The following is a 288,358-nucleotide window of genomic DNA, read 5'->3' as shown; positions in this document are numbered from 1 at the left end:
CTGAATTGCTTTTCTCATTCCTTTGGCACTTCAAGTATCTGTTTTTAGACTGTTTTAGATGTTTGTAGCTGCTGGATTTTACTTTGCATTTCGGATTTAAATAAAAGATTAAAGCAAATTCCATGGAAAATACCTTTATGCCAAAGTAATATCTCCCGTGGGCCCTGTAAAGAGTCAATTAGAAATTTTAAAGAGCTTACTGGAAAGAAAATCAATAAATTCAGTTTTGAATTAAATCCGAAGCTTTCCAGAATTCCTTGTCTTCTCACTTTTAATTCTGCTCATTTGCAGCTGAGTAGGGAGAACACCCTCCCCCGCCCTCGTGCAGTCGTTGCGCGGGAGATGTCCCTGCTCCAGGGCAGGAGTTACCGAGTTATTTTTGTGATACCTTTGCTGGAACTGCCTGATTTACTCTCGCTGCTCACAAGAAACTTGCGAGTCCCCTTTAAATCTCGCTAAGCAACTTGTCTCAGTGATTTCCCACAAGGCTGTAAGCTCTACAGATTTATAATACTATGCTCATTTATACACTCTATTTCCTTTCAGGAGTTTTAAATTTCCTATAAGTCGTTAGCATTATGTGTCCCTTTGCTCTTGTATTATGGAGCCAGATGAAGAGATGTGATCAGTGGTGTTTTAATAACCTATTCATTATTTATTGTGCTACTGAGATGGAGCATTGCTCTCTTGCTCCAAGTTCTGGTTTATTTAGTCACTCCTAAATTAAAGAAAACTCTTTGAGTCACTCTTGCCACTACACATTAGGATAACTTATTCTTATTTTCATAGGAAGAAACTCTGATGATATCTGATAAAACAAAATACTAAAGGTTAATACTGATCTGTTTGTCACATTTCTTAGTCCTGAAATAATAACATTAGAATTAGAGCTACTGATCAATTTTTGTTCACACAGGGACAACATCTGGTATTCCTGGTATCCATGTCAAGGAAAATAGAAATCTGGTCATACAATCTTCTTATTACATTTCTTCCCTGGGATGTAATGGTTTTTATTTATTTTTTTACTTTTGCTAATTGCATAAGTTGTTTTGATCTGTCTTCCACCTGGCAGATAACTTTTGATGAACCAAATAAACTCTTCATATGATTGTGTACTGCAGAGGAAGCTGCTGATATTAAACCTCGCTGGCTACAGTTTGCTTACACTATCACAGATGGCATGGAAATTAAAACAGGTCAATTATCGAATGCTTCATTATTGCTTTCGTGGGGGAGGAAAAATAAGGGTTTCTAGAGATTTAGTCATTCTTCTCTTCCTCGTACAGAGAGGGAGACACTTATAAATGGGGATTTCCTTTATAACTGTAAATTTCCTTCACAAAAGGGCAACTTTTATTCTGTTTTCAGAGATTCTCCTGTGTCTACGACATCTCAGAAATAATCAGCCCAAAATAATCCTTATGCCAAAGAGGCGTATTTGGGGTAGCATGTTCTACTCCCCTTTATTTTACTCGAGAAACATGAAAACTAGAGTTTTTTATAGTCAGGTATGTAAAGATTTTAGTTATAAATATTTAAGTCTGGAGAAAAAATTATTATCTCCATTGACTGCATTTGTATCATCCACAATCATGCGGTCAACGTATCTGATTATGTTCTGATAATCTCATCATATTACTGATTTTTCTGTTGACTACAGAACCGGGAACATGACTGACTCTCCTTTTCTGACACTAGTAATGGCCAGGCCATCACTTCAACAGACATTTACTTAATTAATGCTCTCCATGGCATAATGTACTTAAAAGCACATCAGAATCATTCTGAATCAGACAGAAAGTAATCAATAGATGTCTAAAGGGACAAACTTTATAATATTGTCTAAAATGAGAAAATTGAGTATTGTATTAGAGCAAATGAAGAATTTCAAAGTCACATCACATTTATTTTTGAATCAGGCTATGGAGAAATAATGAAATTACTAGTAGGTTTAGTTCTTATTCTTCTAAAATATGAAATCGTCTAATAAATCCCCTTTATGCCTGGTCTATAAAATGGAAGACAGGAGAACTCCTTCAAAAATCAACCACAAGCAACAAGAATATTGGGTCCTTCGTGTGTTGAGAATAAGAATCATGCAAGACTCACGCTGTGAAAAATTACTCTTAGAAAGCATTAATCATGTCTTGATATCTTGTGTTCAAAATTGCAGTTGATTACTTATTTAAGTATATTTTACATGGCTGTAAGAAGATTTGAAACATAATAATTATAGCATAATAGCTGATAATTATGTTGTAGAAAAATGAATCAATCCTCTCATGTAACAGATATTTTTAAATATTTGAGCAAAATTAATAGAAAAGCTGAGAATCCTCATAATTGAAATTAAGATATGATGCTGCCATAAATTAGAGATTACTATTTTTTTTTTTTTTGAGGAAGATTAGCCCTGAGCTAATATCTGTGCCCATCTTCCTCTACTTTATATGTGGGACTCCTGCCACAACATGGCTTGACAAGTGTTGCATAGGTCCGCACCTGGGATCCAAACTGGCAAACCCTGGGCCACCAAAGCAGAACGTGCAAACTTAACCGCTGTGCTACTGGGCCAGCCCCAAGATTATTACTATTTTAATTGGAATATTTAAGAATAAAGATTGTTAAATTAATTAAAAAAGGAGGCCGTTAGACTGAGTGTCTCTAAAGCCATGGCAGCCTACTTTGAAAGTAAACCAAAACCTAAGCCTGTAAATGCCTCAAGTTAGAAATCAAAATGCTAGGAATGGGGCTGGCCTGATAGCATAGAGGCTGAGTTCATACCCTCCACTTTGGTGGTCTGGGGTTTGTGGGTTCGGATCCCAGGTACGGACCTAGCACCTTTCATCAAGCCACGCTGTGATGGCATCCCACATAAAATAGAGGAAGATTGGCACAGATGTTAGCTTAGTGACAATCTCCCTCAAGCAAAAAGAGGGAGATTGGCCACAGATGTTAGCTCAGGGCCAATCTTCCTCCCACACATACACACACACAAAAACAAAACAAAACAAAACAAAAAAACAAACCCACTAAGGACAACCAGTCGCAAACAGCCAACTAAGTTTTAAGCTACAGCCACTCAAATAACTTCCTTCCTTTGCTTCTGCGCTTTTTCTCTGTAAGTCTTTCTCCAGGCTCCTGTCAGCCATTGCTCCTAACCACTTCTGGTTTGGCGCTGCCCTATTTGAATCTATAAATGCTAAAATAAACTTAAAATTTTTAATATGCCTCAGTTCATCTTTTAACAACAGCTAGCTATCCATAGAGATGCATGAAAATGGGAATGAGTAAGGGAGGTGGAGTGGAAGTAAAATATCATGCTTTGTTTAGATCTCAAAAGTTCTAAGCTTTTTCACAAGAAATAAATTTGTAACTATGTGAGGTGATGGATGTTAACTAAACTTGTAATAATATCATAATATATACATAAACCAAGTCATTATGTTGTACATCTTGAACTAATACAATGCTATGTGACAATTATCTTAATAAAACTGGAAAAAATAAAAAATTTAAAAAACAAAGCCTATTTTCACTCACTCGGTAGGATGTTCAAGTAATTAACAGGAGATATTTATCTACATTTTCTCTATGCACAGTTCTAGAAAGTAAGTTTTTAATAATCTGAAGTAGTTAAATTTTATTGTCCATTTAATGAAGAGAAACTCTAATTCCATAGGATTTCTCTTTGAGGCCTACATTTGTTCCATGCAAAGCCAGTTGTCATTTCTATTTCCCTGCGTATAATAAATTTGTGAAAGAAATTATATTTATGTGTTTAATTAAATGTAAACACTGTCACTGATGTTTGCTTAGATCAAAGGATAAACACTTAGTCTTATTTCTGTTTTCTTCAAGGAAACAATAGTAATATACTTTTCTGTTTTGAGAGAAGTATATCACGGTAAAAAGTGCTCTTTAGTTCTTATTTAGACTCATTCTCCTTCTTTGTTGCTTTGCTTGGGAGTCATAGAATAGATAAAGATCCTTTATATAAGTAATCTTCAAACTAACATATTCACAATAAATTTGTGTTCTTTTCAAAATATTCTGAATCAGGAATCCAAACAATGAAAGGGAATCAGTGATTTACATTAAAAAATTGAGTAACTGAATTGATTCTTTTCTTCTTTCTGTGAGAGTGGTATGAAACATTGGGTTCAATGATCCATTCACGTATTTAGGAAAAGACTTAAGAGATGCCCCGTATACAAGACAGACAAATGGGAAGTTGAGAGCCCTGGGACCTCATCAGGCAATGTTACTTTTGAGGCATCCACGCAAAACCTTAGAAGGTGTTTCTCAGTTTTGTGTGTGGATAATCTGCTGCTGACTGCCCAGGGTTTCCTATTTCAAATTCATAGATGGTGTATCTTCTCGGAACTACTCAGTCAAAATGTGGGCAGTGGGAAGAAGAGTTCCAGAAATCCACATTTTTAACTACTCTCCAGATGACACTTGTGTACACTCCAGCCAGTGCCTTGGTGGCTTCATGGAGATGAATTTGGAAACTCCAATTTAAATGTAACCCCTAATTTAAAAATATTGGGAAACTGTGGCCAAGAAATTTTATGTGATTTCTTCAAAGCTAAATAGCCGGTCAGTGATAGGAGATAGGACTTGAAAAATGGAGTCTTCTTCCTCCCGCCTGTAGTCTAGCATTCTTACTACACCAGCCTCATTCCAAAAGTTTTCCATTAGGTTTCACTGGAATTCCCACTAGAAATCACATACAAGCTTGCCAAATTCAACTTGTAATATAAGATATATCAATGTTAAAAACCAAAAATTGCATATATAATAAGCTTCATGTAGAAAACAATAACCTAATTTAAAATTAATTTTCTATGGTATATTCCTTGCTTGATCTGACAATTCTGGAAACCACATGAGGACTATGACTTTTGAAGAGTGTGCATCCAGGCCACACATTTGTCTATACTGAACGATACCTGTGAACTCCACAGAGGCCACAAAAGTACAAACTGAAAATGACTAACCTGTTTTACAAAAATGAGAACAACTACATTTTAACACGTAGTTACTATGGGATTTCCATTTTTTTGCCTTTTTGCTCTCAGATCTTTTTTTTTTTTTAATTATTTATCTGCTCCACTATTTTTGAGAAAAGTATTAGTAGTGTAATTCAACTGAGCATAGAATGGATTTGATGTTGTAGTGCAAAAGGCTGAAAAGGAGATTCTAATGGGAATTCTGAAAATCATGAACATTATTCTAAGGTCTTTTGACTTTCCTCTGAAAAGAGTGGGTCATTTTTAAGCTGATATTATCCATCCTGGACCAAGCCTTCTCTCTCTCAGAGCTCATCCTGTTATTCTGGTGGCAATGTATAGATGAATTTGAAAACATAGATTTTGAAAATTCAAATGGATTAGCTGAAATTATAAAATATATAATAAAGCTTATTCTCACATTTCGTGAGAATCATGGTCAAGATTCCGTATAAGAAAATGAAAAATTTAAAGCACATAGATGGTGAAGAATCTGAAGAAAGTTAAAATAGCAAACTCATTTTTATAAGTCACAGAAAGTCATAGCAAAATACCTAATCTTTCTCACATCTTCAAGAATGCTTAAACACGTGGTCATAATAAATACTTAATCTGACTATATGTGCACATTTAAAAAAACACATGAAATAGAAATGAACTCACTATGATGATCTTTATATTTTTAGTTAGCGTTTAATTTATAAATCAAATTTCCATTAAAATGTGTTTAAAATTTATTTTTAAAAACATAGAATTTGTTTTCCTGTAAAGATATTTTCTCCTACCCAAAGCTCACCTTATTCTCATCTCTCTTGGCTGTCTTTGGTTTACACTGGAACACTGGTACTCTATATTATATATAAGTTAAATCATGAAGAATATAACTGTGTCTGAAAACAATACTGATCCTGAAAATAATATCCAAAATCAACTATGATGGAATGCTTCAAATATTATGCAATGTGCTAACCAATTTAACTACATTGTTTCATCCATTGTAGTAGCAGAGTAGAATAGATATTTTAATTTCAAAAATTAAGCACGGAAACTGGTGCCATTACTTGAAATCAACTTTATAATACTTGTGACAATTGATTAAATTGTTTAACATTTACCATAATAATACTTCCAAAAGTCTTCAGTTTTCCTAATAATTAAGAGACTATTTTTTATCACAAGTGAAAATTTTCAAGAGCAGCACCATTTACACTCTGGGTCATCCACAGGTGACCATAATTACCTACATATTTCTCTCATATTGTATTACATAATGCCTTAAATACCATTTTATTTAGATACCTTAGAGAGAAGCACTCATGAACAAAAGGTAAGTTTGAACATATATTTACTTAAAAACCAGTCATAGCTAATGGATATTTTCCCACATGCTGTGCCTCTCCAGAATGCAGAGTTAACTGTACCCCACTAACATTTTCTTGAAACAAGCGGATAGTCTAGAGCCCCGTGCCTGGATAACTTCCCTCTTGGGCTGTATCTGGTTCACTGTTCTTTTACCCCAGGGGAATGAGAAGTGACTACTAAAAAATTTAACTAACAAACACAAAGACAAAATAACGAGAAAAAGGGCCAGAACTTGAACATTAGACTCCACAAGGAGAGAAAGTAAAGATAAGAAAAGGCTGTTAACGAACATTTTGTATTTGCAGCCAGCTCTTAATTACTTCTGCTAATGAATGGGAGCAGGATGGTAATAAGCACATTAGAAGGCATTCATTTTTCTCTTTGAAACGCCATTTCTTGTAGCAAGTTAGCACTCCTAATTATGTTTCACTAAGTATGATATAAGAATTAATTTGTAATCTCTGAATACTCAGTTTATAATGTCAGGAGAAAGAGGCTGAGAAATCTCTGGAAGGACAAGAAGCCAATAATCTAAACTCCAGGTTTTGAGTGAGTAATCCACGTAAGAAAAAACTGTCTGAATGCTATCTCTGGGCAACACAAATTCTCACGATGATCAATAATACAGAGTGTAAGCATATGGAATCTTATTTTATTCACAAAAACATTCTGCACAAGTACTGTTAATTATTATAGATTTTATGCTGCTATTTTAAATGGGGTCTCTTCTTTCAACTATACTCTTTTTACTTTGCAACTTTTGTGCAGAAAAGTTCCTAATTATCATATACTATTTTATCCTTGGCCTACTTACTGCATGACTTTTATTACTCCCAAAAGTTTTTCCAATGAATTTTCTGTTTTCTAAGCATAAAATCACATCACTTACAAATAATAATGCTTGTTGTCTCCTCCCTTATAATATTTTACGTTATTGATTCTTTTCTGCATGCCACTACTTCCATAAAATTATTATATCATATGGATGAGAGAAGCCATTTTTTACTGCTTCAACATCAATGGGAATATTTCATTATAAAACATTAATTCAAGTAAACCTTATTATTAAATCACAACCTATGTATAGAGAAGTGCACAAAGCAGAAGTGCACACTCTGATGAATTTTCAAGAAGTGAGGCTCTTTATGCTCAGTACACAGAACAAGAAAGAGAACATCACAAGCATTCTAGAAGCTGCCTCTGTGACTCTTCCCAGATACTGCCCATGGCAAGGGTAATCACTATCCTAACTTTATTGTCAAAGAGTATATGTATTGTTTTTCACTTTTATGTAAGTAAGACAATGTGCTGCTTATTGTGTCTGACCTCCTTTGCCAAATATTATCTTGGTAAAATTTTTTCATGTTTTTGTGAATGTTTATAGTTTTAAAAAGTTCTCACTGTTGGATCGTATTCCATTATGTGGATATAGACACTTGGTTTGTTGTGCTATTATGAAAAAAGCAGTTACGGACATGCTTATATGTATCTTTTTGGTGCATATATATGCAGGTACATGATCATACCATGTGTGAATAGTGAATGTTACTCCATTCTTTTCTGTTTTTAATCTTTAAAAAAATTTTTTAACCTTTCTTTCCTTGCCTTGCTGTGCTGATCAGCACTTCCATTACAACACTGTAGCAAATGATCATGTCATAGTGGGTACCCTTGAGTCACTTGTGTTCTCAGTGTGGAAACTTTCAGCAATTCTCCCTTATGCATGATTTTTGATGAAGGACTTTTGTAAATGCTCTTCATCAGAGTAAAGAAGTTGGCTTCCATCCTAGATTTGCTAATAGTTTTGTCATGAAATGATATGGAAGTTTTGAAATTTTTTCTGCAACTATCAAGATGATGATATAGTTTTCCAACTCTTTTGTTAATATAGTGAATTAAACCACTCTTGCATTTTTCAGAATAAATCATATTTGTTTCTTTTTATATATTTCTGAATTCACTTTGCTGTTATTTTGTTTAGGACTTTTACAGCTTTGTTTACAGGAGAGATTGGGGTCATATTTCTTTCTTATAATATCATCAGCAGGTTTTGGTACTAAGGTTATGCTGGCCTCATAAAAATGAGTAGAATAGAATTTTCTATTATTCTATTCTATAGAAGAATTTGTTATATTGGTTTTATATCTTTCTTAAACATATGAAAAAATCCATGAATCCATCTGGACTTCCAATTATCATTGGTAGAATTTTTAAATAACAGATTTACTTATTTTAATGGATAAAGTGTTATTTATATATTCTAGATCTGTTTGTGACAAAATGGTAAGTTTTATGATTAAAGAAATTGGTCTGTTCATTTTAATTGTCAAGTTTATTACTGCATGATATTTCATAATTTTTGTAATCTTTGAATTGCATTGAGGATCTGTAGTTATGTCTCCTTTTTAATTTCTGATATTAGTAGCTCGGTTTTTATTTCCTTATTGTCTTGAACAATCTTGTTGGGGGTTAATTATTTTTTATTCCTTCTTAAAACAATTTTTGGCTTTGTTGTTTTACTCTATTGTATATTTGTTTTCTATTTCATTAATTATTATTATTATTTACTTTCTTCCATATCTTGAGTTAGATTTATTGTTCTTTATCTAGATTTTTGATATCAAATATTAGATTACTGATTCTTTGACTTTCTTATCTAAAATAGTTATTTAGGGCTATACATTTCTCTCTAAGCACTGCTTTAGCTGCTTCCCATAGAATGTGGTATCCTGTATCTTCTTTACAATTCAGAAAAAATATTTTGTAAATTCTGTTATGGTGTCTTTTTGACCTATAGATGTTTTAGAATTATATTGCCTAATTTTAATCCTATGAAATTAATTGGCTCTTATTTGAAAGTCAATTGTGACCAATGTTCCATGGCACATAAAGTACATTTTGTCATTGTTATTGTTAGGTGCAATGTTCGTTCTATATATACATGTATCAGTTGAATTAAGTGTTTATTTATATTTTTCAGTTATTTTATATATTTTTTTCTCTTGGTGGCTTATTTGATCAACTCTTAAGAAAGTAGTGTTAAAAGCTCTTCTGTGATTGTGAATTTAATTTTTCATTTCAGTCTTGCCCATTTTTGCTTTATATATATTTGAAGCTATACGGTATATCCATAATAAGCTGGCATTGTGATATCCTCCTGTTGGACTGACTTTATTATAAGGAAATGTATCTCCAGTAAGTTGCCTTTTTTTACTTTGTCTGATATTAGCATAACTACTTTGGGTTTTTTTGGGTAATGTTTGCATTGTATATCATTTTCATCATTTTACTTTCAAACTTTTGATGTCTTTTTATATCTTAGATTAATATCTTAGGTTTATGTCTTAGAAGCAGAAAAGATTTTTAAAAATCCACATGTAAATCCTTGTCCTCTAATTTTGTGTTTTATTCATTTGCAATTAATATAATGACTGACATATTTGGGATTATATCTGTCATACAATTTTTCCCTATTTTATCTATATTTTTAATCCTTTATGCTTCCTTTCTTTTTCTTTTGAATTAACAAGATATATATATATGTTATTCTAGTTTTCCTTTTATTAACAAATTAATCATTTTTATTATTTTTTGTGGTTAGTCAAGATTATAATATTCATTTTTGAACTTGATATTTTCAAATATGAGTATTTCCTTTTACTATTTCAGTAATTTTTCTAGAAATTTTACATTATGATTTCCTATATTTTAATTCGACATCTATTTTAAAACTCATAAGATGTCAACTTAACTGTATTGTATAGTCATTATTCATTTATGTTACTACATCTTTGCCCTTTCATTGTTGTTCTTTCCTTCCTTCATTTCCATGGTTCCTCCTTGGGTCATCTTCCTCCCATTAGGGTACTTCTTTTACTATTTCTTTTAGTACAGGATTGTTGGTGAAATATTTCTCAGTTCTTATTTATCATCTCTATTTCTTTTCATTTTTGAAATATGTATACATATATATTTTTTCTACATATTGAGTTTTATTTTGGTGATTAATTTATTTCACAGATAAAAGATGCCATTTTACTTTCTTCTGGTTTCCATTTTTCTACTGGGAACTTAACTGATTCTCATTGTTGTCTATCAAAAAAGCTCTTATGGGGCTGGCCCCGTGGCCGAGAGGTTGGGTTCTTGCGCTCCGCTGCAGGCGGCCCGGTGTTTCCTCCGTTCCGGTCCTGGGTGCAGACATGGCACTGCTAGTCTGGCCACGCTGGGGTGGCGTCTCACATGCCACAGCTGGAAGGACTCACAGCTGGGAATATACAACTATGTACTGGAGGGCTTTGGGGAGAAAAAGGAAGAAAAAAAATCTTTAAAAAAAAACTCATATCTATCAATCAGTTCTATAGTTTTGTTTTGTTTGTTTTGTCTATTTCTATATCTTAAATCCTACATTCTACTTTCCCCACTTTTATCTTGATAGTTTAATTATTTTTAGGTTAATGATTGACTTATTTATTATAACAATTTATTCTTTAAAAATGTTAATATTTGGGGGTGGCCTGGTGGCACAGTGGTTAAGTTCGCACGTTCCGCATCTCAGCGGCCTGGGGTTTGCCGGTTCAGATCCCGGGTGCGGACATGGCACCACTTGGCAAGCCATGCTGTGGTAGGCGTCCCACATATAAAGCAGAGGAAGATGGGCACGGATGTTAGCTCAGGGCCAGGCTTCCTCAGCAAAAAGAGGAGAACTGGCAGTAGTTAGCTCAGGGCTAATCTTCCTCGAAAAAAAAATGTTAACATTTATTAAAATTTTCTTCTGCCATCAATTTAAATCTGTATAGCACAGTAGAAGGTAGGAATTAAGATAATATAGAAATAACTCATACGGTATTCTTAAAAGATACGCATTGATTTCTTTACCTTGAGAAAATATATCTTAGAGTTGCTCTTTAGGCAATAAAGAAATCCCCAAGAAATTGAAAAGCTACTGCTACAATTAGTTCATGCCTCGCTATATTTATGACTAAATTTTTCAACTTTTGCTGACTTATTTAGATTGGGAATTTATTATTATAAAATGCTCATCTTTGTCAGGGTTTTCACAGTTGACTCATTGCTTTAGAGGTGCCTTTTGGATAAGACAAAGACACAGAATCCTATTTATTTTTATTGATGTAGCTGACATATGGAGTTTTTTTCTATAATTTCACTTTACTTTTATTATAATTTATTCTTAATGCTTCCATTTTTTTCTCTCATTCTCATACTGATAATCTCTTTGTTTTATTTTGCTCTGTGCATGTGTGACTTTTACTCCTAGTGATTAGAAAATTCATAGTCAGATAGCTACTTGGTTGTTTTTTATGTTCTAAATGGCGTATTAAATTGATTCATCAACTTTAGACAGTGTAAGAATAGCAAACATTCATCACCTGATGGAGCTTTGTCTATGTGCTTTGCATAGATTAATTCTTTTCATTATTTTGCTACAACCATGCGAGGCAGGCATTGTTATTACTCTTATTTTATAGTTGAAGGAAGGGAGGCATGTAGACGTTTAGTAACTTTGCCAAGTTTACATTCCCAGTAAGTATTCGAGCTGGGATTTGAACCCAGGCAACTGATTCTGGAGAACTGTGTGTTACAGTACTAAGTTAGTTTGCCTCTGGTGTTTTACTGATAAAGAAGGTGAAATAATTAGAGACTTTGTACTTCCTTCTACCTGTCTTGAACTTTCTGAAGTCTCCTTCACTCTCAGTTTTTCCTACAAAATCGTTATATTTAGATGCTTTGGAAATTAATGTCATGATTTTCAATAATTAAACTTACAGATCTAGATTGATCACTTGTCAACTTTTCTATTAATGGCCTTTAAACCATGAAGAAATTAAGGCATTTACATTTCCTACCATGGTCCTCTTCCCACAATATCATAATTTTTGTTGTATGTCTGTTCCTGTGGTTATCCTACTATAGTGTTTCCCAGTCAAAGTTTCCAAAGGGCACTCTTTTGCCCTTAGCCGAAGCTCCTCAGCATTTAGACGCCTGACTATGGTTTATTGCTTGCGGCGCTCTGATCTCTTGGCTTTCGAACTGATGCTTCCTCAAGGTTTTCCTGCTATCCACTTGGCTGCTTTTGATTCTCCACTCTTGTTTCCTCCTTTTAAATCAAGGCCCCTTCCTTTTCTCTCTGGACATTCTTTTGCTTGTGATTTTTAAACTAAACCTTGCATTTTAGTGTCATTTTCATCCCAATGATTCACAAAATTATATCTTTATCCCAGAACTCTCATCCAGAGACTGGTATATTCAGCTGCCTCTGTGGTATCTCTTGATTATCTATAGTGAACCGCCTATTTTAAATCTCCCCTTAAAGTTTCCAAAACAGACTCTTGAGTTTCCTCACCTCAAAAATGCCCTCTGCTCCATTTCCCTCATCTGAATTAAATGTGATTTCCTCAGTACCAGATGCTCAGGCCAGAAACCTAAATGTCGTGTTCAGGTCCTCCTTTGCCTCATTACTCACTTCAAATCCTTCAGCATACTTGGCTATTTTGTGTCTAAAATGTAACACAAGTCTTAACTTCTCGTAATGAATTCTAATATCGTCAAAGTGAAGTGGCATTGTCATATGAACTATGCCAATGTTACCTAACTATTCTCCCCAGTTCTACTCTAGCCACTTCTAATTCAATGAACACGCAATACAAAAATGTGATCTCCTTAAAAACAAAAATAGGAATCATGTCACTTGCTGCTTAAAACATTTGATGATTTTCAATTGCAAGTAGAAAAAAAGTCCTATTTACATAGACCTAACAGCTTAGCTAGTCAATCATTGCAATCTTTTTCCCCAAGCCCCCTCCTACCAACTCTGCTCTTGCAGCGTGTGAGGACACAGCAAAAAGATGGCTGTCTATGGACCAGGAAGCAGGCCCTCTCCAGATGTTGAATCTGCTGGTGCCTTGCTCTTGGACTCCCCAGCCTCCAGAATAATTTGATGTGTCCTTACTGTTTCCTTCAGTGCTTGGCAGACCACTGTGAAGGCACATCACTTTTTCCTTTTTTCTAAGATGGCTCAAGATTCAGTAGGCCTTTCTTCTGAATGTCGGTGTCGGATACAGAAGCTTTGTGTCTGAGATCAGGCCTCCACTTTGGAAACCAGCAAGACACTTGCCTTCACTTGCCTCAGTCCCAGCCGTTCTGGAGGCAGCTGTAGGCAGCCTTAAAAGAGATGGATTCTAATAAAATCATTGAAAGATTCCCTACAACTGGTCAACTATTGGCAAAAACTTGGTAAAATCCTTTTATCTTAGTATATGATGAAAGCCAAAACATTCTAATATAGGCTTGTGTTGTCAGATTAACAAAGCACCACAGAATTCTGGAGAAATGAAACTTAATTCCTTGACATGGGAGTTGTTGTCTCATATACTTTTGACATTTAGAGTTGATATAAAAGAAGTTTGTCTTTTTACTTAAGGTCTTGGTTATGCACCTGCAGATTACTACCCTGGTTTTGTTAAAAATTTGGTTTTATCATCAATATCTGAACTCAGAGAGGATCACATTAATGGATTTAACATTCAAAGACAGAAAACACAAACTACATCAGTGAGACGCTCCTCTGCCTGTGAGGAAAGGAGAACTCCAGGATGCTGCTGATGGGAACATGACTAAATAGGCCCAACCACTTAGGAGAACAATTTGGTAGCACCCAGCTACCACTTCTTCTTGCAGGTTAAGGAGACTTAAACAGAACCTTTTGTAAAGGGTAGACTCAATCTTGCTGTATATTTATACCAAAATAAATAAGTAAGGCAACGGTGGTTTGTTATAGGTTGGAATGCTAAAAAAAAAAAAAAAAAAAAGCAAAAGAAGCCAACTCTTTTCCTACTTAATGGCCTTTGTCCCTTTTTTTGTTTCCTAGAAACGTTTCTCCTCCCATGGTTGGATCATTCTTATATTTTTAATTATCATATTTTCAACTCTTTCTAAAACCCTCTGGAATCACTCAGCTTATTATCCCAACAGCTTATATTTTCTTACTTACATTCACCAAAATTTATAGTTATTTTCATTCTTTCTTTTTTTTCTCTTCCCCTTTTTTAAGGTATGCTTCTTTTTGGTGAGGAAGATTGGCCCTGAGCTAACACCTCTTGCCAATCTTCCTCTTTTTTTTTCTCCCCAAACCTGCAGTACATAGTTGTATATCCTGGTTTTAAGTCCTTCTAGTTCTTCTATGAGAGATGCCACCACAGCATGGCTTGATGAATGGTGTGTAGGTCCGCACCCAGGATCCGAACTGGCAAACACTGGGCTGCAGAAGCAGAGCACGTGAACTTAGCCACTACACCATCGGGCTGGCCCCTATTTTTGTTATTTCTTTGACTGTTTGGTTTTCAGCAGTGTACCATACCAGAATGTAAGCTCTATTAGACCAGAATCCATACATCTCTTCTGCATTTTATTCCAGTGCCATAAAAAAGGAACTCCATAATTATTTATTGAATGAATACATTGATAAACAAATGACTAAATATCAGTTTTATCTGGAATATGATTTAAATGTTTATGAGGATTCATTCCTGGAATCTATTTCTTCAAGGGTTAATTGAACATGTTTTCTTTTCTTTTCTTTTTTTATTTTGCTGAGGATGATTTGCTCTGAACTAATATCTGTTGCCAACCTTCCTCTTTTTTTGCTTGAGGAAGATTAGCCCTGAGCTAACATCTGTGCCAATCCTTCTCTACTTTGTATGTGGGTCATGCCACAGCATGGCTGATGAGTGGTGTAGGTCTAAGTTTGTGGTAGTAAAGAAAATTAACACAATGCCCATCCCTGAACCAATCATCATAGCCAGGAGGAGTCACTAGTCTAACCCTATGTTGGGAGAGGCTGGGGCTGGGAGTCCCTAGGTGAGAAAGAAGATGCTCAAACACAAAGTAATTCTGGGCAAATGACTTAACATTTTATGCTTCAGTTTCCTTATCTGAACTAGGATCTGAACCCACAAACCCAGGCCACCAAAGCAGAGTGCACCAGACTTAACTACTGCATCATGGGGCTGGGCCCTGAACATATTTCCTTTAAGATTCGTTGTGTTTTCTGCTTTAAGTGCATCAGTCCTCCTGCAGTAAGGCCTATTTTCAGTAGGCATTATCCTCTCACTACTTCTTTAGTCCACTTGTTTTTTCCTTCTGTAGTCATTTTAATCATTTGTAGCTTTTCTTCATGTTAAAAAGTTTGGCAACAGTGCTATCCTGTTCTTATTATTCATGGCTATGATATATTTGTCTTCAATCTGTTTCACTCTATTTTAAATCTCCCATTTTATCTCATTCTTTTCTTTTGTTTCATCAATTTTGGCTCCATCACATTGAATTTATGTAAAATTCTAAGTTTTCCTATAGCTTGAAATATTTGTAGACTTTTTTCTACATCTCATTTCAAAATGGTTCTGAAATATTTTGGCTATGTCCTTCTCGTTGACTTGTTATATATTTTTGTGTAAGTGTCTTGTGATTAATTTAATTTACTTGTATCTAACATGAGTAATTCAATGACCCTTAATCAATTTTCCATATAATGTGGATGCAACTACCTATTATGTTTCTTTTGACAGCATGAGAAGCTTGTTTTCATTGCAGTCCTTTTATTTTTGGACTACATATTTTATGTTCCATTTGCTTTTCTGCGTCCTGAAGGAGCTGTGCTGGGTACGGGGATGTTTGAAGGGCTATCTTGGATTGCATTGTGGTTAGTTTCAGCCGTCAACCAGGATTCTTTTCTTATGCTCTTTTCTGAAGTCCTGTAGTGTTTGGGGGCACTCGAGGGCTTTGGAGTATTTGACCAACTCTGGTCGCTACCCTTGATATCAACAAGCCCCAAATACTCAGACGATCGCTCTAATTCACCCTACTTCTCAGAGTATTGCCCATTTTTGTCTAGGCTTGCAGAGGAAGAAGAATCGGAGAAGCGTGTAAGTAACGTCTCCACTGCTATTGGTCAGCATCTGGGAGCGGAATCCCCTGGGACTGTCTCTCTGTGTATTTCTCCATTTGGTAGCAACTCCAGGGGATTTATTACTTTTACTTCTGTCGTTTCTTCTTCTAAAACCTGGCTAAGTGTGTAGTTAGTGCTGAGAAAGTTTTATTATTCTACCCTTATTTTACAGATTTGCTTTCACTTAAAATATAAAATCTGTAAGGCTTGACTGAGACCAGGGATACGAAGGGTAGACTAGTGTAGACAAGTTAAGCCAAGATGTCACAACCAACCCGTCTGACTTCACATTCCAATTCTACCAATTACTAACTATTCAAATAAAATAACTACCCTCTGCTTGTTAATAAGGCATGGTCAGAAGACTTGCCTCACAAATATTGTTGAGCATTTCATGATTTATATGGGTAAAGTGAGTACACTTGAATTTGTAACAGGGTCATTCTCCTAAAAAGTATATCGAATAATCATTTGATTACAGCAAATGTTATCTATAGTAAAAATAGAAAAAGAAGCATTATTTACAATAGCCAAGACGTGGAACCAGCCTACATGCCCAGAAACTAATGATTGGATAAAGAAGATGTGGTATATATACACAATGGAATACTACTCAGCCATAAAAAAAGACGAAATTGGCCCATTCACAACAATGTGGATGGACCTCGAGGGTATTATGTTAAGCGAAATAAGTCAGTCAGAGAAAGACGAACTCTATATGACTCCACTCATAGGTGGAAATTAGTATATTGAGAAGCAGATCTGATTGGTGGTTACCAGGGAAAAGGGGGGGTGGGGGGAGGGTACGGAGGGGGAAGTGGTGTACCCACAACATGACTAACAAAAATGTACAACTGAAATCTCACAAGGTTGTAATCTATCATAACATTAATAAAAAAATAAAAAAATAAAAAAAAATAAAAAAAATAAAAAAAAAAAATAGAAAAAGAAGAAACCACAAGCGTTTCTAGGGAGCCAATTATGTAACTTAAAATGGAGGAGAAGGTGGTTCTGAAGAAGAAAACTTTCTATCATCTAGACTTTACTTCCCTGCACTTAGGAAATATTGCAATAATATGTGAAAAATAGACAGCTAGGTGAACCCAAGCTTTTGAATGCCAAAAACTTAAAGAAGAAGTGCTCACCAACCAAAATAAATAACCAAATTTGTGAAAGGTTACTGGAGGTGATAAACCTTCTGAAGATTGCACAACGCTTCAGCTTACTTTCCATCATCCTCCAAAGGACATAACTAGAAATTTTAGTTGGTTCCTTACCCCCTATAATGAGCAACAATCGGAAATAAACACAAATGGACACTAGGTAAAAAGAAGAAAATAAATAAATAAATAAATAATGAAAGTGGAAACAAGGAAGAGATGACTAGACAACCAAAGTTGTGACAGGACAATTGAGTAAGAGGAAAAATAAGAGTTGACATAATTCAGGGAGGAAATCAAAAGGAAGTTTTCAAGAAAAGTAAAGGCTAACTTAGTTGTAGTACAATGGAAAATAACAGTATGGAAAGCACAGTACAGTGCACAATACTGTAAAGCAGAGACGTATGACAATTATCACTCAAACTAAAGGGAAACAGAAATAAGGAAATAAACGGTATTAAGGACAAAGTGATAGGCACAGATTACAAAGAAAATCCATCAAATAATTACTTGGAGTGCCTAAAGAAGAAAACTAAGACAATGGACCTAAACGTATATTTTAAGTTACAATTCAAACAAAACTTTTCTGAAAAAAAAGAACATTTGGAACTACATGTTTAAGTGGCAGACACATGCCAGGGAAAAGTAAGCTAGAATAGTTAAGACAAGAATAATAATAGGGACCAGCCCAGTGGGAGAGTGGTTAAGTTCACATGCTCTGCTTCAGTGGCCTGGGGTGCGCAGGTTCAGATCCTGGGCACAGATGTACAGATCACCCATCAAGCCACACTGTGGTGGCGTCCCAAATACAAAATAGAGGAAGACTGAAATAGATATTAGCTCATGGCCAATCTTCCTCATCACGAAAATAAACAATAAGACAAGAGTAATAATAAATTTATTAAAACGTAAACACTAAAAAAAATCTTTGGGCGACTAAGTTTTTTAAAAATATGAAGTCCCCCTTAATAGAAGGATAACCAGAATGCTATGAGACTTCTCTGTAGTGGTATTCAATGCACGAAGACCAAAGCTAGTAGACACTCAAGGAAGGAGCATCTGATACAGATTTCACTCAGCAAGTACGACTGCAGGGGAGACATTTAACTTCATAATTTTAGAACGTTTGTTTTAGAATACAAATGTAGGGATAGAAATGACAGAAGCGAATGTAAACAGAAGGAGGAGGAGAGAAGGTTGAAGGCAGAATAAGCTTACCAATTGTCTTATAAATGAGCTTAAATTTAAAAGATTCTACCAAGGTACACTGTAAAAAAAAGTAATAGTGTTTATTTTAAGAATTGGATAATGAAGAGAAGAAGGGATAGAGAAGGAAGATTGCTCAAGTTCTTTATATTATTGTTCATAGTATGTCACTAATGAATACTACCTAAAAAAGAAAAAGGCAGGACTTACAGAGGAATGAATATAAAGGAATATTTTAGAATAAAAATACAAGCCTATCTAAATATCAGAAAAGGTACCACCAAATGCAGAGAAAATAGAGCACATAATAAAAGACCATGGAAGTGAGAAAATAAAATGGCCCTTAACTTAAACTCTAGGAAAACATCTTATAATCAACAAATATTTTTTTGACTAAAAATAGAAACTTTAATGATTTTTATGCTCAAGTTAGGTTCTGATTAATATATGAATACATATTTGATAATTAATCACACTATCTCAGAGTCAATTTATGAAGCACTTTGATTAACTGATCATCTATCTGTTTTTCAGCAGAAAACTGTATTTAACTGTTTTATTAACCTTTATTTAAATAACAGATGTCCAGCTAGTATGACTTGTTTTCTCAATGATTTAATGGTGTCATTCAAATCCTTAAAAAGCACTTGGGAAAAAAGAATACATAATTTGGGACCATAAAATGAGAATGTCCATAATTATAAATATGATTTTCTTGATATAAATTATAAACAAAAATTACTTATTTTAAAAAGTAAAAATAAACTGCATTATAGATCGAAACATATGTTATTTTGAACTCTCATGTATATGGTAGATAGGTTTATAGATAGACAAATGGAGAGATACAGAGGATTGCTTGATATTTAAATAAAACAAATTTAAATAATTTACATCTTCTCAATTTCACCACTTACTGAGAGACCAAGGGCCATCTAGTTGATCAATGTAAATCTCAGGTTTCCCATTTGTAAAATAGAAATAATAACCCCTCGTAATTGGTAAATTAGTACACACAAAATTTGGTCAGTGCCATTTTAATAATCATTATTAATCACTGTATGAACTCACTAACTTTTAGTCCTTGGGAGAGTTTATATGTGTGTATAAGCACATTGTGTGCATTCAGTTGTTCATGAAAGCTGTGAGAAACTAAAACTTCAACATTACAAATTAATTATTAGGTATCTGTTTAAAACTCGTTCCACACTGTACTGCAATTTCACTTGTTAGCATGCTTTTACAACCTTGTATGCATGGGAAAAGGAAGATTAATAGTAATACTATTAAAAATAATAGCTCACTGAGTGTTCACTATGTCCTGTACTTTAAAAAATTCTTTTTGCTGAGGAAGATTCACCCTGAGCTAACATCTGTTGCCAATCTTCCTCTTTTTTTGCTTGAAGAAGATTCACCCTGAGCTAACATCTGTGCCAATCTTCCTCTATTTTATATGTGGGTTGCTGCCACAGCACGGCTGCTGATGAGTGGTGTAGGTCTGCTCCCAGGAACTGAACCCTGGGCTGCTGAAGTGGAGCACACCAAACTTAACCACTAGGCCACGGGGCCAGCCCCTGTGTGCTCTACTTTTAAAGTGTTTTCTGTGAAATAATTCAGTTTATTCTAATAGTGAGATTCTGCTATTATCCTTCTCACTACTGAGGAGGAAACTGAAACGAATGGATGCTGCGGAATTCCCCCAAGATTACGCACCACGTAACTAGTTTATGACAACATAAATGGACTTCCTGGAAAGCCCTCATTGTTAAGGATTGTGTTGTCTTGGGAGAGGAGTAAAGATATTGAACTTGTGGATCCAATGGGTTCGAGCAGCAGATGCGTTTCTAGGAAGTGGAGGCTGATCACTTCAAGTACCTAAGGAAGGTTACATCAAGATTATGCAGAGTTTGGCAAAAAATTTGTCAGGGACTGAATACTCTTGAGAACTCTTTATTTATCCTTTCTCCCCCTAGACTTAGATTATTTTAGATTTTCGGAAAATAGCATAGGAGAAAGAGGACTGAACTAAAAATGGTTAGCTCAGTACTAGTTGTTCAGCCACATTCTCACAGCTCCTTTGTAATTTCTCCTCTAAAACTCATCCCTTAACTATTGGCGTTTCTCTGGGCTCTGGGGATCTAGCGCTTCCCCTTCAGCTCACTCTCCTTAGACGAGCTGCTTTCTTTCTCCGTAATTATTTATATCACGAAAACTCCAGAACGTAAGTCTCTCTTGTGAATTAAAGACTTGACCATGCAGGAAATTACTCATTGCCCAGCAAACATCTCCCAGGCACTTGAACTTCTCAGATCAGCTGCTGCATCTGACACTGAATGCAGAAGCCACGTCAGCTATTTTCACAAAAATAATTTAATAGTGGAAGATCGAAAAGGCAACAGAGCCCTGAGGTAACTTAGAGATGGTAAATGCAGGAAGAGCTATCCCCCTGCGGGAGTGAATAATAACAGTTCATGTGCAGGTGAGAGTAGTAACGGTGGTAATCAAGATAAGTGAAGAGGTGTTTAGGAGGTAGAATTAAAAGAGCTTGGTATTTGATTAGATGCGGGGAAGAGAGGAAGACAAAGTAAAAAAAAAAAAAAGATGTTTAGGTTTTGGCTTAAGAAGCTACTGCGTGGATCACTGAAAGAGAAGCAGATTTTTACATCTGTTTCCACATGCAGAGGTTTCAGATTGTCCACTTTGTCCGAGTCCAGCTGGCCGTCCCTATTCCAATCCCACCCCTGCGGCCCTCCATCTCACAGGGACTCAGATAAGGCTGTGAATTCAACATACGGGATTCTTAACCGGCACAATTAAAATTGGGGTCTGATTTTTCAACGAAGTTGCTCCTGTGTTGACAAGATAGAAAGGATTATCTTAGGGCCACAAGATAAGTTCCGAGGTTCTCTGATCTTGACTTAAGCTGAGAGTTTAAAGCTCTCAGCTATTTTTTTTTTTCTATTAGTTCTTCTATGAAGTTAGAAACAACCATCCCGCCTCCAGCCCTCTGGATTCTAAAAGGCAGAAAGGGACCCTAAACGGCAGAAAGGGACCTTCTTTTATTCTATAATTAAAAAAAAATAAAGTCAGAAGAGAGTGGAGACTTATGAGAAGGGGGCTACAATTAAGGGTTGTAATATTCAATAGAAAATTGTTTTTATCTGTACTATTTAATTTTTAATAAATATTTATCTATCGTTAATGCAGTTAGATTAGTATTTTGAAGAGATATATAAAAATACGTGAAAGTTTGAAGGAATTCATCATTATATTTTATAACATGTTATTTCTTGAACACAGTGCCACAAAAGTCGGCAGCCTAATCAAATAGGCACGAGACGACAGGATGGTTTAATTGAGGAATGGGCTGTATTTTTTCTGTTGTTGAAAAAGATGTTAGGGATATAACGTACTCATTCCTGTTATCAAAATGATAACCATTTCTCTTTTTTTCTGATTTTTACATTTTTCTTTAAGCACACTTGATGTTTTTTAGGTTTCTCAAATTACCTTCAGAAGCACTTGGAGTAGAAATTGTGTCTGTGTATCTACATATCCACCTGCACCTTTTCTCATTCTTTGTCGTCATGAACACTTTATCTAGCTGGAGTGTACACACATCAGTTCCTTTTTAAAAGAAGGATAGTAATAGACTAAGATTAGTTCTAGAGATTGGATTTTAAAAAATGGTATTAGAATTGGTTAAACAACTATTATGATGGTGAAAGCAGAATTTCAGTAGTAAATGTAATCTTCACCTATAAAGAATCACTGAGAGTGGATAGAAAGGATTGCTAAGCAAGAGAAATGAAACAGAGGGTTCTTTTGGAAGAGAGATAGTAAGTCTGAAATATTACCTTAATTATGTAGCACATTTTTCCGGTAAATCTCAGCTGTTAGACTCCCATTTTTGCTCTTTACCCACTTTACTTAATTAAGCATAATGACATGGCTTTCTGTGGGTTCAGGTACTGTGACCCAATTGTGTAGAAGTGGAACTTGAGGGATAGAGGGTTACGTAACCAAGCTCAAGCCATTTCAGTGGCGGGGTGTGAAACTTTACTTCCATTACTCCAGGCTCCTTTGCAAACCCAGAAGACAAACAGGCAATTCTTACATAATTTGGATGACATGAACTTGATGAAGCTTAAAACAACACAATAGACTGTAAATTTCTAATTATAAGAAGTGAAAAATATAGCAATATTTTTTGAAATGCAGAAAGATGGGAAAATTTTAAAATAAACCTCTAATTAAATGTCATTCACATCACCATTTTCTTTATATTCAAGGTGAATGAAGAATAAATCAGTAAAACATTTGAAATAAACCTCCTATCCTTCTTTAACCCGTATCAATGCTTTAAATTAACTGTATGCCCCATGTTAGCCAACAGCTGTCTTCCATAGCTTTCACCTAGGGGATTCTGTCTGTGTTCAGATTCAAGATGCCCAAACAAAATAAGCCCTGAGTACACTATGTGCTTCTCTGTGACGAGGAAGCAATTCTCAAACGTCAGCCCGCCTCAGGATGACTTGGAGGGCTTGTTAAATCACAGGTTGCTAGGCCCCACCTCCAGGGTTTCCGATCCTGTAGCTGCGGAGCCAGAAAATTTGCATTTCTAACAAGTTCCCAGGTGATGCTAATGCCAAGGGCCATAATCTGAATAATACTACACTAAGTGGTAACAAAGTTCACCCCAACCCCCAGCCAATGGCCCCGCCTGATTGAAAGCAGACTAAAGCAAGGCACAGCAGGGCACTTTTCATCATATAATGGAAAGTATCATCACCCTGGTGAGCAAGGGTGACTCTAGAGGTTTAATTGTGTATTTTGGAAATATTTCTCTTTTTAATATGGATCTAGAATCTACTATACTATTGTAGAATCCTCTTTTATTCTTTTGAGGTAATATGTGGATATATGTGCAAGGGAAAGAGAGAAAGATCCAAAACCAACAGCGAGATGACCAAGAATACAGGAAAAGGTATATTTAATCCTTACACTGGCCGAGAGACAGGGAGTGAGTATTCATGTGCCTGAAATCACCCAGGAATATTCAGCAGAATTCATCCATGGCTGTCTTTCAATGTTCTTCAGTTCGGGCACATCAAAAAAGCCCTAAATCATGAAAGTAAATGTGAGCCAATTCCCACCCAGCCCATGCTCTGCTCTCCAAGCCATGCAGTCTAGCTCAGCTGGGTCTAATCAAGGAAAGGTGGGTGTTTGACTAGTTTATGTGAACAGGAACCTTCTGTTACAGTCATAGCACTGAATTCATCTCCTCTTCTCACACCTGTAACCCTGTGCTCCTTTTGTAGATTGATTACCTAAATGGGGAGGGACATGGATCCTAAGGCAAGGCCAAACTCTGTCCAAGGGAAACATTTTTCTAATAAGGTGGAGGTGGGCTCCACAGAAATGTGAATAAGGAGGACTGTAGGTCTAGATATCCAGAGCTGCAGGTGGAGGAGAAGCCAAGAACTTGAGCATGCCTAAGGAGACGGACCATTACAAGTATGACTTTAGCTGACATTCTTTTCTGTTGCAATATGAGGACAAACATTGGTAGAGTGAATTTAAAGTATGCTGACTTAACAGAACGCATGGGAATAGTGGAGGAGGGTAAGAGTCTTACATAGAGATGAATTCATGATTCCCTAGTTTTCAGTGTAAATGTGACCCTCATACTGTGAGCATAGTTATGCTTGTGAGTGTTTCTAATATTTAGAGATTATTTTTTGAGACCTCAGCCCCCAAATTGTAAACCAACTATTTACCCCATGCTTTCACAAAGTAATGGATACCTGCTCTAACACTGAAGGACAACTGACTAGGTTGGCTTTTTGGGGAGAAGCTACACAACTTGTTTGCCTCTTGAAGGTGTTGTTCAAGGGAAATGTTGACCTTATTCAATTTTGCATTATAAGCTGGCTTCAGACTAAATTCTTTTTTACAATGAAATTCTACTCTATGTAAGGTACTATATACATTAATTGCAATTTGCCTCAGTTACTTGGAACTCTTCAATCAACTTTGATATAGGAAGATTCAGTGTGGATTTTTTTCTAGGCAGTGAACAGCTGCCAAATGGAGAAGAAAAAAGAAGATACGCTTTCTGATTTCCAAATATGATTTTTTTAAAAAGTCAAGCTTAAAGTGGGGAGGCTGGCATGCCAACAACCTATTTAAAGCCCTGAGATTCACTTTGGGAGGAATAACCTGTGTGGAGATAGAAAACATGGGCTTTGAAATCAGATTGAATCAGATGTGAACTATGGTCTTTAGTCCTGGGAAATTATCTAAGTTTTCAATGCATGACTTTATCATCTATTGATAATTCTTGCCCCAATATATTTTTTTGTTGAAAGATGTGAAGTGATCATTTTTCTAATTAGATAATTAAGTTATTATCAGGCATTCTCTTATAGTCTTACAAAGAAGTCTTAGATTTTATCTTACAAAATGTCCAAAATAGTTTGAAATTATAATACTGCTCTTTTTACTAATATTAAAAATATTGAATAAAGTTTAAACTTATTTTGTATGTCTTTTAAAAATGTTTATTTATAGACAGCATAAAGTGTATATTTGGATTGTTTCCAATTTTTCATAATGAATATGAAGAATTGCGCATATATTATTTCTTACTTTTGAATGAGAATCTTCTTAGTTGAGCCTCAGAAGTTTAACTACTAGGTAAAAATAATATAATATAATATAAATTATAATATAATGTATAAAGTCTCCCTTTATTTTGACTCTCGAGTGTTTATTTTAGGAAACTAAACCATTTCCTTCTGTAAGTAAAATCTTGTTGACATTATCTGCATTTCTCCAATATCAGGACCCCACTGTACTCCTCTCTTTCGCAGTCTTTGCATTACTTTTTGCTGTGATGTGTTCTCGGTGGGGTCAATTGTTTATCTCCTGACTTCCAGGTAAATTAAAATGTATAGTATATGTGCTCTCTTAAATATTTGTGTGAGCTCTGGGTGATTTTTGCTTGCTCTCTATATTGATCTATATGTTTCTTTGGAGAGATTTAAATTGTTAGATGCCATTAAACTGGAAGCTGCCCTCATTTTAGACATTAGTGTTATTAAACACAATTGTGAACCCAAGGTCTGCACTTGGTACATAGTCCACAACTTGTATGTCAATGTCCGTGCACACTGATTCAACTCTGCTTTCCCTTTGTCACTAATGCTTCCTATAGTTCTAGTTCCTTGACCCAATGTTGGGGGTATTTATTTGAAAAATTTAAAATAATAAAATTAATTAAATTTCCCTTCAAATGTACTTACAACTGACCCAATTTGCTAGCCTTGATCCAAATGAGAGTCATAAAATGGTTGACACAAGTAGTTAGGCTCTGCTGGCCTGTAAGTTCATAAATATTGGTTTATTACATCAGTGAATCTATTTTTTCTGCAGTATCCTCTTAGGTAATACTCTGAGGTCAGTCACAAATAATATTGCCTGTGGACAGTGAATAATAAATAAGTTACTTAGGATTTAGGGATGTTAAGCCCACTTGCTCTGTCAGAAGTTAATTAGAAAAGGTAAGAAAGATTGTGGGATTGATCAGATTACTTTCTATCCATTAATACTCCCTAGAATAACATTTTGAATGTCAGAAGAGAGGAGACAAAAAAGGCAAAGATTATTAAAAAATATAGAAAATAATGACAGACTTACTTGAAACAATGCAAAGCTTTTATAGAATTCAGTGTTATGAAGAAATGCAATGTCAAGACTACTGAGAAAACTCTTAAAAGCAAATGAAGATTAAGGAAATGGGTGAAAGATGCAAAGTACGAACGCCACAAGAATACTTTTTAAGGTGAATCTCTCTGTTAGTCACATGTTTAGACAGTTAAGCTTTAGCTCACCTGACGTAACATAGTATAAATGGAAATGAAATAAATATCGATAACTATTTGGTAGTTGCTGAATTTCAAATTATATGAACTTCACTAACTTTTGGTTTTAACACAGAGTGGTAAATAGATAATCAACATTCAAACAGTGTATCTTACAAATTTATTTAATATTGTTACAATTTAAATCAAAAGACAAGGCAGAGGGCTTGAATCACTTTTCCAGCAAGTGACTAACAATTATGGCATTGTATGAATCACATAACAGCTTTGCCAAATGCTTTATTTTTGTTAAGGTTTTCCGCAAAGATATTTTTATATTTACTGATAAAATATTCTGGCTGCTAACCTGTGTGATATGAATCAGAAGCAGAAATTTGTGTCGTGCATGAAACACAGTGTTATTAGTCATATGTTATTAAATAGAAGGCTGTCATTTAACATATTTCCAGCGTGTACATATTATAAATTACTGCCGAAAGGATGTGTAGTATATAGAGATGATTATATATACTATTAAGTGATGACTTGTAAACATCTAAAGAGAAAGATCTCAGGCTCCTATTTCAAGTGGTGAGTTAATGGGTAGATGATTCACTCTGAGGATAAAATTATCTATAGGTAAATTATTACTCATAAGCTAAGCACCATGTCATGATATTTATCCTGAAAGCACAAATTGAACTTTCAAAATATTTAAAAATCTTAACAGTTTCTGCTCAGAGCAGCTTAGATAGTCTGTTATCTGAACACTGGTGCCTAAACCTGCTTGTCCTCTCAGTAGCATTTTATGTTGATGTCCACTTGATTCTCTTGAAAACTTTCTGAGTCTTGATTTCTGTTGTATCAAACCTATCTTGATATTTTTTTCACGACTTCTCTGTTTACTTGTTTTCTTTATTACTCTTTCTAGAATTATCTACCTCTAGTTAGCCAATACATGTTCAAGTAGCTTATGAAGCAGTCCTGATCTTGCTTGTCTTAAAAGAGAGTTAGTGGCTCTTGGAGGGTAAATGAAGCCCAGGAATGGATAAGAACCCTCCAAGAGTCAATAACTCACAAATGTTTCTTTAACTGTTATGGACTGAATGTTTGGGTCCCCTCAAAATTCATATGTTGAAGCCCTAATGCCAGTGCGACTATATTTGGAAATATATTTTACTTTAAGGAAACCATTAAGGTTAAAGGAAGTCATAAGAGTGGAGCCCTGATCCAACAGAACTGGTGGCCTTATAAGAAAAGACACAAGAGAGCTCGCTCGCTTTCTCTCTCCAAGCACGCACTAAGGAAAGGCCATGTGAAGATATATTGAGAAGGTCGCCATCTGCAAGCCAGGAGGAGAGCTCTCACCAGAAAATGAATCAGTTGGAACCTTGATCTTGGACTTCTAGCCTCCAGAACTGTCAGAAAATAGATTTCTGTTGTTTAAGATAGCCAATCCATGGCATTTCGTTCTGTCAGCCATAGCAGACTAACACACCAGCCATGACCTCTCTTCTGAACATTCATACATTGTACCCTTGCTGTCCAAACTTCGTTTACACCAGGCTTCTTCTATCATCCTCTTTCCCACTGTAGGCTCTGGCATGCATATGCACACGAGTGCACACATGCACACAAAGACACACAGAAAGAAAATGTATCCATTCACGCAGAGACTATGTCTATCTTCTTCCCTTTAGTATCCCAATTAGATAATAGAGTATGTGACACAGAGCAGTGGTTCACTGTATGTGTTTTTTTTGTTGTAAAGTTGGTGAAATTGGAATACGTCCTTACATATTTGCAATCTTTGTCAGCTATGATGTTCGAGGTCACTCCATAGGTTGGATGTCTGTGGTGTATCCCCCTAGAAGTTAGGTAGGTCAACCTGCATAAGCTGGCTACAATCTTCTAGCTACATCAAACAGATAATGCTGTTACACTATAAAATATATACTTGCTAAATTCACTCATCTCTAAAAGAGGAGATATTAATGTGCATGATATGGTCATTTAATTTGCTTGTTTTCCCTTCTGCAAATAATCTCATATTAAAGTGGGAAAAATCTGTAAACTGCATTCCACATATCATAAGCAAATTAATATAATCTTGTTATTTCATTTATTTAAATAGAATCACTAAACACATTCAGACATTTATTTACTAAATCCAGTATTACTATCAGCCTTTTTGTATCTAAAATTCGGAACAATTGTCTGGAACCTAGCATATCTGACTGTTCAAATACCCGTACAGTCTTAAGGACTCGTGTACTCTTGCAAGTCTCCTTTCATCTCACAAAATGAAAGAATGTACTCTATTAGTTGTAAGAGCATTTCAAACATTGATGCTATCTAATCTGAGAGATTTAAAAGCATGTTTTCCACTGCTCATAACTTTTCCTAAGACTTCTAAGCCATGTTAGCCTCGATTTCGGTTCCTTGGAGTATTACATATCATCTCACATTGTTTTTGGTCCCCACTTCTCTTTTTTTTTATCTTTTTACCTATCTCGCTTTCTCCCCTTCTGATTCTTTCTCTGAGCCTCATAAAAATATTTGCTCTACTACGTGAGTACATTTTTATTGTTCATATCCTATTTTAAAAATAGCAAGGAGAAGAATTAATACTTTTTTCTTTTATGGATTCCTCACTTTATACATCTGGTGATTTTAAAATCTGTCAGCATATGATTTGACATTCTTTCCACTGAAAGATGGAGTCTGTTCCCTTTCTTGAATCTGGGTGGGCTTGTGACTGCTTTGACCAATAGAATCACCCTGTGTGACTTGGGAATGTAAGTCGTAAAAGACCATGCAGCTTCTGACTTGTTCATTGGAACATTCATTCTCACAGTGCTGAGCTGCCATATAAGTCTGACCATTCCTAACGCTGGCATGTTGGAGAGGCCAAGGTTAGCGCTTCAGTGGACTTCCAGCTGAACCCATCCTTCACATATTGCAAACCAAGTGGCCAGGCACCCAGTTAAATGAAGAAACTATTTTGGAAATGGTTTCTCCAGTTATCGCTGTTCTGGTCCCCACTTGTTTGAGGCACCCAATTGAGTCACCTGAGCTGAGGCCCCAGATATGAAGCAAAGAGGAGCCAAACCCACTGTACCCAGAAATCCTGACTCACAGAATCTGTGAGCATAGTAAAATGGTTGTTTCACACCCTGTGTTATGGATGGTTTGTTCTACAGTAATAGATACCTAGACAATATCTTTGAAGGATCAGTGACTATTATTAACAAAAGAGAAACTCTTCTCTTGAAAAGTGATTTGAATATCCTCAGATACACAGTCCAATCAAATAAAAAGATTTAAAATGTATCAAGTAGGTGGTAATAGAACCATGCCACAATGCAGATACTTAAATGTTTCCAATATTTAAAGTCATCAACTTTATAATAATTAAGTAAAATCAATTTTATTGAAAAAAGCAAGTTGAAGACACATGCTTTCAACCGTTAAATGTACTTACAATTTATTTTTGTTTATTTTAACCAATAAGAGTGAAGTATTATTTTTAATTGTAATGACTATTATCCTTATGATCTAGGAGGATTTCAATGTCCTCTATTTCAGGGAAGAATTCACTCAACTTAATATAAAAATTTGGAAACCACTTTACTATCATTATTATAAAAAACATTATCTCTGAAAATCATGCTAAGAAATGTCTGACAAAAAAATCGGTTGAAGAAATAGAGCCCTGAATACGTTTCACATTTTATGTTCTCCTGAAAAGAGAAGGCCAAATGATATAAATTTAAATCTTGAGATGTTTTTCTGATTAAAATTATGCAGAAAAAAGTTACTGATATTACCATATTTCATAGATAAACATTTTAACATTGTTCTCTATCGTTCAAATATTCTCCCTTAATTTGACTACCAAAAGATGAGTAAATGACTTACAATGTTATAGATACTTTTAAAACTTCTAACTGTGGTTAATTTTATAAATTCCTACCGGCAATATAGTTGTATTAATTTCTCACAAGACTCTTACCAGTCGTGAGAATTAGAAAGTTTTTATTTTTTATCATGTTAAAATGTGAAAAAATATATTAATTATTAATTCATTTTCATCCATTAATTAATTGAATGGATGCCAACCATAAGCCAGGCACTGGTTAAGAGCTGAAGCCATGGAAAAAAACAAACAGACAGATATGCTGCCCTTATAGAATTTACATTCCACTGGAGAAAGACTATGATACATATATTAAGTAAATTATATGAGATGATAATAGTGTTAAATGTTTGATGGGAAAAATAAAAAAGTTTAAGTGTTGATGGTAGAGTTACACAGGATTTCATATTAAATACAATCACAAGGGTAGGCAGGCATTGAAAGGGTAACAACTGAGCAAAGACTTGAAGGCATTAATCAAGGGAATATTTTAAGAACATTGCAGGTTGAACCAAGAGACAAGGAGATGTTTCCAGCAATAGTGAAGAGGCCAGTGTGCAAAAGTAGAGTGAGTAACAGAATAAGTAGTAAGCGAAAAGGTCAGAAAAGGAGTAGGGAGGCTGGTTGGTGTGGGGACCATAAGCCATTGTAAGAATTTGGCTTGTATTCTGAGGGAAATAAATGGAGTGCCCTTTGAAGAGAAGACATGATCTGTCACACTGATGGAGCTCCCTCTGGCTGCTGTGTTGATTTTAATGGAATTAATTATTAATTCTTCTGATTTTAATGAGGTTCAAATTTTTCAGATATGTCACGTGGGAAATTGCACTAATATAATGATAGTCTTAATACAATGGTAGTCTCCAGGTACATTACCAGGCCAGGTGTTTCAGAGGTAATATAACAGTAAAGCTCACAGACCAAATTGTAACGTTCAAATCATACAGTATATTAAATTGTTTTAAAACACACAATGATAAGCAAAGGAAAATAGATGAAATAGGTTACCATACTTAGGATAAGGTGAAAGGATGGAAGCAGGACCACAATACCCACAGTGGGGAGTACCCAATGTGCTTAGGCCCTGTCTCTCTCTCCTGCATCAGTCTGCTTTGCTAAACATGTGGTTTTGAGGACCAGAGGTGAGGTTTGATCAAAGGTGCTCAACAAACAGATGGTGCCTGGAGCCAACACATACTTGTCATATTTGGGTGACATAGCAGCAAGAGCACCTGGCCAATAGCTGCAGCGCACCAGTAGCCTTATGAGCAGCTGCAGATTTTATGTACATTCCTTAGTAGAGTACACTTGGGACCAAAATGGCTGTCACCACGGGATAGCCAATTTATCATTTCATGAATATTGAGTGCCTCATCTATACTAAGAGTTTCATGAATATTTGGGGCATCTGGTCCTTCCCTCCCTTTTTTATCTTTGTTCAGGAAAGATATTATCTACCTAATTTATCTTTGCTTAACATGTCTCACAGATTACAAATTTACTTTACTTCATGCCTAACATATCTTATAGATTACTAATTTACATGATCTTTACCTAGCATGTCTGGCTGGTTACTAACTTACATATATGCACTGACACGTTCAGTGCTTCTCCCCACATCGTTAAGTCACCAGCTTACTCTTTATAGGATTTTCTTATTTAGTGTGATATTTAACCACTATTTTGAATAATCTTATAAACAAGACCAATTGAGATATGTATATATAATCATTATATATATTTAATCATTATATATATAACATATATATAATATATATATAATGATTAACCTTAAGTTTTATGAAAAAGTTTAGGGCTAATGATATATTAAGAAGTGATGATTAAGTCAGTTTACTTCATCTTAGGGAATTATTCCTATTTTTTAGGTCTTGAGTTATTCAGTCTTTTTTTACAGTGTTGGCTTCTGGACTGAGAGCATGCTGGAAATCCTAAGCCAGCCCCTTGATAGAGCTGCATGCTGGCTGTTTGCAGAAATGAGGTATAGCTTTTTATTACAGCTCTTTTGATATTTCTTCCAAAAACTGAATTCTGATCCAAACTCTGTAGCTAAAGGTATTTACAGGTAGGATAAAAACAAAAACCAATTTGTTGGTGACAAATCTGAATAGGTCTGGTTTGTTAATTATATCAATCCACATTATCATAATGAAGGAGAGTAAAATCTTCTATTTGTGGGTACTCAGTCAATGACTGTTCTGAGGACAGGAATAGTGTGATAAGGGGGCTGTTGACTAACCTCCAGGGCGTTGTGATTTGTACCATAATGAAATGTTATAATTGCCACGAATGACGAGAGCGTTTGTATCTAGGAAACAATCAATTTGTTCACAGCTCACGCCATGCTTTGAACACGAACCTAAGTGGGTCTATCCAACCTGAGAAGGACTCAGTTGCTAAAACATTTCTGGTGATAACATTTACCTTTAAATAATTAACTTAGGGAGAATTAATGTGTTTTTGGTTTTCCAGGGATTTTTTTTTTAATTGATAAGAGGGCAGAAAAACAGTTATGTAGCACTAATTAAAACACATTAAAGGAGAATATTCTTGCTTTAGTAAAGTAAGGAAACATCTTTTGTATGGCCCAGTGACCACATGGGAAACTCTAAAACTATTTTACATATAAATAATGCTTAAAAATTCTATTATTTAAGATTTAAGATCTGGATTTGGAAAAGACAATACCTAAAAAGAGTTGCTAAACCTTTTCTTACATCAGGATATAAACAGAAGTCATGGGTGTTTGAAGATAAACCATTACTGAGCTACTAGGATAAAATAATTTTAATTTTTTTAATAAATGAGAGACATCTGTAAAAAATTCAAGGTCAGTGCACAGTTACAAATATGTAACAGCCTTTCAGAAATTAACTTTTGATGTGATAAGAAAATTCTCTTTTCTAAAGACTTTATTTATTTTGGTAAAAGCAAGTTGTATTCAAGGATGGATATTTTTTCTGAATATTTTTTCTTCTTTATTTTTCAAAACCTCTCTCTGCAACATCAAATTTGCCATCTCAGCTGGAGCTTTCAAAGAGTAAATACATATTCACAGAATTATCTGCTAGTTTAAAAATCTGTTTTTAGAAATTGATCAAATGAAGAAAGATAAATGGTAACCAAAGAATACCCATTACTTGATTTAATATTAGTTAAAATGTTAAAGATCATTAAGAATTTATATTGCAACATGATCATCGATGACATTAAGCATCAAGGAGATGATTTTTCAGACAGCATAAGAGAAATAACTAAGTTTAAATGATTTGCAGCATTTTTCAGGATTTACAAGGACAGATCCTCTTAGAAGACAACAGTTATTAACATTTAATAGAGTTAAACATTTATGTTTGCAGTCTCATAAACTTAGAATATTTTGTGGAATGAGTGTTAAATTATTTGCTACAGAAAGCCAGCATATTCAATTTAGAAAGTTTAAGTAATTTAGAAGACATATAGACTTTTGAATGCAAAAATTATCAACCAATCTAATTTGTCCAAATATTTGTGTAGAATGGGAATATTAGTAAACTTTTCCTTAATCCAATTTAAAATTCTACGTAGTTTAAGTCTCTAAATTGTATTATAAAGTCTAGACTCAGAGTATTACTTTCCGTTTGATGTAATCCATTGTTTTCTGGCTTCTTATTTAACTAGTTGGCAATTGTCAAGGCTTTTGATTTTCTTCATTGTTTCCTTCCTTTCTTATTTTTGTTTTAGTTGGCTGCTTCTGTGAAAGAAAGGCTTTGCATAGGTTTTTTATTTTTTTTGGTTTTATTGAGATACAATTGACAAATAAAAATTATATATATTTAAGGCATACAATTTAATGTTTTGGTACATGTATACATTGTGAAATAATCACCAGAATCAAGCTACTTTACATATCCATCACCTCATGTAGTTAACCTTTTTGTGTGTGTGGTGAGAACACTTAATATCTACCCTCTTAGCAAATTTCAAGTATATATCACAGTACCATTAGCTATAGTCCCCATGCCGTACATCAGACCTCCAGAACTTATTCATCTTGCATGAGTGAAACTTTGTCCTCTTTGGCCAACATTTCCTCATTTCCCCTCACCTCTTCAACCCTGGCAACCACCCTTCTCCTTTCTGCTTCTACGAATTTGACTATTTGAGATTCCACACGTAAGTGAAGTCATATGTATTTGTCTTTCTGTGTCTGGCTATTTCACTTAGCATTGTGTCCTCCGGTTCATCCATATTGTTGCAAATGGCAGGATTTCAAGAAAGGCTCCTCTTAAAATGCATTTAAAGCATTAGAATTTCAGTTTACCCCGTCTTCTTCTTTTTTTATTTAAGCTATTTTAAATGAATGCTTTTTAGTTTCTATTGACTAAATCTGTAAAAATGAATTTAATCTACTATTTTTTTATGGAGGCCATTAAATCTTTTATTTTCTTTAACGAATAGGGAGAATGAATTTTTTCCAAATTCACAGCAGAAGTGATTTTTAGTCTAGGTGCAAGTTTATCACATGAGATTAACCCAGGAAGCAAGAAAAAGAGTGATTGGGTTTCCATAGTCTTTGAGACACATGTCTTAGGCACCGCAGTTTAATTGGCTCCAGTAGGTGAGCTCATCCAAGCACGTCTACAGAGATTCATTTGCCCTTCAGTTGAGATCAAAGGCCCTTTCACTGAAGACCAAAGAGGTGGGTTTTCTTTTTTCCTCCAATTAAGCTAATATTTTTCTTTCTTGCTAGAAAATTGTGTTTTCTGTCTTTATGAACATCCACAAACATCGTTAGAGCTTTAAGAACTCAAGGTATATCTGGGCTCCAAGCAAAATACCAATTAAGTTTTAAATGCTAGAAGAATGACTCTGAGCAAAATTTTTCACTTGTTCTGTTAATTTGTCGGTTTCTCCTAGCTTTTGAAAAATTCTTTTCAGAAGCCTCGCTGTGCTGAAGAGAAAAGGACTTGAGTTCAGATCCTACTTGGGGAAGGAGCCCTGTTGAACTCAGCAAGTTATCGTGCGAAAATATTTGGAGGGCTATGTTCTAGAAAAAGGTGCAAGCCAGGGGTGGAATGAGCTGTGACAAACTAGAACTCAGACGCAATTCAGCTCAGTAGCTAATTGGATTAAGACAATCTTCCTCCAATCTAGCTGCCTAGCAAAGACTAATAATCTACTTCATTAGAAGGTAGCCACATCTGGAACCTATACAATTTTCACTTGGCAATTGACATTCAGGTTCTGTACATGATGGAGTGGTTAGTATCAGATTTCATTTCCAAGGTAAATATATATAAAACAACTATTTTGGGGCTTCAGCAGTGAAAAACAGGCTGTGATCATTGAGAAAAGAGACGCACATGAGGAAAGCCCCACTTTTACCAGTTTTACCCTGGAGACACTTTGCTAACGGCATCACAGAGAAGTGCAGTCAAAGTAGAAAGCAGCAGTGTTGACAACTACAAGAAAGAAAGAGTGGATCTAGGGCTGCTGAGGTGCCTAGGAGTAGGGCATGACAGAGAAAAAGCCCTAAAATCTCTGTAGGGTTTCTTCTCAGGTCCCTGACCAATTTTTAAGGTGCTCGCACAGAAGGTGAGTCTCCTGGAGGCTTGGCAGAGAGCAGCTTCTGAGCTCAAGCACGGCTAGGAAATACTGGAGGTCTGACATTGCCAAAGTGGGAAGACCATGATAAACACCAGGCATTCGTTTGAGACCACATAAAGCCCAGGCCCTAAGATTTAGAGTCAACCCTCAGAAAAGTGCTAAACCTTAAGAGTAAGCAGAAAGCTGACATACCTCTACCCTAATGAAGCCTAAAACCAAACCTTGACAAAATAAGCTTACTTACTTCAAATTAAATGCCTGCCAGAATGGAACTCAAAATCCACTAGACCATGGATGGCAAATTATGGCCTGCAGTCCAGCTGCCTGCTTTGGTAATTAACTTTTATAAGAACACAGTCATGGCAGTGTGTTTAGATATTTATGTGGCTACTTGCACCCTATAACAGCAGAGTTAAGTAGTTGTGACACAATATGGCCCGAAAGGCTAAAGTATTTACCGTCTATCTCTTTAAGAAAAAGTTACCAACCTCTGCTTTAGAGAAAGATAATTCAGAGTCTCTAGAACAATATAGAATAAAATAAAAAATTACCAGGTACAGTCAAGAAACTTGACTGATAATCAAGAGATAAAATAGCAAATATTAGCAAACATAGAGATGCTCCAGATATAGGAGTTAACAGGTAAGAATTTAAAAATAACTATAGTTAATATAGCAATAAAAATAGAGAAAAGATAAGACAAATGGAAGAAAAAGAAAGCAATTCAATAGATAGTTCGAGTCAATGAAAAAGAATCAAGTGGACATTACAGAATGAGGAATAGAATCTCTCAGAAATCATTAAGAAATCAGTAACTGGACTAATTGCTGAGTAGATGTAACAAGAACCAGAATTAGTGAACTCAGTGATAAGTATGAATATTTGAATGTTCTACTTAAATAAAATTTTACTAAATTAAAAAAATAAATAAAGATAGTGAGTACCTTGTTCAATGTTAGGAATCATATCTGGTAAAATTGTGGTGGATTGAGAGAGGATTTCCTTTTACTCCCTTGCTCTGTTCTCGTTTGTATTGAACTGTTGTGCAATATAATGTCAAATGTCTGGTCTAAAAGTAGGTTTATTTTTATTTTCAAGGTGAAAATTTCTTTTTTTTTTGAAGTTTTCAGAGGCATTTTAGGAGTATATTTGGAGAGAAAGCATATGAATATATACTTTATTTAAAATAAATCAATTTTGTCTTAATAGGGTGGTATGTGGATTTAATTTTATTATAATAACTGATACATTGATCTTACTCATGGAATATTCAAAGCTTTCTTTTTATATTTTATAGCTATTTCTTTGAGTTCTTGAAATATAGGAACAAATCATTGTGTGATTTTATCTTCTGTACCAATATGGAAGGTATGCCATGTCAATTTTGGTTAACACTCAAAATAGAAAGTGTTTAGCACCTTCTCCATGTGATTCTTTAAGAGATTTTTAAAGTATTTACATATTTTGCCACCCCCATACACGTGCTTATCAGCCTCTATCGATGTTCAGACAGTATCATACAGTCAGTGCACTTGGAGGGTGTGTTCCCTCACTGGATCCATGGTTCATCCTTAAATAAACCATTTCCTCACAGCTCATGTGTGGCTAGTCAGTTTCTAGGAATCCCCAACTATTTAATCAGCACTAACCAGCTGATACTGCAGCACTGTTATCTCTGAAGTACCTGAAGGATCATCAAGGACTAAGCCGTAGACTTAGATATTTTGGAAGAGGAAGAACCAAACCCAGCTAAAAGAAGTAATGCCTACTGATCACGTCTCACTGCTTTACTCCAAGATTTATAGGATTCGCTCACACTAACCTGTTAAAAAAAAAGACTTTTAGAGAAACATAAAGCCAATTTGCAGGGAGAAAGAAGTGCGAATGGGACTTGGAACTTTGGAGACCTTCAGTATTCATATTAAAATCTGTAATAACCAATGAGAAGGTCAATAGCAAACTGTTTAACATTTATGCCTTTTTAGAATTTGAATCACATAATTGTTCAACTGAGAACAGTTTTGGAGTGTAGAGCAGAGCCTGTGACCTGTCAGGGTGACAAGGGAGGTGGACTTTACAGAGCTGAGAGTTGAGGATAGGTGAGCAGAGAGCTGAAGCGGTATCAATCACTATCTACAAACAAGGCATCTCAGAAGAACTCTGGGGAGCGCAGGAAGAGCCAGTAGCTCTTGGAGGAGATGTAGCTGTTGACAGAGTGATGCTGTGATGACCCAATAGAAATGGCTATTGGTGATTGTGTGCCTAGATGCATGTAAGACTCGCATTTCTCTTCTATTCTTTAGTCACCTCTCTTATACCTGGAGTTTAAAAAATGATAATGGAAATATATATCTTGTGTATAGAAAATGATTGAAGTCATAGACACCAGAGACAAACAGTCTGAGGTTGATTAAACCCTGACTCCACCATTTCTTAGTTGATTAAACTTGGGCCAACAGCATAATTGTAAAAATAGTAGCATATGCTTCATTTCTTTACTTTGAGGGTTAGGTGAGTAAACGTATAAACCATGTAGAATATGACGATAGCATATAGGTTTTAAAGAAAAGTGCGAATGGAGGCAGGAAGTCCTGCTACAAAGCAGCTATGATATAGGATTTCTTTGTTGTTGTTGTTTTTGTGGACCTTAAAACCCAAAATGAGGCAATCAAAGTGATAATGTAAAAAAAGGAGTAGGGGCTGGCCCCGTGGCTGAGTGGTTGTTTGCATGCTCTGCTTCAGCGGTCCAGGGTTTTGCTGGTTGGGATCCTGGGTGTGGACCTAGCACAGCTTATCAAGCCATGCTGAGGTGGTGTCCCACATAATAGAACTAGAAGGACCTACAACTAGAATGTACAACTATGTGCTGGGGGGCTTTGGTGAGAAGAAGGAAAAAAAAGCAACAGATGTTAGCTCAGGGCCAATCTGAAAAAAGAAGAAAAGGGGTGACTTTTAAAAACATTTTCAAGAAGGAATCATCGAGAGTTGGTGGTTGAGAGAGAATGAAATATCTGCTCTGAAAGCCTGGTTAGAGGGAGGAGTTTGCCCCTGTGATGGAAATTCTTATTCTACTACAGGGAGAAGTGTGGCATCCATAATTGAAACCGTATCATGTTTTGTGAGGAAAAGTGTGAGGCTATCTTTCTCTCCGCACGGCGAAGCACCACATCTACCATAATGATTAGATTAAATAAATTAATGGTTTCATCAGGAGGAAGACATTCAGTGATGGGTGCTTTTGGAGATGGGGTGTCAGCACTATTTGTAGACATTTTTCACGTTGGAGGTGCAGTGGACATGTGCATCAATCCAGCAGAACTGGATTTGGGAGAGATGTAGATTGAAGTGTGAAATGGGAAGATGGGAATAATGGTCTATCCTGGAATAAGAAACAAAATATATCAAGACCCTGAGGTTTAAAACACTGTGGAATTTCAGGTATCTTGTCAGTAAGTTCACTGGCTACCCCGTCTTAAACAGCACCTTCCCTACCTATACACACATCTGTTATGCTGTATCTCTTCATCCCGCCTCTTTCTTATCCTTAGTGCATATCATTAGGTAAAAGCAGGACATACGCTTCATGAAACCACAAACTTTTACTGTTTTGTCCCTGTCCTTCAAATAGTACATGGCATATAGTCAGTGCCTCATTAAATATTTTGAGTGAATGTTTTAATCAACAGGGCAATTTAGACTATAAAATCTGAGAGAAAGGACTCCAGGAGTCATCTGCATAAAAGAATGATTAGAACAAAAGTAATACATCTCAGGGGAAGAGAGGTGGCCAGACAAGAACAGAGCATGAGGGTCCCTCATACTTAGGAAGAGACGGCATTAAGCAAGGGTGAGTCATCCTTTAATCACAATCAGATAAGTCGTTGGAGAACTAGCACCAAGGCAAGGGAGGGAAAGAATATCGAAAGGCAAGGGTGATTAAATCATTCAAAGCTGGAATGAAGGTTTGAAAGAAGAAGACATATTTATACAATTTTTATGTCTTGAGTTTTGGAGGCCAATTAAGAGTGCAGTTAAAATGCATATCAGGATACAACATTTGAATATATAAAATAAGGCATGAATGGATGATAAGGAATTGGAGAGAGTATATAGATGACTCATTTGAACACAAGTTTCTGTGAAAATTTAATAATTTTATAACAGATATTTTTATAGTGAATTATTTATTTTAACGCTCTCAATCAGTATTCTTTTTTAAACATTTAAGGTACAATGAAAGGCATTTTGATAATTAATATTTTTGTAAATGTATAGGTTCTATTATCATTTTGACACAGTTTGAATTTTGTTATAATGTATCTCTAGCTTTATAAGCAGGCAACTAAAATAGCTGCCTCAAACTGCATTTCGTGTGATGTTAAGGTTAAGAATGCATGTCATTCCATTCTGTTCAAGACAGAAAACATTGCAGGAAGCTAGAAATAATTGTTCTGTCAATGTAAGAAAATTATACAACTGCCAGCCAGCCCTGCTTAAAAAGATCATTGAAGGCCTTGCTCATGTCCAGAGGCTACAGAAAATTCGTCAGCCTGTCAATGTCTTCTCATCCAGGTCTGTTCTCAATTCTTTATTATTATTGAAATGTGTTATGAAATGAGCACCATTATCTACTGTGGGATAATCACAGGTAAACAGAGTTGTAAATAACTTTAATTGTGAATTAAATATAATTTGAAATATTCATTAACAACTAAAGTCCGCACATTGTCAACATAGCTGGAGCCACACGACATTAAAATGTTCAGTAGTTTAACTGGCAGTTCCCACAAAGTTACGCTTAAGGAGCCCGAGGACATATATGTGTTATCTAATTTAATTCTGGTTCTATTCCACAGTTGTGTGCTGTGTTCATGACTCTCGTTTTATAAATGAGATTGTGGCTTGCCCACGGTTGTGTAGATATCAAGTGGCAGAGGTGGGATTCAATCATAGGTCAATATCACTACAAAATCATTACTTCTTTTCTAATACCAAATCAGTTATTGACACACATGAAAACTACCATCAATCTCGTGTTTAGCCTCAAGTTTACATATTTATTATGTAATGAAATATAAAGGCTTTATGCTCTGTTTTATATTATTGTTATAAAAACAAGTTGATTTATGTTACTTTGCTTTATATCAATTGTATAACAAAACTATAAAAATGATTTATCATTAATTTGTCCCTAAATGCCCATTTTATTTATTTAGTCTTAGCCATTTTACCAGAAATTCTCTATTCTCCACTGTTTTTCTTTGTTTCATCACTTACTTGGTGGATTCCACTAACTTGTAGTTTATTCAAGAGGGGCTCTTGATTGCTATATTTCCTTAATACTTGTAAGTTTGATAAAATGTCCTATTGCATTTGTATTTTTAAATTCTTTGCATTATGAAAATACTACATTCAAATGAGAAATATTCAAATAGTACAAATATATAAAAACTGAATAATGTGTATTATTCCTACCTAGATCTCCAGGTATTTCACAATGTGCATGCAAAGGAGAGATTTTTACATCCATTTTTGAAATGTGTTTTGTTTTTACTGTTAAGCTAATGCTCTCCTTCTAATTTTCTATTTCATCTTTAATCCTAATATTTTTGGTGGTCATTCTATCAGTAAAAATTATTTGGTTTCAACTATGGAAAATAAATCTGGCTATCTTAAGTAATATGTGAATTTAACGAAAAATTAATGGGTATATTACTGGGAAGCTCACAAAATGGGAGAAAGATTGAAGAACGGGCCCAGAAATGATAGGAAGCATGCTGCTTTCTGATCTTGTCTAGTTGCTGGCACTGAAATGATAAAAAATGAAAAAAAGAAACAAACTAATGAAAACTCCAAGCACTATTAGTTTTTGTCACTTTACATGAGATTCTAAATGGAGAGGACAACCATTTAAGTTCGCTTTGCGTGGAGCAGCTGACCAACTGTCCAGGCAAGAGCAAAGGAAGTTATTTAACAGTCTCCACAGACTGTGTCTAGTAACACACACAGGTAATGCCATGGAGGTAAATTGGAGGGCTGTCGCCAAAAGGAGGTGGACAGGAACTTCTAGCTAACAACAAAACCCCACAGACTATTACAGAACTTATGTACTGATCATCATTGCCTCCTATATTTTCACTCATTTTTTTCTATCCCTTTGTCATTTGCACAGCATTTTAGAAGATTTCTTTGTCATTTCCTTCTAGCATTCTATTACTTGATCTTGTTTTACTTCAACAATCCTATTTTAATTTATAACAGTTCTTTCTTGAATTGTTTAATATTTTTAAATTAAAAAGTGGTATACAAATATGGTCTTTAAAATTTTAAGGCATAAAAGATAAGGCTAAAGATTCATTTGGCTACTGCTCCCAACATTAGCCCACTACCTTAACCCCCACCATCAGTGCCAACCAGTGGTTTTAGTTTATAGTTTCTTCTACGCCTTTCTCTATGTAGCCCTAGCAACTGTGGAATAGTATTTGGTGGAAATGTCTGTTCTCACATAATTGTATTGTAATTCAAATATATGTTTGGCAAACTATTTCTTTCTGTCAAATTGTGTTTTAGGAAACCAAACCAGAATATATAGATATTTCAAATTATTAGTATTTTAAAAAGTGGGCTATATCTTATGCGCTATAGAGGACACAGATATAATGTATAAAGCTCAGAAAATTTATAATTACCCCAAATCAAGATACTCAACATTTTCTTCACCCTGGAGGTCCCCCATTTTACTCCTCCCAGTATGCACGCCTCTCATATAAAGGGAGCTATATTCTGACTTCTGTCATCATGGATCAGTTTTCTCTTTTATTGAACGTAGCGTAAATGGCATCATACGGTGTATAGTCTTTTGTGTTTGGATTCTTTTAGTAATCAATTTTGCTTTGAGATTTATCTCTTTTTTTTAGATAACTGTTTACATACTATATTAAATGAATGTACCACAATTTTTTTATCCATTCTACGATTGATGGATATTTGGATTATATTCAGTTTGGCCTACTTGTATTAAATCTGTTGAGAAAAATCTTCTCTGTCTTTTGGTGGAAATATATACTAATTCCTGTTGTTAGGTACCCAGGGTTTGATAGATCATATTGATAGATCATAAGGTAGATGTATGTTTAGCTTTTGTTGGTAATAGTAAACAATTTTCAAGAAGTTTGTACCAATTTATAAATCAAATTTCAATTTATGAAAATTCCATTTTTTTGCACATTCTCTCCAATTCTTGGTATTTATTTGTTGTTATTGTTGTCACAGATATGTACTGGTATGCCGTTATGGTTGTAATTTGTGTTTTCCTGATGAGTAATGATGGTAAGCATTTTTTTTCCTCCCAAAGTCTCATTGGCCGTTTGTCTATGCTCTTAGTACCTATTCAAGTATTTTGCCCCATTTTAAAAAGACTTTTTAATATTTTTCTCTCATTGATCTGTAAGATATTCTAGATAGGACCATATAACAAGATAAACGTATTGTGAATATCTTCTCCCAATCTGAGGCTTAACTTCGTTTTCTTGATACCATCTTTCAGTGAACAGATGTTCTTAATTTCAATTATGCCAATTTTAATTGTTTTCTTTTTGTTTAATACATTTTATAAAAAATTTTACTGACCTCAATTTCATAAATGTAGTGCTCTTTATATTTCTTCTAGAGGCATTGTTTTTTATTTTTCACTATAAGACCTGTGATACATTTTCATTTATTTATATGTTTGTAACATGTTAATGATCCTGGTTCATATTTTTCCTTATGGTTATCTATTTGATTTTGCAGTGGTCATTTTGTTGTAAATTAGATTATGAACATTTGTATGAGTTTCACAACTCCATTCTGTGTTTCTGGTATATATCTCTATATTTGCACCAATACCATCCACTGTTAATTACTGGAATTTTAAAATAAATTTGAGATATTTTGGTATAAGTTTACATTTCATTTGTTAAGATGGTTTGGCTATTCTAGATTATTGAATTTCTATACGAATTTTAAAATATGATTGACAATTTTCAGAAAACATGTCTGTTAGAGTTTTTATTAGTATTCTGTTTTGGGGAGAATGAACTTGTTGGCAATAGCAAGTCTTAAAGGCTGTCAACAGATGATATTTCTTTAATATAAATTAATTTTATATTAATTTTTACTTTCTCTTGTTGGTATTTTCTAGTTTTAACTGAGATTATCTTGAATATATTTTAGTAGGTTTATTATTGGGTATATGATATTGCTTGATGCTATTATAAAGGCTATTTAAAAAATTTATATCTCAAATATTTGTTTATGGTATATAGAGAGACATTTTGAAAAATTGTATATTGATCGAGTATCTAGCATCTTGGTAAATTCACTTATTTATAATAGTTTTTAAAAGACTATTTTTGATTTCCCAGCTACACAGTCATGCCCTCTGTAAATTATGAGGTTTACTTCTTCCTTTTAACTCTCATACCTTACTATGAGTCTTCATGTTGAATTAACTTTTTTCAAAATGAAATGCCATTTTTCCTCTCAACAATATTTGATCAAAGTTCTGTTTTTCCTGATACTAATACAGTGGCGCAGCCTTTGGGAGGTTAGTACTACGTGGCACACCTTTTCTATCCTTTTACTTTTGATCTACTCATGTCTTAGAATGTTTTTCTTGTATACAGCATATATTTGTTATACGAATCCAGTCTGTTGACACTCTCTTTAACTTGTGTATTTAGTGCTTTTATATACAAAGTAATTACTGATACTTTTGCAAGAGTTTCTCTGTTCATTTTCTTGGTCTTTCTCTCTTATTTACCTGTTAGTAAGTGATTGTCCATTCATATTTATGAAAGCGCTGGAAGAACCGTGCCTAGTTGTCTGGGGCATTTCCACCAGAGGAAACGGCAAAAGAGCCAACCATTAGCCCAAGGGCTGCAAAACACCAAAAGACAGACAACTTTACTCTGAGACACCAAGCCCCTATCATGTGCCCTAGTTAAACTCATACTGTGTGTTCAGTTGTGGGGGGAAACTTTACTTTCTCTTTTGTTCTGGTGATAATTTTCTGTATGTAGACTATTTTCCCTAAGGGAGTCGTGGAGAAGAGAGAGGATATCAACTATCCTATACATAGACTTTCAAATGATGCCACTGACCTCTGCACATTCCTTGCCCTCACCCTCTCTGATGGCGTAAGTATTCCAATTCAGGATTCTCCTAGGTAGGAGACTTGAGTGTAAGTTCATCAATATATGTGGTTTTTCCCAGGCTTGTTCATTCATCAAACCTCTTTTCCCAGGCTTATTCATTCATCAAACCTCTGATGAACATCTTTTTGATTTGTATGTTTTATTTAAATAATTAGATATTTAGTTCTTTGGCTGTCATATATATATTCATTCCTACAGTGAGTATTTATTGAGCACCTTCAATGACTGAGGCATTGAAGGCATTGGGGAACAAAATAATAAACACTCTGACTCTTTGAGCTTACATCATAATGGAAGATGTAGATGACAAATTAGTAAACAAATGAATATTTGAAGTTTAAATAATTGTATGTAAGAAAATATGGAGATGTGTGATGAGTACTAGGAAGAAAGTAAAGCTGATTGAGTGTGTAGCGAGTAATAGGAGGCCCATTTTTGCTGTAGTCATCAGAGAAGATATCTTAAGGAAATTAACTGTGAACAGAGACTAAAATGAAATAAAGAGAGACGTGAGAAACCTTAAATCCATAAGGATTTAGCTGTTGTGTTTCTCCATAAGTCACCCTTCATTTGAAGACCAACGGCAGTGGAGGTATGTCAGGAGATTCTTGAAAGATGATTGTCCCTGTAATTAATAGCTCTTCTTAATGATGTTGTGGAATAGGTCTTTCATACCTACTCTAATATTCAAAGTTATGTTTTTTTAATATTTGGGTTAAATGATGTAGGTAATTTTAGACATGCTTAAGAAGGATTATATGTGTAATTAATATAACTTAGTATATTCACCCTTAGTTTCCATATTGTCTGATTTAATATTTTTAAATTAGTAATCTTATTGGACCTAATTTCTTTAGGAACTTTTAATGATTGTTTACATAGACATTTTAGACATTACTACTTCACCTCAATATAATTTATTTTAATTTGAAGGTATTATAAGAAGTACTATTTGATTCACTAAAAAGAAAATGATACAAAGCAAATAATACATAAGATAAATAATTGCAGTAAATATTATGCAAAAGTGGACAATTTGTGTTTTGTTTTAAAAATTGGTGGTTGGTAGCACAATTGCTGAATAAAAGGGGATTTTCTTATAGCCCAAATCAGTCTGACTACAGTTTGGTGTATTGGTTTTTACATCATCATATTCTCGCAGAAAGCAAAAATTTAAAAATATTTCCCTACTTCAGTTATTTCAGAATCTTTGGAGACAATACTTTCAGTCCATAGCAAATATCCTATCATATCAACTGTTTAAACTCATCATGGTGTTACCAAGCAAGAGCTGGCCACCCTATGTGCACAGAATCCATCACCATGGCACCGGCTTTTGAGAAAAGAAAAGGCTTTATTGCAAGGTTGACCATCAAGGAGACAGGAGACAAGGTTCTCAAATGTGCCTCCTCAATCCAGGGGTTGGGGCAACATTTAAGAGGCTGGGGGAACAGGCTGGTTCATGGAAGCACTGAGGGGCCGGTTTTGATTGGAGGGCTTTGACCGTTTTTGGTGAGGTGCAGAAGGGGCTTTAACACTGGGTCTTCCTAGACAGCAGACCCCTTGCTTCTGATGAGTCTGACTTTCGGGTTCTGGTCATGTCCTGGTCCTTGGTTGCGTGGACGGGAGAATCTTTGGTTCCAGGTGTTAGCTCAGATCAAGATTTTCTCCTCTACACATGCTCTGGCTACATGACTTGCATTTTTTGGCTTTTTCTGAAAAACCTTCTGTTGATAAGATGGGGTCAGTTTGAACTGGTTATAGAGGGCCTGTGGTTTCAATGGTCTAGTAAAATGTTAATAGAGTGTGTTTTTGCAATTATGTAAAATTTATTTGAAATATTCCATCAGTAACTTCTGACATTTTAAGCAGATTGTTTTGAACAAAAAGCTATATATTTGCAGATGTATGCAATAGATCAACATTTGTTTTCTAAAAATAAAATAATCAATGTAACAATTTTGATTCTATCCCTTCCAGGTCTAGAAGTAATTAGTAGGAATAAACAATGGAAATAATTACAATAATATCTATTTCTCAAGAATGTAAATTATCATCATTAATTTGTCTTTTTCTGAGATCTCTCCTACTATAATAAACAGTACTCCAGAAACTAGGAGTTTAATAAGTAAAGGAGTTTATATGTTAAAAAATAATCCATATAGTATAACATAAAGATTCTTTCACAGAAATTAAAATAAGCAAACAAGAAAACATTAATTTACTAACTTTGAAGATTAGTAGAGAAGAGAGAGAACCCAAAATACTTTACGGGAGTAACAAGGCAAATGTTGTGGGTACTGTAAAGTCAAAAAATGGGAATCCATTTTCAAAGAGGTGATGAGGGTTTTTTTTTAAAGCCATTACAGATTTCTGTATGGATGATATGCATTGTAGAGCAAAACATAGTTTTGTGCTTGATTTATAATTGAAGCTAATCTGAGCCACTGGACCTGAGATCTCGGGAAAGCATGAGACACATGACAATGAGAAGAAATGTAGGAGAATAACTCTGTTGCTCGCAGCTGCAAAGGGTAAGGAATGACAGGTACTGCAAAGGCTACTTGGTTGTTTAAGCAATCAAAGTTTATTGATAAAGGGAAATAGAAGGAGCAGGGATAAAGGGGAACAACAAATCGGTACTTACAACATCCACACCACAATCAGCCGGGGAAGTCCCAATAGTTTGTACAGCGGGTGGGATGCCGATTGTCCGGGTCTGAGGCAAAGCGTCCTTTCCTCAGTGAGACTCCCAATTGTTCTGTGCTTTTTGACTCCCTTTTATCCTAAGATTTCTCTAGGTTCTGAGTCTGGGTTTCAGACATTTGGATACTTTGAGTTATTGCTTCTTGTTCCCACGGATGGGATGTTTCTAAAGTCCCGTCAGGTGCCCGTTGGGGTGGCCAGCCCAGACAAGGAACATCACGCAGGACATATTCTTTGTAACTTGTGCCTTAGAGTCAGGGCGGAAGTGGCCATCTTTGGCTCCAAGCCCAGACACATTCCTTTGTGTAGGGCCCAGGCCCAGTGTCCTTGGAAGGTGGGGATGTCAAGGAACTCTGTACAAACTCATAACTTTTAAAATCTAAATTCTCAAAAATTACTTGCAAAATTTAAAATTCTCGAAATGGGAAACTAGCATACACTGATATACATAATAAAACTCTTGAGACAAATTTTATAGAATATTAAATCATAAAGTCTCTTAAAAAAACTTCCACAGATATATTTAGTCACATGACCAGCTGCTCTAAAACTAATTGTGAAAGTTATTGAACAAAACTCAGGAGAGGCAAAAATTACATGGATGTTTTAATTTCTAGGTCCTCATTTTAGATCACTTTCATATGAGATGATATTAGCAAGTAATAACGGAATTGGAATGAATAAATGGCAATTAAAAAAATGTGTCCTGGGTATTTAATAACATGTTCAATAAGTTAGATGAATAGAGTCTAGTCAGAATTAAAATGAATTAACTAAAAAGATGATGCTACTGCAGGTTAAGTGCACAATAATGTTTAAGTTCCTAATGTAAGAAGGATGGGTATAAGAAAATAATGATTAATTTCAATATTAAGGGTAATCAATCGGGAAAATTTTAAATTATTGGTATATCTAGTTGGGAGATATCAACTGAGGAATTGGTAAAATTGTGGTAACACACTTATAGAAATTTTCACTGTGATATGAAGCCACCGCTGTGATAGATATTTATTGTTTTTTTCTGGCTAAAATTGCATCCCTTCTTTTAGGAAATTGCTCTTTCCCCTCCAATGATTGATTACTGGTATGGACCTATGACCAAGTAGGTGGAAGTGGGGCAGGTGCCAAAAACCGAGGAATTTCTGTTTGGAGAAGGCAGGAGATGGTCTCTTTCCTTTACTTGCCCATGTTCTAAATTTAACAGTGAAAAGCACTGCCCATTGTGTTCTCTTCAAAATGAAGAAAGCAAATCTGTGGTGCGGAAGGAAGTGAATGCAACAAGATTAGAGAAAACGAGATGGGTTGGGAGAGGAAAGAGAGCTACTGATGTGGTTTAATTCTTGGTTTTCTCATCCTGAAAACCACTCTTACTTGCTCTCTTCCTTAGAGCCAATAATTCTCCCTTGGCGTCAATTATTTTGAAGTGAGATTCTGACATTTGTTAAAGAATGAGTACAAATAATGACTAAAAGAGCCCATTGGCATGCCAAATAGGGTAACCTCTTGCTGTTAACCCTTTCCTTTGTAGTATTTTCTGGCACTATTAGCTTATTTTTTTGGCTTCATGCAAACTAGAATCATGTATGAAGGCTACACTTTCACTGGGAGGAGCCAAATATTCAGCAATTAAAAGAGTACTACTATAAGCAGTCTATACTGTAAAATACAGTGTAAGTTATCCTCCCAGCATTATTGTCAGTACCTTGACGTCTTGAGATAGACAATCCTCAGAACTCAGGTGAGATTTCTGAGAGAATATCTAGTGATTACTGTCGCTTTCTCTGACTTTGAGAAGATTAAAATACAGGTTGTAATGTTAATTTACAAATGTGTTAATCAACACTTGTTTTAGATCAGAACTAGGAACTATTTTTCATAGATTTGTCTTCATAAAAATTATCATCTGTCTAAGAGGATCTCTATTATTTATTCAAATACATTATAGCTAGTCGCTGAGAACTTGTTGTATTTCAAACACTGTCCAAAGCACTGGACAGAGCAGATCAATAAGATATAGTAACTTTCTTTGTTGAACTCTCAGTTGAAGGGAGGAGAAAGAAAGGTACAGAGACAATTACTATATAATACTATAATTTTCCCAATACAAATACAAATTGACTTCTCTAAGAAGAGAAAAAGAGAGAGATCACTTCTATGAATTTCTGCACAAACCTTCAGGCTATTTGGGACTAGTGGCTAAAGAGAATTGCAAATAGGGCACTGTCTCCTTTGATCTACTAAGGTTGATACGTATTCCCTCCTTTTTAGGTCAATTTTCTTATCATCCACGCTTTACATCATGGTCTATAGATTCAGAAGCACATGGGCTGAATGTCACCCTTCCCACTTATTACTATCAAAGTTACATAACTTTTCTAAGACTCAGTTTCCTCATCTCTACCATGGGTAGAGGGAGTTTTACCATGAGGCAATAGAAGCTTAAGCTTCAATGTCTCTCCTTTGCATGAGATCCTTCCTGTACACAAAATTCTAAAAACTGCAAAATTTATGGCCACGCAAATTGTATAAACTTCAGGTCCCACAAAACCTGCATCTCCAGGTCTATAATACAATCATTAAATAATTGTAAATGGAAAATATTTGAAATGACTCTAGTATGGGACTTGATGAACTAGGCAGTTAATATTAACATATTCTGCATTTTAAGGTAGGTTTATTCCTTGGTGGTTATAAATATGTATCAATGGGATACTAAAAAATGAGATAAATGTGTTTTCTGAAGCTGTCTAGACAAACAAGTTAAAAATAAGCAATCTTATTTTTTAAGACTCTTTCCCTCAAAGAGGGATAATCTGACTCAATCCTGTTCCAACCTTGTGTGAAGCATGCTCCATAACAAACATTTATCTTGTTCCTCAAAATCTCTGAAAATATTCTTAATGCCAACTCTCTCACTCACTATTACCCTCACGTGAGTCGTAAATTGTCTTACAAATACATTTTTCCTTGTGTTTATAAAATATTCTGCTGGTCTTAGTCTATGTCACACTTAAACTATGGCATGACATAACAAATAATGCTCATAAAATTTCAGGTGGTTTGCAATTTTATGCAACTGATACACATGTTTCAAAAACACAAAAGGACGCGCTCAGCAAATCTGAAGCTTGAAAACTAGAATTATGATGGCATTTCGTACATGCATTGCTGAACATAAAAAGTGAATTATGCCATCCTTGTAAAGTATCTTTAATATTGATTCAAATACTATGTGTTTCTATCATATTTTGTATTTACATATTTCAGATCTTTACCACATCCATGTGTAAAATTGGGACAATGTCTCTGCTTTCAGTCTGCACACTTGGCAGGAAATAGGGATGCAGGGTTGAATTTTGAATGCTAGAATTTGCATTCTCTACCTTGTATATTCTGTTACTTTTCCAAAAATTTCTTCTTTGCTGCTTGTTTTCCCCCAAGTTCCACCAACTAACTACAGTGTTGATTTGGAGAGAAATCAGAAACTACTAGGATTAAGTTTACTGGAAATTTATCTACAGTAAATGTGAAAAAAGATTACCACCACCACTCAGGAGGTGGGACGCCTGCCTACATCAAATTCGAGAACTTAACAGTTCTAGTTTGCTGATCTTCATTTTGGTTGTTGATACTTCAAAGATTTGAGGTTAAACCTGGAAAAGGATGTTTTTTAAGAGATGAAATGCAAACACTGAGTCAGATGCAGGCATTGGCTAGCCCTACAGGTCGCTCCTTTGGAGAGATGGTGAGAATGTTCTTAGTGGGCAAATAGATATTGGTGACCAGGAGATCAGCCTGTCATTGAACTGGCTAGGTGTTCTACAAAGCTGATTCTCTCTCATATTCTTGGCACACAGACTATATTTCACAACCTACTACACAGAGAGTTATGGATATTTTCTTGAGTTCTTGCCAATGGAAGGGAATGGAAATGAGGGACACCACTTTGGATTTTGTCCTTAAAAGCTTCCATGTGTAATTCTCCAACTTCTTCCTTTTCTGCTAGCTGGATGGCTGGTGACCAAGAAAAGCCAGGAAGTTGTGCCGTATTGTGAACAGCACAGACTCTATCTGCCTGAGACTCCAAAAGACCCTAAAGAGCATAACCCTCTGCCGGCCCATCACCAAAAATAACAGCTCAGAAGCTCTGTGAACTATTTATGTGGGTTAGACATAAAATCACTTATTGAAGCCACCGAGTTTGGTGATTATTTGTTATAGCAGCCAACATTATGCTCACATACACATTGTTTTGCTTGTTTGTTTCATCATTTGTCCAAGTATTTTTTATGTTAGGGACTCAGAACTGCATAACATAAACTAGAATTCCAACACTATTATTTACTTCCTATTACGTGTTTAAGAATTAATAATTCTTACGTTGTCATTTAAAAGTATGGCCACATGCTGTGTTGGGGAAAAAAAATCAGCCTTTGGAATAAGACACATCTGGATTTAAATCCCAACTTGAGTTATTGAATAATTGCTGCAATGGTCTTTAATGTGACTTAGCTTCTCTCAACTTCTAAGAGGCTGTTATGAGGATTAGAATGATACATTTAAAGCATGAGTCAGATAAAAGTACTGAAAAATGTTAACTACTCCAACCGTTATTATTTGCACAGCAGTTCATTTGCTAGGGAACAGGGATATCCTTAAGCAGGCAGACCCAGCATGCTCATTAAAACATAATAGAGTACATCATATAAGGAGGTATACCCAAACGACACAGGAACTCTGAAAATACAATCAGTAATTAACCCACGGAGAGTTGAAAGAACATTTCACAGAAAAGGTGATGGTAGAGGTGGCTCTGAGTGATGCTTATGACTATAATAGGCTAGAAGGGAGAAAAAATGTTTTCTCTAAAATTTTCATATTTTCATAATTATCTCATTTGTTTTTATAATATTCCTCCACTTTAAGACATAAGGAAAAACATGACAAATCAATATAATAATTCAGCACACCTGTGCACATTAAAAATTTCCATCTTAAGGTAAAAGTTCAGTTCTAAGTCAAAACAAAGCATTTCTATTATATACAGTTCTTGGGTTTGCAACCTGCCAAAGGAAGCATCCCAGGGGCAAATTGCCCTCCTAGTGATTAGAAAAATTAAATGCAACTTTTAATCTTTAATCTTCCTACACCACTGCTTATGTTAATGTTCTATTTAGGCATTCCTGCTGAGCCATATCAGTGCACAAACACCCTGAAAAATCCCAGGTTGACAATTAATCATTGGAAAAGAGTCAACTTAAGAAGAAAAAAAGGGACAGCTTTAACAGGAGATTAAACAGCACCGTAATCAACCAGATTTTTCTTAAATTGATTTCTTAATGTAGCATGACCTGGCTTAGTATTTTAAAAAATGATCAAACAACCACTTACGCAGACTCGTTCATAGAATTTTGATATTTAGATTTCTAGTTATAAAAGAAATACATTAGATGGTTTTTTCTTTTCTTTTAAAGATAATTACTCTCATCAATAATCTGATCAACCAAAGAAAAGCACTATGCACATTTTGGAGTATTTAATTTGTTTTAGAAGTTTCACAGTGCTGTTGTCATATTTAATCATGAAAACTTAAAGAGAAATTGTCCGAGTTGAGAATAAGTTCAGAGGAAACAAAATTTTGGAATCACACTTTGTTGGAGTCATTCAAAAGGAAAATGAAAACAAATTACTGCTATTAAAAGAGTAAAATTTATTTAAAGAATGAAAGAAATTGCTGAAAACTAGCACTTTACCAGCGATCAAATAATTTAAGAGCCAGTGGAGGAGTTAAAGATCATCTTTTTTTATCCTCCACCCACAATTTAGAAAAGAGGAAACAATTCAAATGTGCCGGAACTCATATCAAAATAAAGAAAGAACAATAAAGAATAATGAAGAAAAAATAGATTATTTTATGTTTTATATTCTTACTTAATCTAATAGTTAACTATTCATTCAAAGCAATGATAGAAACAATGTGTTGGGTGATTATAGCATATGGATAAGTAAAATGAGTGGCAGAAATGTTATTTGAGATGGGAGGAAGGAAAGAAGGAATTGGTAATACTTTGTTATAAGTTAAGTGCATTATTCATTAAGCAATACAGTGTTATTTGAAAGTGGACTTAGATTAGTTGCAAATGTATATTGCAAACTAGAGTAACCACTAAATTTTTTTTTAAAGAAAGACAATTGATATGCTATGACACGAGAGAAATTGGAATCAAATGAATGATCAATTAAAACCAGAGGAGGTAGAAAAAGAAGAGACGTTTAAAAAGAGAGAGAGAGGGAGACACAAATAACAAATGAACAAATAGAAAACAGTTGCAAACATAGTAAATATTGATCCAAGTATATCAATGATCACTTTCAATGAAAATGGTCTAAATATAACAAATACAGACAGAGACTGTTGGAGTAAATTAAAAAAAGAAAGACCCAGCTATATGTTGTCAAGAAGAAACTCGCTTATATAAAGATACAGATAGAGTAAAAGTAAATCAATGGAGAAAAACATACCATGCTAACTCTAGTCAAGAGAAAGCTGAAGTAACCATATTAATTTTCAACAAGGCACAGGAAGCAAGGAAAATTGTCAAGGACAGGGAAGAGCATTTCATAATGACAAAAGGGATCAACTCTCCAAAATTATATAATAATTAATATGTATACACCTAACAGCAGAGTGTCAACATACATGAGATGAAAACTGGTAGAACTACATGAAGAAATAGATTTATTGATGATTATATTTGGAGATTTCAATATTCTATCAAACATGAATACATTAAGTAGGCAGAAAATCAGTAAGGATATCATCAAACTGAACAGTCCTATCAGTCAACTGGATCTAACTAATGTTTATAGAATACTTCATCTAACAATAGTGGAATCACATCTTTCCCAAGTTCACACGGAAGATTCACCAAGATAGACCACATTCTGAGCCATAAAACACATCTTAACAAATTTAAGAGAGTAGAAATAATGCAGGGTATGCACCCAGACCACAACAGAATTAATTTAAATTCTTAAAATTTAAATTAAACTAGAAGTCAATAACAGAGATATAGCTGGAAAATCCAAAAATGCTTGGAGACTAAGCAGCACACTTCTAAATATTACGTAGGTCAAAGAAGTCTCCAGAGAAATTTAAAAAATGTTTTGAGCTAAATGAAACAAAAACACAACTTACCAAAATTTGTTGGATGCTTAGAGGGAAAATTATAGCATTGAATGCATATATTAAAGAAAAAGAAATATCTAAAATCAATAATCTAAGCTTCCATCTGAGGGAAGTAGAGAAAGAAGGGCAATATAAGTTTAAAACAGGTAAAACAAAAGAAATAATAAAAAATTAGAGCAGAAACCTATGAAATTGAAAACAAGAAATCTATACAGGAAATAATGATACCAAAAGCTGGTTCTTTGAAAGAATCAATAGAACTCTATGCTGACAAATTCAGTAACCTAGATAATGGATCAATTCCTTTAAATACACAAATAATCATACCCTCACACAGAAGAAATAAATAAATAGGCATATATCTGTTAATGAAATTTATATAAATTAATAAAATTTATAATTAAACCTTCCAAAAAAGAATGCATCATTGCCAAACGGTTTCACTGGTAAATTCCACCAAATGTTCGAGGAAGAAATTATTCCCATTCTCTACAATCTCTTCTAGTAAATATAAGCACAGAGAATACTTTCTAATTCATTCTACAAGGCCAAAATTACACTAATCCTAAAACCAAGTAAAAGCATTATAAGAAAGGAAAAATACAGACCAGTATCTCTCATGAAACATAATTCAAAAATCTTCAATAAATTAGCAAATTGAATCCAAAAATGTATAACAAGAATTAAACACCACAACCTATTAGAACTTGTTCCAGGTATGCAAAAGTGACTTGACATTTGAAATTCCATTAATGTAATTCACCATAAACAAGTTAAAGAAGAAACATCATCTGATCTCATCAATAAATTCATGGAAAAAAGAACTGACAAAATCCCAACATTCATTCACTACAAAACTCTCAGCAAACTAAGAATAGAGGGTAATAGAGGAAACGAAACAAGACGCCTCCTCTCAACACTGCTATCCAACACTGTCCAGGAAATCCTCGCTAAGGCAATAGGGCAAGAAAAGGAAATAAAAGGTATACAGATTAGGAAGGAAAAAATAATTTTTTTTTGTAAATGACATGATTGTCTATGTATAAAATCTCAAAGAATTGACAAATCAACAAACAACAACAACAACAACGAAAACCTCCTGGAGCCAATAAATGATTACAGGAAGGTTATGGGACATAAAGTTAATATATAAAAATCAATTTCTTTCTTACATACCAGTGATAAATAATTAGAACTTGAAATTAAAAACACCAAGAAGAAGACAGAAATAGGCGAAAGTCTAACAAAATATATACAACATATGTACGCAGAAAACTACAACATATCAATGAAAAAATCAAATAGATGTGCAAAATGGAATGATACTCCATGTTCACAGGTAAGAAGACTCAATATTGTTAAGATATTAATTCTTCCAAACTTAATCTGTAATTCAATGCAGCCCTGATCCAAATTGCAGAAAGTTATGTTGTGGATATTGACATACTGATTCTAAAGTTTAAATGGAATGAAAAAATACCCGGAATAGCTGACAGGTACTGAAGAAGAAGAATAAGCTCTAACACTGAAAGACTGACGCTACTCAACTTCCTGACTTCCTACAAAACTACAGAAATCAAGAGAGTGGAGTATTGGTGAAAGAATTGACAAATTGATCAATGGAACAGAATAGAAAGCCTAGATATAGACCTACACAAATACAGTCAATCTCTCTTTGATTAGGAGCAAAGGTAAGTCACTGCAGAAGGGAAAGGCTTTTCAACAAATGGCACTGGGATAACTGGATAGTCATAGGCGTTATATATGAATCTAGACCTAACACCTTTCAGAAAACTTAACTCAGAGGGATTTATACCTAATGTAGAGTGCAAAACTATAAAACTCCCAGAAGATAACAGAAGAAAATTGACATGCCCTTTGATTTAGTGATAAGTTCTAGCCACAACACCAAAAGCATGATCCCCGAAAGAAAAACCTGGTAAGTTAAACTTCACTAAAATTCAAAAAAAAAAAAAAAAAACTTCTGCACAGCAATAGACATCGTTAAATAAATCAAAATAAAAAACACAGTCTGGGAGGAAATATTTGCAAAACACTTATTTTCTAAAGGACTTATATTCATAAATATACAAAACTTAACAAAAAACAACCCAGTTAAAAAATTGGACCAAACCTCTGAACAGACACCTCACCAAAAACAATATAAAGACGGAAAATAAACACACAAAAAGACATTCAACATCATATGTCATTAGGGATTTGCAAATTAATATGGTGACAGACCAATATACACTTATTATAGTGGCTAAAGTCCAAAAAAGTAACAGCTCTAAATGCTGACAGGCACGTGGAGTAGCAGGGACAATACCTCCACTTTGGAAGACAGTTTGGCAGTTTCTAACGTAGTGCAACTCAGCTGAACCATACAATAAACAGTCCTTATTTACTCAATTGAGTTGAAAAATGATGTTCACACAAAAACCTCCACATGAGTGTTTACAGCATTCATAATTGCCACAAACTGGTAGCATCTAAGATGTCTTTCAATAGGTGAATGAATAATCAAGCTGTGGTACAATCTTACAATGGAATATTATTTGGTAATAAAAAGAAAGAAACTGTCAAGCCAGGAAAAGACAGGGAGGAACTTTAAATGCAGATTAGTAAGTGAAAGCAGCCAGTCTGAAAGGGCTACGTACTGCATGATTAAAACTGACATTTTAGAAAAGGCAAAACTGTGCAGACAAGAAAAAGATCAGTAGTTGTTATGGGCTCAGGGAGAGGGGAAAGCAACGAATTGATGAAGTAGAGGGGATCTTCAGAATGGTGTAACTATTCTATATAATAATGTAATATTGCATCTCTCAAAACCCATAGAACTGTACAGCTCAAAAAGTGAACCTTAAGTAAACTACGGACTTTAGTTAATACAAATGTATCGATATTGGTTCATTAATTATAACAAATGTACCACATTAATGAAAGACGATATAATAGAGGAAACTGCGCTGGAGGTGGGAGTGGGGGTGGGGAGCATATGTGGAACTCTGTGCTGTCTATCCAAGTTTTCTGTAAATCTAAAACTGTACTAAAAAATAAAGTCTATTAATTATTTTGAAAAATGAGGTTAGCATAAACAAAATTTTGGAATCATACTTGTCAGCTTAATTCAAAAAGACAAATAAAAGTGCAACACATTGCTACTAAAAGAGTAAAATTTATTTAAAGAATGAAAGAGATCACTGAATTGAGCACTTGGCAAGCAGTGCAAGGATTTAAGAGGAGGTAGAGATGTCAGAGACTGTCGAATTGATTCTGCACTCTCATTTTAAGGAAGAGGAAACACATTCCTATTTTTCTGCCATAAAAGAGGCCCTATTTCAGGAAGAAAATCAAAAGTGACTTCAATCACAAAAGAGACCCAGTGTGACAGTTTTATGATGGCTACAAACTGTTTCTGAATTGTATTAAAACTCGTGATGTATATTCACCTCTCGTGAGGTCTTGTCAACATGCATAAGGTCTCGCAAGTTTTCTCATGAGCAAAAAGAGAAGTACTGACCTTTTGTGGCGGGCCGCCATCTTGTGCTTCGCATTCATGTGCGGTCTCTCACCAGCTTTGGTTTGACCTGGACTACCACACCTACTGTTTACTCTTAGAGTAAAACACTTCTTTAAGTTATCCCAGAGGATATGTTGGGGTTAACATAGGGGGTTGCAAATAAATTTCCTCACCTCTAAATTAGAAATCATTATGCATATTTTATAGTCACTTTGAGTATCAATTAAGATAATACATTTAGACTGCTAAGCAAAGGGTGTGTTACATCAGCATCATTCGTTGAGAACATAGTTTGCACTTAAACCTGTACATTTAACCTCACGAGCACCCTACAGTATAGGTATTATTTTTATAACCTTTTGTCTCATCAGGAAATTGAAGCTAAATGAGATTAAACAACTTGTTCAAGATTATTTAGCAAGTGGAAAAGCTAAGATCCAAAACTAGTTATGACAGATTTCTAAGACTATGCTCTTTTTTCACTATGTGTGTCATCAATAAATATTTCTCCTCAAGTTCTATGCTATTTCGAGCCTCCATGTCTCAATAATAAACGAAAATGTAGTGTCTGATCTCTATCTTTGCCTCCTCCCATATGATGTTAGAAGTTTAATTGAGAAAATCTATGCAATCATAATTTCAGAGTAAAACTCTTGAGCTCAATTGTTACTCTTAATGATTAATCACATGTCACTATTTATTACACTCCTTTATTGTTATATAATATGTAATTAAATAATGTTAATATGTAGTATTTGTTATTCAAAAATTGCAAAACTTTCATTCTGATCTTAATTCATCATCATCCCAAAATTAGTTAAAAGCAATGATTTGGTTCGATAAAATTAAGACAGAGTTCCCAAACTAACCTGTATACTATCTAAAAGCAGTCATTGTGTGGTTTTCATCTTTGAAAATATATCCCAGTGCTTTGAATGATGCCTGAGGCTTAATATGACTTTTAATTGAATTGCTCTTGTGGACATTTTAAGACATATTTTATTAATTTTAACCCTTAAGAAAGAAAATAGTTTTTAATGTAAGTATAGAAGAAGCAAGGTAGAGTTATCTATTTATTTTATGGGTCTAGGAATCCTAATTCTTAAATCTTTGTCCTGTGATCCACTATATAGATGCCAAACATTAGTTGCTTTCTTCTTTCAGTTTTAGTCCTTTTTGTTTATTTGTAGAATAAGAGTTTTATGTCTTTGTCTTGGTCCATCTGACCTGCTATAACAGGAATACCATAGACTGCGTAGCTTATAAAGAACAGAAATTTATTTCTCACCGTTCTAGTTCAAGATCAAGGCACCAGTCGATCAGGTGTCTGGTGAGACCCTGCTTCCTACGGCTGTACTTTTACTGTAACCTCAACTGGTGTTAGGGACAAGGAAGTTCTCTCAGGCCTCTTTTTTAAGGGCACTAATCCCATTTGTGAGGACTCCACCCTCATGTCCTAATCATCCCCCCAAGGCCTCACTTCCAAACACTGTCGCATTTGGGGTTAGGTCTCAACATATGAATTTGGGGAGGACACAAGCATTCAGGCCATGGCAATCCTGTCCCTTACTTGCCGTAAATTCCCATGGGAATGAAGTGTGTGCAATAATTTTATAAACAGTAAAGTATTTACACAGTATCTTGGATATTCTTCTGTTGGACATCTATTACATCTTATTCACTCCTTTGGACAAATTATGTCAGTGATCCATATTATACAATTATTAGCCACACAAGATACAACTCTAGCCATATTATAAAAATAATTAGGATTGATTGTTTCTATGTTTGAAAGATTGAGAAAATACCAATGTTCTATTACCATATAGTCCTGTGAAAAAAATGAGCCTTTAATCTGGATGAAGTAAGAATAATTCTGTATATTCAAATGACAGATGTCTGTTTATGAGATGGACTTCAGGAGGAAAATCTCAACCAATGATGTACGTAATGCTTCCTTAGACTTGCATTTAGTTGCTTGTGGGAGAGAATCAACCACTAGCTTACTTGATTAAAAGTATCTCCAAAATATCCATTCTTAATAATAAGAATAATGATTTTTTTAATCAAAATGATAGAATTATTATTTCTTCCAATGAAGGCATATCTTTTTGGGAGAACATCACTAAGTCTCTTTTAATGTATTAATTTCCTATTACTGCTGTAACAGATTACCACAAATTTAGTAGATCAAACAATACAAGTTTATTATCTTACACTTCTGGAAGTCAGACATCTTAATGGGGAATCACTGGGCTACAATCAAGGAGTCAGGAGAGCTGAGTCCCTTCTGGAGGCTCATGGATCTTCCAAGTGAGCAGCATAACATCTTCCAATTTCTCTCTTTCTGACTGACTCTCTTGCTTCCTTTATATAAGGACCCTTGTGACTACCTCATTGGGCCTATCAAAATATTCCAGGATAATCTCTCTATCTCAAGGTCCTTAACTTAATTGTATCTTAAAAGTCTCTCTTGCCATATAAGATAACATAGTCACACATTCCAGGAACTAGGAAAGCTTTGAGGACCATTATTCAGCCTACTGCATTTAGGCATTTAAGAGATTAAGTTCAGAGTGGGGTTGAGCAATTTTTTTCTTAGAAGCCAATTTTAAAACATTTTAAAAGAAAAATGGTTAAATTAAAAAATTTTAAAACACTTGAAAAAAAGGAATTTGGACTTGATAAAACTTTTTACCCAACCTAAGACCCTTGAGTTTTAGGAGCTTCAAATTATACATATGAAGCAGAAACATCATAAACACAATGGTAACAAAATATTTATTATATATATATTTTTAGATATTTCTACTAACAAATCAAAAAGTTTTCACTTTAAGACACATGCATCTTGTTATTGGGAATAAACGCATGGAACACATAAAAAAGCACAAGGATAAAGTCTCATATGTGTTGGAACTTGAAAATAGCATAAAATTTAGTTATATTATAAAAAAGAGAAGGTCAAAAAGCAAAAGATACATTCACATATTCAAGAGCAGTAACAAATAATAACCTTTTTGAAGTATTAATCTTCAAAGTTTATTCGCTGTTTTTAATTTGTAAAGTGGAATGTAGCAGAGACTGAAATATTTTGGAGGCAATGAGGTTCGTGAAGTTCACAGACCACGTGTCTCTGATCTTACAAAATAAACATGGGCCAGGAATTGGTGATTCTCTGAATCGCTGTTGGTTTCTGATGAACCAAGGAAATCAGCAGCAGGTCTGGAATAAAACCTTAATTCATTCTTATGGTCTGTTCTGATGGTCAAGATGAGAAAAAAGTTAGATGGTGCAAACTACAAACTCAACAATTTTATGTCCATTCTGAGCAAGATTATAGAAACTAAAAATGAACTCATTATTTTTTGGCACATAGTAGAAGGAAAAATAAGCACTTAGACCCAGGATAGAAACTGAAATTAATGCCTTTGGGATAGAACGCTAGACTAGATCTACGTTAATCTGAAGGGAATTTTCTAATTGTACGGTAAGACACTGTTCCTAAAATGTCCCTCATCTAACAGGTGCTGGTCGCTATACAAATCACTTGTAAGCTACTTAAAAATTTTATTTTGTTTATCTGAGATACTCAGAATTGCAAATCCATAGAGACAGAAAGCGAATTGTGGTTGCCAGGGGCTGGGGGAAGGGAGAACGGGGAATGACTGCTTACTGGATCTGGGGTTTCCCTCTGGGGTGATGAAAAGTTCTGCAACCACATAATGGTGGTGGTTGTACAACACTGTGAATATTGTTACCTAGGACTGTGAGTGTCCTTAATACCACTGTACACTTTCGAATGGTTAAAATGGTAAATTTCATGTGTATTTTACTACAACAAAAATGTTAAATACAGTTCTCTGGCCATCCCAAAACTGACTTGACTATAGCAAACGTGTTTTCTTCATGGTTCCTGGAGCCTGGACCCGTTTGACAGTTTTGGCCTTGAGTCGTCATGTTTGTGCAATCAGAAGGTGAGTGCTCAGGGGTCTTCTTGGAGCCACACAGCATCGTTTGCCCATACTACTCTAGTCGTTGAGGCAGCTACAAAGGCACTCCACTGTTCAAGGGGAGAGCAATAGACTGCAGCTCTTGATGAAAGAGCTGGTGGGAGGGGAAGTGTTATTTCAACTGTAGCTGGAATATACAACTTGCCAGAGGGCGTGCCCTTTAAACTTAGAGTGAACACTTGCTCAAGATTGCAGAATACCCAAAAACTTGAGTTTAGCCTAACAGGATGAAATTTGACTTACTTCTATACACATTTTACTTGCACAACCCAATCTCCTACATAAAGAGATGAGAAAGCACAGCAGCAGCGTGGAACACAATGACTCAGAGTTGTAAGCCAAAGTAAGATCCTCGTGAGTATGAGAAGTTGATAAATTCATTTATTTTATGCTTTAGTAACACAAAGAAAATGGAAAAATAACAATAACTTCCTTTTCCTATGCCTTGGGTAAGTGATCATTTTTCAATCTGCTTATTCTACTGTAAATCTCTCATGAGTATATTGTTTTATTGAATGTTCCAAAAATTACTAAACTATTTCCTTATTCTTGAACATTTCATTTGTTTCCTCTTTCAAATAATGGTGTAATACATATTACATGCTTACAGCCTCCCATGCCCCTATCCTGACCAATATTTAGGGTTATTTCTTAAAGATTAAATCATAGGATTAAAGTTACTTTGTCAAAGGTAAATACCTTTTATGCCTTTTCCCTGGATTTTCTTTCTTTCTTTTTCTTTCTTTCTTTCTTTCTTTCCTTCTTTCCTTCTTTCTTTCTTTCTCTCTCTCTCTCTCTTTCTTTCTTTCTTCTTTCTTTCTCCCTCCCTCTCTCTCTCTCTGTCTTTCTTTCTTTCTCTTTTTTTCTAGCTTTTGTGGTGAGGAAAATTGGCCCTGAACTAACATCTGTTGTCAATCTTCCTCTTTTATTTTTTTTAAAGATTGGCAACTGAGCTAACATCTGCTGCCAATCTTCTTCTTTTTCTTTTTCTTCTTCTTATACCCAAAGTCCCCAAATATATAGTTGTATATTCTAGTTGTAGGTCTTTCTAGTTGTGGTATGTGGGACATTGCCTCAGCATGGCTTGATGAGTAGAGCCATGTCTGAACCCAGGATCTGAACCGGTAAAACTTTGGGCCTCCGACATGGAGCATGTGAACTTAACCACTTGGTCACAGGGCAAGGCTTTTTTTTTCTTTTTCCTCCCCAAGCCCCAGCATATAGCTGTATATCTTAGTTGTAAGTCCTTCTAGTTCTTCTATGTGGGATGCCACCACAGCATGGCTTGATGAGCGATGTATAGGTCTGCGCCCAGGATCCAAACTGGCAAACCCTGGGCCGCCGAAGTGGAGCATGTGAACTTAACCGCTTGACCATGGGGACGGCCCCAGTGATTTCCTTTTTCATTCTTTTCTTCACAAGCCATCATATCCAGAAAAAAATATGACCCCAGGCTCATCCAAGCTCAGAGAGGCTGGCTCAATGTCTTCAGTTAGTCTTATGTTATGGATATTGGGCCTCAAAATAAAACTTGCCACACTCTCCAACCAGGAGCCATTTCTTCTTTAAACATAGGCAGTGATAACTGAGTTACTGAAGTCACAATTTTCATGTTATTTACAGTCCCTAGTGTGAAAGTCTAAACTCTAATCTTACTCTATGATCAGGAGATCGGGGAGTCTATAACAATAAGAATGAAAATTTCCAGATTCAAGTCAAGTTGGTATCAACTTGATATTATATCTTCCCAACACACATCCAAAGAAACAACACAGTGTTATGGAGAAAAATAATGGAAGAAGCAATATTCAGAAAAGGAGATTTGAATCCAGTATGTGGTCTTGGGCTATTTATTTACTCTCTGAGGGCTCAGTTTCCCTCTTATGAAATGAGTAGAGTATATAACTTGTAAGGCTGTAATAAACTATCACATCTATAATATTTTCCCACTGTTCTCTTGTATATAAGTACTCAAGTATTATGTTTACTCTCTTATTGTGTTATGGACCAAGTACCTAAAGTTTAGTAGAAACCTGAAAACACAGTGCTTCTTCAAATAGACTTAAATTCAATTTATATTTTCTTCTCAAAACTGTGAAAGTCTAATCTCTATTAACAGTAAGGTTTTCATGCACGTCACATTTCTAGTATTCTTTTCCATCAAATGTGGAGCTCAGGAAGAACTGCCAGTTGTCTTATATAAAACAGAAGTCCAACTACATTCTTCTAAAATTTATTGCGAGTCTAAGTTTAGGTGTCTTAGATACAGGGAAAAGGCATTTTCTAAATGAATGAATATGTTTATAAAATACCAAAAAATATAACAAAGTATTTTTTATTATCCCAAAGTTTCCAAGATTAAGAAGAGGTAGGACTGTATCCTAGCAATTTCCACAAATGTTGCTCCTATTTGTCATAAATAGAGCCAGATATAGTTTAGCATAGATGATTATAATTCTATGAAACCTAGAATCAAATCCACTTTTTCCACTGTTTATGTTTTGATATAGGAGACAGTGAAGCCTTTCTTCTGTAAAGTAGCCATCTATGTACATCTTATAAATTTAAAATTTGAAATCTCATTAATATCAATATTTTAAAAACATATTTTTATAACAACCATATTTTAACTTAAAAGAATACCCCATGTCTTTGAAATGTATTGCCATTTACTATGTATTTCAAAACATAAACAAATTTTTACACTGAATTCTTGAATGAAGACCAAATCCTAGCTAATATCCATTGTAAAAAAGATTCATTAACAAAGTCATTAATTAGAACACTGTTTGATCTGCACATTTATTATGACTTATTTTTCATGAGATTTATTACCTTGATTAGAAGCATCAAAAACCAAATTAGTTGCTGAGTTTCTTCTGCTTTCCTATATTTTAGCCAAAAACAATTTTTAAGAAAATAGAATCTCTGTCTTAATTAGTTCTTAGCATGGTGAAAAAAAATCTATCAGAAGTGAATTAATGAGCATAGCAGATTTTGTGCTGTTTTTTAATCTTGGAGCCTTTAAGAATACTTAGAGCATAGTATGTGCTCAATATAAATATATTTCAAAATACAACTAAATAAATGAATCATGAAAATGAATAATATTTTATCAACATCTAATTGTCTTTTTCCAATAAGTACAATGGTCTCTTTAGAATTTATCTATCACAGCCTTAAAAACTAATCAACATGTATGTGGACTCATACACACACACACACACACACACACACACACACACACTACATGGTCTCTCAGCATCATTTTAGCACAGTTAGCCACTCCTTTCTTTAAGCATTGTCTGTATCTGATTTCTTTTTGTGACATCACTCTCTTCGTTTTCTCTATCTCACCCACCTCATCTTTTGTTTTGGTTTTCACGGCTGGCTTCTTTGTCTGTTTGAAAGCTACGTCTTCAAGTGCTCTGTCTCCTTATACTCCCCCAGGAAAAAAAAGTCACTTATACGCCTTGGCCTCCACCTCTAACAGCCTTGAATAGCCTCTGAATGAGGACAATTTTGATTAAGGTCATCATTCCACTCAACTATTGGCCAAACTGAAAAGTGGGCACTATGTTTCTGGCAAGAATCCATACCTCTCCTGCTCTGCCAACCCTCACAGCCTTACCCAAACTATCCCCATTATATTTTTTATCCTTGTTTAATTAGGTCGTGAAAAATCCCCAGGATTTCCCTGGTCATCCATACTGCTCCCCACTCTAAGCCTCATTGGTTCTCTATGTCTCCTCTTCTGAGCCTATTGAGCTTCTGCTGTGCCTTCAGTAACTCTTAGTAATTATTAAAGTCTCTATGCCCTGTATCTTATTTCTGAGTGATCCTTTCATTAATTTATTTAAATGAAAGCTGACTTTTAGTAAGTTCTACTTTTCCTACAGCCCTTTCAAGAATGGATGCTTCCTTCTCCCACTGATTCTCTACCATTGGCTTACAGGAGGAACAGATGTTCTCTTTGTACCTCATTGCTACTTTCTGATCATTCATTCTCCATCCCTATGTTTGAAATTCATGCTATCAGACAATATTACACATCATCTCTCTTTATTGAAGTTATCTTATGGAGCTTAAATCCTGTTCCTAATTCCTTGAGGACTTTAACTCAGAAAAGAGGAGACTTTGACACTTGAGTAGAAGTGGTAATAATATGTGTTTTAAAGGCCTTAAAGTGTCCATTAAATCAATGGGGATCTGTATTTTGTTGAGAATTTGATGTTCTTTTTCTAATTACTGGCTTGTGCACTGGATATCCATGAAAATTCTCTGGGGGGTTCTTTAAGTTTTACTTCTGTACAAGAGAAGGTCATAATTTTGATATGTTAACTGAAATGTTGGGTCATAGATATTTATTATTCATTGATTATCCTTGGGCACTTCTACATTTATTATTTGCAGTTAATCAGAAAGATGTGACTAGTTCTACCCTATAGATTGTGAGTAGAAGTCAATCTGTCATTTCCAGGCCAAAGCATTTAAGAGCTAGTGTGTCATCTTGCAGTCTGTCTCTTCCTCTGATGCAATGACATAAGGATACATGTATTCTATTGTTAAAGCATTCGTCCCCTTAATTCTATGAAAAAGTATGTGGAACAAAACCCTTTATCAAATGCTTTTGATTGAGTAATTAGATATAAACTATTGCTTTATTAAATAATTGAAATTTAGGAAATAATTTGTTACTAGAGCATAACTCATCCATTCCTGATTAAGATGGTATGGTGATCTTCAGCTCTGGATGGTGATAATCTCTCTCTTTCGTTCTCGTGATGGCAAAGTCTACCCTATATTCTGAATCTTTGGTCTTTTTTGGACAATGTTTTCAAGCAGCTCTATTGCATTTCCTTAGAATATTCACGCTCCCACTTTCTTAAAATACTAGTACATACCTTCTCCTCTCCCCTTTCTCTCAGGTATCACCTTCCCTCTCTTCAACCTCAGTTGGCGATTTTATTTTCTATGCTGCTGAGAAAATAGAAACTGTCGGAAGATAATGTAATCCTAATACCTCTTTGTCAAACTGCATTTGTAGCGTTCCATTTTGCCTTCTCCCCTGTTTCTGTAGTGAACTCCCCATTGTGCGCTCAAAGGATAATTCCTATTATGTGCTGGATCACGTCATATATTCTCTACCAGAGACATTGCTTCAGAATGTCTCCAGGAAAAAAAAATATATCACTTCAGATTTCCTATATCTTCCATTTTTCCGTCTCTAGCAAATCATTTTCATGAGCATGAAAATATGCAGCTATATCTCCCATCTTGAAAAGAATCTCTTTTAACTCCAAGTTCTCCCTTCACAGTAACCTATTGGTTCCATTTTACAAAAAAAAAAAAAACTAAAGTTGTTGTCTTCAATCTTTGGATACAATTTTTCTCCTGTCTTTCTTTTTAGAATCCTCTACAATTAGTTTTTTATACACACTGCTCTTCTAAACTTCTTTTGTCTCAAAGTGACAAATTTCCACTATGGTCCTAAATGCAATATTCAATACAAATCTAAATTTTACCTGAAAAATGAACAATTCAGGGTACTTTGTTGATTTCTTCTCCTTAAAATATTTTCTATCTGTAGCTTTCAGAATACCGTACTCTTGGTTTTTCTCTTATCTTAAGTACTATTCTTTCTCAGTAATTTTTATTTACTGGTACCTTCCCTTTATCTTGGATTTTTGAATGCCTCTGGGCTCAGTCTCTATAGCCTCTATTTTCTCTACTTACGTTTATTCACTTCTGATCTCATTCATTCTGGGTACTGTTAGAGAAAAAATATTCAGTGATGCTTGTTAAAGTTGGTAAGGCAGACTTTATTCTCGACCATTGTGATAGGTATAGGGACCACTAGAACAGGAATTTACAGTGGGGGAGAGAGATTGGGCTCAACTCCAAATAGGGCATGGGCAAATGTGAATTCACAGTCAAGGAGCAAGGTAGGGGTCAGTGGATGGAAATTTACTAAGAGGAAACATCAGAGGGAGTACTGGCTAAATCGACCAACTGCTGAAAGCAGGCCAGGGTGATCAGACATCACCCGGAGGATGGTGGGGACTGAGGAACTTCATCATATATTAAGGGTGATCAGATACCAAGAGTAGGGGGTTCTGGTTAAACTGACTTAGCAGAGTTCTTCCTAAAACTAGATTTACAAGGAAGTGTACAGATAGGCTAGGAGAAGGTTGAGGAGCTTGACTCAAGTTTGGCCAAGCAAAGAATCTTTGTCAGCACTTAAAAACATCTACAAGTTGGTGATTCCCGACTGTTTATCTTTAGACTGGACTTTCATTCTGAACTCTAGATTTATATATTTAGCTACTTACTTGATGTCTTCATTTTAATTCTAATAGACATATAAAACTTAATAGTTATTCAAGAAACCATGCTGATAAACACTCTACCATATTTTAGCGCACCATATGAAAACATGGCCATGTAGGCCACCAGGCAAAGGAGGAGAGAGCTAAAGGGTCACACATTGGCTCTTAAATGATTTGGTCTGAAAATGACACATATCATTTTCAATTACAGTCTTTCAGTATGCATAAATTCAAGAGGGCTGCTAAATTGGGGGAGCATGTAAATTTTTGGTGAGTAGTCAATGTCTCAGCTACCCCACCTACATGCAGCAAAGTCTCATATCTCCATCTGTGGAGCTCAGCTCTTTCTGAGATCCGCTCTGGTACTTCCAACTGCACTGTGATAGCTCCACATGGATGTGTTTGAGCCATCGCAGACCTGCCAAAGTTAAAATGAAAATCTTGATGTCACATCCCACTCAAACACGCTTTTCCAGTCTTCACCATCCCAGTCAACTGTACATTTACTTGAGCCACAAATCTGTAAGTTAGCTTTGTTTATTTTGTCTCCCTGACTTTTTCATATTCCTTCCAACATTTGGTATGCTTGACTCTACTTCTAAAATATTTACATACTTCACTCATTTTTATTAATTGTACTTAAACCTAGACTAAGCCACCATTAGCTTGTAACCAGACATCTGCAATAGTTTTCCCACGTCTTCTTGTTTCTTCTCTTATTTTTCTAAAAGTGATCCTTCTCACAGCAGGTAGTATCACTACAATAAAAATAAAAGCATAAACTCTCATTTAAACCAATATTGACCCTCTTCCATAGTACCAGTGGCCAAGAGTCTGATTTATTATTAATTGTAGGCCATAGATATTAGCATTACTTATATGTTTTGTCATAATATAAACCATTTATACAACATCGATTTATTTAAAAAACATTTAGGCAGTTTAAAAATGGAAACAGATGATACTATGTCTTTTTGAAAACTGGACCATCTTCTAGTGATAAAAATATCTGAAGATTTTCAAATGTCAAATTGTTCATTTATTCATTCAATGTGGAAGTATATTTTGAAAGTCAAGTGACCTGGATACTTGATTAAATTCTACCAGATACAAAGAAGGGTATGACATAAAGATAGAAACATGCACAATTTGTTATACATTTTATAAAATATCAACTTATGGCTTGTATCATATCCTTTGGCAGCAGTGAATAGGTACATGCTATATGTAGGTTGAGTGTAAGGAAGTGGGATGTTGAGAAAGGTTTACAAGAGCTGGTGACATCTGGACCATATAAAGTTGGTGAAGTGCTTTCTAGGCATAGTTGTAAACACACTCCAAAGCAAAGAGACGTGAGGGGAGACATATAGAACAATGTAGGAGATTTGAAAATCGTCACATAGTGTGTTAAGGCTGAATGATAGACAGAAGATGGGGCGAGAGGAGATGTATCTTTTGATATTACATAAAGAGTAAAAGTGGAGGGCTAAATACAATCTGAAAATGTTATTCATCTGCTCGAGCAGTGTGAAAAAGCTATGAAGATGAATAACTTCTGGATAGATAAAACATAAATGAGAAACAACTGCACCCACATTTTCTCATCCTCCTCAACAAGAAATAAGATTTTCCTCCTCTGATTCCCTCCCAGTATTTTGTGTCTCTCTCATGGAACTCATCACTGTTCACCATTATACATAAATATATAATAATGTGTGATCTTACTGAATGGTGAGCTCCGTAAGAACAAGGATTGATGCCTCTATGTCTGTTTCCAGTGGTCGCTTGACAATAAACACTCAATGATTACCTGTCAAACAAATAAATAAATGTCTATGCTGGCTACGTCTACTAAAGTTGTATAACAGAGTAACATTTTTCTTTTCCACACTCTCTTCCTCTTCTAAGAGCTTGGCCTACCTTCAGTCGTACTCTCTTACTTTTCCATTTCCCAATTCTATCCCCCACCTCAAAATACACACACACACACTACAAATAAAATTATTGATTAAATAGGACAGAACCTAATTATACAGAGCCATCAGTTTGGAAATGACTAGAGAGAAATCCACCAAGTGAATTCCTGAGAAAGTTTAATGTCAAAAGCTTCCCAAGAGTTTTCCTTTGTTAATAATGGATACAATTTTAACCCAAAATAATGGTGTTGACATTGCGGCAATTTGGAAACCAGCAGCTAGGTGGTGGAAGGGAGGGGTTTGAGGAACAGGCAAGCATCTCAACGTCCCTCAAGTATTACCATGAAAGTAACTCATCTAGTCTTACGACTATCAGATTCAAGTTATAAGCTACATGAAATCGCAACAAAACAAAACAAAAGAGTAAAATTGTCAAGACTTAACTCATTTGAATCAACATGACCTAAAAACAAAAGTTAAGAACAGTTTGTAAGAAACTGTATGTATCAATCAAGGACAAAGAAGGAGACAGAAATCACACAGTAAATTAAATGAGAAATATTTGATACAATTTTTAATACAATTTTTTAACAGGGGATTAGAGTAATAAGAACTTGGCTCGTAAGAGTTAACGAGAACTTTAAAGAACACAATAGCAGATATATGGAGCAGATGCTATCCCTAAGGCTGAGATACAGCACGCAAGGAGGAGCCACTACTCATGTCCTTTGTCCCCACCCTCATTTCAGAGGATGTGGCAATAGTTCACTAGATAGCAGAGAAGTCATTGAGGTGCTCCTCTGGTAGGACTTGTTGGAAATGTGTGATGCTGGGGGAAGCCATCCACAAGGAGGAGCCATGCCTCAGACTTGCTGTAAAGAGAGTGGAGAGGGGGCTGAGGGAGTTGTTCAGAGGGAGATGCCTTGCTGGTTGTATTCATTGTGAGACTCTGAGAAGATGCAGCTAGAAGCTGCTAGCTACTGGACTTTCTTGGCCTCCATGTGCTGCAAAAGGTGAAGAAACCAGACTTACAGGAGCTACGTTCTAAAGACAACTTTGCCCTATAGGAGCTTAGCTTGGGAGAAACCACACTGTGCAGGAATGGAACATGGGAGAAGGCTATAACCTGTGGGAGTCCATCAAGAGAGAATCTGCACGCACTCAAGAATGAAGCACTCAAAAAATCTAGTCCTTGAAGGGACCCAGTGCAAGAGAAGTCACATGTGCATGGGAGCTGGCAAATAGAGAAAGGGAACTCCCCAGCAGCCTGGTAAGCAAGAAAGAGCACTCTCCAGGAGCCTATGAACAAGACACATGGCAAAGAGGAAGAAAATGACTCATCCTCCTTCATGTTCATCCAGCACGCTCTGTTGGACAGGATTAACATTGTACCAACTGACAAAGTAGGAGTTTTTACAAACCCCATCTAATCATCACAGAGCAGACAAATAAGGGTGAATTTGGAGCAGAAATGTAATAATTGCTAATTTGACTGCTCACTTTCCATATACACCCTTCTATCTCCATTTGAAGTTTCATAGCACAACAAAACAATGCTATATTTACACCTATTGAGTTATAGCCATTCTTCTTATAACTGAAGAATTTCTCACCTCTCCCCTCACATGAAGACATACAATTCCAACAGGAATTGTAGAAATCACTCTGATTATATTAATTACTCCTCAAATTCTGTAACAGTCTCAGAGAATATTCTGGCAGTTTGTTACAAATTAAACATATACCGACAATGTGATCTAGCTATTCCATTTCTAGGTATTTACCTAAGAAAAGAAATAATAGTAAATGTCAATACAAAGATTTAGAGTAGCTTTAGTTCATATAGCCAAAAATTGGAATCAACCCAGATGTCCATTAACAGGTGAATGAATAAACAAATTGTAGTATATCCACACAGTGGAATACTACTCAACAATAAAAAGAAAGAAATTACTGATGCATGACAAAATATGGCCAGATCTCAAAATAATAATGCTGAGTGAAAGAAGTCAGACAAAAAATGTATGTATGATATGACTCCATTTTATAAAATTATAGGAGAAGAAAACTAATGTATAGCCACAGAAAACAGATTAGCATTTTCCTGGAGATGAGGTTAGAAAGGGTGGGAAGAAGAAGAGGGACCAAAGGAAAGGATTACAAGAGGACATAAGGGAAATTTTGGAGGTGATAGGTTCATTACCTTGATTATTGTGATTGTTCCACAAGAATAAAATTGAACACCTTAAATACTACAGTTCATTGTATAGCAATTGAACCTCAATAAAACTGCTAAAAACACTATTGATAGTAATACCTGAAGTCAAAATCTAATTCAATGGTTTGCCAGAAGTTTTTTACATAAGAAGAAAACAGTATCATGGGAGAGTGACTACAAGAGAAACACCACCATATTTGTGAGACTCAGATCGACTGAAATTCTGCATGAAGATTATTTTTCTCCTAAGAGCAATAGAGCATAAATAAATTTAATGGAAATCCAGCATAACAAATAGCATGAAATGCAGGGCGCCGCCCGCCAGTCAGCTAAGCCTCTACCGAAGGACAACGGTCCGGTCCGGGAGAGAGAGGAGGGAAGGCACGGCGGACCCTCAGAAGATGGCGGTCGACCGCTCCTGATCCTACTCGCGCTACTAATCTTAGCAATATTGCTCCTGCTGTTCTTTTTCCGTACATGGGGTTATTTTGGGGGAAATCTCGCCAAGCAGGGGAAAGAAGCTGATGTAACCTGGCCTTCTAGGGAAGGTGCAGGGAACAACAGCCTGAAGGGAAAAAATCGTTCTTACCCCCTCCTGGAAAGGCGGAAAAGGGAGCTTGGACAGCCCTGAAGTAATCAGCCTCAAAAGAGAACATTCCCTCCTCAGGTCCTTCTAGGAGATAGATATTATCCTAGGCCTGTTAGGACAGGAGGTAAATGGTGGCACCCACCCAGGAGCAAAGGCATACAAAAACTACTCCTTCCTAAGACAACTCATGATCCTGATAAAGTTGCAGAAAAATATCATAATATATTGACATAGAGGAACTGGGATTATGATGAGGATTGGGAACCCTATAAAATAGTTAATGGTAAAAGAGAAACCCCAAGCACTGTGCCTGTGTGGCTTTCGATCAGACGGAGCTAGGGGCCCATGTGTACTGGGTCCCCTTATACTTTGCAATACTTCTGCTTTCGTTATTACAGGAATAAAGATAGAGGCTTAGGGCCATTCGACCCATGGGAAACTGAATCTAGACGTTGCACCCCATTTTGCAATCAGTCTTAGACATCTAGATGCCTAGTAGACATATAGAAAAGGTCAATATCTATAACAAAGGTTGCTTGCTTCTCATAGACATACTGTGCTAATATTATAACAAGATATGCTTATGTACCCATTTTGTTTGCCAAAATTATGTACTGGGATAATTCCATGAAATCATAAACGCGTGACCTGGACCCTATATAAGCGCTTGAATGCTTTGAATAAATCAGACTTGCTTTCACCAATCTGGTGTGCAGTCTCATTCCCTTCCCTTTGCCGACGCCGTCCATCCCTCAGGAACCTGGACTCTGCTGGAGCTGGACTCCGGCCATGAAATATATGTGTGCTAACAGGAAAATGTTGAACCTCAAATAGTTCTCTCCTCTCTTTGGCAAACTTGAAACTAAAACATTCTTTACCCAAACTGTGTTATAATAATATTCCTTGATGCACTACTGTCTGCTTCTGTACACCAATACGTTTTTCCAATCATATCACTATGATGGTGTTTTGTGTAATACTGTGATTGACAAAACATTTCTGACATAGAACTTTACTACAAGAGAAAATCTACATCGACTATAAATCATGGCAATAGACTTGCCATTATAAGTATTTCAGATTTTATTTATTCTGGATTTTTATTTATTGCCTGAAGAAGTTGCAAGGGAAAACAAACAGCTCACCTCCTGAGTTAATTCGTGTTGACAAGGAGCACTGGGATACTAACAGAAAGCAGAGTAGGTCTGTGTTGTGGGTTAGGAGGGTAGATAATGAGGGACGATGCTAATAAAACCTTTATTAACAGAGGGCCTCTAAAAATAATTATGTTGTACTTTGTGGTGGTTAATATTTAAAGTTCTTCTCCCGTAGTAAAAATAAAGATTAGATGAAATCAAGTCTATGAAAACACTTGGTAAAATATCTCATGTTATAAGTATTGTATTTATATGGTACTAAATAAATTAAGAATCTGGGCAAGTATCTTCATTTTTCCTTAAATGAAACTCAAGATTAATGTATCACATTAATATCTATTTCGTTATTAGCAGAAAAACAGTTATCGTGAGATAGTCAAGAAGAGTCCGAATAAGGCACTGTATGATAAAGTGTACTTACGCATTATATATATGTACATAGTTAAACTTAACAACTTCTAAAGTTTTTTCTAATGATTATGTGATTTTTTCTTCATTAAACAAGCACATAGTTTATAAAATAATCTAGATTTTCTATATTAAATGAAAAATAAAGTGCCACTCTCTTTGCCTGTCTTTCTCTCTTTCTTTCTTTTTAGGTGCTACGAGGCATTTTGTGGGAGGAAGGGCACTTTTTCTGGCCTCAGGAGTGTTCAGCATGGTCCCTGCATTGCCCAGGAGGGCCAAGCAATTGATAGCCATAGCACTAACCTAGTACCTTTAATGCGTATATACTTTACACACTTTCAATTTTTTGTGAAAAAATTCACATCTTCGCCTAACTCTTTTGCAATGTTTCTGTGATAAGTTAAAATTCGATTATTAAAACTAGTCATTCTCAGTGTATATATTGTGAGTGGGGGCAGGCTCCAAAATTAGACTGATGTATTGGGTCCTCTGAGAAACAGATGTCAAGATGGGATAAAATGTGAAGAATTTTATTAATGGAAATGCCTAGGAAATAGGAAGGAAGGCCGACAGGGCTGGAAGAGCTGTCACACTGTTGTGAGTCTGACCTTCAGTGAAGGAGAAAGGAAGAGAAAGTTGGATGAAAGAGTTTAAAGAAGGTTCGACAAAGCAGTCAGGTCGTTTCTGAGCCACACTTGCCTCAGAGTAGCCAGGAGTATCCCAGGAGAGTTTCTGCCTTAGCAGTCCTGCTGCATGTAGGTATTGGGTGGGAGAAGCCTCTGGAAAGCACAGCCTCAGCAAAACAGAGCAATGAAATTCAGGGTGCAGCAGCTGGGGACCTTGATAAATGGGGTTCCCTTCCCTTTTCAGGTCTTCATGCATACACACTGATCTGGAAAACATGTACAAATGTGTTCACAAGACTTTTGGTTTTCACTCCAACATATGAGCTTGAAAGTTGTCTCTCCTTCCTGATAATAAGAAAAAGCTGGACAAACTGAAAATCACTTACTTTTCTTGGACACCTCAGATGAACAGAACTGAACAATTAAGTAAATGGTTGGCAGACGGTGGGAGCTAAGTTTCTCACTGTTGGAAAGAGAGGGAAAAGATGAGCATGGCAGAGGGTAGAATGATTCATGTGGTAATGGATTAGCGTTGGGACATCAGTAGGCACTCATATTTAATATAGAATATGGATAGATATATATATATGTACATATACAGGGATTAGTAGGAACTCATATTTAATATAGAATATGGATAGATATATATATATGTACATATACATGGATTAGTATACAATATATATAGTATTTCTAAATGAGAGAAATATTCTTGATATAAGAACTGAGTACCAGGTAAGCCTAGAAAATATTCTATTAATCTAAGGATATCTTCTATGTATATTTTTAAGGAGCTTGTAAACATTCTAGCCCCCAGAGTATGTCTTCAAATAACATTTTTCAAGAAGTAGATTATCCAATGTAATTTATATTTATGATTGTTTTGAACAGTTTTTCCTAATTTAAATGTTAAAATATTGTAGGCCTTCTCGATTTCCTTCTATTTCAGAATATACATCAGAATATAAATCCACCCAAATAAAAATAGAAGGCCCATGAAAAGATCTTCCCACAATTCAAGATATTTCAAAGCTCAATCGTTGAATTAAAAAATAAAAAAAAATCACCTGAGCGTTCATAGTTTAATGTTTCCAAATTCCTCCATTGCTGTTAAATAAAAAATATTCAATGGCTTCCTCTTTGTGTGATGGTTTTCAATAATTGCAACTTCCTGAAATCTTCAGAACCCGAAATGTTTTATAGTCAATTTGTAGGATATAGTCATTAACGAATTCTAACTGATTTTTAAGAAAATTATAACATAAATTGAGAAAACTCCTTTATAAAATGTTGTATGTTCATTACAGAACTTCTGAATTGTTTTAAACAATAGTTTTATATGGTTCAAATATTTAAAAATACTAATTGATAAAATGCAAAAAAAGAAAGCACGTGCTGCTAAGTTGAAATCTTTTTATATTAAATATGTTTTGTAAAAATTTTTTTAGTTTAGTTTCACTTTACATCCAAAAATGTTTTTATATTTGATATTATACAAGCTATCCTACTTGGCAGACTGTTGCAGCTTATTTGGACTCAATTATAAATTATGTGTGCACCACAGCCGATGAAACTTTTCTCCTTGGATTCAGTCAGTGTTTGTCTTTCTGTGACTGGGCTATTTCACCTAGCACAATTTCTCGAGGTTCATCCATATTGTGGCATATTGCAGAACTTCCTTCTTTTTTAAGATTGAACAGTATTTTCTTGTATGTGTAGACTGCATTTTCTGTATCCATTTATCCGTTGATGGACAGTAGGTTGTTTCCTCATCTCGGCTATTGTGAAGATTCCTGCAATAAACAAACTCCTATACACCCTCCATCTAGTTTCTCTTCATTTAACATCATATGTAATTATGGTACAGTTATAAAAATGAACAAATTAATATTTGAACAACAATATAAACTACAGACTTTATTCAGATTCTCCATTTTTCCACTAATGTACTTTAGTGGAGAGCTGGTGAGCTGTTTTACATAATGTCCCAGACAATTTGGGATTGTCTTCTGTTTTCTTATGATTAATTGAGGTTTTGTAATTTGAGGAAAAACACCACAGAAGTGAAATTCCCTTTCTATTGCAGCATATCAGGGGGAAAATTATATCATGACTTTTTACTGCTGAAATTTACTTTGACCACTGGTTATGGTGCTGTCTGCTGAGTTTTTCGACTTCTCTTTCCAGATGATTTGTTAGAAGTGCATCATTAAGTCTGGCTAATACTCCAGTGGAGGGAAATTAAGCTCCATTGCTGGAGGGAGGAGAGTAAAACAGTTTCTGACATATGCTAAAGTCCCCACTGTGATTGATTAATATTTTGAAAGCGATAACTTGAGGCAAATATCCTAGTTCTCCTTAAATTTCCACCCATGTACTTTAGGATTTATCTCTGCATCTTGCCTACAAGTATCGCTGTGGGGTTCTGATGGTGATTTTCTATTTTCCACATTGCTCTTACATTTATATTCTGTAAAAAAAAAAAAAAAAAAAAAAAAAAAAAAAAAAGCCTGTCCTTTCCCATTTATTTACTTATTCAATCATTTGTTTATATCAGCATTACTGATATTTAATACTGTGTGTTTCACCACGTGCCCAGCTGGGTGAGCAGTGTGAGACAGGTTTCCAAGAGACCAAAGAAAACACCCAGAGACAGCAAACGAGACATATGGGTTTACTGGGAATTACTGACAGGGAAGGTCCAGTGGCAGCCCGCTGGACAGCAAGGTGCACCCACTACTGCCCTCTGAGAGAAGCTTGCTTAATTAGACAGAGGAACAAAGGCTGCGTGCTTGCCAAGAGGGCTCATCCCTGTATGACCTGCATTCCAAGGACCAGAGCCCCCCACCCTTGAGAACTTGAGGTTCTTTGTGCCAATTATCCCATGAGAAAGCAGCTTGGTCGCCCAAGCCCAGGCCTGCTATCATGGCAAATGTTGGTGTGCAGCCCAGATAAGAAGCCTCGAGGACACATGGCTGTTAAAGGGGCACCCCGGCTAATGCCCCTACACTGTGTGTTATAGAATAATATTATCAACATCATCATCATTATTTTCTTGATGCTCAAGTGGTTCTAGCTTTGGCCATTGGGAACCCTTCCAAGTTAGGCTCTGTGTCATTGTGAAATGTCCCCAATTTTACTTTTAAGCACTTCCTTAATTTCTAGCACTACAAGAACCTCTCAGCTCATCTGGTATTCTCCTTGCCCCAGTCTTAGATGCAGACATGTCTATAGAGCTTTCATTCCTTCTATTGGATGACGGCATTTGGAAACTAAGATGTGGAGACCAGGTGTGCTTATTGCTACTAGGGTGTCACTGCTCCCAGTCTGTCTCAAGAGACAGAGCTAGGAAATATAAAATGTATCCTATGGGGGCTGGCCCAGTGGTGCATCTGTTAAGTTTGCACATTCTGCTTCTCGGTGGCCAGGGTTCGCAGGTTCGGATCCTGGGTGAGGACATGGCACTGCTTGGCAAAAGCCATGCTGTGGTAGGCGTCCCACATATAAAATAGAGGAAGATGGGCATGGACCTTAGCTCAGGGCCAGTCTTCCTCAGCAAAAGGAGGAAGATTGGCAGTAGTTAGCTCAGGGCTGATCTTCCTCGAAAAAGAAAAAAAGTGTATCCTGAGTCTTGCATACAAAACACTCTATATTTAATTCTGTGTCTGTTCATTTGCAGATATATTAAAATAAACATGAGTTGACACCCATGTTTCCTACTCTAATCCAGTACCACAGGGTTCATTCTAGCCTCCTCTCCCTCCTGTAAGCTTATTTTTAAGTTCTTTCTCAGTAAGAAACTGGTTCGTAATATTTACACTTTTTTCACTCACATCTTCACCCTAGTATACATGTAAGATTGGTTTTTAATTACCAATCACTCTTTTGAGGAAAAAAAACTAGACTGCAGTATTTGCGTACATTTATTTTTTGTCTTCTACCTAATAGTATCCAGTCAAAACATTATTTTTCAGCTACTTAGGTCAGCTACTTTGTTCCCGCCATTTGATGACGTTGATCACAGGTTTTTAATATAATTAGATTCATTTGTCACAGTTTGCATTCCTTCCTGTCACACCCCCAAATGATTTAGTTTTAATTTTTATGCAGCAAATCTCATTCTTTGTGGCGTACATTTTCATGATTTTTGACAAATATACAGTCAAATCTAGAGCTAGGATTGTATATCTACCACCACCATCCAGAACAGTGACCTCACCCTGAAAATGTCCTGTGTGACACGTTTGTAGTTAACTCCCACCCCTGAGTCTTGTTCTAGCCTAATAAATTTAACTTTTCTAGAATCTTGGTAAACAGATTCACACAATATTTGTGTCCAATTTTAGGCAATTATAAATAAAGCTCATGCAAATACTACCATACAAACTTTTGTGTCAACATAAAATTTCATTTTGCTTGGGTACATAACAGTGTCACATAGTAAGTGTTTGTATGAAACTGCAAACCTTTTTTTTTTACCAAAGTGGCTGTACCATTTGTGTTCCCACCAGTAGCATATGAGATTTATAGTTTCTCTACATCATTGTCAGCACTTGGAATTGTCAGGATGTTGGTTTTATATGTTGTTGTTTGTTTTTTATGTTTTAACTGATCTATGTTACGTGCAGTGGTAAATTATTGTGAATTTATTTTGCCTTTCACTGATGACTAAAACTTTTGAGCTCACTGACCATTCATACACCTTTGTGTCCTGTGCTGTTTTCTTTGTATTATTGTTTTAAGTATTCTTTATATATTATAAATACAAGATCTTTACCAGAAATGAATTTTGAAAATATTTTCTCCCAGGCTGCTGCCTCTCTTTTTAAAATCTTAGTAATGTCTTCTGAAGAATAGAAGTTTCAAATTTTCATGTTGCTAATTTTACTCTTTTTTCTATTGTGGCTTATAGGTTTGTGTCTTAAGAAATTTCTGCTTAACCAATGGTCACAAATATTTACTGATATCTGTTCCTCCAGAAGTATACAGTTTTAACTCTTACATTTAGGTCTAGGATACATTTTGAGTTAATTTTTTATTATAGTGTGAATAAAGGATTAAGGTTTATATAAGCTATCTCATTTTCCCGGTTATATTTGTTGAAAAAAATCTCTCCTCTGTCTATTAGGTTACTTTGGCACAACATCAAATATGAATTGACCAGATCTGTTTGGGATTAATTCCAGACTCTATTCTGTTCTACTGATCTACCTGTCTAACAATTCGCCAATAGCACACTCTCTTGATTGTAGATTTACAGTAATTCTTAAAATCAGATAATGTGAAAATTCCAGCTTCATGAATCGTCTTAAAATTGTTTTGACTATTTTAAGTTCTAGCAATTTGTACGTAAATTTTATAATATACTTGAAAGTTTCTATTTAAACAAAGCATGTCGGAATTTTGCTTTTGATTGCAATGCATCTGCAGATCTATTTGGGTAGAACTGACCTCTTAACGATATTGCAGTTTGCAAACCATGCATGTGATATATCTCCATTTACTTAGGTTTGTTTAATTTCTCTTGGTAATATATCATAGTCATCAAAGCACAGCTCCTGCATATGTTTTTAAAAAGGTATCCTTGAGAATTTCATGCTCTGGATGATATTTTAAATCGTATTTTGTTAAATTTCAAGTTCCAACTTTGTTGTCAGCATATAGAAATATGATTAACTTTTACTTGGTGACCTTATGTGAAGCTGCTAGACTCAGTTATTTTAGTAGTTAGTAGACACTCTTGTTCTTTTCTCAGAAGAAGAGTTTTACTTTTTCCTTTCCCATCTGTACCCATTTTTTCCCTTTTCTTACTGACATAAAAGATTGGGAAGTCTTGAAGCTTCTTTTAATTTTTATTTGCTTAGTATCAGAAATATTCCAGAATTTGTCTCGTATTAATATTTTACTTTTAATTTCCATTTGAATTGAACGCAGTCGGAAGGAAGTTCTTAGAAGTGAGGTCTCTATCAAAGGCTTGGGATGAGGGCTAAGACCTAATGAATCATTTTATGCTCACGCCGTAGGCTTAGATGGAATAAGTGGAAACTGACCACGAGACACTTTCCACTCTGTTTATATTTGTTATAGAAATATTCAACATAACAAGTATACACAATAAAGATTTTTAAAATTTGTGTTGATTGATCCTTCCTATTAATAAGCCCATCCCTCGGTGGATTCCTTTGACAGTTCATTGGTTGCCTTATATGGACTTTCTCTCTTTGAAAGCTGCTACACCACCGCTGTAAGCAGGATCCCATGATAGCATCTCGCTCTGCCTCAGGCGAGAGACTAAACCTTCAAACTGAGAGAAAAGGAGGCCCATCATGCACCCCCACAGCGAGAGCAAGTAACATTGAACCGTAAAAGCTCAGGAGTCTTCAATTCTACAGTGGAAGGCTCCCTTTGGGTGGTTGGTCCTCCACGGAGTATTACTTTTCATACCTTTTCTGGGACTGGTTATACGTATGATCCTAGTATGATAAAGGCACAGAAAATGATTCTTCTACAGCCATGAATCAGGCTGAAGGTTTTATGAATATGCAAGTCAGACAACTCTTGTGTTGATGCTGTTAAGATTCTGTGACCGTCACTGGGACTTAGACTCATGATTCACGTTCTCACACGTTTTATAGTATCAGACAACAATTTCGTTGTATTAGACTGCCCAAGTAATATTTATGAAATTTTCTAGAGATTAACTAAATTAGGCAACTGTATAGTTCTTGTTTATATCTAGATACATTTACATATTATTTTCCAAATATATCCAAACATATTGTTTATGTCCAATACAATCATTATTATAAACTTGATGAAATTAATTGTTGTCCATCTCATTTAGTATTACACCTTTAATTTTTCCTTGTTACCGTTTTAAACCAATCAAAACAATAAGCTCTTCTAAGTATTATTCTACTGTGTCAAAGTTGGTTTATCTTGAGTTGTGTGTTTGCAGGATACAGTGAAGAAAGTGAGAAAGAAACTTGGATGTTTTGGGGATGTTGCTGACACATTAATGGGCTCTTTTCCCTCCTTTACCACATTCATCCAAGATTCCCAATAATTTATCTCATGAATTCATTTCTGAACATGTTTTCAAACTCCCTCCTTCAACTCCTCCTTTTAATTAAAAAGCAGTTTAGTGCTCCAGGCTATTTCTAAATATTAATTTTCCAGAAAGTACTCAAAGCCAGCACATTTGCTTTTTATAAAAATAATTTCTGATTAAATGAGTGATTTTTTAAATTTACATGTAACTTTTAAGAAATAGAATTTATTGTCACAGCTAATTTTTGTATGATTTACACATGTACTAAAGGGAATCTTTGTATCTATCTATCTATCATCTCTCTCTCTCTCTCAATTAATTATAATAGGTGCTTATGTTTTTACAAGCACAACTGCAATCTCATTTATTGTTTTCAGTCATTCTATCTTGCTTAGTAAGACAAACAAAAGCAAACCTCACAACCTTAAAATGTGTGTATGTGTGTGTGTCTGCATGCATGCAAAAACAAAAGTTCTACTTAAGTTTCCTGACAGCTGACAGATAGTCATGACAGATAACAATTAGGAATTCCATGAATTATTACCCAGGTCACTTAAAAAGGGTATTTAAAGACAATCAATTGTCTTGATGGAAGGATTAGCATATATGAGCATTGATTAAACTTAATTCTCTGGTGTGAATGCCCTAGCATAGTGTCCACTAAAAATCTGTTCTTTTTAAAGACTGATCGTAAGACACGTTCCACAAACTTCAACAGAAATCTATGTGCTTTCCTAGGACCTCCTGCAGTCTTGGTTTATGTCTCATCCAGTTTCTTACAGTTAATTCTTGTCTTTACTGTTTCACTGCTACATTTGAAGTTGTAAATCAGGGTTATATTTTGCCATTTCCATGTTCTCAGATCTTGGTCTGTATCTGACAAATGCTAGACGTTTCAATAAATGTTTGTTGAATTAATCATAAAACTGCGTTTAACATGTAAGATTACCTCGGAAAATAAAATTATAAAGATAAAATTAGTAAGTGCTTTTACTTTTTAATTTCAACTGTGGAATTCTGGACAAGTAATAAGAATTTAGTAAACAAATCATTTTATTGCCTGCTGGATTTAGTGTCACTTTTAAGGCTTAAGTAGTGATTCATATTTATAATGAAATAATGCAGAATTATCAAAATGTCAGAATGCACTGAACTTTGAGGAAAATAATAGAAGTTTATCGCTTTTTTCTAATGGAGATTTAGAGAGTTAAAATTTGTCAGTTAAAGAGATAAACCCCCTCAACAAATTCTCGTAAAAGTGCTAACTTACTGTTAAATTACTTTAGCCTAAATGGGTCAAATCTGTGTACACAAAGGAACCAAGTGATAGTAGAGATAGTTTTGTTTTCCAGGTAATAAGTTAGAGAGCTGTTGAAAGACAATCATTCCAGGTTTGTCTAGCTATCATACGCTCTTCCCAGAAATCTCCATTTTTTGTGTTTGAAATTTATCTGATTGATAGTTTATCTCATGGCAGATTCTGTTCATTGAGAGTAAGAAAATTGCGCAGATTTTACAGTTTGTAATCAATATAACTTTTAAAAGATTTAATTATTTTAGAGTGATAGGGATAAAACTACTGATATGTAATGGTGTTATTCTCGGTGTATTAGAGTGAAAAAGCATTTTCAAATTCGTTAGTGAAGGAAATGATTGAAGGCAAATATCTTTTTGCTGATAGATGCTTAGATTACATGGTATTCACTGCCATAGACTCAACTTATTATTGATAAAGTAAAGTGGACAATTAGAAATTGAAAGACATTGAAGCTCTGTGATATTCTTGGGCCATATCTAAAGTTGTGAAGTAAAGTGTTCAACAAAAATAATCAGAGCAGACCCTGTGCTAAATTTTGTAATGTTGAATAGGGTAGAATCTTTGTCTTCATGGAACTCACAGTCTAAGTGGAAAGAAAAATAAATGTTTGGGAAAAATAAAGCATCATTTTCAACACATTGATAATTGTGCTGATAGAAATGTGTGAGGATCTAGAGAAACATATGGAAACTATTTCAATCAAAATAATGCTTTTCTGCTTATAGGGTCTTGTCTATGTTAAGCTCTTTCTCTTTCTGTTTCTTGTTTCTTTTTTAAAAATGTTCAAGCCATAATGTCCTTCAGAAGTACAATGCACTGAATAAGTGAACATTTCTTCTTCTTTTTTAATTAATAGACTTTATTTCGTAGAACAGCTTAGGGTTACAGGAATAATATTTCTCTTTAGTAAGAATTATTGAATGAAGTTAAGCCATAGCTATTGTTCAGGATAAGAGAAAGTATTACAGCAGGATGACCCTTTACAAAGCTCGTTTTATCATAGAATCTTTCATTCTTTGAAATACTTTAGAGTCTGTTTTTTATATACAGAACTTTTGGTACTCTGTACTATTCATAATAGTAACAGCCAAGAAAAAGGTTATTTGTTGGGTAAATCTATGAATTTATAGCATATTGAGGATTGAGTTTCTCAAAAGATACTGTTTATTTGTTAATTTAACTATACCTTTTTTCAAGGAGGATTTAAATTTGTGTAAAATACAAAAGATTGGTGTATAAATTAGAAGTGAGTGAATAAAAAAGCAAACGTGAGTCATAAAATATGTTAAAAAGAGAAGAAAATTCATATTATAAAATACTTTTTAATAAATTGTCTCAAGATGGTGTCAAGATGGCAGTGTAGGTGGACTCTGAACTCACCTCCTCCCATGGACACAAAGAATTTACAACTACTCTTGGAAAAATTATTCCAAAGAAAGAACTGAAAACTGGGTAAAAAGAACCCTGACAGCAAGGACTGTGCTGACTGAGATGAAAGAGGCAGAAAGTTCTTTCTGGAGAGAAAAAGCCACCTTCTAGCCACAACACTTGATGACTGGCCAGGAGCAACCACAAGTTATGAAGCCTTCCCTGGGGGAGTGGGGGATCTGAGTGGGGGAGTGTTACTGCTATAAGCATCCTTTGGACTCAGCATAACTGAGACAAGTGTCATAATATCTGGCTTTGCTGGCTACTAACAATAAAGGGGAATATCCCTAGAAAAGTTGTTGGACATAGGAGAAAAAAAAGCTGCTAGTAAAAAGCCCACAGACAAATTTACCTGTTTTGGAAAGCAACCTAAAATCACCAGAAAGAAAGCTGCACAGTCCTTTGGTGAAAAGAGACTCACCTGATAGGCTCTGGGTGTATCTTGGTGAAAGGTGAGACCACTCCAGGGACTGAGACATTGGCAGCAGCCATTATTGTGATCTAGTGCAGGCATGCTGACACAGATACTGTCTGATGCCATTGGAGTTCTTCCCCTGGTCTGTTAGCCCAGGCATCTGCCACATCCAATAGAGCATGGATTTAATCCAGCTCAGCCTGGGCAGGCAGCCTGCCCTAGGGACTGACCCCATCCAACAGCAAGCCCTTGAGCAACTTGAGGGCCCACTTAGGCAGGATGCCTGGAACCTCTGCAACTGTGAAAGTGTATCTGCCTCAGCAAGGCAGGGTGTGTAGGGGGGCAGGCCTGTGTTGGTGGAGTGTGTGGGACTTCTGCAGTGGGGTGACTGGGTCCACTTCAGTGGGTCAGGGTGCAAGCACAGGGCAGGACTGTGTTGATAAAAGCGTGGCCCTGAGGGGAGTGGGGCCTGACAGCTGCAGCAGAAATGTGCATCTCGAACAGCCACATAGGGGATCAGCACCACCTTCCAAAGCCTGAAACAATTGAGTACTCCCATGTCCGGGTCTGGACCCACTCAACTGCAATCTTGAGAGAGCTGACAAGAACCTTGCAGGCCAGAGGCCTACAGCAGTTGTAAGCCCCTGAGCCTAACAACCAGCCACACTGGGGGCATACTGACTACACAGAAAAACTGCAACAGGAATGTGCTATTAGACCTTGTAGCCAACTGTGCTGGGGCTCCCTACACCCAATAAAGTAACTGAAAGAACCATAGCAGCCACACACAGCTGAACATTACAACCAGTCTAGCCTCCTCAGGCATCTGCAGCAAGAACACTTCTGCCACAACAGAAGGACACATGTAGCCCACAGACAGGACACTCCTGGAACAATAGAATTGGTGCCAATAGGAAAGCACACTGCTGGGCCTCATAAAGCAGCTCTTACATAAGGCCACTTCTCAAAGATGGGGAGATATATCTGATCTTCCTAATATGTAGATATAAGCACAGAAAAAGATGCAACTTCAAAATATACTACAAAGCTACAGTAACCAAAACAGTATGGTACTGGCATAAAAACAGACACACAGATCAATGGAACAGAATTGAGAGCCCAGAAATAAACCTATGCAACTGTGGACAGCTAATTTTTGACAAGGGAGCCAAGAACCTACAATGGAGAAAGGAAAGCCACTTCAATAAATGGTGTCGGGAAAACTGGCCAGCCACATGCTAAAGAATGAAAGTAGACCATTTTCTTGTTCCATACAAAAAAAAAAAAAAAATAACTCAAAATGGATTAAAGACTTGAATGTAAGACCTAAAACCATGAAACTTCTGGAAGAAAACCTAGGCAGTACACTTTTCAACATTGGTCTTGGCAGCATATTTTCAAGTACCATGTCTGACCAGGAAAGGGAAACAATAGATAAAATAAACAAATGGGACTACATCAAACTAAAAAGCTTCTGCACAGCAAAGGAAACCATCAACAAAACAAAAAGACAACCTAACAATTGGGAGAAGATATTTGCAAATCACATATCTCTTAAAGGCCAACATGCCAATGAAAAGTTGTTCAACATCACTAACTATCAGGGAAATGCAAATCAAAACTACAGTGAGATGTCACCTCACTCCCTTTAGAATGGCTATAACTAACAAGACAGGAAATAACAAGTGTTGGAGAAGATGTGGAGAAAAGCGAACTCTCATAAACTGCTGGGAGGGAGTGCAAACTGGTGCAGCCATATGGAAAACAGTATCGAGATTTCTCAAAAAATTAGGAATAGAACTACCATATGATCCAGCTATTCCACTCCTGGGTGTTTATCCAAAGAACATGAAAACATGAACACATAAAGATATATGCGCCCCTATGTTCGTTGAAGCATTATTCACAATACCCAAGCCTTGGAAGCAACCTAGGTGCCCCTCATGGGACGAATGGATAAAGAAGATGTGATATATATATACACAATGGAATACTACTCAGCCATAAACAGGATAAAATCTGGCTATTTGTGACAACATGGATGGACCTTGAGGGTATTATGCTAAGCTAAATAAGTCAGAGGGAGAAAGCCAAATACTATATGATCTTACTCATAAATAGAAGATAAAAACAACAACAAACACGTAGAGACAGAGATTGGATTGGTGGTTACCAGAGGGGAAGGTGGGAGGGAGGAAGGAGAAAAGGGTAATTAGGCACATGTTTGTGCTGATGGATTGTAATAGTCTTTGGGCGGTGAACATGATGTAATCTACACAGAAATCGAAATACAATGATATACACTCTAAATTTATATAAAGTTATAAACCAATGTTACCACAATAAAAAAAAAAGTAACAACCCCCAAAAATAAAAAAAATAAATGGTCTGCAAATTATTCTCTAAGTTTTCAGGTGGCCAATAAAAATGAGAGTTTGTTTTTGTCAATAAGTACAAGCAATTTCAAGGCAAATAATTTCTTTCTTAATACCTTCCACAATTTTTCTAATCTATTCTTATTCTTTTTTGAAATTCACTGTACCTATAAAGTTTACAATATAATTTAGTAGAGATTTTTTTCACTAATAAAATATAATTCCCAAAGCTTTGCATTAACCCATTAAAGCAAAATTATCCTAACTTGCTATTGGAACTGAAACAAAAATTCCACAAAGGCAAATCAAACCATTGACGAACAGTGGTTTAAATTATTAGGAGGTCATGGGCAATTCTACCATACATTGGCAACCTATATTAACCTAATTAAAATGATACCATTTTTAAATGAAGTTAATTTATCTATTCTATGTTTTGCAGCATTCGTAGTATTCTTGTTTCTAAAATCATCTACAGAAAGGTTGTATCAGTCAAGGTCAAAGCAAAAAATAGAAAACACTGATCAGTTTAAATAGGAGGTGATTTATTACAGGGAATCATATGCTTAAAGTACCACTGGGAGGATTTTTAAACTGAACCTTCAGGAATGACACCGAGAACAGAAGGAACTGATCCGCTAGAGACTTATTTGATTTATTAGGAGCTGCTATATAACCACTGAGTTACTACTAGAGAAAGCTGAGCTGAAATCAAGAAAGCACCACTGTTGTTACTGCAACTGCTGCAGAAAATGCAGGAAAAACTGGAGAATAGATGTTTATAGCAATGATCTAGGGATTTGATGTAAGATCAAGAAGCTGCCACTGTTTCGTGCTTTGTTTTTGACACTCTCCAGAAGCTGAAGAACGGACAGTGGAAGCCACCAGAGGAGTATTTCCTATTTCCCCAATTGTGCTTACCAACAAAAAAATAGCTGATAGAAAAACAGACTTTCCATCTCTTTTGCTTTCCAAATCTCAAAACATGGTATCTAATTGTTGATAGCAATTTGCACCCAGAGCCACAGCGCCAATGGAGCTTGGGGAATGTTGGTTTTAGCCACTTAGAATGTCTACTTCTTCAGTTAGAAGCTGGGTGGAGTGAAGACTGAGTGGGGAGATCCAGAGTGTCTGCCCCAAAGATGTTAGCCAGTCTCCCTGAGGGTGTTGAATGAGTTAGAATGAATCACTGGATAGGCCAGATGCTTTGATAAACAATGGCTCAGACTTTCTGCTCAAAAACCCAGCTCAAATACTAAGCATGTTTATTCCAAGAAGTTTTTATTTAATGCCTATGCAGGCTTGGCTAGGAACTGAAAAATGAATGCACCTTAGTTATCAATTTGCTAAAAGTCTAGCGTAGAACGGTATCACTGAAATAAATTTTAGTTTGGAGTGTTGCCAGGAGGTCTCCATGGGCCCTGGGCTTTGTTGTTGTTGACGTCCTGTGGGGGGTGTGTGTGTGAATGTGAGAGTGAGTGTGTGCATGTTTTACTCTTGTAGCTTTTTCCTCTCCTCATTAACCTCACATTTATGATTCTAATATTATCTCTTCCGAGATCTTCACCTTTTTCCTCTTTGTCAAATACAAAGTGTATTATGGTAGGAAGGTAATTGAACTTTTAGTTAGAAATCTAAGTTTAAAATCCAAGCTCCACCAATTATTAGCAGTGTGAGAGTGCGCAAGAAAATTTATGTTCACTGTGGCTCAATTTCCTCATTTGTAAATCATAACATAGAGCCTGCTCAAAATCTGTATTCTCAAGACATAGCAGCTCTCATTTCCTGAACTTTGCAGAGCTTCAATCTTCATACACATCTTTTACTCTAAGGCCAAATGCTTGTGGTTGGAATACAGCGCTCACGATATAAACAAGAGTTTCAGATGAAGAGACAATGTGGTGGGATGAGTGTTACGGAGAATTCCTCAAACTACACCACAGCAAATAATCTACACAGACAGAACTGCCCTTATTAAACAGCATCAGAATGAAAAGCAATACCATGCCAACATCTAAACCAACACAAAAAGAAAAAAGAAAGAAGCATGGAGAGTAGAAGAAAGAAGGAAAAAAAAGGAAAGAAAGACAAAGAACTGTGTCTGGGGAGAACAACAAAGAAAGGAGGAAAAATTCCCATAACTATCCTGTGCTAGAGAGTATTCAAATAAAAACATACAGGTAGTAAACAAGAGCTCAAATTCAGGCGATAAAAGACTAAGAGAAAAACTGTATTTTGTTCAATGGAGATATACGTGCATTGTATATACATGTATGTAATTTAAACAGTATAACTAGGAAATCAGTTGGTTAACTGGAAGCACAAGGGCCATAAGGCTGTACTGTTTGATTTTAAATAAAGGCTTGAATCATTTTTTAAAAATCATAAATTATTAATTTAATAATTAATTGTCAAATAAAATAATTTAAATAATTAATTCAATAATACCTGAATTATAAATTCAATCAATTTTAATGAATGGTTGTTCTTTTTAAGAGGCTGAACATTTTGATATACGTGACTGTCGGCAGAACTGATGGCACAGAACAGGCTATGGATCTGGGGTGTGCTGGCATCCAGAATCCATCGTTCACCCACTTCAACTTTGGCTAGTTTATAAGCTTCTCAGGTTTTCTCATCTGTAATAGGGGATAAGATAGTACTTGCGTTATATTATATTAAATATAGTAATATATGTAATGCACAAAGAATAGTATTTAGTGCTTAATAAATCATTGATAAATATTAGGCTTATTATTTTTTATTATATCCATTTGGTTCTGAAGTCCAATATATATCACTACTGTGATTGTAGGTGGATATGATATTGGCATTGTTGATACAATTAAATAGCAATATATGTTAACGGGCAATATTCATGTTTTATTCAAAATTATGAGTAATCAATTCTAATATTAACCAAAAAATTCTCATAAGGTTTTTAGGGACTGATTTAGTGTCATAGTGGTTAAGTTTGTGCCCTCTCCGTCGGCACCCTGGGGTTCATGGGTTCAGATCCCCAGCAAGGACCTACACATCACTGATCAAGCCAAGCTGTGGCAGTGTCTTGTATACAAAATGGAGGAAGATTACCACAGATGTTAGCTCAAGGACAATCTTCTTCAAGCAAAAAGAGGAAGATTGGCAACAGATATTAGCTAAGGGCCAATCTTTCCCACCAAAAAAAAATTCTTCTTAAGTTTTTAATTGCTTATGTAAAGTCCACATTCTAGCTATCTATGATCTATCCTAAAAGCGTTAGTCATGTTTCACATATATTAATAAACCATGAAACCTATTACTTAGGAAACAAATATATCACAGGAAAGTAATGTGTCATATGAAATACAGATTTTTATACTGTATAATTTTCAAATTTTGATCCTATGGTGTATGTGATTGACTATGTTTGACAACTGAGACTGTTAATAATCATAAAGGATTCATCAGGGGACAAATCTGCAAAGGACTAATTTTTTAACTAATCATCAGTCACATACAAGAACAATTGACCCAGTATAATGTTTGAAACGCTCTGCATTCAAAATGAGCGATGAAACACTGAAATGAGAAGAAAGAAAAGTAACAGAGATTCTAGAGAAAAAGAAATAAAGAGAGGGTGATGAAAAGACAATAATTTTAAAAATCATTAAAAAATATCAAATTTTATATTTAACATTTATACTTACTCCCATTTATAAAACCAATAACAATAACAGATTTACTTTTCTGGTTAATATTAAAGACTTGTAAAATAGCCCTGTGTAGACAGTATACACTTTCTTCTTTTTTTTTTTTTTTGAAGAAGTAAGCCCTGAGCTAACTACTGCCAATCTTCCTCTTTTTGCTGAGGAAGACTGGCCCTGAGCTAACATCCATGACCACCTTCCTCTATTTTATATATGGGATGCCTACCACAACATGGCTTGCCAAGCGGTGCCATGTCTGCACCCGGAACCGAAGTGGGAAACACCAGGCCGCCGAAGCAGAACGTGTGCACTTAACCACTGCGCCACCAGGCCAGCCCCTACATGTTCTGATATTTACATTTTATGTCTATTTTCTGCTAATTTGAAGTGGGTGTCTTTATTCCTATTCTTTTGCAATAGGGAGCCAAGCAATTCATTGGAATGTCAATGGTAGGACATTCTCCGTTCTTGATATGAGGGAAAGGGGAGGACTTAAGGAAGAGACTTGAAGAGGCAAGGACTCATTGCAACAGAGCTTTCTATTTTAAAATCCATTTAATATTAAGATATATTCACTTTCAGTGAGTCTGAAAGGACATGCCCTAAGGTTATCTGTTGATAGAGACTTTATTCTATACAATAGGGTTTTTTTAACCACTGTGTTACATACATCTTTCTTAATTGTGCTACTAAATTTTGATCAATATATGTATGATCTAATATGTGATCTATTTTTACTAGCACTGAGCATGCCTGATATCTGCCAGATACTAAATTGAATGGGTTCTGAAAATCTGTGGAGTAATTTACCACTAAAAAGAGGAGTTGCATAATTTCAAAGAAAAAGTTCATTTATGTCATAGAACATGAGAGAATTCTGCTTCATACATTTTGGCGTAAACAATAAATGACGATTGAAGAGTCAAGTTTTAGCAACAAACGAATAAACAGACAAGCAATGTGGGGTTTTTGGGGGCAAATTCACTCATTTATTTGTCATGTTACTTTTTGAGAACCTATTGGGGAAGATGATGTGTTAAATGTGGAGGTGGTGTAAAATATGTACAATTCTAGTGCCATTTCATAGCGATACGCTTTCCTAGGAGATGGACCAAGTGTAAGTTACGGATATAAATTGAGTCATTTTAACAAATACATACTTTACTCAATTATTTCTTATCACAGCCCCTTAATGATTAGTGCTAATACATGAGTCATATGTTGAAAAAAAAAATGGGCCAACACTGGGTATCAGAGTGGAGAGGCAAAGATCCCAAATGGAACAAGAATGGCAGTCCATGCAGCATGCCCTTCTTCTTCTCTTCTTTTTTGAACTCTTTCCACTCTAAGATCTGGACTAATGATAGCGTCTCATTGCCACAGGGCCAATCTTGCATCAAAAAGCATAAGCATTGTTTCCATGTCAGACCAGAGACCTTCCCTGAAATGAAAACCTAACGAAGTGGGAAGAGGGGAGTTTTCTCTCTTTTCTGTGTCACTGACCCCTCTTGCCATTTGAAGTAGAACCATCTGTGTCAGGACAGAGTGATCATAACACAGGTCAAATAAAAGCAGAGAGGAGAGAAAGAGGAATCCTATGAGTCCTGGAAGAAATTTTGCCTTCCTTCTATTAAGGAGCCATTCGGGTTCTCTTTTCACTTAAGCTGATTCAAATAGTATTTCTGTCAGTAGTAACTTAAAATTGTCAAGTTTAATAGTTTAGGAAGCAAACCTGGTTAGGATCTCAAGGTTAATTTGAGATCAAATATTGGCAGGGACTATAAAACAGCAAACTGCTGGGTTAGGGGAGTCTCTGATTCATCCTAACAAACGCGCACGGCCAGCTAGCTGCGGCGGACGCCTGCTTGGATGCGGAGTTCCCTTCCAATGATGGTCCCTGGGTAGTCTGCAAGCACAGGCCTTCCATTTTCTCAGATGATTCTTCTAGCCCAAATCTTTCTGTGTAGTCTTCATATGCTACACTGTAAGGTACAGGTAAATGTAAAAATACTCAACTTCTGTATGTGTGTATGTATATATACATATGTATGTGTCCACATTTATTTATATCAATTGATCTGCTGATGTATCTGCCATTTTATCATTCCAAAATATGATCCAGGCATCTGCCTGCCTATCTCTCATCTATCTCTCACTTATCTCTCATCTGTCTATCTATTTATCCATCATCTATCTTTCTGAATATTTAAGCTCATTTTTAGTGTAACTGGTCATATTTGGTTTTGATATAAGCCTGATATTTCCTAAAAAAAATCCATAAAGATATTAAGAGAGGTTAATCCAAAGTAGTGAGAATAGGATTAATGTTAGTTTTTGTGCTTCTCTATAGTTATTTATTTTTATTTTTTAATTTAAATTCTTTATTTTTGAAATAATCATACATTCACATGCAACTGTAAGAAATAATACAGAGAGGTTTCATATACCGTTCACCCAGTTTCCTCCAATAGTAACATCTTTCAAAACTATAGTAAATATCACAACCAAGATATCACACTGATACAGTCAAGATGTAGAATATTTCCATTATCAGGAAGAGCCCCCTGGCACCCTTGGATAGCCACACCCACTCCTTCCTGCCCCCACTCCCTCCTTCCCCTGTGTGCCCACTAATCTATTCTCCCGTTCAATTCTTTTATCATGTAGAGAACGTTATATAAATGGAAAGATACAGTACGCAACTTTTTGGGATTGTAGGCTTTTTCCACTCAGCCTAATCCTTTGGAGATTCACCCAGGTTGTGGTATGTTTCAACAGTTCGTTTCTTTTTATTGCTGAGTAGTATCCCATAGTATGGATGTCCTGGTTTCCATTATCCATTCCCACTAGTAATGAGTGATCTGGTTTCACTGTATTTACATCAGCATTTGGTGTCATTACTATTTTATTTATTTTTAAAAATTTTAACCATCCTAAAATATGTACAGTGATATCCCATAGTAGTTTTAATTTGCATTTCCCTGGTAGCTAATGATGTTGGGGATCTTTTCACATGCTTCTTATTTGCTATACTCTTTGGTGAAATGCTTCTTCATGAGTTTTGAATGTTCTTTATAAATTTTAGATGCTCGTCTTTTCTCAGATTTGTGGTTTGAAAATATTTTCTTCTCGTCTTAAGCTTGTCTTTCCATCCTCTTAACAGGTGTTTTATAGATCAACAGTTTTTAATTTCAATGGAATCCAGTGTATCAAATTTTCCTTTTGTGATTCATGCTTTTGGTGTCAAGCCTAAGAACTCTTTGTCTAGATCTTGAAGATTTATTCCTATGTTTTTTCCTAAAAGGTTTACAGCTTGTGCTTTATATTTTAGTCCATGATCCATTTTGAGTTAATTTTTTAATAAGCTGTCTGGATTTCTTTCTTTTTCTCTTTCTTTCTCTCCTTCCTGCCTTCCTTCCTTCCTGCCTTCATCCCTCCCTCCCTTCCTCCCTCCCTTCCTTCCTTCCTTTTTTCCTGCCTATGGTTATCCAATTCACCCAGCACCATTTGTTGAAAAAGCTATAATTCCTCCATTGGATTGCTTTTTCACCCAGGTCAACGATTAGTTTGGCATGTTTGTGTTGGTCTCTAGCTGTGTTCTCTATTTTGTTTCATTGATCTGTGTGTTTATCCATTCACCAATCCCATAGTCTTGATTACTAGTTTTATAATAGATCTTGAAATTAGGTAAAGGGATTTCTCTCATTTTATTCTTATTTTTCAAAATTGTTTTAGCTATTATGGTCTCTCTGCCTTTACATATAAATTTTAGTAAAAGCTTCTCTATATCTTAAAAAAAAAAAATCTTGCTGGGCATTTGACAAGAATTGTATTAAATCTATGTATCAATTTGGGAAAAACTGGTATCTTTACTATGTTGAGTCTTTCAGTCCATGAAAGATGATTTCTGTCCATTTATTTGTATTTTCTTTGACTACTGTCATCAGTGTTTTGTAGTTTTCCACATAAATGCCCTGTACATATTTTGTTAGATTTACATCTAAATATTTCTCTTCTTTTGAGCCATTGTAAATGGTATCATATTTTTAATTTTGGTGCCCATGTTGTCATTGCTAGAATATAGAAATACAGTTTATTTTTGAGTGTTTATTTTATATTCTATGACCTTGTTTAGCTCACTTATTATTAGTTCTGGAAGTTTATTTCTTTATAGGTTTTTTTTTTGTAGATTCCTTGGGAATCTATAGTGTGGCTTATGATGGGAAATCCACTAGGCTTGCAACGTGGGTCTAAATTGAAGTACATTTTGCACAAATATTGAGACTTCTAATGCAGGAATCCTCAAGCTAAGCACTCCTGAAGAAGTGAAGATAACTTTTGCATCAATGAGTTTGAAGATTCTTTTTCAATAATGTTCTTCATGTTTTATTCAAGTCTTAATCTAGAGAAATAACATATCAAAAATTATGACCATAATCTGACTAAACATTGCATTTAACCATCTAAGTTAATAACTGTATATACAGAGAGAGAGATTTTGGTCTTTTGTGTGGATAATATTTCTAATTTATTAAAAAAAAATCCATGGAATATTTTACGAACTTCTGGCCGTTGTGAATATATTTACGACATAAAATCTGAACACATATGGACGCATACTTTTACATTTATTTAATTATCTCACTTCAAATATTGATAACTCACAGAGAATTGTCTCTCCTGAACATTCAAGTCCCTGAACACAATTTTATTAACAAACTACCATTTTCTCTTGTCGATAGCTTTACTGTGATAATATAGTGTTTTTCTCTGGAGGACAAATGGGGCATTTTAAAGAGTAGACACAAACCATGTAGTGTAGCTAGGGAGAAGAGTCCCCTCTGACTTCACCTACTTTATGTAGCTGCTTTAAATTTCTTATTTCCTGCAAAGACCTGCCTATTTCACCTAGGTTAGAAGCCCATGTTCTCAGGGTTCATTCACCTCTATGAGGTGAGGGTAGCAGGTAATTTGGGGTGCATTATTTCTTTGATCCTCCTCTTGGATGAATGATGCTTAAGCCCAAAACCTAAAAATGTCAAAGGGAATAGAACCATGAATATCATCACAAAGGAAATGCCTTGCAGAGCACTTTTTCCTGCACTTTTTCCATGAGTGTTCTTCCTGATTCAGTTATAGACATCTTTGACTATTTAGTTTTCTGTAAGTTAGGTATTTCTTAAGAGTGACACTGTTAGAGGATGCAGATAGTAATACCTTACTCCCAATACCATATACATTTGGTCAGCTATTTACATTTAGCAAACTGTGGTATGGCTCTCCAAAATGCCAAAGTGGGATATAAGATTAGAATCCATATGCTTGAAAATGATCTCTTATTTAGTTAGAAAACATCAAAAGAATGAAGGGATATTATGCAAGAAAATGTGCTATCCATAGCAACTAATAATAGTATTTTAAATACAAAGAGATTATGCACAACATTTAATTACAACATACTATCTAAGAGGAAACGCATATCCCAAACATTTCAACAATGTAAACGTTACGTCTCTTTGTCACTCATACAGAATGATGAAAGGCTCAGCTCCTCATTTCCTATGAGGCCCAGAGCATTCAGGAGGAGAGAGATGGTGCTTCACTTCGGCAGTATCTGGGCTGTGGTGAGTGAACGAGTGCACCATCTGGAAGGGATCGCGTGGGCTATATTTATGTTCTCCAGAGCAGAGAGACAGATGTCTACATTAAAAAAATACGTGCCATACTGTCATACTTCTTTGCTAAGTGCAGAAAACATGATTTCTGTTCAAAGAGGCTCACAAATGAGTTTGCCCCTGGGAGAATTTCCTTTACCTTCAAGTTAGAAATAATTAAATTAATGTCAGGAAATTTTGCGCCAGGTTAAAATTAATTGAAAAACTTTTGTGGTACCACTGTTATCATTTTTCACTTCTTAACAAATAGTTTAAAAATTGAATTGATTATCCATGTCTATATTCAATAGGTAAAACTGGCTTTTCAGCAGCAGTAAAAAATCAAATCATTGGCCAATTCCTGATAATTTTTTTATCCCATCTTCTTATTCATTAGATAAACTTAATTTCAATTTTGTTATATGGTCTCTAGGCTTCTATCGTATGTTTTGTATATAACAGAATGGTGTTCTGTGTATTTTATGAATTCTTTACTTCGGATGCAAAACACGCACTGTTTGTTTTATTCATTTAGGTCAAGAGAAAGAAGAGAGAAAGAGAGAGAGAAAGGGAAATAAGAAACTCTCTGAATAAGGCTATACAGTTTCTAGTTTTAACCTATATCTGAATAACATTAGACAAGGCTCATAAGTTCATGGATTCTTCTTTATTTTATTCATAAAATGATCATATCCCACTAGATACATTTTCAGCTGCAAATATCTGATTTCTGTATACTTATATTTATAATTTGTTTATGCTCAGGGCTATATTATTATTATTCAACCATTATTTCTTAAGAGAAGGGGTTCCTCTTGATTGCCTCATATCACATTTCTCAAAAATATATTTAGGATTATGGCCAATGAGAAAGTTTTAAAAATAGCTATCTCCTTTTATGCATTTGTGTTTATGTATACTTTGAAGTGCTGAGAAGGATTTAAATGTATTTACTGCAGAACATCATTACTAAGGTCCCTATACATAATATTTTCAAAATAGTTTTAAAATTATATGTTATAATAACTGAAAGAAATATAAATAAAAATAACAGTATTAAGAATATAATGTATCAACTAGTTAGTTCGACCTCTGCCATCCTTTTGTAACTCTGAACCATGGTTTTTCCTTTTTGCTGTGTGCTCTCGCGGAGACTGCCATGGGTACAAAATGAGTGCCAGAACTCTTCCCTGTGGGCTAGTAAGAATATTCAAATGCTGTGTGGAATTTCTTAAATAGAGTATTTGGGGACTGTATTTCAAAGATAATCATGTTCATTCAGCCATGAAGTATGTGAAGAGTACTAGAATATGCCAGTTTGCCATATTGATTATTTGAACTCTAGGCACTTGGAAAACAGCAAATGCAGGGAGAGGCTTTCTCTGAACTCCCCTTATCTGCCTAAAGACAGCTCCTCCAGAAGGAACTGACTTGTCATAAATCCAATCCCTGAGAGTTTCATCAACTAGGGAAGATCGACTCATCACGGGAGAGAAGACTAGAAAACAACAGCCAGCCAAACACACTTTGTCACAAACTATCATAGTCCCATCTATTCTTCCAAGGGCCCCTTCATCTTTCCTAGAAATCATTTATTGTCACTTAAGAGGCCTCCATCTCTCTTTCCTTTTCCTATTAGGATGGTATTTAAGTCTGAATTCTAAGCCACCTCTTTGAGTTACTCGTTTTTCCCTGAGTATCTCCCACTGTATACATGAAATAGACAAGTTAAAAAATTTCTGTTTGTTTTTCTCTGTTAATCCGTCTTTTATTACAGAATCTCAGCTAAATACTCAGAAGGATAGAGGGGAAATTATTTTTCCTTGCCTACACTGTGTTTTGCTAATGTTGACAAGAGCTTATGAGATACAGAGAGAGACCACAAGTAGTATACATCATGGTGTTTAAAGAATTGAAATCTATTTGTAAAGATAAAAAGGCACAAATGATTTTATTTTTTTAATGCTGCAAACAACGTGTGCTAAATGTTTTAAATACTGGTTTAGAGTTCTGAGACGGGAAAGCAATGTGAACAAAGGATTATTGTTTCAGGACAGGTGTGTCATTATGGGACTTCAGAGAAGAACTCAGATGGATAAGAAAGGAATGGAGTCAGAAAAGCATATTCCTACATTAAATAAATCTAAGAAAAATGCTAAACAGCAGTAAGCAAAGAAATAGGCACTTGGCAACCCATGAAAATAAATTAGAATTCTCAGCAATTTTAAGACAAGTCTTATGTGATAAGCTGATTAAAAATCAAATTCTACTATATGTCAAAGTACAAAATGACATGTCACTGGTAAAGACTTTCAGTAGTAGAGCTCATAAGCAGTCATGTGGAAGACACCCTAGATGGGTTAACTGCACTGTAAGTGCTATTCATTTCAGGTTCAACTTAACGGGATGGAAGCAGGAAACGCTATTTGACCATCAATCACTGCCCATCCTTCCTACTCCTCCCTTTGCCTCCTCCATTTTTCCCATAATCTTAGGTGAGTTTGGATAAAACTTATCTAACTTCTATTGGAAAATCCTACGGGGGGGGGGGGACGGACCCCACAAATTAAAAAACTATCTGTGCATAAAAAACTGCACATAAAAAGAAAATAAATTAACAAGATCCCTTATCATAAAACTTCTTCATGCAGTTTTCATATAGCTTGAAGAAATTTTTTCTATATGAACTTTTAGAAAAAAGATTAAAGATTGTTAACTTTATTTTCCATATTGCTGTAACATAATCTTTATCTTTAGTGATTCAAAATTTTAAAGGTATTAACTAGAGTCTGTAGTTGCATCATTTTATAGAGAGGAATACATTACTTGGCCATCATTCCCAAGGGTAAATTGTGTGGGTTTCAAGCTATAAAAGAAGTAAAATTGTTTTAGATTGAGAAACTCAGCAACAGAACATCTATCATAAAAGAGTTGAAATAATAAAACACAAATTATATACAGATGGCGATATGTGTTTATAAATTGAAATCCGTGTTTTAAATTCCTAGAAACACAGGAATTTTGATGAAATCCAACTTGATGACAGTAATTTAGTTCACAACAGGTTGAGTCATAGAGAGAGGATTTAGAAGGACATTCTGATATGTCCATAGAGTAAAAATTACAGCCAGAGTTGGGGCCGAGATCTAGAAGCAGGAGCTTGGGGCTCATGTGAGTGGGTTTGCCTGTTTTGCTCAGTACCACATCCCAATGTCAGCACCGTGCCTCTCTATTTCGAAGGAGTAAATGAATGAGGACATGAGGAAACAGATGGGAGCCAAAGCGGTTTCTCAACATGAGCCTCTCCTGCCTGCCCATCTTTGCATGCCTGCTTCATTCTTCTATCACTCTCTCTACAAACAGATTCCTTCCTACAGCACATGGCTAAATATTTAAAAAATTGAGCACCTCGTTTGTTGTCGACTTTGGTTTTGACAGGAGAAATACTTCAGAATTATATGGCACTGGGGCTTGAAATAACACAAGGCAGGACAGATGCAATAGTTGGTGGACATCAACAAATGTGAGGCAAAATTATGATCCATTATTTCGTACCTGGACTCATTGATATTTGAGAGAAATACCAAAATTATAGCTGAGGCAGAAATTTAAGAATAAGGAACTGGAATAGAAGTTACAAACTTTTTCTCAAGTGGCCAGATAGAAGATAGTTAAAATTTTGTATGCCACACATGGTCCCTGTCACACATTCTTCTTTGTTTTATTTTACAACCTGCTCAAAATGTAAAAAATATTCTCAATTCCAGGGTAATGCAAAGAGAGAGTGCAGATCAGACAGGGCCTTAGTTCCCCTACCTCTGATTGAGGTGAGGTCTCAGGTCCTGATGACCACCTTGAGTCAAAGGCAGAAAAGGGGAAGACGAAGTGTCTGCTTCACACTGGGCCTCAGAGACCGGCCACTGGGCTGCGCTGGGAGAAGTTTAACAATTGGCTTAACCATAAAATAAAATAAAATAAAATAATACAAAATAAAATAAATTAAAATAAAATAATATAATAAAAACAAAAGCAAACAAAACAATACAAATCTAATTGTTAACGTTTGCCAGTTTTATTATGTCCGGTATCAAAAATTCAGTGGTATGTTGGAGCCAACTCCGAGTTCACCAAAGGAAATGTCAAATCTTCAGTTCTATGAGTCGGTTAGCTATTGTGGAGATATTTATATCACAGCAATTGACAAACTCTACAGACCAAATCTTTTTTCTTCTGAAGAACTGGCTCTTAAATATTTACCAGCACACCACTAAAACACTCACCTTGGATGAATTTGGGTTACTAACTTGACATGGTTGAATGTGGAGTTGGGAAGCCATGCACCACAGTGTGTCATTCTATAGTATTTACACCACAGAGATACAAATAACAGAGGCACAAATAACCTCACCAGCATAAATAACAGTAAACTGTGATAAAATCATTAGGAAGTGGTCAATTTTGAGGATTTTTTTGTCCATGTTTTCAATGTAGTTTATTTTATTGTAGTTCATACAATTTAACTTCTATTAATGTCCATGTTTTACAACAGGCTCCCAAAAGTCCTGAAAATTCAATACTTGGTTCTAGAGAATTGATATGAGCTGCTCCAGGGCACCACAGAATGTTCCCCATCTAGCCCAGGGTTTCACTGGTTTGGATCCTAGACACAGACATGGCACCACTCGTTAGGCCACGTTGAGGCAGTGTCCCACCTGACACAGCTGGAGGGACCCACAACTAGGATATACAACTATGTACTTTGGGTATTTGGGGAGAAAACGCAGGAAAAATATTCAAATGAAAAACTTTAAAAAAAAAGTTCACAATCTGGAGAGAGGATAAAGGGACTCTTTTTACAAAAGGTTTTCTGGAGACTGGAGTACGGGCGGAATTATTTGAGACCTAGGGTTCAAATTTCTGCCAAAATAAAGCGTGACTTTAGCAGCACAAAAATGACTAGAGGCAGTACTTGATGGCAATCACAGAAAAGAGGAAAGAGAAAAAAGAGAAAAGACTTTTCCTGAGAAATAATGGAAGGGAAGGGGTTTGGAAAGGAGAAAAGGTTGGACGGGGGCTTCTAAAGATTTTTCCTTGTGCAGATGGGGGAAGCAGCCAGCAATATTAGGATTTAAAAGCTAACATGAAATCGTTGCCATTACAAACTGTATCGGCCAATAGATATTTGGGTTCTATCTGAAGGACACTACGGTTTACACAGATCTTTCCCTTACATATTTCTTATTCTTATTTGTTAGCTGAAAATACAGTTCAGAAAGGCCAAGGGATGTGCACGCCAAGAAAGTTGCCTCTTAGGGGAAAAACCACTTCCTGCCAACTCTTCTTTTAACCTTCTTCTTTGAATGTATTTTGAGGTATGACAAATTTAAACTGATGTTATTGAAGTCTCTCAAGACAATTACAGCGTTTTACTTTTGATTTTTTTCCTCCGTACCCGGAATAAAACCTTGCAGCAAAGTTCCTTAATGAAACTGGATGCAATCTGAAAAAGATGAATACAATGGAGCGGTTCAGAAGGCAAACATGTTTCTGCAGGCACCATGCCGGAAGCAATCAGATTATTGCCACTGTCTGATTCAATTTGATAAAGAAAAAAGCTATGGCAATGACCTGTAGCAAGTAGCTGAAAAGGTGACATCTAAGGGCTCCTACTGTCTGATAATTTTTCCTATTAAAGACAGGCACAGATATCTACTAAATTTGAAGTGACCACAGATAGTATTTTCTGGAAAATTTGTTATTGGACAGTGGCTAGGACACGGAAACAGATATTAGAGATACAATGAATTAGGTATATCTGGAATGTATGGTACTGTGGTATATATTAAGTCAAACAAAGCAAAAAACCCCAGGGAGAGAGATTCACTGTCCTTTAATCGTCAATTTTAGTATTTTAGCGCTTCTTTTAGCAGAAAGTCCTCTCTCAGATTAATCCAGTTGTCTGCCCAAATGTGCTTTATTCGGCCCCATTAAGATGGTGAGAACACTTACTGGTTAAATATGCATTCTTCCCTTGGAAGACTATTATTAGCTGCCAAGCATGGCATTATTTATAAGCAATTCCATTTTATGTAATAGTAGCAGGTCTAACCAAAATTTCTTTGAAACTCAAAGAATTGAACATACACAATTTCCTATTTTGGAAGACCATCAATTATGTATATCTTCTTTTGACTACACTTAGGCAAATTTCTTCCTCAAACTTCTTACTAAATATACATTGCTGTTCATTTGTATTTTCTGTTTTATAAACATATTATATAGCAATATTTTATCAGAAAATTTCTCATTTCTTGTCCCAGTTCCTTAAAGAATTGAATAATTTGTGTCACTTTTTTTTTTAACTTCAAATATATTCCGAAAAGATAAGAATTGTGGGAGAAAAAGAAAATAGTTGAGGGACTGGCCTGGTGGTGTAGTGGTTGAGTTTGCACACTCTCCTTCTGTGGCCCAGGGATCATGGGTTGAGATCCCAGGCGTGGACCTACCCACTGCCCACCGAGCCATGCTTTTCCTCAAGCAAGAAGAGGACAACTGGCAACAGATGTTAGCTCAGGGGCAATCTTCCTCACCAAAAAAAGGAAAATAGTTGATACTCAAAAAAATATTAATTTGCAGCATTTTTAGGTGCTTATAAGAGTGTAAAGAAATACAGAATGCTTAGTGCTTATAAAGCAATTTTCCACAGAATCCCTGAAAAATTGGATCAGCACTTGTGTTTTAATCTCTATCTAATGACAACATTTAAAAAACATTGGCTGCTTCAAGCAAAATTTTTTAAATCTGTATGAAACATGTGTTTAGCCAATGTGCCAAGTGTACAGCAAGTCCAGTGTATTAAAATCCTATCCATTTTAATGTCTTGTATGCAACTGGAAAATTATGGTAGAAAATAGTGTATTTGTAAACAAACAAGCCATATTTTAAGTGAACTGAGGGTGATGACTCTGTAAATCTTATAAGGAATCTTTTCACTCAATGAACACATCTTATGTAATTATATAGATCAACCCTGGGAAACTGGGTATTGGGCAGTGGGTGGGTCTTGGAAACTGATGTCGAAGGGAACTTGAGGCATTTTGATGTATATTCATTGGAGAGGCACATATTTATTTATTTATTTTTTCCCTGCTTTTTTCCCCCCAAATCCCCCCAGTGCATAGTTGTATATTCTAGTTGTGGGTCCTTCTAGTTGTGGCATGTGGGACGCCCCCTCAACATGGCCTAGAGAGCGATGCCACGTCCGTGCCCAGGATCAGAACCCCGGGCCGCCAAAGCGGAGCACGCAAACTTAAGCACTCAACCACCGGGCCAGCCCTGGAAAGGCACATATTTAAACCTAAGTATCTTCAAAGTAAACCTCCTGAGTTTAAAAACTCTCTGGCCTTAAGAAATGCTGTTATTTAAAGGCCTTCATTTTTTCCGTCGGCTTTCAATAACCTACAGAGCTCAAAAATCTATGGTTTTATCAGTTTTCAAAAATAAAGATAACAAACTAAATGCTTTGTTTCCAGGGCTCTTTATAATGTTTGTCCTACTGAAAGTTAGATGCCAAGTAGACATTCTTAGTTCCCTGTAAGATGATATATTTATTTTTCTATTTTTAGAACCAAAGGCCCAGCTACGCTAAAGAACAGAGCACAGAGAGCATCAAATATGCTAATAAAACTGTACATTTTGGTTGTATTTAATTTCATTTATATAAATAGGTTTCCTAATACCTAAATGATTTAGAGTATTATTTTTTTTCCAGTAAGGGCGTATCTCCCCAAAATTACATCTGTGTAAAAATATTCTATTTTTATATTCATCTTAGATTCATGATAAATTTGTAGCTCTTATGAATATTGAGTAGTTTGATTAAGTTTTAATAAGACCCATAGGACTCTGTCACAGATAAATAGGTCAATCAACTGAATTATTTTTCCCATTTTGGTAAACATGGATAAACTAGCTGTGTAAGGATTCTTTCATAGGAAGTTTCCTATTTCAGAAACAGGAAGAGTAATATTTTTCCTCCCTTATGCTTCTCAAAATTTAGCTATTCTTAGGAAATTTTTTTCCTAAAATAGTCATCTTATTTCTTCCAATAGCCTTTGTCTTTTTGAATTATGTAATGAATGTTTCCTCTATTACACTTGTGTGTTGTAGACATGTCCTATGCAAGAAACTCTTATTCAACTCCTCATCCTGTGCATAGAGACAGTGGCTAGATGAAGGAATGACAGGGCTCATAGGCCATGCTCAGCCCTAGACCTGGTGACACAGTTGATGTAAGTAAAGGTCTCAAAGCAGGGCCATGATCCAAGAAATACAGTGCAATAGAAGAGAATAGGACTAAATTTTATTAAACACCAATGGATTCAGCCTGTCAGGGTTATTTTGGTTAGAGTGATATTGGTTGATAGAGAGTAGGGCCATAAAGAAATGCTTATGGGAGGATGTGTGATTAAAGGTGACCCCAAAAGCCAGGAGGAATTTGGACAGGGGTAGCAGAGTGGGAGGACTTCCTGTCTTAGAGATCAGTAATTGATTAATAAGTAATTATTCAGTGGACTGTGTAGGAGATAAGAAAGTGACTAATGTGAGCACTGAGGAATTTTATTAAGGCAATGAAGCGTGTGAAATGCTCCCTTGTTTGGAAACCAGGACTCAAACAAACATTCAAGAATGAAAGGCTTGATTCATTGAAAAAGCACATTGGCTGCTTGAAACACAGGATCATGGAAGTTTATGATAGTCAGGGGCTTCAGAGTGCATTTAAGCGAACTCTTATTTTACGGGCATGGAATCTGAGCCTAGAAAAATAATAGACTTGCATTTCCTGTAGTAATCATGAATGGCTCGTACAGAAAATCTGGAACATGAGAAGAATCCCGGCGGGTGCCTTAGAAGATGGGCCCAGGAGCTACACTGCCTGGGTTGGAGTCTGTAGTAGAAGGAATAGTGGCCTCTAAAGATGCCCACATCCTAATCCCCAGGACCTGTGACTATTTTACCGTCCCCGATGAGTTAAAGATGTTGAGATGAAGCTATTATGTTGAATTATCTGGGTAGGGCCAAAGTAGTCACAAGGGGCCTTACAAGAGGGAGGCAAGAGGTTTGTATGTGGAGTAGGGAATGTGACAACAAGACCAACAGATTGGAGTGATGCCAGGAAGGGCCCACAAGCCAAGGGTTACAGACAGCTTCTAGAAGCAGAAGAAGGCAAGGAAATGAATGCTCTTCTGAAGCTTCCAGAAGGAACGCAACCTTACCAACACCTTGATTTCAGACTTCTGAACTTCAGAACTGCAAGAGAACAAATTTGTGTTGTTTTGAGCCACTAAGTTTGTGATAATTGGTTACAGCAGCCATAGGAAACATACAGAATCTGAGGTGCTGGTGGGGGCGGCCACAGAGAGTAACAAGGAGCCCATCCCGCGTTTGCAGCAGCAGTAATGTGGACCCAGCCCAGCGCTGCGTCTGTGCGCTCCAGCCCCCAGAACTGCACCCGGGGCCTCTTCCCTGCTGGGTCATCTCAACAAGTTACTTAATGATTTTGTGCTTCAGTTTCCTCTCCTATAAGGTAAAGATAAAACATTTTCTTTACTTGATGAGTTTCTCTTTGTAAAGTAGTAGACAAGTGCTTGGCATAGAGTGGGACTCGTTTGGATCTTCATAAAATACATGAACGTTTTCTGTTAATTTGAGGGTGCATTTCGTTGTTTAAAGATATATGTTAAATATAATACCACAAAGTTACTGCTTTCTTAGCCTTGACTCAGGCTGTTAGTGAAATCCCATTTTATTCTATCTGCCATTTCTGTAGAATATCAGATTAGATCAGTATCATAAATTTTTCAGTATAGAAATGATAGAGTGTAATTATATAAATTTTAGTACTCTGTAAATAGATGCAATTCTGAAATTTTGCCTTGGAAAGGAAAACAAAAAAAAAAGAATAAATTATCCAGCTGTGCATTAGTGAGACCCAGATATTATTTTCCTCCCTTCCTTCTTTCCTGTTTGTCTGCTTGCCTGCCTGTCTTTCGTCCTCCTCTCCTAGGGCTGTCTTACACTCTAGCCTGCATCCCTCCTGCCCTTCTCTCCTCCGTTCCTTCCTTCTTACTTTCTATCCTTCCTTCCTTCCTTCTTTCTAACTTAGCATTTTTACCTGGCATGGAGAGCCATGTAAATCATAGTTTGGCAGTATGATAACATGCATGGTGTGGTTTTGAAGACAGTAGAAGGGTATTAGTTGAGCCAGATGGAAAGGCTAGATTAGAAGAGTAAAGGAAATGTTATTTAGAAACAGTCATGCAAATTCTGTTGAAGTTACAGGATTATTGCAACAGTCCAGGTGAGAGATCAAACTAGGAACAGATGGGGGAGAAAGAGAGAAAAAACATTGATAAAGTGGGGCTGGCCCAGAGGCACAGTGGTTAAGTTTACACGTTCCGCTTCGGTGGCCCAGAGTTCGCCGGTTCAGATCCCGCACCACTTGGCAAGCCATGTTGTGGCAGGCGTCCCACATATAAAGTAGAGGAAGACAGGCATGGATGTTAGCTCTGGGAGGGCCAGTCTTCCTCAGCAAAAAGAGGAGGATAGGCAGCAGATGTTAGCTCAGGGCTAATCATCCTCAGAAAAAGCCCCCCAAAAACGAAAAGCATTGATAAAGTAACTTTTTGCAATAAAATATATCTCAAACATACTTATCACCCAGGCTGTGTAATGGATGCATCTACTCCCATATTATATCTCATGTATATAAAAGAAAACAGAGATTTTCATCACACCTCCCCTCACTTCTTTAAGTAAGGTTTCCTGTTCTTTGAGCACATTTGATGCTTTGCGGACTTGTCTGCTAAGTCTACCTTCTGAGTCCCTTCATAGGCAGTTTCTGTTGCCTGCTTTGTTATTTTTCCTGTCTATGTGTCACACTATTCTTTTTCTTTACATGTCTTGTGCTTTTTGTTGAAAAGTAGACATTCTGGGTAGTATATTGCAACAACTCTGGATACTGACTCCCCCTTGGAGCCTGTTGTTGTTGTTCACTTGACTGTACTATTCTACCGTTTCACTATTTTAATGAAGCCTATTTCCCCTACAGTCTACAGTCTCTGCAGCAGAGGGTGCTGCCTTGGGAAAATGCGCTTGAGGATGACAGTGGTTTAGCCGAGCTTTCTTTGTCTCTTTCTGTGATCTTTCTGTGAAGCCTATATTGGCATCACATCCAGCTATCAGCCTCAATTAATTGCAAGCTAATGTTCTTTTGCTTTCAACAATAACTTAGAGCATAAATTTTTCCAGTCTTACCCAATTTAATTTGGTCCCCTATGCAGGAGTGGCTTGCAGCAAGTCTTTGAGGTTTTTTCTGACTCCAAGAGGGTTCTTCTTAGCTATCTCTTTCCTGATTCGCTCTTGGTAAACTAAATGGCGTAGTGTTTAGCTTGTTGCTTTCGTGGAGCTACCAGCCTCCTCTTAATTGCTTGGTATCATAACCCCCATTGTTCTAAAAAGTGTCCTTAGGCTTGAACTTCCCATATTCTGTTCAAAATAAAGCCGATTCTTTTGGGAAGAGCTTCAGAGGTCTCTATTTTTAAGTCAGGCTTTCTGTTTGGGCACAAACTCTGCATCACTGCTCCAGAGTTGGAGGTGGGAACAGTTAACATTTCTATCTAATAGTGATACTTCTGCTTTATGAGCAGAGCACTGAGTAAGAGAAGTACCCTCTGGTCTTCTTGGCTTGCCTCTTTGCCGTGAAATTTCCACCTTATCAGTAAGCTGGAGCAAGGGCAATCGGGACCCCAATATGCTCAATCTGCCTTGCCTGGGGTAGAGTTTCTGCACTACCACTGTGGGTTGGATGAAGGAAGAGAGCCCCAGACCTCTCAAACATTCTTGCTAAAATACAGCTTCTGTCATATGGAGTTTATAGAGAGATGAGAAATTCTGATAGCTTGCTTCTACTGGGGAGATACCATAGCCCTTGACTTGGAGCTGGCAAAATAGGAGCCCTGTTTTCCTGGCTGTACTTACCCAGAGTAGAAGTTCCACCATTCTGTGCTGGGGTGCTGGGGAACGAGTGAGTCATGGTCCAACTGCCACAGACTGTCTTACTGAGATTTAGTAGATTATCTTGAATAAATATTTCTTCATTTGCTCTATGTATTTAGAAGCATTTCTAGAGCCTTTTAATTTTTTAAAAATAATTTTTACTAATTATGATTATTTTGCTGGGGAGATGTATAAAACTTCTCATGTCATTATCCTGAAAGTCATCTTGCATTTTTCTGTTTGTTTTTCAAATAAATGCATTTTACACATATATTAAATGTATGAATGTAACTTCTCAACTCCTGTGCATATGTCAGAAATTCAAACTTAAATTAACTCAGGAAAAATACATAATTTTAGTTCAAAACTAACTAGAAATTCAATAATGGAAATAGGAACAAAATATAAATGGGGAGAAGAAAGCTCCAGGTGAAAGCAATGAAGAAAATAACAGATTTAACTACTGATGTAGATATAAAAAGTCACATTCACTATATTGACTGTCATGTGAAAATATGTTCAATATAATCCACACATAACAGTCTTCACTCTGCCAATCCAAATAATACGGGGACATTCAGGAACACACAAGTGATAAATTCTCAAAGCTGTTTGGTCTACATTTCTATATTTTACTTTTTAATTTGGTGTTCATTGCCTGTTTCCCCTTTTAGGAGCAGCCCTCCATGTCATTGAAAAAAAAGGTAAGTTAAGTTAGAATACCAGGAGTTTATTCAGATTTAATACAATTATCTGAGATTATATTAGTCCTATTGTTCTAGAAGCATTTTTCTGGATTGATAATAGTTTAAATCAAATAAAAAATATATTCATTTGAAAGACCACTGAGGATGAATGTCTGAATACACAGAAGACTAAGAAAATGCAGTAAACAGGAGGTATTTTCAAAGAAGAATTTGCCTGAAGCCCAACCCCAAACTATTTCATAAGGCTTTGGAAAAATTAATACCTTGAGAATTGTCATAGAATACTGTACTAGATATTTATTATTTTGATGAATATTTTATTCTTTATCTATCCTTGTTTCTTTATTCAAATTTTATTTTCTTGATATTTGCCTTGTAAAAGTTTAATGTTCTCATTTTCTCTGACCTACCAAATTAACCTTGTACATGTTGTATTGCAGTCTGTTTCCTGAGTTCTCTATTATCTTCAACTCAGGCTACATTAATTATTTTCTATTTAAAGCAAGATCAATATTTTCAATTCCTTGTAGCCCCTTGAATTGTATATATTTCATCAGCCACCCAATTTGTATGTTCCGCACTTTGCTTTTAGTGTTTTCTCACTATGGATTGCCAATAGTGCATTACTTTTCTCAGGAGGAGCATGGGAAGTTTTTGTTCTTCTATTTCTTAAATCTTAAATCTCAAGACAATTTCTTCTTTGGTAAAATGTATGTGTTTGGGAAATTGCTCTGCTCTCTACATTGTGTGTGACCTGTGATATAGTCTAATGAATTTCCTTCAGAAATGTGGTTCTGAAACAAACAAATCAATAAAAGGTATATTTTTAAACACTTTAAATTGATAATATCATTCTAATTAGTAAATTGTTTGCAAGGATATTTTATCTTTCAAAGTTCTTTGAAATAAATTCTGTTTAAAGTTGCATAAATACTATATTATAAGACCTACATAATTATAATACCCGGTATATTACTGAGTGCCAAATATATGTTAAACACATTGCAAAGAACTTTATGTATATTAACTAAATAATCTTCACTGCAACTTTATAAGTTATATTTTTGAAAAGAATCTTTTGAGATATAGAGAGATTATGTAAATTACCCATGGACACACAGTTAACAAGAGGAGGGAGTCAGAATTTGGTATAGGATGATGACTGGGCATTCAACACATTAACAACTGCATTACGTTTTAACATGGTTTAGCAAAGATCCTAATAACAACGACTAGTGTAATCCTTTATTGGAAAACAAAGTTTATTTGTCATTGCTAAAGGCATATTTTAAAAAGCAAATTTAAACTTTAAAAGATTTTGTGGGAATCTCTGAATTGAGAACCTAAAGGAAGGATATTCAAAAGAATATGAGAATACCTTCACTCACCAGCAGGAAGAGTAATCCAGGGAGAAGCCTGGGAACCAGCAGAAGGAGTTCACTTCCATCACCTTGCAAGAGATTTCTTGCCTCCTGTAAAGGGAAACTCTTTCTGTGGGATAAGCAGCTCACGTATAGTTCCTTATTTGCTCCTCATAATTAACTAGGCCCTTGGCTTTAAATTCTGTGGGAGTGTCTGTGTTCCTGCTCAGATAGGAAGTTTACTTTGCAGTTAAAGATGACCTGAAGTGTCCCCCAGGTCAAAGCCCCGCCTTAACTTAGGGCCCTGGAAAATAAGACTGTGGCCGACAGAGTACATGGTATCTTTCCAAGCTGGTGGGCATTATGAGCTTATGGGTGACAACCTGTGGTGAGATCATAAGTCTGCCCCCTCCCCTGAAGTCTGGATCATATCCCTTGCTCAGCATGTGTTTGACTTCTTTTTTTAGCTCCTTGTTGACTAACCCTCACGTTAAAACTTGAGACCTAATTAAATGAGATTTAATGATCTGGCAGACTGCAAATAACCCCTAAATCAGCTAAATGGGCTAAGCCATTTTCTCATAAGGTCATTTTGATTTAAGCTAATTTCACAAGATCCTATATCATCTCCTATCCTGGTTAAGTCCCAGGTTGACTATTCAGCAAACTATGTAGGTTTCTGACAGAGTAATAAAAATGTTCCTGAGAAAAGAAGGCAGAATTATTGTTAGATTATGCCATATAGAATTGTGTGTATTTATTAATCTATTGCAAAGTTGGAAGAAAAAATGCAAAGCCCCAAATTGATGAATGGTCATAAGGTCATGAACCTATGATTTATATAGGAAGAATTTTCATGTCTTTGGTATGCAAAGACATGAAATTATTCAAACAATAAAAATTTAAATTTCAAATTAAAGCAACAATGAGGAAATCTTATTGACATTAAATAAGCAAATAATTTTGGAAAAATAATACATGGGAGAGGAAAAGTTAGAGTACATTTCTTTTTTTAAGATTTTATTTTTTTCTTTTTCTCCTCAAGGCCCCCCAGTACATAGTTGTATACTCTTAGTTGTGGGTCCTTCTAGTTGTGGTATGTGGGATGCCACCTCAGCATGGCTTGATGAGTGGTGCCATGTCGGCGCCCAGGATTCGAACCAATGAAACCCTGGGCCACCACAGTGGAGCACGCAAACTTAACCACCCAGCCACTGGGCCGGCCCCTAAGGTACATTTTTAGTAGCAGTAAACATTGGTATAAATTTTGTAGAAATAATTTTAATAATACACATCAGAAATCTCTAAGGGGTTTATAATATTTAAACTGATATTCGAATTTGATATTCTAATTTATATTTAGGACAATATAAAAGAGGGAAATAATAATATAAAAAAATGTTCATTCCAGAATTTCTATAATCCAAATATTAGCAAATATTTATTGAATACTTACTATGTACCAGACACTGTGTTAAAGTGGTACATGTATTATTTTATGTAATTGATAAGCGGAAAAACCAAAACTTGAATCCAAGGTCATATCTCTCAACAAAATCCACGCCTTTGACAACCTTTTAGCAGCTGTTCTGTTTTCTCTTTGCAATGACTAAAGTTAGAGAAATAAGTAAAAACATATTCTTTCTAATTTTAGTGGAATATTATATAGCAATTTAAGATTTTACTTATGAAATATAGAAATCTAAAATATATTTATGTTTTTAAGCAAACATACAACAGAAATAATGTGACATTTGTGTTTTGTACATATACACAAAGACCAAAAAAGAACTAATAGAAATAATGGTATTTAGGTAAAGACATTGTCTCTGATTGTTTTTGCTCTACAAAATATTCTTTACTATTTTCACATTGTCTTTCCCCTGCCCCTCCTGCAGGTGTGCAGTAATGCACACCACAGAGGCAGTAGATGATAGCGCACATGCTGAGGGGATTTCACAGACACTGGCCGGGATAAACTTCCAGTGTTTCCCTACCTATTAGTGCCGTGCACAAATTATTCCAAGCCATATAAATACACATCAACAAGAAAGGGGATAGATGACTTCAATATTTTGTAAAACATTTCTGATAACTCTTTATACATCCAGGAATTTCCTATTTTTAATGTCTCTCATAAAGAATAAGAAAACAAACAAAACCAAAACAAAAAATATACAGACCAGGCCTTTGAGTGTCTCAAATTGGGAGAAAAAGGGAGAGTTCTAGTTAGATTTCATAGTAGTTGTTTATCTTTTTCTAAAAGGAAAACAAAAATAACCAGACATGCAGTTACACCATCCTGCCGGGTAGCTCTTACCAGGCCATACCATGGAGTTTAACCCCCAGCCACACCTTCCAGAAATTGTTCTCAAACTGTCTGGATGTATAGAACACAAGCAGAATCCTCACCACTATAGCAATGACACATTAAGAAGTGTAATATCTGCTTATTGCATAATATGTTGGGCAAGTAGTAGTGTTTGTAGTAAAAACCTTTTGACATATCTAACTGCTTGTGGAATTTTGTCCGTTTTTAAAAAGAGTCAAATAACTGTAGGGGAGGAAGACATTTCCTCTACATTCTCTGGGTTTGTCTGGCTGGAGAACGAACTAAATTCACATGAGACAGAATAGCAAGAGAAAATTAAACAAAGCTTTATGAGGACCATGGCCCAGGGCCTTTATTCCCAAAGGAAGAAAGGGCACCGAAGAAGTGGGGTGCACAGAGTGGTTATATACCCCCAAACAGGATGTTTCACATATGATTGAAGTGTCCCTCCCACAATAGTCACAAGATTGGCCTGTCGCACAGTGCTTGATGGACACAGCAGGTAGTGGGTCTGCTATCTCGGAGCGCATAGCAGGAAGCAAGTCAATTGTCTTGAGCTGGGTGGTCACAGATGAGTGCAGCAATCAGTTCCTAGCCTAAGGAAAGATGCTTAATCCTTAAGGAAATGCCAACGTTGGGAGGTGGAGGGAAGTTGCACCTTTATCTCAAGGGCCTTTGTTCTTGCCATAGTAAATGGTTTAAAGCAGATATACAATGCCTGCTCAATGGCCACAGTCAGGCCCTTTTGGAAAAAATAGCAAAGTCAGGCCGAATTAGGTTTACACCAAATGGCTTCCTCAGGTACTGCAATATATCCTATTGCTTTCTATTTCTATTTGTCAATGTATAGATGGGAGAGGCTCAGCCAAGCCGAGCAACTCGCCAAAATAGCCAAAGCCACCACCCCAAACATCATATCCAGCTAAAAGACAAAGGAGGATGCTGAGCATGAGGGGAGCCAGCCACAGGAGGTTACCAGACAATCACAATGAACAAATGCAGATTTAAGTCCTTGCCTTCCACAGTGATCAAGGGTTTCTAGAGACAAGGTCATCCCCCCTTCTTCCTGGTAGAGAGGGAGATATCTTTACAGATGGAGAGTTCCTTTACAATGTAAATGTCTCTTACAAAGGGTAAGTAAATTCTACTTTTCAGTTGCTTTCCTGTCTGCAAAGTAAGGAGCCACAAATAATCATCATGCCAAACAGACAAATCTTGGGGTGGACAATTCCAGTCCCCCACATAACTAATTGGAGCACAACAAAGAGAAGACAGTTGCCTTTGTTTTTGAAAGGTTCTAAAACACCGTTATTGTCAGAAGAGAACAAATGTGGGTTCAAACCAGTGCCTCTTACTGGCCCCTAATGATGAATGTGGCCCTCAGTTTTCTTGTTTTTCAGGTGAGGGAGATAATTCCACACTCACCATGGAACTGTGAGGGCAACAGAACAGGCGCTCAAAGCATTTAGCGGAATCTCAGCACTGCAAGGATTCAATGATGAGGAGAAGGAGGAAGAAGAAGAAGAAAGTCCTGTGTGAACACTCAAGAGTTAGCAATTTTCTTACTTAACAGGCACTACAGTATATCAATCTCCCCAATAAAATTCTAAAATTGAGAAAGTAGTAATTAAAAAGAAAATAGTGTTTAATTAAAACTATCATAGTTTGGGCCGACGTGGTAGCGCAGCAGTTAAGTTCACAAGTTCCGCTTCTTGGTGGCCTGGGGTTCACTGGTTCAGATCCCGGGTGCAGACATGGCACCGCTTGGCATGCCATGCTGTGGTAGGTGTCCCAGATATAAAGTAGAGGAAGATGGGCATGGATGCTAGCTCAGGGCCAGGCTTCCTCAGCTAAAAGAGGAGGACTGGCAGTAGTTAGCTCAGGGCTAATCTCCCCCCTCAAAAAAAAGCTATCATAGGTTTCATTAAGAAAATGGTCATTCAGAATAATCTTCTTTCCCTTATTGTTACTGGAAAACTGACTCAGTAGTGCCTACCACAAATTGACATAAACATATGTAAGATGGGTCACATCCCAATAATGTTAATTGGCAGAGTTTATCTCCACTTAGTATAGCACCGTTGGCAAGTGTTATAGTTTTACGTTGTCTTCAGCCCTGTATAGACAAACATTTAATTGACTATTTAAATGAAAACAGATAGAGATCATAGAGATACAAAATGAGAACATGCAGTTAAAATGAATAGATCAAGATTCCCTAACATCAATAAGTAAAATGAAATAGTAGCTAAAAGATAAACTATAAAAATAATAAAAATAAGTGTACAGTTCAGAAATTAGGCATACACAATAAAAAGATTATTACACCAAATAGAGGTAGAAAACTGAATTGATAGACATTTGTGTAGGGGGGAAAAAAAAAGAAAAGGAAGCTATCTGAAAGATTAAAGGAAGTTAAGAGTCGGATGGGCACCAAAATAAACACAAATGCAAGTTGCATTAATAAAAATGTAGGTAATGCTCTCATCAAGTGATGTGTGGTCTCCAGGCCACATCTGGACACTATTTCCCTTTTGAATGTTACTTTTATAGTTGATTAACCAGAGCATATACAAAGGAGATCGACCAGGAACATGAAAGACTCTGAAATCACATTTGACTTATCTCTAGTTGTCACCTGGTACTACTAACCTGGATATGAGAAGAACAGCCAAGAAATATAATTATGTTACTTAAGTATTTGAAGACTTGACATATAGGAAAAGGATATACATATTCTTTTTATCTGTATAACAAAAGATTAGGACTAAGAAGGAGAACTTACAGAACAGCAGAATTCAATAATGACCTTTCTTTTTTTTCTTTTTGCTTAGAGACAAAAAAAGGAAATACACAGGAATAAAATTAATTTTGGGGTGATGGAATAATTTTTTATTTTCCCCAAGATGTTCTTTAATTTTATTGTAGTAATAAAATATGAAAATGACTTAGTTTAGGTGTATCTGTCTTGAAAAATTAATCAGTGAAAATAAATGGTATAATATATTTGATTTGCATTGATACATGCATTAATACTCCTTATATCGGAGATTCATTAATATCACCTTATATTAAAGGATTACTTAAACACAGAGATTCTAATAATTAGTGAGACTTAAGTATGGAAAATACTGGCACACAAACATCAAGATTCCTACAACTGAAATGTTCAAGCAAAGGCTGAAGAACCATTCGTGAATAGGCTTTTGAAGAGATTTCTGTATGAAGCAAGCACCTCTAAGGCACTTTCTATTAAGTTTTTGTGATGACTTAATTCTCGCTGTCATTCCTTTTTATCCATCCCTGTACTTGTCACTGAACTGTCCTTGACCTCTCTGACTGCACGCAGAAACTCCTTCCATGAATTGGGTAACAAATCAAACGTCCCTTGGCATGCATATTATTGTTCCCTTACAGGAGATCACCCGACGTGAAATGCAAAGGATTACTTTTGAGACATGAGCATGTTTTAAGAAAATGTCTCAAATTGTTTACATTGTCCTAATGTATAAAGAATAAATTGAAGAAGTCATTGCACTAAAAAGAGGCAATAAGATAAATAAAACAAAACAACTCCCCAGAAAGTCCAAATATAGCTTAGGAAAACAAAAATATCTGAAGCTTATATTCAGAATTGGATTTAGAAAGAGAGACTATTTCTTTTACTGCTGCTAACATGAATGTTATTATCTTTTTATGTTAATACATTTCAAATGATATCTGAGATAGAGAAGGACCCACTTGTAGATAATGCTCCTTTTATTTATTTGACACTGGAGGTTACATGGAAGCTTTTCCCTCTTGTTTTATACTCAAGAAAGCTTCCAAATCATCTGTGGTGAAGTAAAAATGAAATTGTAAATAGGTTATCTTCATTTGACTTGCAAATAATGTCCTTTTATCTTCAAACATGCTGGTATTCTGTGACCCCCCTGCTTATCAACTTAGAAAGAGCTCCTCGGGGCAGTGCCAGACTCCACAATTAAAGAGAGTTTTCTAGTTTCAAAAAACCCTCTGGCAAAATACACTGCTTGTATCAGACTTTGTAATTTTGCTTGAAACTATCCCAGGAAACAATAATGTGGAGAAATAACACATTATTTAGAAGTAGGCATGGTATAAAACATTTCCTGTTTTAAAGGTAAAAATATAGGTGCAATGAAGAATAGATTAATTAAGTAGATAACACTTCAGGCTTTTGATGCTCTTTCATGCCACTGACAAGAAGGGCCAGTGCCAAACGTGGTGATTTCAGATCTAACTATTCATAAAATCCATCCTAGGGAGCGATATCAAGACTGAGTTTCGTTGAGCTTCTTTCATCATGATGTGATAAAATATCCATGAGACTATATTTCCTGAATGTCCATATAAATGAATATCATGCTTTTTCTTTTGGGGATATACCTTTTCATGAAAAATGGAAATATATCTTTCTGTAAATTTGTAGGAAAAAAGTATTTCTTTTATTATGTAGATATCAATCTGAAATCCGTACTTCAATGTGTCTCTCTGTATAGGAAGAAAAGGGTAGATGTAAGTAACTGTAAATTAGAAAGTTCAAGAAAAGCAGAATGTGAATTAGGAACTGAAAGAACTGATCAGCACTGAAATCACACACAATAACCTGATAGAAAATGGTCCAATTCTATATCTCTGCCAAAACCCCATCTTGCTACTCCTAAAAATAAAGCCTCTCAATGATCCTACATATAATGAAATTTTAATAAAATGTGATGAAGGAAATAATAAATTGGTTGTCATATCTCCCCTGAATAAGATATAGTGAACACAATGGTAAAGATCTAGGAAATAACGTGGTGGTGGGGAGGAAAGCAGGAGGTGAAGGCTGATTGGAAAATAATCTTCTGGAAAATTCCATTTGTTATTAATGATATGGGGCATTTCCACTGTGAAGTGCTTAGCTTAATTTTACTAGAAGAGGTTTAAGCCAGAGGAGGTTCAAAGCTTTGCTGAGCAAAGGCCTAGTTGTACTTTCAAGCATGGGTAACAACACTGCTGGCAGAGTCATCGTAGATTGAAAGTACTCGGTACACCTCTGCAATTTCTTTTGCAGTGTGTATCACAGATGTAAGAGTATTTTGAACATAGAATATACTTTGTATCATTATAGTACAAGTTCAGAACTACATTTTTTCTATAAATAATGAAACATATGACAATTTTCCTTTTTGATAAATTTGTTCTGTTGTATGCTCTTTCCATTCACATTCATAAGGACACACACATACACACACACATGCAAAGTCTATTTATTTGAGGGTTGACATAACTAATTACGCTTATGTAGTCCATGCCCAACTTCTGAAAATCCCTTTGCAATATTTTAATCATGAAATCCATTAACTTGTACTCAAACATAACAAGATAATGACTAAATTTTAACCAAAACGTCAACGTTGGGCTTATTTTCTCAGCATCTGTAAAAAGTTCCAGAACTCTATTTCATTGTTCTAGTAAGTTATTTTGTTTTTCTGCTTGTATATCAATTCAGTGAGAAAAATATTGACATTGCTATTAATTCTCCTTAAAATGTATTGACATTAATGTTAATACTGAGTGAACCTAAATGATTCATCTGCAGATACAGACATGAGCTTATTTGAAAATGAAGTGATTTTCAATAGTCTGAGTGGAATTGTGTCTGACATTCAATGGCCAGATTTAGAAAAGTTTATTATGAATTCCTATTTATAGGAAAAATTTACTGCTTTTCCTTTACTCTCATGCTACTGTTAGACACAGAGTACTTATGACCCCAAATCTATGGATTTTTTCCCCCACACCAAGCATTTCTCTGTGACACCAGCTGGGTACCCTACAATTCAGTTCAATTCTGACACTAATCAGAGTTAGCTCAAATCCCACAGATTAAGGGCTCACAAGACTGACCCTCCAACTCACCTCAGATGCCAGTCCCAAATCAAAGTCCCCTTGATCCCCTTCTCGGGTTTGATCATTTGATAGAACAGCTCACAGAATTCAGGGAAATACTTATATTTACAGGTTTATTATATAATAAAAGATCTAATAAAGAATACAGATGAACAGCCAATTTAAGAGATACATAGAGTGAGGTCTGGAAGGGTCCCAAGAGTAGGAGCTTCTGTCCCTGTGGAGTTGGGATGCCACCCTCTTGGCATGTGGATTTGTTCCCCAACCTGGAAGCTCCAATTCCCATACTTTTTGGATTTTTATGGAGGCTTCATCATGTAGGCATAAGCAATCATTAACTCAGTTTCCAGCTCCTCTCCCCTTCCTAGAAAAGAGGGATGAGGCTGAAAGTTCCAAGGTTCTAATCATGGTTGGTCTTTCTGGTGATGAGCTCCCATCCTGAAGTTATCAGGAACCCAGCAAGAGTCACCTCAGTAGAAGAAATGACACTATTATCATCCAGGAAATTCCAAAGGATTTGGGAACTCTGTGTCAGGAACCAGGGTCAAAACCCGTATTTTAGATCAAAAGATTCTCCTAGTGCTCTTATCACTTAGGATATTGCAAGAGTTTAGGAGCTCTGTGCCAAGAACCAGGGGCAGAGACCTATATACATAATTATTATTTCACAATTTTGCAGCCCTTTTAAAAATGTTACCTAAATGGAAACCCCTGATTTAATAACAAAATATCTACAAGGGTACAATTACTGTTAAGTTATGGTGGAAAGGATATGGAGGGAATTTTGACCTGGCTTTCAAACAACGACAAAACAATGGAGGCACACTCGTGCTTGGTTAATGAAACAGAGCAGGCTCATCTACTAAAAGAATGTAAAAATTTAATATACCTGTCACCCATTCTTCACTCTTCAGTTCAGAGTCCCTCATTCTGTATCCCCAGAAAACCTCAAGTATTCGGGAAACGTTGCACTGTTGTTTGTGTGCTACTTTTTAAAGGTGCAATTTCAAAATGTATTTGCTCAAACAAAGATATGATTAGAAGTCTTTTCCAGAACTTTCAGCACAACATTGGAGAGCCTCCTGTGCGTAATTTATAATGGATTTTATTATGTTGTATTTTACTTATTTGTTAGACTCTGTATCTCTCCTCCTAGACTGTGAGCTTTCATTATTCTAAGAAATCACTATGAGGGTCAGAACACTTCTTGGCCTTGGGTTTGCTGAAAGATAAATGAATGGGCTTCAGCATGAGTAGGAGACAACATAAAGATCCTCTCTATCCCAGAGTTTATGTATTTCATTTAGAATAAATAGTGACTTTTTCTGAATACTTTATATTTCCTTATTATATGACAACAGAACTAATACACAAAGTCACAGTTCGGAAAGGAAAATCCTACCGCTTTGCATATCTCATTTCAGTAATGACTCTCATGATAGCGTTGGCTCTGATAGCAGAAACGCTGTTTTACTCAATATAAGTGTTTCCCCACACAAGATGTTCATAATATTAAAAATTAAAAAGACAGAACTAAAGTTTACACTTCATATGTACTAAATGAGATTTACTATTTAATTATGTTTGGCATCAACTTTGAAAATCTGATGTCTATTTTAGCTCTATCTGTACCTTTATCCATTCAATCATTCACTTACTCAGTGCTGTCCCAAGATTCTCCTGGACATTGGATTTATGAAGAGAAATAAGATATGATTGGTGAAGGGTGTTGCTAATGGAAGAGGCTACGCATGGCTGCAGGCAGGGAGTGGATGAGAAATCTCTGTACCTTTCTTCCTCTCAATTTTATTACAAACCTAAAACTGCTCTAGAAAATAAGATCTTATATCTCTCCCTAGAGCTCAATCATAGCAATTATACTTCAATATGTACCAGCACTTTACTAAGGTGTTCATAGAAGTTTGTTAAATAGATGATGAAACACGGATAGCCTTCACATATAACACAGAAGTATATTCTCACTGAATGGACTTATTAAACTTTCATTATAAATATTTTTGGAATGTGAGATACATGAGTGTACTGTAAATTAATTTCTAGGTAACTAAAACTGTCCCCTTACAGAATTATTTAATATGTTACTCCTGTTTGTTTTGAATTTTTACTTTTACATGTTAATTATAAAAAGTGAGAAATAGAAAAACATTATCAATATGCTCACCACTCAGATGTAATTACCGATAATTTTGTATTACTCATTATGATGGTTTTTATTTTCCATTGCTAAGCTTATGTTTATATCCTGTTTATGTAAAAGATCTATAATACTCATCTATATTAATTTATAGTATGTATCAATCATCAATTCATCAGTGTGATCAATCTATTTCTCTCTTATCTATGTAACTATTTGTCTAATTTTCATGCCAAAAGGATGCCAACCAAACAATTAAAATGGTAACAATGGGGTTTGAGTGGGGATGAGGAGTTTTATGTTTTACAAAATACACATCCAAATAACTTTTTTAAAATAAAAATAATACCTAGAATCCCATAATCTAAGCGAATTTGACTTCTCTTTCTAAGTATAGCATTAAAATGTGAGCATTAATGTTCTTGAAATTCTCTTGAACGTTTTTATATTTGCATATTTCCTTGATTGAATTATAAGTGATTTCAGCATTGTTTAAACTTTGAGACTTTTGACAAATGGAACAATCACAGCTTTCCTAATAAGATATTTTGTTATGGAAACATATATGATGCTAATAGTATGTTTTGTTGTTTGTATGGTATAGCTTTTCCATCATTTTACTTTGAACATCTTTGCATTTAAAGTGGATTTCATTTTTTAAAACATCTCATTGAGATATAGTTTACATTCCATAAAAGTTACCCATTTTAAGTGCACATTTAAATGAGCCCCAGTATATTTACAGAGTTGTGTAACAATCATCACAATCTAATTTTAGAACATTTCCTTCATCCTTAGAGAAAGCTCATACCCATTTACAGATACTACCCACTCCCGTAACCAATAAAGTATATTTCTTTTAGCCACCTAAACTTGGAAATTGCTTTACTCTCCTGTCCAAATATCTCTATCTTGTAATTGGAGTGTTTAGTCCATTTATATTTAATGTAATTATTGGTGTGTTTGAGTTTAAACATTTTGCTGCTTGTTTTTTGAATAGTCCTAAATCCATTAAAATAAATGAATTTGCAATTTAAAAATTCTTCCTACAAAGGAAATTCCAGGCAAAGGTAATTTCTCTGGTCAATTTTATCAAACATTTATAAATGCAATAATTAAAATGTGAATAATTTATGAAAATAAAGGGGAAAGGGACATGTCCCCATTAGTTTTATGAATGTGGCATTAACCTGGTAACCAAATCTGACCAAACTATTACAAAAATATATATAGACCCACATTCCTCAATCATACTAATTATACCAATGCTCATAGATTCAAAAATTATAAACAAAATTTTGGGAAAAAAAGAAATCAAGCATTATACAAGACAGATAATGCACCATGGTGTATGTTATCTTAGAAATTTAAAGTTGATTTAACATCAGAAAATCAATCAATATAAATTACTACTTAACAGAAAAAAGAAACAAAAGCATTTGACATTCTCGGTAAATTGAGAAAAGCATTAAGCAAAACTCAAGACCCCTTCACAGAAAATCTGTCAGCACACTAGAAATATGAAGACTTGGCCAATCTGATTACGAGTATTTATATATGAAAGTCCTTCAGCTGTCATAATACTTAATGGTGAAGTTGAATGTTTTCCCCTTAATATTTGACATAATTCAAGGTTATCTCCTCACAATTGTTTTATTTCACGTAATGCTGGAGGTCCTAGACATTAAAATAAGTAAAAAAAAGTAAAGGGTACATAAGATTGAAAATAAAAGAGTAAACTATTTATTCACAGACAGCATGATTGTTTATGTATAAAATATTAAAAATTTACAAAATATCCTCTAGAACTAATAAATTTAGCAAAATCACATAATATGTGAAAATACAAAAATGAATTGTATTTCTATATTATAGCTATAAAATACAAAAATATAATTTCAAAAGAATAAACAAAAACAAATATTTAGGAATAAATCTAGTGCATAATGTGCCAAACCTCTACACTGAACACTAAAACCAAAAATTTAAGAAGACATAAATAATGAGCCAGCCCTGAGGGCTTAGCGGTTAAGCTCAGCGCACTCCATTTTGGCAGCCTGGGTTTGGTTCTCTGCCACAGAATCTCACCTTGCCTATCTGTCAGCAGCCATGGTGTGGCAGTGGCTTGCAAAGAAGAACCAGAAGAACATACAACTATACACAACTATGTACTGGGGCTTTGGGGGTACAAAGGAAGAAAAAGGAGGAAGATTGGCAACAGATGTTACCTTATCTTTGCCCTTTTGCAGGGTGAATCTTCCCCTGCCAAAAAAAAAGAAAAAAGACATAAATAAATAAGGAGATATAGTTTGTTAAGGACCTGGAAAGAAACATTTTTAAGGACTTAATTCTACCCAAATTATTTTATAGATTCAATACAAATCCAATGAAAATTCTAATAGGCTTTCTAGAATTTGACAAACAATTCTAAAGATTATTTAGAAATGCAAATAACTCATAGCAAAACAATCTTGATAATGAACAAAATTGGAATACCTAAAGTACCTGACTACAAGAATTACACTAAAGCTGCAATAATCCAGGCATTGTAATATTGAATTTGATTATAGGTCAATTCATAATTGGTCAATGTGAGAAAAGGTATCTCTTTTAATAAATGGTCTTGGAGAAATAATATCTCAGTGGATAAAATTAATTCCAGAGACTAATTCCATATACAAAAATTAGTCTGAGATGAGTCATAGATCTAAAATGCTAGTATTATTAAAATTCTTGAAGAAAAGTTAGGAAAATATCATCAGGAACCCAACGTACTCACAAATTTGTTAGACAGAATATTTAAAGCACAAACCATTAAACCATTCACCAACAGGAGATCTGATAAACACATTGTGGTATATTCATACCCTGGACTAACCCCCAAGAGAAGCACATGACAATGTGGATGGACCTCATAGATACTATTCTGGGTAAAAGAATTTGGACACAAATAAGTACATATTGTAGGATTAAATTTGTATAAAGTCAAAGAACAGACAAACTGATTTTTAATTATGGAAATCATAAAGTGTCTGCCTCTGTAGGTGGTGACAGATTGAGTGCAACAGCTCAAAAGAGGATTTTCTGAAGAAAAAAATATATATATATATTGAGGTGGTGAATACATTGATATATTTAATTGTCAAAATTCATTGAACTGAACTTGATAGCTGTGCATTTCATAGATACTTCAATTAAAAAGAATTAAGCCTGTTTTGAAACTAAACATCTGACTATGACATTTTCCTTCTGGATTCCATTGTGGACAACCTGCTTTCAGGTACCTAAACCATCTTGCTGCTTAAAGTTAATCTTATGGAGCAGAAAAAGCAATTCATTGGATAATACACATTTATTTGTCCAGAAATAGTCATGCATAATACCAAAAATGGAAGAAATATGAGAATAAAATTATATCACAATAAAACTCAGTGCAGAATTTTAAGAAAATCATAGATATGAAGGAAAACAAATGTGTATGTGCCGATGTGTATGTAGTCTTTATTCTGTCCCTATAATATATGCTTAATTTATAATTATTTGTATGTTAGATGAATCTATTGAAGTCTTCTACTCATATTAACAATAGCTTTGCTTTGAGTGCCATTGCAATCTAGATTGACTCACAAAGTTCTAGGACCCTTATATGTTCACTGTGAAGTGGAATTGTTAGTGCTACAACATGATCCTTCCTGTCCTTTTGAGTGGCTTTTCAGCTACTCAAGGGACTAGGAAGTCAAACAATGTCAACTACTCTGCCCACTAAGACACTTGGCCCCTTTTTGACTAATTAGGTGGTTGACAAATATTGATTTAATACTAACAAGCCTTAAAACATGGTCTCTGATTTCTCCTCCTGGGGTGTTTCAACTGAAGGGTTGACTTTTAAAGTCCTTCACTTTCTTTGGATTAGGCAATTTGGAAGACTCAGGCAGTTGAAAATTCGGGACCCTTTAAAGCTAACAAGAATATATAATATTCAGTCATAGGCATGTCTGCCCTTTCAGGTTCAGAAAGGTGATGTGCATATACTGACATGATGCTCAGGGAAATAAGAATGGTCTCACTAGAGCGGGTGGTACTCACTGCTTAGTAATTTACATTGGTGGGTAAAGAAATGAGAGTGGCAAAAAAAATTATAAATATGTGTATATATGAATATACACACACATACACTCAAAGACATGGGTAATTAAGATATTAACAAAATAAATACTACCCTCAATTAAATTGAAAATCAGTTCTGCCTCATTTATTTTTTCATCTAGACATGCACATATCTCTTTTAAATAATATGCCTGAATGTTACTTTGTTTTGGTTCCTACTTTATTTTAAATAAAACTTTATTTAATTAAAGTCTAAATAAGCTTTGCTCTCAAATTCTATTCTAAAACTTTCCACAGAATACAGTTTTCAATACAAATGAAGTCTGCAACAGTACTGTTACTCTTAATTCTTTCAAAGAGCAAATACTCGAGAGAAATATTCAGGTCACATTATTAAATCTATTCTCAGCTATTATCCTTGTCACCCCTGCACAATATGGCACAATCAACATTCATATTTTTTGTAATAGTATTGAAGTCAACTAAAGATAAAATAAGCTAAAATTTAACATTTTTATTATACTATATATGCAAAGGAAAGTTCACTTTATTCTGCATCTTTAAAGATGTTTTTTGATATTTTTATAGTACAAGTAATTTATGTTCATTTCTTTAAAAGAGTAATGTTTGATGCAGCAGGCATTATTAGTTGCTCATCTAATAGCTATCGTCTGTCACTGATGTCATTCACTGAGATGTTGAATAAATCCCAGATACCGTAAGGAAACGATGGGAGGCGGCAGCGAAGGACAGGAGTGAATGTTGTTAAAAGCAGCAGGTTTGACCCTCTGTGTTGACAGGTTCTGCTTCACTCTCTGAGTTTGGATGAGGGGAGTAGCTGTAGTCTTGTATCACGTGCAAATCAAAACTGGGAAAAGACTGTGTGGGGCTACGTAAAGGAACGTCTTCCTTGTGGTCCACATTGCTGCTGGTACGATGTGTGAACATTAGAAATGAGCCTCTTCCTAGGTTTGTATTCTATGTGTCAAGCACTATTTTTGGCATGTAAAACACAATGAGCAAAGCCAGACAGGTTTTGCCTTCACAGAGATTATGGTATAATGAGGGAATGCTAAGTATTAATCAAATAATCACACAAATAAATATTAAATAACAACCAGAGTAAGTGCTATCACATAGAAGTGCATGACAGTATAACAACCTATTATTGTGGGATCAGTTCTGGTCAGAAATCGTCCAAGAAAGGATTGGTTTGCCAAGGCCTTGTTTTCTGACTGGCAATTTTGGTTTTTTAACAGTAACCAAAATGTCACATTCAGTAAGCATTTCCATGAATTAGTGTTCTCTTATTCATTCTAAAAAGCAATATAAAACAATATGAAAATGTCTGTATGCCAATGTTCTTAGCAACATTATTCACAAGAGCCAAACACTGGAAACCACCCCAATGTCCATCAGCGGATAAACGGATAAATAAAACGTGATATACACATGTAATGGGATATTATTCAGTCTTGAAAAGGAATGAAATTCTGATACATGCTACCCCATGGATGAACCTGGAAAACATGCTAAGTGAAGTAAGCAGATACTCAAAGGGACAAATAGTGCATGATTCTGCCTGCGTGAGGTACCTGGAGTCTTAATATTCATAGAGGCAGAAAGTAGATTGGTGGTTGCCATTCTACTTGTGGGAAAGGAGAATGGCAGTTAGTGTTTAATGAGTACAGAGTTTCGGGACGAGATAATCAAAAAGTTCTGGAGACAGATGGTGCTGATGGTTACACAACAATGAGAATGTACTTAATGCCGCTAAATTATACACTTAAAAATGGTTAAAATCTTAAATTTTATGTCATGTACATTTTACCACAATAAAGAGAATAGTACGAATCCCATATGTTAAGGGAGAATTGAGACGCAACAGTGTGTTTACAACCGTGTTGGAATTTTTCCACAGTGATTTCTTCAGACGCAATCACAGGGGTACAGTATTAATTTAAAAATAACCACTACAGTAAGCGTTAAAAGCCTAAATAACATCTTAAACACATAACTGGAGATGTAATTAGACCTGTCAGCTTACTAATGTTTGTAATTATAAAAGTAATGCTTCAAATAAAAGACAATAAACACTAAATCTATTTCTAAATAAAATAAACATTTCTGACTGCTTCTAAGACAAAAGACAGTCCTGTAAGGAGAGCACAGATATATACAGAAACTGTGTGGACTGCATGTCCACTGATCCTGTGGTCCTGAGTTTGATCTACAGAACTTTATATTTTGAATTAGAGAAGTTCTCTAGCCCAGCCATCTAATGGAACAAACACTTAAACTAGAGTATGTCACTAAAAATTCATTTGCAGCTTTAAAATCAGAGACTTAGAGTTATGAAAGACCCTTAATGATCTCCTTGTTTCATCATCTTTCCAATCCCTGTTAGTTTTTATTTTCCCACAGATATTGAAGATAATTTCTTTTGCAAAGTGCAGTCCTGATTTCATTGGTAAAAATTGTAATTAACGCACTATATTCTGAACTCTCTGTTTTAGTTTTTTGTGTGTGTGCCTCTCCTGTTTGATCCTGTGTCTTTAAACTCATGTCACTTTATGCTGTAGCCAAGAGGTTCTCAGCCTTTTTTGGTTTCTGGTGTCCTTAGAATTTAGGGAACTATTTCATATTATCCTGAGACCAAAAGAGATACCTAAGAATTGCAATTTTAAAGTAAAGTCCAAACTAAGTGCTTATATCCAACAACTTAGAAGCTCCATGAAACAAGAACACCCACTAGTTGAAGAAAAACATTGATTTCTTTCTAAAATAACACAACGCATTCCTACTGGAAAGTGTATGCGTATTGGACAACGCACAGCGTCTTCAACCTTAGAGTCAGATTAGCCAAGACTACTATTTTCCTCTTCTACACTGATGGCTGTACTTGCTTTATGTCTGAAACCATAAGAAACCCAGTTGTACAAAGCTACGCCATCATCGGGACTGATGTAGCGTGATCTGATGATGAAACGCGAACTACTTCGAGGCAGCAGTTCACATGGTGAACGACAGATGTCAGGAACTACTGATACCCTCAAAAACTTAAAATACTGAGGGCATTTTTGAGAGTTCACTGCAGTACCCTACCCTACGGCGTCTCAGTGTGCAGTCTGAGGACTATGACCTTAGACATTGCTTTCGAAATCTTTATCTGGTGGGTTGGTTGAAATATTAAAGACATATCCTCAGTTTCCAAGGCCATCAGGTGGTTAATATATAATCTTTACAAATAGCTGCTTTTATTTATTTAATCCAAAATAAAAACTATTTTTTAAAAATGATTTTTACCATTTAATTCAAGTTTTTAACTGCTTTGCATCGCAGCAAAGTCAAAGGAAGCGGAGTCGGTGCTGCCTCTGCCCTATTGCACTGATCCTCACCTGAGAGCAAGCTTAGCGCCTGTCTACTCACAATCATCTGGATTAGAACAGCAAATATTGGTCAGAAAATATTGATTTGCACAAATAAAAATATTCAAATGGACATTGTGTTTTCATAATTATTCATAAAGCTTCAAGTAATCTAAATCTCCCCTAATTCAACTAAATTTTAGTATGAAATTCTCGTACTATATGAGTTATTAATTATCTATTAGAATGTCTGGAGCGTCCATTTTGTCATAGCAGCAATACAATGAAAGAAGATGAAAATTGCATGTGAAACAACTTTCCTAAAAATGGTGTTTCCTTGTTTCCTCTCACTTTAGAAAACAGAAATTGTCTGTACAATAATGTTTCTTATTTGGGAATATTTTTCGTCCCATATTAATCTATCCTAATATCCCTTTTGAATTCAACATTACATACTTTTAAAAATTGTGGGGCTGGCTCAGTGGCCTAGTGGTTAAATTTGGACGCTCTGCTTCAGTGGCCTGGGCTTTGCAGATTCAGATCCGGGGCTTGGACCCAGCATCACTCGTCAAGATATGCTGTGGTGGCATCCCACATAACATAGAGGAAGATTGGCACAGACGTTAGCTCAGGGACAATCTTCCTCAAGGGAAAAGAGGAAGATTGGCAACAGAGGTTAGCTTAGGGCCAATCGTCCTCACAAAAAAGAAATCATAGTGATTAGTTTCTCTTTTTATCTCTGAAATGTAGAGTTTGGAGGATGTGACTGCCATCCTTACAAGAGCAGCAAAAATCTGAACAAACTGAAAATCAACAATTTTCTTGAAACTATCTAGAACTTAGATTGTGAGGCCAACCACAATTCCAAAATCCCAAGAGATGAGCAGATCCAGAGAGCCACAGCAAGATCTGTAGACCTGGGGCAGAGTCACTCGTGAGAACACAGAAATGGTTGTTTCAATGACTTTCTGGAGGCTGAGTGTAGGCTAGAATCAAAGTGAGCCTTTTGGAGGCACAGTCTTAGAGGGGCCACCACACTTTAGTGAGTTTTACTTCTAGGAACCCCGCCATGTTCTCATGATGAGGTCTGCGAAAGATCACCTAGTGGCTCTGGCAGGGAAAAGGGAAAAGTAATCATTGTGAAATAAGCCCAGAGACTTCTCCATAACAAAAGCTCACTTTCCCTGGAAAGGCCCTTTACTGGAGCTCATGCCAAGTGGGGAAAGGGCACTCCTCAAGTTCAGTCCACTCTAGCCTGCTTCTCTCACTAAGGAGGATGCATTTTCCAAAATGCCATAGAATTGGAATCGTGCAGTAGGCAGATTTTTCAGACTGGCTTCTTTCGCTTAGCCTAATGCATATGCAAAATGTATTGCATAAAGCAATATGTATTAAAGTTCATCTATGTCTTTTTTGTGGCTTGAGAGCTCAGTTTCTTTTGTTGATGAATAATATCCCATTGTATGGATGCAAAACCTTTTGTTTTTCTATTAACTTACTCGTGGACATTTTGGCTGCTTCCAGTTTTTCGTGATTATGAATAAATGTTAATAAGTAAATGTAAACATTCACATGCAGGTTTTTGAGTGGACATGTTTTCAAATCAGTTGGGTAAATACCTAGGTCACAATTGCTGGATCCTACAGTAAGACTATGTTTAGCTTTGTAAGAAACTGCCAAACTATCTTCCAAAGTGGCTACACCATTTTGCAATCCCCCTTGCAATGAATGAGAGTTCCTGTTGCTCTGCACCCTTGACAGCATTTGGTGTTGTCAGTGTTTTATATTTTAGCCATTCTAATAGGTGTGTAGTGGTATCCCGCTGGTGTTTTAATTTGAAATTCATCAATGACAAATAATGTTAACCACCTTTTCAAACGCTTGCTTACCATCTGTATATCTTTTCTGATGAGATATTTGCTTACAGCTTTTTCCCATCTTTTAAATTGGGTTGTTTGTTTTCTTACTGATGAGTTTTAAGTGTTATTTGTATATTTCAGACACAAATACTTTATTAAATATGTTTTTCAAATAATTTCTCCCATTCTGTGGCTTCTCCTTTCATTCTTTTATAAGTCTTTTGCGGAAGTTTTTAAATTTAATAAAGTCCAACTTATCCATTTTTTCTTTCATGGCTCATACTTTTAGTGTTGTATCTAAAAACTTATCACCAAATCCAAGGTTACAAAAAACCTCTCTGGAAGGTTTATAGTTTTATATTTTATGTTTAGCTTTATAATCCATTTTAAGCTAATTTTTGTGACTGATGCCAGGGCTGTGTCTAAATTCATGTTTTTCATATGGATATGCACTTGTTTCTGTACCATTTGTTGAGAAACCTTTCCTTCCTCCATTGAATTGCCTTTGCTCTTTTATCAAGATCAGTTGGCTATATTTGTGTGAACTTATTTCTGGATTCTCTATTCTGCCTCATTGACCTATGTGTCTATTCTTTGACTGGGACCACTGCTTTGATTAATGCAGCTTTAAAGTAAGTCTTAAAATCGAGTAAGGTAACTTTTGAACCAGCTTGTTTTTTGTTTTCCCTCTTGACTTCCTCCAAAGGTTACAGTATGAGAAGGGAGGAAAAAGGTAGCTTGTCAGTGGAGAAACCTGACAACACCACCTCAGCCACGTGATGAAGATCAATATCAACAGTGATGAGACATGTTAATATGACATGATGAAAATGTCACTTTATTTCTGTGATCTTCGTCCTAGAAACCTACAAGCCCAGTCTAATCCTGAGGAAAAGCAAGCATAAAACAAATCCCAATAGAGGGGCAGTCTACCAAATAGCTACCCAACATGTCTCAAAACTGTCAACATCATCAAAAACAAAAAAAAGTTTGAGAAGCTATCTCAGCCAACAGGTACCTCAGGAGACATGATATTAAATTTAATGGGCTAATATTGGTTCATTAATTATAAGAAATGTACCATACTACTACTGGAAGCTGTTAACAATAGGATAAACTGGGTGTGGGTTTATGGGAACTGTGTACAATCTTTGCATTTTTTTTAAATCTAAGTTTTCAAAATAAGATGTTTGTTTAAAAATAATAATGATTTGGTATCTGAATTAAATGAATGATTAGTATTTCCTTTGAATGAGCCTGGGGGGGATTAAAAAACTATTGCACAAGATAACGGAAGTTAATGGAATTTTCTTCTTCAGATGAAGAGAAGTTAACTTAAGCAGGTAGATAGCACATTTTTAACAATATGTATAAACACTAAACATTGACTGGAAAGTATTATTTTTAATGATGAGAATTTTAGGATTAAAACTCCAACTTGGCAAACCCTTCCTTCGATATATCTTTTTCTGGTCTGTTCTCTCCATAGGAACAATAGCTTATGAAATAAAACATTGTTTCTAGTGACCTGAGGAGTTAATTCTAAATGGACCAAACCTACAATTGGAAAGCAAATTTAGCCTTACTCATAATACACTTCTATATGGATTTTTATATTGTGGTTCAGAAGATGAGCAGAAATTGCTCATATAATTGTCTTCTAAATGTCAGCAGGAAAAATAGCAAAAATAAGTTCCAGTAACAGCATTCATTTCTCATAGCCCCAGAGAACTTGAACATAGAAATAATAAGATATTCTCGAAGGGTTTAACCAAAGACTCGTTAAGATAAAACTGCTCCTAAAAATATGCCCTTGGACTTGAATTCTTCTGTAAATTAGAGAGCAGCATCTGAAAATATACATTTTAAAGCATCATCAATTTACTGAATATATCTAGGTTAGAATGATAAAATTTTACTTGACAAGATCACGGAATGTTCTGGTGTCACCACAGAGTTAAACATTCAAAATAATGGTGCATATTCTGTTAACCTCTCTAATCTGAGGAAATCACAGAAGCTCTAGCATTGACATACATATTTCTACTTTCATAGTAAATTATTGCATTATTTTGTCATGTAGTCTTGGATTCCAGGAGCTATTTACTGGCTTTAGTTTGTAATAACTCAATCTGACTCTTTATTGATTTCCTTCATTCTCAATATTGTTTCTGCTACCATCAGAATCCTAGAGCTGCTCAGGACATTATGTACTTCCAAGCGGAGGTGGTCTGGTCTCCCCTTCAGAGACCTTCATAAATGCAGCAACAGCAAACAATGAAGCAGCAAAAATCTGTTTCAAATTTATTCTGGTTCTTTTTGGTTTTAGATTTGATTTCAGCATCTTGGGACCAGAGAGTGGCCTATACAGGAAGATGCAGGAAGTGAGAATTTGAAAATCATCAATTTCAGGAATCATAGTCTGAGGACAAACTGTAATTCAGGTTATTTACATTCTACTGATTTCAAATCTGTTTGATAAAACACACTTTTAAAAATATCCTTTGATTTTAAGGCCTGGTCTGGAGGATAACTGGAAAGAAGAAGCAATAGAAAAGAGGGCTAATTTTTCCTTTTTTTTCTTACCAGTGGAACGACTTTCAGGAAAATTATTCAATTTCTATAAACCACATTTAGTCCATCTAGAAAGTGGAGGCTATTTTGATTATTCTGCAATGGTGTCCATGAGTATTAAATAGAGAAGCGGGATAGCAACTCACAGTGTGTCTAGCATAAAATCAATCCTCTCCCTTAGAGAGACTAGATCCGAAAGAATCCACCGCCAAAACTCGGCAGTTTGGTAAGGAATTTTGCGGATGTTATTTTCTAACTGCCAACCTTCCCAAATTCGCTCACTTTAGTACAGGTTTCGCTTGCATATAACTGTTGGATACCAGGTAAGCTGGACAGTATGTCGAGTGGTTTTAATTTATTCTTCCCGAAAGTCTGGAAGTTATGTTTCTTGATCTCATTTTATGGATGAGAATTCTGATGCTCAGAGAGGGTTAGTAACGTTTCTAAGCTAATACACCTAATAGGTCCAGAAGGCAGGATTTGGACCCTGGAGTTATCTGACTGCAAGGTCCACCCACTTCTGACAGAGCCCATTGCTCCTTTTCCTCCAATATATTACAGCATGCACAGTGAGTTAGCAAATGTGACTGCATGAACTGCGTCTGGTCAAGTTGTTTAGAAGTGTAAGATGCTCTGTAAATATTGTGGGTTAGGAGTCCTTAGTCTGTGTGGAGACAAGAGCTACGTCATGCCCTCTTGGATGTCAAGGTGAGGGAAGCACACTATTGCTGGACGATAAACCAGCAGTTGGTCTGATGAGTAGCAAGGTGGCTAGAGATGGCAGAGTTTCTAGACCACTGTAGGAGCACTATATGTGCCGAACAAAAAGGAAGAAAAACGGTCCGGAAAAGCTGCTAGGTCATGGGGACTCTATGGGGGACATGATCTACTCAGTGGTAGTGGGGAGTTAAAGGATGCTAATTTCTTATTATTCTCAGGGAATACTCAAACAAACAAAATCATTGTCTCTACACATTTCAACTTGTTTTTTGGGAAAGCTGTTTTCCTTCTGACATATATGGCTAGTTTATCATTCCCTTGCCTTGACAAGCCATCTAGGTCCAATGAAGTCATCACTGCTCTCTGACCGTCAGCCCTTCAAGCGGAGTATGTTTTATTTATGAAGACAACTTCCAGTCATGTGGTGAGGCACTTCTCAGGGACCTCCTTTCCCTACCCTGTGTACCAGTACATAGATCACTGGATCAATGGGATGGTGGTAGTGGCCTGGTGGTAGTGGCCTAAACACCTGTTCATTTTGGAATAGAAACTTCAAATAGAAGTTTCCAATAGAAGCACCCATGTATGTGTCTGTGCGTGCACTTATATCTCTGTGATGTGAACAAGTGTGAGTGCGTGAGCAGTCCTCCCAGCCTTGAAACTCTACATGCACATGGTTTGGTAGAGGAAAGAAAACTCCGCTCAGCCTATTACGAATCAAAATGACGTAGCCTCCGTGTACAAATATATAAGCAGCTGACTTAAAGAAAACATTAGTTTATAGTTAAAGAACTATAGTTTTTAGAATAATTTATAAGAATTAATTACTTTTAAAAAACAATTCTTTAGATAAAAGGTTGAAATCTTAATAATCCTCTGTTAACTGTAAAGGAAATATTATACAAATGTCATTTGGTTTTGCTTTGACAATTTAGAAGACAACTTAATGAATCAGGGACCCTAAATAATCTTCAGCATCGTTTGCGACCTTTGGTGAATTCAACTTAATGAATAAACCAAAAGAGTTCTTGAGACATTTCTCAAGTTGTAAAATGCTGGAGCCATGTGATGTCCTTCCCGAAAAGGAATGCTATCAGTATTATTGCTGCTATCTTTTAGAAAAGTGGCATGAGAGATATCATAATTTAGATTAAATGTCTATGTAAATAACAGCTTTTTATTACAATCTATAAAAATATTTCTTATTTACTATAATGTGACATAAAGTCAACAACGTGTAGGTTATTTTTCTGGTCTCCTGAGATGACACTTTATTGGAGACTAGATGGGAAACTCTACCACTTAAGCAGGACGTATTTCTTTACAGAACAGTATTGGTCCAAGGACAGCTCAATGCACTAGATGATAAATATTACAGATGTTTGGAAAATAAGACATTAGTTCTCAATAAAATCAGAAAATATGAAATTTCAGAATCTCTGACGTACTTGTATTAAAGCTGAGGTCCAGAGACGTCAGAATTCAAGCTGCTCGACCTCAGTCATGCAGCGGATTTTGACTGGCTTGAATCTAAGCTCTCTTCTTTCCAGTTCTGTGAATTTTCTACTGTGCCAGGTTCTTGCAATATTTATATTTCATACTTAAAAATGAAAAAAGCAAAGTATACTGTATGTATTGTAGTTCCGGTATCCTTTTCCAGAGGTCTCTAACTCCTCAAATTACCATTAGTCAGGAATTCTCACCCAGGTGATTGTCGCTACTGGGAGAAATTTGGCAATGTCTGGAGACATTATAATTGTCAAGAATTCTGGGTTGTGGAGGGAGAGGAGAAAGGTTGCTACTGGCAACTACTGGATGCTAAACATCTTATAATGCACAGGACAGCCCTTACAACGAAGAATTTTCTGTCCCTGCATGTCAATAGGAACGAGGTTGAGATGCTCTGCGCTAAGTTTTTCTCCACTTGAATTCTCAGGTCTCCGATGACAAGTAGGTTCCATCTCCTATGCCAAGTTCAGTTACTCAGGAGTAACTAGCTGGAGCCTCGTGTTGGAAACAAAAATAGCAGTACGTGTTCGGTCTGCTTAGAGCAAGGGGAATGGCTCTACTATGCATTTGCAGCTTAACTAATATTCTTTTAAAATTTAATATGATTGTCGTTTTACATTGAAGTTAGAGATTGCCAGTGTTCGCCATTTTTTAAAAGCTTTTCTCCTAAATTCACCCTCTAGAAATTCTTTTTTGTGATACTGTATTTCAAGTTAGCATTAATATAACTCTTCTGGCATACTCAGTTTTATGGAGATTCGACATGGTACACAAAAAGAATCTAGACCGTTTGTCTTAATTCTCAGTGATGAAAGATGAGTTTTATTTTTTCAAATGTATTTCTAATCTGTCATGGATTGATACTTTAAAAAAATAATAAAAGTGAATGACCAGAAAAATGATTATTGAAAAAAAAGGCATCCATGAGGCAAATTTTTAAATTATTAGATTCAACCAACTGAAAAGATTGCCCTGGCAATTTGTTGTAAAAGTTCTAAAACACTCTTCATTATTGTATTTATCTCAATGAGACGGAGTAACATCCTTTATAGACTGGCGAGTGTATGAGGTATACAGTTGGAGTATCATAAACAATGTTTTGAAAACTCTGCTTCTATTCTTCACTCAACAAATATTTATTCCAGGCCTGATAGGGTCATGCACTACATTAGGCTCCAAGGATACAAAGATAAAATGCAGTCTCAATCTTCATGGAATTCTGAAAAAAAAAGCTCATAGATACAAAGAACAGATTGGTGGTTGCCAGAGGCAGGAGTAGGAGGGTCGGAGAAATAGGTGAGGGGTCAAAAGATAAAAAGAAAAAAAGAAAGAAAAAGAAAACAAACCTTCTACTGTATTTCGACGGATGTGCTGCCTGTCTTGTGACTTCAACCTCTCATGGTTCTGGGAACCTGTCACTCATTTCTGCCCCTAAGTCTTTGTTCCTGTTATTCCCTTTGGCTGGGAGGGCTTTCTTTCTACTCCCTATTTAAACTCTGCGCACAATCCAAAGATGAGCTCCAATGCCATCTCTTTGGGAATTCTGCTCTGCCTCACTTTAGTACTTATTTCATACTCTTTCTTCTGAATTCCCTCAGTACTTCCAGAATGAGTCGTATAAAAAACAAGCAAACAAACAAGCTTGTTGAATGAGTGATGATATTCTTGTTCTCATCTCTCAGTGTGCTCCCGTAAAGAGTGAAACTCTATTGCCAAGAGGATGATTGTTATACCATATGTGAAGCAGCCCACTTTCATGTTTCAAAAGAGCCCACATCTTCGCCCATCACTCATTTGATCAGCATAGATACCACCAGGGTCAGAGTCCCAGGTTTAACATTCAACACGCAAATTGGCTCAATACAAAGAAAGTCCTGGGGCCGGCCCTGTGTTGCAGCGGTTAAGTTCACACGTTCTGCTTCTCGGCGGCCCGGGGTTCACTGGTTCGGATCCTGGGTGCAGACATGGCACCGCTTGGCAAAAGCCATGCTGTGGTAGGCGTCCCACATCTAAAGCAGAGGAAGATGGGCATGGATGTTAGCTCAGGGCCAGGCTTCCTCAGCAAAAAGAGGAAGATTGGCAGTAGTTAGCTCAGGGCTAATCTTCCTCAAAAAAGAAAGAGAAAAAGAAAGTCTTTCTTTGCCTGTGCCCAAGGCCTGGAGCACCACTTTGGTTTGCTAAAAGGCAACACATGGTTGTTGTGGAGAATTTGTAAAGTATAGGATGAGATTAGAACCTGAAAGACATAAAGGAAGATAGACAGCTGTGAGGAGCCAGAGTAGACAAACCGTGCTTAGAACTTAGACCTTTAACTGAGCAAATCCTGTGGACTCTGAGTCGCTATGGGATAACCTGTGGAAGTGAAAGGAAGGGCTTTACAGTCCATTAAGTGGGGGGGGGGGGGGGGCGGGGGGGGGTAGGAATTCTCAACCTAGTGGAGGAGCCAGATACACAGTTTCAATAGAAGTGGTATTGAATAGAAGACATTGGTCATCCTGGGTAACACGAGAGTGTAGAGGATGCTGAGAGAATCCCGGAGTTGAAAAGATTGTGTCGTGAATATTTCTCTGGTGTAGGGACCATCTGTCTAAGTAGGGACAGAGTCTTTGCTAAACAGTACTTCTCTGCCACCAACCTCACACTGTAAAAATACTTGTCGAATGCAGGTTACTAAATTGAGAAGGTGGAAACTACTCATGTGTATTTACAATACGGTAAAATAATAACTGGCCATGACTGTCACTTGGTTCATTTATTTTCTTTTAATGACATTCAAGGTTGTTTAAAAGTATTTGAAGCCCAAAAATTATGTGACATAGCACAATGGCAACTGAAGTTTCAGGGGAGAATGTGTTTCCCATCAATCTTTGCTGTAGATAGTAGTAGTCCATCTGACATTGAAACCAGGATTTGGTACCTATGATAGGCAAGATGTTTAAAGTAGTGTTTTGCTAGACGTATTGCAAAATGATGATTCAGGTGTTTCTAAAAGCTTATTATTTTCCTCAAAATGGGGACCATTTATCATTTCGCTGCTGATTTAACACTGATAGCTAGAAAGAAATGTATGTGCTTCTCTTACTTCCAATTACCTTTCCTTATCTTTAATAGTTACATTCTCAATTCAACACATCTTTTTGATGACTTGTAATTTGAATGGCTAAACAGTGCCCTTCAGACTCATTTTCCTTGTGAAATATGTTGGTTTTAAATTACACATGTCTGTCTGAGGCTGAATAGCCTTTGAAAAATGTTTACTAGAATTGGAATATCACAGAATTCTTGCAGTATTGTGATCTTGCCACACTGAAATTCTGAAACACACAAATACTGTTAGTTGCCTTTGTTCAGTGTATTAATTGAATTTTAGTTTTGATGTGGCATCTCATTCAATAGATTTAGGAAACTGGGATAGTGAAATTGTTTTTTAAAAATTGATAGGCAGGTCTTTGTTTCTATTCTCATTACCTTCAACTACATTATACCAAAAAATAAATAATATTACACTAAGAGAAGGCTGCCATACAGATAAAATACAATTATTATGAAGAGCTTATTATTAGATTAACGTTGGTAAGTGATGAAACAAATCATAGTCTACTTATTGTAGTGCCAGATCAAATGTACAAAAATAATGTGGACAAAGGAAAATGAAAAAGTATTCATCTGAATAACTGATTACAAAACTACACATTGTATACTCATTAATCTGACATTTAAATTTTGCTATGATTCTGCAGAGTTATTTACATGTTAAGTTAAAATATAGGGTATCTGTTTATTTATGATGCACTACGAGCTAATCTATAATCTATGTGACGTGACTCTGGGTGGGTCACTTGTTTGCTTGCCCCGGTTTGTGACCCAGCCTCCGAGGCTAGTCTTAGGACCAGGTGGAGGGAAATTAGAAGCCAGATGGTAGTAAATCTAATGGCTATGCCTTGTCAGATATGATGGTTAAGACCTCAGCTGCAGAAAATGAAATGCCTCTGTTATCCAACTTTGAGTGCTTGTTCTGATATCCCACCAAAATACGTTTTGCCTTGTTGCTGTGACTGCTAGTGGGGAATAGAATCCTGACTCTGAACTCAGGCTCCACACTAGGACCCTACTTCCTATCACCTGCTGCCAGATTTCTCCAGGACCGCTGCTTCTCACCTACTGCCATCACCCTGCTCAGCCTCTTCCTCTTTTGAACATGCCTAGCTCAACAACTTGCCCAAATCTCTCCTTTTTCCAAGCACAGATTACAAGTTGGAATGTGACCGTGGTCCTGAAGGTGCCTTGGAATAATGAGGGCTGGTTCCTCTCACAATTAATAGCATTTCCTTTAGGGCTAAAACTGTTTTTTTTTTTTTTTACTATATTCTTTTTATGTTAAATTAGTTTAAACCACAAGAAGTTAGAAAAACAGAAGAATAGTATACGGTTCTCATATACCTTTCACCTAACTTCCTCGAAAGATAATATCTAACATAGCCATAGCACTTTGTCAAAACCAGAGCATTGACTATTAACTACTATTGACTTAGGTATAGATCTTATTCAGATTTTACCAGTTTTTGCATGCACTTTTTTGATGTTCAGTTCTACGGAAATTTGTCACGTGCAGCTTTGAGTAACCGCTGTCAGAATAGAGTTGTTCCATCACCACCACCAAGCTCCCTCAGGCAACTCCTTAACAGTCATAGCCTTTCCCATCCCAAACCCCTAGCAAGCAATAATCTGTTCTCCACCACTATCTTCTTGTCCCTTTGAGAGAATATTACATAATTGGAACTGTGCAGTATAGAACACTTAAGATCCACATATTTCATTCACCATAATGCCTTTGAGTTCCATCCAAATTGTTACATATATCAATAATTTATTCCTGGTTATTGAAAGACAATAATCTATGTCGTGTATGTAACATAGTTCGTTTACCCATTCACCCACTGAAGGACATTTAGGCTGTTTCCAAAGTGGGACTATTACAAATAAAACTGCTGTAAAGATTCATATACAGGTTTTTGTATAAACATAAGTTTACATTTATCTAGGATAAATATCAGGAAGGGCAGTTACTAGGTCTTGTGCTGTGTTTAATATTATGAGAAACTGACACAGTGTTTTCCCAGGTGGTTACCATTCTATCTTCCCACCAGTGTTACATGCGACAGTCAGCTGCTGCATATCCTCATCAGCACTTGGTACTGTCAGTAATTTTTATTTAGCCATTTTAATAGTTATGTAGTAGTGTATCATTGGAGTTTCACTTTGTATTTCCTTCATGGTTAACAATGTTGAACATCTCTTCATGTGCTTATTTGCCATCTATATATTCTCTTTTGTGAAGAGGTTTTCCAAGTCTTTTTCTCATTTTCTCATTGGATTTGTTTCTTTTCTTGCTATCGAATTTAGAGAGTTATTTATATATTCTAGATACTAGGGCTTTGTTGGCTGTGTTGCTTGCAAATATTTTCTCCCAGTCTGTGGCTTGTTTTTCATGTGTGTCACAGGATCAGCTGCAGAGAAACAGATGTTAATTCTGCTGAAGTCCAATTTGTTAATTTTTTCTTTTATGGATCATGTCTTTGATGGTATGTGTAAGAATGCTTCTTCTATTACCAAGTCATGAAAGTTGTCTCCTATGTTTTCTTTTGAAAGTTTTATTTTATGTTTTACATTCAATGGACCTATAACATTCTGAGTATTGCTAGTTCTGTAGAATTTTGGTTATTTCTAAATTATTTTTAGTATGTCACCAAGGGATGAAAGCTCCATACGAGTGAAAATAAGTGTAAGATTTATTCTACTTTGTCAAAAAATTCAAAATTTATATTCAAACCTGAAAATCTTGTTTTTATCTCTGCAAACTGTGTCAGGAATTCAAATTCTTTGTTAAATCAACAGTCGTTAAGATTATAGACTACTTATATAACTAAGTATGGACAATTTAAAATGTGTGGGTAAACTTATATAAATACATTTCAATATAAAATTATATTGTGCTACTTTGTGTATATGATTTGTATGGTAATGTAATTATAAATTTGCTTCCACAGATTTGATCTATTTTGTGTGCTAAGAAAAATTGGAAGAACGTGTATGGCTTACTTATCAAAAGTGATTAGCATCTTCATTGACTTGGGATTTTCTTTGACTTTTGGTATTTTAGAAAATTATCATCCAACACTACTTACTGAAATGGCTAGAGGATTAATGATTTCTTGTCAAAATATTTTTAAAAATTAATGAAACACATTCATTTATTTCGTCATTCTACCTGTGATTTAAATTCTGTTCATATTACTTAGCCTTTATTATTTATTTTAGCCTTTGAACAGCAAGGGATGAAGGAATGGAAGCTAAAGTTCCTGAGTACTCAAGTACATCTCCTCGGCCCCTTCCCTACTCAGACCACCGTCACATTTAGTCTTCAAAACAACCTAAGAGTTTGGACTCACTTTCTAAAATGAGGTAATTAATTTCCGGAGAGATTAAGTAAATTGCCAGTGAGTGTCAGATAGCATCGCCAAGGTTTCAAAACAGTTTTGTGTAAATCTTGGCCCCTCTGCTACCCACTTAAGACTAATATATTAGATCATTTAAAAAATCTAGTTGAGATAATGGAGTGGAATGATATTATCTTCAATTAAGCTAGAAAAGTTGAAGAAAACATAAGATGAACAATCATTGACTGTTGATTTTTCTTGTTCTATTTTCTGTAGTTCATAAATTACTAACAAACAACTGCAGTTGAGAACTGGTATTTTATTATATTAAAAAATGATTTCCACAAATAAGTAACAGAAATACAAACAACACAAAACAGGTGAAAAATTTGAATGGATGCTTGTAAAAGAAGATGCACAAATGTGCAATAGGCACACATTCTGAAAAGTTTAAATTAAAAAGATCGAGCAAACCAAGCGCTGGTGAGATGTGGAACTGGAACTGTCATATATTACAGAAGAGAACATTAAGTTTGACAACCACTTTAGAAAATGATCTGGCAGATTCTTACGGAATTAACCCTACACTTATCATATGAAACAGCAATTCTACTTCTGGGTTTTTATTAAAGAAAGATGAAAATATACACCCATATAAAGACTTGTATGTGAGTATTCATAACACCTTTATTCATTATAACCCAAAACTGGCAAGCATCCATATGTCCATCCATTAGAAAATTCGTAAACAAAGTGTGGAGTGTTCATACAACGGACTGCTACTGAACAATGAAAAGGAGCAACCTATTGATACATTTGACGCAAATGAATTGTTAAAAATAGTGCTGAGCAGTGGAAGCCATGGGCAAAAAAGTAGATGATCTGTTGTGTAATTTAGAAGAAACATTACAAAAGACAAAAATCAGCTATGGTGTCAGAAAGCAGATCAATATTTTCCTAAAGGCAAAGTTGAAGAGGCATTGAGTATATGGGGCCCTGTGGGAACTTGTGGAAATGGCCCAAATGGCCAATACCTTGATTGTGATGATGGTTACACCAGTGTATGTATTTGTCAGTGTTCATTAAACTATATGCTAAAAATGGGTGCATTTTACTTTTTAAAAATTAGTTCCCAATACAGTTAATTTAGAAAACATATCAACTAAATGAAATTTAAAAAATGGAGTAGTGCAGGGGCTGGTCCGGAGGCAGAGTGGTTAAGTTCACGTTCTCTCCTTCGGCGGTCCAGGGTTTGCAGGTTCAGATCCTGGACACAGACCTATACACCACTCATCAAGCCATACTGTGGCAGTGTCCCACATACAAAGTAGAGGAAGATTGGCACAGATGTTAGCTCAGTGACAATCTTCCTCCCGCAAAAAGAGGACGATTGGTAATAAATGTTAGATCAGGGCCAATCTTCCTTACCAAAACAAAACAAAACAAAACGCTCACCCAAAAATCGAGAAGCACGAATTATAGTAAAATGGAAGGACAACAAGTAATGATATAAGCTTGAGGAGAAAAAAATGACAATTATGTCCACACTCAAGGCACAAAAGTAGAACTGAACACAGAAGAAAATGAAAATTTTCCTGTAAAGTTTACATTTGAGTTTTCCTCTAAAGATACAGATGGAAATAAGAATGGCATGAAAATAGTAAGTGGGAAACTGATTTATGCATCAGAGAATTGCGACCTTCACTGTAAATAACCGGGCTTCACTGATAAGAAATGGGAAGTACAGTTGGCCTTCCTTATGCACGGGCTCAGCATCTGGGGATTCAGCCAACCTCTGATTGAAAAACCTAGGATGGTCACATCTGTACCGAACACGTACAGACATTTCTTTCTTGTCATGACTCCCTAAACAACACAGTATAAAACTATTTACATGTCATTTACATTGTATCAGGTATTATAAGTAATCTAGAGCTGATTTATAATATATAGGAGGACGTGTGTAGGTTATATGCAAATTCTACACCGTTTCATGTAAGGGACGTGAGCATCTATGGATTCTGGTGTTCAAGGGGGTCCTGGAACCAATCCCCCAGATTTAAGGGATGAGTGTAATTGAATTGAGGCAATAATAAAAAGAAAGAATGAAAAGAAAATTTCTGGGCTCCCAGAACTGAGTTTTGACATTTATTATACGTGGATTTTTCAAGAAATATCTTAACTAAGCTCTCTATGATTCACTTTTCACAAATTAAATTTAAAAAGAAAAAAAGAGGCCCTAAGATCACGCTATAGGGTTGCTCTAATGATTAAATTAGATGTGTCTATGAATCTTCTACTATAGTGCTGGGAGTTCTTTGACCTTAAAAATAATGTAGAATATAAAAATAGCTTCATTTCACTAACGAGTATTATAAATATAGTTTTAATGAATAGTAAAGTTTTTAGATTAAACTCATTAAGAAAATAATTAAAAAATGACATATTCTATAATAATATTTCCTAAACCACACACTAATATTTTTAGTTGCTATGGAAAACATCCCAGAAATTATAAAATATATTTGACATTAAGTTTAATAAGTATATATGTCAAAATGTTTACATAAATGCAATAAGGAATTATCCATTATTCATATTACTAACATTATTTAGGACATACAGTGATGTGCAAGTTGTTGCAAACAGGGAAAATTAAAAAACAAACAACTTTTTATCATGAAGAAGAACAAATTATTTTCCCAAATATTAATGCATTTGGTATGGCCCTAGAATCACACAGGTAAGAGGTACAAGCCAGAAAAAAAATAAAATAAATTTAAAATGTAAAAAATTGGGAGAGAGGACAAGAATGCTAAGAAAAATATGAGATAAGGAAACAACCACAAAATAAACAGCAAAACAAGAAAAACAACATCATAAAAAAAAGTTGAAATAAGTGAAATTGCAAAACAAAACAGGTATGACAAACATTCCTCACATGCAAACAATGATTTATTACAGAATTCATCCCTCTGTTGAGAGATGGGGTGGGGGGAAAGAGAAAGAGAGGGAGGAGGGAGAGAATGGCGGGAAAAACATAAGATGTAGAAATGCAAGACCAGAGAGGATTGAAGTGTCTGGTGTTCCACAACAAATGCTCCAAAAATAGAGACGAATTTCCAAGTCAGAAAAAAAAGAATGCTCTCATCAAAGACGACGGCCATCAGGCATGGGAGGACAGAGTGTGAGCTGAAAAGCTGTCTCAGGAGGGGAGCAGGAGGCAGATGGAACAGATAAAAGACCAGAAAATCAGCCTGTTGAGACAAAGTTTTAAGGAACGTCTGAATACTATTTCAAAAATATTCTGAATTCAGACTTGTGAATAACTTGGATGAAGACCCGCTGTCAGAAATAGGAGACGACGCATTCAATGAACAATCAATGGCTTGTAGCAGAGAGTGAGCGGACATCAGCATGAACTCCCCTCATAACTGTCACCTGAAGCCATATATAGCCTTCAAAATTTTAACTAATCAAGTCCCACACAGTTAAACACAGACATGGACCACACTGACCCAGTTCCTCTTTCTCATTTGACGCGCTGCTGATTCCTACTACAAAGGATCTGAAGAGGCGAACGGGAGGTCTCAGTGGACTGGACTGCCTGGTTGGCTCACTGCTCAAGATTCCTCTGGGTCTCAAGATTCCCCCAGTGCTCTGCTCTCTCTGGATTCTTTAAAACCAAGAATTAATAGAAGAATTTGTGAACAACGAGCTCTCCATAAATGTGGAGAGACAAGAACGGACTTTTAACATGCAGCTTACTTGCTACACACAAACAAATGAACTCAAACATTCAATGAGAAATTATATTTCTTAAACATTTACTGACAAATTTCATTTTAATCAAATAATATCTTCTATATGCTATGAAGTCAGGAGACTTTCATATTCATTTTTGGCAAAGGCTACTTTTTTCAAATATATTTTCTTCATATACCTGGATTTTGATATATTTTATTAGATTTCCTGGAGTGGAATATATCTATTTGTTGAGAAATATCATGCTAAAGGAACAACTGTAAAAGTTTCCTTGACTAAACTATAGAAATATTCATTGTTGATTTAATCGGTGTGAAGTATGGGTTTCTCTCCATAGGACAAAGACCTCTTAGGTCTTTGAACAATGGCTTTCTTATGGGTTCTTCATCCTGCAGTCCAGGTTTCTGCATCATCTGACAGATGAGCAGCCACAGAGCCTAAACACCTAAAGGGGCCATCTCCAGTGGTCTGTGGAGGTGGGTCAGGTACTTTGTAGACACAACTAGGTAAACGGGGACTCTAGAAAGTATTTCTACGTTAATATAGAGAGCGTTGTCTCTCATTATTTTGCAGTTCTGAAGAGCTGTCTGGGTGTAACCAGATTAATGTGACGATCTCCTTATTGCTGTGCAATTATCTTGCCTACCAAATATTGCTTATTTCAAATGATGTTTCAGAAACTTGCTTGTACGTGTTTCTTTATGCTCATTTGTGAGTATGTCTCTAGAACAACAATTTAAATGTAGAAGTATTTTTAATCTCCACAAGGTATATTCCTCGCAAGTGTTGTACACATTTGACTCTATCAAGCGTGTGAGTGAATTACATCACGGCATTCCCATACACTAGATTATGGGATATTTTTACATAAAACCTTTTGTTTTAGTGTATATCTCTCTGACCACTACCGAAATTGAGCATTTTTATCTCTTATTTTCTCCAAGAGTCTTTTACGTATTTTGGAAAAAATCCTTTATACATTGAATATATCATAAAACTTTTCTCCCACTTTGCAATTTGTCTTTTAATCTTTTTGTGGGCTTTTTATTGCAAGAAAGTTATTTGGGGGGAAAGGGCAGGGGGTCTTGATTTGCTTTAATTTTGTGTGGTATACCTCTGTGAAATTTTTTCTCCTTACGGCTTTTTATAGTTTTCATTCTGGCTTAAAAATTTTCAAAAATTAAAAAATATATGAAAGTACTTTTATTAAAAATACTGCTTTATGTGCTGTGCATTTAGCAATAAATGAGAAAGTTTTTGAGCTCAATATTTGCATACTGTGCTACATACTGTGGTAGGCAGAAAAATGGACTCCAAAAGCTGTCCATGTCTAATCCAGGAAACTATGAGTATGTTACCTTAAATGGCAAATGGACTTTGCAGAGATAATTAAGAATCTTCGGCTGGGTGATTATCCTGGATTATTTCGATGGGTCCAATATAATCACAAGGGCCCTTATTAGTGAAAGAGGTAGAGAACAAAGTCAGAGGCAGAGAAGATATATGAAGACATGACCACTGAAGCAGAAGCTAAAGTGAGAAGAAGCTAAACATTGCTAGTTTTGAAGACTGAAAGGGGCCAAGAGTCAAGGGATGAAGACAGCCTCTAGAAGCTAGAAAGGACCTGATGCAGAAACTTCCCTCCAGCTTCCAGAAGGAATACAGCCCTGATGAGAACTTGGTTTTAGCCCAGTGAGACCTATTTCACCTTTCTGACCTTCTAAACTGTATGATAATAACTATTTATTGTTTTAAGGCACTGTTTTGTGGTAATTTTTCACAGCAGCAATAGGAAAATAATACACACACTAAAATAGGCTAGTAAACCAATACTTAATCTCAGCAGGTGTGTGCTTGAGGAAGGGGAAAATGGTAAGGTCACAGAGCCACAGAGTGGCACTATCCGATGTAGTAGCCATGTACTCTAGCAGAAAAGGAGAAACGGGCTTCTGTAGACAACAGACCACTTCCACCACAGTAATATTAATATCAATAATACTTGTTCAGAATGGTAATATGACCAAAAAAGATCCAAGGTAAAAAACATAGCATGAGATAAAGAATGACATGAAATTTCGATAAAATGTATGTTCCACTCAAGAGATTAAAATAATTCTAAACACTAGAGAACATAACTTGATTTCCTTTGGAAACAAAACCACAAAACAATACATAAAAGGCTGACAAATTCAATATACTTGCATGATAACAGATGTCACAAACAAAAATAGCAAGTGACAGACTGGGAGAAAGCACTTGCAACATATGATATGGTTAAAAGATCTTATCCACAATATGTCAACGTTCCTTTAGATGGAAATTGAAACAAAAGTAAAGGAAACAAAAGCAGAGAAGCAAAGAAGAAAATATTTGCCAATTAATGGACATAGTATTAAAGAATAAGAATTAACCAATAAATGTATGAAAGGTTGGTCAATTCTAACTTTATTCTTAATTCTACACCTAAAACTAATCCTAAACCTAATTTTATGGTTAGTCTAGGTTGAGAGAGAGGGCAGTTTGTACTATGTCTAAGAGTAAATTCCTAGTGTCTTGATTTAGACAGAATATAAGAGATAAAACAGGAGAAACTGACATCACTTTCTGAGAATTTTCATTACTTGGAATCTGTGAAGAGCTGGAGGATAAAATTGAGCTAAATTGCTACTTTATAGCTCTTATCTTCAGAGCTAAACAGAAAGACGAAGCTCAAGTATATCAAACTGCTAGGGGGCAAGTCTAAGATCAGTAATATTTCCCTCGTAGTTTTTTCTTTTTTTATAGGAAGGAGATGCTAAATATATATTTGGAAGTTGTATTATAAGTTACATTTAAATTTTATGAATCAATGTTTTTATTGTAGAATATTCCTATTGACAATATAAACTATTCCACTTAGCGCTGTTTAATTAATACTACCTTGAATTCTGTTTTTCTTGACATCACCCTACCAGAATCTGAAACACAAGAATGTTGGCCATAGGATCTTTCCCTGGCTGACACTGTAAGAGGTATGAAGAGTATTCTTTCAAAAAGAAGTGTGACTATTCTCATAAAGTTCTGGCTATTAAGCTTGACTGATTCTTTTCACTGTATCAAAACTCTTCTGCTTAACATTTTCTGGAAGGTGTTGTTCTCATACATGTGTGTGCTATTTAAAGTATTTTACATCACTACACATTTTTCATAAATGTATGTTCTACCCTTTGTTACTGGAAATAAAGAAGGAAAGAATTAAAAGCTGAAAATGTGCATAGGTTAAAAGCTTAGTTCAGAGAGTTAAAGAATCTGAAATACAGTGTCTAATTTCCCAACCTCTGATAATTTAGTCTTTTAAAAATGTTGAATTCACTGTACCTTGACTTAGACTCTTTAATTTTTTATTTCTTAAGATCAGATATCTGCCGTAAAGGCCAAACCGATTGTGATACCATGGCATGACAGATTTTTATTCTTGTTTTTAACATTAGTCATCTCCTTTATCAGTAACTCCTAATCCAATTTACTTCCGACCTCTCACCTGGTCTCTGGGGAGCCCTGTTATCTTGTCATCTGCCTCAACTTGCAATGTCATCCTGTTGCTGCAGTATGTCCAATCTCATCAAAGAAACATGCCTTATCTCTTATCCTCAGTGGCTCCTTCCTTTAACTTGTTTTCTTTTCTGAAGGTGTGCCCTGGGTCTGATGCTGACAATTATTTTGCTATAATCACTTACGTATCATTTTTCCTCATCAGTGCTGCGGCACTGATCAATGTCCCAGTCCCCGTATCCCAAGGCTAATTACCTTACAGTAATCTGAATTGAATTAAATTCCCTCTCTCTTAGCACAGCCAACTAAAGAGGAAAATATTGTGAAAACTTCACTATTACTAGTGGATATAACATTAAAAGGGGGAGAAAAAAAGCAAATTTCTTAAAATTAACTTTGAGGTGTCACATGGAAAATAGACACCATTAAAAAAGTAAAAAAAAATGTATTTAATGATTCTGCTTAAGTAACATTTTTGTATCTCATGATTCTTTTCATCTAGACAGTAACCTGCAATGCTAGGCACTGTAAACTATCACTCTTATTTTACACAAAGCACTCCTGGAACTTTTTATATTGTCCACCTATAACAGCCCTTAGAGTAGCCCATTGCAAATACATGTTGTGAAAACAACGTACCTCTCTTTGACCCCAAGCATTTCAGAAGAGTCCTGTGTCCTCGTATGCTCCACTCCAATGATTGAACTTTCCAGACTCTAAGTCAACATCTTTGAATGTGTAATTTAAGGAGTGTTTATAAAGAATCATCTTGGGAGTTTTCCAAATTTACCTATCTGGTTTAACACCTGCCCACCTCCCAGTGATTCTGATTGGGTAGGTCTTGAGCAAGGCATGAGAATACGCCTTTCAAAGCAGCCCAGGGTACTTGTTATGTACACTGACATTTGAGAGCCACTGAATTTCCAGTCAATTCATTCAATTACATGAAAGAGTTGTTTTCAAGGCACAAAACAAACCATTGTGGTTTAGGAGGTAAATATTAGGCTTTCTATTATTATTACTATTTTACCTAAAAGTAAGATAGAAGTTAGGCTTCAGTCGTATTTAATGCATGGGGTAGAATTAGTCTCCTTAAGTACCCACGTGGCCTGTTGGTATGCCGGCTACCCTTAAGGAAGTGCTGGGTTTCCACAAAGCAGAGGAGTGGTGAGGACCATCTCCCCTCACTTTCTGTATGTTGCATTATAAGGTGGTCTCCATGGAAGCAGCTAAGTTCGTTTACAGATTGTGTTCTCCAGTCTTAACTGAGCCGATATTCAGAAAACGGAAAATTGACTTAACAATCTTCCTGCAAAGAAACCAGAAGTAAAGGATAATAATACATATTTCAGAATACATTACCTATTAAAAGAAATGGCAGGGCCAGTGTTTCTTATTGGACAACCACATTAAAAGAGAAAACAAAACCTCAATAGCAATATTTCAGGAAATAATGAGGCTGCTTTTCATGGTTCTTGCTCAATAGTGGAAGACAAAGGCCGTATACCTTCACTGAAACATTCCCTCTGCTGAAGCAGTAAAATTAGCCACAATAGCACACAGAAAACAAAAGAGAAACAAATAAAAATGCATTCTTTTGTCAATGGGCACTGTTGACAGGTGCTAGAGTGTATTATTGATGATTTAAAGAGACAAGTTTTAGGAAAATTATGCACTGTGGGAGGTTTACTGTAGAGCTGCATGAGAGTCCAGATATTTTTAATGTCTCACTTTGTTTTCTAGATTTCGCTTCACAAACTAATACATCAAGAAGCGCTTTTTGCAAACAATAAAGAAAAGGTGAACTGGAAAATGCGTGTCTTTTAAAGTAAATGATGCTTTTAAAATATTTGGAAAAAAACTAAGTGTTCTACGTTCAGGGAACAAAGGTGGAACCATACATGAATTTCACTCACGAAATTGTTCAGAGAAAAGCTATTGTTGCTTTACACAGGTCGAAATCAGATGTGCGCAAATTACACAGCCAATCCCATGTCATTGATTCCCCAAAGTGAGATTTTCAAACATATCATAAACTGTTATAATATTTTACACAGACATGGAGAATAGTTGTGAAAATATTTTAACCTCAGAGAAGCATGCTGGTAATCTATTGGCAAAGTAGTTAAAATAATTGAGTAAAAATTAGTGGGCCTTTTTTTATATACAAGTATAAATAGATTAGCTTAATAAATAGATTAAGTTTTTGACTTTTTTGTCAAATTTTTTGACTTTTTTGATGATAAATGTCTGTTAGTAATTTACTAACTGGTAGATATTTTTGAAAACAGAAGCACAATCTATTCCTAGAGCATGAAGGTCATGATTTGAAAATGAGTGAGAAAATATTTTGTGACAGAAATTTCTATTCATAAGATACATTTTTGAAATATGAATATTTGAATATTTCCCAACATTTTATGATTTTGTTACCTAAAATAATTTGTATGACTTAAAACAATACATTTATATCTATACTCTCAAAAAGTTGAAAACATAAGCTAATCTATTTAAAATATTTCAAAAGCAACATTTTTCAATAGAGTTTAAAGCCATTTGCTATTTATATAAAACACATATTTTCAGATTAGTTTATAAGAGCAACATAAAAGAAGAAGGATTTTAACCTTTCAATTTTAACAAAAGTTTTTACGTACTTATAAGGTAAATATTGAAAAAGTAATACTTTTAAGTTTGGCCAACACTGTTCTTCTATTTGTGTATATTTGTGTATGTTATATATCTTTGTGAAGTCTTATTTTCAGGTATCACAGCTAATACAACCAAGTATCAAAATAAACTAAACCTAAAAGCAAACCTTTAAATTATTTCCTAATGTGTTAAACCTAAATCTTCAGAATAATAAAGTAAGTACAAGTGCATTGCTATATAAAATACTAAATTTTCTATAATGTTGTAGTAGAGACCAAAATGTTTTATAGCTAATACACGAAAAAAATCACTGATTTAAAATGTTTTATTTTGACACATTCTTATACATCTTGGTTTTGGTTTTTTTGCATATAGTATAAAAACTTTATTAATAGACTGAGGTATATGTATTCTCTAAATTGTAATTAAATAAATATACCTATATTAGAGACTATGCAACTTTTTTCTTATTGACAGATACATGCTCAAAAAGTTTGGAGGCCACCAACATAGCTTACTGTGCCCATGAAGAAACACTTTTTGACAGCCACAGTGTACGACCCTAAACTCACAATTCATTAATTTTGGAGGGGCTTGGATAGGAGAGGTGAACGGCTTATTGTTAACAAAACCAGAATCAAATGAGTACCGTGCTGGTAAAAGTTTAAAAACAGGATGAGAATGAGAGGAAGCTCCGGTTTGTAGTGTTTGCTGATTTCCTTATTGAAAATACTCCCGCCACAGCTGATTGCAGATGACTGAAAAGACAGCAAGTGGAGTTGGTAATTAATGTGCATAATCAACTCGTGCGAACTGGTACAAGCCGGCTCCAGCACACCATGGGATAAAGTCCATGTGCTGTCAGCAAGAGATTATTCCACTCTCATTTGTCAAAAATTATATGGGAAATCCTAGCAAAAAACCTCTGACTCGAATTGTCTTGTCTTTTTAAATTTTTTCCTATAATATTTAATAAGTACTCCGTATGTGTTTGTTCAGTAAACAGTTCTTTCTCATTCTAATCTTTTTCATGTTCACGTTCTTAAATATAACAATGCAATCTATAGGCTCACATGTTCTCGAAGTATGTTATATAGGAAAGAGGGTGATATGGACAATGAGAAAGAAAGGGAGGGAAGGCATTCTCCGCAATAAGAGAAGAGGTATTTTAATGTTATGTAAAAATGTTTTTCAATAGAGTTAGTTGAAATGGTTGAATCACTAAGAAAACCAAGTTTGGCATACACAAACTTCTCATTGTGATAATTATGCAATAATACATGTAAAATTAACACCCCCCCCACATACTCAATTAGAGAATAGCTGTTAAGTGTCTTGAATAAGTTCTCTCAGAACAAATCAAAGACTGAAAGCACTTTATTCTCATGTGAACTCATTTCTATTCTAGTGTTTTTCCACATAGCAAATTATGATTTTTCCTTTCTTATTAAGATTAATTTATATAAGAACAGAGTGTTTGATTGCTGGTGGACTCCTTTTCAATACACTGCTCACACACAAGAATCAATTACACTTGGCTCATCCAATTCTCAAAAACGGTTTTAGATTGCTTTATAACTCCAATCTATTTGTCAAATTACTCTGCCATTATCTTTGCGTTCACTAAAGCTAGGACAAAATTGTGTTTAAACAATGGCTTGCTTTAATATCCTAAACTTCAAAAAAACATAATTGGACAATCACTGGGCAAATATGCACTTAGAAATTGACGTCCTTGCTTACTTCATACTAGAACCTAATTCTGCTTACATAAAATAATGCCCTTTATATGATGGGAATAAGCCATAAATTACATCAATTTTTCTCAAATATTTTACATGAAAAGCATAGAATCTTCATCTTACTAACTGACCCTACTGTCAGCAAAGATAATTAAATCATCATGCCAACCAACTTTGCTCCATGCAGGAGAAAACACAATAATTCATGGATTATTGCATAAATCTCTTACCTGGACCATTTGCCTCCAAGCTCACCCTGCTCTAGTCTATTGTCTACATTGCTGTCAAGTTAACTTTCCTTTTACATTAATTGATTTGCTTCCTTATTTGCTTCCATGGACAGAATTTCTGTCAAATAAATTCCTTGAACAGATGTTAAGGTCTTCAACAATATTGCCTGAAATTAATCACCCCTTTAGTCATTCATTCATCCATTTCTTCATTCATTCAAAACTGTTTTTGAGCTTTATTTACTAAAGATTTCACAAATATTTGTGACTTTTTTTAAGACTATTTTTTAGAGCAGTTTTAGGTTCACAGCAAGATTTAGAGGAAAGTATAGAGATTTTGCATGCATAGCCTCCCTCATTATCCGCATCCCCACCAGAGTGGTGGATTTCCCACAACTGATGAACCTACACTGACACATCACAGTCACCCCAAATCCGTAGTCTACCTTAGAGTTCACTCTTGGTGTTGTACATTCTATGGGTTTGCACAAATGTATAATGACGTGTCCATCACTATCATGTCATACAGGATATTTTCAATGCCCTCAAAATCCTCTGTATTCAACCTATTCACCTCTCTCCTCTCCCCCACCAACTAGCAACCACTGAGCTTTTCACTGTCTGCTGTTTTGCCTTCTTCAGAATGTCATATAGTTGGAATTATACAGTATGTAGCCTTTTCCGATTGACTTCTTTCACTTAACATATACATTTAAGATCCTTCTATTTCTTTTCATAGCTTGATAGCTCTTTTCTCTTTAGTGCTGAATAATATTCTATTATCTGGCTGGAAGTATTTCCACAATTCAACACATATTTTTGATCTCCTGTCACATATCTCAGATGCGTTACTAGGTATTGAGGGGAAAAGCTGTATACTTGGCATCCTTGTGCAGGTCATCTTCATGTGTATTTCACTTAGGATGTAACTTAAAACCCATCGAGAGCAGGAAGTAGTTCACATTTGTTTGCAACATTGAGGGAAAGCAGGATAATGAAAACATATAATAAATGCTTAAAAACTGTGTGCTGCTTCTGCTATGATGGTTGTTGTCATGAAGATAATGAGGGTGAGAATAGATAAGGAAAATGGGAAATATTCTGCAATTTTATCACTAATAAATCATACCATTAAAAAATTATGAATAGTACCCATGCTAATTCTGATAGCCTTACAAACCTAAAATGACAAACTCTTTATATCTGGACAAGCTAAAAACAGTCAATACTGCATTCCATATTATCTTGCTTGACAGAACACACATACACATATTTTTAAACACTGTAACACTGAACAAATTACTATAAAAAATTTTAGTATTCCTATCTGGAGTAGACTATTCATTCATTTTCTGTCCTTATCGACTGAGGACAATGTAATACTTGTTAAATATTTAAAATTCTACTCCTATGTTAATCCAAGAAATTGTAGGCAAACTCAGGATCTCTATATAATGTCAGCCCCTCCATGTAGTCTTTCCTCTTCCTGGATGAGAGTGGGGTTCAGATATCAAAACGCCTTGCATTTGTTTTAATGACATGCGTATATGGATTCTGCCCTGCATTATAATTATGTATACTCTACATTTTTTGAGCTGTTATTTCTTTCCAAACTCCTATTCTAATAGATTAAATATACTTTAAGGTCAATCCCCATGTTTTATTTATATCTGTGTCCCTCTCAGCACCTGGGAGATCAAATGTATTGTAAATGTTGAATGAGAGAGTATTATAAATCAAAAAGTGATTTACCTTTTTCCCCAAAGTTGCATCCAAGTAGATGGTATCCTACAAGGAAGGTCATTATTTTCTCTGTCAGTCAAGGAGCATAAAGATTGGGAGACATATTGGGGATCTGCCTTCTTCTCTTTGGCTCCTCTCTGATCCCATGGGTTTTTTCCTTTTGTGGTTTCTTCCTGTTTTCTTTGCCTGTTAACTCTAGCATGGGGCTATGAATTTAAAATTTGCGACTTAAGACTATGAACATCTGACCTCTTCTGTTCTGTATTGCTGGCCACAGACAACAAGCCCCTACTTTAACGAAGCTATATATTATTGAATTTCTATGTAGTTAGGCTTGCTCGGGAAAAAATAATGCAAGATTATATTATAACTCACAAAAAAGTGGCCTACACCTACAAACATTCTGACATTTTAGTAAATGTCCTAAAGTCAAAGTCGTGTTAAATCTATAACCTTGATTTCCAAGAAAAAAAAACAAACAAGAACGATTTTGAGCCATTTCAATAACGAATACCAAGATTTGTCAAATGATGAGTTGGGAGTGGAGATAAGGCGAATCCTCATTACCATTCACCGTATCACCCCTTGTTCATTTAATATTTTAACATCTACTTCTTGCAACAGCCCACTTTAAGGTGCATATTTTTATATTCATTATAGTTATTTGCCTATGAGCAAAGAAACTGTATCTTTCTAAATTAAGCAACCAAAACCACATTAAATCACAAATAAATTTAAAATATGGGATAAATCATAGAAGAAAGGGAAAACTTGAACAACAAGGCCATTACAAGCATGGAACTAGGGCAGTTTTAGGATCTTGGTATCAGGATGTTACAAGCCATTCTTGTAAAATGCCGCCATCAGAATGGCTCGCCTCCAAATTGTGATTTTTCACTCCTTTGGCCAGTGGGCGTGGCTCTATAACTGGCGACACCACAAGAATCATATCACGTGAGGGAAGGGTGGGTGTGAAGATAAAAAACAAGAAATAAACTATTACTAGAATTTCAGTGGAATAATTTTCGGAGAATTACAAAAACAGACACTTACAGAGCAACCCTAGGAAAGAACAATTTCTTTAGTTTATTAAAATTTAAAAAATCAATAAGAACAGAGAAGTCATTCAGTTCTATTTTTTTTCTTTTTTTAAGTTACATGGTCTCTTGGTATTGTGCAGAAGTCATAAGTTCACTACTCATATTTATTCTCCATTCGTCACCACCTGTGTCCTCACTCTCAGCAAATGATCTCACTCTTAATCTAACAGAGTAAAGAAGCCTTCTTACTTTAAAGAAGTAAATAATAAAACTGATGAACATTCACATTTTCTCTTTATCTTCTCTGCCCCTTAGATTAATGTGGTGTGTCCTTTGTTGTTTAACGCTCTCTCTCCACTTGTGGTTTAGGTTTTATCTTCTCCTGTCTTCATGTAGATCACACCCTCTCCTTGCTGTCTCTACCATCTGTCCTGTCTCTAATGTCTTCTCTCCATTGGCACATAAATGATTTCAATCTCTCCCATCTTCATACGTGTGTGTGCACATGCACTAGCCAATGTATATCTTCTTCAAACCGTTGCCTTATATTTCTCATCTCTTGCACGTCACATTCAAATGTCCTGAGAGTTTTCTCTACACCCACAGCTTCCAAATTTCCAATTCGTTTTCACTTCTCTATTCACTGCAACTGGCTTCTGTTCTGACACTAGAATGAAACCTTTTTTTGACTTATATATTCTTATTCCTCTCTCCTTTCTCAAAAACCTTACTCCACCTTCTGGCTTCTCTGTGTTGAGTGAATGACTTCATCCATTCAATTAGTTGCTAAACATTGAAGCCTGGGCCCCATTTTTAATCTGTCTGTCTCCATGTCCTAACATCCAAGTAATTACCAATTTCTATCACACTATTCCTAAAAAGCATCTAAAATATTTATGTACTTTAGAAAATGCATTAAAAACCTTGGAAATGGACAAAAGAATGACATGAACTTTCAATATCATATGGGCTTTTTTTTTTCCCCTGAGGAAGATTAGCCCTGAGCTAACATCTGCCGCCAATCCTCCTCTTTTGGCTGAGGAAGATTGGCCTTGACCTAACATCTGTGCCCATCTTCCTCTATTTTGCGTGTGGGCGCCTGCCACAGCATGGCTTGATAAGTGGTGTGTAGGTCCCCGTGTGGGATCTGAACTGGCGAACCGCAGACCACTGAAGCAGAACAGTGGATTTAACCACTATGCCACTGGGCCAGCATAGGAGCATTTTTGAACAGGCTTAACCAAGGCATGTAATTATCTCAGAGAATGTGCCTGCATTTGGAGCCTAGACATTATGAAATTACATAACTTGAAGATATCTGTCCAGAAGAAAAAATAGTGCCAAAAGTTTTGCTTTTATCACCAAGTCAGACATTAGCCAGTTTTGCATCTCATTTGACAAGCTGATTTTCATATTTCTCCTTAAAAAAAAGCCTATAAATACCATTTCTTTAAAATACCTTTTTGTGCACTAGCTTTATCATCTTAATTCTTCTCCATCAATCAAATGAATAAAAACTCTGTCCTGTGCTCCTTTTGCGTGATTGTGAAAGTCCCATTGGAACGTTTTGAGGATTGTACTTTAACAGCACCTCTCTGTTCCCGAAACCATTCCCTACACTTAGCCACCTCTGCATCTCTCCTTAACTACGGCGAGTGTTTCCCGACTGGTCTTGTTGCCCAAGTTTTCCTGAAGCCATCCCATTCTTTGCAGAATGATCTTTCAAAAACACACATCTGAGCACACCACCTCTGTTTAAAGCATTAAGTGTTTCCATACGTCTCATAACATGGCTCATGACTCCTTGTCACCTGGCTCCTGTACACTTCTGCAGCCGCATCCCCACACCAGCCTAGCCTGACTGCTGTCCCAGTCCAATGTATCTATATTTGCTCTCTCTATCACGCCATGCCTCTGTTTTCTGTGGATGTTTCCTCATGATGCGCCTTATAACTGGAATGGTCTTCCCGTTCTCCATCCACTATCACTCAGGCCCATGGCTATTGATTCTCGGTGTCTCACCTTATATGTCACTTCTTCTTGGAAACAGTCTCTCCAGTATAGGTCAAGAGACCCTTTTCATGTGCTTTCCTGTGCTTGCTTTCCATGGCCCTTATGACAATACGTTCTATTTACTTATCTCTACCCCCTATCCGTGTCTAAGACCTTTAATGTCAGGAATTTGTCCATCTTATGCACCACTTTGCCCCCAAAACCTAATACAGTGACTGATACATACTATGCCTAATAAATATTTAGTATTTGTTATTAAATATTAACACTAGTAAAATTAGGATCTCAAAAGTTTAAGGGTCACATGTATTGTTACACATCCAGTTTTTTGCACACCTTATAACAGAGTGTGAGAACCCTGCCTTCCTTCTTGTCCAGTGCTTTTACTAGTATATATAATGCTTCTATATTTCATTTATTTGTATGTGTTCAAATCACCTAATTTTTACTTACTGAGTACACATTAACAGTGATGATATTTATCTTTAACTAATTATCTACTACACATATTTACATATTTAACACTCATTCTTGAAGCAGAAATGAGTTTGGTAGTATCAGCTCTGCTTTGCTAGGAAGAACCTGTGGCTTAGAATATTGTAACATTCTTGGCAAGAACCAGAGTCAAGATTGGAACTCAAGTTTCCTACTATGAACAGATCCTAGTGTCTGACTCATCACATTTTCAGTTCTATCTAATTGTTCAATTAATTATACTAGTATACTTGTCACTATACATTCTATCTTAATTAAATTTATTCAATAAACATACACTTATTCTAAGTATTATGCTAAGTATTAGAGATATAATAATGGAAAATGTAGTCCCTGACCTCAAGAAATTTCCAGGCTAATGGGAGATTAAAAAAGCTACGAAACTAAGACAGGGTAAGCAGTTCATACTATGAAATTTCCCAAAGACTATCTGGCCAAGATTTTTCAGGAGTCTGAAAACTCAAGGAAGCGACATCTTGGCTGCATCCTAAAGGCAATAGGAACATATGCAAGATGAAGAGTGGGAAATAGATTCTGTTTAGGGACTAGATTTCAAGGAGGCAAAACTTGAGGTGGGATAAGTAATCAGGGGGCAGACAGCAAAGGGCTTTATATTATATGCTTCAGAACATGGAATTTACTTTCAGGGAAACTAGGAGCCTTTGATGTATTTAAGCAAGAGAGTGATTTGAGAAGTTTTTATATTACGAAGATTATTCTGATGTCAGTGTAAAGAGTAGGTGGATGGGGATATTTGAGTGGAGACAAAAGGGGTTGAGCTAAACTAGAAGCTGCTAGATCATCTAAAAAATACTATATATGAAAAAGACTTGAACAAATAGGATGTGGTAGTGATCTTGGATAGAAATAAAGACATTATACCAAAAATGTAGAACAAACAGAACTTAGAGAACAGTAGGACACAGCCAAAATTTTGACTAGAGTATTTGAAATGTATGATGTTGCTCATTGACCAAAAGTGGACACGGAGAATGTGAGGAAAGTAACACTAGTTAATGTAATAGATAAACGCTGAATTCTCAGTGGTTGAACACAATATCTAGTTATTTCTAGTTCATACCGCAGTCCAATGTGAATGTTCTTGGTTGAGGGACATTCTGTGTGGTCATTCTGAACTTTGAGTTCAACCATCTAAGTGCTGTTGGTCCTCTCCAATCAGCTAGCAGAAAGGTGAAAGGCAGTGTGGAAGACAACCTAAGAGGGGTTTATCTGGGTGAGACCTGTACAGGCCATGTCTCCCATCAATGCTAATGTTGTTTATCTAGTTATAACACAGACATATGGCTACATCCACTGGGAAATATAGTCTAGGTATGTGTCTGCAAGAAAAGATAGCAGTCTAAGCCTCTAGAGAGAAATAGGTTTGTGCACAAAATGCTGGATTCCATATTGGAAAATTCGGAAGTGCCTAAGTGATTTCTAAGAAGAGATATCTAGCAGTATATTTAGTACAATTTTGGAGCTTATGAGATGAATCTAGGCTATGGGGATAACCAGCCATCTGCATTGCTTTAGCTAATTGAATTTACGCTTTCCAGAAGATTGAAATGAGAAGGGACCTTATATAGACTCCTAAGAAACACTGCATTGTCTATTAAGGTACAGTTCCAGGAAATGAGTCAAGCAGGAAATTTTGAAGGAAGTGTCAGCTAAATATGGGGGAAATAAACCAGGAGGTCTTATGAATAATAAAAAAAGAGGATCTTAAGTTGATAGTGAACAATAGTGGCATGGCTCATTTTTAGATAGATCTGAGGATAGAAAGCAGGGAGATAAAGTTACTGAAGATAAGTCTGAAAAGACGTCATCAATTTTCTTTTGGTTACCATTATCCCTGAATATTTCTCTTTGTACAGGGAATATATAAGGAATAAGTTATTATTATTACTTCATGAATCAGAAAGGGAGTCACTAACTGGTTTTACTTCAGATTTACAAGATTCCACCTACGTTCTATTCCTCAAAGAGACATATGCAAGCCAGCTTTATTAAGCTCTCCTCTGAAAGAGAAATGATAAAATTATTTCCAAGGAAGGGAGGGAATATGGATGTTCACCATGTACAGCGGCATCCGTTGCATGATGACTGATTAAGCCAGAAAAGAATGGATTTAGAGAAAGATTTTACTATATGCCAAGAAATAGTTTTGTAGGTATAATTATTTGAGATGAATGTAGAATGATAAAAGGACACATACACATATACCATATCTGTATGTGATATTGTTACATTTCTCTTGGGTTTCTTTTCCCCATTAAATGCCAGCATCAAAGTAACTGTGTCCAAATATATTATACTTATGTAATATTAAAATGATTAAAATAATTTAAAATATTAAATACTCAAAATCGCAAAGATTGAAACAGATCTTTAAACTTTACTTTTCATTATCATTGTTCAGACATAAAGAAGGATATTCTTTAAAAGATACATCTTTAGTAGGGATCCAGGGTCAACTTGTTGAGCTGGCTTGGGAATGCAATAAGCAAATTAACACTTTGACACTCCCTTTATTTAAATGCTTTACCTTTTAGTAAAACTTGTTTTTCTCAGTTGTTTGCTTTAGGCAGAATTGCAATAATAAAACATTTAGTGTGCTAGGCTAGTTATGATAGAAATTGAAGAGTTTTCTTTCCACCAGCACTACTGCAGATACATTAGACTTGTTGCCAAGTATACATCCAGTTCTGAAATTTTGTAACTGGGTGACTACATAAATATGGTTCATCAAAGAACACATACAACGTATCTTTGGAAAGGCAGTTATATTTTGCTTTTAGTTTCCCTTCCAAAGAACTTTGCATCATGGAGCCCAATAGTCAGAGTATAGGCACACCATCAGTGCCTGTCAACTGCTTGTCTGATTTCAAGTTGCTACTAAACTTGAGGACTATTTTCTGAAAGAGAACAAATAGGCAGGTAACCTGCCTGGAAATATTTCAGTTTTTCAACTAAATTAAGAAATTAGAATTATTATATTTTTCTTGAATGACATTATACAAATCAGGACAACTTACGTGAAAAAAACTTGTACTTTTGTTTCAGGATTCAAAAGTTTGCCCGACATTTGACAAATTCTTTTTAAAGGAAATGTACGTAGCTGCCTCCTTCAGTAAAATTTCACCTGACAAGCCTACACAAAGACTTTTTCTTAAATTTTAATTTTTTTCTTCTAGCTGCTTTGAAATAAATGAAAGAACACAGAAAATAGGTGAAAAGTCATAATTTTTCTGTGGAAAGACCTGAGTAGTTCTTTGTATTAGAAGATAAGGTCCTATTGCTTTTAAATGGCTTTTATATCTTTTTGAAAGAATCAGTGAATTTACACAATGTTCCTAGCAATCACACATGCAAAAAAAGAGAAATAATTTTCCGACAATTTCCTTGAACTTTAGAATCCCACTCATCATACCTATAACTTATTTCTAGCAAAGGTATTGCTCTTAGATTTATTCTATCATTTTCTTTTTATTATTTAAAACTTTATTTAACATTTACAGCTATTTTTCAAGCTGTAAGGTGAAAGAATATACTTCTCCAATTTTTCATCCCACTGCTTCCAGATCATCCTTAAATTCTTTTTTTCTCTCCAAACTCTTGAACATCTAAAAAAGATAGTAAAAGAGAGAAGGAAGAAAATGAGAGCTGAGAGAAAAAAATAAGAGAAGGGAAGCATAAAGGGAAAACAGTATTCAAATGAAAGAAATTAAAAGGATAAGAAAAAGAAAATTCCCTAACAAACACCTGTTTCATTTAATTTCATTTAAGGGCATGGCCTTACTCCTCAATCCATCCCATCTTTTACTTCTAACTTCTCCTCTAAAATGAATTCAAGAAGTAAAAATATATATTGTTATTTTTCTGAGAAGTTACTACCATTAAGGTATTGGATTTAATAACAGTTTGTAGTAGGAGGCACAGGAGAGTGAAAAGCATATCAACATTTTACTCTGTGAGCCTACTTTGAGGTCCTCACTGGAACTCTGTTTGCACCTCATTTTGTCTGAAGTGTGCCATCCCTCGTGGGCACTGAAGTTCAGAAACACGCAGGTGCTGTATACCAAGAATACAACTCAAACGAATGTTCACGGCCCTTTAAAAGATAGAGGCATGGATAGATAGATAATCAAGCTGTGTAACATTTATAACAAAATTGTTTTATACAGGACTTTATAAATAACCTAGTAATTTAAATTACATTATTTTACATGCGTACATTTACATATATGTATACATACCCATGAATATGCATAGGTAAACATATCACATATTATTCTTGTAAGTGTTTTAAAATATATGTAAATGTCATCAAAATGATATCATACTGTAATATGTAATATTCTCCAACTTGTTTTGCTTTTTGATATCTAGTATGTTCCTAAAAACTCTTCATACTGCCATATATAGATCTCATTCTCTCCTTTCAGATTCCATTACATAACCAGCACAGTCTTTTTCTTCAAAAATATAAAACACACAAGGAAGCTACTGTAAGGAAAGATACTAATGTATACACAGTGCTTTCCTCAGGTGGCAGTTATTGGTCATCTTCCACTTCTTTATAATTTATTGTACTTTCTATTTTTGTAATAAATGTGTACTATTTTTATAATAATAGAAATAGCTTTGATTAGATCCATTACAACTAGAAGTTAGCTATATGAAATAATTTTTAAATTAATATATATTTTATATAATTTTTTAGATCATTTTAATCATATATAATTGGATTTTCTCCCTTTAGAGATTCTTATTAGGGACCATCATCATATACATATATTTCTCCTCTATCCTTAAATACTTGAAATAGCTAGAGCAAGATTTGGAATGGGAAGTTCAGCACTGCAACAGCAACTCCCTTATGCAAACCCATCTGGGGTATTAGCAAGATGTGGATCACTGACACAATTACACATTTAAGCCCACATGTTACTCATGCATAATATCTTTTCAAATGATATTAACGTTCCAGCTAGTGCTGGGTCCACCATTTGTGCAATCTCAATGTTTGAAGCAGGACACTTTGAACTAGATATACCCTTATTCTCTCATGGATATCTAGACAGCTTTACAGCATTCCTAAAAGTTAGTTTCTCTCCTTCTATTCTATATGTTTCACACCTCTATCTTATCATCACCTATTGAGCCAGACCGAGAAGGCCAAATTTTGACTTTAGTTTCTGAGCTGATATGTATATCCCTTATAGACATCCTCAGAGTAAACTCAGTCATTTTTCTAAGACACCCCTTTGGTTTCTCCTCCTAGCTTAGAGCCTGAGCAGAGTTCAGCTCTTTTCCTGACCTGCTACACTCATGATTCCCAGCATCAAACACAATATAACCCTCACCCAGGCATTAGTCTTTTTGAAAATGACCTAGTGCCTCCTGCCTCTGCTGATATCCATGTGATATACTTAGTGTGTTTCATATACAATGTCATTATGTGATTAGTAAGGACATTATGAAAAAGCGGTCATGGCCATGCTGACAACTCTACTGCAGCATTGCAGAAACTTTGTGATTAACAATCCCAAGCCTGACTAGCTCCCTGTCGGCCTCTATGAACAGTGAGGTGCAGATAAAGAAATACACATGGTGCCCATCCATCACGTACACATACACGTGCACTAGAAAACAGAGTAAACCATAGATCCTATGGAAGGAGGCTAATTAGGATTATGCTTTCCATGGCAAAGATAGGGGATTTTATGTGTTGTTGTTTAACTTATAAATGACCCATCAACTTATAAATGATGGATCATTTGTAAGTTGCCAAGAGAATCCCCCCGACTCTGTCAGCAGCTGACCTTTTAAGGGGAAGGGACTTCTATTAGATGGAAAATGCTGCTCCTTCTAGCCCAGGAGAGTTCACAGGGAAAGTTTTGGGTCCTCTGACTGAGAACTAAATTCACACAAACCTCTTGGTTCTATCTGAGTATGTGGGGGGTTTCTGGGAGATGAGAATGACCCCTCTGTCTCTTGGGTTTATTGCTTGTTTTACCAGTCAAAATCACTGAAAATGCATGATTCTATCCAAAAAACGAGTGTTGCTCTGGTATACCAGAAATAAAAATGCTTCAGAAACAACAAAACATTTGGCATCTAATTCTTCTGCTTGTTCTAGCAGCCATTGTAGAGACTTCTCTGGAACTGGTTCATACTCTTCTCCTATGCTTTGACTGCCAGAGACCACGCCTTCAAGTAGAAAGGCTTAGTTTGGACTTCCCCTTTCCATTGGTCCCTTGTGACCTCCACTCCTGTGGTTCCCTCCAGGCCCTGTGTTTTGCTTGGGAATTAGCAGGAGCTCCATAAATCCTCTGAACTTGACAAAGATTATTTTCTCAAAATTCTGGGGGCATTCCAGAATCAATCAGAAAGATAAATTCTTTACATATGGGGAAAAGTAAAGTGAGTCAAATCACAGGTCCTTTATACAGAGAAAATAATTTGAAGGCAGGTATTCTTTGTTAGGAAGATGACATTAACAATTGAAGGATATCTTAGTATATTAAGAGTTGAAACATCTTAATCGTTTCCATAGTCCTCTCTATGACAGGTTTTACTGTCCATGTTGATTCTCACTAATTTTAAACAATGGTTTCTCTTTTCTTGTTTTTATTAGGAACAAAATCTTTCAGTACACTTTGCTCAGCATGGAATTGTTGGATTTGGAAAACACTGGAATTCTAATAAATAGAAATCCTCATTGTCATTAGCTCCATTACTGAATAGAAATGAATGATTACCTTGCAGTACAGTTTTCCTTCCGCTAAGGTGAGCTCTGGTTTGTAGAATCAATTAAGTAACCAGTCTTACTGTGTCAACAATAACGACCTTCTAGAAGTGGTCAGAATACAGGAGTAAAGAGCTACATTGATCTGTGTGTCTTTCCTGCACAGACATGGAACTTAATTTGAATCCACCTGAAGGTTCATACAGAGAGAAGAACAATTTCAGAAAAGGATTTAAATAAAAGCAAGTCATTTTTACTGTTCCATCTACAAGAACTTAGACTTCACTTGGCGTTTACTTCCTTATTAACGTTAAGTGTTTCTTAAATGAGTATTTTTGACAGCTCATGTTTTTCCTGTAATGGTGAGAGTCTTGCTTATATTAAATCTACTGTCCACGTGAATGCCATTGTCCCTCTCACTTTGAATCCCCTCTCACACCAATAAGTTGAGCTGAATTTAAAATTAAATATTTAAAATTTGCTGCAAGGCATTAAATGAAAAACTGGTAAAACAAGAACAGAATGAATTTTTGGCTACTAGTCTTACACAGTCAATTTTAAAATTTAAATACACCCAGGCATATATCTTAGGTTCATTTAGAGAGAAGCTATGTTGGTGGATAAGATGTATTAAGTTTCTCTTCCTCCTTTCTGCAGAAAATTGCATAGCCTTGTTTCACAAAGAATGTGCAGATGGTAAATGTTAAATGACTCCTCTAAGATTTTTCCACAAGGCTTTTTCTTCAATATTCTGTTTAGTATCTCAGATGAAGAGGCTTCTATGGCAAATGTTACTACTGTATCAGTTTTCACCATAATAAGAAATTTCCAAGAAAATAGTGAACATTTTTACTTTCATAAATTGATATCACCATTTAAGAGGGAAGCAGACACTCCAAGAAAGGCAGTTTTCCCCCTAAATTTCCATTTACCTCTATTGTGTCCATCCTGGTATTATACACTATGTCAATGACATAGTCAATGACAATGTGACAACCAAAGAATTAAAACCACTATATTTTAAATGTAAGCTTCTTTAAAACATAAATATTGACTTTAAGTGGCTTGAATAGTTTATGGTTTTGCATGAATATTTTTCCTTATTTCAAACTAAATCATGGCCATAAAGGCCTCAGGATTTATGTTGATCACTTTTTTTTCCTGGTATAATAATTTAATTTTGTTACAAATATTGCAATTTTAAAAAATAAAATATGTTTAAAAGACAAGATCAAAAAGGCACTATGGAATAAAAGAAAATAAAATTCATATTGTCATGAGGGAGTAGAGAGTGGAGAGCAAACGTGTTAATTGTCCAATAGAATTATGGAGTGTTTTTATTATTAATTTTTCTTTGACTCTTCTGCATTGGATGAATTGGTACTTCTTCAGAAATCTGATCCAGATTTACACTGTGCATTCAATAAATGCTATTAACAGAAAACTTTTAAAAAATTCTTTAAGAGAAAACAAACTTTTCAGACAGATAGAGCAACATAATCTTAAAATAGGCAGGTACAGATCAATATAGAATGTTACAAAAGTGCTGTTCATTTCGAATAGGGAGAAGATGCCAAACTGGTAGGATTTTACCTTTACTGTTAAGCATAAATACTTAGGTGGTACTGAGAGCCGTATATCCAAAGAGAAGCCTATATCTTACCTGGATGACTGAATTTCCCCTGAAGAAAACTTTCTAGTCTTTATCCAAGAGTGAAGGAACACTTGCTTCATCCATCTGCCCATTCATTAAAAAATCTTTGCTGGCACCTCTTACCTGCCAAGTAACTTCTGTTGACTTCCTGTTGTTTGTTTTGGGTGTTCTTCACCCGTTCTTTAGCTATCGCTGTCTCCTTTCATACAGCCTGCTTTTCTCTGACTTTTTATCCATTAATTTGTGTACCCAAGCAAGAAATGATTCTTAACATCTCCTATGTCACAGAGACCACGAGTGCTGTTTCTGCCCACCTTGAACGAGCTCCCTTGCATGATATTTGCTTGTTATCCTCCATCTGCAGAGGAAAACTCACTAAATCTATTTTCATTCTCTTGAAAATCTTTTGTGATCAAATTCCTTTTGAGATTTAGGGAAACAAATGCCACAAAATGGGGTGGAAATCAGGATATTTATGTGGGTTACTAGTAATGTTCAGTATTAACAAACTTTAAATCAATTGGTGTCGCTCTGGAGGGTATTTATCAAAGGCCCTGATCTGCTCTGTTCTACATTTTTATCAATGACATTAATGTAAGTTCAGAACACATGCTTAAGAAATTTGAAGGATAGGTAATAATTGGAGTGGTAACATATTGCTAATAGAATCTCTCATAGGCCCGTGATCAAGAACTTCAATAACTATATGGAATTGCAGATCAAATCTAAAAATATAATATTTAATTTGGATATGTACTTTAGAACCAAATATAAAATTCCTAAGGGCAAGGAGTGGGGAAAGTAAGGAGACAGGAGAATTTTTAAAAATAAAAGGGTTAAGGATATTAGAAGACAATAAGGACAAGTAAAGTTAGCAATTTCATTTCTATTAGTCTTATTTTTTTAAGTAGTTGCCAAAATAATTTAAGCAAATTAAGCTGTATTATGAAACTATGCGCTCAAGAAATCAAGAAGAAATAAGACTTCTTTGTCATATTTCAGTTAACATATGTTTGGAAATGGGTAAAGAAGAATGGAATGGATTCAGCATAGAGTTACAAAAAAGGCATTTAAAGTCATTTGGTTCTCTTCAAATATTTGACATCTGAAGAGTTTTGTATAAACAAGTAAGGTTGCATTTGTTCTGTATAGTCAGAAGAAATAAAACCAGGAAAAGTGAATAAAAGCTTCTGGAAAGATTTGGATTTACTAAAATAAATTATTTTTATACCACTGAAAGCTGTCTACACTGGAAGAAGTGGCATCAGTGAAAACAAGTTTCCTGATCTATGAGTGAATTGAGGTTAGTCCAGATAATACCTGGTTGTGGTTAAAGGCCATATAAACATTAAATGCATAATTTGGCTAGAATGACTTTTATAATTTCTACTGAGTTCATAAAAGTGTGAGATTTTAATCCATCTGCTAATTCAAAACTAACACATTTGATAAATCTTTCCCAGTGTGATTTGGAGCTAGTTTAACCGGAAAATTCTTGAAACAATAGTTCAAAATATGACCCTAATTGCTTAGTTTCTACAACATAGGATTGCTGAAATGATGAACAACCTCAAAATCTTAGTTTATAACCAAAAAAATAAATTTATGTCTTGTTTGTTCTACTTGTCCGTCGTTGATTGGACAAACTCTCTGCAACTCCTGTCTTCACTGTAAGACCCAACCTGAGAGAGCAGACATCGTCTCTAACTTTGCTGGTTGCAAAAACAGAGAAAGAGGACCTTAGATTCCTCACACCAGCAATTAATGCACTTGTCTCAAGGCCCAACTCAGTCACAACGGAATCAAGAGGTGTAGTGAAGCAATGTGCCCCCAAAATGGAGAAACAAATATTCAGTGAAATTCAATGAGGACTACCACAACTAGTTGTGACAAACATCATGAGGGTTTTGTCAGAGAGTTATGATTTTGTGACAGGAAGAAATCTGAACACTGACTTCTTTTCGGTTAGTCCTGCTCTCCTAATTTTAGACCTCACAGAAATGGGTTTCACTGCAAAAGGTCCAGGGATCTCAAGGAGAGTTTATATGAAAAGTGTGAAAGAGTTGATCACTTTTGTGGTTGGAAGATGTGAATTAAATGGATATAGTTTGAAATTAAGAAAAATAAAGAGACTTTTGTGTTTATGTTAATTGCTTATTTCAGTTCATTGAATATTATGAACACAAGTGAAGATGATACACTTCACATTCTGAAATAGCCACTGTCTCTTTTTATATAATTAATATTTTTTAAAAAAGAAAGAAGATGAATATGTAAATAATATCATACAGGCAAAGTGCTTAAGACAAAACTTAGTCACTTTTTAAGAATTGAAGATGCTAATCACATGATAAATAATATTGACATTTTATCTATTTTTACTATTATGAATTCCTCTCTGATTTCAAAGTCATAAAAGTCCTTACTGTATTAAATATCTCATAATCTTAAGAAAACATTATACCATCTAAAATTACTGATAAATATTTATTCATCTGAATTAGACTATGTGCGGAATTCAACAAATCATCTAGAATGATTTTGAACATATTTTTCCTTCATAAACCTGTTACAAACTTCTCTTATTTTTCACTATGGTTATATAATCACCAGTCCAGCTCTACGTAATCTTTCGTTTATAAAAGTTACTTAATAATGATGGTTTCAAAAACCATGCTGATATCCCCTAGCGTTGTGAAAACCTAAGAAACATATAGATGAGAACAAATTGTGCCATTTAAATTACAGCAATCCTTCAGGGCACATTTTGTCTTCTGCTTGACTTAATTTCAAACGAGGACTAAGTTAGCAGGAATAATGAATACACTGTAAAATACATGTGGAAACAATAGTCCATGCTTGACACTTAGGCTCAGTGGATAAAGAAAGAACAAATTAGAATAATAATGAAAATGCAGCTGTTCCCCATTTTTTCTCTTTTTTCCTCTCTCACAACTGTCTGTTTTTAATGTAATGCTTCTCTGGTTTTAATGGTAGTACTTTTTTCAACAGCTTGCTATTTTTCCCTTCGAAGGGAAGTATAATAGGTATAATCAAGACTGTAGAGGGGTTATAATAAAAGGGGAAAAAAAAGTGATGAGTAAGAGATTGGAAAGTGGATGAAATTTTTCAAATGCTGTGATTTCCTTTTAAATGGTATGGAAAAAAATTAAAACCAATGGTTTAGAGTTGATTTGAAGACTTAAATACCCCAGGAATAGTGCTGACACTTGTGTTAGCATCATTCTAAATACACACGCTACAGCCATCAGTGAGTTCCTGCTCAGAGAAACTATACTTTAGAGATTTAATGAGGAAAAGGAGAAAGAATATGAATGACTTCAGAATTAATTGAAAATAATGACTAAAAACAAATAAATTAATGTAGAAATAAACTTTAAAAATCATATCATTTGTATGTTTATTCTGCAATTTAAAAGATTCCACTGATACGCACATTATTATGGAATGCAAAGGGTGTGGGAACAAGGGCAACAAAAAGTCATTCACTTAGGTTCCTCGTCCTCGTCTTTAACAGTGACTCAAGTGAATTCTAGGTAAACTTAACAAAAATGGATACATTTTGACATCTCAGGCCAATTTATTTTAGTTTACCTTAATTTATACTTTAAGCTGAAAATAAATGACTCAGGATTCCAAAAATTTTGCCTGCACGTTTGATCTTATATGACAAATTGAATCTTTTTTTGACCACAAAATTATTTGTGAAAATGCACAATTTCAGATTTTTTTTGAGAGGAAAGGGTAAGATGACAGTGGTTATCAAAAAGTCCATTTTAAAAATTTTAATGCATAGTTTTTTCCTTGGAAACATTTACTGTGGATATCATATCCACTTACATATTTCATTTTACTTTTCAGGTTTATGATATTAAGTTGTTTCAATCACTTAAATTTGCAGATTGGGGAAAAAATTAATTCAACTATATTCTACGTGGAATGTTTTCTGCTAATTTGTACAGTGATCTTTATTCAATAATCTTTAGCTAAAATATTGATTTCTTAAAATAGTAATACTTTAGTCATTTTTATTTGTGCAAATGGCTTGCAATAGCTATAGGGTTACATGCAATGAGACATAAAAATCAAATTAAGAAATTCTGTGATTTACTTCTGTATTACTTTTGGACCAATTTTCATTATAAAAGTAAAAAGACTGAATTGTGAGGAAGGAGTATTTTCATCCAAAAGGATAAAGCTATTGATCATTATTACTTAGCATTTAGGGAGAAAAAAGCACGCAAGTATTTGTGTTTGATAATTGTCTTAATATTATCCATCTTTCCTAAGGATTAAGAATTCAACACATGAAATTTCAATTTTTATATTTCTGTTTAATATTATATTTTTTTAATTTCGAAAAAGAAAGGAAAAACCCACAAATATAGAAATTTTTAAAATACAGTTTTTCCCGATCCATTTCCTCTTTCTTTTCAAGTTTTGCAATTTATTTCTTTTAAAAAGTTTTATTGAGATATAATTTACATACCATAAAATTCACCCATTGAAAGTTTACAATTCAATGTATGTTTTGGTATATTCGCAGGGTTAGGGAACCATTGTCGTAATCTAGTTTTAGAACATTCCCAAAAGGAACACTATATCCATCAACACTCACTCTCCATTCCTCCCTCTCCGAAGCCCCAAGCAACCACTCACCTACTTTCTTTCACTATAAATGTTCCTATTGCGAACATTTCAAATTTAATAGACTCATACAATACGTGCTCTTTTGTGACTGGCTTCGTTCAGTTCGCATGTTTTCAGAGTTCATCCATATTGTGCCATGTAGCAGCACTTCATTTATTTTTATTATTGAGTACTAGTCCATTGAAGGAACAGACCACATTTTATTTATCCATTCACTGAGTGGTGGATATTTGAGTTGTTTCCGCTTTATGGCTAGGATGCAGAATGCTGCTATGAACATTTGTGTACAAGTTTTTGTGTGGATTCCTGTTTTCATTTCTCTCAGGTATATGTCAATGGGAAGGAATGACTGAATAATATGGTAACTATTAACATTTTGCAGAACTGCCAACAGTTTTCCAAAGTGGCTTTACCATTAAGCATTACCACCAGCGATGTATGAGGGCTCCGACACTCCCAAGTCTTTTACTGTCACTTTGTTATTGTCTGTTTTATTATAGTCATCTTACTGGATGTGAAGTCTTTTCTCATTGTGGTTTTGATTTGTGTTTCCCTAATAACTTATGATGTTGGGTATCCTTTTTATGTGATCATTGGCCATTTAGATGTCTTCTATGGAGAAATGTATTCAAACCCTTTGCGTTCAGATTTCTGATTTGGGTTGTCTGTTTATTTTGAGTTGTAAAAGTTCTTTATTTATCTGGATAAATGTCTCTTATCAGACATATAATTTGCAAATATATTCTCCCATTTTGTGGGTTGTCTTTTTACTTTCTTGCTGGTGTCCTTTAAAGAACAAAAGATTTTAATTTTAACGTGAAATTTTTCTATATTTACTTTTGTTGTTTGTATTTCCAGTCTCATGTCTAAGAAATTATTGCCTAACTCAAGATCGCAAAGATTTACTCCTGTTTTTTCCAAGAATATTACAGTTTTAGCTCTCATATTTAGGTTTACGGTCACTTTTTGTGTATTTTGTGAGGTAGGTGTCCAACTTCAGTCTTTTGCATCTGGATATCCACTTGTCCCAGCGCAGTTTGTTGAGAAGAATATTCTTTCCCCATTTAATTGTCTTAGCAACATTGTTAGACATCAATTAATGGTAAATGGAAGGCTTTCTTTCTGAGCTCTTAATTCTATTCCATTTATCTATTTGTCTTCATGCACACTAGTAACAAACTATATTGGTTACTTACCTTTACCCTTTATAGTAAGTTTTGAAATTGGAAAGGGTGAATTCTCCAACTTTGTTCTTTCTCAAGATGGTTTTGGCTATTATGGGTCTCTTGAATTTCTGTATGAATATTAGGATCAGCTTGTGATCCTACAAATTTCTACAAAAGAAGATTTCTACAAAAAAAAGCCTAGTGCGATTTTGATAGGTATTTCACTGAATCTGTAGATCAATTTGGGGGGAATTGCCTTCTTAACATTAAGTTTTCTGATCCATGAACCTGGTATCGTTTTCCATTTATGTAGATGTTTTTTGATCTTTCAACAATGTTTTGAAGTTTTCAATATCCTAGGGTTGCATTTCTTTTGTTAAATTATTCCCACGTATTTCACTATTTTGGGCGCTAGTGTAATGGAATGTTTTTTATTAATTTCATTTTTGAAATGTCCATTGATCGTGTGTGGAAACACAATTGATATTTACATATTAATATTGTACCTTGCAATCTTGTTGAATTCATTTATTAGTTCTGATAATTTTTTAGTGAATTTTTGGAATTTATTTATACAAGATTATATCATCTGCAAACAGAGTTAATTTGCTTCTTCCTTTCCAAATTGGATCCCTTTTTATTCTTTTTCTTGCCTAATTGTCCTGGCTAGAACCCTTGCTACAGTGTTAAAAAGAAGTGGTGAGAGTGGACATCCTCGCCTTGTTCCCTTAGGGAAGTAACATTCAATCTTAAACCCTTTAGGATGATGTTAGCTGTGTTACCCATCTACTTCTTTACAACCACTTTAGCACTATTAATAATGCTCCCCCATGGTTGCGTTGGGTGGTTACAGAATTGTGTGTATTTGTTCAAAACTCATAGAACGATACACCTAAAAGGGAGAATTTTACTGTGAACATTACACCTCAATAACTTGAATAAAAAAATACACTAATGCTATAATTAAATGTTGATTCAAAACTTTTTAAAAAAACCTCTTGAACAGCATGCCTAGCACTAAGTAAGCATTAATGTTACTTACTGTATTATTAAAAAAATATTGTCCCCAAATTGTGTTGAATGATTTACATTTATAAATGTAGCTTTTTATAGTCCAGGAAAGTATACAATTATCTATCAATTATCTATCTACCGGTCATCTATCTATATGTATTCATGTATATATATACGGATATGTAAGTGTATGTGTAGGTATATATACATATTATTTATAAACATATATATATGTATACACGTTTATAGATAGAGGGAACCTTTTTTATCTGCCTTTCACTTCTTGAATTTCATCCATCTACTATATTAACCTCACCCTCTGCATTTCCCTTAATTCCCTAAAGTCTACTTTAAATAGCACCAAGTTTCATTTATTCAATTATACATTCCATTATCAAATTTTTATTGAACTCCTATTGTACTACATTAGTTATTCGAGACATAAATGAAAATTGGATCAGGATTTCACTAAGGCAATATACACAGATTTTATGTCACATTTTTTGTAGAGGCAGAAATCTTTCTCCATCTGCAATTTCTGGCTGATAATCCAATGTTGCGGCCAACTACTAAAAATTAATTGCTTTTAAGTTTAAGGCATTAAGAATACTATCATTGATATGTTATTTGAGTTCCCTAAGTATGTGTCTATGTGTGATACACATATTTTACCTACATTATGTGTATTTTATATATATAATAATACAAAAAGTTTGAAAGTAAAACAATAAAAAAATCTTTGAAAGTTGGAGAAGCTTTCTTAATAAAGGTAAGAAATATTATCAAAGATAAAGAGAAATGTTTCAAAATGTGAACTGAGTATTAATAAAAATATTGAGACTTTTGGGATTCAGCTGAAGATGCATTTAGAGGCAAATGTATATGTTTTTATGCATATCTTAGAAAAGAAATAATAAAAAAGTCAATGATTAGGAGTGCTTTTTAGATTTTAGGAAAAGCATGTTAAATTAAACTGGAAAAAAGGAAAAGGATGAAACATAGAGCAGAAAGTAATGTGCTAGAAAAAATGGACAAGGGAGAAAATAAATAAACTGCAATAAAGTAGATAAATTCCTGTATCTACTGCTCAAAATACAGGAATTGCCAACATCAGGATTAAAATAGGGAGACTACTGCATGTCCTACAGATATCAAAAAACACAAGATGATGTCCTATAAAATTTCATTGCAAAATATTTGAAATTTTTGATAAGGAAGATATATTCTAAGAAAAATGAAACTTACTAAAACTGATAGAAGAAATAGAAAATTGGATTGCTATGGATCTTTTAAAGAACTAAATCAAAGCTTTAAAAATTGCCACAAAGAAAATTACAGATAAAAATTTCTCTGGTGAATTTTACCCAACATTTATGAACAATAAAACACCAATCTTACCCAGAATCTTCCAGAGGAAAAAAAAGCAGAGACAACCGTTTCCAATTCCTCAGTAGCCAGCATAACCTAAAATATATAAATGAAACAATTCAGGCTCCATACAATTTGTTATATTCTTATTAGCACATATTTCTAATTTTATATCTAAGTAAAATAAATTTGTCTAACATGCTTTAGATATTATAAGGATATGGACTGACACTAAAGTAAGGCAAATTTTGTGCCAGTGTTTTTTCTGATGATCAAAAACCTGGAATCTTCTAGGATGACCATTAATAGGTGACAAGTTAAATGTAATGTATATTCATCCCATGGCATACTATGTTATTATTAAAGAAGAATGAGGTATAAGTGAATAATTGCTTATATATCTAAGATATATTATCAGGGGAAAACCAAACATAAAATGGTATGTATGATACTTTTTATGTAAATAAACACACACATACATATACTACTCAAAATGCTAGAATATACTTCCATAATTTTTGGAATAAAATGCAAGCAAATTAACAATACTTAATGTAGGGAGAGGAAACGAAGGCAATGATTTTATCTTTTCTTTGTATTTCTCTACTGTTGAATGTTTAAATTTTTACTCACATTGGCTTTCATTTTATTTGTAAATTATTAGCAGGGATTAATTTTGTTGTAGGACTCTATAATGTTACCTTTGAATTGCAGTATATGATAATCGTTGAATTGAAAAAGAGAGAGAGATAGAGCTTGCTCGTCGCCCCTGGAGTCAGCGGGAGGGTGCACATTCTAACTCCACACTATCCTATGATCTGACCTTTGGCAAAACACTTAACCGTCAGTACCCAAGTATCACAGTTTTAAAATTGGGTTGATATTATTATCTGTCTATGGGGTTGTTGCGTGGATTAACTGCGGTAATGTGAGCATTTTGGACATTGCCTGAAATCTAACATGTTTCCAATGAACATTAATTTTTATGATCATCATTACTGTCCTTATCAATAACTCAATATCATTCTCCAGAAATATTCAAATAAAATCATAAAAATATACAATTGAGAAGATTGTTTCTAAGAAAATTTCAGAGACTCAGAATATTTCTAAAATGGAAGACAGCATTTTTTTTTAAAGATCAGGAGTTCCCCTGGAGGTCTGGGATGACTTTCAAGGTGCCTGTGCCTCTCTCCTGCCCCAGCAGGGAACAGGGAGGGGAGCAGGGAATGCTGGGAGAGGTGAGGAGGGTGGAAGTGGGGCTGGGACTGTGGAGTGGGGGGGGGGTTCTTTTTTTTTTTTGGTGAGGAATACTCCCCCTGAGCTCAGATCGGTGCCAATCTTCCTCTGTTTTGTATGTGGGATGCCTCCACAGCATGGCTGATGAGTGGAGTAGGTATGTGGCAGGATCTGAACCTGCAAACCCTGGCTACCCAAGCAGAGTGCAGAACTTTAACCACTCAGCCACAGGGCCAGGACCACAATTTTATAACTCAAAAGTATCGTTTATTTTTTAATTAACGTATATAAGTAAACATATAGAAGTATTTTTTGTTAGTCTGCATTACAAAGTAATACCTCCCCCAACACACACACATTGCAGTACTGTGAGTAATTGACAAAAATTCTTAATGTGAATTATGTCAGTTTGAACAGAGATCAAAGATCTTGGAATTCTTTTTTATTTTCTAAGGCTTACTCTATTTTAGATTAAAAGAGTAAAGAAGGGCCAGCCCCGTGGCCTAGTGCTTGAGTTCATGCACTCTGGCGGCCTGGGGCTTGCAGATTCAGATCCCAGGGTTGGACCCAGCACTGCTGGTCAAGCCATGCTGTGGGAACATCCCACATAAAGTAGAGGAAGACTGACACAGATGTTAGCTCAGTGACAGTCTTCCTCAAGCAAAAAGAGGACGATTGGCAACCGATGTTAGCTCAGGGCCAATCTTCCTCACAAAAAAGAAAAAAGAGTAAAGAAATACATTTTCTACTGTAATTTTCAGTTAATTGCTTTTATGCAGTTAATTGCTTTTATGCTATGAGCCAAGAGCTACAAGACTCAAACAGACGTTTTTGAAGTTACTATACACGAACCAAACCAATTGTCCTATGTGTGATATGTTAGTGACCTCACATTTAAAAGAGGAGCATTATCTTGTCTCATTTACAGCAAAGTAAAAATGATTTTTGAAAATAGCAAATAAAAATTTACAGTAAAATGGTTGTAATTTGACTCTAGTCTTGAGAGGTGAAGGGACCGGCAGAATTGATGCTGGCATAACGCATGCACCTGATTTAACCTTCCACACAGCACTTCAGCACCGGGATAGGCTTGCTCACGGGTTAGAAGTCAGTTTGGCTCCTGTAGACTGTATTTGGTGAAGGCAGGGAAGATCAGCATTAATTAACTATTCTATGGCAAGTACAGCTCTATAGATGGAGTATGCATCTTTTTGAATGGTTTTGTTCAAGTATGTGGACAATTACGTGTTACACGAATCTTTATATTTGTAGTCTTCACATTGTAACCAGTTTAAAGACTTCATAAATAAAGTGAACCAACTTTGAAGCATCTTTCAAATAAAGAAGCAATCTGAAATATATGGTGAGAGGATTTGCCAAAAGAAAACTTATTAAAGAATCTCTCAAAGGTATAAATGGTCTAGATTATATGAGGGAAAAATTAACTGCTGATTAGAAGGAAAAACCATCTTTGGGAATGTAAATCAGTCTTTGTACAGACCATCTGTCAGATTATGTCTCTGGTAAAAACTCCGCAAGCAATGTGCCTAAGGATAATTATTAAATTCCATGTTGTTGAATCATGTAATAAAGGTGGTTTCACAAATTTGTACATGCAAGGGAAACAAAACTGAATGCTTCTTCCCAGAGGGGAGGGTGTGCAATACTTCAACAGCTTTGTGTTTATAGTGGAATCCAGAACATCTTGAAGGAAATTAACTGCGTTGCACTGCTCAGACAGAGGCAGCCCGTGGCTGCGGAGGCGGACTCACTGCGCCCTGTCTGCAACAAACAAACTCCACCAATAAAATTTACGCTATGGGGACTTTTGTGGGAAGCCCAATAAATATTTTAATAGTAATTCCGCCATTTCTTCTTTTCATGAAACTAATAGCCATCTGTTCCCCATCTGTCAAAAAAAAATGACAGGGAAAACTAGATAACTGCTATCAATAAAACTCATGATTCAAAAGGGAGTCATTTATTACTGTGAACGTAAACCATAACTGCTTCCTCTTGCTGGGCTAGCATTCTCCAACACCCCTTCCTGAAGGGAATTAGGAGAAAACACCTCAGATTTCCTAGTACAAGCAACATAAAACAGGGCATTGAATTCAGAAAGTCAACTATAGTAGGAAATAGGAACGCTGGGTTCCCCACTAGTCCTCCACTAAAAATGTGAATACCTCAGAACAAGATACTTCAGCCTTCAGAAAAAGAGTGGGTTAAACTGTTAAGTTTATGACTGGAACACGTAATACAAGAAAGCATGTAGCTACCCCAGTAAAAGGTGAGTTAATCACTAGAAGTCATCGTTGGGAACATGTGTTCCAGGTTTCCTGTCGTATGTCGAGCAGGCCCATCGGTGAGGAAAAGTCAGAAGGAGTAAACCATTCAAATAGAGAGCTGCTGCCTGAAATGTTCCTGTACACTCGACAGGGAACCCTGGAGAAGGAGCTGACTGCCTCAGTGCCACTCCTCCCTGTTGCAGGAGAGCATAGCAACATCATTGCAAGGCTTTAAGCTTAGCAAGAACAAATTACAAAATGGGTGACTGAGAAATATGCAACTTGCTGATTCTCATAAACTACTGTGTTAGATTGTGCTTTGGAATCAAAGGCCAGAAGGTAGTATCTTACCAAACATGAAGGCAAGGGGCTTAAGAATGCTGGGCCCCTGCAGGAACCGAACACTATCTGCATAACTTGCCAGATTGTTTGTTCCCAGGATACTCCCTCAGAGAATTGCCTTGCGTAGGGCCGGGATACATTGAAGGGGGGCAGACTAAGACTGCTGAGCTTTGACTTGCATATTCCTGCTGGCATGAGTTCCTGCTATGCTTGTACTTCTTGGCCTGCAAATAAACACGTGGCGATCAGAGGGATGTCACCTCAGTCCTAGAGGCTGATGGTCCCGTGTTCCATTAAATAATATAGAGTGTGTTGTGTCTATTATATAGACATGTTCTGTATATTCATTCTGTCCGCCCCTTCAGCTGGCTGCCTAGCTGGTCTCGGCAGCACCTCTCCATGGGCTTAAATCAGTGCTTCCATCCCACAAGGAAGCCAAACCTTCCCAAAGATCCAGGCTTCCTGCATGCAAAGGGTACAAACTCAAACTCAGAATTTTCTAGAGTAACTTTCTAGGGTATCTTTATTTTCCAGACACTTTTATGCTAAATAAAGTTTTTCACAATTAAACGAAACAGTGGGTGTGTGTGTTTGTAGTGGTGACTGTGCGAAGAAGTGGGGCATGGGTCTTGTTAGCAGAGGGGAAAGCTAATTTCTGTGCCTGTCCTGGTAGACTGCAAGGCTCAGGCTAAGGGCAGACGTTAGAAGTTAGATTACCGAGTGGCCCAAGAGGCTAGATGAAGTTTGCAACTGCGTGCCGGGGAGACTGAGAAACATACAAGACGTGGCATAAGAATCTTGAATTGGAAATCAAACCTATTTCTCTCTCTCCTACTGACAAGGTCTAAGCTACTTTCTAGGTATACAAAGAAGAATGATGCTTTTTTTATACTCTAGTAAAGATTTCCATTTAGCAGGAAAAATGAAAATTCTATTCCTTTAAGAGTGTTGTTGTATTAAAGATAGAGTGTATGATTCATGTTTGTAGGCACAGAAGACTATATCTTGTAAGATCAAGAAAATGTTTCTGAGATGATATGCTTTTATGCTGAACCTTGAAGTGTGAATAGGCATCAGTCAGGTGAAAAGGAGAATTTGGGCATTTGGCCTCAAATAACATCTTAGGAGATAGGTAAGTCGAGTGTGATTCAGAAATACAAGCGCTGGTAATTCATCAAGGAAGGATCTGGGGAGCCTAAAGGAGAGCGATGGGGACAGTGTGGGTAAACAAAACACACCCTGTTTTAGAGTTTGCAATTAATCTTTTTAGTTTGGTGAATCGTCGCTTTGGTTCGGTGAGTGTAGTTCACTAATTTGATCCAGATTGTTTTTTGGTAATTCTGGGGCGGGTGCAGTTTATGGAATATTTTATGTGCTGAATGAAGGTGCTTGAACCGGATGATCTAGAACTAGATTGTTTTTCACTGATTCTGCCCAACGGGAAAGCAGAAACGCAACACGGAGTTGAACTGCCCACAGAGGGATTCGATTTGAACAGGAAAGAAAGAAAAATTAGCTTCTTATCCCACAACGGTACTTCTACCAGTTAGCGACATTTCGCAATTAAAGATTAGCTTTGGGTTAGATGTTGGATTTTTATAAAACTCCCATCAAAATGCAAATACTTGTAGAAGTTTACACTTCAGCACGCCTACCTTAGCCTGGTCTGGTGGTTCAGTTTCAAATCAGAGGAAGCTTATCTGATCTAAATCCTATGTGGAAAGAGCACATGACTGATAAGAACCTTGAGCAATCGGGGTCTTGCAATTTCTAATTTTCTTTGATAAGTTAATTTTATGACATATTTGGAAGATGAGAAGACATGGTAGATTTTTCATATTCTTCCTTTGAAATAAGGGTCACCAAAAATAATACCAGTGGACATACTCATTTTTCATTTCAAGTTTTGAAATGATAACCTTCACAATTATGGATACAGCCAGCTGAATAATTTGTCATAAAAGCGTTCACACTGAGGATATGCAGACAGGATTAGATACAGGCTTCTCTTGACAAGAATAATACATTTTCTAGTATGTGGAGAGAGGGTGACGAGAAGAAATCTAGCAAAGTAGCAGTGGTCAGAGTAATGTAAATGTTAAGAGAAAAATCCGTGAATATATTAAGGAAGAAAAATAGAGGAATGGCATTGACTCTACAAATAAAGAAGTCAAGCTCCTATTATGCTCTCCATCTAAGTTATATTCAACAGTTTTGCTAATGAGAATTGGATTTTTTGAAAGTAAACTCCAGGAATTTAGCTTTTGATGACTGTTGTTGTAACAAAATATTAATAGTCATTTAGAAATATTTATTTTTAAATTACAGCCTGCATTTTATGGGAATCAGTTAGAGCTTTTATTAGTATATTAATGTTAAGGGAGCATAGAAACTAAATAATTTTCTCCGCAATTCTGAAGAGAGAACATAAGAATAGCTTACATATGGTATTTTCAGCTGCTGAGAGGGTAAGAATTATTTTATAAAGTAGATTTCACATCTCTGGAGATAAACAGAAATGAGACACATATCCATATTGTTAGGGTTTGGGGGCAGAGGGACACCGCAGAACATTGCAAAAATGAAGTATTCTTGTGGAATAGGTAGCTCTTAAGTTAATACAATTAACGAGAGTCTTTAGATACCAAAATCAGTATTAAAAAGCTGTGAAAGAAAAGATATATATAAGAAAAAATAGAGGCAATGTTACAGCTTATCAGAGTGCCCCGAATAAATATTGTGTACTTCTAATATTTACCATTCATATTGGTTTATAACCCATTACTCATTATTATTATTTACCATTCATTATTGGTTTATAACCATACATTACATAATGTAGTGAGAAAATGTGGAATCAGTAACAAGTTTAAATCATAGTATAAGTTAGGGTCATTCTTGGGAAAAACCTAGCTTCTCAAGCTTAGAGAATATTGAAGTTCCCAGAGTATACTATAGGCTTGCCTACAAACATAAAACTATATGAAACTCTTTCTGTGTCACAGTAGTCTCCTAAGGAGGAATAATGGACTCTACACTGCAATATCTGGGAAGCTGTTGAAACTCTAAGAGCATTCACCATATGTGAATAAGAATTGAAGGACAAATGCTCCTCCTGAAGGGCACTGAAGTAATCCGAGGAAACTGGCTCCAAAGACGCATTGCATCAGCAGCTTTAAGGACTTCAGCTTAAAGACTTCCTCTAGAGGTGGAACAACAATTATAGCACAGCTGTGTGTCCTTGGAAAGCTTAGAAGCTGCTAGAACTTCATCCAAAGAGGCAGTAGCTGCTGGAAATACGATAGTGCCTATTCACTTGCTTGGCAAGTGCTTTTCTGCACAGTACAGAGCTTCTCGGGAGGAGGGATGGAGGAGGGGATATGGAATATGGCAAATAATTGCAGTCCAGCTACGGGTATTCCAAGACGATACTCAACTTCTCAAACTCTCAGTTTCCTCTTCTGTAGATGGGATTAGTCATATCCTTTTGGATTCTTGCAGGACTTGATGCCATATAGAAAATCAAGTGTTATAGCATGTAATTATGATGCTTATTAGAGATGCTTATTAGTTACTTTAGGTCTTTTTGCAAAAGTTACCTTCTTATGAAGATTTCAATGGCCATCCCCTCTGAAATTTCACCTCCCTTCAACGCTGACACTTCATATCATCAACCCTGCTTTTATTTTCCTTCGAACTTATCACAATATGCATTTAAGTAATATTCTTGTGTATTGCCTCTTTCCAGCTCTGGAATATAAGATAAATGAAGGCAGGGCCCTTTGCATGTTTTGCTCACTACTGAATTCTAGTGCCTAGAGCAGAGCCTGCCACATAGTATGTAATCACTAGATATCTCTTACATAAGTGAATGGACAAACAAGTAAATGAATGAATGGATGAAAGAAATGACCAATCGGTGGCACTAAAGTAATCTTCAATTTTGACTGAGAGTTAGTATTTCCTAGCCTTCATGCTTTCCAAATTTGTCACTCCTTTCTCCAACAATGAAAAAGTGGTTCCTACCAACTTCAGTATATTGACTCAAAACCGCCCTCTTCTTTGAATGAGTCTTAGATAAAATTAAGCTTTTACTGCTGGCAAAACAGCCTTGAAGGGAAAGAGTTGAGAGAAATAAGGCCATTTCTGATGGATAACTGGTAATCTGTGAAAAGGAGAGGCTGCAGGCCCCACAAAAGGGCTGACTTCCCGTGAGGGAGAGAGAGCATTTCAACTGATGTGTACGTCCTCCTCGAATGAAGCCTGACTCATGGTAAACATTAGGTAAATATTTTTTGAATTAATGAATAATAATAACCTGTTACACACAACTCTATTCCTTCCACTGGCTCCAGAAAGAAGTCTTGCCGTTGCAGTCACAGGAACATCTAAGTTTGCATTCGCAGTCATTGTACCCAACGAGAACGGGTGCATTCCAGCATCACGACGGTTCATTTTGTACCAGGTTTAGAGGTAGGAGCATGGGAGGGACAAGTAGTGGGCATCTTCCTTCTGTGTTTACTATACCCAGTCACAGTCCTCATTTGTTGGTTTAAACGTCTGGTGTCAAGTGTCCATTTCAGTCCAAACATGTGGATGGGTTAGGGAAATTAAAATAGGCTATTGAATTAATCTATCTGCTTCAGAAACCATTTGCCAACTATCTCTGTACTTCATTTCTGGAAATAGCTATTTAAATAATATAATAAGTTAACGAAGCTTCTAAAACAATTAAAATGATAGTTGTCACCAAAGACCACATGAGTATTTTTATAATATTATATCAAAGGTATATCTTTCTTTTGGAAACTGTATGATACGATAAGGAAGAGGAAAATTAGCCTAATTAAGTTTAAATTGGTTTGCCAGTATTTAAGAATCAAAGACAAATTTTACTTTACTGGATAAGGATAGTTCATACTGACAGCTTTCATTTATCCATTAATATGTATCTTATGAATTTCTACTATGTTCCAGACACTGTTAAGATTGAGTACTTTTGACTCATCTTTATGGTATTTTACTATATGGTCTCTGTAGAAAGATGTGTTATTCTTCACTCTGAACCTCAGATAATGGTGAGGAGGCCAACAACAGTGGGTGAATATTTCATTAGCTGTAGGTTCTCTGAAAGGAGGTGCTTCAGGCTGGATCACAGTGAGGATATTTCCTTTGGGACCCCAAACAAAAGATCCTACTACATGAAAGGGCTGAGAATGGCTCCTCTCCTCATCTGATCCCGCTCTCTTTTTGTTTTGCTTTTCTTCCTCTCTTTTAATTGTTTATGTCTCTGCTTTACTGCTCTATTAAAACATATAACTCATGGTGGCATCTGAATATTTTAATTGTCAGAGATGCATTGACTGGATCATTCCAGAGCTTTCTTGAAACTAATTAATATGCAATTTTGATTTCAGTGTTTTCTGAAAAAAAGTTTTTTTTAAAATAGCCACATATAAATTAATCATCAGTAAAAATACTAATTGTAGACCTAGCCAAACATGTATTCTGAGCTGAGCCTGGTTTTACAGATGGCCGTTATAGGCAATGGACTTCTGCTTCCATAATGGGAGGCATTAAATGTTTTTATGAATATCTCTGACATTTCCACTCAATCTCTCCTGTCAGGATAAAAATCCACACTATTTTCGAGCTCAAATTTGTTTCAACTCCATTGAGAAGCATGATGATATCTAAATATATTTTGTAGAAAAAGAGAAATCAAACAGTTTTGGTAAAATACAGGGTGCATTTATAGAGCTGGATGTTTTTACAAACCCCTTTATCGAGCAAGACCTAAATTCAATGTTTAGCAACTATTTAAGCAGCCTGATTTGCTAATGTGAAGGGCATTAATTCTATTTAAATGCCAGTTGAAACTACATCACTGGGAAGAAAATTTATATCCGTATTCATTTCATAAGAACAACAGTAATACTAGCAAAAGACATTCTCTGGCATTCATAGCCAGCTAGAAATAGAAAATGCTGTTCAATATTGTGCTATTTTTACTTAAATTATGGTGCCTTTGATACAGCACATGTGGCTGCAAAACGCCAGTGTCTAATGAAAATAGAAATATTGGAAATATAATTTTATGGCCAACTAAACATTATTGGAATATTTTAGACTTTTATTCAGACCTAATAAAGACAAAACTTAATTTCATATGTATCACATAAAAATTCATTACACATAAAAATTAAAACCTTAATTTTCACACACAAAGTAATTGGGTATATGTACTTGAGGGGACATTCCTTTAAAGGGATTATTCTTTTAAATTCCTTTCTTTAACATAAAAAATTTTATGTTGAATTAGTGGGTTTTTTTTCTAATTTCCCGTGTTAAATGTACTTCATCATGCTGCTTATGGGTTTGGCCTTATCTTCTTCTTTTTCCCATACTCTTTGCTTTGCATATTTTATTCATTTAAGAAAAAAATAAGGAATAAGGAAATCCTTCAATCATCTTTTAATTAACATTCACTTTCTGAATATAAAATTTAAATAAATTTTGGAAAATACATAAAAAGTCTGAAGATTAAAAAGTTATCTATAGTTCTAACACAAGGAGATAACCATTGTTTAACTCGCGTTTTACTTCAGAACTACACTGAGCGCTTTTCTTTTAATGCTCCACCAAGCTTTTTTGCTTGTTTGTTTTTAAAGATTGGAACCTGAGCTAACATCTGTTGCCAATCTTTTTTTTCCTTATTTTTCTCCCCAAAGCCCCCCGGTACATAGTCGTATAATCTAGTTGTGAGTGCCTCTGTTGTGCTATGTGGGACCCTGCCTCAGAGTGGCCTGATGAGTGGTGCCATGTCTGCGCCCAGGATCCGAACCAGCGAAATCCTGGGCCGCCGAAGCAGAGAATGCAAACTTAACCACTTGGCAATGAGGCTGGCCCCCACATTAAACACTTTTATGTGTAAATATTTGACAGCACCTATGGAGATTCCAACGACTGGATTCTTGAAGGGAGACTGTTGCATCAAGGAAAATGTTCATTTGTGAGGCTCTGTCCCTCTTCCCAATAACGTTGCAGACTGGTTGTACTAATTTACCTAATCTACTTGCAGTGTGTGAAAGTGCCTACTGTTGGCAACCTGGACAACCTATGCTGAAGTTTGAATATTATAGTTCTAACAGTTGATGTAGTAAATAAACTATGCAATATCATCGATTCAAATGTCTATTTCTTTCACCACTGATGAAGTTGATCTTTTTCTTACCGACGATGTTTTTTTCTGTGTATGGCCTCTTCATTTTTCTTTTGGGTATGATAGAGTTTATATATTATATCTGTAATTATTCTTTATAGGTTAAGGACATTAAATTTTTGTCACATTTACTCAAGTCTTCATAATTAAATAAGTAGTTCAGTTTTATTAATCATCAATCATTTAATCACTCTTTCAGCAAATGTTCACTTAAGGTCAGCTACATTTACAGCTAGTAAGTAGAAAATTAAAGCACTAAAATAGAAAAGTATCCATCTCAAAATGTTTTTTCCTGTTGACTATACCAAATTCTCAATAAAATGTTATGAGAGCAGCAAAAATAAAGATTGATTTTAACTGTATGCGTATATTGGGAGTGTCCCTTTAGACGTGTCACTTGAAATAATTCAATGGAAAGTAAATAGAGTTTTGAAAGGTAAAGATTGGAGTGGAAGAGAATTGTAAGTTGAAGGAAGAGAATAAACAGGATCATGGGAGTTAAAAATAGACATATTTGGGAACCATGTTGTCCAAATGTGAATGCAACAGGGGACACACAGAATAAAGAAAACTGTGTATAGAAAGCTAGACTGGGAAACTATCTGGGACAACTTGAATGGAGTTAAATTGGTGTTTGTGACTTTATGAGGTAGAGACTTTTTGTATCACCAGTGGTTTTAAGCAAATATAAAAGAGCTAAGGGTGACCTGTACTTTAAAAAATGGAAAGGCTGGATTAGAAGATGGAAGCTACTGGGGACATCAGTAGTTTAGGATTCTACTAGAACACTTCAGATGAGAAAAATCTACAGTAATAGACATTACAGAGGTAGAAATAACAGGATGCATAGAAATAACAGTTCCTGATTGGATGGGAAGAAGAAAGAGTGAGGAAAACCACGCCTGTGACATGCAAGTCTCTGCAGTCAGCTGGCTGTGAGAATGGTGATTTCATTATTTGGAAGAGAACACAAGAAGGTGGAGAGAAGTGTTCTGCTTTGGCTGTTAACGCTCAGGAAATCCCCCACTGGTGATCAATTTCACCGATATCTATTCAAAAGTCACTAAAGCAGAAATGGCTTTTCCCAAAAGAATATTCTCTTTAGAATTTGGAAAAAAATGAAATAAAAGTCAATTGAAAATTTCTTAAGTAACTTTTTAAGTGATTTTTTATTCTTAAGGTCAAATAAGTGACATATTTCAAGCAATGTAGTCTATTAAAAACTCATAATGAACAAATAAATACCTTTAATAAGGATTCTCAGGGAAATCTTTAAATGACTTGATCAGATGATTCTACTCATCACTGGAACAAAAAAATGTGATCACCTTTTTCATGGATAAAATCAAGTTATTTTGTTTGTTTATTTTTCTACATAAATTTCATTTATGCTACCCATCTTTCAACCTAGTTGATTTTGTGGTAATTGAGAATATTACAGGACACTTATCTAGGAAGTATTTGTTTTTTCAAAGCTGAAAAACAATTAGTGTTTTATTTTAAAAGAAAGCCTCACATTTTATTAGATCTGCTTTTCCAAACCCAGCCTAGAGTGCACACATCTGAACTCTATTTACCAAGAGAATGCACAGGCATGAATTTTGTGCACAAATAATTTAAAAGACCTTCTAAAACTTATCTCATTGTTCCATTCATTTGCTTTTACAGAGTAAAGGCATTTTGGGAAGCCAGAAATGTAGCATAAAGTTAGAGACACCAGATGTTTACATCTATATAGGCAAAAATCTATTTACAAACTGTTTCGTAGAACAGAAAATCTCTTTATGCTGCAAATGATTCTTATAAAGCATGCCAGGAAAATTGAAGACCAAGTTTTCGAGAAGCTGTTGTATGCACGAGCGGTCTTCTTCTATTTTATTTTAATTTATTCCTCTGAGCATAAAATAAAATATTGTTCCTTGAAGTGCCTAGTACCTGGCTTGATAGAGAATATGCATTAAAAATAGTTGAATTTATTTTCCCTTCTCTATTGTGCTGGTGAGTTTTAGTTACCTTTCCGTAAATTTCATCATCCTTCAGGTTTATTTAAACTATCATTTTTATGCACACTTGGAAAACATTTCTTAATAGTAATTTATTTGTTTTTACACTTGAGCACTCACTGGGTTTTCCTGTTCTTGTAGCCCTAAGTACAAAGAACAGACACAAATTTGAACTTTAGCTGTTTTTCTTCTTCGTTGGTTCCAAGTCAATTAAAAGTGTTCAAAGCTTCCTGGGGCCCCATGTAGCAATAATCCAGTTCTTACTTTAATCCAATTTCAATGACTTTTCCTGTAGTTGACAGTAATATAGCCCTCATGATGACCAATTAGGTATTCCACATAAAAATCTCAGCTGCTTCAGCAGAGAAAATGATTACTGTAACATCTGGTAGTGTACTGATAAGCCTATCAAACAGGAAACTAAATCTTGAAAATCAGCTGCTCTTTATTCCAGCTCCTTTGAACTCCATAGAACCGTTAATTCTAGGACGCATACAGGATGAGTCAGCTCAAAGCGAAGGAAAAAAATCAAGCTCCACGATAGTAGTTCATTTCAAATGTATCTACAAGTCAGGCAAGACATAATTCAAATAGAAATTAATCTTTTCACACTTCCCAAAGAACATTGCACTAGTCAGAAATTTATAGGGTAATGCTATTGGACACTTTTCTGTGAAACGTATTGTGCAACACTATATATGAATCAGTGTTTAATACTTGCTTGAAAAGTGGCAGTAAAGATACCATCAAAAATAAACGAATAAGGGCTGGCCCGGTGGTGTAGAGGTTAAGTTCACATGCTCTGCTTCAGTGGCCCAGGGTTCATGGGTTTGGATCTCAGGGGCAGACCTACACACCACTCATCAAGCCATGCTGTGACGGCATCCCACCTACAAAATAGAGGAAGATTGGCACAGATATTAGCTCAGGGCCAATCTACCGCACCAAAAAAATAATAATAAAAAAATCAATATAACTAGGGATATATATATATTACTGTTTTATATCCATGGGGGAAAACTTATATTTAAAAAATGAGGTAAGGCCTATTAAGAACAATAAAGTTAGATTCCCTGCATTATACTTTGTAAGATAAAAATAGATACATTAATGCACTAAATGTGAAAATTCTACAAAACAATAACAATATTACCAGAAAGTATGCAACAATATGTTCACGTTCATGAGGGAGAAAGTATTCCTAATAAGACAAACAAAACGTGAAAAAAAATTGTAAATCTTGATTGTGCTAAATTAAAGTGTTTAAACTTCTCTAAGATGACACAAAGTCAATGTACTTGAAAAATCAAGAGAATGTGCAATATATGCATATTACAGACTAAGGATTAGTAATTTGGTTTAAAATTCACACAAAAATAATTTTAGTGAGAGGATGTGTATAGGCAACTCACAAAAGATAGAATGCAAATAGTCAATGATCGTATGAAGAGAAGCTCATCCTGAGTAATAATCAAGAAGATTCTAATTATCTAGATCTGTAGATGGATAGATAGATGATAGACAGATTTCTCATTAGACTGGCAAAATTTTTTCCATAAAATTAAACTCCATGGTTCATGGGATTGTGGTACGATGGATAATTTCATACAAATTGGTGGTATTTCAAATTTCACAGCCTCTTTGGAACAAATTTGACAGTGTTCAATGAAATTAAAACATGTTCAATATGTTTTATTGTTCAATAACCCAGCAATTTTATTTCTTAGTATCTTCCAGAGAGAAAACTCACACCTGTGCTTAAGGAGGAATGTGTGGCATCATTCACAATTTAAAACAACTTAAATGTCTCCTTAAATAATAATGGTTAAACAGGCCATATAGTAGTAATGCAAAAATACTAAATATTTTCTATCAGAGCATATATAAATGTGAAGTGGCAATAAACCTGGAATCATGAAGTCTGGTCTGATAACTACCAGGCCATGAGCAAAGTGGAGGAGGAAGCAGGGAGGGCCAGGGACTGGGTGTTGCCCAACAGCCTCGTCAGGTTTAGCCTTAACGATTTACTTTACAGAAGGAGAATGCATTTGTTCGTGCAATATCACGTACTTTTGCATAACTTTTTAAATATAATACTGAGAGATTTGAACAAAATAAGACCACGAATACCTGTGAAATTATAGATTAAAGGGAAATAATATCAGTGAAAGAAAGACAAGATAGAAAAAGAAAGAAAGAAGGAAAGGAAGAAAAAGAGAAGGAGGAGAGAGGGATGGAGGGAGGAAGGGAGGGAGGAAGGGAGGGAAGAGGAAACAGGTAGATATTGCCAGATTGCAGAGATTTCCTAATTTTAGTATCTGGGATGTGAATTTGAGCTTCCTTACAGCTATGGCAGAAATGAAAAATACATCAACTTATTTGACTGATATAGAAAAGAACACAAACTGTTAAATAATTTTTTGAAATGTTTCCCACTCCCAAACAAAACTTATGACATCGTTTGTTAGGCTGTTTTTCACCGAAGGAACATTAACAAACAGAGAGCATGTCCTCAAATGTGGTTTTAGAAGACAAGAGAAAGGAGTGTCTCTTATTTCTATTGGCTATAAAGTTAGATTCGATTATAACAGAGTGTATGCTTTTCGGAAATACAATTACTGTGGTGACCCTCTAATTATCCAAGGAAAAATACATGGAGAACCTCAGCATGGTTACGTGACGTATATGACATCTGTAGCAGACTCTTCTGGGAAATGCCAGACTTTCAGCTGAGCCTGGCCAAGCAGTGCCTTAGAAGCAACGAATGTTTGAGTTGCTAATTAAAAGCCTTACATTATAGATTTTGTTGCCTAAAAAAGAAAGCCTTTTGTTTGAGACACTACATACAGAAAAGACCTGCCGTGCTGTCAGTGGAACTCGGGAATCTGGTAGAACTTCTCAAAATAAAACATCACTATACATCCGTAAACTTAGACAGGAGAAGCAACTCCAGGTAAAATCCTCAGTCGTATACTTAATTTTCTCAAACATTTGTCCGAGTATTTTCTGTATTAAACAATATAAAGGAAACAAGAATTATTTAAACTAGTTGTTAACAGTTAAACGTCTTACACTAAAATCTCGCACAAAACTATAATATCCTTCATAAAGATTGATTGTAAGTACATTTCTACACGTTTTAATTAGCATTGCATACATGGACTTAAAGCCAGAATCAATGGAAAAGTATAGCCCCACATAGCTAAGAAGTTAATGCAATATTTTTCAACCCTGGATGATTGTTAACATTAAGGGACCAGCTTTAAAAATAAAATCCTAGTGTCAGTGTTCGATCTACAAAAAGTTAATCAGAATTTTTGCGGATGGGTTATGGAGTCGATGCCTTATGCACTCCCTAAGTGACTCTCGTGCACAGACAGGTTGGGGACCACTGCAAAGTGCTTAATGTGACATTAAGCTTTGAATGTCAGTGAGTGTCCACTCACATGATGAAAAAACTTCCAAGTAAAATATTCTAGTTTAAGAGAAAATTAAGGCTAAGTATCCAGTTCTGCCAAAAACTAAATAATAGATACAGGTTGCAACAACCCTGTCAAGGATGTATAATTGTCCCTATGAGATTGAGATTTAGAGAGGTTAAATTATATGTCCAAGACCACATACTCAAAAACCAGAAACCTAACCAACCCTGCCTGTCACTGAGGTTTACACCACTATTTCTACAAAATGCTATTCTTCATATTAATAATGTTTTACATTTAATAATGTACCACACTCAAAGTTCCAAAAACAAATCATTACTTTTCAAAATCAAAAATGATTTTTAGACCTCCAAGACTTTCTACATTTTTTAAGTCTTAGGTAAAAGTTTTTCCTTCCTTTCCTATCTCAGAAAGTTCTGTTCATTTTTCAAATTCAGCGAATGATCCCTGTCCCACCTGCATGTCAGGAAAAAATTCTGGCTCCCTTCACATGTGCTCCCATAATGGTTTTTATGTACAGTTCTTACAACGATAATCACATTATCTGATTGATTATCAACCAACAGAAAAATATTTCTATTTTAGAAATATTTAATAATATTAGAATAATAGAAAAATATTTACCAGGTCCCTACAATAATTATTACCTATAATAGAAAAATATTTACTAAGTCCCAAGTGTGCATATATAAACGTACCTGCTGCATCATCTCAAACTCATCGGAGCCTTCCATAACCCATTTTCAATTCCTGAAGACTCTTTTCTTAAATAAAGAGTCTCTCTCTAGCTTAGTAAGTAAATTAACAACACCGATTTTTAAATCAAACTTTGCATTTTGAGATTATTGTAGATTCACATGCAGTTTTGAGAAGTAATACAGAGAGGTCCCATGTTCTCTTTACCCAGTTTGCTGAATGGCAACATCTTGCCAAGATCTTAACTCGCATATTGACCCTGAAGCAGTCAAACACAGATCAGCTGCGCCATCACAAGGATCCTTCCTGTAGCCCCTTTTGGGCACACCAACCTCCCTTCCACCACTCCTCAGCCCTTTACCCCTGAGCACCACTGAACTGGTCTCCGTTTCTACACTTTTGACATTCTAAAACTGTTCCGTGGGTGATTGAAACAAAAATACACACTCTCGTTATTTGGTGGAGTATATGTATCTTTCAATTAGAAACTGTTGGTTGCTTGCGTTCTTCAGATCTTCCATATCCTTGCTGATTTTCTGTCTAGTGGATTTATCACTTTCTGAGTGTGGGCTGGAGAAGTCTGCAAATACAAATTTGAATAGGTTTATTTATGCTTTCAGGTCTATCAGTGTTTGTTTCATGAATTTCGAGGCTCTGCTTAGCGCGTACACATTTAAGATTGTTACGTCTTCTGGGTGGATTGATCATTTTTTCTTTATGTAATGTCATTGTGTCCAGTAACTTTTTCTGATCTGGTCTCCTTTTTCTGACAATAGTATGGCCACTCTTGTCTTGTTTTTAATTAATATATTCGTGGTATATTTTTCCAATCCTTCTACTTTCAACATATCCGTGTGATTGTATTTGGAGTGAGTTACTTGAAAGCAGCACATAGTTGAGTCACAGGGGTTTTTGGTGTTTTTTATTTTTCGGTTTTTATCTTCTGTGTCAATGCGTCAATCTCTGCCTTCAGAATCATATACTTAGACCAGGTACATTTAAAGTAAGAGATGTGTTAGGGCTTGAGTCTACCATTTTATTTTTGTTTTGTTTTGTGTCTTCTCATTCTTCTGTTTTCCTTGCCTTGCCCTCCTGTGGGTTTGGTCAGCGGTCGTCTTTGAGCACACTGTACCCGTAAGGCTGCTTGCTGGCTTCTGTTGATGAGTCTGCATGGGTTGGGAATGTTCTCAGAACAGTCCCGTGTCCTGCTCTCATTGCTCCTCTGTGGGAATAGCCTCGTAGGGCGTGCACACAGCCTTTCAGACCCAGCAGAGGCGACGGTGACCCAGGAGGGCTTTCTCAACAGTCGCTTTCCTTGGTTCTCTCCATTAAACTTCTGACTGCTCTTGGATTTTGCTTATATCCTGGAGCCATCAGCTTCCACTTGATAGCTCTCACCAAGATCTCCATTGTTTTCAATGATGCCATTAGATACCATGAACGCTAATGTTGGAAAGTGTCAGCCTTTGGTCTTATTGGCTTGCTTATACTGGAGTGGAAACTTATACTCCGCGAGTGAGCTGAAGTAGGGAAACTGGGGCCCTGTTTCCACCCCTCTGTGCCTGCAGTACAGTTTCCAACCTGTGAGTGGGGCTGGATGTGAGAAGAGAGACCCAGTCTTCTCAGCTTTGCTTAGAATTAAGCATCTCCAACATAGGGCTCAGGAATAAGAAACACCAGTAGCCCTCCCCTTCCGGGGTGAAACTGTTGCCTGACTGGGAGCTGGGGGAGAAGGAGCCTCTCTCTTCTTGGCTACACATGCCAGGAGTCAAATACCCGGAGTGGAGCTCCCCTAATATGCATCTGGGAGAGGAGACAGGTAAGGGAGCTGGTCATGGCTCAAATAACACAGATTCTGGCTGTTCTTACCAAAATTTAATAGATTTTCTTGAAAGAATATTTCTCCATTAGTTGTATCCCCTTAGGACAATTTCCAGAGAATGTAAATATTTTCTAAGAAATAATTTTCAACAGTTAAACTGTTGTTTTGGTAGAGAGAAGGCCCGCCAAGCTCATTACTTGGCCATTTCAGAATGCCAACCTCTATTTATTATATTTTTAAAAATAACTATTTTACTCAACTTTACCAGCGTGCCAGTATGAATAGACACACACAAACTATAATATAGATACATGTGAAAATATATGTATATATAAAAATACATAATAGATAGGTGATAGACAATAGATACAGACATTTATAATTTATAAATTTATCAACAAAAACATTCTCATCCTTTTGGAAAGCAATACACATAATTTTCAGTTCCAGATTTTCAAAAATAATGTACCATTTTCTCAGTAGTTTTGTGTTGTATAGAGTTCCATACTCTTTCACAATAGATTAGATATTTAATATTTCAATTAATAATAATTATAAACAACTATTTATTGTGAGAATGAAATAAAAGCACTTAAAATCACTATAGAAATCCATGACAATAAAAACTAAAGATAAGAAGGGAAGAAAGAAAACATGTTCAAGATTTGATATGAAAAATAAAATATATGATATAAAATTATTAAAATATATCTGAAATAAAAATCATTTTGCTCTGAAAGATTTGGGAAATAACTATAATATGTATTTAATTTTAGAAGTGTGTCCCTCAAAATTTTAGTGCATTTTTTCCCCATGAGTACAAAAGTAATAAATGGCCAATGCAGAGGAGCTTGACAAGCTTAGAATAACATAAAAGAAAAAAATGTAAATAACCAAGAAAAAATTAATGTTAATAAAGCTGATATTCTCTGATGCACAAAAAAGTTAAATAACTTCTCCAGTAAGAGATGGAAATTGTTTTAAACCTAAGTAGTATGTTAGAGAATCTGTCCATTACCCATCATACACACTGCCATTCTTGACACAGGTCAACATATGCCTATTATTATTTTGTGCGTGTGTGTGAGGAAGATTGGCCCTGAGCTAACATTTGTTGCCAATCTTCCTTTTTTTGCTTGAGGAAGATTGTCACTGAGCTAACATCTGTGTCAGTCTTCCTCTACTTTACGTGGGATGCAGCCACAGCATGGCTTGACTAACAGTGCTAGGTCCGTGCCCAGGATCAGAACCAGTGAACCCTGGGCAGCTGAAGCAGAGCACGTGAACTCAACCACTATGTCACCTGGCCAGCTCCATGTCTATTATTTTTAACTGAATCCAATAGAGGTAGAAATGGAACCTTACTGTTTTTATTGATTTTTTGGGTATCCTTAATGATGTTTGACATATTTTCCTATGTATTTGGCTCTACTATTTATTGTTTGGGAGATTACCTTTTTAAGACATTTACTCACTTTTGGGGGACCTATTAGTCATTCTGCTATTGATTTTTAAGTTATCTCTCAATATTAAGGGTATGGATTATTTAACTGCCATATACCAAGCAGATATATTTTTAAGCTTCCTTGCATTTTACTCTTTTGGTTGTTGTTGTTTAAGAGAGAATTAAGCTACCACTTGGGGATAACAGGCATATTTTCTGAGTTTCCATTTAAAGAAATTTTACTGGTTACTTCTTGCACCTGAATGGCTTCAACGTTGGGAGTTACGGCTTTGAACTGAAAAGAGGGATATAGAAAGATGAGAGCTGTTAAGAAAAAGAGAGCCTTTCTTTTTTTCTCATCAGAGATCTATGACAACGGAGGAAAGTCAATGAGTAACACCCACAAGTAGACAGAGAACAGTTGCTGAGGCTTTTCTCCCAGAGACAAGACATTCTCTGTCCAAGTTGCAACCATTCTTTAACTGTAAATGGAGTAGTCACATGATTACTAATGACTTCCAAGATTTGGGGGAAATTCAGATTTGATGTGTAGTATGAAAATTTTGACTTCTATAAATATATTTGCCAATGCCCTTTCCACTCATCCAACTTCACAAAACAATAGTGGCCAACAGCTGTTGAATGTCAACTGCAAGCCCAAACACTAACCTGGTATTCAACACACGTCTCATTAAATGTACCTAATCTTCATTATCGTCAAATGGGAGAGCTATTATCTCATATGTCTGCTGGGAGGGAGAAAACTGAGACCCAGAAAGGAAAAAGAATTTTCCGTAGTCTCATTCAGGGTTCCACTGACGCCTGTTCTAGCTCCAGGGCAAGCATTATTTCACATGTTTGACACTGCCGCTCAAAAATAAGCAGTATTAATGAGCATTTACTAAATCCCCACGTTGTGTAAAATATGTGGCTCTGTGACTTCAGCTCTACATACCAATCTACTACAAGGGGAATAAGTGCATGCTCTCACAGAGGGGGGAAGAAAAAGTAATATCCCATTTATTTTCCCACAAGGAAAGTGTCCTAATTCTATCCACTGAAAAAGTGCCTATTAAATCTTCTCTAGTTTGAGAGTCAGATACTCAGGCAGATACGTCCAAATGTTTAATAACTATACAGACTGATTACTTTTATTACACTGTGATAAAAATTTCCCTAAAGTGAGGTAGTGTTTCCAATAAAAAATGACAAACTCCAAGCGTGGAAACATATGGTACTATACTTAATTACAGCTGTAAAGTCTCATGCTACATAAACTTATAATGACCATTGTATGAATTATTCGAACAGTACATTTATTTGAGAATGAATCAAGGTCATTGGATGTTTAGTAGTAATGTTTTAAAAATCCGTAATGAACATGGGATGGGACTAAGACCAAAAAAATTTGTCAGTCATTTGCATGAAAGATTAAAATGTGAGGAATAAAATAATATAATTTTCACTTGTTGCATAAGACCTTTCACCTTACAAAGCACTTTCCTAAGCTCAGAGCAGTGTAATGAAAAGTAAACGGCTTTGGGAGTCAGGCAGGTTTGAATTTTGGGTCTATTAGTTATTAGCTCTGTGACTTTGGTTACATTACTTACACTTGTAAAGTTTAATTTTCCTACACCAGAAAAAAAAAGAGAGAAAATTATATCACCTACCTGCAGTGTCATTGTGATGATTCTAGAGAAAATGTACAATGAAGCACCAAGCACAGATAGTTTTAACTTAAAAGTTTCCCAACTTTTTTTTAAGTTAAACTTTTTTCATGTTTTATTGAGCATAAATAAATGTAAGTGAATCATACTACCCTATATATGCAATTCTGTTTGGATGCTTCTAACTTCTGAATAGAACCTCTGCTAGTTTTCCCCACGTCCCAAGTTCTATTTGTGAACAACCTGGGGACACTGTACCCATGCTTAGAGAAGCTCGGGGGCGCTGATGCCACCTCACGTATGTTGGGTATCTAACCAGGCTCTTCCACGCTGGATAAGTCATTTGCCACAGGACACCATGGTGATTTTGCTTGCTGAGCTGCTTCCTCTCTAACCAGGGAGCTGTGATGTCCAGCGTATGGGCTCTGGGGATGCTTATATGCTACACTCTTAGAGTGACAGTATGGCAATGCATTCCCTCCAGACCTCAGTTCATTGGTGTCTAGCTAAGTTATAGGAGAGATGAGGGAAATCTACTCCCTGGGTCCAGTCTGGTGACCAAAAGTACTAGCTGTTCTCTTCAGTTTTTTTCCTTTCCCATCTCTGGCTGAAATCTCATGACACCTTTTCCAATCTTATTCCCCAGGATCTCTCCTTTATGCAAATCACTAATATCCCCAGCCATGTTGACCCAGGGACATTAGCAATACAATCTTCCATTTAGGAAGAAAAAACAAGATTCCGTCATGACTTATTTGAGGTCACACATTACAAAACAATTGTTCTACTGAGAGTTTATGTTCTTATAACCACACCTTAGCTAGAAGAACCTTCAAATCTAGAATTTTGTCTTTTCCTAAGAAAGAATGAGTTGTTTTCATCATTAACATTATAACCCCTTATCACTGAGAACTTACTGAGAAACTGTCTAAATATGACTCTCCTAGGTACTGTACGTGCATTTTCTCGTAAATCCCACAGCAAACCCACAGGATAGGCATGATGTTCATACCTGTTTTATAAATACGGAAGTGAAGGTTTCCGGTAGTAAGGTGAGATACAGCAGTAAGAAGTCATGGGACATTTTTGCATGCAGGCAGTCTTTCTCCATGCCAGGATTCTACTCTGCCAAGCTCAGCCACTGTGCTAAACCACATTCCTAATGTGACACTGCAGTCTAGATTGCTCTCATTAGTTGTAGTCGATTGTAATAAAGCAGCCAACCCAGCAACTTTACAAAGAAGCTTCAAGTGTGTTTTAATTTTGCCTCTTCTTTCCATTCAACCCCATATGCCTTCATAAAAGAATCTCACAATCAAAGCATATTTAGAAGTAATTTCAGTGCACACATGTGCTTTCTTCTCACTGAAAATAATATTTTGCTTATTGAAAAATACTCCTCTAATTATTATAAACCATAAAATACAACATAAGAAACAGACAGTGGAGCAGATGGTGAAACACAAGTTTTTATAAAATACAAAATACCTTTCATACATTTTTTTAAAAAAATCAGGATGAATAACTTCACAAATAACTTAAATTTCCTCCACGTTTTCTAAGTAGAGTAAAATATTTACCTTAATGAATTTGTACCTAAGGGATTATATACAAATGAAAAATTACCAAATATTTATAAAATAATTAACACGAGTTTTCCCAGATTAGCGTGACTTGCAAACACATGCTGAAACAATCTTGATTTTATTCCCAGAAGGAAAAATAATCATAGGAGCATATTTTAACTGCTCAAAATGAAAGACAGTAAAGTTTCGTGTTTATTTTAAAAAGTGACTCTATATTTGTTTCATGAATTTTGAACTTTGCAATAGAGGAAAGACATTTAGACATTGCAGAGATTCTGTACTTTTTTTAAAGTTTCTTCCCCACAGGTGCATTTGCAGAAAGCCTGCACTGCGTGGGGTCAGGAACGAACGAGCTTGGAGGGTGTGGGATGATCCCCTCACAGTCAAAGGAATAAACAAATTAAATAAAATATCAGTAATGCAAAGAACCTTTAATACTAATGACAGCAAATAAGGTATAGCAATTTAATTTAAACTGTCCACCACACGATTTTCTTTTAGAATCAAGTCACACCTGTTAGCAAGTTTCCTTAGTTGGATGGAATTTTCAACACTAGATTGTTTTTCAGCATTTTGAAATACATCATTGGTATCATTTGGCTAAAAAATTTCTCCTCCTGGAAGTATTTCCGTTTTATTTTATTTGCATTTCACTTTATTTTCCTGGTTCTTCTCTTCATCTGGTATTTACATATAAAGTTATAAATATATATATATGTACATATACATATATACACATATAGATAGATAGATAGACGTGTAATTTTTTTCTCTTCTTCAGTGAGTGACTTTTGCTCTAATAGCCAATAGGAATACCTTAAATATAGGTGCTTCTCAAAGCTTAAAGCACAATCCCCTTATCCTTTCACTTTTCGATCAACTTCCTGTGATGATTTGATCCACTCCCATTATACGAGCTATGAATTATTTGAGGAGCACACGGAAGTCTCATCTCTTTTCAGAGTACAATTTTATCCTGAACAAATTTTTCATCTTTTTCCTAAAACTCGCTTCTTCTTTTTTGATACTTCTCTCAGTTAATGATATCAAATACTTCCAATAAAGCATCAATGAAACTGTGACAATAATTTTCCATTTCCCCACATCCCTAAGCCTCATGGCACATCAGTACCAGAAACTCATAAATGCTATCCCTGAAAGGCTCTTTTGAATGTTTTGCTTGCCTTTCCACTGCTATAGACCCTCATGTCTGCTTATTTAGATTATTAAAAATGTTATCCACTGCCCTCAATTTGTCTCAGAACCTTTCTTCACGTGGGCACTGATAATTTGCTGAACTACAGATATAATAATGTTATTATCTGGGTAAAAATCTTTGATTACCTCTTATGAACTCTCTCAGCATCATATTCAGTGCCTTGCAAATTTTAATACCAACTATAGCCTGAGTCTTGATTTCTAAAATGTCCCACCCTAACATACTTGCTCCCCTCTCACCAGTGACATGGACATTTAGTTCTCTGCGACTTTCTCCCAATCTTGCCTTTCCTAATAATGATCCCATTCCTGAAATGACATTACTGTCCAGCCACTGAAACTGTATGCATCCCTTAAGTTCCAGGACAAATGCCTTCTCCCCTGTAAAGTGTTGTTTTACTCTGGTTAGAGTTATTTTTCTTTTTATTCATGCTCTTAAAAAACTTCTTTTTAATCGCTCTTCATATGGTCTAGATCCAGTCTGTACCTTAGACTAAACCCCTCTTTCTATTAAAAATTCAATGAATCATCAATATATTTATCTTAGCTTTACTCTAAATATAAATTATATAAACAGAATAGGTTTCCCTCTAACTCAAAAAAAAGAAGACTTTTTTTTTTTTAACATAATGGATACTATTTTGGATACAAGACTTTTGCCGTGAATATTTACCTTAGGAAATTTCTTAACTTTATTTTCTATAACCAGTGATCAAGTTTACATAGATTTAGAAAAATGAAAATATTTCCTATAAATATACTATTTTGTAATAATAAGGAAGAAGAACAATTATATATGATACGTATTTTTCTCTTTTTTCCCATTTTTTGTGAGTAAAAATCATATAGCATACACTTCTAGGTATAACCAAAAATATGAGCCTGAAAGAAATCATTTTCTGTTATCATAGTTTAAGAAAGTACAAATCTCCTATTTTCAGCTACAGGAAAACATACCAATAAAGAAAACCAAAAGCATGTACTCTATAAATGTACTATAACAAATGCTTATTGTCAACTCAAATGCATTGAATAATAGAGCAGCTTTATGCAATTATAACACTATGCAGTGTTTGACTTCATGGACTTCTCAGGAGACCCCCTTATTTGCATCACAGTTCCTCTGCTGGGGACACACATGACTTTGAGCTTCTTATTTTGAGAAAAACCTCACAAGACTCCTATATATAAGGACTAAAGGGAATTATATACACCAAGCCAGACATAGGTCCATGCATCAATGACAGACATTCTTCTTCTTAACTCTACTGGCTGACACTACATTCTAGTACAGAGGTGACTAGGTAGCAAAGGTAACAGAAAAAAGATGGAAGAATCCTAATAATCATCAGGTACGTAACAGAAAAATAACATTAGCAATAATTACTACTAATTTTTATCATGTACTATTCTATACTGAGCACCATAAAAGCTTTCCATATGTTAAATTCTTTAATTCTTACCACAAATCTATGATGTGGTTACTCTGATGACACCCAATTTTATGGAAACAGCGAAAGACAGGAAGAGTAATATATACAGGTAGATACATGGCAAATAGCTAATTTGAACTCAGGCCCACACAGTTCCAGAGATCACAATATCAATCACTGAAGTCTGTGAGATTATCCCAATGTTAGAGCCATTTCACACTTTCTAAGAAAGGTCAAGTATCTTTATACTATATACTTGTTATAAGGCCTATATATCATTATTTTTTAAGGCTTTATTTTTTTAGAGCAGTCTTAGGTTTACAGTAAAATGGAGAGGAAGTTATGGAGCTCTCCCATATGCCACCTGCTCCTGCAGATGCATGGCCTCCTCGCTTATGAACATCACTCACCAGAATGGGACATTTTTTCCCAAGAATAAACCTACATTGACATATCATAGTCACTCAAAGTCCGTAGTTGACCTAAGGATCCAGTCTTGGTGTTGTACATTCAATGAGTGTGGAAAACTGTGTGATGACATATATCCATCATTATAATGTCACACAGAATATTTTCTTTGCTCTAAAAATCCTCTATGCTCTGCCTATTCAATTCTCGCCGGCCTCCTCGCTGTATCCCTGGCAAACACTGATCACTTTATTGTCTCTGTAGTTTTGCCTTTTCCAGAATGTCATACAGGTGGATCATACAATATGTAGCCTTCTGGATTGGCTTCTTTCACTCAGTAATATGCATTTAAGTTTCCTCACACCCTTCCATGGCTTGATAGCTCATTTTTTTTTTAGCACTGAAAAATATTTCTAAGTCTGGAGGTACCAGTTTATTTATCCATTCACTTACTGAAGGACATTTTTGTATTGCTTCCAAGTTTAGGCAATTATGAATAAAACAGCTATAAACATCTGTGTGTAGGTTGTTATATGGATATAAGTTTTCAACTCCTTTGGGTAAATACCAAGGAGCACTATTGCTAGACTATATGGCAAGGATATGTTTAGTTTTGATTTTAGATCTTTCCTCTTTTCTAACATATGCATTCAATGCTATAAATTTTCCTCTAAGCACTGTTTTTGCTCACTCCACAAATTTTGATAAATTATGTTTTTATTTTCATTTTGTTCAAAATACTTTTAAGTTTCTCTTGAGATTTCTTCTTTGACTCATGTGTTATTTAGAAGTGTGTTGCTTAATCTACATATATTTTTAGGTTTTCCTGTTATCTTTCTGATATTGATTTCTAGATTAATTCCACTGTGGTCCGAGAGCAGACATTGTATGACTTCTATTCTTTTAAATTTGTTAAGCGTTTTTTTTATGGCCCAGCATGTGGTTTATCTTGGTCAATGTTCCATGTGAGCTTGAGAAAAGTGTGGATTCTTCTGCTGATGGATGAAGTAGTCTATAGATGTCAATTATAACCAGTTGGGTGATGGTGTTGTTGAGTTCGACTATGTCCTTACTGATTTCTGTCAGCTGGATCTGTCCACTTCTGAGAGAGACGTGTTGAACTCTCCAACTATGATAGTTAAAATAGCTTTCTCCTTGCAGTTCTAGCAGTTTTTGTCTCCTGTATTTTGATATCCTGTTGTTAAGTGCATATACGTTAAAAATTGTTATGTATTCTTGGAGAATTGACTGCTTTATCATTATGTAACACTCTTCTTCATCTGTGAAAACTTTCCTTAACGTTAAGTTTGCTCTGTCTGAAATTAATATAGGCATTCCTGCTTTTCTTTTTAGTGAAGAAGATTATCCCTGAGCTAAAATCTCCACCAATTTCCCTCTATTTTGTATGTCGGACGCTGCCACAACATGGCCTGATGAGTGGTGTGTAGGTCTGCACCTGGGATCTGAACCCCCAAACTCCAGGCTCCTGAAGCAGATCACATGAACCTAACCACTATGCCACCAGGCTGGCCCCATACTCCTGCTTTCTTTTGATTAATGTTAGCATGGTATGCTTTTCTCCATCCATTTACTTTTAAAGTATATGTGTCTTTGCATTTAAGTTGGATTTCTTGTAAACAACATACAGTTGGGTCATGTTTTTTGATCCTACCCTAGTATTGGTTCCTGAGGTGGTTTCTGCTCCTGTGTGTCTGCTCCAGCAAGCCACGACTCCTGGTAGTCTCCTGTCTCTCCAGTCTTGGGGGAAGCAGTTTGCTCTGTGTCCTCCCCTCCCTTGTGGATCCAAGAAAAGTTGATTTTTCAGTCTATTCAGCTTTTTGCCCGTTGTTAGGATGGAATGGTAACTTCCAAGCTCCTTAGATACAGAAATGGAAACCACTATATCCTTATTTTTAATCAAGAATAGCAATTCCACAAATTTTGCTTTTTTGGTCAGAAGAGTGTCCTGATTTTAATGAAAAGAATATGGTCCTGCAAAGTCTGAATATTACTGAGAAATACAGTTCAGCATAAGTTATGGTTTTATTATTGTTAGATTATACTTTACACCAAATATTTAACCTCATGTTGTACATAACTGAACCATTATTATATTTGCTGGTTTTACTCAAATAGGATTTTATTTTGAGAAAAATGGCAAAATTTTATTTACTTATTCAGTAGATATTTGTTGATTGTCTACCAGAAAGCTCTTCTATTGAGATTCATTAACTTGTCCAATTTTTTTTAATTGAATTTTCACTATGAATGAGGTACTCTAGCACATACTAGAGACACTATCTACTTGGTCATTGTCAGGATATAATAAGAAAGATATTGGTCCTGCTTAACAAATATTGTATTTTAGTGTGGCCTATTATTATAGATACTAAACAAATAAGTACCAAGAGGGACCTGGGCTACTATGGGAAATTGAACAACTCAGTGCCCTGGGAAGTTTTTGCAGGAAGAGAGAAATGTGTTCTAGGAAGAAGGAACAGCATAATATGAAGGACCAGACCAAAGAGGTGAGCAAGAGTCTGGTGTGTTAGAGGAACTGAATAACATTCCATGTGGACAGAGCAGAGCAAAGGGTGGTAAGGCTGGGGACAACAGCTAGAGAAAAGGGCGAAGCAGGCAAATGCCAGGGCTTGGAGGAACTCAGGAGACAAGATAGGTATTTTAGACTTACATTAACCTCAGAAGGAAGATAGAAGGCTTGTAAGCAGCCTAGCTATGTGTCGAGGTGTGTGTCACAGTCACACAGCCTGCAGCGTGGTGAAAAGATTAGGGAAGGGCAGTTTGGGCAAAAGGGATGAGTAGGAAGGCTATTAAGAGTGAGTTAGGTGAGAGGTGATGGTGGCTTTCAAGTAGGAGTGTGACAATGGAGATTGAGAGATGTGGCAGAATTTAAGAGACTAAGTGTCTCTTAAATATTTTTGACAAGTTTATACGTACACACACACGCACATATGTATACTGTATATTAGCTGTGGAAGTTAGGGGAAGAGGAAAGAGTAGCCAGAGATGATTCAAGATTTTCACCTGATTAACTAGATGAATTGAAATAATGATTAATATTTATTGACCACATACTGTTTGCCATGCAGTATTCTAAGTAATTGACACGTATTAACTAATTTTAAAAAATCAACAATCATTTGAGAGAGGTGTTATTATCATCCTCATTTTACAGATAAGAAATACGTGGCAGAGAGATTGTTCAAGATTGCACAATTTGTATAAATAGCAGCGCCTGAATACCTGGTGGCCATTTAATCATTTTTCTCATCTGTCTAGATTGTTGTAATAGTTACTAAGACAGAGACATTGGAGAAGGATTTAATTTGGATTTCAGAAATCAAGATAATTTCCAATTTGGACTTGTTGATTTTAAAGAGCCTATGATACACCAAATGGAAATTCCCAGTTTATACCTCAGTTACGTAAATCTACAATTCAGGAGAGAAGTGTGGCTGAAAGATTTAGATTGGAGAGTCTCCAGTAAACAGATGGACACTGAAGTCATGGAAGTAAACAAAATTGTCAAAGTGAGAGGAGGAGATGGAAGTCGTGTATCATTCTCCTATTTATGGGTTTTAAAGAGGATATAAAGATGTAAAACATAATCCCTTCGTAGACTTCCATCTCATGGGAGAAACAGATGACTAAACAGACAATTACAATATGGAGTCATAAGTGCTAAATCAGAAGGCAGAAGCACTAAGGATAATTTATCTCCCGTAAGAGAAGGCCATGGTCCGTGAAACTATATCCTGGAGGCTGTAATATCTGAGCTGAGTTTGGAATGATGTCTTGGAGTGAATCAGGTGAAGAAGAAAGGTAAACATCAGTTTACCTGGGCAGTAGATGTTTAGGTGTGTAAGCAGCCCAAGAAAAGTCGGTGACAATAACCCAGTCGTGGATGCCACTTGGGGAAGTGTAATTTCTGTGGAGTGGCTGAATTGTGGTTGTCTGGAAGGAACGTGTTAGGAGATAGGCTGGGAGAGGTGGCCAAGCAACAGAAAGCCTTGCCAGTTATAACTGTTGTCTACACTTCATCCAACAAATGCCTTGACAACACAGAGGAATTTCCTATGTAAATGTGAAAATAAGAACAGCTCAGATAACCCCTATATATGTCATTCATGTATTCAGATGAAGTGGGGAGTAAGTCACAATTTCATGCTCCAATAACCAACCAAAAGAAAGAGCCTATTTTCTTCCACATTTTAAAGAACATTTTACTTGCTAGTCCTGAATTTTACCACTAAAAATATTTGCCATGGCAGAAAAAGTTAAGAAAAGCTGTGTACAGGAAACAAGATGTCAATTTCTTTTTCATGAAATGAATATTATCACACTGCTTGCTCTCCCAACTTTTAAATTCTGTTGTCATAACATGCTCTACCTGGAGCCACCCCTGCCTGATAATTGGAAATCCCTGCAAGCAGAAAGCAATTTGTTCACACGTATAAATGTGTAAGGGTGTCCAACCGTAGCATTGCTGGCTACCTAACACCTTTCAAGTGAAATTCCAGAGATTGTCACAATAACTATCCACATATGTCGTTTCTTTAAAAAAATAGATTTCTCAAAATTGTATTCTAACATATTCTTAAAGCTTTGTTGAAATAAGCTTACCAAAATGGTAAAGCTTACATCCCAAATTCCTGAAAAGAAAAGTAGATTGTTTCTTTATTATGACTTTTCATCACATTATCTAATATTCTAAGTCAGGATCAAGTAACATGTCCCCAATCAAATGGGCAATGGCATTTGAGCAAGTATACTGTAACAGAAAAAAATATTCTGGATCTAGCATAAGAAAAAATGAAATACCTGTTTATTACATGATTTTGCAAAATTATAAATGTCATTAGCAAGCATAATTTATGAGATTCTTTCTATTTATGCTAATGTACTACTCAAAGTGTTTTCTAACTTCTCATTTGGAATGTAACAGAGGATTTCAATGTGATTGACACAGACTTTCTTCTCCCTGTCACATCTCCTTGTTTTTCTCATGCATGTGTGTGTTGTGCAATGTTCCCACAGAGTCGTTAATGAGCCATCAATTATTCCCGCAAATTGGAAGCAGAAACTCAAAATCTCCCTCCGCAAGGTGTTAGTACACTACTTTAAAATTGAATATGAAAACATTTGAATTTCAACACAAGTACATTAACCCTTGTGCCCAGACACATGTGATTTTAACAATATTATTTTGTGCTTTAATGAAGTTATGTAATCTTTGAGTCCGCGATTCCTTCGCTGTGGGTAATTAGGTTGCATGTGACGGGGGAGTGGGGGCTGCACATTACACAGACATCACTTGAGGCAAAAGATTGAAGCATTCTGCATTCCCTACTTAGAATCCAAAATAGTATTTTGGGAAATGATTTAAATTTCAATAAAAAATGAGCTATATGACAGGCACATGGTGATTAAGAGTTTTACGCTAGTGTGTCTCCAAGTCAGCAGTGAGTAACTCCAGAGCATAAACACCACTGATGAGGAGGCTCTCTTTCTTTCTGGAACTCTTCCATTTGGAAACTCACCTATTTTTTTTGTTCCGCCTGGGATCCTACAATATCTTTTGTGAAGATGTTGCTAGTAACACTTGGCACAGCTTCCTGCTGCTGTTCCCTCTCTTCAAATCTTGCCTCCCTCCCTGCCTCCTTTCCAGAATTTGATCACAGTCAGAGGGAAAGGAGAAAAGTTCTACAACAGCTGATACGTTTTCAGTCCTTACTCTGTGTCTAACTCTGTTTCAGCCCTTTTGGTTAATCATTACAACAGACCCTTGCTGTGCACCGATATTATTGTCCTGGTTTAAAGATGAGGAAACACAAGGTCGTTCACAAAACTACGAAGTGACAGAATCCGGGTTTCTGCCTGGACAGCCTGGCTCTGGGCCCTGGTTTTCATTTAGGCTCCAGTCCCTGTTCCCTTCCTTGGACAGGAATTCTAGACAGCAGTCCTCGCTGGGGAAGGGGCGGCTTTAACGAGGAAGGGTTTTTTGGTGAAGTTTTGAGTAAAGATGATCAGAACCATGTTCAGCGTTTAAAGGTCCTGGACAGAAAAGAGGAAAAAAAAGGAGAATTTTGAGAGAGATTGTGATATTTTGTGACTTCTCATGATATTCTAGACATGCAAATAAAAGGAACTGCAGTTATTTGGATGTGACTTCGGTTCTATGATTTTTGTTCTCATCGTGAAAATGCTCCCAGAATGAATCATGAGAGTTAGGGCTGAATGAGCATGACATTCTCATGGATCATACTGTGTCTTCACCACTGAAGGCCCCAAGATTCCTCCTGAGCACATTCTCCCTCTCAGAAAGGGAGCTGTTTTAAGCCTGTAAAATCTTGCCTCCTTATAAGAAAAAAAAAAGTAATTTTTTCCAGAGGACTTTTTCTTGTTTTTTTTTTTTCTGTGTTCTCAATAAAACATTTTAATCACTATGAGTTCCAAGTAAAACTGCTACTTCCTGCCATATATCCAGGCCTTGAGGGAGTTGCAGTAACTACCCAGCTTGCTGCTAGAGAAAGCCTCAGCCTGCAGGCCCCACACGCAGCACAGAGGCTCCCACGGGCGAGGAGAGCAACCCTGGCAAAGCCATAAGAGGAGCAAGTGAAAAATTGGGTTCACAGGGCTGGAAGAGAATTCCCCTTCCGTCAAAGAAGCTGATGACGAATGCCATTGTTTCTCCCAATACTTTAATGTCAGTAACCATCAGCATTCCAAGCATCTCTACTTGGACCACTTTTGTCACCCACACACTAGGCCATGTGCCTGTAAATGCTTAATAACCATTTCCAACATATCTCTATAAATATATGTGTATACATATATGTAATATATACACGTTTATTACTAACTTTGCTCATCTCAAGGAGGTGTAGCGCATAATTTATAAATAATAAAAACTACAGCATAATCTTTGTTATAAATTCTATATCATCATTGATTCTTACAGAATGTGTTTGTCGATTTTTGCTACACTCTGGTATCTCTAGCCAACTATATTTGCAATTGCTGAAATAGTGAAGTCCCGAAACATATGTTGGATGTTAGCTGGTATTTTTATTTACATTAATAAGTAGGACAAAAACGAAACAACAGAAATAGACATGTCAGAACTGTACTCATATCTAATGGCATGTATGATGTCTTTGCTACATTGGATAATGGCTTTCAAAAAGTGGAAAAAATATTTTCAGAATTTTTACAATATTCATAATTTAATGGCCACAGATGCAACAAACTTTTAAGTTTAATCTACATTATTAACAGTTTTTCTGTCATTTTTATAAGCCTAGACTATCTGCAAAACAATAAGAAAAGTTTTGATTTGTAGCACTTGACAATCTCTGTGGAGTAAATATTACCACCAAGGTCAATTTTTAAGCTATTAGTGTAATGTTACTGAATGCAGAGTTGGGAAGAGATTTCAGAAAGAAAAACAGCCGTTATATAATTTTTAAACCTTATAGATACAATAGAGGTAAATAATCTCAAGGGCAGGGATAATAGTAAAAACTGGGCATCCGCATGTAAAAAACAATGAAAGTCTACCCTTGCCTTTCACTATATATTCTATATTAAATGGATCATAGAGCTAAATTTGAAAGCTAAGCTACAAAAGCTCTGGAAGAAAACATAGAAGAAATCTTGTGGCCAAGAATATGAGGAGATTTCTTAGATAGAACACAAACCATTGGACAAGAAAAAGTGATAATTCAGTAATTGCTAAATTGAACCTCATCAGAATTTAGAGCACTTATTTTTCAAAAGACACTGTTAAGAAAATAAAAAGAGATGTCATAGACTGGGAGAAAAAACTCACAAAAAATAGATCCAGTAAAGAACTTTTGCAACTTGATGAAAAGAAGATGAACCTACTTTTTTAAATTAACACATTTAAAAAAATTGTAATTAACAAATTGTAATTAACAAATTAATTTTTTAAATTAATAGATACTTCACAAAATAATATGTATGAATGTCTACATGAGTGGACAATAAGCACATGAAAAAAATTCAATGATATTAATCGTTAGGAAAATACAAATTACAAACCCACTGAAATACCATCTCATACTCACTAAAGTGGTGAAAAATAAGAAAGACTGAACTTGTCAATTGTTGTTAAAGATGAAGAGGAACTAAAACACTTATACATTGCTGGAAGGAAGGGAAAATGGTACAAGCACTTTCAAAAACAGTTTGGCAGTTTCATATAAAAACATCCATGCTCACCATATTACCTAGAAATCCTCCTTCTAGGTTTATTGAAGAAAAATGAAACATGTTCAAAGAAAGAATTGTAGTATGCTATTTATAGAAGTTTTGCTTATTACAGACAAAAATACTGAGAAGAAACCACATGCCTATCAATAGGCGAATGGGTAAACAAATTGTGGGCACTCCAAAGAATGGAATACTACTTAGCCATGAAAAGGAATGAACTACTGATACACACAACAGTATGAATGACTCATGAAAGTGCTAAGTGAATGAAGCAGAAAAGACTACACACTATCCGATTCTGTCAGAATCAGAATTGGGATGAGGTAAATGATCTATACCTTGTGTGTGCTGGTATTTACATGACTGCCTACATTTCTCAAAACTCATCAAATTGTACACATACTTAGTGAATTTCATTTATGTAAATTATACGTCAATAAAACTGAGTAAAGTATATTTCTAAAACGAATTCTGAGGGAATATACAGAAATAATAGTAGTTATGTTATCCTTTGTGATTACAGCTTTTTAAAATATTTTATGTCTTATGAATTTTTCTGTCATGCCTCTATGCTACCTAAATAAAAATGATTAAAAATGATCAAATACTATTATTTAAATCAAAGTGACTTAGAGTACCTTAGAATGCTTTATTTAGAAGTTCCACATGCTTAACTTGCTATATTCTTAGAAAACAACCAGGAAAATTTGAATTGTTTGAGCTGCTACAAGTACGTACTTGATAAATTCCTGCTGACGTTATTACACACGCACAGGCAATACTGCTCTCTGGGCACCTCACCTTCGGACCACACGCAAGTCTGAGAGAATCACGTACATTTCAGCATTTACTGAGTACCTTTTATTTTGGAAGATTTATTGTAAAATATGCCAAACTTATATTACTTGGTGAGTCACCAGAATGTGACTGGTATCATTCCTATCCAGTCTTTCAAAACGTTAAACATTTAGACATTAAAAATTAAAATCTCATTGTATTCTTGAAGAAAAAAGTAAAATGAAGAAATACAGCAAGAAAATAAAATAAGAAGCCAGTTAATAGTTTTGGTTAACATTTTGAAATTTTACATATATCTTATACATATATATATGTACACACAGACACACATACACATGTCTTCATGCACACTCATATACAAAAATATATTTTGTATGTAACATTGCCTAGTGACAAAATTATTCATGCTTTAGGAAATACTTCAATATCATATGAAAATAGTGTTTGATAACTGCATTATATTCCATTATATGGAGGCAACTTAATGCCAATATTGTGGTACTGTGGCACATAGTTTTCTATTATGTTATTTTACCATAAACCTGTTTTTGCACAAATATTTGCCTAAATTTTTGTTGTAGCATTTATAAAATTATGACTCCTGCCCCACCCTCCAAGTCCATTTTTGCTCTGATGGTCCTTCAAGGAAGCATGAGCCAAAAAGGAAATTTAATCTTTACTAATTTCTCTCTCAACTTTTAAGGGGGTTAGGTCAAGAGTCACTCTTGTCCATGATAATGCTTATTATGCTCATATTCATTTTCATTTTCTAGTACCTCCAAATTACCAGCAGTCTCTCTTTTTCCTTTTCATCAAATCCTGTTCAATTGCGTAATTCTTCTAGATGAAAATTATCTAAAACAGTGGTTCTCAATCTATGCTGCCCTTTAGAATCCCTGGGAAAATTTTCAAATATTCAGATTCCTAGATCCCAACCACAAAGACTCTAACTTAATTGGTTTTGGGTGAGTCCCAGGCACTGGTAGTTTTAGAGCCCTCCAGAGGGTTCGGATACTAATATGCAATCTGGATTGAAAACCACTGCTGCAGATGGTTCCCTAGATTGAGACTGGAGCCTGTTTATCTCCTCCAGCTGGGTCCACAATTCTTGGGCTATATTTAATCATATCTCTAACTTTTATAGTTTCCCCAAACTACTGCAGCATCTTAATTTTGAGTTTCACAGCGAGTGTTTGTTGTTGACTAACAGATTTTCCTCCTTTCTCTCCTGCAGTCACAGAATTGATAACTACAGAATTTTCACTGGGTCCTGGGAAGAGCAATTTTCTATTTTCAGTTTATATTATCACTACCTAAACTCGGTTTTACAAACGTCTGAACTCCTATGGCAGATGTGTTTGAACTAGGCTACTCTCTAAGAACCTCTATGGCTACTGCCAGTTTCAGGGGATGACTTTTCAGATCTTCTGCTTCCATGTGAACTCTCTTTCAAGGTTTTTGTCCTCTCTTCCTACCTTCCCTTTTACAATAGCCCTCTTCCACTTTGCAAACAAAAAGAATAGCCCTTTTTCTCTCAAATCTTCCAATACCGCACAGCCCTGGAGGATGCGCTCTACACTATTGGGCTGGGTGAAGACTTCTTAAGGGAGTAATCAGAGTACCACAAACCACACGGGGCCTCCTGTCTTTCTCCTTATTAAATATATGTGATTCGTATGAAACATGCTACCAGAAAGGACGTTTTAGCCCATACTGGGAAGGACCGAAATCAAATATATTGTCGAATATGGGCATTGGGAGTAATAGAAATTTTCTTTTAACCACCTCACTTCTTTTTTCCCTTGACTATTGTGAAAGAAAGCACAACTCGGGAGGGAGAGGCTGCTGGGAGAGACATTTTGTAAAAGAGAATTAAAAGATATGCTAAATACAGCTTTTTCAGATATTAAAACTTAGGACTTGCCATTAGCTGGAAAGCAAAGCATCTTTAATCAGTTGAAGAAAATACAGTTTAGTGTTTTGATGTCATTTTTCTTTTTCTTTTTCATTTTCATGCTTCCCCAAAATTTTCAAAGTGAATAATTGAGTAACAAGTCACTACAAGGCAGGTGTTTTTCCCTTCTTTGATTTTGCTTTTGCCCTTGAAAATAATTTTAATACATCACTAGATGGCTTTTGGAAAATAACTTCAATGGAATTGAAAAACTTGAATGACATTGCTGTGACTCAACTCTTTCATTTCCTTCCTCATGTTTCCTCAGCATCTACATCTATAAAAACAGAAATGCAGAAATAGAATTGATGCTTAATTCTGTCTCATTCTAGAAATACATTCACGAATCTGCAGATGAGCGAATTATTGTTTTTGAAAAACCCTAACCCTATTCCCCTCATTCAGGAATAGACTTCCAATGACATTTTAATTTTGTTTCAAAATTTTAATTTTCTTTCATAATTATTCATCAAATTATGTAATATATGTTATGCATGTTGATTTTTATTATTTATATGCTAATAATATTTGTAAAGAAGGAGAGAGGGCATATTATTTTTTAATATTCTTTAAGGAGATATGCAAGCAAAATAAAAACACATGTAAAGACCAGTCCTGCGGCCACATTTTCATCATCATTTTGACTGGAAATCAGAAGACAAATGCAGAGCACTTTTTTTCCTGGCTGATTGTGGGTATTTATGAACTCAGCATCAAATCGCAGTCACATGCACACCATGAGCCCACCACAAAACCTCGAGGCAGGACGTGCTTAAAGGCTGGACTCGCCAGCAACTTTTCACTGGCTCCTCTGATGGCTACCTTTGAAACACCTCTGAATAATGTTCTAATTATGGTTCCAATGCCCCCATCCCATTCACGACATGCTACTATAGTTGCTGTCATCTGAGAGTTGGAGGCACTCGGCAGTGTACCAGTGGTTCCAAATCCTGACTGTCGCCAGCTCCACAGCAGCATCAAGGCTCCGGAGCATCCTGGCTGCTCCTGGAGCCAGACCAGAGCCTGGAACGAGTCTGCACCCACCACCTTTCTCTCTTCAAGGGAAATACGGACGGTTTTTTGAGGAACTGCCTTTCCCCGAGGCTTTCGCTAGGAGGCGCTGTAGGCTTTTTCTGTCTGACAAACTCACGCACAGCTGCTTCTGTCTGGCTTTGCTGAAGGAAGATCCGGTCCTCGCCAGTCTCCCAGCGCGGCCATTCCCCTCTCAGGGTGGCCCTGTGATGTTTCTCCTGAATAATCTGACATTGCGATGTGTCAAGCTTAATCCTTTCACACTGAAGTAATTAGTGTGGCTGTCCTGTTGAAATTCACTCTTAGTTATAGGCTGATGATCGTGATCTGTTTCTTGAGATAGCTATCCAGAAAAAGGACTACAGGACTAAAAGGGAGGGACTCTTTTAAGACTGTTGAGTTGATGGACTGGTACAATTTAATCTGGACAGCTAAAGCCATAAAGAAAGCCACAGGCAGGCCCAGCCTTGTGGCCTCTGTGGCGCTCGCACTTGGCCAGATGCCAACATCATCCTCATCATTGTACTTTGTGCTTCTAAAAAATACTGCCTTCACTTCCCCGTCCCTGGGGAAAGAAGCAGCTTTGTTATTTGGCAAACAGTTCTGGTACTGACCTATTTACAGAATTGCTGAATTAACCTCCTGTGCTCCCTCATGCTTCAGGTGTCTAAATCTCAGAAATCAGCTAGTGCTGGGGAAAAGAGGGGAAAAACAGTATCTCAGTTCTGAACAAACAGGAGTGCAGCCAATTTCCTCAAGTGAAACAGCATGATGCTTAACGGAGCTTTGTCAGCCAGTGAGCCCCCTGAGCAGTCATGTCCTGGAGGGAGGTCAGCATGCCATCACACAGCCTCCGTGACTCCCATGGCAGAACAGGCTGCTGACTTTGCTCCAGATGAGTTCAGGGTTGTGATACATCAAAGATGCAACATGTTATCTTTGACTATAATAATACTGCTTTGTCTTCAGTTACAATGAAGAATAGTGTTATTAAACAATGCATGTCTGCCTGCTGACAAAATTAACAAAAAAAACAGAAGCACAATTCTTATGCAAAACTCCCATCAAATTGTCTGTGATATCACCGATTAATAAGCATGTCATCAAACAGCTCAAAATGTCCTTTTTGTTATTATTTGCAAATGTGAGGGGAAGAAAGTGGTAATTCATGACTGTTTTAGTAGTATTTGATTATTACCAAAATTTATCAGACTTTCATAGTCATTGGTATTTGTTTTTAATATTGGCACCTGAGCTAACATGTATTGCCAATCTTCTTTTTTTTGTTTTTTCTTCTTCTCCCCAAAGCCCCCCAGTGCATAGTTGTATAGTCTAGTTGTAGGTCCTTCTGCTTGTGCTGCATGGGACACCACCTCAGCATGGCTTGATGAGTGGTGCCATGTCTGCGCCCAGGATCCAAACTGGCGAAACCCTGGGCCGCTGAATCGAAGCGCACAAACTCAATGGCTCAGCCACGGGGTCAGCCCTGTCATTGGTATTTATTAGTATTACTTGTATTTTCATCCTTGATCTTTCAGAGATTTTTTCTAATTGATTTATTTGACTTTTAAAATTATGCCGTTAGCTAATTGCTTCTTTATTTCACTAATATTTGGAACTAGCTCTTGAATTTATTTAATTCTACTTTTTTGTTTTCTTATCTATTCATTTCTTCTTTTAAATTACTAATTTAGAATTATTTCTGCAATTCTTAGCCTTACTTTGTTGCATTTCTTAAAATTTCTAGAATTCAAAACAATAAAATTATTTTAAACTATATGACAACGTTATAGATTTGTCTTTATTGCTGTCCCCTTTCTTCCCAATCTTCTTTTTCTATCTGTCACAGCTCCTTCAGGATGAGAATGCTTTTTAAACATTTATTAACTCTGTATTTGAACTTCTCTTCCACATAGTTTTATCTGATGCTAATTCAAGACTGCTTTAGATAATGATAATATTGCATGATAAAGCATATTAACTCCTTATCTTATCAGGAGTGTTGGTAATAATTTCTTAGTTGAATATGAGTCAAATTCAGTAGATAAATGCCCTGCTTTCCTGCCTAGGAAGAGAAAAAGCAAATGACCATCTCAAGTTTTATATCTATATACAAGTGTACAAGATCAATGAACACGGCTATCCAGATATTTTTTGTTCACTGGGTATTCTCATTCTTTTGGTGATCAGTGGTCTATGTTAGGAAAAGGATGTTAATGTAAAGGATGTTAGCCTACAGTGCTCTACTGAAAGGAGAGTTTCCATTTTGACCTGAGAAACTAAGAGGAAAGGTGCTGTGGCTTTCACTTTTAGAAAAAAGATAATCTATTTCTTCATTTTAAGTCTCCCACTGAGAAATAGAACAGCTGCCTTCATCATACTCACTGCATTTCTACCTTCCCATTCTTACGGAGGAATAAAAATTCTTTTCAAACTTTTAGATCCATCTGTTTACTTTCTAGTTAGCCTAAATAGGAAGAAAATGCCTACAGTTTTCAGCATTCTATTCATCCCAAGTTGGTAGTTTTTGTCTGTTGCTCCCTCATTTGTTTTTGACTATTTGTTTTGTGTTACTACAACCATTTCCGTGTCATTCAGTTGGGTGGGTTTCATCTTGATAATTGTTTAAGTAGCCTTTACTATGTCTTCCCTTAATTAAGGGTTTAATTTCCAAATCAGTTAGTCAGTCATCAACATTCATTCATTTAATAATATTTATTATATGATAGATACTCTACTGGGTCCTGGCTATAAAGAGTAAATAAAAAAGATACAGTCTCTGCCTTTGTGAGCTTTGCAGGAGCCAAACTATGGCCTGAGGTAGAAAATAGGACAAGTGCTCCTTCTTCAGTTGGATAGGAGACAGCACACACCTCTCTAAAGGAGCATTCAAGCTAAAACTTAAAGGAAGAGAAATGATTGACCATTTGAAGGTAGAGAAAACTAGGAGCAAGAAGAGCATTCCAGGAAGAGAGAAGAGCTTCACAAAGGGCTCTGAGGTAAAGAAGGAAATGGAATATTTAAGAAACTGAGAGAAGATAACAATAGCTGGAGCTTGGAATCCTTGCAAAAATATGGTACCCAGTCAGATTGGAAAAATGGACAAGGCTCAGGTCACATAGGGATTTTAGACTGTAGTTAGGCCTTTCATTTTAAGATGAGGAATGAAGTTATCCAATTAAGTTAGTCTTAAGTCTTTGAGAAGATCAACTCTTTAAGAACACTATTTTTGCTTTAAATGGAGATTGGAAAACAGTTTGAAGCGGGTAACGGTGAAAGAGAAGAGTCTAGGTAGAAGGATGGTTGTGTCCACCCATAAAAGCAGGATGGACTCCTACCCAAAATTTGGTTTGGATGTTAACACTGATGACACCGCTCACACACACCAAGAGGGTATAAAAAGCTTTATTACTCATATAATGAGGATTTCCAGGAGAACAGTATGGATCCCAAGCAGGTCTGAAAATGGCTTGAGAGAGCAATGAAAGGAGACTGGCTTGTCATTTTTATGGTGGTTAAGTGGTAGAGCCAGGGTGAGGGTGATATGGTTTGAACTTCTCACAAGTGCTGAAGGAAGAGGAGGAGGCAGAGAAGAAGCTATCTGGTATGTCTTCTTTACTTAATGCAGCAAATCTAATATTTATGGATTTATGGAGCATGGTCCAGTGGAAGATGTTAGTATTACCTATGCAATTATGTCATAAAATGGAGGTATTTCATGACTCAAATGGTTTTCTTAGTGTGAGACCACCTACATTATATAGAGACCTCATATGTGAAACCTTGGTCAAGGTGCATAGCAATAAAATATGGGCAGGAAGGACTTAGAGAGCTGTAATGTCCAACACTTCTTCATTCTTCTTTATTGTCTTGCAGTCAATTGTATCATTTGGATTATTAGCAAAGTTTGATTCTGGGTGACAGCTCTGATTCTTGTCAGTCTGATTTGACCACTCAGTTTGTTATTGTATCTCAGCTGCTATGTAGGGAGGTATAAGAAGTGGTAGAAGCATATTAGGTGAGAATAGTTTAGGGAAGACAGGCCATTTCTGGCAGAGGAACAAAAGATAATTGCGTATTTGGGAATTTGCAGAGAGTTGACATTATTTGTATACAGAATCAATGTTGAAGTGGCCGGAGAAGTTTGGGTTCCTCCATGACAAGAAGCCTCATCTTTATGATATAATTGATAGAGTGACACTGTACAATTTTAAGAAGTGGAATAAGAGTATCTGCTTTTCTTTGAAAGAGAAATAAATTTTCCTGTATAACATTAGTGGGTTGAATTCATGTAATCACTTAGACATGTTAGGCCACAAAGCATTTAATACTGCCAGAGGCAGAATGTCTAATACCTTGATAACTAGAATGGTGTAAGATTTCCAGTAAATCAGTTCTGTTTAATAGGCTATACCTACACATGCTTTTTAATACTTTATTAGTTATTATAAGTGACTTTTTTAAATGCGAGATTATTTGTGTAGAAGCAGTGACTTGAATATTAAACTTTGGAATTTTCAACACATTGCCCAACAGGCCCCCCCACCTTTACAAATAAGAATCAAGTTAAAAGGCTTCTAGAATATATTATTAAGTAACCAGAATTAGTTTGAGGTGAAAATAGTATTCTTGAATTGTTGCTAATTACATGTACATTGGTTCATTATGTCTACCTGGAAATGTTTTTAAAATACTGATGATTTGGCTCTAACCTCAGAAATTCCAATTTAAGCAAAGGTAAGGGAATGGCACGAACTCTCCAGGTGACTGTTGTATGAAGACAGGTTTAGAACAATTGATATATAGGAGTTTATAATTATTATAGATATACAGGATTTAAAAAATTTATATGCACAGTTTTTAAAAATAGAATATGGTTTAATATATTATTACAGAAGATCAACCATTTGTGCCATTCCTAATAACTATTAAAAGAATGAAGCTACTCAGCCGGACCAAGTTCACGTGAAAGTAGTATAGTTACAATTTATAAAAAGAGAAGTTCATTATCAATTAAAATCGCAATGCTTAAAATAAAATGATAGAATAACACAATTACCTAAATCTTTATTTCTTTAATTGCTTTCCTTTGGGAATTTACATATTATCTTGTTTGTTCTATGTTACTTTCTTTCTTTCCTAGAGTTGGTCTATTTCTACCTAAAGTGTTTATAAACTGATTCAAAGGGGGCAGATTAAAGGATTATTTTATGCAGTCAAAAAAGAAAGAAAGGTTAATTTAAGCCCTGAAAATATTTATATCTACCACTTAATGTGAGAACTAATCCTATTTGATAAAGTTTTATCTACTCAAATTACTCAGGTAAGAGTAAGAAATGTTAATGGGTCAATTATATTTATAATTTCTTATGGAGAAAGTATAAATCTTTCTTTGTGTGTGTGTTTTAATGGAAGTGTCCAGATTTTAATAGCATTTGATTTTCTCTATTTTAAGACACTTTGAGTGCAGATATTGGCCTTAAATGGCTTTCTTAAAAATAGTTTAAATTAAGCCCATTGAAATTGGCTAATGAAACATTCTAAAGAATTCTGTTAAGTGTAGTAGGCCTAATAACGTCCTCAATAATGCTCAAGCCCTAACGCCCAGAATCTATGAAGATGCTACCTTAAATGGCAAAGGGGACTTTGCAGACATACTTGTTTAAGAACTTTGAGACAGAGTTAGCCCAAGTTGGCCATGTGGGCCCCATCTAATCAGCAAGTCCTTAAAAGTGGAGAATCTTCCCCGTGGACGAAAGAGACTTGATGGTGAAGGAGGCTCAGCGTAACGCTACACCAAGGATTTAGCAGCTGGAGGAAGGGAGTCACAGGCCAAGGAATGTGGGAGACCTTTAGAAGATGGAAAGGTCAAGGAAGGAGCGCCTGACCCTAGAGGTTCCCCAAAGGAACGCAGGCCTGCAACGCCACACATTTAGCCCAGTGACTCCCTTGTCAGACAACTCCACTACACAACTGTAAGACAACAAATGTGTATTGTTTTAAGCCACTAAGTTTGTGGTAATTTGTTGGAGTATCAATAGAAAACTAATATACTGGGTAAAAGAAAGATTAATTGTAACTTACTATTAGCTCTTTGCTTTTTACTTTTCAAAGGAAACAGTGTGGTGCATATTTAACCTACATATATCGCTTTAGTAGACGTGGAGGAAGTGTTTATGACCAAACACAATATTTGTGAATTGTGTTTAATGGTTTCTTCTTTAAAGTTCCCCAAAATATGGGAATAGGTGAAATGGAATGTAAAATGGCTTATGCTTTCATAAATTAGTTTTCACTAAAGCTTTTGACAATGAAGTGCAGGTGAATGTTTTCTTAGCCATGTTGTATAAAGGGTATCTCTTGCTCTTCTACAAACCAAATTTCAAGTCCAAGAATTATTAACACAAAGTTAAATTCCCTAAATTGCTGTAGAAATCTATTTAACTCTGAAGCATCTATTTGTCCGCATGTTTAAACTCCAGCTAAGCGCTCCTCATTTGGTGAGGACTTGAATCATCTCTATGAACTTTCGTTACTTAAGGCTAAAGCAGTATATTAAATAAAATTTCATGTACTGTCTCTTCAAGGAGCCCGGAATTCCAAGAAGAAGGTTAAGTCAAACAGTCTTGCCAGAAAGAAGACAGTCCTTTCTTCATTCTTTTCTCGCAGGTTACTGATTCTAATTTTTTAAACCATTTTTATGGCTTTTCTTTGCTTGGTCAAACAATATTTGTTAATTATATTTTGATTACAGTGCACTTTGTTCAACAAAATTGAATGTCCTTTAGCACTTCCATTATTCAACACATATTCATTGAACTTCAATTATTTGGGAGTTTCTGTTTTCAGCATTGGAGACAAATAGATACTCTAAGAAAAAAGGCAAAAATTCCTGCCGTCATGGAACTTTACATCTTAATGAATAGAAATAGACAATAAGCCAATACAGAAGTGAGACATCTATTTATGATGAGATGAAAACTATGGAGAAAAATAAAGCAAGGAGAAGGGGTAAGGAATGCTGGAGGGAGGGGTGGTTAGAATTCTGAATATGGTGATCCGGGAAGTCCCCTCTGAGAAGGTGACATCTCAACAAAGAAGTGAAAGAGATGAGAGAGGGAGCTAGATGGATCCTAAAGAGCATTTCTGGGAGAGGCAGCAGCAGCTGCGAGAGGCTGAAGTGGGAGCGAATATGTCTGGAGGCCTCCAGGAAGATCAGAGAGCCAGGGGGGTTCAAGCAGAGGGAGAGCTGAGAGCAGTGGTGGGAGCCAAGGTTGACTGATCATGAAAGTCATGCAACTGAAGCTTCAAGTGCTCTCACTCAGTGGCCCTCTCCAAGACTGCAAGGAGCCCTAGAAATGTCTTCTCTATGTTATATGTTCTATGATGTGCAATGTGTCAGCTGTATAAAACTGGGAAATTTTTGTGATTTCTGATCTCATTCTGAAGTGATATATTCCCTTTTGTATCTAAATTTGTATTTGAAATTGGTTATACTGATACTTAGAGAAAATATTCGGTTCCCACAAAATCTGGGAACTCCTGTCCAGGAGATGATAGCCCAGAGGTGGGGAGGGTTAGGGGAAGTGGAGGGTGCAGATGAGGAAGAGGCAGGTACCTGCTTTCACATGCTCAGCTTAGCACATCCCGTGCTGGTTAATGAGTTCGGTGTTCATCTAATCAGGAGAAAATGATAAGATGACAATGTTGGTAAATGCGGTACCACACAAAAGTAAGGGAGCAGATGGGGTTTTCAATTACAATTTGGAATTAGAAAGTATAATCTCTTATTCACAGAATCTTATAAATCCTTTAAAGAAGTTGATAAGAATGCTGGTGGAACCAATTTAGCCAACCTGGCGGGAGCTGAGGAGAATACAATGAAAACAATAAATTGTGCTGATTGCAACCCAGAGAATCCGCAAACCAAAATCCTAAGCGAGGGTAGAAGAATTGAAGAATGTGTTTGATGTTTTTATGTATGTGTTTCTTTTCTTAAATAGTCAGCAAGCAGCTGTTTTATGTACAGAAAGAAGCGAGATCCCAAATTTGACAAGAAAGTCAGCAGAAATACATTTAAGGGTTGGTTTTCAGCGCTAAGTGCACACAAATCAAATGTTCTCCTAGAACTAACAGGAGCCGGGATGCAAAAACAAGACATAGCATTGGGGACTTGGTCAGCTTACCTTCTGAGGTTTTCAAACGTGCTTTCTTTTGCTTTAAATCCTATTTACTTCACTGGATCTAAAAGGGATGTAAAAGGAATGGGAAATGTATGCACTGCCAGCTGATACTGAGGGAGACCATCCTGAGAATTTCAGTGTTATCAAATATAGGAAAGAATATTGTCAGCAACTCAATAGAATCGCTGCCAAGATTAAAATCTCTTCTTTTCTCATTTCAGAGAGAAATAGTAGAACATAAATCATGTTTTATGGATTTTATATTAAGGAAGGAAGTGAAGCTCTCTCTCTCTACACATACATGTAAAATATATATATATATATATATCTTTAGATGGAAAGATGACTTATCTTTACCTAATTTTCTCATATGTAATGTAAAAAATAGGCTTTGAAATCTGTCAAACTTCATAAAAACACAAGTACAAAATTAGCATTTCACTTCCTGTAAACTATAATTATTTCAAAATAAAAAGTTAAAATATGAATTTAATTGAAAAAAATCAAGGAGGTCTCTTCTTTCTGTATATTCTGGGATGATTTAAATAGCAAAAGGATTTCTCTTCCTTTTTTTTGTTTTTTAAAGATTGGCACCTGAGCTAACAACTATTGCCAATCTTTTGTTTTTTTCTGCTTTATCTCCCCAAATCCCGCCGGTACATAGTTGTATATCTTAGTTGCAGGTCCTTCTAGTTGTGGCATGTGGGACACCACCTCATGGTGGCCTGACAAGCAGTGCCATCTCCCTGCCCAGGAACTGGAGAAACCCTGGCCACCGCAGCAGAGCGCACGAACTTAACCACTTGGCCACAAGGCTGTCCCCGGATTGCTCTTCTTTTTATTGGTCTATAGATATTCTGCCTTTTCTTGTATTAATTTTGGTAATTCATATTTCTATAGAGAAATTATGTCCTTCATTTAAAGGTTTAAATATAGTCCCATTTTCTTTTTTTTGAGGGGGAAGATTAGCCCTGAGCTAACATCTGCTGCCAATCTTCCTCTTTTGCTGAGGAAGATTGGCCCTAAGCTAACATCTGTGCCCATCTTCTTCTATTTTATATGTGGGATGCCTGCCACAGCATGGCTTGATAAGTGGTGCATAGGTCTGTACCTGGGATCCGAACTGGCAAACCCTGGGCCACTGAAGCAGAGCACGTGAACTTAACCTCTGTGCCACCGGGCCAGTCCCATCCTACACATTTTTAAATGGAATATGAGTTACTATATTCCTTTGAGGAAAACGGAACATAAATTTCCTTGAGAGAGTTGAATTCAGCCCTCTGGTCTTTAATCACATATGCTGCAATGTAAAACATAATAGGAATTAAAGGTAAGCAACAAATAATGCCAAAGAAAGATATGATAAAATATTACTCCTGTCCTCTCATCAATAGAATCTGAATGTGCATTAATTTGGACTTGACAGTCTCTGAAACGTATCCATGTGTGTGTGTTTTTAAAGTGGTCACAAAAGAGCTTTCTTAAGTGGAAATTGTATTATAGTTTCAGTATTTTGTATTCATTTTATTAATGAGAAAGAAGAAGACAATCTCAAGTAATATATTGATTAAAAATACAGGAACTTTGTAACAGGACAACCCAGGATGTGAACAGGAGGGAAAAAAATCTCAAAAAATGATCAATATTTAGTGTTTCACTGGAAAGGAATCGTAACCCTCTTCAACTGCGTACTCTCAGCCCCAATTTCAGATGCTCCTCTCCCGCAGCCCGAGGGCCCCTTGATGCCTGCTCCCTGCTGACGGCAAGGCGGTTCTGGCAAGGAGCGTAGGAGGGATCTTAGCCTGCGCTCAAGTACAAAACAGCATTAATCTGACCAGCTTCTGTAAGAAACCAGGAAAACAGCAGTCCCTGAGAAGAACTTTCTTCTTAATAAAAATTTGTTGAATAAAAAGGATCATTTGATAGATTAAAAAAACTATGATTATGAATGACTAATATTTATGCTATCAAAAATTTCAAAGTGAATTTCAGAATATAACTTTAAGCAAATCTGTTAAAAAGGAAAGTTGGTTACTGAACCCTTCGGAATTGAACAAATGAAAACAAAACTTATTTAGTGGAGGGTCAAATATATTTTGAGCAGTGAAATATAAAGTCATGTATATATAATATTTCACAAAATGCATTTACCAATAATAAAAATTTACTCTGCCACGCATGCTAATTTTCTATTTAACAACTGTGTGAAAAGTGAAGGTGTCAACCCCTTTGTTCGTCAGTGCGTGATTTATTGATTTGAAATCTAGGATAATTTCAGATTAGATCAGACAGCACTAGTGATAAATACTGCAAATTATCATAGTCTGACATGCTAATTAATAAGCATTCTGGTATTCCAGTAAGTAAAAGCTCTATGTCTGTGCAAGAAAACTTGTGACCCCTCAGACAGAAAGCAATTGAATGTGGGTTGAACTGAGGAAGCAAAGCCTGTCTCTATCACTATAGTTCCTTGAAGATGTGTGATTTGGCTATTTCTAGGTGCAAGTAAGAAATGAGATTCTATTTTTCAAATTACATTTCAGTTTGAATTAAACCCCTTGTGTTTATGGGAATAGTCTGAGCATCTTGGCCACAGGCCAATTTTTTGTGGTGTTTTAAATCATCGGCATGAGAAATAGGCTGTGCAAATAGGGTAAAGTGAAGAAGTAGGGTGTGTTTTAGTGAAGCGTAGTGGAAGTTTATTCCTACTCTACAGAATGACCAAAAATTATTTGGTCAACATTTATTAATATATTTTATCCTAAGCAAAAGTCAACAATGTGAGATCCTATATTAAACATATATGACAAACAGAGCAAAATCAAAGAAAATATTGCACTAATAAAAATGTGTCTTTGAGTTCTTCTGGCAAAAGTGGTATTTTCTGGTGATTCAAGTCCAGGCTCTTAAATCAGCCTACTTTGTTTGGAATCCCTATTCTGCCCCTGGATGGCTGTGGGATCTGCAGTTACTTCACCTCTCTGTACCTTAGATTCCTCAGCTGGGCTGCAGGGCTGGTTATATGCTGACCTCACTGATGCGATGCGAGGACTCGGTGAACTCCGAAAACCGACCTGTAGAACTCGTCATGTGCTCTGCAGACCAGCGTTGGTTCACAAACTGTTAACCAGTTTCTGATCAGGTAAGTAGAGAATGTTAGAGTAAGCATTAGAAAATTTACAGCAGTTTTACAGAGCAATTTTCTGGCTACTGACTAGTAATTCATGTTTTGTATTTTACAAAAGCGTTAGCCTATGATGTATTCTGTATTAACAAAGGAAGAAGTCTTTCGCCTAAAATAGTTTGAGAGGTATTGATACAAAATTCTTAGAAAATTGCTTTGCATATAGTAAGTGTCCAATATAGTGTTAATAAAATAAAGGAATAAAATCTCCTTATGCTACTAAAACCTTTCTTATAAGTAAACAGCCAAGACCCCAACTGGATAATATCATCAAACCATCCCCCACCCTCCCACACAATATGATTGTCCACGACGCCCTACAAAGATCGACCACCGTCTACTCAACCACTCTTCGTCTCACTGTCAAATAATTACTAATCTTTTGTGACATTTCTATGAATCCTTGAGAGTAGCTAGTTCTTAAAATGGAAGGAAGCAAATAAAGTTCGCCCCTGTCAATTGTGAGTCCTTAGCACTTTAATATTTTAGAGGTGAAAAATTACAGACTTAAACTGTAGAAACTTTATTTTCTGCTGTGGAACTCATCAGATTTTTCTCATTATGGCTTTTATATTTTAAAAGTAACGTACGTTCATAAAATGGACATGATACAGAAGTTTGTAAAGAAGTAAGGAATAACACCCTTACAACTCGTCGGATCCCAAGCCTGTCACTGCAGCGCCATGTTGTTACCAGTTTGGTATGAATTTTTCTAGTCATTTAGCTAAACATTTAGAAGCATCCATTGTTGTGTGTAGTTTTGATTGAATAAAGGAAATCCTAATATACATATTTAGTGAAATTTTTTCAGGTAGAACAATAAAATGTATCAGGGAATTAAGTAATTAAACAAAGGGAAAGTTCTTAGCATGGTTTCTCGTAAGGAGTTAGCAATCAGTATTGTCATTTCTTATTTTATTAACATGATCATTATGACTATCATTATGATTACCATGGTTGCTTTTATCATAGATCTTTCAATAACAGAACTCATAAATATACTTGCATTTTTATTCTTCTAGCAACAGCGTCTGATTCCTGCACAATCATCAATACTGGAAGTTATCAATCTTGTTTATATGCATCAGTATAATAGGTAACCTCCTTAGTTTTGCACACTTAATGATCATATTTGTTACTTTATTTTTCTTTTGTGTCTAACCTCCTCTATCTGTTGATCATATTATTAGTCTATTTTTTAGAACTTTCTCCCTCATTGGGTTGTCCTCTCTTCATTTCCTTCTCTTTCTTTCTACCCTTTGTGTGTATCCTTAGTAAGGTGTGAGGGAGCCCCACTTTGAGTATATTTTCACCGATCCATTCAAGAAAAATGTTAAAATAAGGAATTTTATAATGTATGGGCCAGGTTCACCAAAGTGATTGATGTTAACGTTATAAAAAGAAAAAAATATTGTGCCTGCTGGTGATATGCAATATTCCTGCCAAAACTGAATCTAAGTATAATGAAGACTTTAAATGTAATGATCAGTTTACAGGAAACACAAGGGATCGATGAGTATATTAAACCGCGATGCACGAAGCAAAGTCCAGGATCAGGAAAGTCTATGGAGTCAATGACCTGATTTCTTCAGAAAATATGTTATAGATATTAAAGGATTTAAGAACGTGTCAATCAAATGCAAAGGGGAGGGATTTTTTCATTTGAATTTAAACAAACTAAATGTAAAGTATCAAAAACGTGTGTGACATTTGAGGAACTATGAGCAAGACTCAATCTGAGATGACATTAGGGTATAATAAGGGGATCATAACCAGACTCAAAAAGCTCTCTCTTAAACACACATTTTAATAAATACTGACTTGTTATGTATGAAACGATATTAGGGCTGGGATTTTTCCTAAGATCTGGAGGGGATGAGGGCATTGGTGAGACTGGAGGGTTATATATAAAAAATGATTATTCACATATCGATAATTGTTGAAACTGGGTGATGGGTATAAAGGAATCCAGTGCATTCTTGTTTATATTTTTGCAGACATTTTATAATAAAATTTTTTTAAAAGATCACTATAAACAAGCTGGTTTATTTGGAAGGTAATCCTCAGAAAACTGACTCACCATTTGAAAAATAAAAATGAATGTCAATTTGTGCCCATATATAAAAGCAAATTTCACACAGAGTAGTGATGAATGTCAAAGGTAAAATTAGCAATATAAGAAAATGGAGAGCAATATTTTTGTTTCCTATAGGTATGGAACATTCTAAGACAGCCAAACAGTACAAACTAAAAACCAAAAATAAATGGGCTTAACTATATCAAATTAAAGGATTTCAGTTTAATTAAGAACACTTTGAACAAAGTGAAAAGATAAATGACTGTGGTAATATTTGTAACATATAAAACTGACAAAATGTAAACTACAAAAATAATTCTTGCAAATCAATAAGGAAAACATAAAGTCCATTATAAAATTAACAAATGCTATGAATTAGGAAATTTGTTGATGAAAAACCTGAGTGAGAGGCCGGCCCTGTGGCCCAGTGGTTAAGTTCTCATGCTCCGCTTCGGCAGCCCAGGGTTCAAATCCTGGGTGCGGACATGGCACTGCTCATCAGGCCATGCTGAGGCGGCATCCCACATGCCACAACTAGAGGGACCCACAACTAGAGTATACAACTATGTACTAGAGGGGATTTGGGGAGGAAAAAAAGCAGGAAAAAAAAAACCTGAGTGAAAAAAAAGGTGCAAATTAGAACAAATATGAGATATCACTTTATTTTAGACAAGGCAAAGTTTTAGTAATTTTGATCAGAACTAAAAGAAATAGGAAATATTAATGCAGTGCTGAAGGGAGTGGATGTGCGTGTGTGTGTGGAAAGCATGACTTATAACACACGGGTTTGCACTGAGTCTTTAAAGATGGGCGGTTTTGAATGGAAACAGTTTGTAATTCTAAGCAATGAGTAAGTTAATTCTAAGTAACGCTAAGCAAGAAGCTCACAGAAGTGAAAATTAGTGTACGTTTGGGGGGTTAGTGATGTGATAGGGCTTGATTTATCAAATTATTTATAGTCCTGCACAGGACATGGGAGAGAATAGACTCAAAAATTAAAAACAAAAAGAGCCAAGGGCATAATCTCTATTTGGTAATGTATCTAGTAAAGCAAGCAGAGATAAATTGATTAGAATGGCATGAGCTGACAAAGCGTGTGAGTCCGGTTCTGGTCCAGGTCCCAAGTCCCAAGTGCGGGGAAAGTTTCAGCCAGCAAAGATGTTCCCTCGACAGTGAATTGACCCTAGATAACCTCTGGCACCGTTTAGTTTGTAGGGCCATAGAAGGCGTTCAGTCTTGTTTGGCCAAGTATTTGAGGAACTGACAGCCTATTAAGCAAGTTAAGAGATGTATTTCACTTTTTGGAAGACAACACAAGGAAAGTTTTTCTATCATGCCAATATTTTGAATTTTCTTTTCTTTTAGACTTCAGAAGCCCTCTCATATATTTGCCATCACCTTGTAATGCTTATAATGATGCTCCTAACGTTGTACATGCGTTTGAGGCCATTCAGTTCAGTATCTTCAGTCCTGCACAAAAGGAAGCTGATTCCCAGACAGATTAGGAGACTTCTGCAGGGTCACAAATCAAATCAGTAGGAGATTATGACTAAAATCCTCAGCTAAGTCCAAATGAACAGAAGCCATAACACAATGGCTTCCCATGACTAGGACATATTTTATTTCCTCTTCTCTCTATTGCTCCAGTGGCTCCTTCAGCCACTTATGGGAGAATCGCTACAGCTGGGAAAGCTTACAGTAGAAGCAGAGATTATAAGAGATTTCTTAAAATTGAACATATTGCGAAATTATGACCTAATCTGAAATAGACTAGCTGGTGGTGTACCTTTTAGTTGCACTATAACTCATTTTGCTTCAGAACTGTTTTTCAGAAACACAGTTATCTTAGCAATAGCAAACACAGAGTATCAAAACACACAATTCTCAAAATCCAGAAAGCATTTAAAATAGTAGGCAAGTTCAAGATTTTAATAAAAAACACCTGTTAAAACTTTCATGTTATACTTACTAATTATTAAAAGTAGGCTGACCGTGTAAATCTTACTGTTGAAAGCCCACGGAGGGAATTCTAGAGTCCTATGGGAATGAGAGATTTGAATGCTTTAGCCAGACATAAACGAGATATTTGGGCTCGAAGTGTTTCTGCTCTGAAAAAGATCTAAACCTACCGGCTAGGGTTCATGATTGGGAAGTCAATGGGGGAATTATTGAGTTTTTCTAAAGACCAAGAAAACAGTGAAATTTTAGCTCTTATGAGGAACATTGCAGAAAATTACTGAATTCTAAATTCTGATAGTGAAACAAATTCCAGCTCCCACTTGGAACATTGCATGACAGGAGAGTCCTAAATTGTGATTGTCAGTATAGAAACAGGCTTATGTTTCAGACTTCTTGTTATGTTTTTAAAATTTCTTTATCTGTGCCTTTTGTCTGTTACATTTATATCAAGAGAGTCCGCACTTCGCATGGTAGTACAGGACCACGAGGAGTCTTACAACTCATAATAGGCCATGAGCATCTTTTCTATGCTTTGAGAAATCGTCATGCTCCTTTCTAAGTTTGAGTCAGAGTCTAACATATTATCCTCTGTAATTTCATTGTCATGAAATATTTCTGAGAATTCCTTTAATGTGAAGTTTTGTTTGTTTGTTTGTTCAATTTTACCAGCATCATTTCCTCTGGGTCTTCCTCATCGTTTTTCCCTCTGGCTGCATATCTAGAGTCAACATTCACACAGTCAACTGTTTTTTTCTATAAGTCTATTTTTGTTCAATTAGAATTTCACTTCTAACATTATCACTTTTAATTTCTTGCTACACTTGAAGTGGCCAATTCCCTCTTCCAATTGTTCACTTTTGTCAAATGTCACATAGTTTTATCACTGGTGTATAAGGGGCAACACAACTTCATGCTTTGCTGTCTGTGTGTAAACTGAACATCAGATGCACAGTGACCAATCCCTGGCACACTTTGAAAGAAATGAAGTGACCGGTCACTAACGATGATGGGCATATAGTTTACATATTGGTTTGTGAAATGAAGAGCCAGCAGCAAATGTACTTTGTAAAAGTGTTCATAATTGCTACACCACGCTAACAGAAATTTGAACCGTGTTTTTGGGGGACTGGTGTTATTTGACAAAACTAGTACATGAGATGAAATTTGTGGATATCTGAATCATGGTGCACGTGGCGACTGCCAGTGTGTGTGTGTGTGTGTGTGTGTATTCTGACAGGAATCTGGATCGGAGAACAGAGTGTTTAATACTCACAGACTCACAGAGCCTGATGTTACACTACACATGGGTGTGGTTGCACTGCAGGAAAGCAACTCTGAAATTATGTGACTTGGAGCTTACTTGGAGCTTATGGAACATGGCTGGCGTATTCCCCCTTCCTGCCCTCTGGAGAGAGAGAGACTTTGACTCTGGAAGTAAACAAGCCGTCTCTGTGGAGAGGAGTGGAAGATCTCCAGCTTTTCTGCCCTTGGGTGTGAGCAAAGTGCTCTGAGGGAGGTAAGGCTCCAAGGAAGCACGTGCTCTCCAGCCTCCGCTGCTCGTTTACCATTTGATCATCCTTTAACCCAGTTTGCCAGGCTGTTTGCTCAAGAAGCCTGGGCCATGCAGAAGTGTGAACACTTTCATGAGGAATTGTATTTTCTTATTTCTTAGTTAATTTGCTTTTGAACAAAACTGATTTTCCAAAGCAGACAAAAGAAAAAAAGACAATGATTTTTCTAATGATCAGGGAACCCAGATTAGTCCATTCTCATAGCCATAAACACAACCAGAATTTAAATTAACAATGAGTGCTGTAACTACTGACATTTATAAAGTGTATTACTTTCTGAAAAGTATCTTAAAACACATTGGCCCTTACTCCTCACTAAGTCTTTGTAGAATGTGGAGAGCAGTGTCCTTGTCTATAAATTATACAAGACGCGACTAATGCAAGAGGTTAAACAACCTGCCAATGACCATCCATTTAGCTTCCCAGGAAGTGCATAGTCAGCTTGGGTTTCATAACAAACTACTGCAGACTAGGAAGCTTAAACAACAGGAATTTATTTTCGCCCAGTTTTGGAAGCTGGGAGTCTGAAATCAGGGTGCCAGCGTGGTCGAGTTCTGGTGAGATCTCCTTCTGGCTTGCAGATGGTTACCTTCTCGCTGTGTCCTCACATGGAAGGGGGAGAGAGAGAGCTCTCTGGTGTCTCTTCTTATAATGACATTAATCCTTTCCAAATGGGGCCCTACCCCTTGTCCTCATTTACCCTTAGTTATTTCCGTAAAAGCCCCGTCTCCAAATACAGTCACATTGCGGGTTAGGGCTTCAACATATAAATTTTGAGGGATACAAATATTCAGTCCATAAAAGTAAGCTGGGGGGCCGGCTCTGTGGCCGAGTGGTTAAGTTCGCGTGCACCGCTGCGGCGACCCAGGGTTTGGATCCTGGGCGCGGACATGGCACCCTTCGTCAGGCCACGTTGAGACGGCGTCCCACATCTCACAACTAGAAGGACATGCAACTAAGATATACAACTGTGTGCGGGGGGTTTGGGGAGATAAAGCAGAAAAAAAAAAAAAGATTGGCAACAGTTGTAAAAAAAAGTAAGCTAGAACTTGAACACAGGTTTGATTTTTGTTGTTTGGGTTTTGGTATGTTTATTTATTTGTTTGTTTGTTTGAACTCCCCCATATACCACCAGACAGCCTGTTAACAAACCAACCCTATAGTGTATTAGAAATTTCTGCAGTAAGGGAGAACACCACCTTGAGAGTCTTAGCAGTGTCTCAGAGGGAATTCAGAAGCGGCACATATAGAAGGCTTTGTGGTCTACACTCTAGTAGGTCAAGGACAGTCCACCAAGGCAAGGAACTGTGTGACAGCAAAGTTCCTGATCTAATGGTTTCGGATTGGTGGAAAAAGAGAGATGAGGGTTTTGATGTGAGTCTTGATAAGTACATTTTTGTGTAATAAGTACCCTGTTGCCTCTAGTGAGTAAATTGTTTTCTCCCATAAATTGATCTATAGGAATTTTTTAAACCAGTGAAATTATTTATTAATTTACAGTCTTATTTTTGTCTGGCAAAAATTTATTGGAAAAAACAAACTGAGGTTGACACAGGTGGTCTGCAATCTTATCTAAATCACCTTGACACAGATGGTCTTGGTTCTCATTTTAGTTTCAAATGTAAATCCTTTCTCTTACGCTGTGCTTGTGCCTTAAAAGGTAGGCAAGTTTACTGCAGGCAAACACATAGCTATGGGGAAGACAGGTAGTGCTGTGAATTCTAGTTTCTTCATAGAAGGTATCTGTCCATATAATGTCTATTAAATAGAAAACCTTTTATGTAAGATTCTTTTTCTTGGAAAACTGATATTGTAAAAACTTAACCGCCTCAGCAGGGAGGAATCAATTTTAATATTTCTCATGTTTTAATAGCTCTACTTATAAGCTCAAGAGCAACAGCATAAATACAAAACATTCAATACATGTTTAAAAAATTTAAATTAATAACTGTAGTAGAAATGCTGGTCCATTGTTATCAGCATTCAGACAGCACTGAAATTAAAAATAAATACTAAAAATTCAAAAAGGCCCAAGAACTGTAATAGACTTAACCAGAAACTAATTTATCACTCTGCATACAAAATGTGAAGCTTTGCTGGAGGAAAGTAGAATATCAAAGTCTAGAGAAACTATGTTCAAAGGGGTTTGTAATTAAGGAGTTCAACTGGTTGTGGCTATCTATTAGCTGGTCTCTACTAGTAAAAAGACTTAAACTACACAATTCTGATGGGTGAATGCAAATCAAATGACCCACCTTCTAAAGAAAATTTAAATGTGTGCTCTTCCACTTTTCAACAGTTCCATGTTTTTCAGAACCTAAAGATTTTTAACATCTTCCTTATAGAAATGGGAGAGGCCACACAGGCTTTCCTTCAGAGGATGCTGCAGATACAACGTCCCTTCCTGCAGCCTCACTAGGGGATGTTCATTTAGTTTTTGCTTCCTTGGGTCAGACACCAGGATTGCATGGTGAGAGAACTATTCAGTGAGATGCTTTTTTAGTGAGGAAGGAATTGCTGGGAACTCACTAAAACAATTTTAGTTCTTAGCTTCCTTTGGGTATGGAGTTTGTGGTGGGATTGGTTACTTCCCTACAAACCATCAAGAATGAAGTCAGGCCAGGGCTACTGGAGAAAATTATAAGGGGCACTGCCCAAACCCATCTATCCTAAGAGTGACACATAGATCTTTTCAGCAAGGTAAGGACAGTTCTTTCAGTTTTTAAAGTTTACATGTTTATTAGTTCCCACCCTTGAAACCAAGGAAATCATTTAAAAATCCATTTAAGGAAAAATATTAAGGAGTATTATGGCCTATCATGTTAGGGTAAAAATATTGATGTTGTTATGGAAATGGTCAATCTTTAATATCACTGGTCTAAATTTTGAAAATAAGCATATAGGTAAAACAATGATATTCTTATTGTCGGTCTTCTAAAAATCACCACCGAGAAAATGCAGTTGAAAAACTCCACTTACCAGAAGACCACAAGAAAGAGATGTGCAGTCAAACAATGGGATTCTTTGGTGGAATCAGCCTACTCTCTAAGACCTCCGCCCTGTCTCCATCCTCACCATTGCCTACAGTGAGGGACTTCTCACCTCTATTCATGGAGTAAGCCCGCTTCTGAGCCTCAAGTCTGTCACTTAAGAGTTTGTCTTTCTCTCTTATAGAGGGTAACACTCTCCTACACATGGAAGAATAACAGCTCTCAATTCTCTCTGGAGAGAGAGCGTCACCACGTGTGAACGATTTCTGAATGATGGAAGGTCTCAGGCATGAATGAAATGTAAGCGATGGAACCATCTGGACTTCCTTCCCGCAGATCTCAGTAGGTCACCTTTGTTTAAAATTTCTGGTCTTATCAGCATTTTTATAGACCCAACAGATTGCAAAACTTGATTTTTTCCTAGCTTTTTCAACAGATATATAACTGCTCTCTAAGAATGACCCACTTAAATTTGACTGTAAAATAAATATGTATGAAATCATTTCAATCGCAGTGTAATATCTAAAAAACAATTTTTGGTAATATAATCCACTACATTTTTCTTTAATAAAACTCTGGAACACTATAACCTTGAAAACCTTCTTCCCCTTTACTACGCCTGCATAATTTTTGAATTAAAGTCCTACAGTTTAATAATATTTTTCCTCTTATGGTTTATCATCAATCATAATCATTTCTCCGTTTCTCTACTTCATGAATTTAAATGCCAAGTTAGCAATCGCTGTTTATCTTTCTTCCAAGATTCAGTTTCCTTTTCATTAGTAAGTGTGCATTTTATGAATAACAATATATATTTAATTGCTCAGAGTTTCGACCTTAAATCACAGTAAACTGTCAAATTTAAATTTAAATGAAGCTTACATTTAACAAGAGACTATCATGTATGCATCTATGTTTACGTGATGCTATCAGCAATATATTTTGCATGTATTTGCTTATATTTACCCTCTAGAAGCACAGTGGGAAGGAGAGCTTAATTCTAAGAATATTCAGCAACAAGTATACGCATGTTTTTCAATAAATTGGCAGGCATATATTTAAAAAATTCTAAACTGGAGAAATGAATTATTAGACTAAACTTTATGCTGCATATATATATCCCTCCTCATTTCTCTGCTTTTTCTTCTACTGAAACTGAAATCTAATAGGCTTTTGCTTAACAAGCTACACATATTTTAAAATGCAGATTCAAATCTAATATAAGTATAACTGAGTTGGCAGACATATTCTGCCTATTGGAATTTCATCTTTGGAGTGAAAAATATCTTAGCAGTATAAAGGGGAAAAATAAGAAAAAGGGGTTTTTTTGCACAGAGAAAACATTGAATAGTGACAATGTGATACTTGAAATTTCAGAAACCTACATAATGAAAAATGTAAATATCTTTGCAGACATGACCTGCTGCTAAAGTTTTTCCTTTATATTTGACTTTTACGAACTTACATAGTTAAAATTCACAACACTCACACTATTGGTTTATTATTTCCAAGTGACTATAAACATCCCTCTATTTAAAGATTTAAAAATTGCAATTCTTATAGTGAGAACACTAATTTGTTACAAATAACTTTAATAATGACAAGTATTTCCTCGCATCTTAGAATATGACATACTTCATTAAAAATAGAAACTAATACTGCTTTATTATTAGATAGACAGATAGGTGTGTGTGACTGTGCTTTATAATGAACTGTGAACCTTGTAATAGAAGAATTAATGATAAATGGTAACCAATGAGAATATACATGAACATACTTTGTTTGAAAGGCGGAGTGTTTCCAGAGTGTATGACAATACCTTATATTAGAAATACAAGCTCAGTAAAGATTTGAATGACCTCTCTATTAACCTGTTCATATTCTCAAGAGGAATTCTGTTATTCTGTTGATTAAATTTCGAAGACTCAATAATCTGTTCATCCCTTAAGTCTCAAATAACATGAAGACTTCTTGATTCCCCCAAAAGGATCTAATTCCCCTTCAGTGCTTTGGAATTTCCCCATCCAGTTGGTGGTACTTAAGCATTAAATGTAAGGTAGAAATAATTACCATAAAAACAGCAAGGTCAGCATGAAATCCAGAGTGACTTGATCTTCAGGAAATCTCTGAAGATGGTTAATGTCCCTAGGGGACAGATAGACGAGCACAGAAGTGAAAACAGGAGCATTGCTTAATATTTTTAATCAAATGAGATGAAGAACAGATGAGCAGAAGGCAAGGTCAGCTTTTCTAATGGAAATTCACAATCCTTTGCTCAGTTCACAAACAAGAGCCAATTCTCAGACTCAGAACACATTGATAGAAAGAGAGAACCCAGGTCCCCATAAGGAAGGTCTCTGTGACACTACAGCAAGTGTATATGGTAGAAATTACCTTAGCTCTTCCACAAAGGGACTTAAAGCCATTTTTATTTATCTAATTTGATAATCATGCACTGGAGATTAAGAATACTCAAATCTTTTGGAAGTTATTGGATAAAGATTTGTGTTGATATACATTCCAGGTATAGTATGCCTTTTCTGCCTGCAGTATCTCAGCTAGCAACAATATCCAAGGACTCAAAATGTATCTGCTCTACTGGTATGGGTTTTTACCTAACACTGCTTCAGATTAAGGGAAGTGTGGCATTTGGTACCTGAACATGGGGCTCACCAACTCACCATACAGTGTAGTTTTCCAGAAGCTGCTAGCTTTGTAAAGCAATGAGCAGCCTCTGGAAGGTGTAGTTGAGGTGCCATCTTGAAAACGATACCTGGTTAGAACAAGGGGCCTTTAAGATGAAGTGATATCCTAAACCAAGGGTTACTGAATGGTGCTGTGTTGTCAATAGGTAGAATAATGGGAACAAGAGTCAAGGGGGGATGGGGTAGGAGCTGCTCCAGTAATTCCCTAGAAAAATATGTGCTTCCCATCTCTGCAAATTCACATGCATTGGTCTAGTGGTCCAGATTCCCAAAGAAGGGAAGCTTATATTAGGGGACAGAGAGAGAGAGAAACCCACAAAAGAAACCTATATCTGTTGCTTAATCACACTTAATTCCCCATGCCAGTAGGCCAGAAAGCAAAGCAATGGCTTACCAGACTGGCAAAAGTAAGTTACCTGGATCGCTATGAGGAATTTGGATTGCTTCTACATACTGGGGGGAGGAAGGATTATGTTTGGCACCCGGGAGATCCAGTGAAGTAACTTTTGTTCTTCCATGCACATGGTTACTAATAAAAGGACAAGAAGAGCTCTAATAACTTGATAATGGTATTCCAATCTGGACCTCAGGCTCCTCAAGAATGAGCCACCAGACAAGCCACCTTACTGGCAGAGGTGCTAGCCAACTGGGAGAGAAATCTAAAGTGAGTAGTAGAAGAGGAAGATAATAACTTTCTCTTAAGGGCTTGGGACCAACTAGAGCACTGAGGCTACACAGTTCTGTTCACTAACCATTCTCTTTTAACTATACCTAGTAATTGCAAATAACTAGAATCCTGAAGAAGTTGCAATTGAATGGAGTGAATCTGTATGAAAAGTATGTGGTTCTGAGAAATGTAAGGATCAAAGTGCAGTAAATACAATTTAAGCCCCATTAGGATTCTCTTTATAAACTCTATTCTCTCATTCCTGAGTGCCGTGAACATTAACTGCTAAGAGCTCACAGTTTTCTCCTTTCCAAGACAATTGCCCACATAGACCAGGCATTTCTAGACTGTTCTTCCCTTTCCTTATGCAGTCCACAGTGAATGAATGATTTGGGACTACAGAAGCTCCCCCTATCTCAGGGAGATACAATTCTGTGCTGTCATTCTTGCTCCAGAGCTCCCTGTGGGATCAGCTGAGGTTGGACTTCAGCTAAACCCATGTTTAGTTTAGTTTCTTTCCTTCCCTGTCTTACTTCTCCTGCTTCCTTACGGATGTCTCTCTTTTGCCCTTCCTCAGTAAACCACTCACACAAAATCTCCTTTAAAGCTTCTGCTTCCAGGAAATTCAACCTAAAACAATATACATTTTTACATAAATTTAACTATATGTATTTTAAAAGTAGAAGAGTAAACCAAAAATACAGAGCGCATAAAAGAGTGTAATAAAAAAAATTTTCGTAGAATTCTGCCACCTTTTTATTAATGATCCTATTCCCCAATATGAATATGAGATGGGACTCATGAATCTGCTATTTCCTCTGTTTCAATTTTCACCTCTTCTCTCTCTTGCTGTTCTCTGGATGTTTGGTCAAAGTGTCTCTGGTATTTGCACATATATTTTTCTTATTGTAATGGTTTTTTTGCCAAAGCTATAAAGTTTCTATTCTATTCAAATAAAGAAATAGTGATCTAATCCTATGGAGGAAAACTGGCTGTTTGGGGCTTTTAAGAGATGGTACAGTGGGTTGATCTCTGACATACACATTTTTGGAGAAACACACTAATATTGTTGACTCTACATGATGTCCATCTTTCTGCTTACTTTAGAACATAACCCACACAAGCTCCCATGACAACCTAACCCCTAACCACACGTAAATACAGTGTGTAAAGATACATATGTATATATACTTAATAAGAGCAAGGTAGAGAACAAAAGGTAGAAGATAAGACAACAATTGCTTTTTGGGCCTTAAATTTTTGATGAACAAAATCCAACAATACACACAAAATCTAATAAATAAATGAAAGAAGTACAAATTTTGGCTAGTGTTCTGAAGAAAATAGGCAAAATAATATGATAGAGCTTAGCTGGAAGGATGGAGTAGACATGGTTACTTTAAATAATGCAGTCATAGCAGGGGTTTCTGAGAGTCAGTCTTTAAACTCATCTCTCAAGATTAAGAAGGATGTGGGCTTATGAAGAGCCAGGAAGAATGAAGATCTGAGTGAGGAGAAGGTCAAAGAAGGGAATAATTTAGACAAAGTTCCTGAGGCAAAGGAGGGCTTGCCAAAGGGATAAAATAGAAATGAATGAGGCTGGAATGGAGCAAACATGGAGATGGAGGCAGAGAATGAGGATGGAGGCATTGGTATGAAACAAGTTGTCCAAGGCCTTGGGGTCAAAGCAAGAAACTTGGAATTTATTGAGGGCAGCCCTTATTCAAGAAACTGCAATGCATCTAGCTGTATGAATCAAATATTGTCAGAAGTACAAGGAGCACTTGAGCAAATGCCAATAAGAATGATAGACTAACATTCTTTTTCACATTTTGATAAATTATCCCCAAAATAAAAACTTAAAGAATTCTGTATATTGATAAATGTATCAAGCTGAGCGCCACGGAGGAAGTCTCACTACTGGACAAACTGGTCCCACAGCAATCCATCATCAACAGTTTTAGAGGGATCCCAATTCTGCCTGCGGTATGTTTGTTTCTCCTTTCTTGGGCTTTGCAATCACATTTTCAAATATCATTTATTCTCCTCAAATCTCCCCACCCCACTTCTGCCAGGAAATAACCTTGTTCACAGAATAAATATAGAAAGACAAGAAAGAATGAAACCATCAAATGAAATCGTCTAGGTATTTCAACTGCAAAATATTCAAAATTACAATATCTGCACACGTTCTTGCCTTTCTTCTTTGATACAATAGAGGACCTGGCCCTCCTAATATCTAACGTCAGTCCTCCTACCTGTGCAGATTTTAATCCTAGTTCATCCTGGCTTCTCCAGAACCACATTATTTCAATTATCCCTTTTTTCTCTTGTAAATTCAACGTCTTCTTCTTAACAGGATCCTTTTAGACACACTCAACACTCTCTTCAAGACCAAAAAGAAACGAGAAATCCTCAACTCCATGATCTTGTCCATGTATCATCGGATCTCTCTTCTCTATTTGGCAGCGGAGCTTCTGTAAGAGTTGTCAACACTCGTGGCTCTGTTTTCTCATCTCCTCCTCCCTCCCAACACCCTCTAATTCTGTTCGGGCCTTGCAACTCCACCAAAGTAACTCGATACTGTCCCCAATGGCCTCCACATGTCAATAGAGAAATAGGACTTTTCAGTCCTAATGGTGCCTGACTCTCCACAGCACTGACACAACAGCCTACTTCCTCCCCTTCCCGGCTCTTCTCCAGCTCCTCTGCTACAGCACTGTCTTAGATTTCCTCTGTCTTCTGTAGCTCTTCTTTCTCGGCTCATTGTCAGCCTCATTCTTTTCTGTCAGCCATTTACTATTGGGTATTGTAAGGCTCAGTTCTAAGGTCTCTCATCTTTCAGTCTTTATTTTCTTCCTAGAAAATACGCATATATATTTTTCAAATTCACAGGTGGCCTACACATTTCCATTTCTAGCCGAGACCTTTTTTTCTGAGTGTTACTTGTATCAGAAGTTTCCTTCTTCACAACTGAAAGATCCCTTACATTTAATATATCAAATACAAACTCTCTGTGACCAACAGACTCTGGGGAGGTCCCAATAAGCCCTGCCTCCTGGTGCTCAGATCCTGTGCAATCCTTCTCCTTTGAGTCTGGGCAGACCTGGGATTTGATTCTAGCCAAGAGAATATGGCAAAGCTGAAGGGGTTTTGAAAGTGTAATGAAGGATCCAAATCAGATGATTTTGAGTTAATCGAAAGGGAAATTATCCTGGTAGACCTGAGATAATTAGATGAAGGCCCTCCTAAAAGAAGGACTGAAGGGCCAGCCTGGTGGTATAGTGATTATGTTCACATGCTCCACTTAGTGGCCCAGGGGTCGTGGGTTTGAATCCTGGATGCAGACCTACACGTGGCTCATCAAGCTGTGCTGCAGCAGTGTCCCACATATAAAATAGAGGAAGATGGCCATGGATGTTAGCTCAGGGCCAATCTTCCTCAGGGAAAAAGAGAAAGATTGGCAACAGATGTTAGCTCAGGGCCAATCTTACTCACCAAAAAAAAGAGAGAGACTGGGCCTTTCCCTAGGCAAGAGATGCTCCCTGTTGGCTTGGTGAAGTAAGCTGCTTTGGAGGAAGCACACATGGCAAGGAACTGTGGGTGGCTTCTAGTAACTGAAGGTGGCCCCCAATGGGCAGACTATAAAACCAGGGCCCTCAGCCACACAGTCAGAAGGAAATAAATTGTGCCAACAATCTGAACGTGTTCAGAAATAAATGGATTCTCCCTAAAGGAGCCTCCAGATGAAAACGTGTCTGAGCCAACACCCAGCTGTCAGTCTAGTGAGACCCTGCGTGGAGGATCCACTTGTGCTGTGCTCAGACTTCTGATCCACGAAACTGTGAGACAATAAATGGGCGTGGTTTTGAGTTATTGTGTCTGTGGTAACCCGTTACACAGCGTTAAAAAGCTAATACACTCTCAAACATCCCCTTAAACTTTATCCTCTCCTCGGGATCTTTATCACTGTGTATCACCACCCTACTTAAAGTAACACAGTCCAGAAGACTTGCTTTTTATTGTCATTGCAAAAAGAGAAAAATCCTTGCCTGGTCTACGAGGGCCTGCATAATCTGGTTCCAGCCCAGAGCTCCAACCCCTCCCCTCCCTCATGCTCTCCTGGCTTCAGTCACAGTGGCCTATCTCAGTTTCTCAAGCCTATTGTGTGCCCCCTGCCTCCATGCCCTTATCAGGGCGGTACCATCTTCCTGGAAGTTTCTAACTTTCTTGCTTAAAAAATTTTCTTCTTAAATCATTTCAGTCATCATTTCTTCAGAAAGGCTTTCCATACGTCCCTGACTAAAATAAATTAGTTTGTGCAAGCAAATATTTGCGAAAATTAGTGAAAACCATTTTTGAATGATTCTCCAGTAGCCCCACCCTCTTAGTACTTGGTATCCCCAGGAAAACTGCGCTACCCATCATTCTAGCCAGGTTCTAAAGCGAGTTCTCGAGCACATGCACCTGCCGTTGCACTGGGCCCCAGCTTGGTTTAAGCAGCCATCTTGAGGTTCTTAAACGTTGTTCAATAAGGGGCCACACATTTTCATTTTGTGCTGGGCCTCACCGATTATCAAGCCAGTCTTGGACTTACACTCTCTTTTCCTTCTCCATTCTCCCTTGAAAAATCAGAACAAAACATTTTAGTTTTGTCTACATTAGCAAAGTCTAAATTTGGAAAGGGGGAAAAATGCTCCTTAAGATAGTCTTTATGTATTTTATTTTCAATTCCAATGATTATACAGTTATTCAGATTTTTGAGAACCTAAAATCTTGTAGAATTTTGTCTTTTTCATATAATTCTTAAAGTGCCTCCACTAAAGACTTGTATCAAATTTAATTTTTTTATATCGACTGACGTGGGTGGTACCTAAGAATGGGTGTATTTGCTGAATAAATAAGAAGTCATTTAGATATAACCCATCTGTTATTTATAGATTCAGTTAATAGCCTGCATTGCCTAGATGTATGAGTTGTCAGGTTTTAATTAGAAAGTTTGTTTCTCAGTAACCAATGGCTTCATGCTCACATAATAGAAAAGTTCATCAGTTCCCATTTTTTTCTGTCATTTTCCATTATACCTTTGTCCTTATGTACCATTTATATTTGCTAAAACATAATTTTATATTCAAAAATACCATCCAATCTTGTCAGCTAGTATAGAGCATCTTATTAATTTTGTCAACATTGTAGTTTCTTCTTTTTGTATATACACTTTCTGAAATGTCATTGTCAGATTTTGTTTTATCTTTATTGAATCATGCCATATTTGGAAAGAAAAAAGCAATATTTTCTCAAAAATAACTTGGTTATATAATTTACTTTCAAATTTTCAGTTGTGAATCCCATTTATAGAGTTTTTCAAAGAACTAAATAAAAGCATCCCCTAGCATGAGCTCCATTCTTGTATGTAATATGAAATTGCCTCAAGTAAAGACCTGTGTCAAATGCACTTTTCCTACTAATTAATTTGGCAGTTACTTATTACATTGAAATTTAAATGTACTAATAAAATGTTTATTTTGTAATTGTATTACATTAACCTTGATTAAGGATGTATTTATCGCTTCAAAGATTACATTAAAATGTAAATGCTACAACTGTTGATTGATGTTAAATTACATCTATCAAAGCAATTACTACTGAACAACGGCAATTGATCCAAAGTATTTTTATGTTACAAATTTATGACTTCATATGTAAGTAAGTGAATATGCTGCCTTTCTTAAAAGAAGATTTTCAAACATGGAAAATTAAATAATATATCTGTAACTTATAAACTCTTACATTTCTTCTATTCCAACGTGTTGTGAAATTTAACACAAACTCAGTAAGTTAAAAAAAAAAAGAATATTTATTGGAAATGGACGCAGAACTATGGACCAAAACTCTAATTCCAAACACAAATATTCAGATCTCTTTTGTTTCTTAAGCTAGAACAAGAGAGAGCAAAAATTGTAAAGTTTTTGAAAAGGCATCCAAGTAGTGAAGAATATATTAGGATGTTTGATGAAACAAAGAACTTCAAAAACCTTTTAAAATCCAACCAAACTAATCTTAAAATATCACTCTAGAAAAATCCGTACTACATCTCCTGCTAGTTTAACCCTTTGGGTGATAGTTGAGACTTTTGTCTTCAACCCTGTGTTTCTGTCCAACCTGTAGTTGGAGCAGTCAAGCCGCCTGTGGTGGATGAAGTATGCCATACTAAGTCTCATTTGTTTATTATTAAAGAAAAAAAAATTTAAAAGGAGCAAAGCTTTCCTTTTTTTTAAGCCAGAGCTAAATATTAAAATTCTATTACTTTTGTACCCAAAGTATTATCTTAAAATTATTAAAAAACATTAATAACTCATGGCTAATTACTTCTTAAAGCCAACTCCAGTAGTTATATCAACAAATATTCCTCCTTCCAGGCACATTGGTTTATTCCAGCCTCTTCTCTTTCCTTATTTGTAACTTCTTTACTAACAACGAGAAATCTGGCTCTCTATTCTTGTTGTTAGTGCCATCAGGTCGATTCCTTCTCCTGGCAGCCCTGTGCACAGCAGAGTGGAACCCAGCCAGGTCTTTCTGCGCCATCCTCGCACCTTCTGGTGCTGTCTCAGATGATGCTCCGCTGCTAATCACGGAGTTTCTGTCACAGATTTTTGTGGAAGTGAGTGGCCAGGTCCTTCTTCCTAGTCTGTCTAGTCTGGTGCTCCACTAAAACCTGTCCACCATGGGTGACTCTGATGGTATTGAAATACCGGAGACATAGCTTTCAGCATCACAGCAACATGCAGACACCACAGTATGACAACCAACAGAGGAGTGGTATGGTTCCCTGACCAGGAAATGAACCTGGCCCGGCGGTGAGAGCACCAGATCTTGACCACGGAACCACCAAGGCTGGCATGGCTCTCATTATCTGTAATATGTTATTTTTAAAATCATACTATATACGTAAGCTAGTTTCAGAATCGATAATCCTGTGAAAACAAATTTACTAACTAAAGTGCGGTTCTTCTTGTGTTTAGTCAAAATTCTATTTCAAAGTGACTTAAATTAATTCTTTCATTCGTATCATCTTCAAAGTAAGTTATCCACTTCTAATATAATTAGGTTCATTTATTCCAATTTGTTACAACTTTACTTTCGTTTCTCCACATTGTGCTTTTTTTTTACAGAAAGTGAAAGCCACTCATTATGATGTAGAGTTCTATGAATTTTGAAAAATGCGTGAATGTATCCAGCCAAACAATCATGATATAAAACAGTTTAATCGCCCCCCTAATTTTCTTGTCCTGCTTCTTTGTTGTCCATCTTTCCCCCACCCATTGCCCTCCCCCTAGTAATAACTATTTTATTTTCCATCCTTATAGTTTTGCTTTTGCCAAAATATCATATGTGAAATTATAAAATATGTAGCCTTTACTAAGCCAGCAATGTCAAAGCCTCCAAATGTAACTGTGCATTTGTTTATTTCTCCTTTAAATTTTATCAGTTATTATTTCATGGATTTTGGAGCTCTGCTTCTAGGTACATGTTTGGGTAGAATTTTTTTTCCTTGGAAAATTGAGCCCCTTTATTATTTTGGAATGTTCTTCTCATATAAGGTTCCACTAATATTCCTTGCTCTGAAGTTTATTTTGTTTATCAATATAGCTGCTCCACCTTTTTTTTGGTTAGTATTTGCAAAAGGATGGAAAAAATATGTCATGAAAACACGAACCAAAAAAAAGCAGAAACTGGAGATAAGGTTGATTTTGAAAACTACGTAATTCATTATTTTAAAAACTTAAAGGAAAGAAACAGAAGGAAACAAACGTTTACTGGCACCTGCAATGTGTCAGACACAGTGCAGGCTAAGTCATTTGCATATGGCATCACGTTTAATTTTCATAACATTTCCTCTTTACAAATTGGACATTGAACTCTGGGAAGGTGAGAATACTGCTGTATTCAGTCCAGAAATAATTGCGTTTGGAGCCTTATCTGTCTAATTGGGAAATGCTGTATTGTGCCAGGGTTGTTATCTTTCACGCATTAAAAAACGGAGGAGTAAAGAAGAGGCTTATTCAAAAACTGTGTATTATTAAAGCATTTAAATATAGCAGAGAACAGACTGCTGCTAGTTTGATTAGGGAATTGTCCACTAAAAGATTATTCATTAAAGCCAGAAATCATGTGAGATTCAGCAGAGGGTCCAAATCACAATCTCCAGTCTTAGGCTCCCACAACAAATAAAAAGTGGACAGTCAAAATAACACACATATTAACATTCTCTCTTCACCTTTCTTCTCCAACACATGCCCGGTTATCAATTCTTTATTTACAAGATTAAAACATGAGTTGTATGAATTAAATCTGGTATATTAGAGACCTTTAGATATTTCCAACGTATGACAGCAAAAGCTTTTGTGAACGGGTGAAACACACTGACTTTCTAGTCACCTCCGTTGAAAAATCAATGATGTTTACAAAAAAAGAATTTTAGGATGAGTGCTTTCTCATTAGACTTTCGGCTCTAGTAGAATTGTTTATATAATGTGTATTTGAGAATACACTGCTATACAACCATAACGATGGTTTGGTCAATGTCAGACCACATACACAATGGTGGTCCCATAAGATTAGTACCATGTAGCCTAGGTGTGTAGTAAGTAGGTTACACCATCTAGGTTTGTGTAAGTATATTCTATGATGTTCACACAAAGACAAAATTGCCGAATGACACATTTCTTAGAACATATCCCCATTGCTAAGCAATGCAAGACTGTATGTTCAACATTTTTGAAGTTAGATAATTCTCAGAGAGGTTCTCTAAATCTGATGCAATTTTTATAACTTAACAGTTACAGTGTTTCTGTTCTGAAGATGGACAAATTTAGAAATGTTCCAGCTGTCTGTGAAACTTAAATTTCTTATTGGAAAAAACTATGTGACTGGATTTTTCTTCAAATTCGTATTTAGGGAATCAGACATTGAGAAATCTTAACACAAAAAAATTCTCAGCATGCAGAAATATCTTGACATTATGTGGAGTGCTAACATTAAGAATAAAAAAAAAACTTCAATATTTTCCATGATCCTAAAGTTAACACATTTGTTTAGTGGTAGTCTTGTTGAAAGTAAAAAATTCTAAGAATTTTCTGCATCACTATTTTTAGTTGCCTGAAAAATGGTCCCCCAAAAGAAATTCATGTCCTAACCCCTGGAATGTGTGCACATTACCTTATAAGGCAAAGTCTTTGAAGATGTGATAAAGGTAAGGATCTTAAAATGGGGATGCTATGGTCTGAATATTTGAGTCCCCCAAACTGTATGTGTTGACATCTTAATGCCCAATCTAACGGTATTAGGAGGGGGAGACTTTGGGAGAGGCCTACATCATGAACCCAGAGCCCTAATGAATGAGATTAGGGTTCTTATAAAAGGGACCCCACAGAGCTCGCTAGCCCCTTTCACCACGTGAGGACACAGTGAGAAGGCACATCTATGAACCAGGAAATGGGTCCTCACCAGCCACCACACCAAGTCTGCTGGTGCCATGATCTTGCACTTCCTGCCCTCCAGAACTATGAGAGAATAAATTTTTGTTGCTTTAAGCCACAAAGTTTGTAGTAGTTTGTTACAGCAGCCACAGGGAACTAAAACACTATTTTTAAAAAAATCTTATGTGTTCAAAGCACTCTCATCTATAAATATTTTGAAAAGTACCACTGGCCTGAATTAGCCTGCAATATTGGCCTGCTTTCATTTGGCTAAGGAGGATATATAAACTTAGAATACTGCTACAAGCATCCATATGGTTGATAGGTAGTTGATGATTAGCTAGACAAAGTAATTGCAGTTTACTTGGCTCAAGAATTGACTTGAATTACATCTCAGACAGAAAAAAGAAATCCTACAGCCTTCAACTGTAGTTAAACGATTATATAGTCTCATAGTGTTTCTCAAGCATTTTATTCTATAAAAAATAATCCTTTTACAACTATCATGTCAACATCACAACCAATGATGTAAATTAAGTGAAAAATTGTGATCGATATGTTGCTTGCACTGACCTTGTCACCTTAAATATGAAAACAGAATGGCAATAGTAATATGCACTAAATAGAGAGTGCTATAGAATTAAAGGCTCTGACAATAAGATAAAAAACATGGAACAGATTTTCATGGCATCTATCCGCAAACTAATTGGTAACAAGATACAAATGATGATCTTGAAAGGTATTCAGACAAAGTTGAACAAAACAACTTTATGTTTTTTTAATTTCCTTGCAACTGAATAAAAGTAATTTTAAATTGACTATTTTCCCTCTTTTTTGCTCAAGAATTACTTTGCTTAGCTGTTTATCAGAAGAAATGTATCTAAAACCAATTCTTACTTATTTATTAAAATTTTATTTATTAAATGAAATATCACAGGTAATTATGAATAGCTCAACCAAATGGCTAAGCCATTACTCCTCCTCCAGTAAAATTAAGCTTGCTTGTATTTCAACAATGGCCAAAAAAGCAAAAAAAAAAAAAAAAAAAAAAAATGATGAAATTTAAGGATAAGTATTAATTTGAGAGACTTCAGAAATAATATCAGGTGCTTACTTTAAACTATATTGGAACCTCAATTGAACAAAGCCTTAGGAAAATCCAACTTTAAAGATCACAGATGTAAAATATTTTGGTGAGAGCACCTTTTAAAACTGTGAAACCACCATGATACATTTTAATTCCACAGAATAATGCTGAAAGTAGGAAACTAAAATGATAGCAAGAAATTACAAAAATTAAATAGAAGAGACTGATAATGTGATGGTGTTAGGAAACTGTGATGCAACGAAATACTCTCCTCCGAGCACCCTTTAGAACAATGCTTTTCAGACCTCAGTATGCACTCACATCACCGATGGAACCTATTAAGATGCATTTTCTAATTGAGTAGGACCTGAGATTCTGCATTTCTAACTAACTCCCAGATGATGCTGCTCCTGCAGGTCCGTGGCCCAAGCTTTGAGTAGAGGAGCGTTCAGGATATGAGAAAGAAGAGCCCTATTTATCCCTTGTTACCTCATGATCTAAACTCAGTATGCAAATATCCTTGTGTTTCAGATTAAATGGAGCCTCAAGTGGAACAGCACATAATCAACACCCAGGAAACCACATAACGAGTGTTAATTGACTCCCAGTTCTCCTTATGCTAATTAAGATGCAAAGGTATTATTTGATTTCCAGAGAACAGCTCTCCCTCAGTCCTCTTGAGTCCCCACAGCCTGAAGTGAACTTTCAGGCACTTCCCACTGAGTGCCCCTGAGCCGGCCTCGTTAATCTCCCCGGGACCTTAACAGGGTGTGGAGAGAAAGGGACTCCAAACAGGCATCTGAACATTGCAAACTACTTAAAGTCAAAGTGATTGTCACAAACTGTCCCTTGTGTTAACACTGGCTTTCATTTCAGATTCCTAAACAGAAACAGGAAAAGACAGAAGCCTTTACTCAGTTTAAAACAGAACAGCAACTTGGGTTAACAGATTTTTTTTTTTAATTTTCATTCTGAATTTGGCACAAATTACTGCAGCCTGACTTTAAGGAGCAAAACACATATTATTTTACTTTTATGAAAATAAAATAGTGAAACCTATGGCACCAATAATATGTCTTATTTTCAATATACTTTATTGAAGTTAGACTAGTGTCATAGATACATTGAATATTAATGTCAAAGAATCTTGATGATAGTCCAGATTAGGGAATATTGGCCAGAGAGGCTAATTAATCTCCCAGAGAAGACCATATAGAGAGGTGCAAAACCAGGAACAGACCCCAGTTCTTCTGCTAATTGTTCCTGAGTACCTCATCTCTGAATTATGCAAGAACGTCAAATTTGATCCTTTACTAGTTTGCCAAATCTCTAAACTGAAACGTGTCACACACCATGTAAATCTGCAGTGGATACAGATTCCTAAGTTTCAACTAATCATGCTGCCTGACAGCACAAACTCGAGCCTCCCATTCTTACATCAAAACCTTAACAAATTATTGAAGGTGAACATTAAAGATAAGATATATATAATATTATTAGCATACTAAAAGGGACACTTTGTCCAGTGTATTAGTATATGAACCTATCAGAAATTTTGAAAAATTTTCACCAAATATTGAAGGTAGATGTGATCAGTTTGAAACGGAGTAAAAAATCATGTCACGAAACACAGAAAGAAAATTGCCACCACCTAATCCAGGCTCATTCACGTTAATGGCTGATCAACGTCTATACATGTTTTTCTTCCAGTAGTCAAATTTGCATAAAGGCCTCAGTCCATTATGAAAATTTTCAGAGCTAATTTTAATAGTAAGATAGAATGAGATATGCTACCCTAACAAACTAATCCTGATACGTGAGCAACATGAAGCAGCAAGTTTATTTCTCTCTTTTGCAAATTCTCGTATTGTCAGATAAAACAGAAAAAGGCTAGCCTGCTTGTCTCTCGGACTTAATTACAGGTGATGTTTAGATTTGTGTTCACTGTGGTTGTGTCTAACACTTTACTGGTTGAAACCATGACAGGCAATTGAGGTATAAAGGGCAGGTACACTAACCCTACCCTGCCTTATTTTATTGCAACTAGTAATAACATTACTTCATTGGGAAAACAAAAAATCCACAACAAATATTAAGCTGAATGGAATGCCAGAAGAAAAGGTGCAAACTGGGACTGCTCTAGACAAACTGGGGTGTTTAGTCTTTCGCCTGTAAGCCACCGAAGATCACTTTATTTCATAATCATAACAATAATCAAATGTCTGTTTCTTAGTCATCGTAACCAGCGTTGCTTATCTTCAGTCATGATTACTATCATTGCCACTTCCCTGCATATAATAAACATATTCCTTGTGATCACTTCTTGCTGTTTATGAGTGTCCTTCCTTTCTCATTCTCTCCTCTCTCTGAGGAGAGAGGCACAGTCTTGGTATTCTTCAATTGGAAACAAAAAATGTGGGCAGGGTACAAGATGTGAGAAGACAGGAAACATTCTTGCTTCCCCCAAAGGATAAATTCTCCTCTTCTTCTTTTTCCACAACCTTAATTGGACACCAAAAAAAAAAAAAAAAAAAAAAGAATATAGATATAACCCTCTGTGTCTCTAGTCATTAGACAACATGGCCTCTATTAAAAGTTGCAAACTGTGGAATGAAAGGCTCACAAACTGCTTATAACTTAGATTGTCCCTTTTTCTAGAATGGCTTTTACATATATATATATGCTTTATAATTCATCCATTCTCCAAATTGATGAAAGCTTATTTTAAACTTTATCTAAATTTCTTTCAGTCTAAAAGTGGTGGTACTCAATGTAATAGCTTCTACCCTTTATTAACAAGATCCTTAGTTAGATAACGGAAAAAGAAGATGTAAAGATGAATATAGGATATTTAATTCCATTTCTGCCAGGCATATATTTTCAAAAACCCACTGTGGAAGGTATTCTATTCATGACATTCAAGCTCTCCAGGAAATTACAGTCCAGAACATTCCATGCATGAGGAAATGATCCATGCATAAGGATAACTGCTTGAATGAAATAACTTGCTGCAGGAGTCTGCTACCCTGATTGTCACAGAAGTACAGCCCCATAAAGACTTTACTAACACAAGTCCTGGCCCAGCCCACGTCTAGACTTAAGTTTTGGTGGAAGATATTGGAATTGGGGAAAATAATAAGAGCTCACAATGACTTAGGTTTCAGAGCCCAGGGGTGATTTAAAGACATTATGAGTTCCAGGTCTATCAAATTATAAGCTAGGCAACTTTAATAACACACATTTATGCAGTTGTTCCTAGGGAAAAGTTTACACCAAATTACAAACGATGTGACTTATAGAACATAAACGTTAGAGAACTTGTTTATACTTAACAATTTTAGAATATAGCCCGCTTCGGTAAGTATTATTGTTTATAAAAGTGTGTTCCGGTAAGCTCTTGATATAGCTTGTTATTCTTGCCCATCATTCAAGCTTTTCTGCATTTCTTGCAATCCATTCTGACATTGTGTGTGTATGTATATGGAGTGTATGTATGCAGTTTGATAGTCTTTCCAGAAGTCATTGGTTTTTGTATCTGTATCAAGAATGAATTTACTGCCTCAAACTAGGATTGCAAACAGTCATTCACCACTTTTATTCTTCTAAAGACAGTGATAAGAGAGTGAAAAGACAAACCACAGGCTGGGAGACAATATTTTCAACTCATATGTCTGATATAGGACTTGTATCCAGAATATATGAAAAGCTCTCTAAATTCAACAATAGAGAAACAAGCCAATTAAAAATGGACAAAAGATATGATATGGACAGACACTTCAGCAAAGAAGATACAAGGATGGTGAATAATATATGAAAAGATGCTCAACAACTTTTGGCATCAGAGAAACGCAAATTAAACCCACACTGAAATACCAACGCAATCCTATTAGAATGACTAAATTTATAAAGTTGATCAGGCCAAGTGTTGCTGAAGATGCAAAGGGACTAAAACTCTCTTACGTTGCCTGTAAGCATGTAAAATGGCTCAACCACTTTGGAAAATAATTTGGTAGTTTTCTTAAAGTTAAATCTACACCTACCATATGATCCAGCCATTCTACTCCTAGTTTACTGAAGAGGAATGAAGCATGTATCCATGCAAATACTTGCACGTGAATATTCAAAGTAACTTTATTTTTAATAGCCCTAAACTGGAAACAACTCAAATGCCCATAAATGAACAAAAATGCAATAATGCTCAGCAATAAAAATAAATTAACTATTGAGAGACATGGCATGAAGGGATCCCAAATTATTATTCTGAGTGAAAGGAGTCAGACCCCTCCCTCAGAAAAAGTACACACTATATAATTCCATTTATGTATAATTCTAGACAAATACACACCAATGTACAGTAAGAGAAAGCAGGTCAGTGGTTGGCTGCAGACAGTGGAGACAGGGAGATAGGGAAAGGGGGGATTAGGAAGGGACATGAGGAACTTTTAGGGATGGTGGATATACGCATATTGTTTCAACTGTGGTGTTGGTTCTACGGGTGTATACATATATTAAAACTTACCAAATTGTACACTTTAAATATATGCAGTTTATTTCCTGTCAATTATAGCTCAATAAAACCATTAACATGTCATTTATTATTATCTTCCTATCCAATAGGCCGTGGGAAAATCCAATAACAATTATCATAGGCACTTGGCCCTTTGCAGTCTCATGTGACATTCTTAAAGGATAGCATCCCAAGGGTATGACTCTTTTATGCTTCAGTCCTTGTTAATTAGATCCGAGCTGCTCATGATCTGAGTCACTTCTATTTAGGATGCCTTATCTTTATTCTAAATCACAAAAATTTGTCATGAATACTTACATTTCTCACGACACTAATTCTTAGCAGGCAGTAGCTACTAACACAATTCATATTACATATAATTGGATATAAAGAGATCTCATTGAGCTTTTTTCAACATTCATGACCTTGGTTAATTTTATAATTATTCATAGAAATTTTGTGAACAAACACTGAACTTAGGTGTGTCAAACTCAAAACTTTCAAATCCGCCCTGCTCCTTCTGGAAACTAAATAAAGTTAGGTACAATGATATTTAAGTTTCACTCTAGTGAAAGCACCATTTGGAAAAGGGTAACACTAATTAATGAAGGTTGAATGAATTACTCTCTGAAATTGACAAGATAATTCCATAATTATCTAGCTATTCAGGTGGAATCATTACACATATATACTCCAGTCAACAACTAGAAATGTGTATAATTGTTAATAAAAATTTCCATCCTGTGAAATGTCTAAATAATGATTTGATAATATACATGCTATATATAGCAAATCAAGTACTAGTTATATAACATGACTTCTCAATTAATCGTTTTATAAAATTTGTTGATTTATTTCATTTTGACAGTCATTTTGTTAATGAACTGACCTTTTTCTAGAAATAAAGGAAGCTTGCGTTTCACTTTTCTTTAACTTTCTTTTTGTGCATTTTTTTGATAAACATTGAGGACTTAGTATGAATTAGGTGATGGGAATGCCTCCTCTCATTCCGAGTTGAAACCCCTTAGGTCTGAAGCTTAAAATCATGATCCTTTTTGTAAAACAACCTTTGGTTCGCATCAGTTTGCCAGGTTAAAAATAAAATATCTTGTGAGAAAGTTCCCTGCTTTTGGCAAAGGATTTGAAGCTTTATTTGGAATCCTAGCAAATGTCTTTGAATCTGTGTTTATTGATCCCACATGATCAAGGTCCTATGCAGTCAAAATGCGGCGGGATTACTGCTCCAAGGAAAAAGTCTGCCTTGCTTTATTCTTGAATATCTTTCCAGGTGAACTTCAGTTCGGCTTTCAAGTAAGTTTTTAAGCTTTTCCCTTTTTTCCTAGTTTGCTTTGACCTTTTATTTGTCTTATTCTTATCTGCACTAATGTGTGTGTGTGTATGTGTGCTTCCCCCAGTGGAGGTTTTGTGTGATTTTTTCCGTATCTATATAGAATGTTTTATATTCACCTCTTAAGTTAAATATATTTTACTTCAAATGTTAATATTTATATTTGAGTCCACGTATACAAATATGGATTTTAATAGTACACTACTTCCTTGTTTATGCAACTTTAAATTATTTTAACTTTCTCAATTCATCAATGAATCATAGCAGAGCAACCAGAGAATAAACATCTGTATTTCACTTTGGACCATGTAAAATTAGGTTTTATTAATGGAGGATATCTGTGAAAAACCATACAAGTAGGACTAGATTCATTATGACAGTAACAAAAAATGAAATCCAACAATCACAAAAAAAACTACAAAAAAAATATAGCAAAAATGAAAGATTTACCGTGTCACTGCAAAAAAAGTGATGGAATCAGGCAGAGTTCTGGAGTTGTGGAAAACAGAAAAAATTCTGTACAGGGCCGACTTCTGAAACCCTCAGGAAATACTGGGGAAAGAGGTCAGGGTTCTGTTTTACTGTGCCAAGTTGCACCCATCCCTGCTGGACTATAGGTTTCCTCATTGAGATCTGAGTACATAGAATGACGCCTGGTTTTGTTTTGGGTTTTGTCCACGTCATAGCTGGAGAGCTGGAGGGAGGACACCTCAGGTGGGAAAAAATGAGACAGAAAAATAATGAAATAAGTTTAGAGAGGAGTTTTTCAGGAGGAGAAGTAATAAGGGGAAAGCTTCCAATATCTGAATTTTGTGAATCCCCTATCTATAATCAATGTCTAAAGAGTATGTCCTTCTTTAACAAAATAGCTTATAATCAATTGTATAAGGTAAACCTAGTATTACAAACACACTGAAGAAAAACAAATATGTAGTCCAAACTAAATCAGAGAAAATCTCCTATAACATTGTGACCTCAAATCTTGATATTCTCAAAAGTATAAGCCATTGTTAGCTTTGTACGACTTCTTATTTTCTTAAACAATTATAAAATCTTTGGTAGCATCAGAGATTCAAGGAATATTTACTTGCCCAGTGGAATATTTTTTTCTAGAGCCAATTGGTTTGGTTTCTAATTTTTATCACAGAATGCATGTATGAGGAACAGGTCATAGTAATATATTTTTTGAAACATCATCTTGGTTCAAGCGCTCACTCCATTAAAGCGTAGCTGTATGATTTTACCAATCACAACTTAGAATTTATTTTTGTCACGTACAAAAATGTGGCTAATAACACAATCTACTTCACGCGGGCATTCATTCAAAAGTTATGCATTAAACGGCTATTTATTTATAGCTTGCCATGTTCCATAAAAGACTTAAGGTGTCTTACAAAAATGCACATCATATATCAAGATAAAATAGTACTTGACCCATAGCTGATATTCAAAAGAATATTTGATTTATTAATGCAAAAGTAACAAAAATGAAATAAACAGGAAGAGGTGCTGAAAAGTCTTGTGGATTCTTAAGTAAGTAACATACACAAAATGCATCACAATGCAGACATTTCTATACAGTTGGTAGAGATGGATTCCAAATATAGCTTCAGATTTCTAACAATGAAAAGATGAGAGCGAGAACAACAACAAAACAATTGGCTTAAAATTCGCTGGATCTGGACTAAAAATTTCTTGCCAGTATTTTCAAAACACAGAAACTATACAACACAATGTATGACACCATGCATACAGTAAGCACAGTGGTATCCTCATTGCATTCACTTTTTGAATCCTTCAATTTAGGCAGCGGTTCTCACCCAAACGTTCTTCAGACAAAGCGAACTTAGGAACTCCGATGAGAAGCAGTCCAGACATCTCACTCTCTTATTGCCCGGATCAATCCATACAAAGATTTGAGGTTAGTTAGAGAAAAGAATGGACAATATACTGTATCCTTTTTTAAAAAACAGCTTTATTAAGGTGTAATTGATATACAACAAACTACACATACTTAATGTATACAATTTGATGTTGAAGAGATGCATACACTCATGTTACCATAACCAAAATCAAGGTAATAGACATATCCATCATTTGCGAAAGTTTCCTTATGTTTTTTGTTTGTTTTGGTTATTAATTTTGGGAAAGGACATTTAACATGAGCTCTATCCTCTTGACAAATTTTTAAATGCATAATATGGTATGGTACCAGTATAAAGACAGACATCTAGCTTTGTAATAGAAATATTCCCATCATTACTTTTTTTGTGACTGCTTGATATATTGGCATCCATTACTTTAATGGTAATTCTTCATTGAAGTTTGATTTTGTTTCATACAAGTCGTCTATTAACTTTTCAGATCCAATCTTAAGGATGAAATCTATTTTAACTTATTTTTGTTACTGATACTGTGTCACTGCACCACTGTGGTATGATCTCTGCCTTTGGAGTTTCATGATGGTACTCTATTTTCTGTCTTTTGCTGTAGGAATAAGTGTTGCTTTCCTTAGTCTATTCTACTAATTTGGAAGATATTCTGTTTTAATCAAGTACTGAAGGGATGTTTTTCACGGCAAGAAAATATCAAAACAGATAATAAATAACATGTAGATTTCATATTTAGCCAACATTTCTTTCCTTCCTTCCCAATTGTATAAAGGTATCTTTGTATTACATACCTATTATTATATTATAAATTCTCATAATAATTAGTTTCCACTTTGAACCCAATTGTGTAACCACGTATATTTTTCTCTCAACTTCAGATGCTTTAAGCTGTATTAATCATCAGTCCTTGCAATGCCTCTGTCTTATTTCATTTTCCTTTCACTCTCTATTATCATGTACCTCCAGAGTTAGTAGTATTAGAAATACCTTTTTGATATGTACGTATCTGGTAAAATATAATTTAGGATAGAAGTGTTCTTAACTTGCAAAATAAGTAAATTTTTATTTTTTCACTTCTACGTAACTATGTGTTTTGGCTTATCTACTCCTTTTTCTTGCTCTGTTCCTGTCTTCTTTTGGATTGACTAGATTATAGAATTTGATTTTAATTTATCTAATGTTATTTTAGCTCTAGCTCATAAATTTATCCATTCATTTATTTATTTAGTGGTTTATCAATATTCATCCTTAATTTTATACAGTCTACTTAGCTTTAATATACATACATTATAAATCAGGAACATAATGTTATAATTTTTGCTTTACTGTCATATGTATTTCAAAGATATTGAAAAGAGAAAATATATTTTATAACTTTCCTCAAGTTTATATTTCCAAGCACCCTTTGTTCCTTAGTGAAAATGTGACTTATCGCCTGGTATTATTTCCTTTCCATCTGAAGGCCATCCTCAGCATAGTCAGCAGTATAACTTTCTGTCTGATGAGATAATTTTTTTCTGAAAATGTCTTTGTTTCTATTTCATTCAGCCCTTCAGAGATGTTCTGCTAGTCCTCCACCCTCCACTGTTTCTAGTGAGATGACAGTGGGTGTTTAAACAAATATCCTTCTGTATGTAATGTATTCTTTTTCTTTAATTGCTTTCAAGAGTTTCTCTATATTCTTAGTTTTTGTTAGTTTGAATACGATGCATATAGATGTGGTTTTCTTTGTACTCTTCTTGTGGGCAGGCACAATGAACTATAGGAGTCCATTAACTTTTGTCTTTCACAAAATTTTGGATATTTTCAAACATTATTCCTTCAAATATTTTCCTGACTCATTTTATCTCTTACGTCCTTCACTGTCTCCAATTACACATATGTTAGAACTTTCGACATTATCTCACAGGTCCCTGAGGTTTTATTCACTGTTTTTTAATCTTTTTTTTGTTTTTGTCTTTCACAGTTGACAATTTCTATCGATCCATCTTCAGATTCACTGACTCTTTATTTTGGAATCTCCAATCCTCTGTTAAGCTCTTCCAGTGATTTTTTTCTTTTTTTTTACATTTCATTATTATGCTTCTCAGATCTACAATTTACATTTGGTATTTTTTGAGGGTTTATTTCTCTGGCGAGTTTCCTGTCTCTTAAGTTTATTATGAACATAATTTCCTCTATATCCTTTAGTGTAGTTGTGGTAGCTGCTTTAAAAACATTGCCTTCTAACTTCAACGCCAGGATGATCTCACAGTTGGTCTCAACTGACTGCCTTTTAACTTGACTATTGATCACTATTTCCTGTTTCTTCGTATTCTTAGTTGTTTCGGATTAGATCTTTAATATTATAAACGGTACATTTCAGAGACCCTGGATGCAGATTCAGTTATACTCCTTCCAAGAGAATGTCTTTTTGTTTTAGTAGTCAGTTAACACGGCTAAACTTAAATTCCAAACTCTGAATCTCAGTTCATTTCTTTCAGCCTTAGCTGAGCTCCTTCAACTTGACCATACTCACTCTGAGTGGAGAGCCAGGCAGAGATTTAAACAGTTTATAAGCAGAATATAGGCCTATTTCCTTATGGTGGTCTCCTAGCTGGGATTTCCTGCCTCCCTTTCCAGTTGTATGGGTGCCCTAACTGGTTCTTTAAGCCAGTAAAACTGCAAGTATTCTCTCCACAATTTTGCCACTCTGCCTGACTTTAAGCCAAAGAATGGGAAACTTGTCTAGTGCTGTTTCCTCCTTCCAAGTGCCAACCTCCTCCAATACCTGTTGGCTATTTTGCATTTTTCTAGTGACTTCAGATAGACTTTTTCCTCTGGAGTTTATAGTTGTTGTCCATGGGAGGGCGGTTGATAAAAACTACTCAGTCCATGCCAGAGCTGGGACTTCTTCATTACCCATCTGTGTTTGGAGGATTTGTCCATATTGCTGTATATGCATCTAGTATTTCCTTTTAAGCTTCATGTAGTGTTTCATAGCACGCATTTACCACTCTTTATTTATTTATTCCTCTAGGATTGAACATCTACAGTGTCTGAAATTCTCTGGTCTACAAACAAATCGTTTGTCTAATAAAATGTATTTATAGATATATCTCTGTATTTTGTTAGGAAAATATATTTTATATTATATATAATTATATATACACAAATTATATATAATTTTGAGCAACTGGACTATAGTTACTAGATCATACATATTTCACTAAATGTTTCCAGATTGCTTTCAGGAATGTATAGTAATTTTACAATATCACCAGCAGTACTACGAATTCTGTTATCAAACTAATCGCTGTCTTTCTAATTTTTGCTTATCTTCTGGTTGTAAAGTCTTATTTCTTTGTTGCAATTTGCATTTTCCATTTTGATTAGTAATTTTGAACATCTCTTCATATACATGTTACCCATTCAATTTTGCTTTCTATGAATTGTCTCTTTGTATGTTTACACACTTTTAATTAGCTTTCCTGTTTTTTGCTTTTGTTGTTGGTTTTCAAGTGTTCCTTCTATGTAATTATGTGTGCAGAAATTACAAAATACATTCTCTTGGTCTGTTATCTCTCTGGTAACCTTTATCCATGGTGTCCTTTACTGAAAAGAGAGTCTTAATTTTGAACCTTAATATGCTCTTTTTTAAAAAAATGTACTTTAGAAGTCTTATTTAAGAAAGCCATCTCCAGTTCTGCCACAAAAAATAAGGCTTAAAGTTTCACACTTAAGTCTTTACTATATCTGGAATTCAATCTTGTAAATAACTTACTGTTCTAAATATTGATTTCTTTTTTCAGCTTTATCAAACTCTGTATACTTGGATCTGATGCTTTGCTCTCTATTCTCTAATCATAGGCTATTGGTTCTCATATGGGGACTGTTTGCATTTCTGCTGCACATTTCAATGTCTACAGCGAATCTTCTCTTTAATTTTTCTTCAGTGTTCACTTCTTTATTGGCCTATATTATTCCATAAATTTTAGAGTAAGCATCTCAAGTTCCTTAACCATTTTATCCAAATATTTATGATGATTGTATTTAATTTGTAAATTAATTTAGGGAGAATTGATCTTTTTACACTTTCAGTTATTGCATCCATAAAGACTGTACAATTCTTTAAATATTCAGACCCTCTATTTTGGGAATTTTCTCATTAAAATTTTTCTCCGTGACAGTCTTATTCTTTGCTTTAAAATTAATTACTAGATAATGTGAAACTTCAGTTTCTGTGGTGAATATTTTCTAGTTATCACAGTTTCAGTTTTTTTCTGTTGTAAATATTTAATCTAGTAAGTAATGGCAGTGCTGAGTTATTTTATTAATTCTTATGATTCATTATCATTGGGTGTCTAATTATAATAATTTTATCTAAACCCTTTCATTTTCATGTCACTTATTTCTTGGCTATGTATACAGTTGTTTTGGTTACTAGCATGCGTAAGATTAAACAAACAACCTTTAACAAATATATTTAAATTTTATTTATAATTCTTTTAGACCAATTTTGTTACAAAAATATGTGCTCTTTTAAAAGAATTTTCCTCATCATCGAAAATGAATTAAAAGTTAAAATTAATTTTCCCATTTTGGATGTTTGAGGAGCAAAACTCCCAAATCACAGCAATATCCCCAGTAAATCATCATAATTACGACTATAAAGAGCGTGGGGAAAATTAGGCATGCAAAGCACATACCTATTTTTGTTCTCACTAGTCAAGCTTCAAAACCACAGAATTTATAGGAATGCTCTTAAAACAATTCTTTGTGATTTTGACTCTATGTAGGCTGAAATTTAAACAAAAACCTTGGTAAAGTAATTACCAAGAGATAGCCAAACATCAGTAATTGAAAGTGAGAAATTTGGGGTTTTCTCAAAGTGTAAATCTTAGGTACAAAGTTCTTTCCATACGATATGTTATGAAACACTTCTCCCTGAATTCTACTCTGCTGTTGCCTAAGAATTCAGTGATATAATTAAGATTTTCCTCTGTAATTTTTTTTCTTTTTTTTTGGTGAGGAAGATTCTCTCTAAGCTAACATCTGTTGCCAATCTTCCTCTTTTTTTATATATATATTTTTGCTCCAGAAAGATTAGCCCTGAGCTAATAGCTGTGTCAATCTTCCTTCATTTTGTTTGTGGGTTGCCACCACAACAAACTTGACAAGTGGTGTAGGTCAGTGCCCAGGATCCAAACCTGTGAACCAGGGGCATCGAAGCGGTATGCATCAGACTTAACCACTATGCCATGGGGCTGGCTCATTCCTCCTGTATTTTTAAAATCAGAAATTTGGAAATGAAGGAATAACCTGAAGCCCCTTTCTACTTTGGCAATATAGTGGGTTAATGATGATTTCCAACATTCTCATTTAACCAGAAATTTCTGCATCCCCCACAACTAATGATATTTAGAAATACTTATAGAATGAAAAACCAGTAAAGGAAAGTGAAATTCAATTGCACAATAGTAAAAACAAATATGGTGAAGGTTCTAAGTGATTTAAATGGACACAAGCATATTTTGTCTGCACTCTTCAATTGTGTGGTCAGAATTTAATTTAATATCCACAAAATGATGTAACAGAATTATTACCCATAAGCAGAAAGATAATGGGTGACTTTCATCATTCCTCTTTAGTCAAAACAAACTTAATGATACACAAGGGATTTTGCACTCGCTTTTTCATATACTCAGAGAAAACATTAAAACAATTTCGAATTTAAAGTAATACATAAGAAGATGTTGCTTGAGCAAAAGAATGCCTTAATACTAAACTTTCTCCGTACTAATATATCTCTTTTTAACAGATATGACTAACAATTATGGCTGTTTGTAGAGAAAGCGGTTCAAATGCAAGGTTAAAGAACATTTCTTAAAGTAATTCTGTGACGTTTCAAGGACACGCAAAAATATTATAAAATAAATACATATGCATATGTGTAATGTAAATATGTATACAAATATATACGCATTTAATTTCTAATATTTTGGAGTATAAAAAATATATATACATGCATACAAATATATAAATATTGTCATATGATATATTTAATATATGTGTGTATATTTATTGGCACATATATATAAGCAGACAAAAACACACACATATATCATTGAGGGCAATAATCTTAAGAATGCTTTAGAAAATACTTATAAATTATCTTCTTTAAGCATATCTGTTTGTTATTTTAGTGAAACATATCATCCTTCATTTAAATAGACTTTTTTGGTCTTAATATCTGATTTTTTAACATCCTCCTTTGAAATATTTAGTTCTACTAAATAAAAATTCATTGTTATGTGACTTCATTTTAGTACTAGACGTATTCTTCATTTTTTACCAACCACATAAATATGGCTTCTATTTCAATAGCATTCAGTATAATGAGCATGGCTGTAAAGCATACATGTTGAATTTAATCTTTGTTTTTATAGGTATATAATATGTATATCTACATCTACCAGTTGGTGTTTTAAAAGTAAAATTCATGTTATTATCAGGTAGGTACATGCCTATTTGTCAAATATTTTCTATGAACTCCTTGGGTAATTTCAAAAAACATCTTCTTTATCATTAACTTTCTTTCTTTTCCTGAGGTAACAGAAAAATAAAACATCTTTTAGAGGTAGTGTAACAATTATCGTACATTGGCAACTTTAAATTGACAGAATAAATGATTTACTCCACCACAGTTTGTGATTTATTTTCTGAGTTAAAGTTCTTGTTATATTTTATCTCACTTTATCCCACTTGATATCTCATGGATATCACCTTAGTCAAATAATAAAATGCCATATTGATTGAGCCTCAACGATTTTTCTTTCCTTATCCTCATATTTCCGTTGTCAAAACATAATTAATCATTATCACTCAGAATTATCACCAGTCTTCAGATATAGGTATTCCCTCTTAGTACCGATTTCAGTATTCATTCCCTTCCCAAAGCAGCGTAATCACAAACTTCTCTGGGAAATTTATCTAATAAACAAATCTACTTTAATTTTAGCATCATGAGAAATAGCTGAATTCATAACTAATCACAATGATCTATTTAGTTGTGCCCAGCATACTCATCTAAGGTGAGTCTATTTGGCCTCTGTGGGCACCCAGGCATTTCCCCTCGCTCTGAATAAATACAAGACCTAAGGCTTAAAATACTCAAAAGAACAAGTTGTCTGTTTAAAGTAAAATTCCAAAGAAATCTTTCTTACCTTCTCCAAAAAAAGAGAAAACTTTAGTGATTTTGCTTATTTTGCAAAAGCCTACTTATTAAGAAGGAAATTAAAAAATAGGCTTTGATTTCTATTTTAAATCAATGGAATAATCAAGATAATATTTGCAAGATCCTCAAAACTGTTATATAATTTTTCAATTATATAGCATAATATATAATTTAAGTTGTATTATACAATTGAATCTTTATTTCACATTTTCTATAGAAAACCTTATAACTTAAATACAAAAGAAGAAAGTTATTTAATACATTTTGAGTTTATTTGTGTGTGTTTGTACATTGAGGCCATGACTTTGGTCTTCTTTCTTTCAAACTATTAACTTCAAGTAATATACACTATCTAGAGAATCCTAAAAGGGGTATTCTAATGTTTTTAATAAATTTCTGAGTGAAAATAATAGCATTTGACTCAAGAAGTAAAATTTTTAAAAGTGCTTATATCACAATAAACAAAAATTTCTTATGTTGACATCCGACTCTTCATCATAAATTCCCACAAAATATCTTCTTTGATCTCCACCTGGGTCCTGTGTGGTAAGATGATACACAAGTATGTAATTTACTAGGTAACACACAGGGAGTCTGAGCCCGGGAGTATCGGGCTTGCTGAGATCCTGTTCTTCTGAACACTGCAAGCATGTTCCAAGAGGCTTACCTGCCGCTAGAGAGATTTGATTTCAAAATATATTCAAGGAAGTTCTTTCAAGCTACTCCCAACAGATTTTCATCCTCATGGTTTGGGGACTTCTTCGAAAAGTAGCAACAGCTTTGCTGACATAAAGATGAAAGTTTTACTTTTTAATTCATTCAGAAAGTCATATTTCTGTAGCATTGTGTAGGATGAGCCATCTAATCCATGCGTCTGCCTCCAGGTGAGATGATGCTATGACTAGGCTTGTTTTGATCGCCAGAAGAACACACGCATAACAAGGTACCATATGTGTAGGCATTTGGGCTAGATGAGTTTTACGTTAATGGGCTCCAGAGAGCTCAACAAGAGTTCTGAAAGCTTTTAGAAAAGGAACTGGTATGTCGAAGAGAGAATAGAGATTTCATTTTTTTTAAGGCAACAATTCTAGAGCATTAAAAACAAACACCCACCAAATATAAAAAGTGGTCCTGGAGCTCAGACTGTTAATACAGGCTTGGTCACATTTGTTTTCAATTTAGCTGGCTGGTTTAGGAACCTGTGGTATCTTTGGTCTAATTTGTTTTTATTTATTTGATCAATTTGAAATTATAACAATATATATGTTAAAATGAGCAATAAATGAATCACTCTATTCAGATCTCTGCTCTACTGTCACAATTGAAGAACCATTCATTTCAATATAACCTTTCACTCTTCAGCTCCATATAATTTTATTTAATTCAAAGCACTTATCTGATATTACATACTTAATTTTTTTTTGCATAACATCTGTCTTCTTTACTAGAATGTAAAACCCATAAGGACAATAACTTTGCCTTTTATTTGCTACTGTATTATGAGCTCTTAAGAAGGCATTTGAGAGCGAGTAGGAATTCAGTAAATATAGAATGAATGAACAAAAAGAAATTTAGTTCTCTTCACATCTCTCTTTATCCAATCTCTTTATCAAACCACTGTTAACCACATGGTGAGAACCCTTTCATGGTTTCCTGTTTGAATATGTTTGCTGTTGTTTCCGGTTGGTTGATTTGTTTTGTTTCTTTTGAGGAAGATTAGCCCTGAGCTAACATCTGCTGCCAATCCTCCTCTTTTTGCTGAGGAAGCCTGGCCCTGAGCTAACATCCATGCCCATCTTCCTCTACTTTACATGTGGAACAACTGCCACAGAGTGGCTTGACAAGTAGTGCATAGGTCCGAACCTTGGATCCAAACCAGAGAACCCCAGGCCACTGAAGTGGAACGTACAAACTTAACTGCTGTGCCACTGGGCTGGCCACTGTTTATTTCTTTTTAATGGCATCATTCCACTATCTGCTTACTTCTGTTTAGTTAAATATATTCACATTTATATTGGTACTTCTATGGGATAGACCTCCTAGATGAAATTGCTGAATCAACATGAAATCTTAATTTTAATACATATTGAGAGGTTACTTTTAAAAATGTGACAATTTGTATTTCTAAGAGAAATTTATGAGAATTAATATTTCACTACACTCTGTAGGCCATTGTTCTTTGAATTTATTTGCCTAACCAATACATGATGAACGATATGACAACAGGTTGTAAATGCTAATTCCCTGTCTGCGTGTGAAAATAATATATTTTCATATCATCACTGGATAACTGCCAAAGTTATTTATCCCACACGTGGGTTAGAGCTATAACCTTGGTCCAATCATCACCTACTGAAACTCAAAATAGATTATGTAAGGCTCATTAGTAAACTCTAGCAAGTTCAAATACAGCTGCATGAGATGGAAAAATAAATGTATGCTAAAATGAATGTATATTAAAATTAGTAATAATTTTCTAATATAAAATTGGAAAGTAAGTAGGTGTGACTACATGAATATAATTATAATATGCTCTGCATTAAAGAGTTTACATATGCGTTTGCTTGCTTGGACCATTTAAAAATTAGTATGTAGTTCCTAGCCTAGCATCATACCTTCAACTAACATAAAATAGTTGAGGAAAAATATTAAATCCAAAAGTGTTTTCAGTAGCTGATATTTATTTAAGGCATTAGATATAATCACAATGTCATTTCCTGATCGGTTGTTTTTGAAAGCTTATGAAAGTAGGCTTTGCAAATCCCCTTTCTGTTTTTTCTTTCTTAAGAATTTTTAAAATGATTCAGCCTGATGAAAACCCTTTCTCCACTTCAGTCAAGAGAAATCGCACTTTCATAAGAGTGGTGATTATATCTTACCCCATAATTGAGAATATTTTTTCTTTTTATCATTAATCTAATATATTGCAGTTTTTCCTCCTAATAGTCTGATTCACAAATGCTTTAACTGTTCTTGACTTTTCAACTATTGTGGCTGCCAGGTGTTTCATGTTTCAGATAATTTCTATAATACTTTTTGAGATAATTTTCAATCTATGTCTTGTTACTTTTGGGAGTTTATCATTCATTTCCTCTTTTCTGTGGCACCCTCATTAAACAATAATTTTCATTAAAGGTTTTCTAGGATGTGAAAGGAATATGTATTCCAGTTTTGCGAGTCAGTTTTGTAAGTGGGGTCCTTCGGTAAATAACCGAATCTCTGAGTTTCCGTTTTCTACACTTAAAATGAGCACAATAAGGTGCTACTCTATGACAAGGTGCTATGAGATGATGTACAAGGAGCTGGCACATTGCAAATGCTTCTTTGTATAATTTGACTCCTTTGGTTTTCTTTTTCTGAGCAGACTCAACTAATTGATTATTGTTTGTAACAATTTTTAACTAATAATCTTTGTTTTAAGAATATTTAAATGGGGGCTGGCCCCGTGGCCGAGTGGTTAAGTTCACGCGCTCCGCTGCAGGCGGCCCAGTGTTTCGTTGGTTCGAATCCTGGGCGCGGACATGGCACTGCTCATCAAACCACGCTGAGGCAGCATCCCACATGCCACAACTAGAAGGACCCACAACGAAGAATATACAACTATGTACCGGGGGGCTTTGGGGAGAAAAAGGAAAAAAATAAAAAATCTTTAAAAAAAAAAAAGAATATTTAAATGTTGTCATATTGTTAAGTTATTTCTATTTCCTTTATTATGATTATCTCTTTTAGCATGTTTAGAAACTACTTATAAAAGTATAAAACTTTTGTAATGATTTACAAATAAAACTATTGTAATGATTTACTAAAAGGACCTAAATATAAGCTATTTTCCTTTGTTGGAGGATGCTCTATTGGAGAACTGGGGACAAGCCATATTCATACTTCAAAGGCTTCAGGTCATTGATTGAAAGTATTAGATCAGGTTCAATAAAGAATACACTGAAATGTGTTTGTGGAAAATTTTTAATATTCATTTGAATCATAATCATTTTGGAGTGACTGTGTGTTAATATTATGGGAAGTGGTTATATTTACGCTCCACACCTTCAATTCTGGATAAAATTCCTCACACTCTAATATTACTGTGTTTCCCAGGCCTTCACATCAAGTCTACACTTCGCTTGATTTTCAAGGGCCTGCGATACCTGGTCACCGTCTCCAGTCATTTGTTTCTCCCTCCTTTATCCCCACACTCAAGTGTACATGTGATTGAATCTCTTCCTTTCTGCTTCTGCTCATGTTGTTTCTCCTGAGATACAAATTGCTCCACCTAAACTCCAAACCCTGCCGCATTTTCAAGGCTCAGTCTCCGATGTGCAGGTACCAGTCTCTCTTCTCCTTTCCTGGCCTTCCCTACCATTGAAAGATTGTCTATTGCTAAAAAAAAAAATTTTTTTGTTTTCATTTTACTCAGGCCGTGTTGTGAATTGGAAATTCATAACAGTTTCCTGTGGGTATCCCGTTTCTTGAGATTGTAAATTCTGGGGAGGGGAAACCAGGCAGGACCCAGGTCATCAGTGTCCATGACATCCGGCTGAATGGAAACAACCTAGACCCATGAGTCCTTTAATTATTTATGCTCCTGCTCCTTGCTAGACTCTACTCCCTAAAACTATTTTGAAAACTATTCTGGGGAAAGTATTATAAAAATACATTATTTGATGCAATTAAGTTAGATAAACCCAGAAGCTGGAACAATATTGTGGCCATTAATGGAGTTTAGACTATGCAGAAAACCAACACAAGCAATATAAAAACCATTTTACTTAATTGCTTCTGGTAATAATAATAAATATTTTGAAAACTTAAAAGAAAGTGGAAGGCTTACCATTGCACACTCTCATTTTACTGAAAAATAAGAATTAGGTGATTCTTTGAATAAAACACTTTAATTTGCTCAAGAGAAATTGGGAAAACATATCCAGACATTTATTAAATGTATAATTATGCAAAATTCTCTTCAATTATGGTAAATGAAGTATTGCATTTTCTTTATACTCTAAGAGTTTACAATCAAATTAGCAAGCCTGGCATACACAAAAATGCTATGAAAATATATTATATAAATACAAACACTAAACTGAAAATTAAACTACTAACATTTTTGTGTTACATAATATTTTAAAATTAGAACTAATTTGCATAAGACAGAGTACAGGGTAGTAATACACAAAAGATAGAGGTAAAATGTGTTACTTTTCGAAGTATGTTTGCTTTGTTTTTAAAAGGCAGGAAAATAATTGTTCTTGATAAAAAATATATACTCTTGGTTCACTGTTTCTTTAGAATGTTGTGTCCTGTTTTCAATATTGACTCATCATTGAGTAGTTTCTCCCTTTCTCCCTCCCTCCCTGCCTTTCCCTCTGAAGATTTTTGTATAGTTTGAATTCCATATGTTTTTCTTGGTATTCCTCCTTGTTATTTGCTTCTTTCATCCCACTTATTCTTATGTGGGGAATTATAATGGAACTTCTATCCACACTGCTACAGAATGAGTGAATTCCAGACTTCCTTGCCTTATTGGCTTTCTCTCTGCTGGGTAAAGTGCACCGCCTCCTTCCCTAAGACTGAGTATTCAAGGAGGTATCCAAGAAGACAGGGGCATAAGTAGGGTGGTCTGGAGCTGATGCTTTATTGGCAAACCGAGCTTGGGCACTTCAGCAAAATTTTATTAAACACCTTGTAAAAAACAATCATGAGGGAATAACATTCATATGCATAGGATACCCACAAAATGCTCCTTAGTTTGAGTCATGAGGCGTTTTCTCCTTTTTTATTCATCTGGTGCCCATATATATATATATATATGTAGCCTTGTAGAAGACATACTGGAAAGTATGGGGGAATTATACATATATATAAAATTATATATATATATATGTGTGTATATATATGCTTTTATATGTACATATTATATATATAGCCTATTTTTGCTCATTTCTTGTTAGAAGAAGACGATTAAATCTTTTCCAACTGCCGGATTCTAGCTATTGGCAACACATAATTAAATCCTATTAGAAACAAATAAGTACATGGAATTTCTTTTACTATGATTCTGTTTGTTGCTATGATTTAGAGCCATTTGCTAGAGCTAATAGATTTAAAACAGCACAATTCTAATATAGATAGACTTTTAAACAAATTGTTATATAAATGTATATTATTTTAGCTAGAATATTTGATAGTCAAAAACTATGATAATCTAAATGGCTTAGATCCTGCATGTGAAAATAATAATAAGAAAACATCTATCCACATCATACACACTATTTTACTGGCAATCTTAATTTATATTTTTTGTTAAAATTGCTCTGTTTCAATTATTATAGTTGGAAATATGGCTGGATCTGCAAACAAGCTGAGAGGAATCAGATGATATGTAACTCATGTTTCTGATTGGTGGTAGGCTAGTGGCATCAGGTACTGGATATTCCAGAGTTTCTATATTCAGAAGAGGTTTCAATTTGTCTACGTTCAATTTTCCAATAATTTCCATTTTGCTCCAAAATACGTGCATAGTTATGCCCAAATCTAAGCTATAATTAGCCATGATAAAGATTAATGAGATTTGAGAAAAACAAAGGTTACTTGCAGAACAAACTGTCTCCAATATAATTATAGTTGAGTGTTTTGGTCACTAGTGAATTGAAACAAAAACAATTTTGTAGCGAATCATAACTCTTACTCCTTTTAGCTAGAGCCGACCCATAGAACCAGATTTCCAGCTTCAAAATAAGAGGAACTTCCAGGAGAATAAAGCGTGTTATCATTGAGAATCCTCATGATTTTAATCACTGCCATGTGACCAGTTTGGAAGTGTGGCCATGGCTTCAATCTGATACAAATGTTGATGGTTAGATGCAAAGGAATGAAAGTACATAGAGTGGCAAGTTGTCAGCACTTCTTCTCTCTGCTTCCCAGTACGTGTTGTACAGGCCCCACAGCTCCAATATGGCTTATTTCCCACTACGGCATGATGACGATGTAAGTGAGGACACTCACTCTCACACTCAAGCTTGAGTTACTGCTTGAGCCAGAATTGCTCCTTTCAGAACGGCTAGAACAGCGGGTTGTCCACTACTATGCATAGCAATGAGTTTTATGTTTAAAGTCACTGTGATATGTTTCATCAAGTGATATGTTTCTCTAAAGATTCACACCTGGAAGCATTGTCCTGTGGATAAATCCTTCACATGTTGCTTTTGCATTAACTCGCAAGCAAACTAAAGCATTAGATGCCAAAACGATGATATTTTTCAAAATTTGCAACTATACAGTCATGCCCTGCATAATGATGTTTAGGTCAAGGACAGACAGTGGTCCCGTAAGATTAGTACATATAGCTTAGATGTGCATAGGCTATACCATCTAGGTTTGTGTAACTACACTCTGTGATATTCGCACAACAAAATTGCCTAATGATGCAGTTCTCAGAGCAAATTCCTGTTGTTAAGCGCTGCATGACTGTACATTGAAAAGTTCCTCTTAAAAAATAAGAATGCAAACTATGGTAAAAAAATGAATGATTGGCTTGTTTTCCCTAGTAAGGACTGCTTAAATATTTACTGATCCAATCAAAAGAGTGGAAACTCTTTAGGTGTACAGCATAAAGTTATATTTTTATATATAACTCTTCAGGTGTGAGGCATAAAGTTTTGTATTTTTAGTGGATAGTAATTGACACACCTTTCATAAATAGCAGTCAGGACTTGTCCTTTTGGGAAAATTTTCCATTATTAAACTTCCATGCTTAAAAATTTCTCTCTGGCTTGATAATGGTGTCTGTCGAATTGCTAATGGATGAAAGTTTTCATAGAGTACACACACACTAGTGTACAAAGACACATAACAACTCAAATGTAGAGATGAGTTCATCAACTCTGCAGTTCATGATAAGTTTCATTGCTCTGCATTAGGAAAACTCTTGGTTCTACTTTGATTTTTCTTTATAATCTCCAATGCGTATGTTTATTCCCTTCATCTCTATATGCACCCACTTTAATCAGATTAATATATGTCAATGATTATGCATGTTATTGTAAACTACATAGGATTGGTTTCAGCGTGTATATTTAATGTATATAAATTGTAGAGTTTTTTCCTCAAGATCATTTTCTGTTTCTTAGCTTTTATAACACAATATGATATTCCTAATATTTATCCATTTTGTTACATGTCAGGGATTATATAGCATATATTTGACAATTTATGGCATGGGCACCAAACAGTCAAAATTGACAGTGGCAGTAAACAGTAGGTGAAGCCATCTATTTGCTGCCTGCTGGCTGGATATCAGGTCTATTGAATGAGCACTGTGCAGTTTCCATAAGGACTGCCGTGTTGCATTACTAAAAAGTTGGTTTTATATGCTGCAACTGTCTTGCCTCAACTTATAAATTATCTGTTCACTCTTAACGAACTGTGGTGAATAGGATTTCTTAATGGCTCTTAGTGGTTCCTTTATTATTTGCATTTTTATGTCTCATTTAGAAAATCTTTTCCAACTCTGACGTCATAAACAGCCCCTTATTTTCCTCCAAAAATTTTGAATTTTGCCTTTTATATTTAAAACTTAATTGATTATAAACTGACGTGTAAATAATGTATGAGAAAAGGGTATGATTCTAATATTTTTTTCATCATTCATTATAAAGTAAAAACTCTCCTCATTGATCTTCGATACCAGTTCTGTCATAAATAAAGTTTCCCTTTATGTGTTACATTGTTTTGTTCTTCAAGAGGGAATACAGCTGACATCTCACCATCACTACGATACTTGCTGTTGTTGCTGAAGCCACTGCTGTTTAATAGTAAGAACTCTATGTGGATGTAAAAGTTCTCTCTATTAATAATTTGCTGAGAATTGTGGTTTTATCTTGACGGTTGAATTCAATCTTATGTCTTTCTATCTCTATTGATGTGATCACAGAAGTTTTACCTTTAATATATTAACAAGTGAACTTTATTGAATGCTTTTCTAATGTTAAACCAACTTGCATCTCTGGGAACAAACTCATTTCCAACTTTGCCAAAATCCATTCTCTCTTCTTATATATTGTTGGACTAGGTTCCCTAATTTTGTAGTTAGCATTTTTCATCAATATAAATTAATGAGATTTGCTTTTCATGTGCAATCCCTGTCAAACCTAGGTATCAAGTTTATAAGTTTATGTAACAACCAAAAAATGAGTTTTGAAAAACATTTTTTTTTTTCATTTTATGCCCTGGATTAGTTTGGAGATCTTTAGGATTATATTTTGCTTTAGAATTTTATTGGTCATACTGGTGAAACAATCTAACTTAAAATTTCCATTGTAAGGCATTTAGAATATATTTGACATTCTCACTTTATTGCTCACGTCTCTTAATTAAACTTCCTTTCACACATTCCATGTTCTTGCTGCAATTATTTCTGGATAATTTTTCAAGTTGATCTTGCATTTGATTATACTTGTGCTATGTTTCCATAGTCTGCTACTTAAACTCATCCCTTTAACATTTGATTCAAAGATTTTACTATCTTAATTCCTACATTTTCTCCCAATTCTATTGTCTCTTTTTCATATTTTATGCTGCTATTGTATTTTTGAAATATCTTAGAAAGGATGCATTTTGTTATATTCTGGTTCTGGTAATTGCAAAATCTGAAGATGTTACAAAGCCATGTCTGCTGTCTTTTGTTTTTGAAGTTACTTCTTGGGAAGTAATAAAAATATTTTCAGGTTTCTGCACAGTTACAGACTTTCTGAGGACAAAAAAATTGGAATTTAGGTCATTGAACAAGCCTTGGAAGTTAAAAGACAGTAGAACAGATAGAGATCTCCAGAAAGATTTGCCTTCCCAAAGGCTTGTGTTTATGTTTTAAAACGGGATGGAACCCAGAGGCGATCATTAACATATCAAAGGACCTGTTTATATTGGGAAGATTCTTCTCCCTCTCTTAGTTGGTAAGGAGGGCAGCTATCCTGTATATGGTCCCAGATTCATAATTTGAGGAACTCTCTCCCATATTACCTTCTCGGCTGTCCCTCAAGGTGTGACCATCTGCCCCTCCTCACATGACCCTAAGAGGGAAAAAGGGGAGTGAGCAACCTAGGCTGGTCTTGCTGTAAGTCATAATAGTTTGCCTTGATTCAGAAATCTTGGCTTTGCTGTCAAAATAAAAATCAACAAAAACTGATTAATGATTTTTGTGCTATTTTTACAGCAAGCTGTTAATTTTTCTTGAAAATCTGTTTGTACAAATTCTTTGAGGCTTGAGTAAAGGTGAACTTCTACACAGAAAATTTGTTTTCCCTTTTTACATATTCTCAGGGAATTGCTTCTGGTGGTGTAACTGCAGGCAAATGTTTAAACTTTCTCTTCCGTTTTCTCAGATGTTGAATTTAAATAAAATAGTTTATGTGATTTTTGCAGAAATAATAAAAGATAATAGTAAAGATATAAATACAGTGCTGAACAAATAATCAATGGTCTATTATGTGAGTTCTTATAAATATTCTACTATATCAAAATTTTGTCAGCTAACTTTAAAACATGTAATTATGAGAACTACTTGGAAATGTTTGCCAAATGTTTCAAATTATCTTCATATCATTAAAAGTAAGAGGAACAAGATAATGTATTGTGACCTACCATTTGGAAAACGTTATTCAAGTTACTGTGGATAGGAAAAATATAAAATTAAACCTCAGCCTGGATGATTCCGCAGTCTAGATGGGAGACAAGGCGTGCGCATGTACAGGGAATCAGCAGCAATCTCAAGAAACTGTGGTGCCTACCAAGTGAACAGAGATGGTTATGAGGACTACAGCTTTTCAGAGGAACAAGAAATGACTATAGACTACAGTTGTTGAGGAAGGTTTTAAGGAGAATTCAGACTCAGAAACATTATTATAGTAACGTTCTTACATTGCGAAATAGTATAATATTATTTGAAGGTAGAATGGGATAACTTCAAAATAACTCTTCAATCACTACAGCAACCTTAAGATATAATAGTTCTAGCTAAAATTTACTATAGGAGAAAAATGGGGTACCAAAAAAATATACAATACTGAAAAGAAAGCAGAAAGGAGAAAAACAACGAACAAGTAAGACAAATATAAAACAAATATTAATGGCTGATGTATAGCCAAGCATATCCATAACTGCATTAAATATAAAAGCTCTTAGTAACTCGAAGTCAGATATTGTTTAACAGAATAATGAAACAGTGAAACAGTACTCAACCATACGTTGTTTAACGCACACAGACACACACACTTTAAATATAAAAATGGACTTAAAATGAATTTCCCAGAACTTTGTGAAGATAATTTTCAATTCCAATATAGGACACCAAAGCACATAACCAAGTAGGAAGGCGTACCATGTTCTTAGAGATAAAAGCTCAATATCATAAAAATCTCAGTCCTCATTAAATAGCGAGTGAATATAATCCTAACTCAGATTGAGTGTAAATTTCTTGTGGAAATGGTTTTAATGTCTGAAGGACACAAAGAAGAACTTTAGCGAATAAGAAGTAGAGTCTTGAGATTTTATCCCACTTGCAAACTGACGAGTTATCTTACCAGAGCTTCAATATGTCAGCAGAAGACGGAAACAAAGGACATTATCACACACAGCACTAGCACTAGATGTTTCTCCCTCCCAGTTATTTGAGCTCTGATTCTCAGATGGTGACATAAGAGGACCAGATAACAAATGCATAAGCAGTTGGTTTCATTACAGAAGAGAAACTCTGGCTTAAGGACACAGGGATATTTTATCATGGGCCTTAAACCTGCCTGCTCTTTGCTCTGGAGGGAAAAATTATCTTTATTTAGCTGAGCAGCAAGCATGGCTGCTTTTTCCTTCATAGGGGGACCCTGTCTCCATTTCCCAAGCCTGCTCTACCCAAGCATCCAGAACATAGCAGCCATCTTTCACTCATAGTTTAAACCTTTTTATTTTGAAGTAATTTCAAACTTAAAGAAAACAGTGGCCAATTATCAATTCTTACATTTACCTTTTCTCTGTCTCTTTCTCTTCCACTCTGTCCTTCTCCCTCGCCCCGTCCAGCTCTATCTCTTTTCTAACCATTTGAAAATACCTTAAAGACATAATGCTATATTATCTCGATGCTTCAGTGTATATTTCTTAAAACTCACTGTCTAGCCATCAAATTCCAATAATTAAGTTTATATTCACGCAACACTAATTTCTAATCCACAGACTCTGTTTATTGTCACCAAACGTTACAATAAAGTATTTTATGGACTCAGGACCCAAACCAGTATCACACCAAACATTTAGTTGTCCTGGTTCTGTAATCTACTTCAAAATTTATCCTGGATACGACCGTATTTCACAACGTGACTCCCATTCTAGCACTCCGATCCTTGCACCATCATTTTCCTACACTTTTTCTTTTTTAATTTGAAATAATTCTATATGATACATAGAGAAAATTCCTAAAATAATATTTGTACTGGAATCTTTATAGAAATTTTCAATGGGCTCTTATTTTTCCTAAGTTATTTTAATTTTACGTAAACATTTATACAATAATATATCTAGTACATGTGCCAAAAAAGAACTGATTATACTCTGGATCCATGCAAACACAAATAGTTTTCCTTTAAATCTCTCCTAAAAAGATGTAGCAAAATATATTAATACTGTTTAATAAAACTCATTATTGAATGACTTCTACCTATGAAGTTTCAAAAGATTTGAATTGCATCAAATATTAAATTATAGGTATAATACAAATGAGAATTATACAGTGGTGCCGAGAGAGCATCTGAAAAAGGCCACTTCTTATATATGCAATAGTGTTTTTCATTTTATAACAAAACACCATCCTATAATTTACCCATCATATAGCACAGAGAGGAAAAGGAAATCTCTAATATTAAGATAGACAGCAAAGTAAATATGGTTTAAATTGTTTGCAATATTTATAAGTTAACTGAGTGCAAAATTCCCTTCACAAGTGGTTGAGTAACTGCTTTAAAAATCCAGGGTAATGTTAAAACAAGTGTTCTTTGACACTTTCCCGTGATCACAAGAAAAATATACACACAGATAAAAATGAAAGATTTCTTTTTCTTTTAAGTGTGTAAGTATAACGTTTGGGGAAATTGAAGCAAATTCAATTTTTAGTGAAGCTTGGGGAAAATGAAGTGTCATTTAGATATTTCAAGACACCATTGGGAGCATATATTATTCTCTACTATGGACAATGTGCAGACCAAAGGAAATAATACTATGGTATGTTCTCAGGATGAACAGGTCAAAACAGACATAGACATCTTCTCCTCAGACATCCTCAGTTTTCCAATAATGGAGATGTTTTGGTTCATGCCTACATTCCTAAGGTGACTATGAGGCTCTGGGGGCAGGGAAAGTGTCGATTTACCTTGTGCCCCACAAAGGGCCAAAATCGAGCCTTGCTTTCTAGGATGAACTGTGTTCAGTGGCCTGACATCTTGAGCCATTGAATTAATGTCTTACAAAAAACAGAGCTCTGAATTTATGCTTGAGAGAACAGGAAAACACTTGCTTTCTGCAAAACTAAAGCATGTAACTTGTACAAGCTTCAGGTTCTTTAACCCTGAGGAACAATTTTGTGAGATACCTTAAATGATTAAATTAAATGATCCATGTAGAATACTCTTAAGTATTTATGATAATGTATGACATTATGATTGCTCAAAATTACTTAGCCGTATCTAATTTTTTCACTAACTCCACACGAAGAAAACTTTCAAATATGAAGGAAATCTACAATTATGAATGGGGAGAATATTGAAACAATGTACAGGAAAAATAAAGTTGACTTAATAATGAGAGATATGACAAATGGCTAGATAGATAGACAAAGAAAGAAAAGAAGGAAGGAAGGAAGGCAAGAAAGAGGAAAAACAAAGGAAAAAATGCAGATGAACGAACAGAAAGGAGCGGGGAGGAGAGAGAGAGCCTGAATAATCTGGGAGCATAAAAATGTTTAATAAATACTACATATTTAGAGTCCTATTTGGTTAAAGAAATCGGAAATCAATATATTTCCATTATGTCCTCTAAAATCTATGCAATCTCCTACATCGCACTTACAATAATCATTTTAAAATAAAGAAATGCATGTGTCTATGTCAGTATGTGTGTGTGTGTGTATATCTTTCAGCTCTTTGCCCAAAGCTTGGCATGGTGCCATGCACACAGTAGGGGTTTAAAAAATGTTTCTTGAGAAAAATGTTAGAAAAATTCCCAAACATATTTAATCTTTTTACTAAAATTTCCATCTTCCTTTCCATTATGACCTTACTGGGAACATGTTCCTTCATGAGTAAAGAAACTTTCTCCCTTTTACTACTACCCACTTTTAACTTGATGCTTTCAACCCTACATAAAAATCAAGTCTTCTTTGTAGCACATAGTGTGGACAAAATAGAAAGTCCCACCGTATAATAAACCCAATCTATTGTCCATCATCCTCTGACCCTTTTATCCACTGATGAACTCTGCGCTTAAACCTTTCCCCCTACCCCAAGCCTGCTCATACCCTTTCAGAACCAACACGCCATCCAATATCAGATCCTCGCATTCTGCCATTTCTCCAACTCTACCTGTTATACTTGGGGTCTCATCCTGGCCAACATCATCATCCATTACTTATCTACCTCCCTAATTTTAATCACTAGTATTGAACTGTGACATGATCTCTTGTATTTTACTTTTCGTTTTTTCAAGTTGTCTTCACTTTCACTTAGACATTTATACTATGATATCGCTTTTTTCTCCTAGTATATCAGCCTCTCCCGATCTCTTTGAAATCCCATACTAGCTCAGGTCCCATGGTTGATTAATCAAATTGCTGGAGCATAATCTTCCTTTACTCTCCTGTACCTGTATCCTTCAACATGTCTATTTGCCAAAATTCCAATTGCAAAACAATTTAACATCTCTTCAATCAAATATTTTACACTCTCCACCCCCAATTTTATCTTTCTAATGCTAGAATTGCTCTGGTTCTTTTGAAATATCACTAAGATATACTTCTCCCTTGTGGTTTTTCTCATGGGCTCCACTTTTCTTGGAATATAATTCCTACACTTTTGCCTCAAGAAATCTTAGTCATTTCTTTAGACTCAATCCAGCATTCCTCTTGTCTAGATAGTCTCCCATGATCATCTCTAGATGGAAGGTTTTCCTCATCTCTGGTCGCATGAATATTTTTATTGTGTTGTCTTATATGAGTTCCCACAGAAACAGACGCTCAGACAAGGATTCAAGGGCAGTTTGTTTTTTAGGGAGGTGATCCCAAGAACCATTGACAGGAGACTGGGGTAGTGAGACAGGGAAGAAATGGAGTCAATAAAGGTCTATTATTTTAAGAGTTACCACTGTAGGCGACTGCAGTTTAATTCCACTTGGGACCCCTGAAAGTCAATGTAGAACATGCCCACAGAGTCATCCAACTTCCCCCAGTTATTGGCAGAGTGCGGCTGGGTGGAAAATGTTAATTCCCTGGCACTTTTGACCTGTCTCTCATCCAAGTGGAACAGGATCTAGCAGCCAGAGAGACACATTAGGGAAGAAATTGGAAGTAGCTGGTCGAACCACGCTGTCATGCAAGGAAACTAAGTTATAGAGGAAATATGGGTAAGGCACTGACCTACCTGCTACATGCATTTACCATGATATATCATAATTACTTTTTGTGCGTGTCTCCTAACAGATTATGAAGTTCCTTGAAGGAATTTGAGTGTGTGGTGTGTGTGTGTGTGTGTATGTGTGTATCTTTACCTTCTTTTCACCTAGTTAGGTAGTCATGCAATAAATATTGATCACATGATTAAAAAACAAAATATTCAACTCTTCAGGGCCTGCTAATAAGCTTAGTACCAACAATACAGTGGTTATATTGGTCATTATCCTGGAATTATTATTGATTAGAAATATCATTGTGTTACTGCACAAAGGGCACGTTCTGCTCGCTGCGAGACAAAAGCCAATCGTCAAGAGGAAAGATGGTGGCAGAGAAAGGACTTTTTATTACAGCTTGCTAGAAAGAGGGAAGATGGCCAACCAATGTCCAAAAAACCCATCTTAAGTGGGGCACACAATCTTGAAGCAGTTATATAGGCCAGCGGGTTATAGGGGAGGGGTTAGGAATGTTGACCCTCTGGTGTTACAGACTGGGAGTCACCACACCAGATCTTTCAGTCTTCATTCATGATGGCTATCACCACAGACTCTGTTTTTGGCGTCATCCCATTCCTAGGGAACTCAAAAGAATGAAGTTATCGTCTTATTGCAGCTGGGAGGTATATGCACTAGCAGGGGTCATAAAATCTACAGAACAGGTGGATCTCCTGGAGGGTGAAAATCCAGCTGGGTTAGTTAGTCAGAGGTCATTCAAAGTTACAATATGGTCTCTTTTCTACAATATGGCTTCCCTTATGACAACCTTGTGTTGAGCCGGTTTCAATTGTATAATAAACACAAATAGACCTAAGCAATAGTACAAAAATAACTTTTGGAGACATTTGGAAGTTTACTCTTACATTTCAAAAGGAAAAACATGTAAGACTTTGGTACTTTTTATATTTTAAAAAGAATAAGTTCTGATTATTCCTGAAACGTCTCCTTTTCTTGGCTATTTCAAATGGCTGATAAGGAATCACGTGACCCTGTGCTGCAAAATGTAGCCTAGTTCACGGTTAAAGCAGATCTATGCTATATTATCTGTCTAAAGACTATGGAGAAAGAAGCGTGGAGATTCTTTCCTATCCAAATAATATAAAGAAAGAGCGCATTCTAACATAGATGTTGGTACATTATATATTACAATTAAAGTGAAAAAATGTCGTATTTTCAGAATGTAACTTAGAATCTCTTTACCAGCTAAAGTAAAGGGACCAAGGAAAAGTGTCCATGCGAGATGGCAACAGTTAGGAGAAATGGTATAGCCTCTACTGAGTTTGTCACTATCCATGTAGGGAGTCAGAAATATTATCTCCCTGTCATATCATTCAACAAAGTTTAAAACTTTTTACATTTATGTCAATTACTAAAATAAGAGAATAATGCTTCTGGAGATTTCTGACATCCTGTCAGTCAGTTTGACATTTATGCGTCAAATCCAGGTCTCTAGTTCAACCTGATATCATGCAAATTATAGGAAAGAAGTTTTTAGAATAAGTGAATGGATTGGGAGTGGGTGAGCAAGCATGTCAAAGTGGCTTAGTTGTATTCCATGCATATTAATTCATTTGCACCTATAAAAATGTAAATGTATGCTGATTTAGTCTGGGAATGAAAGTACCTTGCATTTTGGAATGTTAGCTTATATTGGATCAGTGAATTATTTAAACAAATGAGTGAGGTGTCAAAATAAGCTACTAAAGAATGCCAGATGGCCCCAACTCATCTTCTTCTAGTTAATGCCTGTCGGTAACAAGAAAGATTTGAATAAAATAACATTCTCTTTAAAAAAAACCTTACCCAACATGAAAAATAAACATGGATTCAGTGTTTATTGCGCCCAAACAGATTTCCTGGCAAAGAACAAACAATTTTATTCCTGTACATAACCACAGCGGTAAGAGAGACATATGTTCTTATTTAGATGTGTTGGTGGAAATTTTGCATTAAAATATCTCATTCATTAACACTGAATGTTAAAATATCCAAAAGAGAGCTGTTTTTTTTAATAAGAAATTTTACAAGATATGAAGTGAAAATCGGGATGGTTTCCTATAATTTCAACTGGGTCCATTATTCCAGCTTGCGTCAGTGCCATGAATACCTTAATAAAAGGCAAAGCAATAAAAATTATTCCTGACACAGCAAAATATGCTTCAAACAAGAGTGCTTTCATGGGTGTACAGCCAAGAGAAAAACATGTTTCCTTAGCGTGTTTAGAAACAATCTTTCCACTAAATATCTAGCTCAAAAATTTAGTTTTTCGGATGCTGTGAATGTCCCTTTCGATTTCTAGAGAAGGCAGTTCTTCAGAGTATAATATAAAGACTTCTCAAATAGGATGGATGAGACATGGCTTCTAGGTCTCACGTTGCAAGAAAAACTATATGACGTTGGGCAAGACTTTAAATGCTTTGAAGCCTTTCTTCTAGGAAAATATATGATAATTTTGTCATATCTAAATCATTGCTTTGTTCTTATAATTAAATAAAGTGATTAATATGAAAGCACTTTGTGTTTTAAAGAAAGAATATACAGTTTTTTAATGTAGACATTTTCTAACCTCCATTGAAGTACATGAAAGAAAGCTGCATAATACCTACCACGTTTGTTTATGGAATGACTAAACATTGTGAAGATGTCGGTTCTCCTAACACTAATCTATACCTTCAAGGAAAACCAAATTTAAATTGCTTTTCTTTTTTGAGGAGTATGACAATCTTTCCAAAAATTGTTTCAAATGCTAAAGATCCGCTAATAGCTAAATCATTCTAAAGAAAGGGTGCACGCTATGAGATATTCCTAGATCACTGGAATAGAAGAGAGAGTTCAAAAACAGACCTATGTATATACAGGAAATTTGACATGATAAAGGTGGCCATATAAATCAATGGTACACGGTGCAGGGAAAACTGGCCAACTAGTTGAGGAAAAGAAAGCTGAATCTCCAGCTGAAGTATCCCTGATACATTAAAGACCTAAATGTAAGCAGCAAAACTATAAAGTCAAAGAAGAAAATTCAGGCCAATATCGCTGTGAGGTAGGATGGGAAGAGAGTCCTTGATAGGATGCCAAAAGCACTCACCGTAAGGCAAAACACTGATTGACTTGACTACATCTGCTGAGAGTTTGGCTGAGTGACTCCATGGTATTGCTGCCTCAGTGTTCATTTTGTTTGGCCAAGCAGCCTGCAAGGACCTTAAACCGACCCCAGCCCTATCATACAAGTCATGCCCATATAACAGTCAACAAAGTCACAAACAAACAGAAGTCCCTGATATGATTTCTCCAATAGCGCTTGTGGTCAACAGTCTCTCCAGCCTCCCAGTGCCTTCCCCTAACGTGTCCCTTAGTTAAGACCCCCATGGGGCTTACCAAAACCCTGTTCTTTTGCTTTGAATGGACCAATCTGGCCTCAGTTCAGGAACTCCAAAGCACTCTACCCATGGAGCCTAACAAAGGCACGTGCCCCAGGTCCTGCCTGTCTCTGTCTGCCCTCCGCCTTGACCTTCCCATGGGGCCCCTCGAGGTGTGCCGTGTACTTCCTCCAGGACCTGTGAGTAATAAACTTCTCCATTTCAGTTTCTCTTGTGGTCTGTTGTTGAACTGTGGCTCAGTTCATCTGGCACTCTCAGCTCCACTTAACAAGTATTAATTTCACAAATTCATAACATCAATGTTTTTTATTTCATGAAAGATACCACAGATGTAGGTAACAGACCTTATGGCAGTATGGGAGAAGATATTTAAGATACTAAAACTAATAAGGCATTCATATCTAGAATACATAAGAAACTCCTGTAAATTAACTAGAATACGACAAGAAACTAGTTTAAAATAGCAAAGGAATATGACTAGAATTTTCACAGAGGAGATAGCCCAAATTTTTGTTCAACCTCATTAGAAATTAAAAAAAATATGATAAACTAAATTATCCAATTAAATTAAATTAAAACAACAATAAGATACATGTATATACCTATTAGCACGGCACAAAAAGTAAGAACGATAGCTAGTAGCAAGTTGTTAAGGATGAGAGGAGACAGCCACTCATGTTATCCATTGCTGGTAGAAGTGGAAATGTGTAGCCATTTTGGGGAAAAAAATGTAGATATAATTAATAAAATTACTTCTGATTATACTCTGTAACTCTGTAATCCAAGCTATATAATAGCATGAGACCAAGTATAATATCGTGGGTAAAAGTTTCTCTGCAGTCAGATGACCTGCGTTTACTCTACACATCCACTTACTACTGAGCAATTTACTGAAATTTTCTGTGCTTCATTTCTTCTTTTGAAAAATTCGAATAGGCATAGTATTTGTCTGCTAAAATTATCTTAAGGATGAGGTGAGTTTACAGATGTAATATATTTGGAATAACCTACAGCACGTTAAAACTACAAAATGAAATATGAACTAGGAAACATGTAAGATTACATCCATTAGGCAATTGTTTATTGGGGCAGGAAGTTGGAAGCATCCTAGGTATCCATGATTAGGGGAATAAAAAAGTAATATATGGCTGGTACAGTGTACAAAATATTAGGCAATTGATAATATTAATAATCTTGAGCAATAAGAGTTTATCTTAAATATTTAAAGTAAATTTATTTGAATTAAAAAATATACCAGACTCCCTGTTTCAGATCAGACATGTAAAAACCTTGGAAATCATTGTTCTCATCCTCAAAACAAGAAATAAGTTGAACTTAAAATCAATAATTATTCTTAGATCCCTAAGAGATTGAGGTCCTAAGGCAAATCTATGTCCCCAAAATAAAAAATGAGTTTCTCAGGATCAAAAGACTTTCACTGGAGTCAGTACTGGTAAGACAATTATGTAAAATATACAAATAACTCTTAAAACTCAAAAAGAAATAGATAACCCAATTAGAATGTTGACAAAAGATCTGAACAAAAACTTCACCAAAGAAGATATACAAAAGGCAAATAAGCATATAGAAAGGCCAAAATCCAGAACACTGGCACCGCCAAATGCTGGAGAGGATGTGGAGCAACAGGAACTCTCATTCATTGCTGATGGGAGTGCAAAATGGTACCGCCACTCTGGAAGACAGTACGGCAATTTCTTACAAAACTAAACATACTCTTATCACGGTCTACTTACTATTTCCCTAAGGAGTTGAAAACTTATGTCCACACTAAAACCTACACATGAATGTTTATAGCAGAGTTTTTCATAACTGCCAAAACTTGGTAGCAACCAAGATGTCCTTCAATAGATTCGTAAACAAACTGTGATACATCCAGACAATTGAACACTATTCAGCAATAACAAGAAATGAGGTATCAAGTCACTAAAACACGTGGAGGAAACTTAAATGTACATTACTAAGTAAAAGGAGCAGGTCTGAGAAAGCTACAAACAGTATTATTCAAACAATATAGCATTCTGGAAAAGGTAAAACTAAAGACAGTACAAAGATTAATACCAATCTTTCTCAAACTCTTCCAAAATATAGAGGAAGGAACACTTCCAAACTCACTTTGTGATATCAAAGTAGACTAAGACACCACAAGAAAAGACAGTTACAAGTCAATATCCCTGATGAACATAGATGTAAAAATCCTCAACAAAATATCAGCAAACCGAGTTCAACAATACATTAAAAGGATCATGCACCATGATCAAATGGGATTTATTCCAGGGATGCAAGAAAGATTCAATATCCACAAATCAATCAATGCAATATACCACATTAACAAAATGAAAGATAAAAATCCTATGATTATCTCAATAGATGCAGAAAAAACATTTGACAAAATTCAACATCCATTTATGATAAAAACTCATAACAAAGGGGGTATAGATGGAACATACCTCAATATAATAAAGTCCGTATATGATAAGCACACAGCCAACACCATAATCAACAGTCAGAAACTGAAAGCTTTTCCTCTAAGATTAGGAACAAGATAACGATGCCCGCTCTTGCCGCTTTTATTCAACATGGTGTTGGAAGTCCCAGCCAGAGCAATTAAGAAAGAAAAAAGAAATAAAAGGCATCTAAGTTAAAAAGGAAGACGTAAAACTGTCACTATTTGCAGATGACATGATATTATACAAAGAAAATCCTAAAGACTCTGTGGAAGATGACATGAGTGAAGCCATATTAAAATAGAGCCAGAGAAGCCATTTCAAAGGAATTGCATCGCATGTCTTGTTATCTTCCAAACTGCACAAAACCGCCAATATTACAAGAAATCAGTGAGAACAAGAATAACATTTGCAGGACTGAAGAAATTGGACTTTGCTGATGACCGAATCACTAAACAAGCGATGAAGGACAAATCTAGCCTTTTGCTTGATGACTGAATCTCGAGTCTATCTATCAAGTACAAATCTAGCCTTAACCCATCTGGCACCAATAAATTCTTTAATAGAAGTTACCTCACCTTCCTCCTTTTTTTCTATAAAAACTCTGAATTGGGGCCGGCCCAGTGGCGTAGAGGTTAAGTCTGCATGTTCTGCTTTGGCGTCCTGGGGGTTCTCTGGTTCAGATCTCAGGTGCAGACATGGCACTGCTTGGCAAATCATTCTGTGGTAGGTGTCCCACATATAAAGTACAGGAATATGGGCATGGATGTTAGCTCAGGGCCAGCCTTCCTCAGCAAAAAGAAGAGGATTGGCAGATGTTAGCTCAGGGCTAATCTTCCTCAAAAAAAACCAACCCTGAATTCCTTTCCTGGAGAGGGGACACTATTCAGGTTTCTACCTGAATCTGTGCTCCCTAAATTACAATTCTTTGATTCTAAATAAACGCTTTGCCTCTTAAGCTGGCTTCAGTTTTTGTAGGTTGATAACTCCACCAAAATATTGTTAGAAATAATAAACAAATTCAGAAAGCTGTAGGATACAAAATCGATATGCAGAAATCTGTTACGTTCCCACACACTAATAATGAGCTATCAGAGAGAGAAATTAAGAAAACAATTCCTTTTACAACTGCATCAAAAAGAATAAAATACCCAGGAATAAATTTAACCAAGAAGGGGTAAAACCTGTACACTGAAAACCGTAAGACATCAATGAAAGAAACTGAAAAAGACATAAATAAATGGAAAGATATTCCGTGCTCATGGATTGGAAGAGTTAACATTGTTAAAGGTCCATGCTAACCAAAACAATCTACAGATTCAGTGCAATCCTTATCAAAATTCCAAGGGCATTTTTCACAGAAATAGATCAGACAATCCTAAATTTTGTATGGAACCACAAAAGATCTCAAATAGTCAAAGCAATTTTGAAAAAGAAGAAAAAACCTGGAGGCATCATACGCCATGATTTCAGACTGTATTACAAAGCTATGGTAATCAAAAAAGTATGAATTTGGCATAAAAACAGACACATAGATCAATGGAACAGAACAGAGAGACCAGAAATAAACTCGTGCATATATAGTCAGTTAATTTATGACAAAGGAGCCAAAATATACAATGAGGAAAAGGCAATTTCTTCAATAAATTGTGTTGAGAAACTGAACAGCCACGTGAAAAAGAACGAAACTGAACCATTATTTTACACCATACAGAAAAGTTTCCTCAAAATATATTAAATATTTGACTATAAGACCTAAAACCATAAAATTTCTAGAAGAAAACATAGATGGTAAGCTCCTTGACATTAGTCTTGGTGATGATATTTTGTATTTGACACAAAAAGCAAAAGTAACAAAAGCAAAAATAAACAAGTGGGACTACATCAAACTGAAAAGCTTCCGTACAGCAAAGAAAACCACCAAAAAAAATGAAAAGGCAACCTACTGAATGGGAGAAAATATTTGCACATCATATACCTGATAAACGTTTAATATGCAAAATATACAAAGAACTCATACAACTCAATATCAAAAAAACAATCCAACTGAAAAATGGGCAGAGGATCTAAACATGCATTTTTCCAAAGAAGATGTACAGATAGCCAAGTATATGAAAAGATGCTCAAGATCGCTAATCACCAAGGAAATGCGAATCAAAACCACAATGAGATATCACCTCACACCTGTTAAAAAGGCCATTATCAAAAAGACAAGAGATAACAAGTGTTGGCAAGGATGTGGAGAAAAGGGAACACTTGTGCACTGCT

The sequence above is a fragment of the Equus caballus genome, chromosome 16 (assembly GCF_041296265.1).
Source record: "Equus caballus isolate H_3958 breed thoroughbred chromosome 16, TB-T2T, whole genome shotgun sequence".
NCBI lineage: Eukaryota > Metazoa > Chordata > Mammalia > Perissodactyla > Equidae > Equus > Equus caballus.
Note: the sequence above shows the minus strand (reverse complement) of the source record.